The 240,506-nt window shown below is 43.3% G+C and overlaps 4 protein-coding genes and 1 non-coding gene across 8 annotated transcripts; 4 read left to right on the forward strand and 1 right to left on the reverse strand.

The window, feature by feature from the left end:
- Positions 1-3,138: 3,138 nt before the first annotated feature.
- Positions 3,139-6,417, forward strand: LOC121581488 (proenkephalin-A-like). The gene is made up of 3 exons (XM_045224902.1): positions 3,139-3,235; positions 3,442-3,582; positions 5,016-6,417. Exons 2-3 carry the CDS (start codon positions 3,445-3,447, stop codon positions 5,562-5,564), a joined length of 687 nt encoding a protein of 228 aa, XP_045080837.1. The 5' UTR covers positions 3,139-3,235; positions 3,442-3,444; the 3' UTR covers positions 5,565-6,417.
- A 10,831-nt stretch (positions 6,418-17,248) lies between these two features.
- Positions 17,249-42,998, forward strand: sdr16c5a (short chain dehydrogenase/reductase family 16C, member 5a). 2 transcript variants are annotated; one of them, XM_041895911.1, is made up of 7 exons: positions 17,249-17,356; positions 32,234-32,565; positions 34,724-34,855; positions 35,106-35,205; positions 35,779-35,923; positions 37,637-37,762; positions 41,943-42,998. In XM_041895911.1, the coding sequence occupies exons 2-7, from the start codon at positions 32,245-32,247 to the stop codon at positions 42,037-42,039; spliced, it is 921 nt and encodes a 306-aa protein (XP_041751845.1). In that variant the 5' UTR covers positions 17,249-17,356; positions 32,234-32,244; the 3' UTR covers positions 42,040-42,998. The 2 variants fall into 2 exon arrangements, with proteins under 2 accessions (XP_041751845.1, XP_041751846.1); XM_041895912.1 differs by lacking the exon at positions 41,943-42,998 and adding an exon at positions 38,682-39,513.
- Positions 42,999-46,423: 3,425 nt separating this feature from the next.
- slc44a5a (solute carrier family 44 member 5a) lies at positions 46,424-162,980 on the forward strand. Its single transcript, XM_041895910.2, has 22 exons — positions 46,424-46,508; positions 128,345-128,393; positions 134,329-134,402; positions 155,631-155,715; positions 156,653-156,737; positions 157,043-157,171; positions 157,309-157,369; positions 157,447-157,570; positions 157,691-157,774; positions 158,769-158,881; positions 159,016-159,147; positions 159,433-159,532; positions 159,645-159,737; positions 159,884-159,971; positions 160,101-160,363; positions 160,615-160,709; positions 160,806-160,909; positions 161,087-161,160; positions 161,258-161,328; positions 161,501-161,589; positions 161,682-161,766; positions 162,060-162,980. Exons 1-22 carry the CDS (start codon positions 46,424-46,426, stop codon positions 162,152-162,154), a joined length of 2,178 nt encoding a protein of 725 aa, XP_041751844.1. The 3' UTR covers positions 162,155-162,980.
- On the forward strand, positions 158,349-158,403 carry LOC121581713. The gene has a single exon (XR_006003248.1). It is a non-coding gene; the product is annotated as a U7 small nuclear RNA (small nuclear RNA).
- A 5,479-nt stretch (positions 162,981-168,459) lies between the features above and the next one.
- lhx8a (LIM homeobox 8a) lies at positions 168,460-172,740 on the reverse strand. 3 transcript variants are annotated; one of them, XM_041896985.2, is made up of 8 exons: positions 172,466-172,740; positions 171,219-171,368; positions 170,591-170,712; positions 169,833-170,053; positions 169,494-169,579; positions 169,259-169,354; positions 168,988-169,171; positions 168,460-168,808 (listed from the first exon to the last, which is right to left on the reverse strand). In XM_041896985.2, the coding sequence occupies exons 1-8, from the start codon at positions 172,547-172,549 to the stop codon at positions 168,732-168,734; spliced, it is 1,020 nt and encodes a 339-aa protein (XP_041752919.1). In that variant the 5' UTR covers positions 172,550-172,740; the 3' UTR covers positions 168,460-168,731. The 3 variants fall into 3 exon arrangements, with proteins under 3 accessions (XP_041752919.1, XP_041752920.1, XP_041752918.1); XM_041896986.2 differs by having other exon boundaries at positions 168,462-168,808; positions 169,494-169,591; positions 171,219-171,296; XM_041896984.2 differs by having other exon boundaries at positions 168,463-168,808; positions 169,494-169,591.
- Positions 172,741-240,506: the final 67,766 nt, after the last annotated feature.

A 240,506-nucleotide genomic window follows, 5' to 3' on the forward strand; every position in this document is an offset into this window, starting at 1 on the left:
GTTTTTCCTGGAGATAAGTGGCTTCTTTGCTGCCCTTCTTGACACCAGGCCGTCCTCCAAAAGTCTTCGCCTCACTGTGCGTGCAGATGCACTCACACCTGCCTGCTGCCATTCCTGAGCAAGCGCTGCACTGGTGGTGCCCCAATCCCGCAGCTGAATCAACTTTAGGAGACGGTCCTGGCGCTTACTGGACTTTCTTGGGCGCCCTGACGCCTTCTTCACAACAATTGAACCTCTCTCCTTGAAGTTCTTGATGATCCGATAAATGGTTGATTTAGGTGCAATCTTACTAGCAGCAATATCCTTGCCTGTGAAGCCATTTTTGTGCAGAGCAATGATGAAGGCAAGTGTTTCCTTGCAGGTAACCATGGTTAACAGAGGAAGAACAATGATTTCAAGCACCACCCTCCTTTTAAAGCTTCCAGTCGTCTGTTATTCTAACTCAATCAGCATGACAGAGTGATCTCCAGCCTTGTCCTCGTCAACACTCTCACCTGTGTTAACGAGAGAATCACTGACATGATGGCAGCTGGTCCTTTTGTGGCAGGGCTGAAATGCAGTGGAAATGTTTTTGGGGGATTAAGTTCATTTTCATGGCAAAGAGGGACTTTGCAATTCATTGCAATTCATCTGATCACTCTTCATGACATTCTGGAGTATATGCAAATTGCCATCATCAAAACTGAGGCAGCAGACTTTGTGAAAATTAGTATTTGTGTCATTCTCAAAACTTTTTACCATTACTGTACAATGTGTGGGCATATAACACGACCTATCATTCCCATCAGAGTGGAAAACCAAGGTTTTTGTTTTTAAATCAGATGAGTAATTTGATCATTTTGCATTCCTAAATCGTATGATAGGGGCAGCATAGAGCAGAGACCAGAGCTAGGGTCTCTTTGACATAAAAGCCCACAACTCAAAGATGGACAGTAGCTTGTATAAGGAGGGGGAATTGTTATTACAGCTAATACTACAGGTCACCCTAAAGGGGATCACAATGATCAAATGCAACATGACACGTGATTGGATAAATCCTAATGGTTTCACAACCGCAAAAGCTCATTATCAAATGGCTCAGCATCCAGGATATGCAGTCAAAACTGATATCTGATCTTGTTTAGCATGGTGTCATTCTGGATGTGTCCCACATGGCACCCTATTCCCTATATAGTTCACTACTTTTGAGCAGAGGGCCCTGTTCAAAGGTAGTGCACTATATAGGGAATAGGGTGCCATTTGGAACGAATCCAGAGTATTTACTTCCCATAACTAATAGACTCCTCATATTGAGTAGGTTCCTTGAAGCTGTGTTGACAGGATAATAATTTCCTGTGATTTGTGAACACATGTTGTAATGTAAACAGGGATGTGTTTGAATATTAGGTGTCATCATCAGGGATGGTTTGTTTGTACAGTGGACATTTTTGTGAAAGGCTTAACAATGATTTCCTACACTATTTATGTTTAGGCGCACACACATCACACACTGTATTTAGTTTAGAAATCAGATATCACTGGATTGGAGTGGACTGTCATACATGGACAATACACTCAAACACTGAAAAAATAAGGGAATAATCATTTCGATTGAGTTTAAAGATTGAGCTTGAAGTTCATAGTTATTGTGTAGGCTACAAGGTAGGCTACAAGGTAATAGCTAGACTAAAATGATTTTATCTTGGTTCATACCATTATTTCCATCCAACCACTAAGACTTCCATTAGGGTTCTAGAATAGAATGACATTAGGAGTCAGGGGACATGGGAAGACATATTGTAACACAGTAGTATGTCATCTACCCAGCCTGTTGGCCCACTGGCTTCCCTTGCTCCAGGAAAAATAACATATTGATGTGATAAAACAGTTATTACGGGTGCCATCTGACATGTCGATATCATCAGGAGAGCTGAGTGCTGTAATGTGGATGTACTATCACCATGGGGTTACATAAACTCAACCAGGACTAGTCTTCATCATAGTCACCATCATCATCACCTTCATCATTATCGGCAATTTCATCAATATTATTATCTGCATAATCATTGGCAATGTTTGCCTCACACAACAGCATTCAATAGGATTTACTTTTTAAACACAGTTATGAACTATTGTATTGAGGTCCAATAGTACCCTAGACAGAGGCAGCATCAGCATTCAGCTGTAGACCATCATTATGGTAACTGACTGCTTTCAACTTTATCTCCCTGTAGCTCTTCTTTCCTGACAAACAGTTTGACAGTTAACAAGGCTGTTAACAGTATCAAGACAGTTTTAATTAAAAGAGAGGTGATGGCCTACATTCAGCCCAATACAAAACGATCTGTCCTCGACTGACTAGGACTGTTCTACAGATATAGTTCCTGGAAAAAAGTCGAATTCAGCAAGTAAACTTTTTCTAACGACAAAATTCTACATATTTCAATGGACGCTTTTGTGACAAATCCCTATGTGAAACATATATTGACTAAAGAGATTGCTAATGCACAATCAAATCTTAACTTCATGATTCATCTTGACGTCTATGTTTTATGTAGGTACAGTATCTTGCACAGGCGCTAACTCTTGGCTCTATGTGATCTAGTCAGAGCAAGATGAGTGTGTCTCTGAATATCGTAGCTGTAATGTCTGGCACCCTACCCTATGACAGAACATAATGTGATAGCATCAGGATCATCATCTCATATTTTACGACTGAGAAGTCATTTTATTGATCTCTGTTATCTCGTGAACATTTTCATTATGTACATTTACACACAGCTCAACGTTTGTAAAGTGTGGACTCCATTATTAAATGCAAACACAAAGCTTATTATAATACGTGACTCACATACCACACCTGTTGTCAAAGTACAATTTCACAAATATCCTATTATCTACGGTAAAATAATTCTAAGGAATTGCGTCAGTTTATGCGTGAAATTCCCCTCTGACGACTGGAGACATTACCATGACGTTTTTGGAGAACTATTTATACCTATCAAGACATTAAAATTGCATTATGAACTTAACTCATACAGGCATACATTTTGAGCATCCTCCTGAGTATTTGGAATCGTGACCCACAAGCTTGTCCAGCCGTGCGACTTTAGAGAAAGCTGATTGGCTCAATCGCAACAGTTCTACAAGTGCTTTTTTTTCTAACCGCACCGGGGTAATATATTTGGTACAAAGCCTCACAATCAACAGTTCCTACAGCAACACAACAGGACTTGGACTAAACAGAAAAACAGAGGCAAGTATTGGCTTTTGTTGGTTTGTTTCTTCATGGCAACTTTGTTACGTTGGAAAGAAGACCACTGAGTTTAATTTAGTGTCCACTTGGCCACAGACATGGCTTTTTTCGTATTGTCCATGTTTTATCACTTCCTGAGAAATTAGCAGTTAGTAAAACTCTTATCCAGTATTTGTTGGCTTCTCTCCCTAAAATATTTTCTCTAGTCTATGGCTGTGCCGGGGAACTCACTACGGATACTGCTTCTCGGTGCGTATTTTACGCTGACGGTCGGAGCAGACTGCGGGAAGGACTGTGCGCTCTGCCTCAACGGTCTACTGGAGCACCAGACGGCGATTACCACTCTGGTAGGTCAGGTACATTTGGACATGTTTTAAAGCATATATTTAAAGTAAAGTAACAGGGTGCTACTTTTTCCAGCGTCTAACTTTTTCGTGGGGAAAGAATTCGCAGTAGGCTACGCACCTGTGTTTTTGGTCACAGAAATACGCAATGGATAGGCAATGTTCCTTGAGGTGCGTGTATCCTTGGAACACGACTTTATTGAACTATTTTTCATTTATTTTGATGCAGGCAGACAATGTAATACCAATTAAATTAGGCAACCCATAATTTTTAATGCATCAATATAACATTAATTATTCGTGTCGGTTGGATTTTAATCAAGGCTACAACTAGGTGTTGTTGGTCTAACTTGCGACAACATGAGACCTCAAGGCATTTCCTTTCGTCACGCTTCATGAAGTTTTGAATTTTGATGAGGATTTGGTTTCATTTATTACATATAGCCTGTAGTAAAACCAACTGTTGCGCATCATCAATTTCGCGGGACATTGTCACTTCGATTCTTGAAATGTAGGCTATTAAAGGCAATTTAGGAGTGTCTGAATCAATGTTAGATTAGCCATTCAATAGTACTGGCCTATCCCAAATGCTCAACATCGAACTAAAATCTAAAATCTTACCACAATGGCATGAATTCAGTATCTCCATCAAACCTGTCTTTATTTGTGGCCCTTATATGTTTTAGCTCCATCAGGGGGCAGCATGTTAGTCGTTATGGGCTTCAATACAGCCTCAATCATATTTTCATGTGATTCAAATACCCCCAATAAGATAAACATTTAATTTGAGAAGTTTATTTTCTCTTAGATAATGTATTCAGAATTATCTGTAGGCTATACAAAAGCACTGTTCTCTTCTGCTTTGACAGCTCAGACATAAAAATACACATTTACGAGGCATTAAATATGTAGGCTTTGAGGAACATCAGGCTTTGAGGGACCTCTTTGAGTAACAGGCTTTGAGGAACATCATGTCTCATTAACTGTGTTTCTAAAAAGCGGTAAAATGCACTAGATAAAAGTGTCTTTCCATCTGTTTCAATTTAATGACTCTTAAAACGAGTAGAGCATGAACATCACATTGGTATAGGCAAATATAATGAATTTGTTCATACATCCAACCGTGTCTCTCCGACAATGGAGAGAGTAGCAGCTGCACCCAGAGTATCTCATGCACCCGAATTTGACTTGTTTGTATCCCCTGTTAAATATTGTCCAATTAAACAGTACTCTATACGTCAAATGTGCCTTTTTGTGGCAAGAAATATATCACTATGTCACTCCAGTGAATATATTGCTGCTTCACGTCTGTGTACCATGAGCCCCTTGATAGAGACAAGTCTCCAATTAAACTAGATTTCCAGTAAGAAATGGGTTTGTGAGCCTCTCATCCACCTCTGTGTTTTGAGGTTCCTCTTCCCTTCTTGTCTTTACAGACATGCTCAATAGAATGTGAGGGCAGCCTGGACACCACGAAGCTCCGGCTCTGCCGAGACATCCTATTGAAGGAGGAGCGTGTCGCAGTAGATGATGTCAAACAGGAAGAGGTGCAGGGCCAGCAGCACCAACTGGCCAAGAAGTATGGCGGCTTCATGAAACGCTACGGGGGGTTCATGATCAGGAGGAGCTCACCCGTAGAGGAGGGACGAGTGCAGGGAGGAGAGAACAGCCTGATGGCTGAGGAAGACGACATCCGTCTGGAGATCCTGAAGATTCTGAAAGCAGAGGCTGAGGGCCAGAGGGATGGGGAGGTGGCCAAGCGCTATGGGGGTTTCATGAGAAGAGGGGGGGACTTGGGGGGCCTGGAGGGGGCGGGCAGGCCACTGAAGAAGCGCTATGGGGGCTTCATGAGGAGGGTGGGGAGGCCTGAGTGGCAGGAGGATCAGAAGAACCAGGGGGGTCTCCTGAAACGCTCCTGGGAGGGGGAGCAGGGTGACTCCCCCCTGGCTGAAATACAGAAGAGATATGGAGGATTCATGGACTAGGGGTCGGCCCCTCCTCCAACCTCTCTTGAGTCTGGACTCTCAATATTGATTAGATTATCCATTCTTGTTCCGTTGTAGAGCTTCACTGTCCTGCTTTTTGTTTGATTGGGTTTACTGTGACAAAAAAAGAGTACTGTATGTTTTAGGGTTTTGGTTATTTATAAAATAACATGTGTTGGTTGTGGTGTACGAGGCTGGGGCATGTGTGGAAAACCAATCATGGCATGACCTGTCTGTTTTCTCTCCCTTTGTCTTGCCACTGTTTTTAAAGGGATAGTTCACTTTTTAAATATTAATTGATTTTCGACTTAAAAACTGTCATCCAAACCATTTTTAAGTTTGTTAGTTGGTTATTTAGTAGTCCAGACTCTCCTGGAGAGGTAAAATGAAAATAAGCTACAGCTTCAAAAAAGTGAATTATCCCTTTAAGTGGCTAGCGCTATAGAACATTTTCTGACGCTACCATTTCCCCCACAAAGCCTCAGAAAAGGATGTAACAATGGGGGAGTAGGCTATTGTGGCCTTCCCATTGGTGGTTTGGTCTTTGGAACTGAATGGCCTATCAATGTTATCTGCTTTGTTGTTGGAACATGAAGGTACCCTACTCTAAGTATTGCTATACCAGTGTGCTGTAGTTATCCATCTAATGGCAGTGTGTTGGTCGCTTTTCATTATTATTATAATAACCATGTTGCTCTTTCCACTGTGCTCACACTTATCCCAGTATGCTGATGTTGAAACATGTTGCTTTCAGTCTATAAATGGTCTAATTCTTTCTTCTTTCTATTGAGAACAGAGCAGCATTTCAGACCAATTAGTTGTACAAAACATAATAAACCCATGTGTCCTGCAGAAATAAGTGGACTCCACTCTGTCTTGTTCTGGCTGTTTGATGTGTTTGTCTGCTTGGGAAGTGGCGCTAATGTTCCTGCCTCACTCTGTCAAGCGCACCTGAGATAATAACTCTGGTGTTAATGGTGAGAGTTGTATTTATTTGACGCATTCACTGAGCTTCACTCAGCCCTATGTCTATATATTTTTGTACACATTGCACAAGTGAGCACAAAATATAACACTTTTTTGTCTCTTAGCTCCCCCAACTCTTCAGACTACCAAAACTTAACTGATTGATATTTTGCTTAACTTAATCCCCCCCCCCCCAGAGGTTTAAATGAAGAATGCTCTTCCTCACAATAAGGCAGTATTTTAAATGACTCACAAGTTAGATCTACAAAATAGGATAGATAGCCCTCTCTCACATTGACACATTGATTTATATCTTTCATTTCTCTAACTTCATTTCTCAATGTTAGTTATTTCCAAAGGCACCACCATATCTATATCCACAGCTGTTCACTTCCAAAATGTTGGTAGATACATTTGTATTTGTATTTATTAGGGATCCCCATTAGCACTTACATTACATATAAAACAAAATATAAAACAGTACATCATATAACATTATTACACCACTACATATCTACAATACAAAATGTAGAATACCACCATACAACAATATTAAAATGTATGCGTGTGTCTATACCTTTGTGTGTGTCTCTTCACAGTCCCTGCGTTTCCTTAAGGTGTATTTTTACATGTTTTTAAATCTGATTATACTGCTTGCATCAGTTACCTGATGTGGAATAGAGTTCCATACAGTCATGGCTCTATGTAGTACTGTGCGCCTCCCATAGTCTGTTCTGGACTTGGGGACTGTGAAGAGACCTCTGGTGGCATGTCTTGTGGGGTACGCAAGGGTGTCCATGCTGTGTACTAGTAGTTTAAACAGACAGCTCGGTATATTCAGCTTGTCAACACTTCTTACAAAAACAAGTAGTGATGACGTCAATCTCTCTTCCACTTTGAGCCATGAGAGATTGACATGCATATCATTAATGTTAGCTCTCTGTGTACTTTTAAGGGCCAGCCGTGCTGCCCTTTTCTGAGCCAACTGCAATTTTCCTAAGTCCCTCTTTGTGGCACCTGACCACACTACTGAACAGCAGTCTAGGTGCGACAAAACTAGGGCCTGTAGGACCTGCCTTGTTGATAGTGTTGTTAAGAAGGCAGAGCAGCATTTTATTATGGACAGATTTCTCCCAATCTTAGCTACTGTTGTGTCAATATGTTTTGACCATGACAGTTTACAATCCAGGGTTACTCCAAGCAGTTTAGTCACCTCAACTTGCTAAATTTTCATATTATTCATTACGAGATGTAGTTGAGGTTTAGGGTTTAGTGAATGATTTGTCCCAAATACAATGCTTTTAGTTTTGGAAATATTTAGGACTAACTTATTCCTTGCCACCCATTCTGAAACTAACTGCAGCTCTTTGTTAAGTGTTGCAGTCATTTCAGTTGCTGTAGTAGCTGATGTGTGTAATGTTGAGTCATCTGCATACATAGACACACTGGCTTTACTCAAAGCCAGTGGCATGTAATTAGTAAAGACTGAAAAAACTAAGGGGCCTAAACAGCTACCCTGGGGAATTCCTGATTCTACCTGGATTATGTTGGAGAGGCTTCCATTAAAGAACACCCTCTGTGTTCTGTTAGACAAGTAACTCTTTATCCACAATATAGCAGGGGTTGTAAAGCCATAACACATACGTTTTTCCAGCAGCAGACTATGATTGATAATGTCAAAAGTCGCACTGAAGTCTTACAAAACAGCCCCCACAATCTTTTTATTATCAATTTCTCTCAGCCAATCATCAGTCATTTGTGTAAGTGCTGTGCTTGTTGAATGTCCTTCCCTATAAGCGTGCTGAAAGTCTGTTGTCAATTTGTTTACTGTAAAATAGCATTATATCTGGTCAAACACAATTTTTTCCAGAAGTTTACTAAGGGTTGGTAACAGGCTGATTGGTTGGCTATTTGAGCCAGTAAAGGGGGCTTTACTGTTCTTGGATAGCGGAATGACTTTTGCTTCCCTCCAGGCCTGAGGGCACACAATTTCTAGTAGGCTTAAATTGAAGATATGGCAAATAGGAGTGGTAATATCGTCCGCTATTATCCTCAGTAATTTTCCATCTAGATTGTCAGACCCCGGTGGCTTGTCATTGTTGATAGACAACAATACTTTTTTCACCTCTTCCACACTCACTTTACGGAATTCAAAAGTACAATGCTTGTCTTTCATAATTTGGTCAGATAAACTTGGATGTGTAGTGTCAGCATTTGTTGCTGGCATGTCATGCCTAAGTTTGCTAATCTTGCCAATTAAAAAGTCATTAAAGTGTAATACATAATGTAAGGGATAAACGCTGACGTTTTGTACATTACCTTGGAAATAATGGACGACGCAGTCCGTTGAGTCCCTTCGTGCAGTTAATTTTTCCAAGGTCATAGAGTACCACAGTATGAGTCATAATACCCATAAAACCTAGCGGTCAAACAGGGAAATGGTTCCAATCGTTTTTCCACCATTCATTTTTCCCATAGGGGATTGTAGAAAAACTTAAAATAAGGACTGTGTTTTGTGTTGGTTTACCCTGGCGTGACGTTTTGATAACCATGTCAATCTCTCTAGGACAAGGTGACTTTTATCAATATATTCGCCTGTATTTACACCCAAAAATGAAATGCTAATTAGCTGCTAATTTGGCTATCATAAAAACTACAAATGATGATCTGGACAAGACTGCCGAATCGAGGCAAAGGTAAGAATCTCTAATGTTAGCTAAATGTAGTAATTAATACATTGGATAAATGTCTTTAAATGGACAGTTCTGTGAACTGTCTCGTGCAATTTTTAAATTGACACAATACCTGTTAGCAAAGGTGTCAGCTAGAGATGACTTGCAGGAGCTTGCAGGGATTTGTAGTTTTGCATGATGCCTACTTTGATGCTAATTAGCATTTTCGAATCTGAGAGTAAATAGAGCTGAATATATTGACAAGTCACCTTGTCCGAAAGAGATTTACACGGTTACTTATTTTAAGTGTTTCTAAAATTCCCTATGGGAAAAATGAATGGTGTAAAAAAGATTTTGTCCCTACGTTATATCGGCATCGAACATCTCTCCCTAGGAGAGGGGGTGACCAAGAAAACGTATTTTTAAAACAAGAGGCTGCCTGGATCTTTCATTTAAAGACCCTTGCTCCCTTCGGTCTCAACGTAGACTGATTTGAAGCCATTCTTGTGATTATTGTGATTTTGCTATTCATTGTAAATGTTTGTAGGCCTATGTTGCCAAATTGTATCTATGATCGTATGTTATCCATTCATGTTTTTTGTATGTTCTGTTTATATCTGTGAATTAACCAATGATATCAGGCCACACCCGGCCATGCTTAAAGACACCTGTGTGTGTCCTTTGACATAAACTAGTGACACGCAGTGTTTGTAATTATACCCTGATGAAGACAGCTTGTCTGTCGAAACGTTGGTTATCAGGTTATTAAATTATTGCATCTGAGCTCCTAGAGTGTGCGCCTTTCCTTTTCTTTTTCAAGTGAAAATGATTGGAACCATTTCCCTGTTTGACCGCTAGGTTTTATGGGTATTATGACACCTCCACTATGGGGCTCTATGTACAGAACATCAGTGTTTATCCCGCAGTTGCCAAAGAAAACAATATGAAAGCACACATTTACCGGTCGTAAAACCTTTATTCCGTTGCGTTTGTTTAAACTGTTTATCCCGCTTATACCCCAGTTGCCTGAGAAAACAATACTAAGCACACACTTACCGGTAGAAATAACATTTTGTCGTTGATATTTTCATATATATAGCTAATTCATATTTTCTCATCTTTTGGTTGCTAGAGATGCGACCCAGTCGTTCGTACGATTAGCTCAATATTTATGGACGCGACCCAGTCGTGCGTTCTTTTGTTCCGTTGCCATGTTCGCTGGCAACGTTCTTATCCCTTGCTTGTTAGCTAGCCAGCTAGCTACAGCTAACAGTCACGACCTCTGCAACCAGAATATACCACAGCATTGTTGAATACTCCTTTCTGATTGGCTTGAAGGGCATTCTAGAGCGTGTATTATTTCCATATAACGCATGGTATATTTGCACGGTAGAATTCAATGGCTAGTTAATTTTTACATGTTTTGTTTGAGCTGCTTTTAAAAGCATAAGTCAATTTGAAAAGAGTATTGGTATTGTTTAATTTGATTTTCATAATAGCAAGCTAGGACTGATGGTTTGGTTAGCTAAACTAGCAAGTATGTTTGTTTAGTTACCACAGCAACTACTGTAGCTATCTAGTAAACTTGCTAGCTACTTCAGTGGATGTTGAACACATTTCTACAGGCAAATGCATACATTTCTACATGCAAATGTGTTAAATTATAGTCATGGTATAAAAGGGATAATCAACTCGGGGCTCTATGCGTTCTCTGGAAAATAATGCAACTCCGTGGAAGGTCAGTTCCACTCCACTAGCACGTCGTGGAACACACCTTCCACGTCGTTCATTATTTTTCATAGAACGGTTAGCCCCTTGTTGATTATCCCTTACTTAATGTCCATTCTATAATGCCCTTCTAGCCAATCAGAAACGAGTATTCAACAATGCAGTGGTATAAATACAGGTAAATGCCAAAATAAAGAGTCTTAATACGACGTTGGCCCACCACGAGCCACCAGAACAGCTTCAATGCCCCTTGGTATATATTCGACAAGTGTCTGAAACCATTCTTCCATCATAAATTCCAGCATTTGCCGTTTTGTTGATGGTCGTGAAAAATGCTTTCTCAGGCGCCACTCCAGAAACCCCCATACGTGTTCAATTAAGTTGAGATCTGAACACACACACACACACACACACACACACATACAGTGGCTTGCGAAAGTATTCACCCCCCTTGGCATTTTTCCTATTTTGTTGCCTCACAACCTGGAATTAAAATAGATTTTTTGGGGGTTTGTATCATTTGATTTACACAACACGCCTACCACTTTGAAGATGCAAAATACTTTTTTTGTGAAACAAACAAGAAATAAGATTAAAAAACTGAAAACTTGAGCGTACATAACTATTCACCCCCCAAAGTCAATCCTTTGTAGAGCCACCTTTTGCAGCAATTACAGCTGCAAGTTTCTTGGGGTATGAAAAATGTATGCACTCACTAACTGTAAGTCGCTCTGGATAAGAGCGTCTGCTAAATTACTAAAATGTAAATGTAAATGTATGTCTCTATAAGCTTGGCACATCTAGCCACTGGGATTTTTGCCCATTCTTCAAGGTAAAACTGTTCCAGCTCCTTCAAGTTGGATGGGTTCCACTCGTGTACAGCAATCTTTAAGTCATACCACAGATTCTCAATTGGATTGAGGTCTGGGCTTTGACTAGGCCATTCCAAGACATTTAAATGTTTCCCCTTAAACAACTCGAGTGTTGCTTTAGCAGTATGCTTAGGGTCATTGTCCAGCTGGAAGGTGAACCTCCGTCCCAGTCTCAAATCTCTGAAAGAATTAAACAGGTTTCCCTCAAGAATTTCCCTGTATTTAGCGCCATCCATCATTCCTTCAATTCTGACCAGTTTCCCAGTCCCTGCTGGTGAAAAACATCCCCACAGCATAATGCTGCCACCACCATGCTTCACTGTGGGGATGGTGTTCTCAGGGTGATGAGAGGTGTTGGGTTTGCGCCAGACATAGCGTTTTCCTTGATGGCCAAAAAGCTCAATTTTAGTCTAATCTGACCAGAGTACCTTCTTCCATATGTTTGGGGAGTCTCCCACATGCCTTTTGGCGAACACCAAACGTGTTTGCTTATTGTTTTCTTTAAGCAATGGCTTACTCTGTCCACTCTTCTGTAAAGCCCAGCTATGTGGAGTGTACGGCTTAAAGTGGTCTATGGACAGATACTCCAATCTCCGCTGTGGAGCTTTGCAGCTCCTTCAGGGTTATCTTTGGTCTCTTTGTTGCCTCTCTGATTAATGCCCTCCTTGCATGGTCCGTTAGTTTTGGTGGGCGGCCCTCTCTTGGCAGGTTTGTTGTGTTGCCATATTCTTTCCGACCAAACGCCATCTCTGCAGGGGTGCGGATCTCTCTCCCCAGCATGAGGAGGCCAGGCGTGCAGGAGTTGGAGTCTTTGACAGCGGAGTGGCATGCCATGAGGATCATGGGCATGTTCTTGTCCCAGTCACGCTGGTGTTTGGCAGAGACGATGGCCAGCTGCTGTCCAAGCGTTTTGTTGAAGCGCTTCAAAAGGCCATCACTTTGAAGATGGAGAGGAGTAGTGCAGGACTTGTGCATACCCAGCCTCTCACACATGGTGGCGAACACACGGGACTCAGAGTTTCTGCCTTGGTCACTGTGGATGGACTCCGCAGCTCCAAACCTGCTGAATATCCCCGCTGTCAGGGCGTCGACGATGGTCTCTGCCTCCTGGTCAGGAAGAGCATAGGCCTCGGGCTATTTTGTGAAATAGTCCATGGCCGTGAGCACCCAGCGGTTTCCACTGTCTGTGGTGGGGAACGGCCCAACTACATCCACTCCCACCCTCTCCATGGGAGCCCCAACTGGGAACTGTTGGAGCTGAGCATGAGAACTGCCTGGAGGGCCCTTTCTCGCTGTGCAGTTGTCACAGCGGCGGCAAAAATCCTCCACATCCCTCTTGTGCTGCCCCCAGTAAAAGCACTGACGAAGGGCCAGCACCCCACCCATGCCCACATTGCTTGCGTCTGTGTCCAGCATAAAGGGCAAGGTGAGGTCGGGGGGGGGGAGCACGGGGGCCTCGATCAGTGCACGTTTGAGGGTGTTGAAGGCCTCCTCGCACTCCACTGTCCAAGTGAAGGCCTTGTCCTTCGACAGCAGGCGGTTCAGGGGAGCAGCGATGCTTGAGAAGCCCCGTACAAACCTCCTGCAGTACGAGGCCAGGCCCAGGAAGCTTTTCAGCTGATGCTGGTCGGTGGGGGTGGGCCAGTCTCGGACAGCCCCCACTTTGTCCTCCATGGTGCTGATACCCTCCTTCCCCACTTGGTGGCCCAAGAAGGACACCTCTCTTCTCATGAAGTGGCACCTCTCAGGGTGGAGCTTCAGGCCTGCGGCAGCCACCCTCTACAGCACATGCCGTAGCGCCCCCAGGACTGACTGGAAGGAGCTGCCATGGGCCAGGATGTCATCGAAGTACACCAGACACTCCTGTCGGGGAATTCCATCCAGCCCCTTGTCCATCAAATGCTCAAAAGTAGCTGGAGCATCGCACAGGCCGAAACACAGGACCTTGAACTGCCAGTGTCCTCTGTTAGTGGAGGACGCAGTTTTGGCTCTGGCCTCTGGGGAGAGGGGCACCTGCCAGTAGCCACTACGGAGGTCTAGTGAGGAGAACCAGGAGGACCCCCTAACCAGGTCCAGCGACTCATCGATGCGTGGTATGGGGTATGAGTCCTTCTGGGTTACCTTATTCAGTCGCCTGTAGTCCGCACAGAACCTCAGCTTGCCCCTCTTCTTAGGAACCATGACAACTGGTGCCGCCCAGGGGCTGTCTGAGGGCTCGATGAAGTCTGCCCGCTGCCTTGTCTGCCGCCTCCTGGCGTGCCAGCGGGATACGGTGGGGATGCATCTTGATGGGCCGAGCATCACCTGTGTCGATCTCATGCTGCACCAGATGAGTCTGACCCACCTCTTCCTCACTCAGCGCAAAGCTGTCTCTGAATTCAAACAGCAACTGCCACAACCGTTCCTGCTGCTCTGGGTCAAGACCAACACAGTTCCTCTCCTATATCTCCCTCACTGCAGACAGCGTCCTCTCCTCTCCCATCTGGGGTAGCTGGGCTGGGGAGGGGGGGGCGTGGCCCGGGCTCACGGAGTGATGTGTTATAGAGGTAGCTGGGGGAATGTAACACACAGCCGTAGGTGACAGAGGGGCTGGGGAAAAGTCACACACAGATGTGGGGGAGGGGGGACGGCCATGAGTCTCTGCTGCTTTAATTGTTGGAGTAAGGGGGTTGTTGAATGAGACATTAGGGGGGGGGCATAGTGACTGCTGGCCCTCCCTGGAAGCTGAAGTGGGCCCCCATTTAGGTCTAACTGGCAGCCTGTGCTCCTAAGAAAGTCTAACCCCAGGATACAAGGGTCCTGCACAGCCGCCACCCACACAGGATGACGCACAGTCCTGCCCCCTACTGTCAGAGTCATTATTCCCTTCCCTTTCAAGGGTGCCAGCTCACCTGTGACTGTGCGGAGCTGCACAGTTGTGGGCTCAAACTGAGTCCAAACTGGCACAATATCCAGCCTCACTAGGGTTACTGTGGACCCAGTGTCCACCAGGGCAGAGCAGGGCACCCCCTCCACAGTGACACGGACATGACAAAGGGTCCCCAACACAGGTCTGACCCACCACAACAACAACAGACTCCACCTGCTTGCACTCGTCTGCTTCTGGGGGGCATGGAGCCTTGCTCCCCCATCCGTGCTGGTGGGCTCCTCCTGGCGATGGTGGTGGTTGGGAAAGAGAGCCAGGGGTCCGCACTGCCCCATCTATGCGGACCCCAAGCCGTTTCCCTGAGCTCTGAGGGACATGGGGCAATCCCGGCGCAGATGGCCTGGCTGGCCATACCCCCAGCAGACCATGGGACCAGGGTGTGTGTTGCGTGCCACCTGTAGCGACACAGCACGAATGAGTTCAGTAATTTCAGCCACCCATGCAGGCTTTTCCGGCTCTGGGATGGTCTGCCCCACAGCCTGCACAGTGGGTGTGTCTCCCTGCACCCCCACCGAAGCCCCAGCTGAAGCCCCAGCCCACACGAGCTCCCTCTCCAAAGCCATCTCCAAGGCTATCTGCAATGACTCAGGATGAGCCAGCTGGGTCTGTATGCGCAGCTCCTTAGGAGAGAGCGCCTGTATGAACTGATCCCATGCTAGCTCGCTCTGCACGGAGGGGGGCATGTGAGCATATGCCCGCCGAGAGAGGCTCTCAATGTCATTAGCTAGCACCCGTAGTGGCTCTCCAGGCTGCCTGCGTCTATTACTCAGTTCGGAGCGCAGCAGCCCGGGCTGTACATACTGTCCAAAGTGCCTCCTCAGTGCTCCAACTAAAGCCCCATAATCACGTCTGTCCTCTGGGCTAATCAATATCAAACAGGACAGAGCATCATCCGTGAGGCACAAAACCAACTGCAGTGCCCTATCTTCATTCGACCACCCCCCAAAATGAGCTAACAGTTCAAACTGAGCATGAAAAGCTTCCCAATCCGCCTTACCGGAGTACTTCGGGATCTTAACAGATGCGGACGCAATCGGGGACTGGGCAACGCCATGTTTGTTTACATCCTGAGCCCCAGCCTCCTCGTCACGCAGCGTCGACGTGTCCCCTTCAGGTCCGCCCCCAGAATCCGTGCGAAGCACAGACAATGAACAACTCATGCCCGCTTCAGCCGCCATCATTCTAGCGGTCTCCCTCAAGCGGCCTCCGTGCTCCGATGCCTTGGCGATCTCCTCGGCCAGATCCGCTGACGTCCATGCAGACGCACCTCCTTGGCCATAATCGTCCGCTACCTCCACCTTTACTTTCGGATTCCCTCAAAGCATTTTCAACCCCCGTTCTTCTCCACGTACACGTTAGCTAGCCAAGGTAGTCAGCTAGCTAGCTGGCTAACTTTTATCCACGTTTTTACTTCTGACACCAATGTAATGACCTGGCTAGATCATAAATTAGCAATTGTCCAGACCAAGGTTTGAGTTTACGAATTCCCGGTTTATTAACCAAACTCAACACATGCTACTGTTAGGCCGTAGCCCACGCCAAATAAATCAAGGATACCCGTATAAAACAACCGTGACCACCTCTTGTTAAGACCAGATGAAAGAGAGAGAACAATGGCTAAGCATGGTCTTAAACTTGCGATGCTCCACCCCACTGCCATCCAGGATGCCCGGCACCAGAACATTCCATGCATTCCTGTGGTTGGCAGATAGCAGGTTGACTAGCATGTCAGACCCCGCCAACACTGGGTACTGGTAAGTACAACACAACCAACGAACAGCATAACACATAGCTGTCTGTGCGGGTCGCTACAATATATACAAATATTATATTAACTTCATTCTATGCTTCAGAAAATGTGAATTGTTATGTACAATGTGATTATGTAGTCGGTCATTTTTTTAATGTGTGGACATTTTTGTTTTGACATTCTACAAGAGAAACTATCTAAATACTGTTTTAAAATGTAGTCTGCAGGCATTTGTGAATGACAAACATCCCTAAATCCCATAATTCCTTGTATAGTTCCAGAGCTCGAGCTTTGACAAAGATTATGGATATACTGACAAGATACATGTCTCTCCGCCCTAACAATGGGAGTCGTTGTCCACAAAGCAGCATGGCGGGCTGTCTATCTCCCAATATGTTTTGAATATTCGATGAGGGTTGTTGACTTCAGCCGCCTGTATTCAATGGAGAGATGCTATGCTACTAGCCTCATCCATGAGACAACTCCGATATAAAGTGTTTTTTCTCAAAGTTGCCGTGATGTCACGTGCCCTACTTATATCACAGCACGTGTAACAACTTAAGCATTACAAAACTTATATTCAATCAAATAAACCTCACGTAGCAAATAAGCCATAATTTTTTTGTTGACCAAATTCAACACTCTCATTGACCTCCATACTCCTTGCTTGGTGGGCAGAACAACGAAAAAACGCCACCTGCTGGAGGGAGACAGAATTTCTGCCGAGTTGGGCCTCTCTTCCTCTGGCTTTGATCAGCAGCTTTGATTGGGTGTCATGTGACATTACATCGCCAGGCTCCAGCTCAAATCTAGGAAAGTAGGCTTCACTATTCAGGCACTTGACGACAGGAAAAGCCAACCGCTAAACTACGCTGAAGGTAATGTCACTGAAGACATATTTTAACATAACGGACAAAATCCTATTTCAGTGCATGCCTTTTTTTGCTTTAATTACCGAGTGCAAAGGTCGTTAAAAGACCCGAATGTTCAGTGTTGAAAGGAAGCGATAGTTGTTACAAAATATCTGAGGTTGAAGCTGATTATTAACCAGATTTCCATCCAACCTTTATGCGAGTAAAGAACATGCCTGATGGAAACAACAAATTTGTCGGTAAACTTGACAAATGTTGACAAAACAAAATACGCTAGACAGGGTGGGATCTGTTGTGGTGGTAAAATGTATTATGCGAGAAATTACGGTGGAAACGCCTTTATGCACAAATATTGATATTGTGAGAGGAAGAGTCGAAGCGAGAGGTTTTTACTCGAAAACTAAAATCTGTCCACGAAAATAAGCCCACGAAGTGAGGAATGTTTGTATGGAGGTCAGTGTTGCTTTTGGTCAACAAAAACTTTAATTGGTCATTTGCTATGTGAGGCTTATTTGATCGAATATACGGTTTGTAATGGTTAGGTTGTTACGAATTCCCAGATATAAGTGGACGCACGTGGCATTTCGGCAACTGTGGAAATACAACTTTCTATAAATTGTGCCTGTTGTCATACAGAGATGGAGGAGTCATTAGCATGGACATTGCCATTGAGGGATTCCACCATTTTATAGTAGTCAACTGGGTGGGGACTCCTATGAGTTGGGACCAATCAGCCAATGAAGAAAAGTGACTACTTTTTAAAATGGAGATAACATGGGCAGCACTATTGAGGCTATCTCCATTTTAAAAAGTTGTCACTTTTCTTCATTGGCTGATTGGTATGATGGTTAAATATATCAAAGATTGTCTATTATATTGACAAGATAGTCAATTGAAATACATGTCCTCAAAGATGGAAGGCAGGCGAGAACAGGTTGGACCATTCTAGACAATGTGAAGGCAGACATGTGTGTGAAAAACAGGCCATATAGATAGATAGATAGATAGATAGATAGATAGATACAGACATTATAGCGTCTGTGACAGCATGGGCAGCACTATTGAGGCTGTCACAGACGCTATAATGGCACAGCTACAAAGATGAGTCATCTATATATCTCTCTAGCTATATGGCCTGTTGTTCACACACATCTGCCCTCACATTGTCTAGAATGGTCTCGCCTGCCTTCCATCTTTGAGGACATCTATTTCAATTGACTATCTTGTCAATATAATAGACAATCTTTGATATATTTAACCATCATATTAAACTCTCCAGATAATTTTCCATCAGTGGATGTCGATTTAACTTGTTTTGACTGCTATGATTACGCAATAAGGCCTGATGAGGTGTGGTATATGGCCAATACCACAAACCCCTGAGGTGCCTTATTGCTATTATAAACTGGTTACCAACATAATTAGAACATTAAAAAGTATGTTTTTGTCATTCCTGTGGTACATGTCCAATATACCATGGCTTTCAACCAATCAGCATTCAGGGCTCAAACCACCCAGTTTATCATTGTAAATAAATCCTGTTTGCGGATGTGCATAACTACAGACAAAATCCGACAGGAGAGTTTGCGTGATGAAAGTTGAAAAGAGGATTTCAAAATCTCTGTGCAAGAAACACTTGGACGAAATTCAAAAAACGAATGTTAGGCAATCTTCTGGCAATTGTGCTGTTATGTGCCAGATGTTAAGACTACAAACTGTTATAAATGGCCTATTTGCGAGAATGAGTTATTTCAATAGGCATAGGATACTGACTAAAATCTGGGTTTATAATTGCAATTCAACTCTGCCATGGTTTGCTGAGCTAGATGCCGGTAGCCTATAGCCCCTGATAGGCCAACATCTAATTTAAGGTAAAAGTCCACAATGGAACTGACATTTTAAATGTGGAAAATGATACATTTGCGATAGAGCTGTGACCATGATCACAGTTGATAACTTCCAATTTAATGAATAAACATGGCCATTAATAATTGCATAAGGCTACAACAACAAACTGAATTATAGGCTATTTATTAAATCAGTTTGCCAGCTCCAGGTAGGCTACACAGGTGGCACAAATTGATTTGCAATGATATCGTCATTTGAATATATTTATTTTAGCAAATGGTAAGCTACAGTAGCCTGCAATGGCGTGGAAATTAATAGCCTACTTGATGACCAACAGATGCAAATGTACCTATCATTCTCCACATTCAATGTAATTTTAATTGTGGACTTTTTCCCCAATAACACAAGCACCCGAGGGAGTTCCATAACTTCCATTTCAAATTTCCATTCGCCCAGCGCTCCAGACCCCAGAACTGAGCATCAGTAAACACTTCGCTTGATATGGTTAGCCATAAGAAAGGTAGACATTTTAATGCAGTTTACTTTAAACCACCTCTTACAGAATTTATCTAAAGTCCTTTCCAATGCTTTGTTGCCATTATATCCGTTCTAGCGCGTTAATATGTTTTATGGAAAAAGGGTGTCTCCATAATGACCAATCTAAATAGCCTACCTCCAACTGGTAAAAAGTTGTCACGACATGCGCACATGCTGCTCTGGCTCTGTGACTCAGCTGTCTCTGCAGCAGCGCTCTCTCAACCAGTGCTCTCAACACACACACACACCCCTCCGGCCCTCCACCACTCACTCACTCACTCACTCACTCACTCACTCACTCACTCACTCACTCACTCACTCACTCACTCAGTAACAACCTGCTCACTGCCTGATAGTCAGCAGCAGCAGGTCACAGTGAAAAAAAAATATATATATACACTAACAGTCAAGTTTGGACACACCTACTCATTCAAGGGTTTTTCTTTATTTTTTACTATTTTTTACATTGTAGAATTATAGTGAAGACATACAGAATGAAATAACACATGGAATCATGTAGTAACCAAAAAAGTGTTAAACAAATCAAAATATTTGAGATTCTTCAAATAGCCGCCCTTTGCCTTGATGACGGCTTTGCACACTCTTGACATTCTCTCAACCAGCTTCATGAGGTAGTCACCTGGAATGCATTTCAATTGACAGGTGTGCCTTCTTAAGTTAATTTGTGGAATTTCTTTCCTTAATGCGTTTGAGCATATTATCCATATTATGGCAAGAACAGCTCAATTAAGCAAAGAGAAACAACAGTCCTTCATTACTTTAAGACATGAAGGTCAGTCAATATGGAACATTTGAAGAACTTTGAAAGTTTCTTCAAGTGCAGTTGCAAAAACCATCAAGCGCTATGATGAAACTGCCTCTCATGAGGACCGCCACAGGAATGGAAGACCCAGAGTTACCTCTGCTGCAGAGGATAAGTTCATTAGAGTTACCAGCCTGAAATTGCAGCCCAAATAAATGATTCACAGAGTTCGAGTCACAGACACATCTCAACATCAACTGTTCAGAGGGGACTGTGTGAATCAGGCCTTCATGGTCGAGTTGCTGCAAAGAAACTACTACTAAAGGACACCAATAAGAAGAAGAGACCTGCTTGGGCCAAGAAACACGAGCAATGGATATTAGACCGGTGGAAATGTGTCCTTTGGTCTGGAGTCCAAATTGGAGATTTTTGGTTCCACCCGCTGTGTCTTTGTGAGATGCGTTGTGTGGGTGAACGGATGATCTCCACATTGTATTTCCCACCGTAAAGCATGGAGGAGGTGTTCTGGTGTGGGGGTGCTTTGCTGGTGACACTGTCTGTGATTTATTTAGAATTCAAGGCACACTTAACCAGTATGGCTACCACAGCATTCTGTAGCGATACGGCACCCCATCTGGTTTGGGCTTAGTGGGACTATCATTTGTTTTTCAATAGGACAATGACCCAACATACCTCCAGGCTGTGTAAGGGCTATTTTACCAAGGAGAGTGATGGAGTGCTGCATCAGAAGACCTGGCCTCCACAATCACTCGACCTCAACCCAATTGAGATGGTTTGGGATGAGTCGGATGGCATATTATTATTATTATTATTATTATTAAAAGCAGCCACCATGTGCTAAGCGTATGTGGGAACTCCTTCAAGACTGTTGGAAAAGCATTCCAGGTGAAGCTGGTTGAGAGAATGCCAAGAGTGTGCAAAGCTGTCATCAAGGCAAAGGGTGGCTATTTGAAGAATCAAATTGTCATGAGAATTTCTATCTCTAATTCAACCTAAGCTTGAATCATTACCAGGGGTTGTAAGGCTCTGGTTATAATCATAAATGATTCAAGGTCCACAACCAGCAAGAATGATCTGTATTTTTAATCATGGAGAGCTCTGGCGCCAAAAAACATACATACAGCTTTATACCCCTTGACACACAAGGCACTTTGCTCCGCCCACCTTTAGGAGGCTTTTTTAACCCGTTTTCTCAGTCCCCTTCACCCTGGAATGTTTAGTCCCGCCCCCCTCTGTTAGTGGGTTGCCACTACATTATAACTCTAACACCGTTCACACATTTATACTATATTTGGGGTGAAATCCTTTAGTCATTATTCTTAAAATACAAATTAATCTATCACAAATATAAAATATATTTTGATTTAACACATATGGAATCATGTAGTAACCAAAAAAGTGTTATTTCATAGTTTTGATGTCTTCACTATTATAAAACAATGTAGAAAATAGTAAAAAGAAAAACCCTTGAATGAGTAGGTGTGTCCAAACTTTCAACTGGTACTGTGTGTGTGTGTATATATATATATATATATATATATATAAAAAATAAAAAATGCCATGGTGGCCGTGGTGCAATTTAGAAGTAGCCCAAAAACCCGCCATGCGCGACCAATACATTTTCACCCGCGACATCGTTTTCAAAGTAGCCCAATTTGGCGGGAAAACAACGATCATGGCAACACAGACGATGATGACATAGTGGTGGAGAGTCTACTCCAAAATAATTGATTCTTCGACTCCTTGCACGTCAACTCCCGGTGTCAAGATTCCGATAGGAATCGACTCCTAAGATTCAGTATTTTTGGAACGGTGGAGACTGATTAGTTGCCGTACCACAGCTAGAACAATGTATAAGTGTGAAGCATCCAGTTGGCGTTTCCACTCACTACCCAGTGGCCGGCAGTGGGAGAAGATGGAGCAAGATGGATTTTGGCCAAGATTATGCTAATGTTCTCATCTATGAAACATTTGATCTCAATACAGTTTTATTTTCCCAAAACTACAATCTGTTACGAACAGAGTGGAATACGTTTTGCAGATTTTGCCCTTTGCCAAAGTTGTAAAAAATAGCTTGGGTTAGTTATATTTGGCCGTACTTCTGAGAACACAAGCACTCACATCTTTAATAGAGAGGGAGAGGGGAGGGACACAGTGTAGGCAGGTTGGCCACCAGGCAGGCAGTCAGAACCGTGCACTAGGCCTATCTATCGGTAATCAAAAGCTGTATTTCGCAATGGAATGCTGCATCTCACAATTTCTTGGCTTGCAATGTCTCGCAACTTCAGTAAAGCAGGGCCTATCATTAATGAATAGGCTAGGATATTGAGATGAGCGAGATGCAACACTTCGCTCTCACATAGTCACACACAGTATCTGCGCATGTGCATGGCTTCGCTGTTCACAGCATGGTAGCCAGGGCACCAAAACAGAGGAGAAGTTGAGCCTCGAACTTCAACACTCTTAGTTGTTGTGGAAATTGACCCACTATGCTGTTTACTATCTGCATTTTCTGCATCTTCATATCGCTGAAATTACACAATTTTCTCCAGGCCTTTATAGCCTAACTAGAAAATTGGCTATAACATGGAAAATAATGTTTTGTGATAACTGCGCTGTGATTTTTATTTTGAGAGGGGGGGGACCCCAACTTCGTTTAAATGTTCACACCATGATTGACAATGATAACTGGCTAGACTAATTTACCAATCTAATCAATGTTAGGTGACATAGGCTACAGTGCCTTCAGAAAGTATTCATACCCCTTGACTTACTCCCACATTTTGTTACAGCCTGAATTAAAAATGTATTAAATAAAAAGTCTCACCCATCTACACACAATACCCCATAATGACAAAGTTAAAACGTGTTTAGACATTTTAGCAAATTCATTGAAAATGAAATGCAGATATCTCATTTACATAAGGATTCACACCCTTGAGTCAATACTTTGTAGAAGCACCTTTGGCAGCGATTACAGCTGTGAGTCTTACTGGGTAAATCTCTTAGAGCTTTAAACACCTGGATTGTGCAACATTTGCACATGATTCATTTCAAAATTCTCCAAGCTCTGTCAAATTGGTTGTTGATCATTGCTAGACAACCATTTTCAGGTCTTGCCATAGATTTTTCCTGTCGATTTAAGTCAACTGTAACTAGGCTACTCAGGAACATTTACTGTCTTCTTGGTAAGCAACTCCAGTGCAGATTTGATCTTGTGTTTTAGGTTATTGTCCTGCTGAAAGGTGAATTCATCTCCCTGTGTCTGGTGGAAAAGCAGACTGAACCAGGTTTTCCTCTAGGATTTTGCCTGTGCTTAGCTCCATTCTGTTAATTTTTTTCTTCTGATAAACTCCCCAGAACTTAACGATTACAAGCATGCCCATAACATGATGCAGCCACCACTATGCTTGAACATATGGAGAGTGGTACTCAGTAATGTTGTATTGGATTTGCCCAAAACATAACTTTGTATTTAGGACAAAGTGAATTGCTTTGCCAAATATTTTGCAATATTACTTGCTAGTGCCTTGTTGCAAACAGGATGCATGTTTTGGAATATTTGTATTCTGTACAGGCTTCCATTTCACTCTGTCAATTAGGTTAGGATTGTGGAGTAACTACACTGAACAAAAATATAAACGCAACATTTAAAGTGTTGGTTTCATGAGCATATGCACAAAAAGCTTATTTCTCTCAAATGTTGTGCACAAATTTGTTTACATCCCTGTTAGTGAGCATTTCTCCTTCGCCAAGATAATCCATCCACCTGACAGGTGTGGCATATCAAGAAGCTGATTAAACAGCATGATCATGACACAGGTGCACCTTGCCATTCTAAAATGTCCAGTTTAGTCATAACACAATGCCACAGATGTCTCAAGTTTTGAAGGAGCGTGCAATTGGCATGCTTACTGTAGGAATGTCCACCAGAACAGTTGCCAGAGAATTGAATGTTCATTTTTTTATCATAAGCCGCCTCCAACGTCATTTTAGAGAATTTGGCAGTACGTCCAACCGGCCTCACAACCGCAGACTTCGGGTATGGTGGCGTGTGGTCAAGCGGTTCACTGCTCGACTGAGGGACCGTACAATTATCTGTATGTGTGGGGTACAGAGATGAGGTAGTCATTCAGAAATCATGTTAAACACTATTAATAATAATAATGCCATTTAGCAGATGCTTTTATCCAAAGCGACTATTATTGCACAGAGTGAGTCCATTTAACTAATTATGTAACTTGTTAAGCACATTTTTACTCCTGAATATATTTAAGCTTGCCATAACAAAGGGGTTGAGTACTTGCTGACTCAAGACATTTCAGCTTTTTAATTTTGTATTAATTTGTAAAAATTTCGAAAAACAAAATTCCACTTTGACATGGGGTATTGTGTGTAGTTAAGTGACACATTTTTAATCCATTTTACATTTTGGCTGTAACACAACAAATTGTGGAAAAAGTCAAGGGGTGTGAATCCTCTCAAGGCACTGTAATTGAGTGACTGTCAGTGATAACTGTTGATGCACAGCCACATTTTAAAATTGCACCTTGTCTATTGTACTATTCTACTATTGTAACTCTCAACATAAGTTGAGACTAGGGCTGTTGCGGTGACCGTATTACCGCCACACTGGCGGTCATGAGTCATGAAGGCAGTCAAATTACACGTGACCATTTAGTCACGGTAATTAGGCTTCTCCAAGCTCTGATGCTGCTGATGGTCATTAGTAGCCTACCAAACTTGCTAACTACTCAGCACTCTGTTGTCCCTCTAATCACTCTGACATCAGTGCAAATGTTATCGAAAATCTAATAAAACACTTCATGAGAGCCCATGAGCTCATGTTGTGCAACTTTTCAATAGGCTATGCAATTGCCGAGAAAACAGAGTGATGGCCTCTACTAAAAAGAGGAGGATCCCATCAGCTTTCTATAGGCTAGGCCTACTATATTTATTTCTCAACTTTCCTAATATTAAGCACATTGCTTATCTTTACAACAGGAGTATAGCCTACCTGGCTGGCATGAAAATGAACCACGGGAAAAGCATCCTCCATTCACTATTTAAGTGCATAGATGACATTTATTTTTTCCCGCTGCCCCATTTTCGAGACGGGTGCATGATAATGGTCCATTCTAAATCAAAACAAATTTCAGACATATTATTTAGTATACAGTGGGGGAAAAAAGTATTTAGTTAGCCACCAATTGTGTAAGTTCTCCCACTTAAAAAGATGAGAGGCCTGTAATTTTCATAATAGTTACACGTCAACTATGACAGACAAAATGAGAAAAACAATTCCAGAAAATCACATTGTAGGATTTTTAATGAATTTATTTGCAAATTATGGTGGAAAATAAGTATTTGGTCAATAACAAAAGTTTCTCAATGCTTTGTTATATACCCTTTGTTGGCAATGACACAGGTCAAATGTTTTCTGTAAGTCTTCACAAGGTTTTCACACACTGTTGCTGGTATTTTGGCCCATTCCTCCATGCAGATCTCCTCTAGAGCAGTGATGTTTTGGGGCTGTCGCTGGGCAACACAGACTTTCAACTCCCTCCAAAGATTTTCTATGGGGTTGAGATCTGGAGACTGGCTAGGCCACTCCAGGACCTTGAAATGCTTCTCACGAAGCCACTCCTTCGTTGCCCGGGCGGTGTGTTTGGGATCATTGTCATGCTGAAAGACCCAGCCACGTTTCATCTTCAATGCCCTTGCTGATGGAAGGAGGTTTTCACTCAAATTCTCACGATACATGGCCCCATTCATTCTTTCCTTTACACGGATCAGTCGTCCTGGTCCCTTTGCAGAAAAACAGCCCCAAAGCATGATGTTTCCACCCCCATGCTTCACAGTAGGTATGGTGTTCTTTGGATGCAACTCAGCATTCTTTGTCCTCCAAACACGACGAGTTGAGTTTTTACCAAAAAGTAATATTTTGGTTTCATCTGACCATATGACATTCTCCCAATCCTCTTCTGGATCATCCAAATGCACTCTAGCAAACTTCAGACGGGCCTGGACATGTACTGGCTTAAGCAGGGGGACACGTCTGGCACTGCAGGATTTGAGTCCCTGGCGGCGTAGTGTGTTACTGATGGTAGGCTTTGTTACTTTGGTCCCAGCTCTCTGCAGGTCATTCACTAGGTCCCCCCGTGTGGTTCTGGGATTTTTGCTCACCGTTCTTGTGATCATTTTGACCCCATGGGGTGAGATCTTGCGTGGAGCCCCAGATCGAGGGAGATTATCTGTGGTCTTGTATGTCTTCCATTTCCTAATAATTGCTCCCACAGTTGATTTCTTCAAACCAAGCTGCTTACCTATTGCAGATTCAGTCTTCCCAGCCTGGTACAGGTCTACAATTTTGTTTCTGGTGTCCTTTGACAGCTCTTTGGTCTTGGCCATAGTGGAGTTTGGAGTGTGACTGTTTGAGGTTGTGGACAGGTGTCTTTTATACTGATAACAAGTTCAAACAGGTGCCATTAATACAGGTAACGAGTGGAGGACAGAGGAGCCTCTTAAAGAAGAAGTTACAGGTCTGTGAGAGCCAGAAATCTTGCTTGTTTGTAGGTGACCAAATACTTATTTCCCACCATAATTTGCAAATAAATTCATAAAAAATCCTACAATGTGACTTTCTGGATTTTTTTTTCTCAATTTGTCTGTCATAGTTGACATGTACCTATGATGAAAGAACTTGCACAATTGGTGGCTGACTAAATACTTTTTTCCCCCACCGTATGTAAAGACAAGATTAAATCAAGAATAGTCTGATGGGTGACAATATTAGCCTATCACTTGTGAATTATATATTATCACTTGTGAATGATGCCCAGCATAAGAAACAATGCCTTTTTTTGCGACTTTTTCGAATCATAGTCGCACACCTCATGTAGCCTAGCCCATAGGCCTATATGTTTTGATAAGGTTTGTATCACAACTAAAGTGGGCAAATAACTTCTTAAAATTAGGCACATTCATCCGCTTTACAAGGGGTGTAGAGCCTAACTGGCATACATAAGCGGTGCATGAGTTTCAAGTTTGGGGAAGTACATTTTCACCATAAAAATGCACCTTTTTATAATAAAAGCGTTACATGCATAATTGCATTTGCGGTCACTTTTGATAATGGTGTTTTCCCGCTAATGGAACATTTGCACTTATAGCCTACTGCCATGTGCGAATTGCTGCGCTTATAATGTGAAGAAATAGCCTAATAGCTTATCAACATTTTAAGCTAAACGTTCTGATCTGTTGGGTCAGCCACATTGCGTAGAAAAAGGTTTTTTGATGCTAGTGGTTGTATTAATTTGGGATCTATCGCATCCCACCGCTGTCCCAGACTATGTTTGGAATATTTATTTCTCGCACAGAATAGGTCGACTTTTGTACTATGGGGGATAGTAGATTGACATAGGCTAGTGCTTTTGCTGTTCATTAGGCCTACTCATCTTGTTGGCTGACAAAGTAAATGTGGACAGTTCTTCCAATTATCTTCAATATGCACCTCGGAATTGGACAAGGACGCGCGCAGTTGTGTCCCGATGTGTCTGTCTTCACTTGTAGCCTGTGAGAAAGATCTGATCACATGAGTGAGTGGCGCTTCGGAGCACGCAGCACTCCGGGCTAAGGGCCACTAGCCGCAAAAGGCATGGATTTTTTTGGGGTGCATTATGGCCACACAAAGGGGGATGCCGCCATGAAATTCGAGGCATTATCAAGCGCTTGTCAAATTGTGAATGAGATACTTATGAAGTGTGTACAGCCTGCGCAAAAAAAACAAAGCAGAGCTCATGCCTTTCAAGCTACTTTTTTCAAATCAATCAATCAAATGTATTTATAAAGCCCTTTTTACATCAGCAGATGTCAAAGTGCCTATACAGAAACCCAGCCTAAAACCCCAAACAGCAACAATGCAAATGTAGAAGCATGGTGGCTAGGAAAAACTCCCTAGAAAGGCAGAAACCTAGGAAGAAACTTAGAGGAACCAGGCTCTAAGGGGTGGCTGTTCCGGGTGGAGATTATAACAGTACATGGCCATTTAAGGCCAGATTTTTCTCCAAGATGTTCAAACGTTCATAGATGACCAGCAGGGTCAAATAATAATGACGGTGGTTGTAGAGGTTGCAACAGGTCAGTACATCAGGAGTAAATGTCACTTGGCTTTTAGAGGTTGAAATAGCAGGTACAGTAGAGAGTTGAAAACGGCAGGTCTGGGACAAGGTAGCACGTCCGGTGAACAGGTCAGGGTTCCATAGCCGCAGGCAGAAGAGTTGAAACTGGAGCAGCAGCACGAACAGGTGGACTGGGGACTGCAAGGAGTCATCAGGCCAGGTAGTCCTGAGGCATGGTCCTAAGGCTCAGGTCTTCTGGGAGGGGAGGGAGAGGGAGAGAAATTAGAGGGAACGTACTTAAATTCACACAGGGCACCGGATAAGACAGGAGAATAACACCAAATTTAACAGACTGACCCTAGCCCCCCGGCACATAGACTATTGCAGCATAGATACTGGAGGCTGAGAGAAGGGAGGTCGGGAGACACTGTGGCCCTGTCCGACGATACCCCCGGACAGCGCCAACCAGGCAGGTAGCTTAGTGGTTAAGAGCGTTGTACCAGTAACCGAAAGGTCGCTGGTTCTAATACCCGAGCCGACTAGGTGAAAAATCTGATGTGCCTTTGAGCAAGGCACTTAACCCTAATTGCTCCTGTAAGTCGCTCTGGATAAGAGTGTCTGCTAAATGACCAATTTATTTATTTTATATAACCCCACCCACTTTGCCAAAACACAGACCACCAGAGGGATATCAACAGACCACCAACCTACTACCCTGAGACAAGGCTGAGTATAGCCCACGAAATCATCATTAGAGTCACATGATGCAGCCTTACAATGTTTTAAAAAATCAAAACATATAGCCCAACGTTTGTAGAACAACTAAAGTTACATTAATAACTCTAAATTAAGCATATAGGAATACCTATTTCTTTGTTAACTGCTCAACACAGAATAGCCGCATGTGCGCACTCCCTCAAATCATTTGGAGAAAATATCCTTTCTATTTTATTCAGCTTTGTTCAATTGTATTCTTCATACTATAAAATAATGCCACGGAATTCTAAGCAAATCTTGTCTGCTAAATGAACTAGTGTAGCCCACAGCCATTTGGCATAGGCAGACAAGGACCTAAGATAAGGAAAACTCAGAGTATGCTATTCTGTTCTTCTGAAATAGACTACATTTTCTTCATATCATGCTCCTTTAGACCTGTCTGAAATAAATAATTTACATTTGTACATTTTAGTCATTTAGCAGACGCTCTTATCCAGAGCGACTTACAGTTAGTGAGTGCATACATTTTTTTATTTTATTGTGAAGGTGTAGGCTATATTACATGGGTTTATTATACTTTTTGTAGATGTTCCAAAGGTCTGCATCAGTGGCTTGTAGGCTGTGTGTGGAAGCCAGGAGATGCTAAATATGTTTGTTAATTAACGGTAAATTACCGTGAGACTGTCAGTTACTTGCTTGACAATCACCGGCTGATGAAATTGTGACCGCCACAGCCCTAGTTGAGACGCGACTGATTTCCTATTTATTATTTTATTTTTTTATTATCTGCATGCCTACAAAAGGGAGGCCGCGGGCCGCCTGTTGCCCATCCCTGATGCAGGCTATACCTGTATTGTATTTGTGCGCTATTGGCTAAAACGCACGTGCCAAGACCAGTTGGTACATTCGCTATATAACACATTTTTACAGACGAAACCATCAGTGGAGTTGAAAATGTGATGGAAACCCATTTAACTTTTTAAAAATGTTATTCGGTACATGGCAATTTAATCGCAAAAGTTATTTTTATGTGCATCACGTCATCACGCACAGTTGAATGGAAACACCCCTCTGGCATATTGTTTTTAATGTGGATTTTAGAACATTCACATTTAAATGTCGCCAATTTAATGGAAACCTCAGGCCTACGCTTGCGTCGGTAAAATCTGGATACATTTTGAAACACTGACATTTTTATATTTTGCTACTTTGTATTCGCTCTGTCCTATCATTCAGTGTAGGGCTGGGCGGTATACTGGTATTGATGCACGGACCGGTTTGGGTTTTTACTTTACCCTCTATAACGGTATTTGAATGTTTGGTTTGTTAAATGTGATACGGCATGTGTAACGTCCATTTTTATAGTTTACTTTGCTACTTCAGTCCGCTCTCTCTCAATTCAATTTCAATTTAAGGGCTTTATTGGCATGGGAAACGTGTGTTAACATAACCAAAGCAAGTGAAGTAGATAGTAAACAAAAGTGAAATAAACAAATATTAACCGTAAACATTACACTTAGAAGTTTCAAAAGAATAAAGAACATTTCAAATGTCATATTCTCTCTCTCCATGCCGCTTTCCACACAGACCTAGCCCCTGTCACTCAAGGAGCACATTTGTTGTTCCTCGACCACAAGACTCCTGCGTTCAGTCTACATGGTCAATGCAGCGCATGCAACAATGTTGATGACAACGACGCTGTTTTCACTTTGCTTCTTAATATAAATCCACTAGCGTTCTATAATTACACTATTAGTTTGTTTCTTACATCTGCCAACAGCTAGTTTGTCTTTTCTTAGCAAGTTGCCCCTAAATCTTGTTAGCCGCTAATCGCTAGCTAGCTAATAAATGTACTGAGTCAGAGCAAACGTAATTATCTATACAGCCTGATAATACCAGTGATGGTGTGTAGACCTAAATCAGCATGTTGTTTGTGCAACAGTGTCTTCTAAATCAGAGGAATATGCGAAGTAAGAATATGTTAGCTACATGAAGTAACTAAGAGAGAACATTCAATGTAGCCAAAGATTATACGGTCCCCTAGGAAACACTTTGGTTCCTACCCGTCACAATCCTCCCCGTGGCATTTTCATTCGTTGTCATGTCAAACAACACTGTATTCAAAGTGTCCACCATTATATTCTAACAATAGAATCTGAATAATCATTCAATTTCCATGATTCCAACAGTTCACCCAAGTGTTTTGCTCTAAATCGCAAGTCAAATCGTAATTGCAACATTTGGTTAAAAATAATAAGGCATAGATTGTTTGCCCATATCGTGCAGCCCTACGTCGCAGTGTGGAAATTATCTCAAATGAGTGCAGGAAATGCAGAAATGTATGAAAAAATGATTTTGGGTTTAAGTTTAATTGAACAGTATAAAACAATCAGAATGGAGAAAGACCCTTTGAAATCACTTAGAATGTATGTTTTGCACCCTAGATTCACGCACTACTCATAAAGCAAATTTAGAACTTTTTATACAGTGATATGATATTTTGGCCACATCGCCCAGCCCGAATTCAGTGCACACATGTTTGTTTACATCACCAAATGAAAATGGTGTGTTTTGCATTTGTCGTTTTTTATTTAAATGAATAGCCTAGTTGCATTTCATGCATTATATTATCAGTTGAAAGTTATCCTTTTTAGATCAAAGAATGTTGATTCTATAGGCTACAGAAATACATTTGCCAACTACAAAAGCAGAACACTAAACTGCAAAGTTTCTGGTAGGCTATAAAACGCTCCTCTGCAATAATCTATTCAATAGACAAACAAATAAGACTGCATAAAACAATTAAACCAAATCAAACGGAAGTTGGCAAACAAACAAAAACTAATTAACTTTTAATTGTGACAACTGTCTTTCCAGGGATCAGCAAAATGAATTTCCTCCTGGAAACCCTTCAAGTGATCGTAATGTCGATCTATTACAACATGGAGGCGTTTGTCCAACTGTTCATCCCACTCAAGAAGAAAAATGTCACCGGTGAAATCGTCCTCATCACTGGGGCGGGCAGCGGCATTGGCCGGCTCATGGCTGAGAAGTTTGCCCCACTGGGCGTCTCTCTGGTCTTGTGGGACATCAACCAGGAGGGCATGAAGGAGACTACAAGGCTAGTGAAGGAGAAAGGGGCGACTAGGGTCCACTACTACCTGTGTGACTGCAGTGACAAGGCCGAAGTCTACAGAGTGGCTGATCAGGTAAGCAACCTGATTCTTATAAACTAGTCTTCAATCAAGACTATACTTGGCTGAATTAGTGTTGCTGCTTTGTTGGAAAAAGCCTGCACTGACACTAGCCCTTGGTGGGTAATTCTCACCAAGCCTTATGGTCTCCTGTGATAATAAAGAGAGATTCCGGAGGGTTGAAAACGACCTTGTTATTTTTTAAAACCTCCCATTTTGGACTCGACTTGTCAATGTATGGCTCATACATGCGTAATAAACTATCTACATTCCTCCCCCAGCGGAAAAAGGCACAGAATCCTTAGTTTAACCTGCCATCATTTAGTGCAAGAGCTCTACGCACTCGTTTCTGTCGTGTAGTGAACATGCACACTGAAGCAAGTGGGATGAGTAGCTGCATGCGCTTGCCATTTGTTATTTTGAGAACAGCGAGAGTACATCGATCACATCCATGCATTAGAAGTTAAATCGATTAGGTCTCGGTAGAAGTGTCATTTCTCTCTTTCAATGCATTTCTCTGCAAACCAGAAAATGTTGTGCACTAAAGATATTGTAGCCACACAAATACATTTTAGAAGGTAATTGTCAACCTTATCAGCAACACTGACAACCTTTTAAAGGGATACTTCGGGATTTTGGCAATGAAGCCCTTTTTCTACTTCCCCAGAGTCAGATGAACTCGTGGATGCCATTTTTGTCTCTGTGTCCATTAGGAAGGAAGTTTGGTCATTTTGGTCATAAAGTCAGTATATTCCAAAACTGAGTTTTGTGAGATTTGTGTAACAGAGTTCATCATGACTTACACAGGGTTGGGTTTTGGTTTCGATCATGCCCACTAACACGGGATGGTAATGCCTAGGGAGAATTGTCATGCATGTGCTGATTGCTCTCTATCCAATCGTACGGCAGAACACAGACTGTGAGACATATTACGCAGCGCCCCGGACTTGTTTACATAAGATAACATGTTGCCAATGTTATGTTGAAAGAACACTTGGCCCCTAAGCCCTTTATAGAGTGGCCACTTGCTGATGTATTTGATAGTGTTCACTTGAGTCTGTCCAGTGCTTGACTTGGACTGAAATAGGAGCCGGTAGCCTACTCAGTTTGGGTGCCGGTAATGTTTTATATTTAGTTGCAGGAAATCCACTATACTTTTTCGCTAATATTCTATAAGAGGTGCAGGAACTCAAGCAGTAGAAAATGTGAGGTGCCGGTACACAGTTCTATGCCCTCCTGCCCAAGTCGAGCACTGAGTCTGCCACTGTTTTAGGCAAAATGAGAATTGAGACGATGCGCACTTACTGTACATCCCAACTGCCACTTGTCAAGATTCTAAATCCATTTGTGAGCATCTTGTGTCCTGCCGCGACCTGTTTTGTAACATGATTTGCTATGAAATTGTGCCAGACAGACGCACTCTCTGGTAATAGATAGTGAGGAAGTTGTAAAAACATAACAGCACCTTAGCACACACGCACTCGCCAGTGACTTGATAAGCTGGTTGATAAGCTGATTTTAGTTAACGTGGCTTCCCTGCTCAATGTGCCTGCAAGCTACTACTAGCTAGCTTCATTGACAAACACTGAATTTAGCTAGCTAGTGATTTCGGGCACTGATAAACGGCGTTTAGCTTGTGCTTTATTTACGATAGTTTGAAAGCTTGCTGTCCTGTGCAGCAGCAGACTAGTCTGCAGTGCACTACTAGTTTTCATGCACATTTTTGAACTCGAGAAATACTGCACCAAACCCCAATTGTGTGACTAAAACGTCCTTGACAAAAATGTCAATGAATGACAGATTTCTTGATTTATCTTAGATTAATTCTGATTTATTTTGAGGAAGTGGTATGCTATTGGCTATGTTGTTGCTACGGAGTCTCGAGTGACAAACAACACTAACTGCCAGGGTACGATAACACACCCACATCGAACCACACCCCCAAAACTGAAATCTCGTTTTTGTTAATGAGCAACAGAAAAACACATCGAGTTAAGTCGCTCTTTAAATACAACCCCCCCATCTTCAACCTGTTACCCATGTCCATAATTACACAGCAACAATGTTATATAATCCTTACCAGGATGTAGGAAACAAAAAGATGTCATGTGTGTTGAGTCAACGTGTGTTTTGAAGTAAAGAGTGTGATAAAAGTTAACACGTCTATGTTTAGGTCAAGCGAGAGGTGGGGGATGTAAGCATTCTCATAAACAACGCAGGCATCGTCACGGGCAAGAAGTTCATGGATGCACCAGACTCCCTCATTGAGAAAACCATTGAAGTTAACACCATGGCACACTTTTGGGTGAGCTAATGAGATGACTAGCTCACATCTGTTACTGTCTTGTCTGGTTTCTCTCACTTGCTGTCTTTATCAGTGCAGGAATTTAAATGTGAAAGCATTATCCTAAATCAGCCAATACGTTTATAAAAATGTGATGGCTCTAACCTCCATTGTAGGCCTATGTCCCTTGTAGCGGCAATTCCACCCATAACCATCAAATGAACACAGATCTGTGTACTGTTCTTAAGTTCTCCCGCTAATTTCTCTCTAGACATATAAAGCCTTCCTCCCAGCGATGACTGCCAACAACCACGGTCACCTGGTCAGCATTGCCAGTTCAGCTGGTCTGATTGGTGTCAATGGGCTAGCAGGTAAATCACCCAGTATGCATGTGTGCATGACTTACACCAATGTTCCTCAATACTGGACCTGGAGAGCGACAGGATGTGCAGGCTTTTGTTCCGGTCCAGCACCAAGACACCTGAAGGCTATTCAATGTTTGATGACTGGCTTAATCAGGTGTTGGTGCAGGGCAAGAACAAAAGCCTGCACAGTGAAATGCTTACTTACGGGTCCTTTTCCCAACAATGCTACACACCCTGTGGCCATTGTGCAGAACATTGCCTTTGTCTATTCTGTAAACTCTGGGCAGTACATCATGCAATCAGAGTCCTACTGTGGAGCTGATCGATACAGATGTTATCAGTCGACCTTGAATGGGGTAGAGGTTTAACTTGTTAATGTACTGTAGTTGGGTCCATAGACAGACTGGGGTAGATGGGGCTGAAAATGGTTCAAGGACAGTCCATTTCAACATTTAATTGACGTTGGCATTGCCAATGCAATTTCACAATTTAGTTTAGACAAACATTATCTTGCTGTAGAGACCATTGTTTAACCTGCTCTAGTACTGTTTGCCAATTCATGTTTCTCTCTCCTGATAGATTACTGTGCCAGTAAGTTTGCTGCTATTGGCTTTGCTGAGTCTGTGGCTCTGGAGCTGCTGGCTACGGGGAAGGATGGAGTCAAGACTACCATAGTGTGTCCATACTTCATCAATACTGGCATGTTCGATGGCTGCAATACTAAGTAAGTTATCTGCCATAAGAGGTGTTATACAGGATTTAATTTCTGACTTTAATATTGTCATGTTATTCTTAATGCTTTTATAAAGGTTTATTATCCTCCTTGCATATATTTAATAGAATTTCTCATTAAAAGTTTCTCAGATTGAATCCTGCTGAAAGGGTATGCATCCATGTAGACAAATACAATCCCTTTAAATGCCAGGGCCAGTTCTGTTTTTATGAAACTCGACGAGAGACCTTTGAAATTGAGTTGGGTTCTTTTGAAGCATGAAATTGAGGGCCTTGTCTCACCATTGACAGGGCAAAATAGATGATTGTGTTGTGGGAGGACTTAGGAAAGTGGCTGGGAGACTTCCTCTCTGAGCTGTGTGTTACTAATGCCTATTGTCACAACACACTATGTATAAAAGGTCACGCACCTAGGTCAAGTATGTGGACTGATACTCAACGTTGCTAGTCAACATTGCTAGCCCTATGGTACACTTAAGTGATAATGCCAGAGAAGCTGGTGTTTGGAGGATATATTGGCAGGGGTGTTCGTCGAGGGCCGGTAAACCGTGCTAATATATCCTCCAAACACTGGCTTCGAGGGCATTATTACTTTTATACAATGAGTTACCAACATATTCAAATAAAGATTGACATATTTTCATTAAAAACTTTAATTTGATTAATTTATTCATACTATTTTATCCGTCCACAAGATATAGTCCCGACACAAATATAGGGTTCCTACCCAAGCCGGCTGGTCGTTCGTTCTAACGGTTCGGTTGCCAGAGACGCGACCCAGTCGTTCAGTCTTTTTGTTCTGTATCTATGGACGCGACCCAGTCGTTCGTTCTAAATGTTCCATTGCCATACTGGCTGGCAACGTTCTTCTTGCTTGCTAGCTTGCTAATTACGGCTAATTTAAGTGCAGCCAGTATAACAGCAAAGTAGCTGCATTTGTGTTTGTTTAAACTGTTTTCTAGTGACATTTATTTGGATAGATCTATAACAATGAGCTAATGATGCGCAATTTCACCTGGCATAGAAAATATGCACTCTCGTCAGGACACAGTTGTTCAGAGGAGCTACCCAACAACACAGCTAACACAATCACTTCAAATTGAAGCTGGAAAGACAGCAAACTAGCTGCATTTCGTTGTAGTTGTTTCTATTGACATTTCTTTGTATATATCCATATAAATTATGCCAGCTGATTCATGACTGGCTGAGAAAAGATGCCTGTCTGTCTCATCCTGACTCCCGACATGTTCATTACTATGGGACAGCTGGAGATTTTAATATTGAAACAATGTTGCAAATGTCGGAGAGACGGACAGCAAGGTTTATACAAATCTCCGCTGTTGAAAATCAATGCTAGTCTAAAAGAAATGGGAGATAATGTCTAGATGCTTTTTATAGTGGAGATCAAGTTTATAAATTGCCTGGCTGGGCTGATAAAACAGTGGATTGCGAAGTGAGATGGAACAGAGTAAATAGGCATTTGAACGTCATAGCTTTAACCAGTGGTAACTTGTGGAATAGACACCGGCTGGAATGTGGTTTTAGCCAATCAGCATCCAGGATTTGACCCACCCGTTGTATAAAGTATCATTATCACTATCAACAACAAACATAGAAGTGTGTACTGTACACAAGAAGAAACATTACATACTATGGACTGGCTACAGTTGTGCTAGTAGGTAAATAAATGGTTTCCCCCCCACAGGTGGCCTCTCTTGTTGCCCATCCTGGATCCAGACTACGTAGCGAAGAAGATCATTGAAGCCATTTTAACTAACCAGGTCTACCTTCTGCTCCCAAAGAGCATGTATCTTATCATGGGCCTGAAGAAGTGAGTCCCTTCATTTTCTTCACTTTACACTTCATGATGGGGATAGCATGCTGGGTTTAGCTATTGGTCGCACTGCCTCAATCACTCAGAGATCTGCTGCACAAACACGCACAATAACACGGTCAGTCACGCAATTCCAATACTCAGAAATGGTTACATGCTCAAAATGCACAGTATTGTCATACCCCTGGTCACAAACTGTGTTTCCTCCACTAGTAAATGCCCAGGTAGGGTGCCCTCGGTCTAGTTCTCTAGCCTGCCTCCCTGCCAGAAGTAGTTTAGCTTCAAGTCTTTCAATTGGCATAGTCCAGATCTTCCCTAGATGTCACTTTTGCGGCTTGTTTTTACTGTTCCTGAGCCTTCAAGTCTCAGACAGGATGGTGAATTATTTACTGTAGTAAATACTGTAGTAATTGACGAGGAAGGATAGACAGACAAACATTTAAACATCTGGTTTAGTGACTAGCAGTTGTAGTGAAACCAAACCACCCCAAGCTTTAAGTCAAAGCATTTTTATACTGTTGGTGTATGTGGACCCAAGTATTTGAGCTGGGTTGCCAAGCAACAGAGCTTTAGTATTTTGTCTATGGACGAATGCATTGCCAGGCTAAACTGTGCGCACTTATGAAGCGTGTTACTTCACTACATCAGGCAGGCTGTCAGTTCAGTTATAGTTCAAAGAAACGTGTTTTACACAAATGTTATATTTTCTCACTAACATACATTCATGTATATGCGGTATCTTAAATTGACACACTGGTTGTTATTTGGGGGCACATATTAATGATCACAGGTTCTGGTTGAAAATGTCACTTCTGATCCACAATGGATGTTTATTAATCTTAGATGGTTAATGCACAAAGAGTGACTTGAGTGTTTATATAGTTGCTGACCTCCCCCCTTCACCGTGTCCTTATAGCTCCTTGAGGTGGAAGCAGGCAGCTCTCCTGGGGAAGTACCTGGGTGCCTTCGAGAACCCAGAGCACTGTGAGACAACAAGCCTAAAGCTGTACTGATCTTCACTTGAGCCCCTTGCACTCTGTTTGACCCACATTTAATCCATGCCCATTGTCAACACACTCACACACCCTCAGGCTGTGAATTGTGTTTTCTGTTCCATACGAAGCCATTGGGCATGTGCATCAGTGTCAGTGGCTACCGATAGCAAAATGTAGATTTTAAGTTTAACGGTTAATTCTGCATTTCACACTGTTAAGAGAGGGCTCCGAGGTGATTTCTGTTAGCATAACACTTACATTTTCCAACAGCTTGAGGTAAATTGTCAGCATTCAATTTTCACCAGGTGGGCATTGGAGGTATCAGGGAATTCAATCTGCATAGTGTTAGTGCATTATCACTAGTACTGAAGGTACATTCTGCCACTTATTTATTTGTGAAACAAAGACGTCACCCAAAGCCCTGTAGAAGGATTGTGCATTGATGAATTTGCAAACATTTGCATACAGATATATATTTTAGGGAACTAGTGAGAGTGAAGGAGTTTGTTTGTTTGTTTTTGACTTCTGCATTATGAAAATCTGTCAAAGCTGTTCCACTTGGGCCTAGTACCATTGTAAATAAATAAAATAAGGCATTGTGCATCAACCTGTTACAGTATGTAGAAATGCACTGCACTTGGTTGTGGTTGGGTGTGAGTATCTTCACAACTTTTTATATGGCCATGATTGTAAATCCCATCGGGTTATGTGAATACTTCAAGAATTATAATAAAAATGTGTGTTTTTGTAAGACGGGATGAGTCATCTGTTAGTCTACAATAATTCAGCAAACCCTCACTCATACCCAGTGCAAACCTAGTCAGCGCTAATAGTCGTTACAGGGGTGTATTTAGTGAGGGGAAACAACCTGATACATAGCTGGTATGATTCTCATTGTACGACAGACAATCATATTTTCTTATCTACACCATACATGTCTATCAGAACTTTTTGTAACGTTGTACCCTCCTGAACATGCCCCTAGTGATGGGGAAACAGTTTCTGTTGTAATGGCAGGGCCGCCCGGGTACACCCCAGGGCATATTGCATGGAGATCATATCAGTAAAAAATGTATGGGAAATATTTGATATCACGTTTTCTATTTCTTTTGCAAGGCTGTCAAAAGGTAATCAATTAGCTTTTTATTTGAGGATGTCAGTCATACACGTACAAGTACAATATGCCCATGGCAGGTATTTGCAGGTGTACATCTGAATAATATCACACTAGGGGCTCTATTCGGTCTATCACTGAAGCGTTACAGATTCCGCGATAAAATGTTAAGGTAATTTCCGATTGAGCCACCATATGCAGCGTTTATCGTGAATGCAGTCTCCAGTAACGCGGGAATATTTCCCTTTAAATTTCAATCATGCTGTAAAGCTGAACTTCCACGATACGGATTGAATAGTGAATGTCATATACTGTACTAGGGCATGCACCAACGAAGATACAGTTTGTACTTCAAGAGGGGAACGATGAACACTGCAGACCTGAAGGCCTGGATTTGAAATCACCCAAGTGAATCTGTGCTATTCAAATATATTCTGGTTATTCTAGTGTGCCAGCCAGTCTGTAAAGTGTTAAATCCATCCACACATGTCTAAGTAATGTCCAGCCAATGTCACATCACAACACCTTGTCTTTGGCTGTGTTTACACAGTAAGCCCAATTCTGATATTTTTTTCACTAATTGGTCTTTTGCCCAATCAGATCAGCTCTGAATAATATATTATGTGAAAAGAACTGATGTGATTGGTCAAAGGACCAATTAGTGGAAAAAAAGATCAGACTTGGGCTGCCTGTGTAAACGCAGCCTTTGTATCTCCATAAGGCTTGCAAGTACCGGTAAACACTTACCAAGCTAGCCCAAAGGCCGGCAGATGGCGATATTGATCTGGTATTGATGGTTCCATTTTACCGTCCAAACGCATTGTATGCAGCTAGCAATACACTCGTATTCCCGTGGACCGGTTCGTACATAAAACATTTTCCATTCAGGCTGCAAAGGCGTCGATTTCCTCCGTAACTAGATTTAATGGCGAGAAGGAAGAAATAAATTGGGAAAATAGGAGTACTTTCTTTGAAACACCATTTTCCACCACCAAGCTAGTGGCTAATGCTACTTCCTGTTGCACCCTGAGTTCAGCCAGGGGTAAACCACACTGCTGCAACCTGATTGGCTGAACGCGATATGCAACACCCGGGATTAGCATTCCTAGGCATTAGCCACTTTAGCATGGTGGTGGAAAATGGTGTTTCATAAAGAAAGTATGCATATATTCCCAATTTTTCCGGCCTTCTCGCCATTAAATCTAGTTAAGGAGGAAATTGATGCCTTTGCAGCAGCCTGAATGGAGAATGTTTTAGGTAGGAACATGATCCAGGAGGATACAAGTCTATTGCCAGCTGCATACAATACGTTTGGACGGTAAGATGGAAACGACTCAAAATTGCCATCTGCCGGCCTTTGGGCTGTTGCTAATGCTTTACTTATGCATTTATGCGAATTACGGATGCCAATTAGCAGTTGCTGTTATAGAAGCACCTGGTTGAGTGGGCTGCAAGACTACATTTAGCTGGAGACAACACAGATGTATTCAGACCTACACCTGATTAGGACTGCAGTTGACTATAATTATCTATAATTATTTCCATTGCTACTTTAGTTCCTTGAGGCCTTTCAGAATGAGTCGTTGGTTTCATGTCGAATACAACACAATACAGCCATGACTAATAAAGTAGACGTAATCACTCGCCACCAATTAGACTAAATGGTTAAGGCATGAAATGGCTTCTCTTATTAACATCTTAAGTAGTGCAATTATGAGGTTATTATGCCCTTTGAAATAAGTTTTGTTACTGGACCGGAAGACATTCAAACCGCGTCGATTATACCCTGAATAATTTATTGGATATTCATCAGTGTTTTCTTCTTTAATTAAGGGGTTTAATTTAGTCCTACTGTGATTACCAGTTAGCCTAACTAACATAATAGATTACTAGCCTAACTAACAGAATAGATGACTTAATGTAGTTTGTTCTAATGAAGTTCCAATTAAGTCATTTGGACTCACTTTCTATTCCAGACAATGTTTGTTGTTCTCCTAATAGGCTATAAATTGTGCATTGCAGTGATCGTTGCTAATATGTAGCTTGACTGTTGTTTTTATCACCACAGTATTTTGCCCGTCAAGCTCGGGGTTCTGCTGGGGATGTACCTGGGAGCGTTCAATTTTATGGATGCTTTCAAAGGACGCATCAAGAAGGAGGAGTAGAGAAGAGTGAAGAAAGAACAGATTAACAGCCTCTGACTCAAAGGAGATTGATAGTGCCTATCATGTTTATCTGTAGTTTTTTTTTCTCTTTTTACATGTTTTATTCTTGTTTATAATTCATTTTAGTGTATGAAGAAAAGCCTACGTACTAGTTTACTTCGGCAGACTTAGGATAAGTGTAGGCTATATTGGTAATCAAATAATTCATGTATTACCATAAAAAAAAGTTAATGGTGATATGTAACATTGTGTTTTCGTAGCATAAACATACGGTGTTAGCTCATTACATTGACATGTAAGTGTTGCTACATTTGGTAGCTATTTCACTCTTGTAACGTTCAGTGGAATACGTCCTCTTTTTTTTGGCCTGAAGATTACCTCATGCGCACACATGCACAATACACATTAGAAAAGGCTGAGCAGGTAGAGAAGCTCAGGAAACAGTGTCATGTAAAGGATCATTACCTGTGTGTACTGGACTAGTTTTGTGAAGTTAGCTAAGTCTACAGTAGCCAGATGATGGTTTACTCTATTGCCAATAGGAAAATCAATGAAGTAAAAATGCACATGCATTCACAATGACACTTTACAGAGGTGCTAGGCATAGGATCGGAAGGTTAGGATAAAATATCTTCTGTTTTGTTGGAAAATTATAAAATAGTTTGCATATACAGTATTTGTCCTCTCAACCTACCCTTTATATTTGAACGACTGAGCTGTTAATTGGTTAAAGTAAGACGTTTTCCTTTGACATTGAAGAGATTACAATGTAAGCTAATCATTTTATTTCAACCATGTGTCATGTTACATTTGTTATGTGTGTAACAATGTTGGTATATGAACATTATCAATTTTTAGACATATGTTTGTGTGAAAGCCAAATGTCATGAGACATTTATTAATAGTAAAAAGTACTTATATATTTAGCTGTAATCTTGAAAAATAAAAGTTTAATCAAAGTCTTCTGTCAGGCATTTTTTTAAATGGCTCCGGTGGTTCTGGAATGGTCACTAACAAGGGACTAAATATGGTTACTTGGTGACTGTGTGATCATAGCCCCATCTTGTGGAGAATTTAAAACCCTTTCTAATCCTGTCAATGACTTGCCTGACTAAAGGGACAGACTCTGGCTGCACAGCACTCTCGCTCGCTGTGTACCATGTCGGTCTGCGCGTCAGTCAGGCTAGTCAATGACTCCAGTTGGATTCAAACCCAGATGTCTCGAAATGCAATGGACTTCACCATTCAGCAACTGGATACATCTGGGGTAGATTTGATGTATTCATATAATGTATTAGATAATCTTTTAAACATTTGATTTAACCTCCTGACCCTTCAGTTGTTACTCAGTTTGTTGTGTCATCTGGAGAGAAGTGCAATATTGTTATCTATAGATGTGAAGTACAGTTGACTTACTGATCTTGTTTTATCATAACTGATGTGAAATAATGTTCAACTGATGCTGACCTTGGTGTAGGTTTGTATAGTCTTGTATGTAGTGTTGGTGGGATTATTTGGGACATTGCAATACTCCATTTTGTTCACTAGAGGTCACTGGGGTCATACAGAGGGGATAGACCATTCTTGGAACCCTCAGAAGCCTAGCAACCTGAAATACAGTGCAACAAAAATTATAGACTGGTACCAAACATTTTTAAATCTTGCACAGAATTGTATTCCCTAGACATTGATAGTTTAAATGCATTAATTTATGTGGGAATACTGTATTCCAGAACAGACATTTCAAAATGCAAATCAAAGCAGTGATTAAGGTTATCCACTAAGGTGCGCAATTCCAATACATCCCTTCCTTGGCTCTCTTGATGATTCTACGTGCTCGAAAGGCGCTGCATGGTCAATCCAACGTCTGCATTGGCCGTGCAGCATTTAATAATGACATGTACCGGGTTGCAGGTATGATTGCAGGATACAGTGAAAATCTTAGGCACCGAGCTCCAACATGCAGGACTAGGTGAAATAAAAGAATGAAAATGGTAATAAAAAAATAACACTATATACATCATAACTGTAGCAATGATGAATAAATAAATGTCCATTGGGGTGGAGGCAGAGTAAAGACTGTTGAGGGGGTGTGGGGGAATGACCATCGGGGGAGCAGCATGATCATTGAGGGGACCAAGTGAAATAAAAATAATACACATTTTAATTAAAAAAAGTAATAATATACATATTAACAACTGCAACAGTGATGAATGTCATTGGGGTGGGGGCAGAGTAAAAGCCAGTTGTGGGCTTTTGTGTGTGGGGGGGATGTCCATAGGGAGAGCAGCAGGTAAGGTAAATGTCCATAGGGGAAGTAGTAGTGGGGGGCGGTCCATAGAGGGATGTTGGTCCATGCTGACGCGATGGCATCACGCAGTACATTCATGCTGCGAACAACCCATTCCATCCCATTCCATCCCATCCAAGGATGCTCTATTGGGTTGAGGTCTGGGGACTGGGGACTGCGCAGGCCACTAAAGTAAACTGAACTCACTGTCATGTTCCAGGCGGTGTTTTTTCAATCCTCAATTGTAGAAGTGTTGGTGATCGCGTGCCCACTGGAGCCACTTCTTCTTGTTTTTAGCTGATAGGAGTGTAACCCGGTGTGGTCGTCTGCTGCAATAGCCCATCCGTGACAAGGATGGACGAGTTGTGCGTTCTGAGATGCCGTTCTGCACACCACTGTTGTACTGCGCCATTATTTGTCTGTGTGTGGCCCGCCTGTTAGCTTGCACTGTTCTTGCCATTCTCCTTTGACCTCTCTCATCAACAAGCTGTTTTCGCCCACAGGACTGTAGCTGACTGGATGTTTTTCGTTTGTCACACAATTCTCTGTAAACCTTAGACACTGTTGTGCGTGAAAAGCCCAGGAGGGTGGGCGTTTCTGAGATACTGGATCCAGCGCACCTGTCACCGTCGATCATACCACGCTCAAAGTCGCTTAGGTCACTCGTTTTGCCCATTCTAATGTTCAATCGAACAGTAACTGAATGCCTTGATGCCTGTCTGCCTGCGTTATATAGCAAGCCACGGCCACGTGACTCACTGTCTGTAGGAGTGATCCATTTTCGTGAACGGGATGTACACCTAATAAAGTGTATAGATTCAACAAAAGACAAAAAAAGCACAAATTTGTTGAAATCACACTGTGGATGTATTATCCTTTAGAATTGCATTGTGGGCATACTGTATGCACTGTACAGCCTTACATATGGATCTTGGCTCCATGAAATGGGGTATCAGCATACTCAGTGACACTGCCAGAACACAAATATTAGCATCGTAGCTCATATTAGGGAACTTTTAATTGTGGGAAATCACCTCACTACTCAAATGAAATTGTATTTGTCACATGCGCCAAATACAACAGGTGTAGTAGACCTTACTGTGAAATGCTTACATACAAGCCCTTAACCAACAGTGCAATTTTAAGAAAAATAAGTGTTAAGAAAATATTTACTAAATAAACTAAAGTAAAAAAAAAAAAATGACGAGGCTATATACAGGGGTACCGGTACCTAGTCAATGTGCAGGGGTACAGGTTATTCAAGCCTATTGTACGTATTGAACATTTAATATTGCAATGTACTGCCTTACCTATGGATCTTGGGTCCATGAAATCGGGCATCAGCCTATTCAGTGACACCAACAGAACACAGCTGTGAAGAGTTTTCACAAATATTAGTATCCTAGCTCTTATTGTAGGACTCTGAAAGCACTGTGAAATGAGCCACAAAAGATCACCAGTAAACCTACTATGTGGTTTCAGAGTCCCACAAAGTCCCACAAAGAGCTACCAAGTTATATCTGTAATCTGTTGGAGTAACTGAGTAGGCTGATACCCCATTTCATGGACCCAAGATCCATAGGTAAGGCTGTATTTTGAACATGTTATTATTTTATGGCTTCTATTTCTTGTGCAAGTTGATGAATAATACCTGGGGACATGGCAAAAACGCCTACATCGACTAAAAAATACGTGTTCAAAATGCATAAATTTTTTCAAGGTAAAAAGGACACATTACCTTATATTGAAAGCCTTTTGGAATCCACATTTTACACTATTTGACACTAAATAAATAGTGATATTTCCTGGGGACAGAAAATGCACCATGTGGTAGGAATGACCCACTTATTGTCTTTTGTGGAATTTATATAACAACATTCCGACCTTGTTTGGAATTATTTATCTAGTCCAAAAATGGCATGATTGCACTATTTCAATCCGTTTGAATCACTTTCGATGGAGGACTTTTATTTTGAAGGCGAAACGCAAATTCCACTATTGTGGCTAATCCTTATTGTGGCTAGCTTCACGTGAGAGGACCTATCCTATAAACTTGGAGCCAAATACGCGAGTGTTCATTCACTCCCAACATCCATGCCATCGCACCACTACACGACAGACAATTCCACCGTCCACAGTGAAATGGCAAGAAAAACGGACGTCCCTTCCCCTTATTACGGTGAGTAGCCTAGCCTCATTGAAGTCAAGTGTGTCACATTGATGGGGTCTGTTATTAACCCTCGTGTTGTCCTCCCAAATGCCTTACGCCTTTGTCCTCTGGGGTCAAAAATGACCCCGCCTGGTTTGACTGTTTATAAAGCATACAGTATACATTTTCAATCAATTCTGTGTTACATCTTTAATCTTACTTCTGTTCAACCCATTACTAGAATTTTTTTCATTTGTTTTGGAATTTAGAGCCAATAGACCTTGTTTACATAAAAGTATACCCTGTTTTTAAGTAAAAATACAATGAAACTATGAATTATTTTGACCTATTATTATTTTGACTATTTGACTTATCACTGAGTGGTATTTGTAAAAGTTTAGTGAGGATGCTGTTTTTGAATCATTTTATTTTTTATTAATGACAGCCCATAATCACACCTTTTGTCCTCTGGGGTCAAAAATGACCCCGCCTGGTTTGACTGTTTATAAAGCATACAGTATACATTTTCAATCAATTATGTGTTACATCTTTAGTCTTACTTCTGTTCAACCCATTACTAGAATTTTTTTCATTTGTTTTGGAATTTAGAGCCAATAGACCTTGTTTACATAAAAGTATACCCCTGTTTTTAAGTAAAAATACAATGAAACTATGAATTATTTTGACCTATTATTATTTTGACTATTTGACTTATCACTGAGTGGTATTTGTAAAAGTTTAGTGAGGATGCTGTTTTTGAATCATTTTATTTTTATTAATGACAGCCCATAATCACACCTTTTGTCCTCTGGGGTCAAAAATGACCCCGCCTGGTTTGACTGTTTATAAAGCATACAGTATACATTTTCAATCAATTATGTGTTACATCTTTAGTCTTACTTTGTTCAACCCATTACTAGAATTTTTTTCATTTGTTTTGGAATTTAGAGCCAATAGACCTTGTTTACATAAAAGTATACCCTGTTTTTAAGTAAAAATACAATGAAACTATGAAATATTTTGACCTATTATTATTTTGACTATTTGACTTATCACTGAGTGGTATTTGTAAAAGTTTAGTGAGGATGCTGTTTTTGAATCATTTTATTTTTATTAATGACAGCCCATAATCACACCTTTTTGTCCTCTAAGGCCAAAAATGACCCCGCCTGGTTTGACTGTTTATAAAGCATACAGTATACATTTTCAATCAATTCTGTGTTACATCTTTAGTCTGAAAAGTAACGTTAGTTGTTTAATACTATGCTTTTATGATTCAAACAATTTGAAGCAATTTGATTGAATTATGGGTTTTTACTAAATGTAATAACTTCTGTTGTCCTCTGGGATCAAAAAGACCCCGCAGCACAAAGTTTCATACTGCTTGGGCAAAACATCTTTGATCATGTTTCTTTGATGTGTGAGTCAAAACATCTTTGATCATGTTTTTTGATGTGGGGGGTCAAGCAATGGTTATGACAAAAAAAAAAGTATTTTCTCACAGGTGTTTGGGCATTTCATTTTAGTCTGAGAGAGACAGGCAGCAACGAGGAGGCAAAGTTTTATAATGCACAGGAGGCTTGCAAGATAATTTTTGAAATAAAAGAAAATAATGACCAGGAGGACTGCACATAACGAGGTGAATCAACCGATGAAGAGGGTTCAGGTCAGAAGAGGGAACATACGATGAGGTGATAGATCCAACACAGACAGCATGCTACTTCTTCCTCCGAAGATTTCATCTTCTCAGAATGGAAGATGATTATGAATATAAATGGTAACGCGATGATGACGATCCGAAGCTGGTATGGAAGAAGTGTCAGAAGTACACTGCACGCTGTGATGAAGAATCACTGAGATAAGTTGAAATGGAAGAAGTGTCAGAAGTGGAGGACATCATCTGTTGCGATGAAGACGAAGAATCAACAGATGAGGTAGAATCTGAGGAAGAGGACCCAGCTGAGATGGGTCCTCTTCCACAGATTCTACCTCATCTGTTGATTCCACAGATTCTACCTCATCTGTTGATTCTTCGTCTTCATCATAATAGATGATGTCCTCCACTTCTGACACTTCTTCCATTTCAACTTCAGATTCTACCTCATCTGTTGATTCTTCATCATAATAGGTGCAGTGCTCCACTTCTGACACTTCTTCCATACCAGCTTCAGATTCTACGTCATCATCACGTTCATCCATTTCCCTTATATTCATAATCATCTTCCATTTCTGCAGCAGGAGATGTGGGGGAATCTTCGGAGGAAGAAGTAGCATGCTGTCTGTATGTTGGATCTATCACCTCATCATTATGTTCCTCCTCTTCTGACCCTGAACCCTCTTCATCAGTTGATTCATCCTCATTATGTGCAGCATTGTCCTCCTGGTCATTATTTTCTTTTATTTCAAAAATTATCTCGCAAGCCTCCTGTGCATTATAAAACTTCTGCCTCCCCATTGTGCTGCCTGTCTCTCTCAGACTAAAATGTGAAATGCCCAAACACCTGTGAGAAAATACTTTTTGTTGTTGTTGTTGTTGTCATAACCATTGCTTGACCCCACACATCAAAGAAACATGATCAAAGATGTTTTGCCAAGCAGTATGTAAACTTTGTGCTGCGGGGTCTTTTTGACCCCAGAGGACAACAGAAGTTATTACATTTAGTAAAACACCCATAATTCAATCAAATTACTTCAAATTTGTTTGAATCATAAAGAGCATAGTATTAAACAACTACCGTTATTTTCAGACCAATTGATGAATAAAAAACATATTTTGTCGGCAAAAGATTTAATTTGGGGTCAGAATGACCCCAGGACAACAGGAGGGTTAAATAAATATGGCACATTAATAGCGTATGTAACAATAGCATAGGTGAGAAATTGTACCCTCAGATATCCTACCGGGCCGGCACATTATATTTATATGGCATAAGGTGAAATTGTGTTTTTAAAATATTGTCAAAGCAACAGGGAAAAGGGGTTTAAAGTCTATTTTTGTATGTGGGTATTATGGTGTTATTTTGACGACTAATTCTAGCGCGTGTTCTCGAGCCTCCTTGAGCGTTCCAATGTAACCCTATTCCACCTGCCATCCAAATACATTGATTAGGAAATGTTGGTCTTTGGGACATGATGAATGCTAGCTATGACATAACAACAGCCCTGCGTGAAATCGTCAACTCCGCATTAACTTAGCTTTGCTATTTTGGTCCGCCGTCCGAATCGAAGCCGCGGAGGTTAACCAATGGCACGAGCCGCTCGCCTGGATATTGCCCGGGATGCAACTTTGTTGCTAAGGACATCGTGTGCGGCTCGCGCACAGGGTACATCTCGGCGCCGTAGTTATGCAGGATGGCAACTGTACTGCAACCTCATCTGACAGTGAACTGTAACGGAACCATCTGAATTGAACACTATTCATCATTCTTTAGGCTACTTTTATAGGCCATAGGCTGTATTTGAGTTTATAACTAGACGACCCAAATTATTTTATTGTTTCCCTTTGCGCACTAAACCTTGAGCACAAAACACACAGGCAATCTATACCCAGGCAAGTGCGTAGAGCATTTGATGATGATGCAAGAAAGGTTTTCTATTATAGTCAACATTAAAATGACCTTCTCTATTTTCTGAGGCGTTTCACAAAAAACATTCCTAGGCTACTTCAGGTTTTCAAGGACATTAAGCCACCACGAAACACTGTAGCCTACTGATTATTGTTACTGTGTTGTTTCATAATTACAGGATATTTCCTTCTGCACTACTGAATACCATGCTCTCTGTGACACAGTCGATTGGTATTGGAGTGCCAGCTGGATACAGCAACCTGCACTGTTTTGGAATGCAATCTCATTCTGCTCAGTGAAGAGAATCTGACATCTGTCAACTATTGTCAGGTGTGCATCAGAGGAGACTGGTGGGAGGTGCTATAGGAGGATGGTCTTATTGTAATGGCTGAAATGGAATGAATGGGACAGAATCAAATAGTGGTTTTCATATGTTTGATGTGTTTGATACCATTCCATTTATTCCATTCCAGCCATTACAATTAGCCTGTCCTCCTATAGCTCCTCCCACCAGCCTCCTCTGGTGTGCATGTGTATAGTCTGGCATTTGAGTGAGAGGGTTGGATGTGCGCCAGACCAGTATTAACCAGTATTATGTTCACTGGCCTGAATGCCTCATTCCTTAGCAGTGGGGAAGTGGTTTTCTCTCACTTGAACAATCCATTGATGGAGGCATTGAAGCAGCAGTGCAGGTGTGAGGGTGAGGTGTGTGAATGTGTTCTGGGGTAGAGCTGGGCGATATGGACAAAAATCCATATCACGATATATTGACTGAATTATCACGATAACGGTAAGTTGAACGATACATTTATAATATTAATGTGCACCAGTTACTTTTTTATATATATTACCCTTAAAACTACTACTACTACTACTACTTTCAATGTTGTGACTATCATTGTCCCGTTAGCAATAGTTCATATTAGCAGACTTATTTTATTTCAAACTTAACATTCCTCTAGTAAAGGCTACTTAACGTTATCGTTGTCAGTAAAATGTCCTTGATAAATGGTCGGTTTGGTCTGTATCAATAATTTTCTGTTTATCATCTCAGCTCTATTCTTGGGTGTGTTACGGGCCTCAGATCAGTTTCACACATTTACATGGAGTGTAAAGCACTGGTACTCTTTCTGTGGTCCTTGAGTCAAAGTCAAGCTGTTTGCTGACAGTGATTTCATCAGGGTTCCATTTCCAAAGCCTGGCACTCCCTCTCTTGCCCATGCAGATTTAGCTAACCTTGCCTGAGACCTGAAGCATCCCAGTGTCAAGGCTTTAGTTCAGTGGGCTAACACAATCTCGAATCGCACTGATGACCAGGGTTCACTGTCTGGTAGGTGACAGTAAAAACTCCCAAGGACAGACATCACTGGCTTGTATATCACTTCATAGGTGACTACAGTGTAGGGCTGGAGGCGTTGCAGTGTAGTGAGGAAGAGAGTGGGCCAGTGTGTCTTTGTACTTGGAGAAGTTTCTCTCCCCTGTTACTAAGGCTTAAGAATAATAAAGCAGCTCCCCCGTGGTGTCTCCATTGTGTCTCTGCTGTGTCGTTCTGATCCAGAGATGGGTTTTAATCTGTTCGTTTCTTCACTCGAGCTGCCTGGCAACGGTGTGTGCGGGAGGGAAACCGCTGACACAGTCCTCCTAATGGCTGCTGTATACGGTAGCTGGGTGGTCCCTCATGATTTTCTAAGGGGCTTATCTCCTCGGAAATATTTATTTCTTCTGAAGAACATATTTTCTCTGCATGCTGCTGCTTCCCTGTCTGTCCCTGTTTTTCATTTCCGTCTTCTCACAGTTTAAAGCTTGCTTTGCTTTTTTGCTTTGCAGTAATGTGTGTGTGTGTGTGTGTGTGTGTGTGTGTGTGTGTTTTCACTCCCCACTGTGAAATGAAGATAACGATGATCCATGAGGAAATTAATGACCGGAAACATTTGTTTGAGAATAAAGGCTCAATTCCAGTAAGAGGACACTGCATATTGCAATAGATAATATGCTTAAGACATTAGAAACCAACTAATACAGACCAACCAAATTCATACAAATACACACTTTTGCAGACCATATCAACTGCCTGAGTCCTGTGTTATGCTATAGTTAATGTAATAGCCACAGGGATTTAGTCCATTGACTGCAGTTTGTGATCTGGCTTTGCATCATTCCAGATGTGTTTTTCAGAGAACCTCAAACAATAAACCCAAAAGGCTGTGAGGCACAGGCTGTGAGGCTATCAGCCATTGTATCAGGACAAGTTGGCCAAATTCTGTGTGCTGCAACTAGCCATGGTCTCAGATATGTTTGTGCTGTCTTCCCAATTCCTTATCATGCCAAACAGCACCAACAGCATATCTGGGACCAGGCTATGTTGCAGCTTGGGAAGCCTCTGCTCTGAAACACTCTTTGTTAGGGTTGCAAAATTCCTGTACCTTTCCCCAAATTCCCTGAATTTGAGCAGGAAATCCGGAATCCTCCAACCAGGATTTCTGGAAAACCTGGGAATTTTGGGAAATAATTTAGCCACCCTACTCTTGGTTATTCATGTGGGGCAGTCAGGCTATGTTCACACCCCTCCCGAGTCAGTTTTGATGTTTTTGCCACCAGTAACATCTCCTCATTGTGCTTGTAAACTTCTCATCAAACACCAAACGGTAAAATCACAGATGTGAATGAACATCTTTTAGGTGAGGCTAGAGCATAAAAGGCTTGAATTATTCAGTGTTTTAGGAATTGAGATTGAAATTTTAATGTGGTGACATCAATAATAGATTTTTTTGAAACGTCTGTGGAGTAAAGGATGATCTATATCTACCGTATTTTACACCTGGTTACCCTCAAATGGCTGAAAGTCATTGTGAGAAGATGTCAGGCAACACACAAAAATGGAAAATGGTTTATGGAACCTAGACAGGACCCGAATCGCTTGTCCTTGTGAATATAACTGTACAATATAGGTTTGTTTGTTTGCATTGTCTATTAGTGCTCTCTTTTCTTGCAACTGTCAGATGACAGTTGTCTGTTGTGGTTACACATTTATTTATGTCTTTACATTGTGAGTTGTCAGTCTGGAAAGAAGCTCTATCTGAGATCCTTGGGACATCCCTACCCCATTGAAGTTGACATTTAAAATGGTTAAGGTAAGGGTTATGGTTAGGGTTAGGGTTAGGGTTAGGGTTATGGTTATGGTTATGGTTATGGTTAAGGTTAGGGTTAGGGTAGGGATGTCCCAAGGATGCTGAATGGCACTGATCCTACATTATTATAGTAGACAATACCAAAGAAACAGAACTCTGACTGAAGTATGTTATTGACTGTACGGTAATGATTCAGTATGACATGTAGAGTACACAGTAATTGGTTGTGATAAAATAATTTTTATCATCAGATTAATGAAGAGCTGCAAGCAGTTTTTTCCCTGTGAGAATAGTGATAAAATCTCTACCTTTCATCCTCACTCCCTAAACCTAAGGGATTTACAGAGCCCCCAGATAAAAGCTAAAGCATGAAACACAGAGATTCTCACTGCCGATAGACTGCCGATAGGTACTTATCACAGTGGGAGGCTGTTCCTTTTCTTGCTAAAAACAAAAGCGGTACCACTGCACCAAATACCAGAGTTTCAGACTCCTAATTATCCTTACACCTCTGAAGACTCTAGGCACTTCCATGCCAGTCGGAGTAACTTGTTTTATCTCTGAACACTTAAAAACGTGTTTCTCCACCAACTGTTGGATAAGAGGAACCATGGGGTGTTAACAACACACAGTGGAGACTAGAGATCCTGACTGTCAATGGCATGTCCAGCATGAGACATGCCATTCAATTATCCTGACACTCACACAACACCCAAAAAAGAACAAGTGTTAAAAAGTCAAACAAATGATAAAATACAACATCTCTCATGAAATAAAAAAGTGTACACCATAAGACATACTGTGCCTTCGGAAAATATTCAGACCCCTTTTTTCACATTTTGTCACGTTACAGCCTTATTCTAAAAATATATATATATTTTTTTAATCAATCTACACACAATACCCAATAATGACAAAGCGAAAACAGTTTTTTAGAAATACCTTATTTACATAAGTATTCAGACCCTTTGCAATGAGACTAGAAATTGAGCTCAGGTGCATCCTATTTCCATTGATCATCCTTGAGATGTTTCTACAACTTGATTGGAGTCCAGCTGTGGTAAATTCAATTGATTGGACATGATTTGGAAAGGCCCACACCTGTCTATATAAGGTCCCACAGTTGACAGTGCATGTCAGAGCAAAAACCAAGCCATGAGGTCAAAGGAATTCAAATCAAATCAAGTCAAATCAAATTATATTTGCCACATGCGCCGAATACAACAGGTGTAGACATTACCGTGAAATGCTTACTTACAGCCCTTAACCAACAATGCATTTATTTCTTAATAAAAAAGTAAAATAAAACAACAGTAGGGAGGCTATATACATGGGGGTACCGGTGCAGAGTCAATGTGCGGGGGCACCGGCTGGTTGACGTAGTTGAGGTAATATGTACTTATGGGTAGAGTTAAAGTGACTATGCATAAATGATTAACAGAGTAGCAGCAGCGTAAAAAGATGGGGTGGGGGTGCAAATAGTCAGGGTAGCCATGATTAGCTGTTCAGGAGTCTTATGGCTTGGGGGTAGAAGCTGTTGAGAAGCCTTTTGGACCTAGACTTGGCGCTCCGGTACCGCTTGCCTAGTCTATGACTAGGGTGGCTGGAGTCTTTGACAATTTTGAGGGCCTTCCTCTGACACCGCCTGATATAGAGGTCCTGGATGGCAGGAAGCTTGGCCCCAGTGATGTACTGGGCCGTACGCACTACCCTCTGTAGTGCCTTGCGGTCGGAGGCCGAGCAGTTGCCATACCAGGCGGTGATGCAACCAGTCAGGATGCTCTCGATGGTGCAGCTGTATAACTTTTTGAGGATCTGAGGACATCATTTCAGTCTCCTGAGGGGGAGACTTGTCCGTAGAGCTCCGAGACAGGATTGTGTCGAGGCACAGATCTGGGGAAGGGTACCAAAAAATGTCTGCAGCATTGAAGGTCCCCAAGAACACAGTGGCCTCCATCATTTTTAAATGGAATAAGTCTGAAACCACCAAGACTCTTCCTAGAGCTGGCCGCCCAGCCAAACTGAGCAATTGGGGGAGAAGGGACTTGGTCAAGGAGGTGACCAAGAAACCAATGGTCATTCTGACATAGCTCTAGAGTTCCTCTGTGGAGATGGGAGAACCTTCCAAAAGGACAACCATCTCTGCAGCACTCCACCAATCAGGCCATTATGGTAGAGTGGCCAGATGGAAGCCACTCCTCATTAAAAGGCACATGACAGCCTGCTTGGAGTTTGCCAAAGGGCACCTAAAGGACTCTCAGATCATGAGAAACAAGATTCTCTTGTCTGATGAAACCAAGATTGAACTCTTTGTCCTGAATGCCAAGTGTCACGTCCTGAGGAAACCTGGCACCATCCCTACGGTGAAGCATGGTGGTGGCAGCATCATGCTGTGGGGATGTTTTTCAGTGGCAGGGACTGGGAGACTAGTCAGGATCAAGGGAAAGATGAACAGAGCAAAGTACAGAGAGATCCTTGATGAAAACCTGCTTCAGAGCGCTCAGGACCTCAGACTGGGGCGACGGTTCACCTTCCAACAGGACAACGACCCTAAGCACAGAGCCAAGACAACACAGGAGTGGCTTCGGGACAAGAAGACTCAAGGCTGTAATCGCTGCCAAAGGTGCTTCAACAAAGTACTGAGTAAACGGTCTGAATACTTGTGTAAATGTGATATTTCTGTTTTTTATTGTTTATAAATTTGCGTACATTTATTTAAAAAACGGTTTTTGCTTTGTCATTATGGGGTATTGTGTGTAGATTGATGAATAATAATAATTACAACAACAACAAAATCTGGGCCATTCCATTTGATAAGGTGCAGGTGATTGTCTGTGGTTTATTGCACAATAAGATGTTCTGGTTAGGGCTGTGGTGGACATGGACGTGGACGGTTGCTCCAGTTTTCGTTCTGACGGCACTTTGTCTCCCCATAATCACGCTTGGCCCTTCTTTTCCAGTCTGCTGACCCAGTCAGGTCCTCAAACTCAGGGAAGCACCAGGGTAGGGAGGTTATTTAAAATGTATCTGGGTCCGTGTCCACATCAGACATCATGTCTTCAGTTGCCCCCGCAAATCGCTCCTTCTCTTCAGCAGAGAGTTCTTTTGACCGACTTGCCAGAGCCTGTGAAATTACAGGAGACTAAGTTATTGTGACCAATAAAAAACACTGGAATCACAATAAGCAACAGTGGAATCTCAAAGCTAGAAAAGCACAAACAAATCTGTGGAACAAGTTTCAACTTTTCAAAACTTAGTACTGTATTTAAAATGTATGTATTCGTTTACATTTATAAACTAATCTGCGTCTCGTGACGCCGCCTTCGCTTTTTTCTGTCCCCTTCCTTTGCTCTCTATCTGGGGTATCTGACGACTTATGCCTCTCTCTTTCAGTCCAATACCGATTTGCAGCTGCATCTGAGGAGTCAGGGTGGTGTATTAGCAATGGTTATATGCATCAAAATCCTTGCGAAAATTTTAAGATGTAGAACTATGTTACACTTTGCCTGGAAACCCGAATTTGAATTGCAATTAATTCTACGTCGGGCAGAAAGTAGTGTTTGAATCAGGAAAGTTTCCTCATGACCTCTACAAGCCAGAATGTTGAATAAAATGATATTTTAACGTACTTTACGGGTTGTCCGTGCGGTTGGTCCTTTTGGCGGTAGGAACGTGAGACAATATATCCACAGGAAAGTATAATTACATTAACTTTTCAAAGCGCTGGTAGTACGTTCAGATTTCTATCACCTAAAGCATGCACACAAGCTAAAAAATATACTGAACAAAAATATAAAACGCAACATGCAACAATTTCAAAGGAAATCATATAAGAAAATCAGTCAATTGAAATAAATTCATTAGGCCCTAATCTATGGATTTAACATGACTGGGAATACAGATATTAATCTGTTGGTCACAGATACCTTTAAAAAAAAAGTAGGGGCGTGGATCAGAAAACCAGTCAGTATCTGGTGTGACCACCATTTGCCTAATGCAGGGCGACACATCTCCTTCACATAGAGTTGATCAGGCTGTTGATTGTGGAATGTTGTCTTAATCTTCTTCAATGGCTGTGCGAAGTTGCTGGATATTGGCGGGAACTGGAACACGCTGTCGTACACCTCAATCGAGAGCATCCTAAACATGCTTATTGGGTGACATGTCTGGTGAGTATGCAGGCCATGCAATTGTGTACAGATCCTTGTGACATTGGGGCTGTGCATTATCATGCTGAAACATGAGGTGATGGCGGCGGATTAATGGTATTTTTGTGCATTCAAATTGCCATCAATAAAATGCAATTGTGTTCGTTGTCCGTAGCTTATGCCTGCCCATACCATAACCCCACCGCCACCATGGGGCACTCTGTTCACAACATTGACATCAGCAAACCACTCGCCCACACGACGCCATACACGCTATCTGCCATCTGCCCGGTACAGTTGAAACCGGGATTCATCCGTGAAGAGCACACTTCTCCAGCGTGCCAGTGGCCATCGAAGGTGAGCATTTGCCCACTGAAGTCAGTTCCAAAGCCAAACTGCAGTCAGGTCACAACCCTGGTAAGGATGACTAGCATGCAGATGAGCTTCCCTGAGATGGTTTCTGACAGTTTGTGCAGAAATTCTTCGGATTGTGCAAACCTACAGTTTCGTCAGCTGTTCGGGTGGCTGGTCTCAAACGATCCCGCAGGTGAAGAAACCGGATGTGGAGGTCCTGGGCTGGCGTGGTTACACGTTGTCTGCGGTTCTGAGGCTGTTTGGACATACTGCCAAGTTCTCTAAAACAACGTTGGAGGCGGCTTATGGTAGAGAAATTAACATTCAATTCTCCGGCAACAGCTCTGGTGGACATTCCTGCAGAATGAGACAACTGTGGCATTGTGTTGTGTGATAAAACAGCACATTTTAGATGGCTTTTATTGTCCCCAGTACAAGGTGCACCTGTGTAATGATCATGCTGTTTACTCAGCTTCTTGATATGCCACACCTGTCAGGTGGATGGATTACCTTGGCAAAGGAGAAATGCTCACTAACAGCGATATAATCACATTTGTGCTCAAGATTTGAGATGCATACGTTTTTTGTGCGTATGGAACATTTCTGGGATCTTTTATTTCAGCTCATGAAACATGGGACCAACACTTTACATGTTGCGTTTATATTTTTGTTCAGTGTACTTGCACGAGACGCATGCATGCTTGCCGAGCTCGTGCATGTGTTTACAAAGTTCTGTGCATGCTTCAGGTGATAGAAATCTGAACGCTCATTTCTGCCAGACAGAATTCAATGCAATTCAACGTCGGGTTTCCAGGCAATGTTACAGTCAATCCATGTCTTTATGGGACTACTCACCTCCACTCTCCATCTGTGTACCTTAATCTCAGCTGACTGACTAGCAGACAGTACATTGGTGTTGTGCAGAGTTTTCTTCCTGAGACATGACAAAGAAAAAACATGAAATGTAGTTTATGCATGATAGTCGCACCACTATTACATGTAACATATTAGGTCCATCATTAGCAAATGAACATGATTCAAATATATAACATTAGCTAGCTACCACCAATGTGCAAGTTGTAAAAGTAAACATTGATTTTACGGTTAACCTCATTTCGTCTTACTCAACGAACGCCGATTGCCTGTTCCGGTGCATTCGCTGGAGAAGTGCTCTGTTGTAGTTGCTGCTGTTGTTGGAATAGTTTAGCTACTTGTGTCATCAGTCTTTCGTTCATATCAGCCACTGTGTTGTAGTCCGGCATCTGATTCAGCCTGTCCATGACATGAGTTGTTGGAAATCCATGCCCTCATTTGGTGATGCATTGTTCCCTAGCATGAAGAGACTCCTGGCGGGCCCACGGGTCTCACAAACTAATTGTATCAATGACAAAAATAAACAGTTAATAACCTCTTGTCTCTTTTGCTGTATTTTATGAGGCTTGGTTAGCTAGCTAGCTACCAAGCTATCCATTCTTCCACCAACATTGGGTAGCTAACATTAGCCAACTATGCTTTGGTAGCTAGCTACTATTAGCTTGTTTTAGTCAAAACGGCATCTTGTAATTTCTTAATCCTACAACAAAAATCCATGTAATCTGATCATGTTAACTACACTGTTTGTTAAGTAACATTAGTTATTGACTAACTTTATATTGGCTGTAGTAATTTAAAGGGACATTTCAAAAAATTTCAACTTCACATTCATGATCTCCAGCACCATCCCAACATCAACATATGGGAAAATAGTGTGTTTCTATTTTTGTAGTAAAAAATATAGAGGAAGATAAGTGTTTCCAATGACATCATCAACCAATTAGTATATAATAAGTAAGCAATTAGTAGGCAATGCCTACTCATAATTGGCTAATATCACACGATGCACATTGAAAACACTTATTCATTTAATTTTGTTAGCTCTACCATCTCAACATTGCTAATTTTAAACAGGGTTAAGTATAATGTTAAATATAATGTTTTATTAAAGTTCAGCTTCAGTCCACAGAGGGGCATTGTGCCACTGTCAGGAGATATGTGCTTCAGTCAGTAAAATGTTCTCTATCTCTTCGGTCTCAGCTAGCTAGCCAGCCAGTAGCTACCGAAGTGGCTAGCCAGCCAAGCTAGCTACAGAAACAAAACCCATCAAATACACTCGGTGGAAATAAACACTTTTCCTAATATCATGACTCATATCAACATTCTTAGCTTGCCCATTCACTAAATATACTGTTAAATAACTCTGAATGACACCCAATAGCTTAAGGATGCTGAGCGCCAACACTAGCTTATTAACATTAGCCAACCCTTATGCTGAGGGAGACTGGCTAGTTAGCTACCACCAACCCTGCACAATCCCGTGGCTAACTCTGCTGCTGCTTCTGCACATTGACTTTCTGGCTGTTCTGCCCTTTCCACCTCATTCACTACTGCCTCAACCTGCTCAACCTGCTCGTTTTTTTTGCCTCTCTTTCAGATAAGTTCTGAATATCCATATTTGCTCTGTGCTATGCTGCAGACTCTGACTGAGTGACAGGTGTTTTGCTGACTGATGACATGTAACCGGTGCTGTAGGGGTGGGGGAGGGGTCAAGGGAAGTGAGTGGTCCACTGAGTTGTGAAATCTTGACCAATCACAGCAGGCACCGCGTCACTCCATGGGCTTCTTGCAGTGCCTGCTACTGCGTGGCACGGTATATTGTGTTGTTTATTTTTGTCAAAAAGATTTGGCAGTAATTGTAACAAATATATATACTGCAAGTGACGTGTGGTTATGGAAACTCATATCAGACTGAAATGTAAATAATTGTTTTATTTAATAGTTAGAATTATTTTTTCCATCAAAAGGTTCTGGGCTGGACCAAAAACAAACGGGACTGTTTAAAACGTTTTAAATACCATCAAAAGGTAGGGGCTAGAGCAAAAACATCCAGGCCTAATGACGCTCAGGCCTAATGACGCTACTGATTACTAGTTTAGATAGCTGACTAGACTAACTTATCAATCTAAACAATTTTGCTGACATGGGCTAATTGAGTGACTGTCAGTAACTGACATAACAAGAGAAAAACTGCTGATGCACAACATAAACTCAGCAAAAAAAGAACCCTGTCTTTCAAAGATAATTCATAAAAATCCAAATAACTTCACAGATCTTCATTGTAAAGGGTTTAAACACTGTTTCCCATGCTTGTTCAATGAACCATAAACAATTAATGAACATACACCTGTGGAACGGTCGTTAAGACACTAACAGCTTACAGACGGTACGCAATTAAGGTCACAGTTATGAAAACCTAGGACACTAAAGAGGCCTTTCTACTGACTCTGAAAAACACCAAAAGAAAGATGCCCAGGGTCCCTGCTCATCTGCGTGAACATGCCTTAGGCATGCTGCAAGGAGGCATGAGGACTGCAGATGTGGCCAGGGCAATAAATTGCAATGTCCGTTCTGTGAAACGCCTAAGACAGCGCTACAGGGAGACAGGACGGACAGCTGATCGTCCTCGCAGTGGCAGACCACGTGTAACAACACCTGCACAGGATCGGTACATCCGAACATCACACCTGCGGGACAGGTACAGAATGGCAACAACAACTGCCCGAGTTAGACCAGGAACGCACAATCCCTCCATCAGTGCTCAGACTGTCCGCAAGAGGCTGGACTGAGGGCTTGTAGGCCTGTTGTAAGGCAGGTCCTCACCAGACATCACCAGCAACAACGTCGCCTATGGGCACAAACCCACCGTCGCTTGACCAGACAGGACTGGCAAAAAGTGCTCTTCACTGACGAGTCACGGTTTTGTCTCACCCGGGGTGATGGTCAGATTAGCGTTTATCGTCGAAGGAATGAGCGTTACACCGAGGCCTGTACTCTGGAGCGGGATCGATTTGGAGGTGGATAGTCCGTCATGGTCTGGGGTGGTGTGTCACAGCATCATCGGACTGAGCTTGTTATCATTGCAGGCAATCTCAACGCTACACTCAACTTTACAGGGAAGACATCGTCCTCCCTCATGTGGTACCCTTCCTGCAGGCACATCCTGACATGACCCTCTAGCATGACAATTCCACCAGCCATACTGCTCGTTCTGTGCGTGATTTCCTGCAAGACAGGAATGTCAGTGTTCTGCCATTGCCAGCGAAGAGCCCGGATCGCAAACCTGTTGGATCGGAGGGTGAGGGCTAGGGCCATTCCCCCCAGAAATGTCTGGGAACTTGCCTTGGTGGAAGTGTGGGGTAACATCTCACAGCAAGAACTGGCAAATCTGGTGCAGTCCACGAGGAGGAGATGCACTGCAGTACTTAATGCAGCTGGTGGCCCACCAGATACTGACTGTTACTTTTGATTTTTACCCCCTCTTTGTTCAGGGACACATTATTCAATTTCTGTTAGTCACATGTCTGTGGAACTTGTTCAGTTTATGTCTCAGTTGTTGAATCTTGTTATGTTCATACAAATATTTACACGTTAAGTTTGCTGAAAATAAACGCAGTTGACAGTGAGAGGACGTTTCTTTTTTTGCTGGGTTTATTTTCGAAAATGCACCTTGTGTATACTATTCTAACGCTCAACCTTAAGTGCCTTCAGAAAGTATTCACACCCCTTGACTTTTTCCAAATGTTGCTGTTTTACAGCCTGAATTTAAAATGGATTCAGTTGAGATTCTTTTGTCACTGGCCTACACACAATACCCCATAATGTCAGTGTAATTATGTTTTTCTAAATCTTTAACAATAAATGTAAATCTGAAATGTCTTGAGTCAATAAGTATTCAACCCCTTTGTTATGACAAGCCTAAATAAGTTCAGGAGTAAAAATGTGCTTAACTAGTCACATAATAAGTTGCATGGGCTCACTATGTGTGCAATTATAGCGTTTAACATGATTTTTGAATGACTACCTCATCTCTGTACTGCACACATACAATTATCTGTAAGGTCCCTCGAGCAGTGAATTCCCAACACAGAAACAACCACAAAGACCAGGGAGGTTTTCCAATGCCTCGCAAAGAAGGGCACCTATTGGTAGATGGATAAAAATAAAAAAGACATTGAATACAAAGTGAAAACATGTTTTTTGCAAATTTATTATTACTTTTTTTTTTCAATCTCTGTCAAATTGGTTGTTGATCATTTCTAGACAACCATTTTCAGGTATTGCCATAGACTTTCAAGTAGATTTAAGTTAAAACTGTAACTCGGCCACTGTCTTCTTGGGAAGCAACTCCAATGTAGATTTGGCCTTGTGTTTTAGGTTATTGTCCTGCTGAAAGGTGAATTCATCACCCAGTGTGTGGTGGAAAGCAGACTGAACCAGGTTCTCCTCTAGGATTATGCCTCTGCTTAGCTCCACTCCGTTTATTTTTTTATCTTGAAACTCCCCAGTCCTGAAAAACTGCCTAGTCCTTAACGATTACAAGCATACCCATAACATGATGCAGCCACCACTATGCTTGAAAATATGGAGAGTAGTACTCAGTAATGTGTTGTATTGGATTTGCCCCTAACATACAGTGGGGAAAAAAAGTATTTAGTCAGCCACCAATTGTGCAAGTTCTCCCACTTAAAAAGATGAGAGAGGCCTGTAATTTTCATCATAGGTACACGTCAACTATGACAGACAAATTGAGAAAAAAATATCCAGAAAATCACATTGTAGGATTTTTTATGAATTTATTTGCAAATTATGGTGGAAAAAAAATATTTGGTCACCTACAAACAAGCAAGATTTCTGGCTCTCACAGACCTGTAACTTCTTCTTTAAGAGGCTCCTCTGTCCTCCACTCGTTACCTGTATTAATGGCACCTGTTTGAACTTGTTATCAGTATAAAAGACACCTGTCCACAACCTCAAACAGTCACACTCCAAACTCCACTATGGCCAAGACCAAAGAGCTGTCAAAGGACACCAGAAACAAAATTGTAGACCTACACCAGGCTGGGAAGACTGAATCTGCAATAGGTAAGCAGCTTGGTTTGAAGAAATCAACTGTGGGAGCAATTATTAGGAAATGGAAGACATACAAGACCACTGATAATCTCCCTCGATCTGGGGCTCCACGCAAGATCTCACCCCGTGGGGTCAAAATGATCACAAGAACGGTGAGCAAAAATCCCAGAACCACACGGGGGGGACCTAGTGAATGACCTGCAGAGAGCTGGGACCAAAGTAACAAAGCCTACCATCAGTAACACACTACGCCGCCAGGGACTCAAATCCTGCAGTGCAAGACGTGTCCCCCTGCTTAAGCCAGTACATGTCCAGGCCCATCTGAAGTTTGCTAGAGTGCATTTGGATGATCCAGAAGAGGATTGGGAGAATGTCATATGGTCAGATGAAACCAAAATATAACTTTTTGGTAAAAACTCAACTTGTCGTGTTTGGAGGACAAAGAATGCTGAGTTGCATCCAAAGAACACCATACCTACTGTGAAGCATGGGGGTGGAAACATCATGCTTTGGGGCTGTTTTTCTGCAAAGGGACCAGGACGACTGATCCGTGTAAAGGAAAGAATGAATGGGGCCATGTATCGTGAGATTTTGATTGAAAACCTCCTTCCATCAGCAAGGGCATTGAAGATGAAACGTGGCTGGGTCTTTCAGCATGACAATGATCCCAAACACACCGCCCGGGCAACGAAGGAGTGGCTTCGTAAGAAGCATTTCAAGGTCCTGGAGTGGCCTAGCCAGTCTCCAGATCTCAACCCCATAGAAAATCTTTGGAGGGAGTTGAAAGTCCGTGTTGCCCAGCGACAGACCCAAAACATCACTGCTCTAGAGGAGATATGCATGGAGGAATGGGCCAAAATACCAGCAACAGTGTGTGAAAACCTTGTGAAGACTTACAGAAAACGTTTGACCTGTGTCATTGCCAACAAAGGGTATATAACAAAGTATTGAGAAACTTTTGTTATTGACCAAATACTTATTTTCCACCATAATTTGCAAATAAATTCATTAAAAATCCTACAATGTGATTTTCTGGATTTTTTTTTCTCATTTTGTCTGTCATAGTTGACGTGTACCTATGATGAAAATGACAGGCCTCTCTCATCTTTTTAAGTGGGAGAACTTGCACAATTGGTGGCTGACTAAATACTTTTTTTCCCCACTGTAACACAGGAACTCAAGTCCTTTTGTTCACCCGACCTAGAATACCTCACAATCAAATGCCGACCGTATTATCTCCCAAAATACTTTTCTTCGGTTATAGTCACGGCCGTGTATATCCCCCCTCAAGCCGATACCACGATGGCCCTCAAATAACTTCACTGGACTTTATGCAAACTGGAAACCACATATCCTGAGGCTGCATTTATTGTAGCCGGGGATTTTAACAAAGCAAATTTGAGGACTAGGCTGCCGAAGTTCTATCAACATATCGACTGTTGTACACGGGCTGCTAAAATTCTCGACCATTGCTATTCGAAGTTCCGGGATGGTTATAAGGCCCTCCCCCGCACACTTTTTGGCAAATCTGACCATGACTCCATTTTGCTCCTCCCTTCCTATAGGCAGAAACTCAAACAGGAAGTACCCGTGCTAAGGACTATTCAACGCTGGCCTGACCAATTGGAATACATGCTTCAAGATTGCTTTGATCACGCGGACTGGGATATGTTCTGGGTAGCTTGCGAAAATAATTTAGACGAATACACTGAAACGGTGACTGAGTTTATCAGGAAGTGTATAGGAGATGTTGTGCCCACTGTGACTATTAAAACCTACCCTAACCAGAAACCGTGGATAGATGGCAGCATTCGCGCAAAACTGAAAGCGCAAACCACCGCATTTAACCATGGCAAGGTGACTGGGAATATGGCAGAATACAAACAGTGTAGCTACTCACTCGGCAAGGCAATTAAACAGGCAAAACATCAGTATAGAGACAAAGTGGAGTCGCAATTCAATGGCTCAGACACGAGACGTATGTGGCAGGGTCTACAGACAATCATGGACTACAAAAGGAAAACCAGCCACGTCGCCGACACCGACGTCTTGCTTCCGGACAAGCTAAACACCTTCTTCGCCCGCTTTGAGGATAACACAGTGCCACCGCGCGGCCCACTACCAAGGACTGTGGGCTCTTCTTCTCCGTGGCCGACGTGAGTAAGACATTTAAGCATGTTAACCCCCGCAAGGCTGCCGGCCCAGACGGTATCCCTAGCCGCGTCCTCAGAGCATGTGCAGACCAGCTGGCTGGTGTGTTTACGGACATATTCAATCTCTCCCTATCCCAGTCTGCTGTCCCCACATGCTTCAAGATGGCCACCATTGTTCCTGTACCCAAGAAAGCAAAGGTAACTGAACTAAATGAAGTGCTTTGAGAGACGAGTCAAATATCATATCACCTCTACCTTAGCTGTCACCCTAGACCCACTTCAATTTGCTTACCGCCCCAATAAATCCACAGACGATGCAATCGCCATCACACTGCACACTGCCCTGTCCCATCTGGACAAGAGGAATACCTATGTAAGAATGCTGTTCATTGACTATAGCTCAGCATTCAACACCATAGTACCCTCCAAACTCATCATTAAGCTCGAGGCCCTGGGTCTGAACCCCGCCCTGTGCAACTGGGTCCTGGACTTCCTGACGGGCCGCCCCCAGGTGGTGAAGGTAGGAAACAACATCTCCACTTCGCTGATCCTCAACACTGGGGCCCCTCAAGGGTGCGTGCTCAGCCCCCTCCTGTACTCCCTGTTCACCCATGACTGTGTGGCCAAGCACGCCTCCAACTCAATCATCAAGTTTGCAGATGGCAAACAGTAGTAGGCTTGATTACCAACAATGACGAGACAGCCTACAGGGAGGAGGTGAGGGCTCTGGGAGTGTGGTGCCAGGAAAATAACATCTCACTCAACGTCAACAAACAAAGGAGATGATCGTGGACTTCAGGAAACAGCAGAGGGTGAACCGCCCTATCCACATCGACGGGACATCAGTGGAGAATGTGGAAAGCTTCAAGTTCCTTGGCATACACATCACTGAAAAATGGAAATGGTCCACCCACGCAGACAGTGTGGTGAAGAAGGCGCAACAGAGCCTCTTCAACCTCAGGAGACTGAATAAATTTGGCTTGGCACCTAAAACCATCACAAACTTTTACAGATGCACAATTGAAAGCATCCTGTCGGGCTGTATCACCGCCTGGTACGGCAACCGCCCGCAACCGCAGGGCTCTACAGAGGGTGGTGCGTTCTGCCGAACGCATTACCGGGGGCAAACTACCTGCCCTCCAGGACACCTACAGCACCTGATGTCACAGGAAGGCCAAAAAGATAATCAAGGACATCAACCACCCGAGCCACTGCCTGTTTACCCCGCTATCATCCAGAAGGCGAGGTCTGTACAGGTGCATCAAAGCTGGGACCAAGAGACAGAAAAACAGCTTCTATCTCAAGGCCATCAGACTGTTAAATAGCCATCACTAGCACATTAGAGGCTGCTGCTGCCTATTGAAATCACTGGCCACTTTAAGAAAAAAAGTGAATTGCTTTGCCACATTTTTTGCAGTATTACTTTAGTGCCTTGTTGCAAACAGAATGCATGTTTTCGAATATTTGTATTCTGTACAGGCTTCCTTCTTTTCACTCTGTCAATTAGGTTAGTATTGTGGAGTAACTACAATGTTTTTGATCCATCCTCAGTTTTCTCCTATCGCAGCCATTCAACTCTGTAACTGTTTTAAAGTCACCATTGGCCTCATGGTGAAAGTCCTGAGCGGTTTCCTTCCTCTCCGACAACTGAGTTAGGAAGGACGCCTGTATCTTTGTAGTAACTGGATGTATTGATTCACCATCCAAAGTGTAATTAATAACTTCACCATGCTCAAAGGGATATTCAATGTCTGCTTTTTTTATTTTACCCATCTACCAATAGGTGCCCTTCTTTGCGAGGCATTGGAAAACCTCCCTGGTCTTTGGGGTTTAATCTGTGTTGGACTGTTTGTCACGATCGTCTTGAAAATGAGCAGACCAATGCGCAGCGTTGCGAGTGAACATGATGACTTTATTAATTAAAGCAACCACGGAAAAACAACAAAAGACGATAGTGAAGTCCAACAGACAAAATACTGAACCTGGAACAAAAACCCACAAACAAACAGTGAAACACAACAGTATAAATATGGCTCCCAATCAGAGATAACGAGCCGACAGCTGACACTCGTTACCTCCGATTGGGAGTCAATGACCAAACATAGAAACAAACAACCTAGACTAACCAACATAGAAATACACCCAAGTCCCAACAAAACAACATACACTCTAGCTCACATACACAAGTCCTAGAGCCAGAGTGTCACAGTACCCCCTAAAGGTGCGAACTCCGGGGCGCACCAGCCCACAGTCTAGGGGAGGGTCTGGGTGGGCGTCTGTCTATGGTGGCGGCTCAGGCACTGGTCGTGGTCCCCACCCCACCATAGTCACTACCCGCTTGTGTAACCTCCTCCACATGACCACCCCCCCAACTAAACCCCCACAGGATTAAGGGGCAGCCCTGGACTAAGAGGCATCACCGGACTCAGGGGCAGCACCGGACTAAGGGGCAGCACCGGGCTAAGGGGCAGCACCGGGCTAAGGGGCAGCACCGGACTAAGGGGCAGCACCGGGCTAAGGGGCAGCACCGGACTAAGGGGCAGCACCGGACTAAGGGGCAGCACCGGACTAAGGGGCAGCACCGGGCTAAGGGGGCAGCACCGGGCTAAGGGGCAGCACCGGGCTAAGGGGCAGTACCGGACTAAGGGGCAGCTCCGGACTGAATGGCGGATCCTGGCTGGCTGGCTCTGGCGGATCCTGGCTGGCTGGCGGATCCGGGCTGGACGGCTCTGGCGGATCCGGGCTGGCTGGCTCTGGCGGATCCTGGCTGGCTGGCGGATCCGGGCTGGACGGCTCTGGCGGATCCGGCCTGGGACGGCTCTGGCGGATCCTGGCTGAACGGCTCTGGCGGATCCTGGCTGGACGGCTCTGGCGGATCCTGGCTGGACGGCTCTGACGGATCCTGGCTGGACGGCTCTGGCGGATCCTGGCTGAACGGCTCTGGCGGATCCTGGCTGGACGGCTCTGGCGGATCCTGGCTGGACGGCTCTGGCGGATCCTGGCTGGACGGCTCTGGCAGATCCTGGCTGAACGGCTCTGGCGGATCCTGGCTGAACGGCTCTGGCGGATCCTGGCTGGACGGCTCTGGCGGATCCGGCTGCTCATGGCTGGCTGACGGATCTGGCTGCTCGTGGCTGGCTGACGGATCTGGCTGCTCATGGCTGGCTGACGGATCTGGCTGCTCATGGCTGGCTGACGGATCTGGCTGCTCACGGCTGGCTGACGGATCTGGCTGCTCATGGCTGGCTGACGGATCTGGCTGCTCATGGCTGGCTGACGGTGCAGGCTGAGCGGCTGGCGGTGGAGGCGGACCCCAGCCTCGGAGAGTGGTCATCACCTCCCGCAGGACGGTTCCCATCTGCAGGAGCTGCTCTTGCTGGACCCGAACCTGGGCTTCCAGTCTTGTACGGGCTGCGTCGGCTCCTGCTGATTCCATCGCTGGTGTATGATTCTGTCTGGCGGAAGGCTCTAGCGGCTCCTGTCTGGCGGAAGGCTCTAGCGGCTCCGGTCTGGCGTAGCACACCGTGGACCTGGTGCTTGGAGTAGGAACAGGCCGGTCCGTACCGGGAACACACACCACTGGCCTCAACCGAGGATCAGGAACGGGCCGGACCGGACTGGCAACACACATCAGTCCTTCACGCCGTGCCACAAACACTTCCCTCCCTCTACTCGCCAATGGCTCCCGTACTCCGTTAGCCTTTTCTCCTTTTCTCCCTGTGGCAGCCTCCTGCTGCCCAGCCGCCCAAGCCATGTGCCGCCGATGCTCCTCTCTCGCCAGGGCCTTGATCTTCCCCCAAGGTCCCTTGCCCCCGAGCATGTCCTCCCAGGACCACGATTTGCCCACCTGGGCCATCGCCAGCCTCTCGATCTCCTTACCCGGCGCCTCCACCCATGTCCAGTCTCTTTGCTCCTGGACACGCTGCTTGGTCCTTTGATGGTGGGTTTTTCTGTCACGCTCGTCTTGAAAATGAGCAGACCAATGCGCAGCGTATGCGAGTGAACATGATGACTTTATTAATTAAAGCAACCACGGAAAAACAACAAAAGACGATAGTGAAGTCCAACAGACAAAATACTGAACCTGGAACAAAAACCCACAAACAAACAGTGAAACACAACAGTATAAATATGGCTCCCAATCAGAGATAACGAGCCGACAGCTGACACTCGTTACCTCCGATTGGGAGTCAATGACCAAACATAGAAACAAACAACCTAGACTAACCAACATAGAAATACACCCAAGTCCCAACAAAACAACATACACTCTAGCTCACATACACAAGTCCTAGAGCCAGAGTGTCACACTGTTCGACTGAGGTACCTTACAGATAATTGTATGTGTGGGGTACAGAGATGAGGTAGTCATTCAAAAATCACTACTATTGCACATTTTTCTCCTGAACTTATTTAAGCTTGCCATAACAAAGGGGTTGAATACAGTGAGGGAAAAAAGTATTTGATCCCCTGCTGATTTTGTACGTTTGCCCACTGACAAAGAAATTATCAGTCTATCATTTTAATGGTAGGTTTACAGAATGAGACAGAATAACAAGGAGACAGAATAACAACAAAAAAATCAAGAAAAACACATGTCAAAAATGTTATAAATTGATTTGCATTTTAATGAGGGAAATAAGTATTTGACCCCCTCTCAATCAGAAAGATTTCTGGCTCCCAGGAGTCTTTTATACAGGTAACGAGCTGAGATTAGGAGCACACTCTTGTGTTACTACAGCTTGTTACCTGTATAAAAGACACCTGTGCACAGAAGCATCAATCAGATTCCAAACTCTCCACCATGGCCAAGACCAAAGAGCTCTCCAAGGATGTCAGGGACAAGATTGTAGACCTACACAAGGCTGGAATGGGCTACAATACCATCGCCAAGCAGCTTGGTGAGAAGGTGACAACAGTTGGTGCGATTATTCGCAAATGGAAGAAACACAAAATAACTGTCAATCTCCCTCGGCCTACGGCTCCATGCAAGATCTCACCTCATAGAGTTGCAATGATCATGAGAACGGTGAGGAATCAGCCCAGAACTACACGGGAGGATCTTGTCAATGATCTCAAGGCAGCTGGGACCATAGTCACCAAGAAAACAATTGGTAACACACTACGCCGTGAAGGACTGAAATCCTGCAGCGCCCGCAAGGTCCCCCTGCTCAAGAAAGCACATATACAGGGCCGTCTGAAGTTTGCCAATGAACATCTGAATGATTCAGAGGAGAACTGGGTGAAAGTGTTGTGGTCAGATGAGACCAAAATCGAGCTCTTTGGCATCAACTCAACTCGCCGTGTTTGGAGGAGGTGGAATGGTGCCTATGACCCCAAGAACACCATCCCCACCGTCAAACATGGAGGTGGAAACATTATGCTTTGGGGGTGTTTTTCTGCTAAGGGGACAGGACAACTTCACTGCATCAAAGGGATGATGGACGGTGCCATGTACCGTCAAATCTTGGGTGAGAACCTCCTTCCCTCAGCCAGGGCATTGAAAATGGGTTGTGGATGGGTATTCCAGCATGACAATGACCCAAAACACACGGCCAAGGCAACAAAGGAGTGGCTCAAGAAGAAGCACATTAAGGTCCTGGAGTGGCCTAGCCAGTCTCCAGACCTTAATCCCATAGAAAATCTGTGGAGGGAGCTGAAGGTTCGAGTTGCCAAACGTCAGCCTCGAAACCTTAATGACTTGGAGAAGATCTGCAAAGAGGAGTGGGACAAAATCTCTCCTGAGATGTGTGCAAACCTGGTGGCCAACTACAAGAAACGTCTGACCTCAGTGATTGCCAACAAGGGTTTTGCCACCAAGTACTAAGTCATGTTTTGCAGAGGGGTCAAATACTTATTTCCCTCATTTAAAATGCAAATCAATTTATAACATTTTTGACCTGCGTTTTTCTGGATTTCTTTGTTGTTATTCTGTCTCTCACTGTTCAAATAAATCGACCATTAAAATTATAGACTGATCATGTCTTTGTCAGTGGGCAAATGTACAAAATCAGTAGGGGATCAAATACTTTTTTTCTTCACTGTACTTATTGAGTCAAGACATTTTAGCTTGACATTTGTAATGAATTTGTAAAAATTTAGAAAAACATAATTCCACGTTGACATTATTGGGTATTGTGTATAGGCCAGTGACAAAAAAATCTCAATTTAATCAATTTTATATTCAGGCTGTAACCCAAGAAAATTTTGAAAAAGTCAAGGGGTGTGAATACTTTCTGAAGGCACTGTGTATATATATATATATATATATATATATATATATATATATATATATATATATATATATATATATATATATATATATATACAGTGCTGCTTGAAAGTATGTGAACCCCTTTGCAATTAGACTTTTTCAGTTTTTACCATGAAATCTTCATTTAATCAGAACCAGTCTTTTTGATCTTATATAACAGGTTTATTTTTACCAATACCATATGTTGGTGTAGAGGAAATCATGCGTGTAGTAGAAAAACAAAATTAAAAAGGAATTACTGCAGGTGCAAAATAAGTGAACCCCAAGTTGCATTGGTTAAATCAAGTAGGTAAGTAGAATCAGGTGGGTACATAATTAGCTACCAAATGAACCAATCAAAGGAGAGATCGTTAGGAAAGAGTTTGGACGGGACTCTGATGAATAGAGATAAGAAACCTGGTCAGTTTTGTGTTACCCATCCAGGTGAATGCAAAGCACACCATGCCGTGAGGAAAGGAGATCTCAGAGGACATCAGGACGAAGGTAGTGAGAGCACATCAGTCTGGGGAAGGCTATAAAATCATCTCAAAAAGATTCTGAGCTCCATCAGTCCACTGTAAGGCAAATAATTATGACAGCAACTCGGATTAGAAGTGGACACCCTTCCAAAATATCCACAAGAACAATAATAAAACCGGTAAAAGCCAACCCAAACATAACATCTAGAGATTTGCAGACCTCCCTTGCAGTTCATGCCAGACACCCCTCAAACCTCACTCAATTGACTGAGCTCTGTAAGGAGGAGTAGGCAAAAATCCCTCAAAACAGATGTCAGAGACCGATTACTGGCTATAGGAGACGTTTAGTCCAAGTTATCGCTGCTAATTGAGGTGCCACAAGCTATTTACTGAAGGGGTTCACATATTTTTGCACACATCAAATCTGAGTTTATGTTAAATAAAACACTTTTGTTAAATAAACAATGAAAATATATCGTTTTTTTTGTTTCTGTCATTTACTTGGAATGTCTTTTTTACGAATTGGGGTTTAGATAAGGATTTTATGTTTATTTTAATATTTTATGGCAAAATAATGACCAGCCCTGTAGGGTTCACATACTTTCAAGCAACACTGTGTGTATATATATATATAGGGTGGCTATTTGAAGAAACTTAAATATAAAATATTTTTTTGGTTACTACATGATTCCATATGTGTTATTTAATAGTTTTGATGTCTTCACTATTATTCTACAATGTAGAAAATAGTAAAATTAAAGAAAAACCCTTGAATGAGTAGGTGTGTCCAAACTTTTGACTGGTACTGTACATACATACACACACATGCACTGTCTTAGAAAGCGAAATCTCCTTTCCTGTACGCTTTCTGAACAATGCTGTAAACGATGCAGAAAATAAGCCTTAGAAGAGCAGTAGCCACTGGAATGAGAAGTGTGATTGCGCTTAGCAGAGCAGCACTAAAAGACACACAATGATCTTGTCTTTAAAATCCTGCCAAAAGAATCAGAGCAGTTAGATTCAGGGAGTGGGAATAAGACTTCAGTCTATCGAGATCTATTTCTATTTTGTTTGAGGATGATTTATTCTTGCTCCCTCTCTCCATCTCCTTAATAAAAATAAAGAAAAACCCTTGAATGAGTAGGTGTGTCCAAACTTTTGACTGGTAGTGTATGTGTGAGACACCTTCTCCCAGGTGATGTGTGTTCAGGTGGAGGGAGCAGGACAGGACAGGACAGGTAGGATTATCTCTGGGTGACAGGCTGGGATTATATCTGTCCTCAGACAAATCACTGTGTCTGAGGACAGATAAGGCATTTCCAGCAAATAAACATCAACACACACATCATGGACAACACCACACCAAAAGCCCTCAAACACTTCCACCGACATGTAGTCTGTGTGAAAACAGCCATATATTCTGGCCCCTATATACACTGAACAAAATATAAATTGAACATGCAACAGAATTTCTATGATTTTACTGAGTTACAGTTCAGATAAGGAAATCAGTCAATTGAAATAAATAAATGAGGCCCTAATCTATGGATTTCACATGACTGGGAATACAGATATGGATCTGTTGGTCACAGATACATTTTCTTTTAAAAGTAGGGGCGTGGATTAGAAAACCAGTCAGTATCTGGTGTGACCACCATTTGTCTCATGCAGCGTGACACATCTCCTTCGCATAGTTGGCTGTTGATTGTGGCCTGTGGAATGTTGTCCCACTCCTCTTCAATGGCTGTCGAAGTTGCTGGATATTGGCGGGAACTGGAACACGCTGTCGTACACGTCGACCCAGAGCATCCCAAACATGCTCAATGGGTGACATGTCTGGTGAGTATGCAGGCCATGGAAGAACTGGGACATTTTCAGCTTCCAGGAATTATGTACAGATCCTTGCAACATGGAGCTGTGCATTTTCATTTTCGTCTCAGACCATCCCGCAGGTGAAGAAGCTGGATGTGGAGCTCCAGGGCTGGCGTGGATACACGTGGTCTGCGGTTGTGAGGCCGTTTGGACATACTGCCAAATTCTCTAAAATGACGTTGGAGGTAGGCTTATGGTAGAGAAATTAACATTACCTTTTCTGGCAACAGCTCTGGTGGACATTCCTGCAGTCAGCATGCCAATTGCACGCTCCCTCAAAACTTGAAACATCTGTGGCCTTTTATTGTCCCCAGCACAAGGTGCACCTGTGAAATGATCATGCTGTTTAATCAGCTTCTCAATATTCCACACTTGTCAGGTGGATGGATTATCTTGGCAAAGGACAAATGCTCACTAACAGGGATGTAAACAAATTTGTGCACAAAATTTGAGATCCATATGCTTTTTGTGCGTATGGAAAATTTCGGAGATATTTTATTTCAGCTCATGAAACATGGGACCAACACTTCACGTTTCACATTTTATTTTTGTTCAGTATACCACTATTCATCAAAATGGATGTGAGCTGTTGCTAAAATAATTTGCATAATTGACATTTTTTCCATTACACTGTACACTTGACTTGTTTCTCTGAGAGGCGTGTTTGGGAGGACCTCATTGAGGATGCTTTCTGTTGTCTGTGTTTGTGTCTCCTAGCGCCTCTGTCCCCTCTTTGCTCATTGACATGCATCACAAGGGACCAGTACTGTATCTGGGAGTTACAGATGACTGACAGCTCATCCTCACAGGAAATATGCATGAACTGAATAGCTACCAAATCTCCAGAACTGACGTGAAACCGGAAATGTTCATTAATACGCATGGTCCATGTAAAATTACATAAGTAAATACATCGAAAATAGTAGTGTCCTCAAATGACAACTGCTCTACTCTTTTTTTGTGTGGAAAAAGTAGTGCTCTGTATGGGGTGTCATTTAATACATAAATGAGCAGTGTGTATGACTGAACTATAGCTATAGCTGGATTGTTGTTTGTTTTGTAATTGGATGCTTTTGTTGTTCTGGACTGGACCACTGTGACTGCTCCATCATCAAGTGTACTTGCTGGAAGACTCCCTGTAGGATTGACTCAGAGTAAACAACAATATGTTTGAAACAACAGTCTCTTTGATAAACTTCCCTTTGGAGAGTAACTAATGGGTACTTTATCTTACTGTGAGGTAAACACAAGTTCATTGCATGAGAGATGCTGTGTTAGCTGTGTTTGTGTAGACTAGACTAAAGGGAACGAGCTGGTATTTTTGGAATGTTTGTCTTAAGTTTGTGGGACTGGGTCCTTGAGAAGAACTATGTGGGAGTGACAGAGTTGAAGTATAGTATCATGCTAGGAGCTGACTATCAATCATCCGTGGTGTGTATGTGTACATGCATGCATACTGTATGCAGACGCATGTTCGCTCAAATCTCTTTATCTATGGAAGTGAAATTAGTTAATTTGTTGAGAAAATGAAGGTCATTCCTACAGACTCGCACTGCCACAGGCAAAACTAAATGTTCCACTGTATAAGCCCCCGAAACCCATCATGCATATTCTTCCACATACTCTCTATCCCAGACAGGCCATCTTAACTTTATCTTTGTCATTGTCTACTGTAAGACATTCTAAATCAGTAGAATCTAAGCCATTCTAAATCAGTAGAATCTAAGCCATTCTAAATCAGGAGAATCTAAGCCATTCTAAATCAGTAGAATCTAAGCCATTCTAAATCAGTAGAATCTAAGACATTCTAAATCAGTAGAATCTAAGCCATTCTAAATCAGTAGAATCTAAGCCATTCTAAATCAGTAGAATCTAAGACATTCTAAATCAGTAGAATCTAAGCCATTCTAAATCAGTAGAATCTAAGACATTCTAAATCAGTAGAATCTAAGACTCCAGATTCTCCCCTGCTGTGAGGGTCTTTGAAGTGACAACTCCCACTGGCATTCAGCTACTAAGTGGGAGTGTCAAGCTCAGCGTTGACTTCATTAACGCTCTGTACGTGCCATTAGCTGTCTTGTTTGCTGGATTTCACAGGGATTCTGGAGAGATTTAGCGAGGTGTAGGTAAACACAGAAAGTCGATTATCTCCCTTTCATATGGTTTTATTGAGCGTTGTAGATTAGAATTAACTGTAATGGGTTCTTAGATGGGTTTGTTTGTCTTAGGCGGGGTTAGGCAACTAGATTCAGCCGCTGGCTGATTTTTGTCGGAGCGGATGATCGGGGGCCGGAACCTAATTATAATAATTTGTACACTGCAAATTGACCACAACCAAAACAGATTGTATTTGAAAATAACAATAATTTCTTACCTTGATTACATACCGTTGTCTATCTTTTTTTTAAATTATTGAACAGATTTCCTAAATGAAATAAATCTTTAGCTGATTTCACTGTGATTTTAAGATGGCTAAAAACTTTGGGGGCCCCTGTTCTATGGGCTTGAGCAGTTTTGGTGTGGTTTGGAGGACTGTGGGTGTTTGATGAGTTGAGTAGAGAGGGTAAACACATTGTGGCATCCCATACAGAGTCCTGTCCGCTTGTGTGAATCTAAATTTTTCACTCGATTAATCACTCTCACTGTCGATTTAGCTTCTCCACAAGCCAAGCAAACACGCATGGTTACTAATGACTGAATAGGCACGCATACACACACACATACATGCACGTATGAACGCATGCAGAGACGTACACACAGTTACTAATAAAGTGGGGGAAAAAAGTATTTAGTCAGCCACCAATTGTGCAAGTTCTCCCACTTAAAAAGATGAGAGAGGCCTGTAATTTTCATCATAGGTACACGTCAACTATGACAGACAAATTGAGATTTTTTTTTCCAGAAAATCACATTGTAGGATTTTTAATGAATTTATTTGCAAATGATGGTGGAAAATAAGTATTTGGTCAATAACAAAAGTTTCTCAATAATTTGTTATATACCCTTTGTTCACAGGTCAAACGTTTTCTGTAAGTCTTCACAAGGTTTTCACACACTGTTGCTGGTATTTTGGCCCATTCCTCCATGCAGATCTCCTCTAGAGCAGTGATGTTTTGGGGCTGTCGCTGGGCAACACGGACTTTCAACTCCCTCCAAAGATTTTCTATGGGGTTGAGATCTGGAGACTGGCTAGGCCACTCCAGGACCTTGAAATGCTTCTGCTCGGCCACTCCTTCATTGCCCGGGCGGTGTGTTTGGGATCATTGTCATGCTGAAAGACCCAGCCACGTTTCATCTTCAATGCCCTTGCTGATGGAAGGAGGTTTTCACTCAAAATCTCACGACACATGGCCCCATTCATTCTTTCCTTTACACGGATCAGTCGTCCTGGTCCCTTTGCAGAAAAACAGCCCCAAAGCATGATGTTTCCACCCCCATGCTTCACAGTAGGTATGGTGTTCTTTGGATGCAACTCAGCATTCTTTGTCCTCCAAACACGACGAGTTGAGTTTTTACCAAAAAGTTCTATTTTGGTTTCATCTGACCATATGACATTCTCCCAATCCTCTTCTGGATCATCCAAATGCACTCTAGCAAACTTCAGATGGGCCTGGACATGTACTGGCTTAAGCAGGGGGACACGTCTGGCACTGCAGGATTTGAGTCCCTGCCGGCGTAGTGTGTTACTGATGGTAGGCTTTGTTACTTTGGTCCCAGCTCTCTGCAGGTCATTCACTAGGTCCCCCCAGCCTGGTGCCGGTCTACAATTTTGTTTCTGGTGTCCTTTGACAGCTCTTTGGTCTTGGCCATAGTGCAGTTTGGAGTGTGACTGTTTGAGGTTGTGGACAGGTGTCTTTCATACTGATAACAAGTTCAAACAGGTGCCATTAATACAGGTAACGAGTGGAGGACAGAGGAGCCTCTTAAAGAAGAAGTTACAGGTCTGTGAGAGCCAGAAATCTTGCTTGTTTGTAGGTGACCAAATACTTATTTTCCACCATAATTTGCAAAGAAATTCATTAAAAATCCTACAATGTGATTTTCTGGATTTTTTTTTCTCAATTTGTCTGTCATAGTTGACGTGTACCTATGATGAAAATGACAGGCCTCTCTCATCTTTTTAAGTGGGAGAACTTGCACAATTGGTGGCTGACTAAATACTTTTTTTCCCCCACTGTAACTGCACTCACATACTAACAAAAGTTCCCTCCTTTACGATCCAAATTTCACTCAACAAAACCAAGACATGCAAACACCAGCATCAGTCCAACATGTACTGTAGGCCTACCAGTAACACACAGACAACCGTCAGCCACTCAGGTCTCTCTCCTACAGACACTGTCATCGTTTACTAAGCAGCTGGTCACAATAATACTGTTAGTATGGATATGGTTACAGTACCAGCTGTTGACTATACACCGTTCTGTGATGGCTGCATCCTGACTGAATCTGATGCTTGGTGTTCTGTCATGTTTATTTTCTGTCTGATTTCTGTCATAGTTATTTGAGTAAAGGACTTATTTCGATGTGATGGGCAAGTTGTAACTAAACCGAATGGCTCTGTGACAGTCAAACTCTATTGCTCTGGTGTAATCCAAAACGATTACAGTGCTATTATTCTGCAGAGTGAAAGGGGAGACAGCGAGTGAGGAAAGTGAAAGGGAGGAAAAAAAAAAAAAATCCAGAGGAAAGTGTTAGGCTACAGTTGGACATGACTGCGATCGTTAACTCCAGAGAGAAGGCATCACAAAGTCAAAAGGAGGAGACAGTGGAAATATGGGAGCTAGCTGGGGAGGGGATTCCCCCAGGGGTGGGTCAGAGAAGGCTGGCGGAGCATGGAGGATACCCATGAACGAGGCACCCCAGGGGAGCAGGCTGTCCTGGGCTGCTGGGCCTGACTGAGCTGACTGCTGGAGCCACCTGCCAGACACACCAGGAGTCCACTGCCCCCTTCCCTGCCCTTGAGTTTACATGGATGGGGGTGGGAGTGTGTGTCAGGGAAGGGTGTGTGCGTGCCTGTTCTATGCCTGTGTCTATACACATTTGCATACTGTACTGTGGATGGGTTTTTAATTTCAGATTTCTGTTATGTAACAGGTGTTGTGGTGCACAGAGTAGCAGGAGAGAGAGTAGCTGTCAGTATTGGAGGTGAGTCATGCTCTGTGCTGAGATGAGATAAGACGGTACTGTATGTTATTATTGTAGGTGACCTTAGTGTGGAGTCAACAGAGACTGCAGTGGGATATCTTTGGTTATATTACCATAGATAGCGCTCCAGTGTACTACTGCACTCACAGCTCTAAAGGTCAGGGCTGTCTAAGAATGGACAGTGACAGAGAAGGTGCAATACTCTATTCTGCTTTGTGGTTTCGGTCGACAGGGTAATGCCAGAGCCATATATTTAAATACACTACATGACCAAAAGTATGTGGACACCTGCTCGTCGAACATCTCATTCCAAAATCATGGGCATTAATATGGAGTTGGTCCCCCATTTGCTGCTATAACAGCCTCCACTCTTTTGGGAAGGCTTTCCACTAGATGTTGGAACATTGCTGCGGGGACTTGCTTCCATTCAGCCACAAGATTATTAATGAGGTCGGGCACTGATGTTGGGCGATTAAGCCTGGCTCGCAGTCAGCGTTCCAATTCATCCCAAAGGTGTTCGATGGGGTTGAGGTCAGGGCTCTGTGCAGGCCAGTCAAGTTCTTCCACACCGATCTCGACAAACCATTTCTGTATGGACCTCGCTTTGTGCTGAAACAGGAAAGGACCTTCCCCAAACTGTTGCAACAAAGTTGGGAGCTCAGAATCGTCTAGAATGTCATTGTATGCTGTAGCGTTAAGGTTGCCCTTCACTGGAACTAAGGGGCCTAGCCAGAACCATGAAAAACAGCCCCTGACCATTATTCCTCCTCCACCAAACTTTACAGTTGGCACTATGCATTGGGGCAGGTAGTGTTCTCCTGGTATCCGCCAAACCCAGATTCGTCAGTCGGACTGCCAGATGGTGAAGTGTGATCCATCACTCCAGAGAACGCGTTTCCACTGCTCCAGAGTCCAATGGCGGCGAGCTTTACACCACTACAGCCGACGCTTGGCATTGCACATGGTGATCTTAGGCTTGTGTGCGGCTGCTCGGCCATGGAAGCCCATTTCATGAAGCTCCCGATGAACAGTTATTGTGCGCTCAGCGGTCCCGTTCTGTGAGCTTGTGTGGCCTCCTAGACATTTCCACTTCACAATAACAGTACTTACAGTTGACCGGGGCAGCTCTAGCAGGGCAGAAATTTGACGAACTGACTTGTTGGAAAGATGGCATCCTATGACGGTGCCACGTTGAAAGTCACTGAGCGCTTCAGTAAGGCCATTCTATTGCCAATGTTTGTCTATAGAGATTGCATGGCGGTGTGCTCGATTTTATATACCTGTCAGCAACGGGTGTGGCTGAAATAGCCGAATCCACTGATTTGAAGGGATGTCCACTTACTTTTGTTTATAAAGTGTATGTAAAAATATATGGCTCTGTCTGGATGATGCTATCCAACTTCTTATTTTGGAAGAAAAGCATATTTCGTAACTTTGCAGAGTATGCATCCTACTCTTAATGCAAATACCCTTGTTAGTGCAGGGCATACACACATGTGCACAGAGAAAAAATTGATTTTCACTGCTGATTGAGGATGGTGCGTTGTGTTACAGTAATGGCCTCCTTTCAGTGCATGCTAATAATGAGAATGCCAGAATGAATGAAATGGAGGCTCTGAGTAGAGTAATCTAATGGCCGCCACATTCTGTGCAATAAGAAATTGCTTTGATTTTCACATAATCAATAGCAGTTCAATTAGAGATACTCTTTGCACTGATTGAGTTTCTAGAATTGCATAATTGTGTCATTATTGCTATGCGTGACTTTGCATCTTTGAGTATTTGTGTGTGTGTGTGTCTGTTTGTGTCTGTGTGTGTGTGTGCCATTTATTACAAATTGAGTGCTAAATGTTTAACTATGGAGTAAATTCATTTCACCCTGGGGAACGCATAGTAATATATATGTAAAATAAGATGCTGTATCTAACAAAGTGCTCGATTTCCTTTTCACACAAATACAAGCTGATTTCATCACATGTTTTCCAGGCAGATTTTGTATAACGTTCCCAGTTGGCATCAGGAGAGTTTGACTGTCCCAGAGCCTTAGAGTTTGACTGTCCCAGAGCCTTAGAGAGTTTGACTGTCCCAGAGCCTTAGAGAGTTTGACTGTCCCAGAGCCTTAGAGTTTGACTGTCCCAGAGCCTTAGAGAGTTTGACTGTCCCAGAGCCTTAGAGTTTGACTGTCCCAGAGCCTTAGAGAGTTTGACTGTCCCAGAGCCTTAGAGAGTTTGACTGTCCCAGAGCCTTAGAGAGTTTGACTGTCCCAGAGCCTTAGAGTTTGACTGTCCCAGAGCCTTAGAGAGTTTGACTGTCCCAGAGCCTTAGAGTTTGACTGTCCCTGAGCCTTAGGGAGTTTGACTGTCCCAGAGCCTTAGAGAGTTTGACTGTCCCAGAGCCTTAGAGAGTTTGACTGTCCCAGAGCCTTAGAGAGTTTGACTGTCCCAGAGCCTTAGAGTTTGACTGTCCCTGAGCCTTAGAGAGTTTGGCTGTCCCAGAGCCTTAGAGAGTTTGACTGTCCCAGAGCCTTAGAGAGTTTGACTGTCCTAGAGCCTTAGAGAGTTTGACTGTCCCAGAGCCTTAGAGAGTTTGACTGTCCCAGAGCCTTAGAGAGTTTGACTGTCCTAGAGCCTTAGAGAGTTTGACTGTCCCAGAGCCTTAGAGAGTTTGACTGTCCCAGAGCCTTAGAGAATTTGACTGTCCTAGAGCCTTAGAGAGTTTGACTGTCCCAGAGCCTTAGAGAGTTTGACTGTCCCAGAGCCTTAGAGAATTTCACTGTCCTAGAGCCTTAGAGAGTTTGACTGTCCTAGAGCCTTAGCGAGTTTGACTGTCCCAGAGCCTTAAAGTTTGACTGTCCCTGAGCCTTAGAGAGTTTGACTGTCCCAGAGCCTTAGAGAGTTTGACTGTCCCAGAGCCTTAGAGAGTTTGACTGTCCCAGAGCCTTAGAGTTTGACTGTCCCAGAGCCTTAGAGTTTGACTGTCCCAGAGCCTTAGAGAGTTTGACTGTCCCAGAGCCTTAGAGTTTGACTGTCCTAGAGCCTTAGAGAGTTTGACTGTCCCAGAGCCTTAGAGTTTGACTGTCCCAGAGCCTTAGAGAGTTTGACTGTCCCAGAGCCTTAGAGTTTGACTGTCCCAGAGCCTTAGAGTTTGACTGTCCCAGAGCCTTAGAGAGTTTGTCTGTCCCAGAGCCTTAGAGAGTTTGACTGTCCTAGAGCCTTAGAGAGTTTGACTGTCCCAGAGCCTTAGAGTTTGACTGTCCCAGAGCCTTAGAGAGTTTGACTGTCCCAGAGCCTTAGAGTTTGACTGTCCCAGAGCCTTAGAGAGTTTGACTGTCCCAGAGCCTTAGAGAGTTTGACTGTCCCAGAGCCTTAGAGTTTGACTGTCCCAGAGCCTTAGAGTTTGACTGTCCCAGAGCCTTAGAGAGTTTGTCTGTCCCAGAGCCTTAGAGAGTTTGACTGTCCTAGAGCCTTAGAGAGTTTGACTGTCCCAGAGCCTTAGAGTTTGACTGTCCCAGAGCCTTAGAGAGTTTGACTGTCCCAGAGCCTTAGAGTTTGACTGTCCCAGAGCCTTAGAGTTTGACTGTCCCAGAGCCTTAGAGAGTTTGTCTGTCCCAGAGCCTTAGAGAGTTTGACTGTCCTAGAGCCTTAGAGAGTTTGACTGTCCCAGAGCCTTAGAGTTTGACTGTCCCAGAGCCTTAGAGAGTTTGACTGTCCCAGAGCCTTAGAGTTTGACTGTCCCAGAGCCTTAGAGTTTGACTGTCCCAGAGCCTTAGAGGTTGACTGTCACAGAGCCTTAGAGAGTTTGACTGTCCCAGAGCCTTAGAGAGTTTGACTGTCCCAGAGCCTTAGAGTTTGACTGTCCCAGAGCCTTAGAGAGTTTGACTGTCCCAGAGCCTTAGAGAGTTTGACTGTCCCAGAGCCTTAGAGTTTGACTGTCCCAGAGCCTTAGAGAGTTTGACTGTCCCAGAGCCTTAGAGAGATTTTATGTAATAGTCTCCCTTTTCTGTCTCCCTCTCTCTTCTCCCAACTCCTCGGAATAATCAGAATATATTTCATACTGATACATCTGATACTCTGCTTGCCATTTTTCCTACCTTTCTTTTACACTTTGATATCTTAAAAACTCTACTAGCCGCCCCCATCTCCTTACATCTCTATTTTTGTTTTGCGTCAGACATTCTCAAAGGATCGCGTTGACAGCCGCTCTCTCTCTCTCTCTCTCTCTGTGTTCTTCCGAAGCCCTGGAGGCCTTGTCTCTCTCTCCTTCCGGTGGGAATAAGTGAGTTGACCTCTCTCACCCAGCGATGCCTCTAGCTGGAACAGAGACACACTGCAGCCGCAGCAGAGCTCTCATTCTTAATCAAACCTCAGCACGCCGATGAAAAAACAGCAGATAGGAGTGATCTACATCCTCCCTGTCACTGTCTTCCCACTGGGCACAGATGTCAATTCAACGTCTATTCCACGTTCGTTCATACGTGGGAACAACGTTGATTCAGCCAGTGTGTGCCCAGTGGGTTATCTCTTCATTTAGGTTGTCTCAGGGCTTTGACTTTCAATTCGCTTGTGTTGCACTTTTGTGTCAAAGGCTGGATGATCGACAGGGATGATGTAAGTGAGAGCTAGAGTTGCTGACGTTTCAAATTGGCAACACTTTCTTGGCTTTGGGAAACACAGTCATATGCACATCCACACGCAAACACACACCTCTGTCTTGTGTATACACATTTTGAGTGACGATGTCAGAGAAACATAGACACATCTCACAGATGGTTGGACAAGTTGCCTTCTCAATCCTCCAGCACCCCCTCTTCAAATCTTCACATCCTTTGTGAGGCAGAAATCATTTTTGCAAAAAGCTGTTATTTCAGCAGCTTAGATGCTACTGCAGTTTCTAATTACCAGGCTTCTTTTGAAAAGAGAGAAATTAAGCAGCAATCTGGTGCCTAATTGGGCTTTGATTCCTGTTTTGTTTTGTGCAGAGGCTCTCATTCAGATTTGTGTGTGTGTGTTTGTGCGTGCGTCATGCTTTAGTGTGGGCGAGGGGAATATGATATGACACTGCTGATTTTAAAGCAAGGCCATGGGTGCTCTCCACTTTGACAAAACATTATTTTAATATCTCGCTTTAATATAATAATATATGCCATTTAGCAGATGCTTAAAAAAAAAAAAAGTGACTAACAGTCATACGTGCATACATTTTACGTGCATACATTTTACATACAGGTGGTCCCGGGAAGTCTGTAGGAGGGTATCTTGTCCTCTCTCTCTCTCTCTCTCTCTCTCTCTCTCTCTCTCTCTCTCTCTCTCTCTCTCTCTCTCTCTCTCTCTCTCTCTCTCTCTCTCTCTCTCTCTCTCTCTCTCTCTCTCTCTCTCTCTCTCTCTCTCTCTCTCTGCCTCTCTCTCTCTCTGATCATGTTCTTGTTATACTGTACTAGTGAAGATGGATGAGTGTTATATAATCTCAACATGTATCCTGTGCTGTGGGCTACACTGCCACCCACTCACTCTCTATTACTTTAAGACAATATGTGTTCATCTCATTTACCTCCCAGGCACTGAAATTATTACACTCAGATACAACCAAGATGATAAGATTATTTAAAACACGTTTACTTTATGTCTAGGCTCTCTAGTTTTGGATTTTGGATAATTAGCCTATAATTCTCTAATTCTATGTACAAAATATATATACTTTGTGAGCCAATATTTACCTTTGTCCACACACTTGGTTCAGTTAAACTCTTAGTTGCATTAAGATTTACACCAGAATGATTATTTATACAGAAAAAGTATTTGTAGATATCCCTTATCAATACTATAGATGTCCCAGGCAGGCCCTGACACAGTGCCTTAATTTACAGTTTTTTTGGATTGCTTACACACTAAAATTAAAAGTAGTACACTATTAGCAAAACCTTACACTCAAGAAGCAAAACATCAGCCCATATTTGCACAACTATAAGCACATTGTCAACCTTACACTTGTTGCAAAACTCTACACACAGTGATTTGCAAAACACTAAACACAGTTAACATACATTACACACAAAAATCTATCATGAAGTCACGTCCTTGCAATACCAAAGCACTGACTGTCAAATTACCACACCGTCCAACCAATTGGTTCAACACAGTCATCAGGTGTGCAAACACTCGTTTGCTTAATTGTAGACACACCAATCAGGTGTATAAGCACTATAAAAAGCAGCAGGTGAGTTCATCGGTCTTCAAGCACAATGGAAAGAGTCAGAGAAAGAGTAAGACGAGGAGGAAGAGGAGGAGGAGGACGACGAGGAGAACGAGGAGGAGGACGAGGAGAACGAGGAGGATGAGGAGGAGGACGAGGAGAACGAGGAGGAGGACGAGGAGAACGAGGAGGACGAGGAGAACGAGGAGGAGGACGAGGAGAACGAGGAGGACGAGGAGGACGAGGAGGACGAGGAGAACGAGGAGGAGGACGAGGAGGAGGAGGAAGGGGAGGAAGAGGAAGAGGAAGAGGAAGAGGAAGAGGAAGACAAGAAGGTGCTCAAAGAGGACCGAATCTGACAAATGAGATCCGCGCAACACTGGTTGACCACATTGTCAACCACGGCCTGACGCTGAGGGAGGCTGGACTGCGAGTACAGCCAAATCTAAGCCGATATACAGTGGCAAGTGTGATGAGAACATTGGAAAATAGGTGAGAACAGACTGGAAAATAGGTATTGTAAAAATATCATCATATCAAAAACATCTGCACGGTTTCAGTAACTGCTTACAGTACTATATTCTATGCACTATCAGCACTTCTGTTACCTTTTCCTGTGAAATTACTGTACTATTGTATACTGTTTTTTTTTCTACATAGGATTGAGGGTCAGGGACGACAAGGGGGAAGGCCTCCTATGTTCACAGAACAGCAAGAGAGGGAGATAGTAAACATGGTTTTGGCCAACAATGCTATAACACTCAAGCAGCTCCAAGCTAACATTGTCAATAACCACGCCATTTTCAACGATATCCATCAGGTCTCAACATCAACACTGGCACGCATCCTAAAAAAAAACATATTCAAATGAAGCAAATTGATCGAGTGCCTTTCGAGCGCAATTCCGAAAGGGTGAAACGACTGCGGCATGATTATGCAGAGGTATGTATTCACTTTAGCAGTGTGATCTTGCATACTGTCTCATAATCTTTTACTGTACTGTAATATGTATACTAGATCTACACTGAACTACACAATTTTGCCTGACACTGTTTTTCAGAGAGTTTTACGAATAGATGGAGAGGAGATCCAGCATGAGTTCATTTACGTAGATGAGGCTGGGTTCAACCTGACGAGAACACGAAGGAGGGGAAGAAACATCATTGGCCACAGGGCTATAGTCAATGTCCCAGGGCAACGTGGGGGTAATATAACACTCTGTGCAGCCATTACACAGAATGGGGTCCTCCACCGCCATGCCCATATGGGCCCTTACAACACAGCACTCATACGTACATTCTTGGACCAATTGCACAACATAACAGCAGCAAATCAAATCGATCATATGCAATACATTGTTGTCTGGGACAATGTGTCTTTCCACCGCTCTGCTCTGGTTCAGAACTGGTTTCAGCAACATCCACATTTCACCGTCCTATATCTTCCACCATACTCTCCATTCCTCAACCCTATAGAATAGTTTTTCTCGGCATGGCGGTGGAAGGTATATGATCTCCGTCTCCAGGCTGAGGTACCCCTCATCCAAGCCATGGAGGAGGCCTGTGACCAGATGGAGGTAGCAGCAATGCAAGGATGGATTCGTCATTCAAGACGTTTCTTTCCAATGTGTCTTGCTAATGACAACATTGCCTGCGATGTTGATGAAATTCTCTGGCCAGATCCAGCTAGGCGAAGAGACAATGTCTAGTTATTTTTTTTTTTTAATTTTGAACTTACAATACGTAAAGTGACGTTTGGTTACAGTATTATGAATCTCCATGTCAACATTTTGGGCGTGTTGAGAAATAAATGAGTTTCTTCAGTCTGCAACATTGGTCTTGTGTAGTGTTTGGTGAATTTACATTATATTTGTACTTTGTTGATAGTAGCCTACTCTAATCATAGGGAAGTAGAAGTGCTAAAAGTGTTTTTGGTTTATCACAGCAGAGTGTAACTCGTGCAAACAGAGTATAGTAATGTGAAACGTGTGTGTTTCATATGGTAACAAAGTGTGGTTTTAAAAAGAAGTGTATAGTTTTTACAAGAGTGTTTAATTTTGCAAAGGATCTGTAGTGTTTTGCTAATTGGGTGTGTGGTTGTGCTAATTGTGTGTAGTGTTTTGAAAACATGGGCCCTGTTTTGAAAATCGTGCTTAAGCAATCAAAAAAAACTGTAACAGGCTATAACCACCAGTCCATAGCAGAATTAAGGGTTATTGTAACTCTGTAACTAGCTACAGTACTGTATTATGCACAATAAGCTGAGACAGACAACAGTGTGTCAACACCCTGTAGAGTCCCACATGGTGCAGAGTGACAGACAGAAGGAGACTGGAAATGAGTCAATGAAGAAGAGACAGAGACAGACAGAGTTACAGTAGAAGCCTACCACTTCAGCGAGTGGTGACACTGATTTATGTTGTCTTGGAGACCTCACTACTTGTTCAGGTCAACCTGCCTGCTCAGGGATTCTCTCTCCTCTGCTCTGTCACATCGACAGTGACACTGGAGACCCAGACAAGGAGATGTCAGTGCTCTAGCCTACATGTTTAAACTTGGTTAAGTAATGTGTACAAGTGTGTGTGTGTGTGTGTGTGTGTGTGTGTGTGTGAGAGAGAGAGAGATAAATTATGAATTTATAGTGGTTCTATATGTCCATATAGAAATACACTAAGTGTACAAAACATTAAGAACACCTTCCTAATATAGAGCAAAGCAGTGCGATAAAAACAACAACAACACAGAGTTACATATGGGATAAAACAAAACATAAAGTCAATATCACAATAGAAAATCTATATACAGTGTGTGCAAATGTAGTAAGTTATGGAGGTAAGGCAATAAATAGGCCATAGTGCAAAATAATTACAATTTAGTATTAACACTGGAATGATAGATGTGCAGAAGATGATGTGCAAATAGAGATACTGGGGTGCAAATGTGCAAAATATATAACAATATGGGGATGAGGTAGTTGGGTGGGCTAACTACAGATGGGGTGTGTATAGGTGCAGTGATCGGTAAGCTGCTCTGACAACTGATGCTTAAAGTTAGTGAGGGAGATAAGAGTCTCCAGCTTCAGAGATGTTTGCAGTTCGTTCCAGTCATTAGCAGTAGAGAACTGGAAGGAATGGCGGCCAAAGGAGGTGTTGGCTTTGGGGATGACCAGTGAGATATACCTGCTGGAGCGAATACTACGGGTGGGTGTTGCTATGGTGACCAATGAGCTAAGATAAGGCAGGGATTTGCCTAGCAGTGATTTATAGATGACCTGGAGCCAGTGGGTTTGGCGACGAATATGTAGTGAGGGCCAGCCAACGAGAGTGTACAGGTCACAATGGTGGGTAGTATATGGGGCTTTGGTGACAAAACGGATGGCACTGTGATAGACTACATCCAATTTGCTGAGTAGAGTGTTGGAGGCTATTTTGTAAATGACATCGCCGAAGTCAAGGATCGGTAGGATAGTCAGTTTTACGAGGGCATGTTTGGCAGCATGAGTGAAGGAGGCTTTGTTGCGAAATAGGAAGCCGATTCTAGATTTAACTTTGGATTGGAGATGCTTAATGTGAGTCTGGAAGGAGAGTTTACAGTCTAACCAGACACCTAGGTATTTGTAGTTGTCCACATATTCTAGGTCAGACCCGCCGAGAGTAGTGATTCTAGTCGGGCAGGCGGGTGCAAGCAGCGTTCGATTGAAGAGCATGCATTTAGTTTTACTACATTTAAGAGCAGTTGGAGGCTACGGAAGGAGTGTTGTATGGCATTGAAGCTCGTTTGGAGGTTTGTTAACACAGTGTCCAATGAAGGGCCAGATGTATACAAAATGGTGTCGTCTGCATAGAGGTGGATCTGAGAGTCACCAGCAGCAAGAGCGACATCATTGATATACACAGAGAATAGAGTCGGCCTGAGAATTGAACCCTGTGGCACCCCCATAGAGACTGCCAGAGGTCCAGACAACAGGCCTTCCGATTTGACACATTGAACTCTATCTGAGAAGTAGTTGGTGAACCAGGCGAGGCAGTCATTTGAGAAACCAAGGCTATTTAGTCTGCCAATAAGAATGGGGTGATTGACAGAGTCGAAAGCCTTGGCCAGGTCGATGAAGACAGCTGCACAGTACTGTCTTTTATCGATCGCGGTTATAATATCGTTTAGGACCTTTAGCGTGGCTGAGGTGCACACATGACCAGGTCGGAAACCAGATTGCATAGCGGAGAAGGTACGGTGGGATTCGAAATGGACGGTGATCTGTTTGTTAACTTGGCTTTCAAAGACTGTGTAAAGGATGGATATAGGTCTGTAACAGTTTGGATCTAGAGTGTCACCCCCTTTGAAGAGGGGGATGACCACGGTGGCTTTCCAATCTCTGGGGATCTCAGATGATACGAAAGAGATGTTGAACAGGCTAGTAATAAGGGTTGCTACAATTTCGGCAGCTAATTTTATAAAGAAAGGGTCCAGATTGTCTAGCCCAGCTGATTTGTAGGGGTCCAGATTTTGCAGCTCTTTCAGAACATCAGCTATCTGAATTTGTGTGAAAGGGGGGGCAGAGCTGGTGGCCAGGGTAGGGGTAGCCAGGTGGAAAGCATGGCCAGCCGTAGCAAAATGCTTATTGAAATTCTCGATTATCGTAGATGTATCAGTGGTGACAGTGCTTCCTAGCCTCAGTGCAGTGGGCAGCTGGGAGGAAGTGCTCTTATTCTCCATGGACTTTACAGTGTCCCAAAGCTTTTTGGAGTTAGTGCTACAGGATGCACATTTCTGTTTGAAAAAGCTAGCCTTTGCTTTCCTAACTGTATATTGGTTCCTGACTTCCCTGAAAAGTTGCATATCGCGGGGGCTATTCGATGCTAATGCAGTACGCCACAGGATGTTTTTGTGCTGGTCAAGGGCAGTCAAGTCTGGGGTGAACCAGGGGCTATATCTGTTCTTAGTTCTGAATTTTTTGAATGGGGCATGCTTATTTAAGATGGAGAGGAAAGCACTTTTAAAGAACAACCAGGCATCCTCTACTGACGGAATGAGGTCAATATCCATCCAGGATACCCGGGCCAAGTCAATTAGAAAGGCCTGCTCGCTGAAGTGTTTTAGGGAGCGTTTGACAGTGATGAGGGGTGGTTTGACCGCGGACCCGTTACGGACGCAGGCAATGAGGCAGTGATCGCTGAGATCCTGGTTGAAGACAGCGGAGGTGTATTTAGAGGGTAACACAGTGAGTAACTCAAACTTAGGGAGGAGGCTTCTGATGTTAACATCTAAAAAAACAAGGCTTTTACGGTTACAGAAGTCAACAAATGATAGCGCCTGGGGAGTAGAAGTGATACTGGGGGCCACAGGGCCTGGGTTAACCTCTACATCACCAGAGGAACAGAGGAGGAGTAGAATAAGGATACGGCTAAAGGCTTTAAGAACTGGTCTTCTAGTGTGTTGGGTACAGAGAACATAAGGGGCAGATTTCCGGGCGTTGTAGAATAGATTCAGGGCATTATGTACAGACAAGGATATGGAAGGATATGAGTACAGTGGAGGTAAACCTAAGCGTTGGGTAACGATGAAAGAGATAACATCACTGGAGGAATCGATTGAGCCGGTCTCCGCTTGTATGGGGGGTGGGACAAAGGAGCTCTCTGAGGCTGGTTGAGCGGTACTGGGGGCTCTACAGTGAAATTGTATAATAAGAACTAACCGGAACAGCAATAGGCAAGGCATATTGACATGGGAGAGAGGCATAAAGCAATCACAGGTGTTATTCGAGAGAGCTAAGACAACAACTGGTAATGGCAACGAAAGTTTGGGCTGAGGCTAAACAGATAAACAGGACAGATAAACAGGATGGGGGTACTGTATAAAGGAACAGTCCAGGAGGCATCAGCTGTGCAGCTGAGTGATCATAAGGTCCAGTGAACAGCAATAGGTGAGACCGGGAGCAGTTCGAATGGCTGCTACAGCACAGGCGAGCAGGAAGCACGGCTGTTGATTGCGTGTGCTAGCGGGCCGGGGCTAGCAGATGGATCTTCGTGGTCGTCGCAACGGGAAGCCTGTTGCAACCACATCAGAAGATTACAGGTTAAAGGAAAGTATATTTAGTTGAAGGATGAAAAGTGTGATTGATAAATATATACGAAAGAGACAAAAAAACAAAAAAACTGTCTATTTACACACTACAGAGTACATGACCGCACTTCTATGCCATCTTGGATTAGATGACAAACCATGTCTCAATTGTCTTGAGGCTTAAAAATCCTTCTTTAATCTCTCTCCTTGATCTACACTGATTGAAGTGGATTTAACAAGAAACATCAATAAGGGATAATAGCTTTCACCTGGATTCACCTAGTCAGTCTGTCATGGAAAGAGCAGGTGTTCTTAATGTTTTATACACAGTAATTTATGGTTTTTAATCAATGTCTAATGGCTGATAGTTAATGATTCTGTATCGTGTCAATTAGAGCACTGCCCATTATGCCTAATCAAGGCACTGTTAACGACATAATGAAGACTCAGAAGCTTGTCATCCGTTGATATTTGAAAATATGAAATATTCAATGTGTCAAATATGGATCTGGCATCTTTGTTTGAACGTGACTCAACAACAATCAATGTTTAAAGGGGTACACATACTGTCCCAGCTAGCACATAACGTTCTGAGAACCATATGTTTCTTAGAGCTTGGTGAGAGAGTGGTTGTCCAATGGTTATTTTGCATACAACCTTCCCACAACCTTCCGGGAATGGTGCAGGATATTTGCTTGGCTTTTGAACATTCTCGGCACATTTAATGGACTTGACAAAAAAAACTGTTATTTTCTTGGTATTTCATTACTTAAACAGAACGTTTCCTAAAAGTTCAAACATGGTTACGTTTAATTAACATTTTGGTAATGATCTAGGAACGTTCTCCAACTGGTTTAACATTGGGAATGTTCTCAAATAGTTCAGAGAACGTTAAGAAACAACGTTCTTCTGTGAGAATGTCAGTACATCAGCATAGCGTTTCCTACAGGTTTCCTCATGGTTCTATTTAAAGTCATGTTCTCAAATTGTTCAGAGAATGTTTAGAAAACTTTCCATAAAACCCCCAAAAATCCATGTGTCCTATCTGCGCTTGGAGTTTAAAAAAATTCACCCAAAATAAGATAGCAGTGTTATTAAGTCTTATTGAAATATTCTGTAAAAAATGTAAGGAAGTTATTAAAAATCTAAATAACCTATCATTTCTGTTCTCAGAGCATTAGTAAAACCTCCCAGGAAAACTTTCAAGGAACCAGAGTAAAACGTTCTCACATCCTTGCAACCTTAAAATAAACGTTCCCATAACAGGCTAAATGTTCACTTCTGTTCTTATGACTGACATTGCGTGTGTGTGTGTCTGTGAGAATATGAGAGGAAGAGAAAATGAAAGATAAAGAGTAGTATACTTTCTCCCTCTGCCATAGCAGTGATCTACACAGCCAGCGGATGTGACCTAGTTTAGAACAGGCTGCATCATATTACATTTTAATACTTGCTAACAAACTAGATCCCATTACTGTGTGGAGCTCCATCTCTCACAATTGTTTTTCTCACGACAGGTTTTCATCTGTCATTTTTCTACCTTAGGGCTTTAGAGGCAGTTTTAAAATGGCCCTATGGATATGGTGTCCATATCAGGACAGCCTCAGTTTCTGCAGGACTTGTCAGTCTCATCAGGAGTTGTCAGTCTCATCAACTTGGACACTGTATATGAAACAGCGACTAAAAGCCAAGCGTGGTCTGGGTGATCGTCAAGGGTTAAATTACTATGTATAGAAATGTCAAACACTTCAAGGTAATGGTGATCCAGTATGAAATGACCATAATACCTGGACGTTTCCTTCAAGTTCTCTTAGTCTGGTTCTGTCTCTCTACATTCATTGCTCTGACATACACTTCCTGGCTGAAGCGTGAGGCTTCAAAATACATTAGCAGGTGGTACATCGTTTTTAAATCATAGCTAAAGTTTGCATTGCTACTGATTCCGTGACGCGGTCAGCCTTTACGGCTGGGACCGCAAGTTTGTGTCCCAGATTCCTGGTTACCAACAACGACGAGACAACCTACAGAGAGGAGCAAGCTGAATTTGGATGTCTCTCATGGCTTCGCTCACCCCTGGATGTACCACCTGCCAGTACCTGAGCCAGAGAGTCGCTGAGCTGGAGGGGAGAGTATCTGTCTTGCGCCAGATCAAGGAGGACGAGGAACTCCTGGACTCCATGGTTGCACAAACCACCTCCAAAATCGACGACGTCACCTGCCCCTGGCTCGGCACCTCCACTTCTGGGGAGCCTGTAACGGAGAAACTCCATTCGGTTCCCTTAAATGAGCCATGGCCCAGGCTAGGAGCTAAACCGAAGGGCCCAGTCTGTTCCACCCCTTCTGCTCCGCCTCAGGATGCCTGGATTGCTGTCCGGGGAGTAAAGCACTCCAGGAAACGGAATCCATCAAATGTTTCGGAAGTGCTACAATTGGGGAGGAGATTCAAGGCCCTGGAAGACCTGGAAGTGCATTCCAATCATACTGTACAGGGTCCCTCCGCTACATCTCTACTGCTGCCGTCTCACTCTCAGGTGGAAGTGCCCAAGCACACTCATCTGCGCTCCTTGCCTACCGCTAGGTCGTCAGTCTCAGCTGCTAGCCCCCCTCAACCTACTAGGAGGCAGATCACCTGGGAGAGGCCCCGTCATTTACCCAATAAACCCATCTGTAGTCCTTCCGTTCTCGTGGTGGGTTCATCCATGGTCTGAAACGTTTCAATCCGGAAAGCTGAGACTTTCTGCTACCCTGGCGCTAGGATCCCTGACCTAAATTCCATGCTACCGCTACTTATTAGCAAGCACTCCGCCGCTTCAACTGTCATTGTCCATGTTGGGTCAAATGACATTAAACTCCAGCAGTCAGAGAAATTGAGAGACGATTTTAAAACATTGATAAATACGCTGCTGGAATCTGGGAAGCAGTGTGTTGTTTCCGGTCCTTTTCCATCCCCACGCTACACTGATATGGTTTTTAGTCGTATACGCCACTTACACACCTGGCTTAAGGGATACTGCTGCACGATGGGAATTCCTTTTGTGGATAACTTTGCAGCTTTTACAGACCGACCAGGTCTATTTCTTCGGGACAATTTACATCTTAACAGGTATGGCTCCAGCATCCTCTCCACCAACATGTCACTTACTCTTGCCTCATGTAGAGCCTTTGATACCTGACGTTGTGTCTTTTCGGGGGTTGACTTTTGGGATTGTACGCTCCCCTATCAGACTATGTTCAATGCTCCTCTCCCAGTTTCATTAATTCGTTCCTCAATTGCAAATATGGAACAAACTTCAGCTAACAACCTTTCTGCAATTCCTAGATTATTGTCCAATCACCGTATTGCGAATACTACTTACATGCAGAGAGGTATTGTTAGTAGTAATCTTGTCCCCATAAAATGGAGCTCTGTCAATAGCCCAAAAATGGTTTATTGCTCATTCAGTGCAGCTTCAGGTGCTACCTTGGATACTCCATCTGATATGAATTCCCGTAGCAATGGCATTGGAATAATTCATTTGAATGCTAGAAGCCTGATCCAAAAGTTGTACTTTATTTAAATTTTGGTCTCACAATCAAATGTTGACGTACTGATTGTATCTGAATCGTGGCTGTGTGATTCTGTGCCTGATTCAGATGTTCAGTTGATTGGGTACAATATTTATAGAGCTGATAGAGTTGGTAGAGGTGGTGGTATCGTGATTTATGTAAAATGCTGCTTAAATGTTTCTGTGTCCATATCAACCTCTGTCCCAAAGCGATATGAATGTCTAGTTTTAAATGTGGTACTTGGTAATAATGCTCATTTAACTCTAGCAGGGGTATATCGCCCCCCCCCCTCAGCTCCTCCTTGTACTCTATGCAAATTATCTGATATACTGTCTAACTATGCAAACTCTGAATTACTGATTTTGGGAGATTTTAACCTGGGTTGGCTTTCACCAGTATCCGATAAATTAAAAGATATTTGTACTGAGCTAAATCTAACTCAGCTGATAACTAAACCAACCCGTCCCAACTTTAAGAATCCAGTAAAATCTACTCTACTAGACATTATTCTAACAAATACCCCCCCATAAATACACAGCCAGTGGGGTTTTTTTCAAATGATATCAGTGACCACTGCTCTATTTCTTGTATTAGAGATACCAGGCTGAAACACTCTGATCCCTGTATAATCTCTAAGAGAAATTATAAACATTTCTCACAGCAAGCTTTTATCCTTGACTTATATCACTCTGAGCTTTTATCCACTTGCTGCTTTCTGGACCCGGTTTTAGCCCTTTGCTTTTTCTCTTCTATTGTTACCTCTATGTCTGATAAACATGCCCCGCTTAAGAAGCACAGAGTAAGAAACCGAACCAGTTCTTGGTTCTCTCCTGAATTGTCAGGTCTTTTTCTGCAAAAGAATCGGGCCAGGGCCTTGGCGAGGAAAATAGGTACTCCAGCTGATTGGCTGTTTTTTAGGCAATTGAGAAATAAATGTACTGCAGCTGTCAAAAAGGCAAATTCAAATTACTTCCTTAATGCTATGACAGATTCTGCAGGAGATCCTGCAAAATTCTGGAAAACTGTTAATTCACTGAAACGGGGGAATTCTGCTGTTTCTCTTCCTAAGCAAATTATCTCAGACTCCCGTATTCTAAGTGAAAAAAATGATATTTGTGATGCTTCTAATAATCATTTAATCTCTGCTGGTTTTTTATTTGAAAAGAAAAGTGGCCATTGTGGTACTGGCCAGTTAGTTGATTTTTCGTCTTGCTTTTCAACTGTTACTCTGAAAAATGGTACCCTGTTTTTAGTTTCCAGAAAATAACTGAAGCAGAGGTTCTAGCTGCCCTGTGTGCCATTGATACTAAGAAATCCTTAGGCGCTGACAATTTAGACCCATACTTACTTAAGTGTGCTGCACCTATCATTGCTGGTTCAGTGACACACATTTTTAATCTAACATTAAGCACAGGAAATATCCCTAAGGTGTGGAAAGCAGCTTTTGTTCTGCCATTACATAAGGGAGGTGACGGTAGTGATTTGGATAACTATTGGCCCATCTCTAGGCTCCCTTGTCTGGTAAAGATCCTAGAATCTATAGTCAACAAACAGTTACAATATTTTCTTTCTGTTAACAGTATTTTTAGCCCCAATCAATCTGGTTTTAGATCTAAACACAGTACCACATCGGCCACTATGCTTGTTGTAAATGATATTGCAAATGCCTTAGATGATAGAAAGCACTGTGCTGCATTGTTTGTAGATTTGTCAAAAGCTTTTGACACTGTAGACCATGCTATCATTTTGAGTAAACTGTCATCTATAGGACTGGGCACTGATGCCTGTCGATGGTTTTATGACTATTTTAAAGATAGAACTCAGGCCGTCATGGTCGACGGGGTCAAGTCTGACCCCTTACAGTTACTTAAAGGGGTCCCTCAGGGTTCAATAATTGGCCCACTATTGTTCTCACTTTATATAAACAACATTGGTGATGATGTCAGATATTGTAAATTCCATTTATATGCAGATGACACAGTGATGTACTCTATTGCTCCAACAGCGGACCAAGCTTTAATGCAGTTGGAGTCTGATTTTAGGATACTACAGGGGTCTCTTTTACAGCTTAAACTTGTTTTAAACGCAAAGAAAACAAATGTCATGTTTTTTTCTAGGTCTAAACTCTCAATTAGAAACACTTTTGTAATCACTAGCTTGGATGGTACTCAAATCAAACAGGTCTCTGCATATAAATACTTAGGGGTATGGTTAGATGATAGGCTTTCTTTTAAAAAACATGTTACTGAATTGGGAAAAAAGCTCAAATTCAAGATAGGGTTCCTTTACAGAAACAGGGCTTGTCTGTCCTCCGTAAATAGAAAACAATTGTGCAGGCTACTTTTATGTCCGTTTTTAGATTATGGTGATATTATCTATATGCATGCATCGGCAAACACATTAAAACCACTGGATGCTATTTACCATTGTGCACTCAGGTTTATCACGGGTGATAGTTACAAAACTCATCACTGTATCATATATCAACATGTGGGTTGGGCCTCTCTATCTGTGAGGCGAGAGCAACATGCTCTTTTGTTTATTTATAAAGCACTTCTTTTAAAACTACCTCCATATATATCATCATTAATTTCCACTAGATATACTAATTTTAAAACCAGATCACAGATGTGGATTACATTAGAGACTTATGTGGTCTCCACAGAGTTGGGTAGGACTGCCTTCAGTTCCTTTGCACCTTATTTATGGAACAAACTGCAGATCCAACTTAAGTTAGACACTCTGGTGTCCCTTGCCCATTTTAAAAAATGTTATGGAGGATCAATATGATGTTGTCTGTGATTGTTTCTGTTGAATTGTGTTTTTTGTTTTGTATGTTTGAAATGTTATTGTCTGTATGTGTCACGCCCTGACTCAAGGGACTCGTATATGTTGAGTCAGGGTGTGTATGTTCTATGTTGTATATATCTATGTTGATGTTCTAGTATGTCTATTTCTATGTTGGCCGGTGTGGTTCCCAATCAGAGGCAGCTGTCGCTCGTTGTCTCTGATTGGGGACCATACTTAGGCAGCCTTTTGGCACTAGTTAGTTGTGGGATCTTGTTCCGTGTAAGGTATGTTGTTTGTGTGCTACCTTGGACTTCACGTTTCGTTTGTTGTTTTGTCGTGGTGTTTATTCAATATAAATAAACATGTATGCATATCACGCTGCGCCTTGGTCCGTCCCGTCTGTAAACGATCGTGACAGAAGATCCCACCAAACGAGGACCAAGCAGCGTGTCCAGGAGCAGACAGCCTGGACCTGGGAAGAGATCCTGGACGGTAAGGGATCCTGGACTTGGGAGGAGATTCAGGCCGGGATGGATCGCCGTCCTTGGGAGGAGACAGTGGAGGCGCGGTATAGAGAGGAGCAGCGGCAACGCAGAAGGTGCCGGCCGAGGAAGAAGCCCGAGAGACAGCCCCAAGATAATTTTTGGGGGGGGGCTAAAAGGGTGGTTGGCGGAGCCTAGTGTTAGAGCAGAGCCAACTCCCCGTACTCACGCGAGGAAGCGAGTGACTGGGCAGGCTCCGTGTTATGCGGAGCTACGTACTGTGTCGCCAGTGTTCCGGCACAGTCCTGTACGTCCTGTGCTAGCACCACGCAGGTGTCGTGCGAAGATGGGCATTCAGCCAGGACGGGGTGTGCCGGCTCAACGCTCCTGGTCTCCAGTACGCCTCCTCGGTCCCGCATATCCTGCGCCTGTTCTACAAACTGTATCGCCAGTGTGCGTGCACAGCCCAGTGCATCCTGTGCCAGCGCCCCGCATGTGTAGTGCGAAAGTGGGAAGCCAGCCAGGACGGGTTGTGCCAGCTCTCCGCTCCAGACCTCCAGTCTGCCTTCGCAGTCCGGTCCAGCCCGTTCCTGCTCCTCGCACCAAACCAGTGGTGCGTGTTTCAGCTCGGCCCGGCCTGTTCCTGCTCTTTGCAACAAGCCAGTGGTGCGCGTCGCCAGCCCGGTCCGGCCTGTTCCTGTCCCTCGCACCAAGCCAGTGGTGCGCGTCGCCAGCCCGGTCCGGCCTGTTCCTGCTCCTCGCACCAAGCCAGTGGTGCGTGTGTCCAGTCCGGCACGGCCCGTGCCAGAGCAGTCCGCTCCACCGGTGCCTGATCCAGCTCCGGTTAGCTGCTCCACTCCGGAGCCAGAGCAATCCGCTCCACCGGGGTCCAGTCCAGCTCCGGTCAGCGGATCCACTCCGGAGCCAGAGCAGTCCGCTACACCAGTGCCCAGTTCAGCTCCGGTCAGCTGCTCCACTCTGGAGCCAGAGCAATCCGCTCCACCGGGGTCCAGTCCAGCTCCGGTCAGCGGCTCCACTCCGGAGCCAGAGCAGTCCGCTCCACCGGTGCCTGATCCAGCTCCGGTCAGAGGCTCCACTCCGGAGTCAGAGCAGTTCGATCCACCGTCGTCGGGTCCAGCTCCAGTCAGCGGTTCCAGTCCAGACCCAGACGTCAGCCCCTCTCCAGGTTCGGGGTCTCCCACACCAGGGTCCAGACAGGGCTTGGTACTTCGTGGGAGGAAGGAGAGGGGAAGCAGCGCGCCGAGGTCCAGACCAGACCAGGGCGCAACAGGGAGGTGGAGAGTATGTGGTGGTCACGCCCGGGAGCCGGATCCGCCTCCGAGGCGGAATGCCCACCCGGCCCCTACCCTGTTATGTTTATGTGGCGCGGTCGGAGTCCGCACCTTTGGGTACTGTCACGCCCTGACTCAGGGGACTCGTATATGTTGAGTCAGGGTGTGTATGTTCTATGTTGTATATTTCTATGTTGATGTTCTAGTATGTCTATTTCTATGTTGGCCGGTGTGGTTGCCAATCAGAGGCAGCTGTCGCTCGTTGTCTCTGATTGGGGACCATACTTAGGCAGCCTTTTGGCACTAGTTAGTTGTGGGATCTTGTTCCGTGTAAGGTATGTTGTTTGTGTGCTACCTTGGACTTCACGTTTCGTTTGTTGTTTTGTCGTGGTGTTTATTCAATATAAATAAACATGTATGCATATCACGCTGCGCCTTGGTCCGTCCCGTCTGTAAACGATCGTGACAGTATGTCTAAAACTGTACATGTCAACATCCCGAGTGGCGCAGTGGTCTAGCTAGCTGTGCCACTAGAGATCCTGGTTTGAATCCAGGCTCTGTCGTAGCCGGCCGCGACCGGGAGACCCATGGGGCGGCGCACAATTGGCCCAGCGTCGTCCAGGGTAGGGGAGGGAATGGCCGGCAGGGATGTAGCTCAGTTGGTAGAGCATGGCGTTTGCAATGCCAGGGTTGTGGGTTCGATTCCCACGGGGGGTCAGTATGAAAAATAAAAAAAATAATGTATGCACTCACTAACTGTAAGTCGCTCTGGATAAGAGCGTCTGCTAAATGACTAAACATTTAAATAAAAAAAACATGTTTACACAGGGCACAGCCGTAAAAGAGATCCAGGTCTCAGTCTGTTTTTCCCTGTTAAAATAAAGATTACATTTTTTTTTTTTAAATCAGCGTGAAAGCAAACTTAGCCTGTTTTCACTTGAGGCCAACTGATGCAATTAGCACAAACATGGCCTGGATTGCTTACAAGACACTGATACAGTCACTGGGTTTTACAGTCAATGGGCTGTACAATCAGTGAGCCTCAGTCAATAAGACTACTTATCGTTGTCGGTTTTCTAAAAGCCAGTATGTGTGGTGTTACATCGAGTCGGCCATCTTGTCCATCCATGGTCCAGATAGTGCTTTTGAACTCTGACCCTGCTTTGGGTTTCGAAGGTGAAAGTATCTGACCTTTAACCTCCACTGTATCCATTGTATTGCCAAGCAGTGGATAAACTCAGGGGGGCTGAGAATACAGCTACCACACTGAGCTCTGACTGCCTGCCTTAGTTAGGTCCTGTTTTTATTTATACCTACCATACCGTCGTCATGGATGGATACCTCTCTCATTTATTCTTCTTACCCAGAATACCCCACTGTGTGGATGAAGCTCCGAAGCCAAATAAATGCATGGAGCAGAGAAGGGGAAAGGGAGAGAGAAATAGAGGCCAAGAGGGAGGGAAATACTATAGATAATGTAAGAAAGAGTGAGTGAGTGACAGAGATAAATAAAAAGAGAGAGAGAGCGATAAACTCCCATATCAGCAGAGATTAAACTCAGTTATTGATGTGTAAGACGTCCTGTGGCAGCGTGATAAAGGAGAGACTATTACCCTCTGTGTAAAATGAATTGTTAGCCAGCATTATATTCCCTCACGCTTGGTGCAGGAGAAAGGAAAAGCGTTATTACAAACACTGCTGGGTGTATCGCCCTCTGTACACCACACAGCAAGACCTGCTCTAAATTCACAGGGTTATAACAAACACAGCTGGGTGTATCGCCCTCTGTACACCACACAGCAAGACCTGCTCTAAATTCACAGGGTTATAACAAACACAGCTGGGTGTATCGCCCTCTGTACACCACACAGCAAGACCTGCTCTAAATTCACAGGGTTATAACAAACACAGCTGGGTGTATCGCCCTCTGTACACCACACAGCAAGACCTGCTCTAAATTCACAGGGTTATTACAAACACAGCTGAGTGTATCGCCCTCTGTACACCACACAGCAAGACCTGCTCTAAATTCACAGGGTTATTACAAACACAGCTGGGTGTATCGCCCTCTATACACCACACAGCAAGACCTGCTCTAAATTCACAGGGTTATTACAAACACAGCTGGGTGTATCGCCCTCTGTACACCACACAGCAAGACCTGCTCTAAATTCACAGGGTTATTACAAACACAGCTGGGTGTATCGCCCTCTATACACCACACAGCAAGACCTGCTCTAAATTCACACTGGAGAAAGTGTACTCATAAAGGCTCTGGGGAAATAGAGGGGAAAGGGTCTATGGTGGCTAACAGTTTATGATGCCTAAATAACACATTTTTACATGGAGCCACTTGAGACTGATGGACTGTGAATATTATCCTAACACCACCAAGCTCTATTCTATTCAGTCGTGTTTCTTATAACTTTAGTTTCTAATACCTCCACTATTCCACGACTTATGCTTTTTGCTCCCCATAGCAATTCTACACTCATTTCCTCCGCTATTGCAGACTCCACAACAAGCTAGTTTGTATCCATTACCAACAAAACTTCCAAGCAAACAAACCATTGAACTGCAAACTTAATGTTCCAATTTCAGTTATTTGATTAAGTACAGAGACATTGTGGATTGATGACAATGTTTGAGAGTTGATCATGATAGTACAGCAACACCTTTTGACATGTTATTCCGTAGCTCTGTCTAAATGGAGCTCTGTCAGTGTGTGTGTGTGTGCATGCGTGCATTTGCTTGTGTGTGCGTGCGTGTGTGTGTGTGTTCCAGTGTGATGTATTTCAGCGGGCCTGAAGTGGAGACCGCTCAGAGCTCTAACCAGCCTGAGACAGGACTAAGTGTTTTTCTTTTACCCCCCTGTGCTATTATGACTGAACGAGCCCATCTGGCTTCCTGCTTCTGTAGATGGAGAGTCATTGACGCTGGGTGTTGGTGTTTGAATCAGGTTGTCGAAAACAAAGCACCTCAATCTATCACTGCTAGTATTGGGTGGGGAGACCAACACACTGGAATTAGCTTCCTCTCTCTTTGCTACTATATCAAGTCTCTCTGTATCTCAGCTGAAGGTAGATGTAAGTGGGTTTTACTGTTGTAGCACTGATCCATTGCAGTAGTACTGTCGTCAGTGTCTCAGGTAAAAGACCTGTGATGAAAGTACTACAAGAACATTAGGCCTACTTGGAATGTTGTCATGTGTGAAAGCTATTTTAGAGATGTGGGACAGCCATTCCAATTTCATCCATTTGCACTTTAAAGCTACTACACATGAACAAGCAGCCATCTTTTAAGTAGCTGTTGAGGTGTGTAGTGAAAGTCAACGTCTCTCCTTCATTCATTAACTTTCAACAGCATCTGTTAACCCTGAGTCGTAGACAGCAGGACCTGTGGCTTCACCATTAACTCCACCTGGTTAACCCCTCCTTACCATGAAACACAACAACCACAACCACAGTATTGGGAGCTGCACTTCTGTGAAAAAAAATAAGTTGAGGCTTATTTATTTATATTTATTTTATTTCACCTTTATTTAACCAGGTAAGCCAGTTGAGAACAAGTTCTCATTTACAACTGCGACCTGGCCAAGATAAAGCAAATCAGTGCGATAACAACAACAACAACACAGAGTTACACATGGGATAAAACAAAACATACAGTCAATAACACAATAGAAAATCAATATACAGTGTGTGCAAATGTAGTAAGTTATGGAGGTAAGGCAATAAATAGGCCATAGTGCAAAATAATTACAATTTAGTATTAAATTGTCCCGGAAATGTTTTTAACTGAAAGACTGCAACAAAAAAGCTACTTTTTTTACAGCACTGGTGTGTTGTGATGCTCCAGGTAGAAATGGCTGTGTCACTGCAACTTCTACTCTTGTTGCGGTACAGTCAACACATCTCACTACACTCAATTGACCACTCGACCGCACAACTCCACCCACGGTGTCTAAACCGTGTCTGACCGTGACCATCTAGCTGTGAGAACCCTTAGCACCCACTTGACTGTGAGCGTCTGACCATGAGATTGGCCAGCCCAGAGCAGAACCACTCTACCACTACACAGCAATCTACCTGCAGGAGGAACACATGCGCTTTGTGATTCCTCAGGGCTGCTCCTGACAAGCAATAATAGTCCTAATGTGTGTTTTTAGTGTAGGCCAGGGAATTAAAGCTATATTAACCCCGGGAGACTTCCTGGTAGTTAATTTGCTGGGAAACGTGTGGTGTTTGAGGCGTGGGGAGACTGTCGGAGCAGGTAGGGTAGGAGAGAGCTGAGATAGAGGGAACTCATACCGATTACTAACTTGAAGTACTGTAGCTTGACAGGCCTTCCTGTAAGATAGAGTCCATTGTCTTACATTTGGTGGCATCAGTGGGATCTGGACATCTACGAATACTTCACTGTAAATAAACAAATATCCACTTGAAGACCTTGTTGTGCAAGCCTACCTTACTGTCACCTCCCTTGGCTGTAAGGGTCCACTGTCTTACCAAAATGTTTAAGACTGGTGGGTCTCACACCCCTGTTAGTCTCACCTAGCTTGGGCTGTAGACCTTGCTTGGTCCATTTTGACCTGTACCCCTGACTTGTGCGTAGTACTGAGGAACATAAGGCTAATGTGTGGCAGGCCAAAACTAAAGAGGGATTTCGGAGACACCAGCACAGATTGTTGCCATTGTGTTGCTAATGATTTTGTTACAGTAGAGTCAGGATTAAAGTCACTGAGTGACACTGTGTGACAGCCTGAATCATGCAGGGTGTGTTTACTAGGTCTGAGTCCTCAGCACTGAACACATTTACTGTGTGGCAGAGAGGGTATTGCTGAACAAACATGCATATAGACAGAGGTGACATTATACTTTATATTTTCATCACAAGGCCGTATAGCAGTGATGTCATGTTAGCTGATGTCATCTTATGGCAACAGTATGGCATCCATACCAGGAAATGGTCAAATCAAATCACATTTTATTAGTCACATGCTCTGTAAAAAACAGGTGTACTGTAGACTAACAGTGAAATGCATACTTACAACAATGCAGAGAGAAAAAAAGAGAAATAACAGAAAAATTATAACATGAGGAATAAATACACAATTAAAAAAAATATATATATAATAATTTCACCTTTATTTAACCAGGTAAGCCAGTTGAGAACAAGTTCTCATTTACAACTGCGACCTGGCCAAGATAAAGAAAAGCAGTGCGATAAAAACAACAACACAGAGTTACATATGGGGTAAAACAAACATAAAGTCAAAAATACAACAGAAAATATATATACAGTGTGTGCAAATGTAGCAAGTTATGGAGGTAAGGCAATAAATAGGCTATAGTGAAACATAATTACAATTAGTATTAACACTGGAATGATAGATGTGCAAGAGATTATGTGCAAATAGAGATACTGGAGTGCAAATGAGCAAAATAAATAACAATATGGGGATGAGGTAGTTGGGTGGGCTAATTTCAGATGGGCTGTGTACAGGTGCAGTGATCGGTAAGGTGCTCTGGCAACTGATGCTTAAAGTTAGTGAGGGAGATAAGAGTCTCCAGCTTCAGAGATTTTTGCAATTCGTTCCAGTCATTGGCAGCAGAGAACTGGAAGGAATGGCGGCCAAAGGAGGTGTTGGCTTTGGGGATGACCAGTGAGATATACCTGCTGGAGTGCATACTACGGGTGGGTGTTGCTATGGTGACCAATGAGCTAAGATAAGGCAGGGATTTGCCTAGCAGTGATTTATAGATGGCCTGGAGCCAGTGGGTTTGGCGACGAATATGTAGTGAGGACCAGCCAACAAGAGCGTACAGGTCACAGTGGTAGGTAGTATATGGGGCAAAACGGATGGCACTGTGATAGACTACATCCAATTTGCTGAGTAGAGTGTTGGAGGCTATTTTGTAAATGACATCGCCGAAGTCAAGGATCGGTAGGATAGTCCGTTTTACGAGGGCATGTTTAGCAGCATGAGTGAAGGAGGCTTTGTTGCGAAATAGGAAGCCGATTCTAGATTTAACTTTGGATTGGAGATTCTTAATGTGAGTCTGGAAGGAGAGTTTACAGTCTAACCAGACACCTAGGTATTTGTAGTTGTCCACATACTCTAGGTCAGACCCGTCGAGAGTAGTGATTCTAGTCGGGTGGGCAGATGCCAGCAGCGTTCGATTGAAGAGCATGCATTTAGTTTTACTAGTGTTTAAGAGCAGTTGGAGGCCACAGAAGGAGTGTTGTATGGCATTGAAGCTCGTTTGGAGGTTTGTTAACACAGTGTCCAATGAAGGGCCAGATGTATACAAAATGGCGTCGTCTGCGTAGAGGTGGATCTGAGAGTCACCAGCAGCAAGAGCGACATCATTGATATACAAGGAGAAAAGAGTCGGCCTGAGAATTGAACCCTGTGGCACCCCCATAGAGACTGCCATAGGTCCAGACAACAGGTCCTCCAATTTGACACATTGAACTCTATCTGAGAAGTAGTTGGTGAATCAGGCGAGGCAGTCATTTGAGAAACCAAGGCTATTTAGTCTGCCAATAAGAATGCGGTGGTTGACAGAGTCGAAAGCCTTGGCCAGGTCGATGAAGACGGCTGCACAGTACTGTCTATTATCGATCGCAGTTATAATATCGTTTAGGACCTTGAGCGTGGCTGAGGTGCACCCATGACCAGCTCGGAAACCGGATTGCATAGCGGAGAAGGTACGGTGGGATTTGAAATGGTCGGTGATCTGTTTGTTAACTTGGCTTTCAAAAACTTTCGAAAGGTAGGGCAGGATGGATATAGGTCTGTAACAGTTTGGATCTAGAGTGTCACCCCCTTTGAAGAGGGGGATGACCGTGGCAGCTTTCCATTCCTTGGGATCTCAGAACGTTACGAAAGAGAGGTTGAACAGGCTAGTAAAAGGGGTTGCGACAATTTCGGCGGCTAGTTTTAGAAAGAAAGGGTCCAGATTGTCTAGCCCAGATGATTTGTAGGGGTCCAGGCAATAAGGCAGTGATCGCTGAGATCCTGGTTGAAGACAGCGGAGGTGTATTTAGAGGGTAAGTTAGTCAGGATGATATCTATGAGGTTACCCATGTTTACGGATTTAGGTTTGTACCTGGTAGGTTCGTTGATAATTTGTGTGAGATTGAGGGCATCTAGTTTGGATTGTAGGATGGCCGGGGTGTTAAGCATATGCCAATTTAGGTCACCAAGCAGTACGAACTCTGAGGATAAATGGGGGGCAATCAATTCACATATGGTATCCAGGGCACAGCTGGGGGCTGAGGGGGGTCTGTAGCAAGCGGCAACAGTGAGAGACTTATTTCTGGAAAGGTGGATTTTTAGAAGTAGAAGCTCAAACTGTTTGGGCACAGACCTGGATAGTATGATAGAGCTCTGCAGGCTATCTCTACAGTAGATTGCAACTCCACCCCCTTTGGCAGTTCTACCTAGACGGAAAATGTTGTAGTTGGGGATGGACATTTCAGAATTTTTGGTGGCCTTCCTAAGCCAGGATTCAGACACTGCTAGAACATCAGGGTTGGCGGAGTGTGCTAACGCAGTGAATAACTCAAATTTAGGAAGTAGACTTCTGATGTTAACGTGCAGAAAACCAAGGCTTTTACGGTTACAGAAGTCAACAAATGATAGCTCCTGGGGAGTAGGAGTGATACTGGGAGCTGCAGGGCCTGGGTTAGCCTCTACATCACCAGAGGAACAGATGAGTAACAATAACTTGGCTATATACATGGTCGATGTGCAGGGGTACGAGGTAATTGAGGGAGATACAGTTGAAGTCGGAAGTTTACATACACTTTGGTTGGAGTCATTAAAACTTGTTTTTCAACCACTCCACAAATTTCTTGTTAACATACTGTAGTTTTGGCAAGTCGGTTAGGACATCTACTTTGTGCATGACACAAGTAATTTTTCCAACAATTGTTTACAGACAGATTATTTCACTTATAATTCACTGTATCACAATTCCAGTGGGTCAGAGGTTTACATACACTAAGTTGACTGTGCCTATAAACAGCTTGGAAAATTCCAGAAAATGAAGTCATGGCTTTAGAAGCTTCTGATAGGTTAATTGACATAATTTGAGTCAATTGGAGGTGTACCTGTGGATGTATTTCAAGGCCTACCTTCAAACTCAGTGCCTCTTTGCTTGACATCATGGGAAAATCAAAAGAAATCAGCCAAGACCTCAGAAAAAAAATTGTAGACTTCCACAAGTCTGGTTCATCCTTGGGAGCAATTTCCAAATGCCTGAAGGGACCACGTTCATCTGTACAAACAATAGTACGCAAGTATAAACACCATGGGACCACGCAGTCGTCATACCGCTCAGGAAGGAGACGCATTCTGTCTCCTAGAGATGAACGTACTTTGGTGCGAAAAGTGCAAATCAATCCCAGAACAACAGCAAAGGACCTTTGCTGGAGGACACAGGTACAAAAGTATCTATATCCACAGTAAAACAAGTCCTATATCGACATAACCTGAAAAGCCGCTCAGCAAGGAAGAAGCCACTGCTCCAAAACCGCCATAAAAAAGCCAGACTACGGTTTGCAACTGCACATGGGGACAAAGATCGTACTTTTTGAAGAAATGTCCTCTGGTCTGATGAAACAAAAATAGAACTGTTTAGCCATAATGACCATCCTTATGTTTGGAGGAAAAAGGGGGGACTTGCAAGCCGAAGAACACCATCCCAACCGTGAAGCATGGGGGTGGCAGCATCATGCTGTGGGGGTGCTTTGCTGCAGGAGAGACTGGTGCACTTCACAAAATAGATGGCATCATGAGGAAGGAAAATGATGTGGATATATTGAAGCAACATCTCAAGACATCAGTCAGGAAGTTAAAGCTTGGTCGCAAATGGGTCTTCCAAATGGACAATGACCCCAAGCATACTTCCAAAGTTGTGGCAAAATGGCTTAAGGACAACAAAGTCAAGGTATTGGAGTGGCCATCACAAAGCCCTGACCTCAATCCTATAGAAAATGTGTGGGCAGAACTGAAAAAGCGTGTGCGAGCAAGGAGGCGTACAAACCTGACTCAGTTACACCAGCTCTGTCAGGAGGAATGCGCCAAAATTCACCCAACTTATTGTGGGAAGCTTGTGGAAGGCTACCCGAAACGTTTTACCCAAGTTAAACAATTTAAAGGCAATGCTACCAAATACTAATTGAGTGTATGTCAACTTCTGACCCACTGGGAATGTGATGAAAGAAATAAAAGCTGAAAGAAATAATTCTCTCTACTATTATTCTGACATTTCACATTCTTAAAATAAAGTGGTGATCCTAACTGACATAAGACAGGGCATTTTTACTAGGATTAAATGTCAGGAATTGTGAAAAACTGAGTTTAAATGTATTTGGCTAAGGTGTATGTAAACTTCCGACTTCAACTGTATGTACATATACAGTGGGGGAAAAAAGTATTTAGTCAGCCACCAATTGTGCAAGTTCTCCCACTTAAAAAGATGAGAGAGGCCTGTAATTTTCATCATAGGTACACATCAACTATGACAGACAAAATGAGGAAAAAAAATCCAGAAAATCACATTGTAGGATTTTTTATGAATTTATTTGCAAATTATGGTGGAAAATAAGTATTTGGTCAATAACAAAAGTTTCTCAATACTTTGTTATATACCCTTTGTTGGCAATGACACAGGTCAAACGTTTTCTGTAAGTCTTCACAAGGTTTTCACACACTGTTGCTGGTATTTTGGCCCATTCCTCCATGCAGATCTCCTCTAGAGCAGTGATGTTTTGGGGCTGTCGCTGGGCAACACGGACTTTCAACTCCCTCCAAAGATTTTCTATGGGGTTGAGATCAGGAGACTGGCTAGGCCACTGCAGGACCTTGAAATGCTTCTTACGAAGCCACTCCTTCGTTGCCCGGGCGGTGTGTTTGGGATCATTGTCATGCAGAAAGACCCAGCCACATTTCATCTTCAATGCCCTTGCTGATGGAAGGAGGTTTTCACTCAAAATCTCACGATACATGGCCCCATTCATTCTTTCCTTTACACGGATCAGTCGTCCTGGTCCCTTTGTAGAAAAACAGCCCCAAAGCATGATGTTTCCACCCCCATGCTTCACAGTAGGTATGGTGTTCTTTGGATGCAACTCAGCATTCTTTGTCCTCCAAACACGACGAGTTGAGTTTTTACCAAAAAGTTCTATTTTGGTTTCATCTGACCATATGACATTCTCCGTATCCTCTTCTGGATCATCCAAATGCACTCTAGCAAACTTCAGACGGGCCTGGACATGTGCTGGCTTAAGCAGGGGGACACGTCTGGCACTGCAGGATTTGAGTCCCTGGTGGCGTAGTGTGTTACTGATGGTAGGCTTTGTTACTTTGGTCCCAGCTCTCTGCAGGTCATTCACTAGGTCCCCCCGTGTGTTTCTGGGATTTTTGCTCACCGTTCTTGTGATCATTTTGACCCCACAGGGTGAGATCTTGCGTGGAGCCCCAGATTGAGGGAGATTATCAGTGGTCTTGTATGTCTTCCATTTCCTAATAATTGCTCCCACAGTTGATTTCTTCAAACCAAGCTGCTTACCTATTGCAGATTCAGTCTTCCCAGCCTGGTGCAGGTCTACAATTTTGTTTCTGGTGTCCTTTGACAGCTCTTTGGTCTTGGCCATAGTGCAGTTTGGAGTGTGACTGTTTGAGGTTGTGGACAGGTGTCTTTCATACTGATAACAAGTTCAAACAGGTGCCATTAATACAGGTAACGAGTGGAGGACAGAGGAGCCTCTTAAAGAAGAAGTTACAGGTCTGTGAGAGCCAGAAATCTTGCTTGTTTGTAGGTGACCAAATACTTATTTTCCACCATAATTTGCAAATAAATTCATAAAAAATCCTACAATGTGAATTTTCTGGAGAAAAAAATCTCAATTTGTCTGTCATAGTTGACGTGTACCTATGATGAAAATTACAGGCCTCCCTCATCTTTTTAAGTGGGAGAACTTGCACAATTGGTGGCTGACTAAATACATTTTTCCCCCACTGTATGGTGGCTTGCGAAAGTATTCACCCCCCTTGGCATTTTTCCTATTTTGTTGCCTTACAACCTGGAATTAAAATGGATTTTGGGGGGATTTGTATCATTTGATTTACACAACATGCCTACAACTTTGAAGATGCAAAATATTATTTTTTTGTGAAACAAACAAGAAATAAGACCAGAAAACTGAACTTGAGCGTGCATAACTATTCGCCCCCCCCAAAGTCAATACTTTGTAGAGCCACCTTTTGCAGAAATGGGGTATGTCTCTATAAGCTTGGCAGATCTAGCCACTGGGATGTTTGCCCATTCTTCAAGGCAAAACTGCTCCAGCTCCTTCAAGTTGGATGGGTTCCGCTGGTGTACACCAATCTTTAAGTCATACCACTGATTCTCAATTGGATTGAGGTCTGGGCTTTGACTAGGCCATTCCAAGACATTAAATGTTTCCCCATAAACCACTTGTGTTGCTTTAGCAGTATGCTTAGGGTCATTGTCCTGCTGGAAGGTGAACCTCCGTCCCAGTCTCAAATCTCTGGAAGACTGAAACAGGTTTCCCTCAAGAATTTCCCCGTATTTAGCGCCATCCATCATTCCTTCCATTCTGACCAGTTTCCCAGTCCCTGCTGATGAAAAACATGATGGTGTTCTCGGGGTGATGAGAGGTGTTGGGTTTGCGCCAGACATAGCGTTTTCCTTGATGGCCAAAAAGCTAAATTTTAGTCTCATCTGACCAGAGTACCTTCTTCCATATGTTTGGGGAGTCTCCCACATGCCTTTGAGCGAACACCAAACGTGTTTGCTTATTTTTTTCTTTAAGCAATGGCTTTTTTCTAGCCACTCTTCCGTAAAGCCCAGCTCTGTGGAGTGTACGGCTTAAAGTGGTCATATGGACAGATACTCCAATCTCCACTGTGGAGCTTTGCAGCTCCTTCAGGGTTATCTTTGGTCTCTTTGTTGCCTCTCTGATTAATGCCCTCCTTGCCTGGTCTGTGAGTTTTGGTGGGCGGCCCTCTCTTGGCAGGTTTGTTGTGGTGCAATATTCTTTCAATGTTTTAATAATGGATTTAATTGTGCTCCGTGGGATGTTCAAAGTTTCTGATATTTTTTTATAACCCAACCCTGATCTGTACTTCTCCACAACTTTGTCCCTGACCTGTTTGGAGAGCTCCTTGGTCTTCATGTTGCCGATTGCTTGGTGGTGCCTCTTGCTTAGTGGTGTTGCAGACTCTGGGGCCTTTCAGAACAGGTGTGTATATATACTGACAGATCATGTGACACTTAGATTGCACACAGGTGGACTTTATTTAACTAATTATGTGACTTCTGCAGGTAATTGGTTGCACCAGATCTTATTTAGGGGCTTCATAGCAAAGGGGGTGAATACATATGCACGCACTACTTTTCCATTATTTATTTTTTAGAATTTTTTGAAACTAAGTTATTTTTTTCATTCCGCTTTACCAATTTTGACTATTTTGTGGATGTCCATTACATGAAATCCAAATAAAAATCCATTTAAATTACAGGTTGTAATGCAACAAAATTGGAAAAACTCCAAGGGGGATGAACACTTTTGCAAGGCACTGTAGGTACGGATAAAGTCACTAGGCAACAGGATAGATCATAAACAGTAGCAGCAGCGTATGTGATGAGTTAAAAGAGTTAGTACAAAAAAAGATTGTCCAGGTAGATATTGGTTAATATTTAACAGACGATTTAGCAGTCTTATGGCTTGGGGGTAGAAGCTGTTCAGGGTCCTGTTGGTTCCAGACTTCGGTATCGGTACCACTTGCCGTGCGGTAGCAGAGAGAACAGTCTATGACTTGGGTGGCTGGAGTCTTTGACAATTTTTAGGGCCATCCTCTAACACCGCCTGGGATAGAGGTCCTGGATGGCAGGGAGCATGGCCCCAATGATGTACTGGGCCGTATGCACTACCATCTGTAGCACCGTGCGGTCGGATGCCAAGCAGTTGCCATACCAAGTGGTGATGCCGCCAGTCAAGATGCTTTCAATGGTGCAGCTGTAGAACCTTTTGAGGATCTGAGGGCCCATGCAGAATCTTTTCAGCCTTCTGAGGGGGAAGAAGGGTTGTCGTGCCGTCTTCGCGACTGTTGGTGTGTGTGGACCATGATAATTCCTTAGTGTTTTGGACACTGAGGAACTTGAAGCTCTCGACTTGCTACACTACAGCCCCTTCGATGTGGATGGGATCGTGCTCAGCCCTCCATTTCCTGTAGTCCACAATCAGCTCCTTTGTCTTGTTGATGTTGAGGGAGAGGTTGTTGTCCTTGCACCACACTGCCAGGTCACTGACCTCCTCCCTGTAGGCTGTCTCATCGTCGTCAGTGATCAGGCCAACCACCGTCGGGTCATCAGAAAAGTTAATGATGATGTTGGAGTTGTGCGCCACCATGCAGTCGTGGGTGAACAGGGAGTACAGGAGGGGACCCTGAGGGGCTCCCGTATTGAGGGTCAGCATGGCGAATGTGTTGTTGCCTACCCTTACCACCTGGGAGTGGCCCGTCAGGAAGTCCAGGATCCAGTTGCAGAGAGAGGTGTTCAGTCCCAAGGTCCTGAGCTTAATGATGAGCTTGGAGGGCACTATGGTGTTGAACGCTGAGCTATAGTCAATGAACAGCATTCTCATGTAGGTGTTCCTCTTGTTCAGGTGGGAGAAGGCAGTGTGGAGTGGAATAGAGATTGTGTCATCTGTGGATCTGTTGGGGCGGTATGCGAATTGGGAGTGGGTCCAGGGTGTCTGGGATGATGGTGTTGATGTGAGCCATGATCAGTCTTTCAAAGCATTTCATTGCTACAGATGTGAGTGCTACGGGGCGATAGTCATTTAGACAGGTTACCTTGCCGTTCTTGGGACTATGGTGGTCTGCTTGAAACATGTAGGTATTACAGACTGGGTTAGGGAGAGGTTGAAAATGTCAGTGAAGACACTTGCCACACTTGATGATGAGACAGTTGAAGGAGATTCTGGAGAGGTATTGAAATAAATCCTGAGAATATACTTTTTTTAATTACTTTAAAAAAAACATTTTAAAAAAGAATTTAAAAAATACAAATACAGATGGCCGCTCCCAACGTGGGTGTTCTGGTCAGTGAGTACGCTCGCCCCCACCCACCCTGAGACGCTGGCAAGGCGAAGTCCCCGGCCCAAAGCATTTTTCCACGCCCAGGCGGGCATGGAAGCGAGTGCACCCAGAATATACTTTTATTTTGAGACAGCTGAAATGTATAGACATTTTTCTTATGTTTGAGACTTGTTATATTGAGTTTTGACTTGAAATTGCAGCATGTTACATTCTGAAATTGTCGCAGTAGCTTAAAAACTTAAGTTGCACTTAGCCACTTAAAACAGCTGATCTCAACTCCTCAGTGAATTACCCATGTTTTCAGTCAAAATTGGCTTTTACAACATTTTCATTATTGATAAAAATGAAGCCTGGTTTGTTCTAATGTTGTAAGGTAGGCCTACTGTTGTTGTGACGTGACTTTCATTATTGTGATTACTATTATTTATTGAATAATTACCTACTATGTTTAATTGTTACTAGATTCAATTAATCATGTAACAATTAACTCATTAGGAATTTGGGGCACCACGGAAAAAGTTGTTTAATGAGTTACCGTTTCCCGAATTAACTCTAAAGATATCTAGATCTCTTATCATTTAACAGTCATTTATTAATAATTTACCTCATATCAGTCTCATTCTGAAAGTCGTAGGCTCTTTAAGTCTGCACGAACCCGGATTTACTGATCATTCCGTACCACACAAATTGATTTAATTATTTATTTACTAACTAATAAAAAATTATAACACAAGATACAAACTCGTACACGGTATAGGTAGGGATTAGAAACTTAATACAATGAAAACGGGTCCCTCGCGGACTAACCCAATATGACACTTGTTACAAAAGATGGCGAGTTAGAGAGAGAGTCCTTCACGGCGTAGTGTGTTACCAATTGTTTTCTTGGTGACTATGGTCCCAGCTGCCTTGAGATCATTGACAAGATCCTCCCGTGTAGTTCTGGGCTGATTCCTCACCGTTCTCATGATCATTGCAACTCCACGAGGTGAGATCTTGGGCGGCAGGTAGCTTAGTGGGTAAGAGCGTTGTGCCAGTAACAGAAAGGTCGCTGGTTCTAATCCCCGAGCCGACTAGGTGAAAAATCTGTCGATGTGCCCTTGAGCAAGGCACTTAACCCTAATTGCTCCTGTAAGTCGCTCTGGATAAGAGCGTCTGCTAAATGACTAAAAATGTAAATGTAAAATCTTGCATGGAGCCCCAGGCCGAGGGAGATTGACAGTTCTTTTGTGTTTCTTCCATTGGCGAATAATCGCACCAACTGTTGTCACCTTCTCACCAAGCTGCTTGGCGATGGTCTTGTAGCCCATTCCAGCCTTGTGTAGGTCTACAATCTTGTCCCTGACATCCTTGGAAAGCTCTTTGGTCTTGGCCATGGTGGAGAGTTTGGAATCTGATTGATTGATTGCTTCTGTGAACAGGTGTCTTTTATACAGGTAACAAGCTGAGATAAGGAGCACTCCCTTTAAGAGTGTGCTCCTAATCTCAGCTCGTTACCTGTATAAAAGACACCTGGGAGCCAGAAATCTTTCTGATTGAGAGGGGGTCAAATACTTATTTCCCTCATTAAAATGCAAATCAATTTCTAACATTTTTGACATGCGTTATTCTGGATTCTTTTGTTGTTATTCTGTCTCTCACTGTTTAAATAAACCTACCATTAAAATTATAGACTGATCATTTCATTGTCAGTGGGCAAACGTACAAAATCAGCAAGGGATAAAATACTTTTTTCCCTCACTGTACATATCCTTTTTTTTATATATTCCCCTTTATTACTTTTCAACCCCACCACCCTTTCCCTAATTGGAGTAAACTAGTGAACAACAATGCTTAGGCCTCTACTTCCAGCTTATACTTACTATATACATTTTATGGACACAGTCAATTTTACAATAATTATATTTTGTTTGTTTTTTCTCCTGAACTTCTTCTACTCTCAACCTCTCCGATCATTTTCATGATGTCCATCCGGTTTGCTTCTATATGCCATATCTTTCTAACTGTGCTCTTTCACAAAAGCTCCCAACCTACAACCTATATACTTATTATGGACACAGTATGCTTACATTATTAGTTATCTTGTTATTAGTTGTTGTTAGTTGTTATTAGTCCATTCAACACCACTCATCTATCTCTGAACACCATCCATATAGGATTTCTATTTGCCATATATTTTTCAACTGTACTGTGATGTTTTACAAAAGTTCTGAACCTTTCTATTCTCATTGTTTCTACAGATTGTAAATTGAAAATAAACATTTTTGGCAAAAGTATTATTATAATAACATTGATTGTTATTGGAGGCAACTTTGTCGTCTTCACCTCGTGTTGATTTTCAGTTTCGGGACCAATATTGACAAAAGCTGCAGCTTGAGGTCCGTCTAGTCTGATTTGATAATTCTTATCTCAATCTTTTATGCACTCTAGTAAAGAGGGGCGTTTCCGTCATACTGACACGCTCTCTGAGCTCCCTCGGGCGTGGCTAGTTATGAGGCAAATATATTATCATCACTATGATTTCATCACATTCCTATCTTCACGAAAACACTGTCTTCCTCCTTGATATTTTCTACACAAGGTAAAAGATGTAACCCTGATATCCACAGTGTAAAAACTCTTCAAGTCACAATGTTTTAGTTATAATGCCAAAATAGACATACATTTTCCATATTCCATTTCTCATCATTCCCAACGTTTGGATGTTGAAATATATTGTCCCAATGTTCATGTTTTTGTATACATCTGGCCCTTCATTGGACACTGTGTTAACAAACCTCCAATCGAGCTTCAATGCCATACAACAATCCTTCAGTAGCCTCCAACTGCTCTTAAACACTAGTAAAACTAAATGCATGCTCTTCAATCGAACGCTGCTGGCACCCGCCCACCCGACTAGAATCACTACTCTTGACGGGTCTGACCTAGAGTATGTGGACAACTACAAATACCTAGGTGTCTGGTTAGACTGTAAACTCTCCTTCCAGACTCACATTAAGAATCTCCAATCCAAAGTTAAATCTAGAATTGGCTTCCTATTTCGCAACAAAGCCTCCTTCACTCATGCTGCCAAACATGCCCTCGTAAAACTGACTTTCCTACCGATCCTTGACTTCAGCGATGTCATTTACAAAATAGCCTCCAACACTCTACTCAGCAAATTGGATGTAGTCTATCACAGTGCCATCCGTTTTGTCTCCAAAGCCCCATACACTACACATCACTGTGACCTGTACGCTCTTGTTGGCTGGTCCTCACTACATATTCATCGCCAAACCCACTGGCTCCAGGCCATCTATAAATCACTGCTAGGCAAATCCCCGCCTTATCTTAGCTCATTGGTCACCATAGCAACACCCACCCGTAGTATGCACTCCAGCAGGTATATCTCACTGGTTATCCCCAAAGCCAACACCTCCTTTGGCCGCCATTCCTTCCAGTTCTCTGCTGCCAATGACTGGAACGAATTGCAAAAATCTCTGAAGCTGGAGACTCTTATCTCCCTCACTAACTTTAAGCATCAGTTGTCAGAGCACCTTACCGATCACTGCACCTGTACACAGCCCATCTGTAATTAGCCCACCCAACTACCTCATCCCTATATTGTTATTTATTTTTGCCCATTTGCACTCCAGTATCTCTATTTGCACATCATCTCTTGCACATCTATCATTCCAGTGTTAATACTAATTGTAATTATTTTGCACTATAGCCTATTTATTGCCTTACCTCCATAACTTGCTACATTTGCACACACTGTATATATATTTTCTGTTGTATTTTTGACTTTATGTTTTGTTTTACCCCATATGTAACTCTGTGTTGTTGTTTTTATCGCACTGCTTTTCTTTATCTTGGCCAGGTCGCAGTTGTAAATGAGAACTTGTTCTCAACTGGCTTACCTGGTTAAAGGTGAAATAAAAAATAAATAAATAAAATTGTTGGATGTTGAAGTTTTTGGCTGCAAAAAGTTCCTTTCACCAAACTAGAGTGCCAGAGATAGATTCTCCTCTCTAATTTATGGCAGTATTAAGGTGTCAGGACCGCCACAGCCCCCCCTGTGGGTAAGAGGGTCTGGTTGTTGTTGGCCATTTGCCAAACTGATGGGAGGCCTTTGATCCTCACCCAGGGAGAGTCATGATACTGTACTTCTATGTTCATATGAGAGGAATAATTGTTATTTTTTTATAGGCTACCTAGCTAGCACTAACTGTGCTTTTCTTTAAGCTAAAATGTAATGAGTGTACGGACATGAAAATAAACCCTTTAACTGTCTGCACATGTTGGTTGTTTTGCTCTAAGACGCCCACAAGCTTCACAGTGCGGTAAAAAATGAATGAAATTGAATAGACTCAAATCGTTTTTTGGGGAACCAGCGTAACACATGTAACCGTTTTTATTTTATTTGTATTTTTTGTACCTGATTCTTTCCTATATCTCTCTGATGCATTTCAGACACCTCAAACCATACTTACTTTTGATTTATTTTGGGACTATCTTTTTTGCCATGTATGAATGTATTATTCAATGCGTTTCTATGGGCTGATAGCAGTAAGGCCAAATGCAATGTTTCATCACACATTTTGGGGATACCTACAGGGGTCCTAAAACTCTAAATCAAATAGCTAAAGGGTCCATCTTATGACCATATTAAAACAATTCCATATGTTAGCGTAGTAGATATCGCCATCTAGAGGTTTAGACTCTTTAGGGTTAAAAGCATGCATACTCGCTAGAGGCTATACTGGGATATATCCGGTAAATTTGAGCTGTCTGTTGCAAAGCACCCAAACCCTCTCTCGGCACATGACATTCCGTTGCTAATGTAAATTGAAAAGTTTATGTACATAAAGTGCCTTCAGAAAGTATTCACACCCCTTGACTTATTCCACATTTTGTTGTGTTACAAAGTGGGATTAAAATGGATTTAATTGCCAATTTTTGTCAATGATCTACACAAAATACTCTAATGTCAAAGTGGATGAAAAATTCTAACATTTGTAAAAAATAAAAAATGAAAAATAAAACACTAATATATCTTGATTAGATAAGTATTCAACCCCCTGAGTCAATACATGTTAGAATCGCTTTTGGAAGCGATTACAGCTGTGAGTCTTTCTGGGTAAGTCTTCAAGAGCTTTCCACAGCTTTTTGTGCAACATTTGCCCATTATTCTTTTATTTTTTTTTCAAGCCCTGTCAAGTTGGTTGTTGATCATTGCTAGACAATCATTTTAAGGTCTTGCCATAGATTTTCAAGCAGATTTAAGTCAAAACTGTAACTCGTCCACTATGGCACATTCACTGTCTTGGCCTTGTGTTTTAGGTTATTGTCCTGCTGAAAGGTGAATTAATCTCCCAGTGTCTGGTGGAAAGCAGACTGAACCAGGTTTTCCTCTAGGATTTTGCCTGTACTTAGTTCCATTACATTTCTTTTTTATCCTGAAAAACTCCCCAGTCCTTAACGATTACAAGCATACCCATAACATGATGCAGCCACCACTATGATTGAAAATATGGAGAGTGGTACTCAGTAATGGGTTGTATTGGATTTGCCCCAAACATAACACATTGTATACAGGACTAAAAGTGAATTGCTTTACCACATTTTTTGCAGTATTAATTTAGTGCCTTGTTGCAAACAGGATGCATGTTTTGGAAACATTTTTATTCTGTACTGGCTTCCTTCTTTTCACTCTGTCAATTAGGTTAGTATTGTGGAGTAACTACAATGTTGTTGATCCATCCTCAGTCCATCCTCAGTTTTCTCCTATCACAGCCATTAAATTCTGTAACTGTTTTAAAGTCACCATTGGACTCATGGTGAAATCCCTGAGCGGTTTCCTTCCTCTCCAGCAACTGAGTTAGAAAGGACATACAGTTGAAGTTGGAAGTTTACATACACTTAGGTTGGAGTCATTAAAACTTGTTTTTCAACCACTCCACAAAATTCTTGTTAACAAACTATAGTTTTGGCAAGTCGGTTAGGACATCTACTTTGTTTACATACACTAAGATGACTGTGCCTTTAAACAGCTTGGAAAATTCCAGAAAATGATGTCATGGCTTTAGAAGCTTCTGATAGGCTAATTTACCTAATTTGAGTCAATTGGAGGTATACCTGTGGATGTATTTCAAGCCCTACCTTCAAACTCAGTGCCTCTTTGCTTGACATCATGGGAAAATCAAAAGAAATCAGCCAAGACCTCAGAAAAAAACATTGTAGACCTCCACAAGTCTGGTTCATCCTTGGGAGCAATTTCCAAACGCCTGAAGGTACCTCGTTCATCTGTACAAACAATAGTACGCAAGAATAAACACCATGGGACCACGCAGCCGTCATACTGCTCAGGAAGGAGACGCGTTCTGTCTCCTAGAGATGAACGTACTTTGGTGTGAAAAGTGCAAATCAATCCCAGAACAACAGCAAAGGACCTTGTGAAGATGCTGGAGGAAACAGGTACAGAATTATCTATATCAACAGTAAAACGAGTCCTATATCGACATAACCTTAAAGACCGCTCAGCAAGGAAGAAGCCACTGCTCCAAAACCGCCATAAAAAAGCCAGACTACGGTTTGCAACTGCACATGGGGACAAAGATCGTACTTTTTGGAGAAATGTCCTCTGGTCTGATGAAGCAAATATATAACTGTTTGGCCATAATGACCATCCTTATGTTTGGAGGAAAAGGGGGGACGCTTGCAAGCTGAAGAACACCATCCCAACCGTGAAGCATCATGCTGTGGGGGTGCTTTGCTGCAGGAGGGACTGGTGCACTTCACAAAATAGATGGCATCATGAGGAAGGAAAATTATGTGGATATATTGAAGCAACATCTCAAGACATCAGTCAGGAAGTTAAAGCTTGGTTGCAAATGGGTCTTCCAAATGGACAATGACCCCAAGCATACTTCCAAAGTTGTGGCAAAATGGCTTAAGGACAACAAAGTCAAGGTATTGGAGTGGCCATCACAAAACCCTGACCTCAATCCTATAGAAAATCTGTGGGCAGAACTGAAAAAGCGTGTGCGAGCAAGGAGGCCTACAAACCTGACTCAGTTACACCAGCTCTGTCAGGAGGAATGGGCCAAAATTCACCCAACTTATTGTGGGAAGCTTGTGGAAGGCTACCCGAAACGTTTTGACCCAAGTTAAACAATTTAAAGGCAATGCTACCAAATACTAATTGAGTGTATGTAAACATCTGACCCACTATAAAAGTTGAAATAAAAGCTGAAATAAATCATTCTCTCTCCTATTATTCTGACATTTCACATTCTTAAAATAAAGTGGTGATCCTAACTGACTTAAGACAGGGAATTTTTACTAAGATTAAATGTCAGGAATTGTGAAAAACTGAGCTATTTGGCTAAGGTGTATGTAAACTTCCGACTTCAACTGTATGTATCTTTGTAGTGACTGGGTGTACTGATCCACCATCCAAAGTGTAATTAATAACTTGGATATTCAAATGGATATTAAATGTCTGCTTTTTAAATGTTTTCCAATATACCAATAGGTGCCCTTCTTTGCAAAGCATTTTAAAACATCCCTGGTCTTTGTGGTTGAATCTGTGTTTGAAATTCACTGCTTGACTGAGGGACCTTACAGATAATTGTATGTGTGGGGTACAGAGATGAGGTAGTCATTCAAAAATCTGAGTGAGTCCATGCAACTTATTATGTGACTTGTTTACTCCTGAACATATTAAGGCTTGCCATAACAAAGGGGTTGAATACTTATTGACTCAAGACATTTCAGCTTTTAATTTTTAATTAATTTGTAAAAATTACAAAAAACATAATTCCACTTTGACATTATGGGGTATTGTGTGTAGGCCATTGACTGAAAAAATCTCAATTGTATCAATTTTAAATTCCGTCTGTAACACAAGAAAATGTAGAAAAAGTCAATGGGTGTGAATAATTTCTGAAGCACTGTATTATGTAAATTGAAATCTTGTTGCTGTGCTTCTGCTACAACTCTTTTCAATCTGAATAGACGCTTAGGCTCTCTCCCTAGCCACATACAAAGTTCAATCCAAGGATGATATGGGTCTGTAGGCCAGGCCAGCAGGCATTTGGCAGGGTTTGGACCTGCACATCCGACCAATAGTGTCACCATGCTTCTTTGCTGTAGTCTTGCCTGACTGGAGTAAACACAATATTTCTGCTCTTTCTCTGCCTCTCTCTGCCTGTCTACTGGAGATTCTAGATGCATCACACACAGACACAGACACATACATATCAAATCAAATCAAATTTTATTGGTCAAACACATATTTAGCAGATTTTATTGCGGGTGTATCGAAATGCTTATGTTTCTAGCTCAAACAGTGCACGCTTGAATAATCACACATGCGCTTAGACTCATACAAATGAATAAACACACACACACACACATATATGCAAGTGCACACGCACACTCATGCGCAGACACACATGCACACACTCCCCCCCACCCCCCCAGTTTGGTCAGGAGGTCAGCTGTCTAGGCTAGAAAAATCAATGTCTGCTGCTGACAGCCACTCCAAGGTAAGCCTGGGGTATTGAGACTGGCTGAGACGGATAAGAGAGCGAAGGAGAGAGGGAAAAGAGGGGGATGTGGCTTTTAAGATGGATAGGAGGAGAGACAGACAGAAATTGAGAGAAAAAGAGTGTTAGTGTTTTTTTCGTGAATAGGAATGTCTGTCGAAGGTCACGTGAGGAATGTCAATATGTCAGGAAAATCTCTTGATCCTACTCATATTCTGAAAAGATCACAATGAAATACAAAGAGAACTAGGATCCTTGCCAGGCAAACCAGATAATCAACTCCCACACTCTCCACAGTGGCCTATTCTCTTTTGATACCCTTACGGATTTAACAGTTCATGAAAGAGTGATAAATAAGAAATTAGAGTAACACTATCTGGCCTATTTCTGTTCCATCTGCTTAGCAGACTGTATGGAGGGACAACGCACATACTGAGCCAGTTATTGAGAGTTACAGTAGCTTACACAAGCTTTCACTGAATCTTGACAAATGTGGATTATTCAGTTACCTACTCTCCATCTTGGGTCAGGCTTCATGTTGTTTCACGGTGGAATGAATGTGTGACACTCTGGCTCTAGGACTTTTGTATGTGAGCTAGAGTGTATGTTGTTTTGTTGGGGATTTGGGTGTTTTTCTATGTTGGTAGTTCTGTCGGGTGTATTTCTATGTTTGCAGGTCTGTGGGTTGTTTTTCTAGGTGTTGTATGTTGTAGTCAATGACTCCCAATCGGAGGTAACGAGTGTCAGCTGTCGGCTCGTTATCTCTGATTGGGAGCCATATTTAAACTGTCAGTTTTCACCTTTGTTTTGTGGGTTATTGTTCCAAGTTCAGTATTTGTTACGTTAGGACTTCACTATCGTCTTTTGTTGTTTTTACGTGGTTGCTTTATAAATAAAGTCATCATGTTCACTCCACGCGCTGCGTATTGGTCCGCTCCTTCCGACGATCGTGACAGAATAACCCACCATAAAGGAACCAAGCAGCGCGTCCAGGAACAAAGGGTCTGGACATGGAAGGAACTGGTGGAAGGTAAAGGGTCCTGGACTTGGGAGGAGATCCTAGATGGTATGGATCGCCGACCATGGAACGAGACGGTGGAGAGGCGACGGCGAGAGGAGCAACGGCATCAGCAGGGCCATCATCGTCGGAAGGACGAGAGGCAACCCCAAGAAATTTTTGGGGGCACATGGCTTGGGCGACGGAGCAGCAGGAGGCTGCCACAAGGCAGAGTCAGAGGGCTGCCAGGTTAAGGGGGCTGACGGAGGCAGAGAAGGGACGGATTCAGTGGGCTACCAGGTCAAGGGGGCAACTGGGTAAAGCAGGGAAGGAAAGTGTTGAGGCACGGCGTGAGGTACTGGGGTGTGTAACCAGTTCGGTCCGGCCCGTTCCTAGTCCCGTGGTGCAGCCAGTAGTGTGTGTTCCCCGTGCGGTACGGCCTGTTCCGGTCCCTCGCACTAAGGATACGGTGCGCGTCGCCAGCCCAGCCCGGCCTGTTCCTACTCCTCGCACCAGGGATACGGTGCGCTTCGCCAACCCGGCCCGGCCTGTTCCGGCCACTCGCACCAGGGATACGGTGCGCGTCGCCAGCCCAGCCCGGCCTGTTCCTACTCCTCGCACCAGGGATACGGTGCGCTTCGCCAACCCGGCCCGGCCTGTTCCGGCCACTCGCACCAGGGATACGGTGCGCGTCGCCAGCCCAGCCCGGCCTGTTCCTACTCCTCGCACCAGGGATACGGTGCGCTCGCCAACCCGGCCCGGCCTGTTCCGGCCACTCGCACCAGGGATACGGTGCGCGTCGCCAGCCCAGCCCGGCCTGTTCCTACTCCTCGCACCAGGGATACGGTGCGCTTCGCCAACCCGGCCCGGCCTGTTCCGGCCACTCGCACCAGGGGATACGGTGCGCGTCGCCAGCCCAGCCCGGCCTGTTCCTACTCCACGCACCAGGGATACGGTGCGCTCGCCAGCCCGGCCCGGCCTGTTCCGGCCACTCGCACCAGGGATACGGTGCGCGTCGCCAGCCCCGCCCGGCCTGTTCCTGCTCTCCGCACTAGGCGTTATGGGAGTCCCCAGGGTCCAGCATGCCCTGTTCCGGCTCCCCGCACTAGGCGTTATGGGAGTCCCCAGGGTCCAGCATGCCCTGTTCCGGCTCCCCGCACTAGGCGTTATGGGAGTCCCCAGGGTCCAGCATGCCCTGTTCCGGCTCCCCGCACTAGGCGTCATGTGCGTTCCCAGGGTCCAGCAAGCCCTGTTGCTTCTCTCCGCACTAGCCCTGAGATGCGTGTCCTCAGCCCGGTACCTCCTGTTCCGGCACCACGCACCAGGCCTACGATGCGCCTCAGACGGCCAGAGTCTGCCGTCTGCCCAACGGGGCCTGAACTGTCCGTCTGCCCAACGCCGTCTGAACTGTCCGTCTGCCCAACGCCCGTCTGAACTGCCCGTCTGCCCAACGGGGCCTGAACTGTCCGTCTGCCCAACGCCGTCTGAACTGCCCGTCTGCCCAACGCCGTCAGAGCCTTCCGCCAGACAGGATCAGCCAGAGCCTTCTGCCAGACAGGATCAGCCAGAGCCTTCCGCCAGACAGGATCAGCCAGAGCCTTCCGCCAGACAGGATCAGCCAGAGCCTTCCGCCAGACAGGATCAGCCAGAGCCTTCTGCCAGACAGGATCAGCCAGAGCCTTCTGCCAGACAGGATCAGCCAGAGCCTTCTGCCAGACAGGATCAGCCAGAGCCTTCCGCCAGCCAGGATCCGCCAGAGCCGTCCAGCCAGGATCCGCCTGAGCCAGCCAGCCAGGATCTGCCCCTCAGTCCGGTGCTGCCCTTTAGTCAGGTGCTGCCCCTTAGCCCGGTGCTGCCCCTTGGTCCGGTGCTGCCCCTTAGTCCGGTGCTGCCACTTAGTCCGGTGCTGCCCCCTTAGTCAGGTGCTGTCCCTTAGTCCGGTACTGCCTACTAAGCAGTTTGTGACTGTGGTAGGGTGGGGATCACGACCGGGGCCAGAGCCACCACCGTGGACAGACGCCCACCCAGACCCTCCCCTAGGCGTATGCTGGTGCGCCCGGAGTGCGCACCTTTAGGGGGTACTGTGACACTCTGGCTCTAGGACTTTTGTATGTGAGCTAGAGTGTATGTTGTTTTGTTGGGGATTTGGGTGTTTTTCTATGTTGGTAGTTCTGTCGGGTGTATTTCTATGTTTGCAGGTCTGTGGGTTGTTTTTCTAGGTGTTGTATGTTGTAGTCAATGACTCCCAATCGGAGGTAACGAGTGTCAGCTGTCGGCTCGTTATCTCTGATTGGGAGCCATATTTAAACTGTCAGTTTTCACCTTTGTTTTGTGGGTTATTGTTCCAAGTTCAGTATTTGTTACGTTAGGACTTCACTATCGTCTTTTGTTGTTTTTACGTGGTTGCTTTATAAATAAAGTCATCATGTTCACTCCACGCGCTGCGTATTGGTCCGCTCCTTCCGACGATCGTGACAGAATGCTGTTGGAGATGCTGGTTATCCGGTGGAGTAGTTTGAAGGTAGCTGGACAGCAGTAAGTATGTATACTGTAGTTTAGGTACTGCATGGCAGTAGTTATTTTAACCTCTACATGATTGGTGTCCCTTATACGGGACGGTTGTTGCTCAATATGCGATATGTGACTAGAATGGTGTTGTAAACAACAGCCAACTTTCCGGGACATAGACATGTCTTATATGGGCAGAAAGCTTAAATGATTGATAATCTAACTGCAGAGTCCAATTTACAGTAGCTATTACAGCAAAAGAAAATACCATGCTATTGTTTGAGGATAGTGCACAACAACAAAACACTTTTATCACGGCATTGGTTTGGTACATTCACCTCTGAAGGTAAATAACGTACTTACATTCAGTAATCTTGCTGTTATTTGTCATCCTGAGGGTCCCAGAGATAAAATGTAGTGTAGTTTTGTTTGAAAAATCTATTTTTATATTCAAATGTAGAAACTGGGTTCTACAGTTTGACCTCTGACTCCACACCCACCCCACCCGGCCATCTAGATGTGTGAAGGTTAGTGTCTTTTCTGTAGGGAAGCTAATGATCCATCATTTACGATATTCCTGGGAGTGTGCAAACTTATATTTTGTATTACCATAGCATTTTTGTATGTTTTCTATAGTTATATACTTGAAAACCAATTCGGCACATTTGGGAAAACTCCTGGCAGACTTGATACAAAATATTGTGTAGTGATGTAATTCTTCACTGGATCAGTCTGAAACATTGCACACACAATGCTGCCATCTGGTGGACAACATCTAAATTACATCTAGAATCCTACATCACTGTCTGGCCTTTCGCTTGCATCTCAAAGATGAAGCAAAAAAAAAACTGCATGTTTTTTTGTTTGTATTATCTTTTAACAGATATAATGTGTTATATTCTTCTTTCCACAAACTTAAAATTGTTTCCTTTCAAATGATATCAAGAATAGCTAAAGGCAGTTAGATTTGGGTATGTCATTGTAGGCACCTTGAAGTTAAAGGCACCTTGAATTGAGGTGTTCATTCTGCAAAATGTTGTCTGCCAATCAACTGAATATTTTGTTTATGCTTTGAGGTGAAATAATTGTGTTGAATGAGCACTCTCTTTTTTCCACACCAGTCCAATAGATTAAATGCCAGATTTTCAATGCACAAACTAGCCAGCAGCATAACACCCTGCATCCTGCTGCTGGCTCATCTCTGAAGCTAAGCAGGGTTGGTTTCCTGGATGGGAGACCAGATGCTGTTGGAAGTGGTGTTGGAGGGCCAGTAGGAGGTGCTCTTTCCGCTGATAAAAAAAAAGAAGATATCCCAGGGCAGTGATTGCCCTGTGTAGGGTGCTGTCTTTCGGATGGGATGTTAAACGGGTGTCCTGACTCTCTGTGGTCACTAAAGATCCCATGGCACTTGTTGTAAGAGTAGGGGCGTTGACCCTGGTGTCATGGCTAAATTCCCAATCTGGCCCCCTAATCATACTCCACTTCCAATTGGCTCATTCATCTCCTCTCCCCTGTAATGAGTCCCCAGGTCATTGCTGTAAATGAGAATGTCTTCTCAGTCAACTTACCTGGTAATGTAAGGGGGGGAAAAAACTCACTCTGCAAAGTCCAACTGCATTATTCAGACAAGAGGAGGAAGAAGAAGGACAGCCATTCACACACCTGAGTGAAAACACAAACTCAGAAAAGTCACCTACAACAACCCACAGTGAATTAATTGCCCAGAATCACAAACTCTTTCTCTGCTTCAATCTCTTAACCTCTCGCGCGCTCGCACACACTACTCTCTCCACACACCAAATCTCTCACACTCCTACCAAGTGGAACTATACCGGCGGAGACAGATTCAGAACACCTTGCTGCATCCCCCTTCCCCCTCCAAAAGGACCATAATGGAAATAAGCTTTTAACTTTATTTTGTTATCCTTGATGATTTTCTTAAATTGAATGTGGCTGGAGCGCCCTTATGTATGTATTTAAATTGTTTTGTAATAAATTCAATCAATCAATCAATCAATTCAAACCCAGCTCAGTCTTCTCTCCCCAAAGTCTTCCAGGTCACTGGTCCTGAACTTCTCTACATATTATTTTTTTTTTATTCAAAGACCAATACCCTCCACTACAGAGTTTCTCCACTCCTGGTCTATGGACAAATTCATGCTTTGGGTCTTGCTGTTTGGCCGTTGAGTTAGCTTAGCTGACACCTGCTTAATCATGTTTCGTATCGTTGTTCTTTGTATCACTTTATCACTTTGACTAATGTGGAAATGTCTATTTTTCAGGAGAACCACACAAGTTTGACCCAACATTCAGAGGACCAATCCGCAACAGGTAATGTTTCACTTTTTATTTTCATTATCACAGTTTAACAGTGCGTCTTGATTGTTTCATTGCTGTGACTGAGGGCTTGTTGCTACAGATCTGCTATCTTAATTTGATCACTCTGTTGTTGCAGAGAATGTTCCTGCACAACAGCAAATGCAAATTGTAGTGTATTCAAGGTTTAAAAAGTTGAACGTTTCAGACTAGCAAAAAATGTATCAAACCCTGCAAAAATGTCCATTAATTATAATCCACATAATAATTCACATTTCCTGTTGCTGCAGGATTATTTTCCTGCTGTGAGAAGCAGGGTAAAATTAAGATAGTGCATCTGAATGTGTAATCCTATTTCCAGACAGTGAGTGTTTTCATATAGATTCAGTGCCCCTTCACTAGCCTCGCAAGCCGCCTGATCTAGCGAGCGAACATTAATGTAAGCTTGCGAGATCAGGCGGCTTGTGAGGCTACCTTTTCACTACACTGCTGCCAATGGTCACGTTCGAGCATATACATTTTGTCTAGTCGGTGACCATCGTTTGTCACCACCTTTCAAAGTGTGTTGCGTTATGGGGATAAAAATGTTCCGACTTGCGCCTACAATGTCGACTGCATGAACTTTACAAAAACCATGTGATAATTTTTTTATGAAGTTGCTTTCAAGTCGCTAATCCCACCATGCAGCCATCACTTGCATTGTGGGAGGCGCTATTTGTCAACCAATCATTAGCCCAAGACATCACTGAAACAGCAACCAACTTTGCCGCAATTCTAAAGCTACAAGGGAGACAAATGAAAGTGATATTTGAGACCTCTCTCTAACCAATTATTTGCATGTTATGTTTTCAGTTTGTGAGTGTATGATATGGGGGTATTGAAAAGTTTATTTCAACATTTATAAAGAAGAACGTTTATAAACAATAGCAGCTATGGTGACACTGCCATGCGGATCTGAGCCTTGCTGTTTGAAAACAGTGTCAGACTTTTGGCTGTCACAGATGCACCTCCCCCGACTTCACTCATCGACTTTCATCAACAGTCAGCTTCGTTAGCCTTACTACTTGAACACACCCAATAGCTAGGAGTGATTATGAAAGGAGAGTGTGCTACCAAAGGGCTGTCCCACTGGTGATGTAGTACACATGTTCTAGGGCTTTGGTGATGTACTACACATCAATGTTAGAATCCTTCTAGTGTCTGATTTTGATATAGAATAGAAGACTTCAATGAATTAAGGGCAATGTCCCTTACCCTTTAAAAGTAGTGCACTAATTGGAGAATAGGGTTTCATTTGAGACAGAGCCCATGGTCTGCTCTGATCTCTGCTTTGACTGAAATGAAAATGACTTTGTCATGGAAATTACATTTATAGGCTATAGCTAAAACTAACTTTAAAGCTAATATTTACTTTGAGCTAAGCCTCAAATCATACAGACCCTCTGAAATGCCAGTTGTGCTTAACCCAGTGTCGACCAATTGTTTAACTTACATTTCAGATAATATAAGAGATTATTCTTTGGTGAAATAACTAAAGATTATAACACAGTAGTCAATACTAGGATTTGGTGCTTCAAAATGTTCAGACAGACTATTACCCATAGAGATATAAATGTTCTATATCTATTCTAATCCCATCCATATTATACAATTCTTTGCCACTACATTACAACAACACTGTCAGAAGCGGTAACCAAACCTCCATTCCATTATAAACCAAACCCAAACATTTGAGATTCTCTAGCCAACATTCACTCGATGATACAGACCCTCCCTTCCCTACCAATCTCATAGACAGAGCATTAAACCTGAGAGAAGCCGGAGAGAAAACAAATCCCCCTTCCCTCCTGTCTGACAGCCTCACAGATAAAAGCATGTTAAAGAAAAGAGGGAGAAAAACAGGGAGGAAATCGATGGCTATTAGAAACTCAGGTAACTGGCTGCAATCAGTGTGGCTGCAGTTCCAACCGGCTGGAACTGGAACCAGGTCAGCTGGCTAGAAGAGCCCCACTAACCCAGACAGAGATGGGTGGCGGGGAGCGGAGCAGAGTTGGATGTTTAAATAAGAAATGAGGAGGACCCTTTAAATCCTTAATTAGACCTCACTGACAAAACCCATCCAGGAGAAAAGAGTGGCTGAAAAAAAGAGGCTGGAGTGGCTTGTTGTGTTGTGAGGATTGCAGTGTATTGGTGTTGAAAGTGGGTGGAGTGATGGGTCTTGTTGTAGGACTCTGCTGAAGGAGTTGTGTTGCGGGGATTCTATGTTGTTAATTGGTGATCAGGGGAATGGAGTGGTAGATAATTGCTGTTATTCCCAGAGAGAAGGTGAGAAATTCATTCTGCCATTTTAACACTTCCTCTGAACTTCTACTGAATGCTTCCCTTAGTCAGAGCAGGGAGCTGCAGAGATGTAATTATAGATTGTGTGTGTGTGTGTGTGTGTGTGTGTGTGTGTGTGTGTTGTGCTGTGCTGTTTGTGAAGATCTTATGGTGGCAGAAATTACACTGAGGAATAAATAATTCAATTACTTTATTTTTTATTTTTTTTACCATTACACTGAGGAATAAATAATTCAATTACTTTATTTTTTATTTTTTTTATAGCTACACAGTAAGTTTCCGGGCATCCAGCTTTTATCTTGTTCTATTTGATTATTTTAGGATTTCTCTGTATCAGTGTTTTCACCCCAGCAGTAATGTCAGGCCTCAGTGCATATCTTATTAGCTAAAGGAACTATTGATGACACACTGGCTTTGTTCCAGCTACCCAGCAATACAGAGATCCTCCCCAGATGACTAAAACTATCTTTTAGAGTTTTTGCAAAGCTGTGGACTTAACTCAGTGTATTCATCTGGATGTGGGTGTGGATGGGAGCCTACCAAGTTAGTTTTTATGTTAAAGCAGTGAGGCTGCTGCTTTAGTGTGCTGGTTTGCCAGCTTTACCAGTTCAAATTGCTTTTCACCTCTAACAAAGTAGGAGGCAGATGTAGGAGAGACTTCCTGACTCACACCTGGAGACATTTGCTTGAGTCGCTTGCCCTTTCATCAGTAAATGCTATTGTTTATCTTTTGTCCTAAAGAGACCCATGGCAAACGTACTACTTGCAGTTTGTTGGTAGTGGCAAAGTTGTTATGTCTAGTCCGTTTATCCAGTCATTTACAGTAGACTAGCGCAAATAGAGAATGCAGAAAACCTAGCCTGTTTGATGAACATTTGGTATTTTAAAGTCAAAGAAATATATGTAAGTGGTTTATCTGTTTTAAAGTCATACAGTACAAATATATTGAAATGTTCTTGTTTTGTGCAGTTATAATTTCAAGACCATTTTTCACCAGCTGTCAATTTACCGTTCACAGCCATAGTTAGAATCATTAATCAACTTCTCATTACCGTTCACAGCCATAGTTAGAATCATTAACCGAGTTCCGATTCAGAGACATAAAGCAGTCCTGCAGGATCAATGGATCAGCGGTTTTAATCAAAAACTAGAAAGATTAATTCAGTCTCTTCAATGTCTATATTGAGTGAGAGATATGGAGTCGTTTACATTTACATTTACGTCATTTAGCAGACGCTCTTATCCAGAGCGACTTACAGTTAGTGAATACCCCGTGGAAATCGAACCCACAACCCTGGCGTTGCAAACGCCATGCTCTATCAACTGAGCTACATCCCTGCCGGCCATTCCCTCCCCTACCCTGGGCCAATTGTGCGCCGCCCATGAATCTCCCGGTCGCGGCCGGCTGCGACAGAGCCTGGATTCGAACCAGGATCTCTAGTGGCACAGCTAGCACTGCCTTAGACCACTGCGCCACTCAGGAGACCTAATGAAGGTATTTTAGAGATGGCCGTAGATTAAACCAGTCGACTATTGAATCTCTAGCCTGGTCTCAGATCTGTTTGTGTTCTCTTTCCAACTGCTTGTCACTCATTGCCACAAGTTGGTAAAAGAGCACGAACAGATCGGGGACCAGGCTATTGAATCCCAGGTCGCATCAATTCTCATACTCTGACTGTTTCTCTCCTTCCAAACTATCCTGTGAAATTTCAATTCATGATAACGATTTAGCGAACAGCACACCCCTGTTAAGGGTCCTCAGGGTTTTTAGAACAATTATTTATCTTTCTATCTCTCTTTCTCTCACACAAACACACTCTTTCTCTCTCCTCTCCTCCATCTCTCCCTGCTTGAGTTTAGCTAAGGTTTCTGCTCTAATGTCCGTGCGTTTAACTCTGCTCAACAGCTGGTGAATGAGAGTTAAGAGGAGAGGACAGAATGTGCAGCGCAGCAGATTCAGCATCATGCAGGGTCGTTCCAGAGGATTGGAAAGGACAGGACTGCATAAACAGAGCAGGAAAACACTGACTAGTCCGGACAGACCTAATATCAACACGGAGGCAGGAGGGTTTATTTCACATGGAGAAGGAGAGGAACAATGGTTCTGCTAGATTAGGAAAGACACAGAGTTAAGTTCAACCTGTCCCACCACTCCTCACATTCTTGCTCACCACATTGTGTGTGCGTGTGTGTGCAGTTCTGTGTCTCAGCATATCTGTTAGACCTGGGGAAAGTGCTGCCTGAGCTCAGCTAAAGGCTGAATTATTGAGTGCTGGGGAGTAGTAGGGAGGGTTGGGCTGTATGTTTGTGAAAGCCTGCTGTACAGCTTAACACCAGGCCTCTCACTGACGCTGCAACATAACCTCAGTGACACACATGACCCTCTAACAGTCCGATCCCAGTGTCCCAGTGTCCCAGTGCCGCCAATCACAACCTGGTCTCTATTCCCTGAACACACAACCTGACAGTCATGGTCTGTTTATATGGTCTATGGTTGTAACCCACTAACCTGGATTATAATGGGACATTCCAATGAGGTCTTCAGCTAATGAAGGGTAACGTCTTGCCTCTAGGCTCTCCAGAGTCCAGAGTCTCGTTGCTGGTGAAAGAGACTTAACTGAGGTCTTAACTATCACGTCAGAGAGAGGCTGGAGATGACTGGACATGAATGGACATGGCTGGGCATGGCGGGACATGACGGGACATGGCAGGACATGGCGGGACATGACTCATTTATTGTGGTCAATCCCAACCAATCAACATGGAGTAATCAGCGATTACCTCAGTGCTCTATAAGTAGTCAGCTGGGAGGCCGGGGAGGGATTTCTACACATTCAATTGACATATAAGCTGATAAAGACTCAATAAACATGACGCTAGACAGGTCGCTGAGTCAATTATTTCTTGGAGGCCACGTTAACAATAATCAGGATCGGAACACGTGTAAACAACATACTACAGGTACCCCCTCTCCTACACACGCACATGTGTACACACACACTCACACGCACTACTCTTTGTGGATATGTGACACAATCCAGTTCCCGATTGGATAGAAAGATGTAAGCACTTGGCACACACACACACACACAGGTATACACACTGCAAGAGCCATTCCGATTGCCAAACCCTGAGAAAGAGAGTATGGGAATGTGATGTGTCTAGAGGGAGTCAAAGCAGCAGATTGTTGAGGTTAATATTTCATTTCCATTGGGAAAGCATCTCATCATCACCATTGTCCCCTCTGCTGCTGTTTGATCTTTACCAGAATAATGAGCAAGGCCTTGATGGGTATTTATCTCCACTCCTCTTGTCTCTCTCTCTTTACACCCACTCTCTCATTTCTCTCTCCTCTCGTTTATCTCTTTCTGGGTATGTTGAAAGCCTCAAGGATATTGACAGTTTTCTACTTCTTTCTCTCTTCCTATCTCAATGGGAGAATCTATCTCACACTCCTCGCGTCGTCTCTCCTTGCCTCCTCCTCAAAACCCATTGGAGGAGAAGGTCAAAGGGGTTTTGAGAAGTAGTGTGCAATTGAGGAGTATGCAATTGAGATTCTCTTTGTATCTACCTCTCTTTCTCCCTTTCTTTGTTTTTTCCCTCTCTACAGAAGCTGCACAGACGTGTTTTGCTGTGTGATCTTCGTCATCGTCATCCTCGGATACATAGCACTGGGGACTGTGGGTGAGTGGACCGTAACCAATATATTACTAGGACAGTGTCAGGATGTCTATACATGGAAACTCACAACTTTTCATGACGTATAGGTCTACATGCATTGGACGAAACTCGATATCCAGCTGTCTCGCATTCCCACATGTCTAAGAAGTATGCCAATGTGAGACTAGCATTGTTCTTATTATCCTTTATTTCATTGTCCTAGTTGAGTCAAAGTTCTGTTACGTTCAAAACAAAACAGTGTAAACAAGCAATAAAAATGGAGACGCTACATGAGAAGCCTTGTGTTTAGAAATCTTAATTGTAAGTAATGATAATGCCACAGTGGCCCAAACCCAAACATATTTCCCAAACACACTGTCCCAAACCCAAACACACTGTCCCAAACCCAAACACACTGTCCCAAACCCAAACACACTGTCCCAAACCCAAACACACTGTCCCTAACCCAAACACACTGTCCCTAACCCAAACACACTGTCCCTAACCCAAACACACTGTCCCTAACCCAAACACACTGTCCCTAACCGAAGCACACTGTCCTAAACTGAAACACACTGTCCCAAAAAAAACGAAACACACTGTCCCTAACCGAAGCACACTGTCCCTAACCGAAACAAACTGTCCCTAACAGAAACACACTGTCACAAACCCAAACACACTGTCCAAAACCCAAACACACTGTCCCAAACCCAAACTCACTGTCCCTAACCCAAACACACTGTCCCAAACCCAAACACACTGTCCCTAACCCAAACACACTGTCCCTAACCCAAACACACTGTCCCTAACCGAAGCACACTGTCCCTAACCGAAAAACACTGTCCCTAACCCAAACACACTGTCCCAAACCCAAACACACTGTCCCTAACCCAAACAAACAGTCCCTAACCTATACACACTGTTCCTAACCCATACACACTGTCCCAAACCGAAACACGCCGTCTCTAACCCAAACACACTGTCCAAAACACACTGTCCAAAACACACTGTCCCTAACCAAAAAACACTGTCCCTAACCCAAACACACTGTCCCTAACCCAAACACACTGTCCCAAACCGATACACACTGTCCCTAACCGATACACACTGTCCCTAACCGATACACACTGTCCCTAACCGAAACACACTGTCCCTAACCGAAACACACTGTCCCAAACCGAAACAAACAGTCTCTGACCGAGGCACACTGTCCCTAACCCATATACGCTGTTCCTAACCCATACACACTGTCCCCTACTGAAACACACTGTCCCTAACCAAAACAAACTGTCCCTAACCTATACACACTGTCCCAAACCCAAATACACTGTCCCAAACCCAAATACACTGTCCCTAACCCAAACACGCTGTCCCTAACCCAAACACACTGTCACTAACCCAAACACACTGTCCCTAAACCAAACACACTGTCCCTAACCCATACACACTGTCCCAAACCCAAACACACTGTCACTAACCCAAACAAACTGTCCCTAACCTATACACACTGTTCCAAACCCATACACACTGTCCCAAACACATTGTCCCTAACCCAAACACACTGTCACTAACCCAAACACACTGTCCCTAACCGAAAAACACTGTCCCAAACCCAAACACACTGTTCCAAACCCAAACATACTGTCCCTAATCCAAACACACTGTCCAAAACCGAAACAAACAGTCTCTGACCGAAGCACACTGTCCCTGACCCAAACACACTGTCCCTAACCCAAACAAATTGTCTCTAACCTATACACACTGTTCCTAACCCATACACACTGTCCCTAACCAAAACACACTGTCCCACACCAAAACACACTGTCCCTAACCCAAACACACTGTCCCTAACCCAAACACACTGTCCCAAACCCAAACACACTGTTCCAAATCCAAACACACTGTCCCTAATCCAAACACACTGTCCAAAACCGAAACAAACAGTCTGTGACCGAAGCACACTGTCCCTGACCCAAACACACTGTCCCTAACCCAAACAAATTGTCCCAAACCCAAACACACTGTTCCAAACCCAAACAAATTGTCCCTAACATATACACACTGTTCCTAACCCATACACACTGTCCCTAACCAAAACACACTGTCCCAAACCCAAACACACTGTCTCAAACCCAAACATACTGTCCCAAACCCAAATACACTGTCCATAACCCAAACAAACTGTCCCTAACCTATACACACTGTCCAAAACACACTGTCCCTAACCGAAACACACTGTCCCAAACCCAAACACACTGTCCCTAACCCAAACACACTGTCCCTAACCCAAACACATTGTCCCTAACCCAAACACACTGTACCTAACCCAAACACACTGTCCCAAACCCAAACACACTGTCCCAAACCCAAACACACTGTCCCAAACCCAAACACACTGTCTCAAACCCAAATACACTGTTCCAAACCCAGACAAACTGTCCCTAACCTATACACACTGTTCCTAACCCATACACACTGTCCCAAACCGAAACACGCCGTCTCTAACCCAAACACACTGTCCCTAACCCAAACACACTGTCCCTAACCCAAACACACTGTCCCTAACCCAAACACATTGTCCCTAACCCAAACACACTGACCCAAACCCAAACACACTGTCCCAAACCCAAACACACTGTCCCAAACACACTGTCCCAAACCCAAACACACTGTCCCAAACCCAAACACACTGTCCCAAACCCAAACACACTGTCCCAAACCCAAACAAACTGTCCCTAACCTATACACACTGTTCCTAACCCATACACACTGTCCCAAACCGAAACACGCCGTCTCTAACCCAAACACACTGTCCAAAACACACTGTCCCAAACCCAAACACACTGTCCCTAACCCAAACACACTGTCCCCAAACCCAAACACACTGTCCAAAACCCAAACACACTGTCCCTAACCCAAACACACTGTCCCCAACTCAAACAAACTGTCCCTAACCTATACACACTGTTCCTAACCCATACACACTGTCCCACACCAAAACACACTGTCCCAAACCCAAACACACTGTCCCTAACCCAAACACACTGTCCCTAACCCAAACACACTGTCCCTAACCAAAACACACTGTCCCAAACCAGAACACACTGTCCCAAACCCAAACACACTGTCCCAAACCCAAACACACTATCCCAAACCCAAACACACTGTCCCCAACCCAAACACACTGTCCCCAACTCAAACAAACTGTCCCTAACCGAAACACACTGTCCCTAACCGAAACACACTGACCCAAACACATTGTCCCTCTCCCAAACACACTGACCCAAACCAAAACACACTGTCCCAAACCCAAACACACTGTCCCCAACCCAAACACACTGTCCCCAACTCAAACAAACTGTCCCTAACCTATACACACTGTCCCAAACCGAAACACACTGTCCCTAACCGAAACACACTGTCCCACACCAAAACACACTGTCCCTAACCCAAACACACTGTCCCCAACTCAAACTGTCCCTAACCGAAACACACTGTCCCTAACCGAAACACACTGTCCCACACCAAAACACACTGTCCCTAACCCAAACACACTGTCCCTAACCCAAACATATTGTCCCTAACCCAAACACACTGTCCCAAACCCAAAAACACTGTTCCAAACCCAAACACACTGTCCCCAACTCAAACACACTGCCCCAAACCCAAACACACTGCCCCAAACCCAAACACACTGCCCCAAACCCAAACACACTGTCCCAAACCCAAACACACTGTCCCAAACCCAAACACACTGTCCCAAACCCAAACACACTGTCCCAAACCCAAACACACTGTCCCAAACCCAAACACACTGTTCCAAACCCAAACACACTGTCCAAAACCCAAACACACTGTCCCTAACCTATACACGCCGTCTCTAACCCAAACACACTGTCCAAAACACACTGTCCCAAACACACTGTCCCTAACCCAAACACACTGTCCCAAACCCAAACACACTGTCCCTAACCCAAACACACTGTCCCTAACCCAAACACACTGTCCCTAACCCAAACACACTGTCCCCAACTCAAACAAACTGTCCCTAACCTATACACACTGTTCCTAACCCGTACACACTGTCCCACACCAAAACACACTGTCCCTAACCCAAACACACTGTCCCTAACCCAAACACACTGTCCCTAACCCAAACACACTGTCCCTAACCCAAACACACTGTCCCTAACCCAAACACATTGTCCCTCTCCCAAACACTCTGACCCAAACCAAAACACACTGTCCCCAACTCAAACAAACTGTCCCTAACCTATACACACTGTTCCTAACCCATACACACTGTCCCACACCAAAACACACTGTCCCAAACCCAAACACACTGTCCCTAACCCAAACACACTGTCCCTAACCCAAACACACTGTCCCTAACCCAAACACATTGTCCCTCTCCCAAACACACTGACCCAAACCAAAACACACTGTCCCAAACCAGAACACACTGTCCCAAACCCAAACACACTGTCCCAAACCCAAACACACTATCCCAAACCCAAACACACTGTCCCCAACCCAAACACACTGTCCCCAACTCAAACAAACTGTCCCTAACCTATACACACTGTCCCTAACCGAAACACACTGTCCCACACCAAAACACACTGTCCCTAACCCAAACACACTGTCCCCAACTGAAACAAACTGTCCCTAACCGAAACACACTGTCCCTAACCGAAACACACTGTCCCTAACCGAAACATACTGTCCCACACCAAAACACACTGTCCCTAACCCAAACACACTGTCCCTAACCCAAACATATTGTCCCTAACCCAAACACACTGACCCAAACACACTGTCCCAAACCCAAAAACACTGTCCCAAACCCAAACACACTGTCCCCAACTCAAACAAACTGTCCCTAACCTATACACACTGTCCCACACCAAAACACACTGTCCCTAACCCAAACACACTGTCCCTAACCCAAACACACTGTCCCTAACCCAAACACACTGTCCCTAACCGAAACACACTGTCCCACACCCAAACACACTGTCCCAAACCCAAACACACTGTTCCAAACCCAAACACACTGTCCCTAACCCAAACAAATTGTCCCTAACCTATACACACTGTTCCTAACCCATACACACTGTCCCAACCGAAACACACTGTCCCAAACCCAAACACACTGTCCCAAACCCAAACACACTGTTCCAAACCCATACACACTGTCCCAAACCCAAACACACTGTCCCTAACCCAAACAAACTGTCCCTAACCTATACACACTGTTCCTAACCCATACACACTGTCCCAAACCGAAACATGCCGTCTCTAACCCAAACACACTGTCCAAAACACACTGTCCCAAACACACTGTCCCACACCAAAACACACTGTCCCAAACCCAAACACACTGTCTCTAACCCGAACACACTGTCCCTAACCCAAACACACTGTCCCTAACCGAAACACTTTGTCCCTAACCCAACACATTGTCCCTAACCCAAACACACTGACCCAAACCCAAACACACTGTCCCAAACACACTGTCCCAAACCCAAACACACTGTCCCAAACCCAAACACACTGTCCCAAACCCAAACACACTGTCCCTAACCCAAACACACTGTCCCCAACCCAAACACACTGTCCCCAACCCAAACACACTGTCCCTAACCCAAACACACTGTCCCTAACCCAAACATATTGTCCCTAACCCAAACACACTGTCCCCAACCCAAACACACTGTCCCAAACCCAAACACACTGTCCCAAACCCAAACACACTGTCCCTAACCGAAAAACACTGTCCCTAACCCAAACACACTGTCCCTAACTGAACACACTGTCCAAAACCCAAACACACTGTCCCTAACCCAAACACACTGTCCCTAACCCAAACACACTGTCCCTAACCGAAGCACATTGTCCCAAACCCAAACACACTGTCTCTGACCCAAACACACTGTCCCCAACTCAAACACACTGTCCCCAACCCAAACACACTGTCCCCAACCCAAACACACTGTCCAATATCGAAGCACACTGTCCACAAACCGAAAAACACTGTCTCTGTTCGAAGCACATTGTCCCTGACCGAAACACACTTTCCCAAACCCAAACACACTGTCCCAAACACACTGTCCCAAACACACTGTCCCTAACCCAAACACACTGTTCCTAACCCATACACACTGTCCCAAACCGAAACACGCCGTCTCTAACTCAAACAAACTGTCCCACACCCAAACACACTGTCCCTAACCTATACACACTGTCCCTAACCTATACACACTGTCCCTAACCGAAACACACTGTCCCTAAACGAAACACACTGTCCCTAACCGAAACACACTGTCCCACACCCAAACAAACTGTCCCTAACCTATACACACTGTCTCAAACCGAAACATACTGTCCCTAAACGAAAAACACTGTCCCTAACCCAAACACACTGTCCCTAACCGAAACCCACTGTCCCAAACACACTGTCCCAAACCGAAACACGCTGTCTCTAACCCATACACACTGTCCCTAACCCAAACACACTGTCCCTAAAAGAACCACACTGTCCACAACCGAAACACACCGTCTCTAACCCAAACACACTGTCCCAAACACACTGTCCCAAACCCAAACACACTATTCCAAACGCAAACACACTGTACCTAACCCAAACACACTGTCCCAAACCCAAACACACTGTCCCTAACTCAAACAAACTGTCCCTAACCTATACACTCTGTCTCAAACCGAAACACACTGTCCCTAACCGAAGCACACTGTCCCCAAACCGAAACACACTGTCTCTGTTCGAAGCACATTGTCCCTGACCGAAACACACTTTCCCAAACCCAAACACACTGTCCCTAAACGAAACACACTGTCCCACACCCAAACAAACTGTCCCTAACCTATACACACTGTCTCAAACCGAAACACACTGTCTCTAACACAAACACACTGTCGCTAAAAGAACCACACTGTCCACAACCAAAACACACTGTCCATAACCCAAACACACTGATTAAAACCCAAACACACTGTCCCTAAACCAAAAACATTGTTTTAAACCCAAACACACTGTCCCAAACTGAAGCACACTGTCCCTAACCGAAGCACACTGTCCCAAACCGAAACACAATGTCCCTAACTGAAACACACTGTCCCAAAAAAACTAAACACACTGTCCCTAACCGAAGCACACTGTCCCTAACCGAAGCACAATGTCCCAAACCGAAATACACTTTCCCTAACCGAAACACACTGTCCCCAACCCAAACACACTGTCCCAAACCCAAACACACTGTCCTAAACACAATATCCCTAACCGAAAAACACTATCCCTAACCCAAACACACTGTCCCTAAACGAAACACACTGTCCCTAACCCAAACACACTGTCCCTAACCGAAACCCACTGTCCCAATCCCAAACACACTGTCCCAAACCCAAACACGCCGTCTCTAACCCATACACACTGTCCCTAACCCAAACACACTGTCCCTAAAAGAACCACACTGTCCACAACCAAAACACACTGTCCCTAACCCAAACACACTGTCTCAAACCCAAACACACTGTCCCTAAACCAAAAACATTGTTTTAAACCCAAACACACTGTCCCAAACTGAAGCACACTGTCCCTAACCGAAGCACACTGTCCCAAACCGAAACACAATGTCCCTAACTGAAACACACTGTACCTAACCCAAACACACTGTCCCAAACCCAAACACACTGTTCCAAACGCAAACACACTGTCCCCAACCCAAACACACTGTCCCCAACCCAAACACACTGTCCCTAACATATACACTCTGTCTCAAACCAAAACACACTGTCCCTAACCGAAACACACTGTCCCTAACCGAAACACACTGTCCCTAAACGAAACACACTGTCCCTAACCTATACACACTGTCTCAAACCGAAGCACACTGTCCCCAAACCGAAACACACTTTCCCAAACCCAAACACACTGTCCCTAAACGAAACACACTGTCAATAACCGAAACACACTGTCCCTAACACAAACACACTGTCGCTAAAAGAACCACACTGTCCACAACCAAAACACACTGTCCCTAACCCAAACACACTGTCCCTAACCCAAACACACTGTCCCAAACCCAAACACACTGTCCTAAACACAATATCCCTAACCGAAAAACACTATCCCTAACCCAAACACACTGTCCCTTACCGAAACACACTGTCCAATATCGAAGCACACTGTCCCTAACCGAAACACACTGTCCCTAAACGAAACACACTGTCCCTAACCCAAACACACTGTCCCTAAAATAACCACACTGTCCACAACCAAAACACACTGTCCCTAACCAAAACACACTGTCCCTAAACCAAAAACATTGTTTTAAACCCAAACACACTGTCCCAAACTGAAGCACACTGTCCCTAACCGAAACACACTGTCCCAAACCCAAACACACTGTCCCAAACACACTGTCCCGAACCGAAAAACACTGTCCCTAACCCAAACACAATGTCCCCAACCCAAACACACTGTCCCAAACCCAAACACACTGTTCCAAACGCAAACACACTGTACCTAACCCAAACACACTGTCCCAAACCCAAACACACTGTCCCTAACCCAAACACACTGTCCCCAACCCAAACACACTGTCCCCAACCCAAACACACTGTCCCTAACCTATACACTCTGTCTCAAACCAAAACACACTGTCCCTAACCGAAACACACTGTCCCTAAACGAAACACACTTTCCCTAACCGAAACACACTGTCCCACACCCAAACACACTGTCCCTGACCGAAACACACTGTCCCTGACCGAAACACACTGTCCCTATCCGAAACACACTTTCCCTAACCGAAACACACTGTCCAAAACCTAAACACACTGTCCAAAACCGAAGCACACTGTCCCAAACCGAAACACACTGTCTCTGTTCGAAGCACATTGTCCCTGACCGAAACACACTGTCCCAAACCCAAACACACTGTCCCAAACACACTGTCCAAAACCCAAACACACTGTCCCTAACCCATACACACTGTCCCAAACCCAAACAAACTGTACCTAACCTATACACACTGTTCCTAACCCATACACACTGTCCCAAACTGAAACACGCCGTCTCTAACCCAAACACACTGTCCCAAACACACTGTCCCAAACAAACTGTCCCTAACCAAAAAACACTGTCCCTAACCCAAACACACTGTTCCAAACCCAAACACACTGTCCCTAACCCAAACACACTGTCCCAAACCCAAACACACTGTCCCTAACTCAAACAAACTGTCCCTAACCCAAACACTCTGTCTCAAACCGAAACACACTGTCCCTAACCGAAACACACTGTCCCACACCCAAACAAACTGTCCCTAACCTATACACACTGTCCCTAACCGAAACATACTGTCCCTAACCGAAACACACTGTCCCAAACCAAATCACACTGTCCCTAACCGAAACACACTGTCCCTAACCGAAACACTCTGTCCCACACCCAAACACTGTCTCAAACCGAAACACACTGTCCCCAAACCGAAACACACTGTCTCTGTTCGAAGCACATTGTCCCTGACCGAAACACACTGTCTCTAACACAAACACACTGTCGCTAAAAGAACCACACTGTCCACAACCAAAACACACTGTCCCTAACCCAAACACACTGATTCAAACCCAAACACACTGTCCCTAAACCAAAAACATTGTTTTAAACCAAAACACACTGTCCCAAACTGAAGCACACTGTCCCTAACCGAAGCACACTGTCCCAAACCGAAACACAATGTCCCTAACTGAAACACACTGTCCCAAAAAAACTAAACACACTGTCCCTAACCGAAGCACAATGTCCCAAACCGAAATACACTTTCCCTAACCGAAACACACTGTCCCTAACCGAAACACTGTCCCTAACCGAAAACACACTGTCCCCAACCCAAACACACTGTCCCCAACCCAAACACACTGTCCCAAACCCAAACACACTGTCCTAAACACAATATCCCTAACCGAAAAACACTATCCCTAACCCAAACACACTGTCCCTAACCTATACACACTGTCTCAAACCGAAACATACTGTCCCTAAACGAAAAACACTGTCCCTAACCCAAACACACTGTCCCTAACCGAAACCCACTGTCCCTAACCCAAACACACTGTCCCAAACCCAAACACACTGTCCCAAACCCAAACACACTGTCCCTAAACGAAACACACTGTCCCTAACCCAAACCCACTGTCCCAAAACCAAACACACTGTCCCAAACCGAAACACGCTGTCTCTCTAACCCATACACACTGTCCTAACCCAAACACACTGTCCCTAAAAGAACCACACTGTCCACAACCAAAACACGCCGTCTCTAACCCAAACACACTGTCCCAAACAAACTGTCCCTAACCGAAAAAAAACACTGTCCCTAACCCAAACACACTGTCCCAAACCCAAACACACTGTCCCAAACCCAAACACACTGTCCTTAACCGAAACACACTGTCCCTAACCGAAACACACTGTCCCTAACCGAAACACACTGTCCAATATCGAAGCACACTGTCTCTGACCGAAGCACACTGTCCCTGACCGACACACACTGTCCCTGACCCAAACACACTGTCCCTAACCGAAACACACTGTCCCTAACCTATACACACTGTCTCAAACCGAAACACACTGTCCCTAAACGAAACACACTGTCCCTAACCCAAACACACTGTCCCTAACCGAAACCCACTGTCCCAAACCCAAACACACTGTCCCAAACCCAAACACGCTGTCTCTAACCCATACACACTGTCCCTAACCCAAAAACACTGTCCCTAAAAGAACCACACTGTCCACAACCAAAACACACTGTCCCTAACCCAAACACACTGTCTCAAACCCAAACACACTGTCCCTAAACCAAAAACATTGTTTTAAACCCAAACACACTGTCCCAAACTGAAGCACACTGTCCCTAACTGAAACACACTGTACCTAACCCAAACACACTGTCCCAAACCCAAACACACTGTTCCAAACGCAAACACACTGTCCCTAACCCAAACACACTGTCCCTAACCCAAACACACTGTCCCTAACCCAAACACACTGTCCCCAACCCAAACACACTGTCCCTAACCCAAACACACTGTCCCTAACCTATACACACTGTCCAAAACCGAAGCACACTTTCCCTAACCGAAACACACTGTCTCTGTTCGAAGCACATTGTCCCTGACCGAAACACACTTTCCCAAACCCAAACACACTGTCCCTAAACGAAACACACTGTCCCTAACCGAAACACACTGTCTCACACCCACAATGTCCCTAACCTATACACACTGTCCCTAACACAAACACACTGTCGCTAAAAGAACCACACTGTCCACAACCAAAACACACTGTCCCTAACCCAAACACACTGTCTCAAACCCAAACACACTGTCCCTAAACCAAAAACATTGTTTTAAACCCAAACACACTGTCCCAAACTGAAGCACACTGTCCCTAACTGAAACACACTGTACCTAACCCAAACACACTGTCCCAAACCCAAACACACTGTTCCAAACGCAAACACACTGTCCCTAACCCAAACACACTGTCCCTAACCCAAACACACTGTCCCTAACCCAAACACACTGTCCCCAACCCAAACACACTGTCCCTAACCCAAACACACTGTCCCTAACCGAAACACACTGTCCCACACCCAAACACACTGTCCCTAACCTATACACACTGTCCAAAACCGAAGCACACTTTCCCTAACCGAAACACACTGTCTCTGTTCGAAGCACATTGTCCCTGACCGAAACACACTTTCCCAAACCCAAACACACTGTCCCTAAACGAAACACACTGTCCCTAACCGAAACACACTGTCTCACACCCACAATGTCCCTAACCTATACACACTGTCCCTAACACAAACACACTGTCGCTAAAAGAACCACACTGTCCACAACCAAAACACACTGTCCCTAACCCAAACACACTGTCTCAAACCCAAACACACTGTCCCTAAACCAAAAACATTGTTTTAAACCCAAACACACTGTCCCAAACTGAAGCACACTGTCCCTAACCGAAGCACACTGTCCCTAACTGAAGCACACTGTCCCTAACCGAAACACACTGTCCCAAACCCAAACACACTGTCCCCAACCCAAACACACTGTCCCCAACCCAAACACACTGTCCCTAACCCAAACACACTGTCCCAAACCCAAACACACTGTCCTAAACACAATATCCCTAACCGAAAAACACTATCCCTAACCCAAACACACTGTCCCTAACCGAAACACACTGTCCAATATCGAAGCACACTGTCTCTGACCGAAACACGCTCTCCCTGACCGACACACACTGTCCCTGACCCAATCACACTGTCCCTAACCGAAACACACTTTCCCTAACCGAAACACACTGTCCCTAAACTATACACACTGTCCCAAACCCAAACACGCTGTCTCTAACCCATACACACTGTCCCTAACCCAAACACACTGTCCCTAAAAGAACCACACTGTCCACAACCAAAACACACTGTCCCTAACCCAGACACACTGTCTCAAACCCAAACACACTGTCCCTAAACAAAAAACATTGTTTTAAACCCAACACACTGTCCCAAACTGAAGCACACTGTCCCTAACCGAAACACACTGTCCCAAACCCAAACACACTGTCCCAAACACACTGTCCCTAACCGAAAAACACTGTTCCTAACCCAAACACAATGTCCCCAACCCAAACACACTGTCCCAAACCCAAACACACTGTCCCAAAAACACTGTCCCTAACTGAAACACACTGTACCTAACCCAAACACACTGTCCCAAACCCAAACACACTGTCCCAAACCCAAACACACTGTCCCTAACCCAAACACACTGTCCCCAACCCAAACACACTGTCCCTAACCTATACACTCTGTCTCAAACCAAAACACACTGTCCCTAACCGAAACACACTGTCCCTAACCGAAACACACTGTCCCTAACCGAAACACACTGTCCCTGACCCAAACACACTGTCCAAAACCTAAACACACTGTCCAAAACCGAAGCACACTGTCTCTGTTCGAAGCACATTGTCCCTGACCGAAACACACTGTCCCAAACCCAAACACACTGTCCCTAACCAAAACACACTGTGCCAAACCCAAACACACTGTCCCAAACCCAAATGCACTGTTCCAAACCCAAACACACTGTCCCTAACCCATACACACTGTCCCAAACCCAAACAAACTGTACCTAACCTATACACACTGTTCCTAACCCATACACACTGTCCCAAACTGAAACACGCCGTCTCTAACCCAAACACACTGTCCCAAACACACTGTCCCAAACAAACTGTCCCTAACCGAAAAACACTGTCCCTAACCCAAACACACTGTTCCAAACCCAAACACACTGTCCCTAACCCAAACACACTGTCCCAAACCCAAACACACTGTCCCTAACCGAAACACACTGTCCCTAAACAAAACACACTGTCCCACACCCAAACAAACTGTCCCTAACCCAAACACACTGTCCCAAACCCAAACACACTGTTCCAAACCCAAACACACTGTCCCTAACCCAAACACACTGTCCCTAACCCAAACACACTGTTCCAAACCCAAACACACTGTCCCTAACCCAAACACACTGTCCCAAACCCAAACACACTGTCCCTAACCGAAACACACTGTCCCACACCCAAACACACTGTCCCACACCCAAACAAACTGTCCCTAACCCAAACACACTGTCCCAAACCCAAACACACTGTCCCAAACCCAAACACACTGTCCCTAACCCAAACACACTGTCCCAAACCCAAACACACTGTCCCTAACTCAAACAAACTGTCCCTAACCTATACACTCTGTCTCAAACCGAAACACACTGTCCCTAAAAGAACCACACTGTCCACAACCGAAACACGCCGTCTCTAACCCAAACACACTGTCCCAAACAAACTGTCCCTAACCGAAAAACACTGTCCCTAACCCAAACAGACTGTCCCAAACCCAAACACACTGTCCCTAACCCAAACACACTGTCCTTAACCGAAACACACTGTCCCTAACCGAAACACACTGTCCCTAACTGAAACACACTGTCCCTAAACGAAACACACTGTCCCTAACCGAAACACACTGTCCCTAAAAGAACCACACTGTCCACAACCGAAACACGCCGTCCCTAACCGAAACACGCCGTCTCTAACCCAAACACACTGTCCCAAACAAACTGTCCCTAACCGAAAAACACTGTCCCAAACCCAAACACACTGTCCCACACCCAAACAAACTGTCCCTAACCTATACACACTGTCTCAAACCGAAACACACTGTCCCTAAACGAAACACACTGTCCCTAACCCAAACACACTGTCCCTAACCGAAACCCACTGTCCCAAAACCAAACACACTGTCCCAAATCGAAACACGCTGTCTCTAACCCATACACACTGTCCCTAACCCAAACACACTGTCCCAATCCGAAACACGCCATCTCTAACCCAAACACATTGTCCCAAACACACTGTCACAAACACACTGTCCCAAACCCAAATACACTGTTCCTAACCCAAACACACTGTCCCTAAACCAAACACACTGTTCCAAACCCAAACACACTGTTCCAAACCCAAACACACTGTCCCAAACCCAAACACACTGTCCCAAACCGAAACACACTGTCCAAAACCGAAGCACACTGTCCCTAACCCAAACACACTGTCCCTAACCCAAACACACTGTCCCTAACCGAAAAAAAACAGTCTCTGACCGAAGCACACTGTCCGAAACCCAAACACACAGTCCCAAACCCAAACACACTGTCTCAAACCCAAACACACTGTCCCTAGACGAAACACACTGTCCCATACCAAAACACACTGTCCCAAACCCAAACACACTGTCCCTAACACAAACACACTGACCTTAACACAAACACACTGTCCCAAACCCAGACATATTGTCTCAAACCCAAACACACTGTCCCTAACCCAAACACACTGTCCCTAACACAAACACAATGTCCCAAGCCCAAACATACTGTCCCTAACCCAAACACACTGTCCCAAACCCAAATATACTGTCCCAAACACAATGTCCCAAACACAATGTCCCAAACCCAAACACACTGTCCCAAAACCAAACACACTGTCTCTAACCCAAACACACTGTCCCAAACCCAAACACACCGTCCCAAACACACTGTCCCAAAGCCAAACACGCTGTCCCAAACCCAAACACACTGTCCCTAACCCAAACACACTGTTCCAAACCCAAACACACTGTTCCAAACCCAAACACACTGTCCCTAACCCAAACACACTGTCCTAAACACACTGTCCCTAACCCAAACACACTGTCCCAAACCCAAACACACCGTCCCAATCCCAAACACACTGTCCATAACCCAAACACACTGTCCCAAACCCAAACATACTGTCCCAAACCCAAACACACCGTCCCAATCCCAAACACAATGTCCCAAGCCCAAACACACTGTTCATAACCCAAACACACTGTCCCAAACCCAAACATACTGTCTCAAACCCAAACACACTGTCCCAAACACACTATCCCTAACCCAAACACACTGTCCCAAACCCAAACACACTGTCCCTAACCCAAACACACTGTTCCAAACACACTGTCCCAAACCCAAACACACCGTCCCAATCCCAAACACAATGTCCCAAGCCCAAACACACTGTCCATAACCCAAACACACTGTCCCTAACCCAAACACACTGTCCCAAACACACTGTCCCAAATCTAAACACACTGTCCCTAACCCAAACACACTGTCCCTAACCCAAACACACTGTCCCTAACCCAAACACACTGTCCCAAACCCAAACACACTGTCCCAAGCACAATGTCCCAAACCCAAACACACTGTCCCAAACCCAAACACACTGTCCCAAACCCAAACACACTGTTCCAAACCCAAACACATTTTCCCTCTTAGTGGGAGTCAGTAGATTAACTTTTGATCACAGAGGGCTCTGAAATCCCACCATAAATTCTCACCACCATGTTAGAGAAAGACAAAACAGAATAGCAGTCGGTTCTAACTACTGTAGATACTGGGGTTTAGATGGCGGAGTAGTAAGACAAAAGGATAAACACAAGGAAGTGTGTATGTGAGTGTGTGTCAGAGAAACAAAGGAGAGAGAGAGAGAAAGAAAGAGTAGCAAAGAAAGAAAGAAAGTAGCAAGTGTGAGAGAGAAATAGTGAACATAGCTATAGATCATACATTGTGCTGTAGAGAGAAGGAAAGAGAGAGAGGTGTGTGTAGCATCTGTTCTATTCACAGAGACAGAGTTTAAAGACATTGGGTTCACAGCACCTCTGGAAGATGGTGACTGTTTCATGTCCCACAGCTCTATGAAGAGCTCCTCTCTTTTATCTCTTTATACTTTTACTCCCTCTCTCCTCTCCTTCTACTCCTCCCCTCTTCTGCTAAAGATCAATCCATCGCTCAATCATCGGTTCTCCTTCAAAAGTTGTGTACCTTTTCTCGTAGTAATGATCTCAGAAATGGTAAGCAGCTAGCGAATTAAAAGTGTAGTTTTAGAAGTGACTGCACTTAAGATAAAGTTGCATCAAAAATCGAATACAAGCAGCTATTTACTATGCATGCTGTACTCAACAGTTTCCCCTGTTAGGGGATACGTTTTATCCCCCCTTGTAAATACTTACTTGTTAATGCAATCAATTGTTCCCCTTATATTACCATCCCCACTAGGTAGAAACATTATAGGCAGCCCTACTCCCTATGCCCATCAGTAACTCAATAAGAGGAAGCTGTATCGTTGAGAAAAGAGAGAGAAGGATAAAATGCAGAAAGGGAAAATACAGCAGTCCTGTGTATTGATTCTGGTAGTAGAGAGTTGGTTTATGACTGATATCTGGTCAGTGTTGAAATAGAGAAGTGATATGCAGCAAAGGTCAGGCAGGGAGAGAGTGAGAAGAGAGAGAAGCCTTTGTTCAAAAATCATTTTGATTCAGACCTTTGACAGTCACAGCATGGGGTCTCTGTTGAAAAAGGGACTGTTTCATACTGTGACATTGCATTTGAGAACGTAGTGCTTCATTCAATCAAAACCTAACTTGCAGTCCTTAGTTGCACACTATAAAAACATATATTTTGTCCTGTAGCCAAATTCAACCACAGAATGGCCTTGTCGACTCAGCACACAAATAAATCCCTCCAATTTTCAGAATAAGTGAATGCAGGCATCAGTTTTTTGGTTGTTGATATCTTCAGCTTCTGAAACATAGAGATGAGGAGCATCCCAATCCTAACCCTTCTTTGATACAGCTGATAGACATATTCATAGAAGCAGTTTACTGGCCATCAGATACTCATGACCTTTAATTGCCAATCTGGCCTTATTCCTTCCAATGTCATTATTTAACCTTGCCATACAGACCCATTATAATATAAGTTGTCCCCTTTTGCTATAGACTCATAAGGAATTAATCCTTTTTCAATGTGCCACGGCCATTCCATCTCATATTTTAGTATGAGTTCACCTCGGTAATGGCGTGTGGTAGCTCTGGTCTCATATTTTAGTATGAGTTCACCTCAGTAATGGCGTGAGGTAGCTCTGGTCTCATATTTTAGTGTGATCTCATTCTTTAAAGAGCAGTAGGGATGCTGGCAGTCAAAACCAATAGAGCGTTTAGAGAGCTGATATTGGAGCGATGATGAAGTCACTCTTAACTCTTTATCCCGCCTGCCAGCTACCAATGACCTCATGCCATCAGGAGAGGAGAGCCCCCTCTCCCCCTCCTTCACATATGTACACACACACACACACATACACACACACACACACACACACAAAATACACAAACGTGCAAAATCACACACACACACCTTACTACAATCTACACCACACTCTAAGCCCCTCTACACCACACTTCAAGCCCCTCTACACCACACTCCAAGCCCCTCTACACCACACTCCAAGCCCCTCTACACCACACTCCAAGCCCCTCTACACCACACTCCAAGCCCTTCTACACCACACTCCAAGCCCCTCTACACCACACTCCAAGCCCCTCTATTCCACACTCCAAGCCCCTCTATTCCACACTCCAAGCCCCTCTACACCACACTCCAAGCCCCTCTACACCACACTCCAAGCCCCTCTACACCACACTCCAAGCCCCTCTACACCACACTCCAAGCCCCTCTACACCACACTCCAAGCCCCTCTACACCACACTCCAAGCCCCTCTACACCACACTCCAAGCCCCTCTACACCACACTCCAAGCCCTTCTACACCACACTCCAAGCCCCTCTACACCACTCCAAGCCCCTCTACACCACACTCCAAGCCCTTCTACACCACACTCCAAGCCCCTCTACACCACTCCAAGCCCCTCTACACCACACTAACATCCATAATGACTTCATCCTCTCAGGAACACTCACTTCAATCTTCTCTTTCTTTTTCTCTGCCTTTCTCTCTCTCTTGCTCCCACACACACACACACACACACACAGACACAGACACACACACACACACACACACATTAGTGATTTGCAGGTTGACTCATAACCCGCAGTCCCCGCAGTTATATCTGCGGGGCGGGCGGGTTTAGGGTCATGAAATATTGTATGGATGAAGGGCGGGTGGCGGGTTGAATAAAGAGAAAACAATGCTTAAAACATCTATAAATGTATCATTCTTGTGCAGTTCATATCTATAGGCTACATTGAGGTTTTTCTTTCATAATTTTTGATCTGCCATTAGTGCGTAAGCCTAAGCTTTAGGGCCTTACTGTACGTGTGCCAAATACACGCCAATCGCCAAATCCTTTTGGGAACTTGGGCAGAAACTTAACGTTGATCCACTGAGGCAAAAAGGACAATGTCAGAGTTTAATTCAATAAGAGAAAAGCTGCGAAATGGAGAGTTGAAAATAAAGAGAAGGGAGGGCCAGAAAAGTCATGTTTGGGAAAGATTTGGTGAAGTGGTAAAAGAGGATGATAGCAGTGCCGGCTATGTTATATGTGAAGCATTGTGAGGCGGTATACAAAATTCGACAGTCACAGATGGTCAAGGGAACTGTAGCCTACTGTTCAGATGGGTTAAATTGAAACTGAAATCTGGACACTGACTGTAAGTCTATAACTTCTCACATAGCCTAATATAATATTAACTCCTGCAGAATTAAGCATTTCTTGCAGTAAAATTATACATCAAATATTATTTATTTATTTTAGCATTGTGAGAGAATGAATGCGCGGTTAGGGACCGTCTGTAAAGGTGCTATCTTTATCAGCATTATAAAAGCTGATAGTATTTCTACCACATAAAATATGCATCCAAGCCAAACTAATTTCCTTAAAACCAGCAAAAAAAAGAAATCCTGCACCCCCTGTCAAAAAAGTATTATTCTGTCTCAGTGCATCTTCTATTGGCCTAATTGCAGGTTAGGGTCGGGTGCGGCCCTTAGATTTTAACTTTATCACCATCTCAATTGGGTTGAGGTCGGGGTATTGTGGAGGCCAGGTCATCTGATGCAGCCCTCCATCACTCTCCTTCTTGGTAAAATAGCCCTTACACAGCCTGGAGGTGTGTTGGGTCATTGTCCTGTTGAAAAACAAATAATAGTCCCACTAAGCCCAAACCAGATGAGATGGCGTATCGCTGCAGAATGATGTGGTAGCCATGCTGGTTAAGTCTGCCTTGAATTCTAAATAAATCACAAACAGTGTCACCAGCAAAGCACCCCCACACCATAACACCTCCTCCTCCATGCTTTATGGTGGGAAATACAATGCAGAGATCATCCGTTCACCCACACCACGTTGGAACCAAAAATCAAAAATTTGGACTCCAGACCAAAGGACAAATATCCACCGGTCTAATGTCCATTGCTCGTGTTTCTTGGCCCAAGCAGGTCTCTTCTTCTTATTGGTGTCCTTTAGTAGTGGTTTCTTTGCAGAAATTCTACCATAACGGCCTGATTCACACAATCCCTTCTGAACAGTTGATGTTGAGATGGGTCTGATACTTGAACTCAGTGAAGCATATATTTGGGCTGCAATTTCTGAGGCTGGTAACTCTAATGAACTTATCCTCTGCAGCAGAGGTAACTCTGGGTCTTCCATTCCTGTGGCGGTCCTTATGAGAGCCAGTTTCATCATAGCGCTTGATGGTTTTTGCGACTGCACTTGAAGAAACTTTCCAAGTTCTTGACATTTTCCATATTGACTGACCTTCATGTCTTAAAGTTATGATGGACTGTCGTTTCCCTTTGCTTATTTGAGCTGTTCTTGCCATATTATGGACTTGGTCTTTTACCAAATAAGGCTATATTCTGTATAACCCCCTACCTTGTCACAACACAACTGATTGGCTCATACGCATTAAGAAGGAAAGAAATTCCACAAATTAGTTGAACAGTTTTTTTTGGTTACTACATGATTCCATATGTGTTATTTCATAGTTTTGATGTCTTCACTATTATTATACAATGTAGAAAATAGTAAAAATAAAGAAAAACCCTTGAATGAGTAGGTGTGTCCAAACTTTTGACTGGTACTGTACATACATACACACAAACACACACATGCAGTGTCTTAGAAAGCGAAATCTCCTTTCCTGTACGCTTTCTGAACAATGCTGTAAACGATGCAGAAAATAAGCCTTAGAAGAGCAGTAGCCACTGGAATGAGAAGTGTGATTGCACTTTTTACAGCAGTACAGCACTAAAAGACACACAATGACCTCATCTATGGGGCGGCAGGTAGCTTAGTGGTTAAGAGCGTTGTGCCAGTAACCGAAAGGTCGCTGGTTCTAATCCCCGAGCCGACTAGGTGAAAAATCTGTCTGTGCCCTTGAGCAAGGCACTTAACCCTAATTGCTCCTGTAAGTCGCTCTGGATAAGAGCGTCTGCTAAATGACTAAAATGTAAATATTTAAAACCCTGCCAAAAGAATCAGAGCAGTTAGATTCAGGAAGTGGGAATAAGACTTCAGTGTATCGAGACTTTCCATCTATTTTTATTTTGTTTCGGTATTAGAAAACAGAGATAAAAGAGGATGATTTGTTCTCGCTCCCTCTCTCCGTCTCCTTATTTCTCCCTCTGTCTGTCTATCTGTCGGTCTCTCTCTCTCTCTCTCTCTCTCTCTCGCTCTCTCCATTTCTCTCTCGCTCCCTCTGTCCATCTGTCTGCTTCTTTCTCTCTCATTCTGTCTCTCTGTCTCTCTCTCACTCGTTTTTTTTCCTCTCTCTCCAGCGTGGCTACAAGGTGACCCCAGGAAGGTGATCTACCCTACAGACAGCTACGGACAGTTCTGTGGGAAGAAAGGCACTCCAAACGCGTGAGTAATTACTGTAGTGAGTGAATAGCGTACCATTAGTACTTCTGATTTCTCTGAGTAATTAGGGACATACCGCCTAGCCATTTGAGGTGATGATAATTCCCTTGTGCCCTATTTGCTGCTATTAATTGGTGCATACCTGCCAATTAACACACCTGCCAGAGGTTTCCCCCTACCACTGATACAGGGTCAGATATTTTTTCATCCCCCTGAATTCAGTTTAGGATAATCTGATCCTAGATCTGTTGTTAAAGTTAACTTCCATCTAGCCCTAGTGTGGTCCTCTGGACCATTGGCTGGTTCTTTATCTAAGCACTAAGTACTTCAATGCTATTATATTGACCATTACAATTAAAAGGCAGCTCACCCCCACACACAGTTCCCATTGTCAACGAAATCAAACCCAGTGAATCCAAAGTCTAATACCGCATCCCCACACTAAACTGCTCGGTGTTGAATTCCCCTCATAGAACTCAAGCGTGATTGACAGGCTGTAACCGTGGTGATGATTCATTCTTTATCAATGGCTGTAAAGCGGTGATAAGGCTGTTTGTGGGACCAGGCTATGAGATAGGGAGTAGTGTATTTACTCCCAGTTAGCTAGGGCCCTCAGATCTCAGCAGCTCATAATTACCACTGTGTTTTTCTCCCAGGATTATGGGATTGTGATGGAGTTTAGCCTGGAACACGTGTCGAGAAGAGACTACACCACTCTCTCACCCATTATACTGAAACACTGGAGCATACAGACTAAAATTTACAAAAATGTTAACAGATATTAGGAACGGAAGGGGAGAGATAGATGTCTATTTTAACATCATTGTATGGGAGACTATAAGAGGGATTTTATCTGAATCTGTCCTCTGTACTCTACAGCCCCCCAGTGGTAGTACTGTATCAGTTCTAAACCCTGTCCATGTTTGTGTTCTTTCTATAGAAAAAAATCCATACTGTTCTACTTCAACATCCTGAAATGTGCCAACCCTGCTGTCCTCATCAACCTACAGTGCCCGACCACTCAGGTATTCATAACATATTGGTCAAGTGATGTCAGAGAAAATAACAGAGTAATGGAGTATTTAAGTGTAGTGGCTGTTCAAACTTGGGTGTCATATCAGACACAGGCGGCTGGTGGTACCTTAATTGGGGAGTACGGGCTCATTGTAATTGCTGGAACGGAATGAATGGAATGGTATCAAACACATGGTTTCCATGAGTTTGATACCATTCCATTCACTCCATCCCAGCCATTATTATGAGCTGTCCTCCTCTCACCAGCCTCCTGTGATATCAGTTTACTGACTTATTTGTGTGTGTTTCCAAACAGATGTGTGTTTCCAAGTGCCCGGACAGATTTGCCACCTACACAGATATGCAGTTGCAATACCAAATCACTGCAGCCCCCTGGGACTACTACAGACAGTTCTGCAAACCAGGATTCAACAACCCAACAAAGGTATGTACTATGTATGTAAGCTGTTTGCATGTGTGAGTATGTTGGTTTCTAAAAGGCAGTGTGTAGGCAGTATACTGTTAGGATGTGAAGTGTGTTTGCATTGATTGCAACATCTTGATCTTGCTTTTTATTTTCAGCCCGTTGCACAAGTGTTACGAGACGAGGACTGTCCATCGATGATCGTGCCTAGCAGACCATGTAAGTACAGGGGGAAATGACAGCAACTGGCAGGCAATTATGAAGAACTTATGGTACTGAAATGTCTTGTCTACTAGTCCTACAGCGTTGTTTTCCTGACTTCATCACTCTGAATGGAACCCTGACGGTGGCCAAAAGAACCCACTTCAAAGATGCCCTGGACACAGCCCGCAGTGTGACTGAACTAAGAGATGCTGCCAAGTGAGTTACAAAGACACACACGCACATGCATGTGGATGTGCGTATTCATGCATACACACACACACACACACAGACATTTCTGTAAGAACTGCAGTTTTAGCATGGTATTGTCTCCTACAGTGGCATCACAGGTCTGGTGGATGCTAAGGAGGTTGGGATGAAGATTGTGGAGGACTACGCCGCCTCATGGAACTGGATCTTAATGTAAAAACCCACATGAAAACTAGAATACCACAGTACTTACTATAGAATTCTGTAGTATACTGTAGAATACTTTACCACACACTGTAGTATCTCTATCATGTGTAGTAATTAGTATAGAATTTTGTAGTGTACTAGGACTAGTGGTCCTCTGTAGCTCAATTGGTAGAGCATGGCGCTTGTAACGCCAGGGTAGTGGGTTCGATCCCCGGGACCACCCATACGTAAAAATTTATGCACACATGACTGTAAGTCGCTTTGGATAAAAGCGTCTGCTAAATGTCATATTATTATTTACTATAGAATACTATTCAAACGCTACAGTATTACCCACAAAAATACTACAGTAATGTCTGCAAAAACACTACACTTTTCCCCCCTATAATAAATACTTAAGTATTTAATTTGCATATACCCTGCCCATTCCCCTCCCCCATTTCCCAATTTGTGCCACCTATAAGTGAGAAACCTAAATGCCAAGTATAGGCCATATATTGTGTTCCCTACAGGTTATAGAAAAGAGTAGAAGCTATGAACTATCAGTTCAGACCCCAGTCCTACCTATATACAGGTTAGGGAAAATTTGCTCTTTTAGTATTTCTCCAGTAGGTTTCCTCAAGGAGAAAGCCTGCACTTCTTCGTCAAAGATAATCAAACAAAAACACTATCTATAGTAAATACTACAGTAATGTCCGCAAAAACACTACAGTATGCTACAATCTGCGAAAACACTACATGAATAACTATAATATTTATTTTACTACAGTATTTATACTATAGTTAACTGTAAATACTACAGTAAAGTTTACAAAAACACTACCGGGTAATGCTATAGTATTTATACTATAGTATACTATAGTACCTTTTCATGTGGCAGAGATACACTGTGTTGAGTTATTATAACGGACAATGAATTGTTATATATGGTACTGTATTGTATTTTTACGGTACTGTAAAATACTATATTTAGAGAGTGTACTGTATATTATATTTCCAGAGGTCTGGTGATAGCTCTGGTGGTCAGTCTGATATTCATCCTGCTGCTACGTTTCACTGCCGGACTCCTCCTCTGGTTCACCATCATCGCAGTCATACTGGTCATTGCATATGGTCAGTACGTGTGTGTTTGTGTGTGCCTGTGTGTATCTACCTGTTTGTGTGCGTGCTTGCGTGTGTGTTACCAGTGTGTTACCAGTGTATGTCTGTTCCCACCTCTTTAACCTCTGCTTTCTGTGACTCTGTAGGGATATGGCACTGTTACCTGGAGTTCTCCCTACTGAGGAAGCAGCCCGGGGCAGACGTGACCATCGTAGACATCGGCTTCCAGACAGAAGTCATGGTTTACCTGCAGCTCAGCCAGACATGGCTCATCTTCTGTGAGTCATCACCTCTCTCATGACTAGCTCTCTCTCTTTCTCTGATGACCATCTCTCTCTCAGCCTTGTCTCAGGGCTAAGTCTCTTTCAAAGCATTTAGCCTGATGACCAGTTTCAGTAAAAGTTCCAAATGTCTCAAAGTATATGGTTGTTCTGTAATACAGTCTTTCATTTACTTTACACATTAGAAATGGAGAAAATGTTTGGTTAGGATTGACGCTACTATGGTTTGGCTCAGACTCTCTCTAACTTTCTGCTGTCTCTCCTCCCCTCTCTCTCTGTTAGTGATAGCTCTGGGTACCATAGAAGCCTCTATCCTGATCATTTTGGTATTCCTGAGGAGGAGAGTACGGGTGGCTATCGCTCTACTGAGAGAAGGAAGCAGGTAAGTCAACTAATAGTAACAGCTTCAGCGTTCTCTCACTTTCTTTCTTTATTGAGTTTGAGAAGAGTGTATTTCCAACGACTGATGTTCTTCTCGTGCCTCTGGTCTCTAGGGCCGTCAGCTACGTCATGTCAACGCTCTTCTACCCAATCATCACCTTCCTGCTGCTGGCCATCTGCAGCTCCTATTTTGCCGTTACCTCTGTGTATCCTCTTACTAGTGTGGTGTTTCTCCACTAGAGGGCGGTGTTGTTGCATTTCTTTGTTTAGCGTGAATCGAAGAAGGTGGTGTTCTATTGTGTATTGTTGTACAAGAGCAACATGTTTGAATCTTCATCAGCGTTACACACAGATTCCTGGCCTCCTCAGGAGATGCCATCTATAAAGTAATGGCTGCTGAGCCCAACTGCATGTACGCAAACAAGACATGTAATCCTGAGGTAAGTTCCCTTTTTCTTAACTCAATTCAACTCAATCTAAGTATCCTGCAGACACACACAGAAACTCGGGTTTTAGTACCCCAGATTTGCATGGATGGTAATCAGGTATTTTCCCTATTTCCATCCCAGACTTTCAACAAGACCAACGTGTCCAAGGTGTGTCCGGGCACCCAGTGTATGTTTGCGTTCTACGGCGGGGAGACACCCTACCACCGCTACCTCTTCATCCTCCAGCTGTCCAACCTGCTCATCTTCCTGTGGCTGGTCAACTTCACCATCGCCCTGGGACAGTGTACCCTGGCTGGGGCCTTCGCTTCCTACTACTGGGCCCGGAAGAAGCCCCAGGACATCCCCCCCTGTCCCCTGTTCTCTTCATTTAGCAGGGCCATACGGTAAGTAGCCTTCCATTCCAGACTGCCAGTACAGTAGATTAGCAAGGTTACTGGAAAAGTTAGTTTCATTATGGCTCAGGAGTTGTTTGAACCAGGTATTTATGTGTTTAGAGGGTTTGGGAGGTGAAGATTTGTATTAATGATAGACTGACTAAAGCAGGTGTGTGTGTGTGTGTGTGTGTGTGTGTGTGTGTGTGTGTGTGTGTGTGTGTGTGTGTGTGTGTGTGTGTGTGTGTGTGTCTGGGTTACAGGTATCACACGGGCTCACTTGCGTTTGGTGCTCTAATTCTGGCCATGGTTCAGATGGCCCGAATTATCCTGGAGTATCTAGATTCTAAACTCAAAGGTGAGTTTGGCTTTAGGACAGTACAGTACAGTATTACATCATCTAGTCCTGGATGTGACTCTATGGAGTAACTCGTCACTAATGGTCTGTGTTCAGGTGCCAATAACGTGGTAGCGCGCTTCGTGCTCTGCTGCCTTAAATGCTGTTTCTGGTGTCTAGAGCGCTTCGTCAAATTCATGAACAGAAATGCTTACATTATGGTGAGTATGGTAGTTTGTGGGCGTCCATATGCACTGATATTATTACATAGCTGTTCCTCTGTGTGAAGTGGTGCTAATTTAGCCACAGAATCAGGGGGAGCTGAATATGACCGAACAACTCAATTGTAGGCTATAGTATTACTCAATATGGTCCCATGGTCTGTGTGTTCTCTCTAGATTGCGATGTATGGAAAGGGCTTCTGCATGTCAGCTCGAGACGCCTTCTGCCTACTGATGAGAAACGTAGTCAGGTAAGGCCCTCTGAAGCCAGGGGCTGGATTATTAGGCTACCCAGATGGTGGCACCTTACTGAGCTAACCTCACTGGGTTCCCCCCTCTCTCCTGCAGGGTGGCGGTGCTGGACAGAGTGACAGACTTCCTACTGTTCCTGGGGAAAGTGCTAATAGCAGGGAGTGTAGGTGAGTCATTGCAAAAAACATATTTTTGTTCTTGTGACTTCTCTTAACCTTTTTAGGATAAGTTTATGAGTATTGATATTTTCTTTGACTGAAATCCGTCAAAAGTGTAAATAAATGATGAAGTGTATCGGTGGGTATTTACAATGTTGATTGTGTTTTTTGTGTGTTGCAGGCATCATAGCCTTCTTTTTCTTCACACACAAAATACCCATCTTTCAGGAAGAAGTGCCGACCTTGCATTACTACTGGGTACCTTTACTGGTAAGAGACACAAATAGAAAGGGTATAGCAATGGGTATATCCTACATTCAGCTGTGTATTGATGGTGTATTATCGTGTCTTATCATTGGCAGACAGTGATATTCGGGTCCTATTTGATCGCTCATGGATTCTTCAGTGTTTATGCAATGTGTGTAGACACGCTGTTCCTGTGTTTCTGTAAGTAAAGCCTCTGTATTCCTCTTCATAAACATGCTTCCAAAACACTTATTGATTCATTACTGTTGAATGCGAAAATCACATCTGAAAGAATATGCCTGCTCTCATCCTGGGCTCTGGCATCTTTGATTGACTATTCAGTCGATCCCAATATCAATGCTTTGGCTGCTTTTACAACTGTAAAAACCACCATGGCTGTTCACTTGCTTCACGTTCTATCTGAGCACCTCTAACCCCTCTCTCCTCCTCTCCTCCTGTATCCCTTTCTCCACTCCTCCCATACACCCCTCCAGGTGAGGACTTGGAGAGGAATGACGGGAGCCCTGAAAAGCCTTTCCTCATGTCCGCTGGGCTGCACAGTATTCTGAGAAAAACTGACCACCACTGAGGAACACAACACAACACTGTCCTACAAACTAATAGCTTTACTCTTCTGAGATATTTAGCATGCTTTAAACTGAACAGAGCTGAACACTGGCTACCTACACTATGCTGTCTATCAACTAGCAAGTAATGTCAGTCTCTAATGGACAATGAGACCACTGGCTGTGACTATTGCAACTCAGAAACTTCTCAACTTTTCAGAATTAACACTGACTGTGATTTTGAGGGACTATGAGACTCCTCCTAAGAACTCTTACATTGACTATGACATTTGAATAATTATTAGACATACAGGACACGGACACGAGACTAATAGTGTTACTATTAGATGTGAAGACTCTGCTACTGCCTTACCTCAGGACTAGGAATTCACAGGCAGTAACTCTTTTGGAACAAGGTCAGGTGGTCAGACTTCACTGTGACTTGTGCAGATAATCCAACAAACTCGTAACTCTCTGGTGCAGTGAGAGAGAGAGAGACACTTATGGTTTACTCCAAACACATCAGAGGCTATGCATATCCAACCTGCAGTACATTACTATCGTCCCGAATCATCAGCAGCTGTACTGTAACTGCAGTTAACATGGACAAGGGACCTTACTGCAAAGAAAAGTGCAGCAGACTCTGACGGAACCCTAAATTGAAGTCCAGCCAATACTTGTTCTGCAGACTTTGTGTCTTTTAGCTAATGCTCAAACCGGTTGATTTATGCTACTCAAACCTGTATTGTGTGTATGATACTACACTGTACATGTATGTCAGTGGAGGCTGCTGAGGGGAGAATGGCTCCTAATAATGTAGGAAACGGAGCAAATGGAATGGCATCGAACACCTGGAAACCATGTGTTTGATGTATTTGATACTATTCCACTGATACCGCTCCAGTCATTACCACGAGCCCGTCCTCCCCAATTAAGGTGCCACCAACCTCCTGTGATGTATGTTTGGAGGGACTAGCTGTTCCGAATAAGGGCTTCTGTATATAATAATAATAATATGCCATTTAGCAGACGCTTTTATCCAAAGCGACTTACAGTCATGTGCGCATACATTTTTACGTATGGGTGGTCCCGGGGATCGAACCCACTACCCTGGCGTTACAAGCGCCATGCTCTACCAATTGAGCTACAGAGGACCACAATATATCTGATATGCTCCTGTCCTACTGTATGAATATTGAATCCTACTGTATCAATTTCGTCAAAACAGGATGGTTTCACTTTAACTCAACCAGAGCTCAGGATTTGATTTTGAAGTCATGTCATCTCTTGGTCCTGATAGGATCTCATTACAACTGAATGGTGTTACTCCCTGGCCAATAGACTACTCTCCATAAACCATACATACTGTATGTTGTGTGATAGGAAAACCTGCAAGCAAACAAAAATCCCTATGCCTGGCTTTGGTTGCTGTATGGTGGATTACAATTGTCTGAAGTGCAGATTTTTCATTTTACCTGGATGACCACCATGGCTCTGGCAAATACTTGGAGAGACTAACAAATACAGAGGTTGTGTACAAAACACTGGTAGAAAGTATCCACCATATTAAACAGAAGGCTATGGCAGATCCTGTGGAGATTCAGATAAGTATGTCAGTGTCACCGCAATTAAGTCATACATAAAGCCTTATGCTCAGCTAGGTAAACAGCATTTCTTTTTCAATGGATCTTAATTACAGGTACTAGTTAATGTGCCTAGCTAGTGGATAATGGAGGCTTTTACTTTAGGTTAAACACCTTTTAGACTCCTGGCAATTGAAGGATGTCAATGCCATTTTGGTAGAATTTGTACTTCAGTGGTGGTACAGATGAAAAAAGTGCTACCTTTTTATAATGTAAATTACATGTACATGCTCTTTTCTACATTTTGGGATGTATATTTAATTTGGGATTTTCTTTTGTAAAATTGAGTCAATGAGAATGTGAAGTGACCTTTATAAATAAAAAGCATTTGAATAGTTCCATGTGCTTTACAGTATTTCATGTGCCATGTAATGCGTTTACACCATCAACAATTTCTACAGTGTGAAAACATGATGGGCAATATTTAAATATTGTGCAAAGCTACAGCTATTGCAGCTAAAGCCTACTTCAAAATCACTGTAGAACCCATAAATCCCAATTACCCGTCTATTCTTCCTTGTTTTGAGTTTGTCTTTTCAACTCTGAGGGCTCTATTCAATCTGTAACACTAAAGTGTTACAGATTCTGCTATTGAAATGTTAAGTTAATTTGAGCCAAAATATGCAGCGTTTACCATGAATGGAATCTCCACTAAAGCGGGAACATTGCCTTTAAATTTCAACCAAGCTGTAAAGCTGAACTTCCTCGATGCAGATTGAATAGATCCCTTATTTCCAACCAAAGATTATGGATATACTGACAAGATACTCGTCTCTCCGCCCTAACAATGGGAGTCGCACCTGCCTATCATTTCTTTGGATTGGTGGATACATCTCATTATTGTAATCCTTTTTTGAATATTCGATGAGGGTTGTTGACATCAACTGCCTTTAGTCAGTGGAGAGAGATGCTATGCTACTAGCATCATGCCATGAATATGCATAGCCATCTCGAGACAACTCTGATATAATTTTCTCAAAGTTGCCAGGATGTCACGTGTCCTACTTATACACTATATATACAAAGGTATGTTGACACCCCTTCAAATTAGTGGATTCGGCTATTTCAGCCACACCCGTTGCTGACAGGTGTATAAAATCGAGCACACAGCCATGCAAATTCCATAGACAAACATTGGCAATAGAATGGTCTTACTGAAGAGCTCAGTGACTTTCAACGTGGCACTGTCATAGGATGCCACCTTTCCAATAAGTCAGTTCTTCACATTTCTGCCCTGCTAGAGCTGCCCCGGTCAACTGTAAGTGCTGTTATTGTAAAGTGGAAATGTCTAGGAGCAACAATGGCTCAACCGCGAAGTCCACACAAGCTCACAGAACGGGACCGCCGGGTGCTGAAGCACATAGTGCGTAAAAATCATCTGTCCTGGGTTGCGACACTCACTACCGAGTTTCAAACTGCCTCTGGAAGCAATTTCAGCACAATAACTGTTAGTCGGGAGCTTCATGAAATGGGATTCCATGGCCGACCAGCTGCACACAAGCCTAAGATCCCCATGCGCAATACCAAGCGTTGGCTGGAGTGGTGTAAAGCTCGCCGCCATTGGACTGTGGAGCAGTGGAAATGCGTTCTCTGGAGTGATGAATCACGCTTCACCATCTGTCAGTCCGACTGACTAATCTGGGTTTGGCTAATGCCAGGAGAACACTACCTGCCCCAATACATAGTGCCAACTGTAAAGTTTGGTGGAGGAGGAATAATGGTCTGGGGCTGTTTTTCATGTTTCGGGCTAGACCTTTAGTTCCAGTGAAGGGAAATCTTAATGCTACAGCATACAATAACATTCTAGATGATTCTGTGCTTCCAACTTTGTTGCAACAGTTTGGGGAAGGCTCTTTCCTGTTTCAGCATGACAATGCCCCTGTGCACAAAGCGAGATCCATACAGAAATGGTTTGTCGAGAACTTGACTGGCCTGCACAGAGCCCTGACCTCAACCCCATTGAACACCTTTGGGATTAATTGGAACGCTGACTGCGAGCCAGGCCTACTCGCCCAACATCAGTGCCCGACCTCACTAATGCTCTTGTGGCTGAATGGAAGCAAGTCCCCGCAGCAATGTTCCAACATCTAGTGGAAAGCCTTCCCAGAAGAGTGGAGGTTAAATAGATTATACATTGGGGGAAAAAGGTATTTAGTCAGCCACCAATTGTGCAAGTTCTCCCATTTAAAAAGATGAGAGAGGCCTGTAATTTTCATCATAGGTACACGTCAACTATGACAAATCCAGAAAATCACATTGTAGGATTTTTAATGAATTTATTTGCAAATTATGGTGGAAAATAAGTATTTGGTCACCTACAAACAAGCAAGATTTCTGGCTCTCACAGACCTGTAACTTCTTCTTTAAGAGGCTCCTCTGTCCTCCACTCGTTACCTGTATTAATGGCACCTGTTTGAACTTGTTATCAGTATAAAAGACACCTGTCCACAACCTCAAACAGTCACACTCCAAACTCCACTATGGCTGAGACCAAAGAGCTGTCAAAGGACACCAGAAACAAAATTGTAGACCTGCACCAGGCTGGGAAGACTGAATCTGCAATAGGTAAGCAGCTTGGTTTGAAGAAATCAACTGTGGGAGCAATTATTAGGAAATGGAAGACATACAAGACCACTGATAATCTCCCTCGATCTGGGGCTCCACGCAAGATCTCACCCCGTGGGGTCAAAACGGGGGGACCTAGTGAATGACCTGCAGAGAGCTGGGACCAAAGTAACAAAGACTTACAGAAAACGTTTGACCTGTGTCATTGCCAACAAAGGGTATATAACAAAGTATTGAGAAACTTTTATTGACCAAATACTTATTTTCCACCATAATTTGCAAATAAATTCATAAAAAATCCTACAATGTGATTTTCTGGATTTTCTTTTCTCATTTTGTCTGTCATAGTTGACGTGTACCTATGTTGAAAATTATAGGTCTCTCTCATCTTTTTAAGTGGGAGAACTTGCACAATTGGTGGCTGACAATACTTTTTTCCCCCACTGTATATATACACTACCAGTCAAAAGTTTGGACACACCTACTCATTCAAGGGTTTTTTATTTTTACATTGTAGAATAATAGTGAAGACATCAAAACTATGAAATAACACATATGGAATCATGTAGTAACCAAAAAAGTGTTAAACAAAATATATATTATATTTAAGATTCTTCAAATAGCCACCCTTTGCCATGATGACAGCTTAGCACACTCTTGGCCAGTCCCTGCCGCTGAAAAACATTTTTTTACATTTACATTTTTAGTCATTTAGCAGACGCTCTTATCCAGAGCGACTTACAGTTATGAATACATATTTTTTTATACTGGCCCCCCGTGGGAATCGAACCCACAACCCTGGCATTGCAAACGCCATGCTCTATCAACTGAGCTACATCCCTGCCGGCCATTCCCTCCCCTACCCTGGACGACGCTGGGCCAATTGTGCGCCGCCCATGAGTCTCCCGGTCGCGGCCGGCTGCGACAGAGCCTGGATTCGAACCAGGATCTCTAGTGGCACAGTTAACACTGCGATGCAGTGCCTTAGACCACTGCGCAACATCCCTACAGCATGATGCTGCCACCACCATGCTTCACTGTAGGGATGGTGCCAGGTTTCCTCCAGACGTGACGCTTGACATTCAGGACAAAGAGTTCAATCTTGGTTTCATCAGACCAGAGAATGTTTCTCATCGTCTGAGAGTCTTTAGTTGCCTTTTGGCAAACTCCAAGCGGGCTGTCATGTGCCTTTTACTGAGGAGTGGCTTCCGTCTGGCCGCTCTACCATAAAGGCCTGATTGGTGGAGTGCTGCAGAGATGGTTGTCCTTCTGGAAGGTTCTCCCATCTCCACAGAGGAACTCTAGAGCTCTGTCAGAGTGACCAAGTTCTTGGTCACCTCCCTGACCAAGGCCCTTCTCCCACATTGCTCAGTTTGGCCAGGTGGCCAGCTCTAGGAAGAGTCTTGGTAGTTCCAAACTTCTTCCATTTAAGAATGATGGAAGCCACTGTGTTCTTGGGGAACTTCAATGCTGCAGACATTTTTTGGTACCCTTCCACAGATCTGTGCCTCGACACAATCCTGTCTCGGAGCTCTACGGACAATTCCTTCGACCTCATGGCTTGGTTTTTGCTCTGACATGCACTGTCAACTGTGGGACCATATATAGACAGTTTTGTGCCTTTCCAAATCAAGTCCAATCAATTGAATTTACCACAGGTGGACTCCAATCAAGTTGTAGAAACATCAAGGATGATCAATGGAAACATGATACACCTGAGCTCAATTTCAAGTCTCATAGCAAAGGGTATGAATACTTACGTAAATAAGGTATGTTAAAAAAAATTGCTAAGATTTCTAAACCTGTTTTCGCTTTGTCATTATAGGGTATTGTGTGTAGATTGCAGATTTTTTTTTTTTAATCCATTTTAGAATAAGGCTGTAACGTAACAATGTGGAAAAAGTAAAGGGGTCTTAAGACTTTCCGAAGGCACTGTATATCTGTTTTCCCAGTCATATGAAATCCATAGATTAGGGCCTAATTAATTTATTTCAATTGACTGATTTCCTTATATGGACTGTAACTCAGTAAAAATCTTTGAAATTGTTGCATATTCCATTTATATTTTTGATCAGTGTACACACCACACACACCCCAGAAACTAAGTAATCCATTTAATCATTAGTATTTAATTTTTTAAACAAAGTGCTCAGTCACATATACATCAAATAAATTAAATGCCAACCAATATAGGCTACAATACATTAACAAAAAGTTTACATATAAACCTTATTTTACATTGAAAAAAATGTGGATAATTGTATCTCCTTCGATAAACCCCCATAGCAAATAATGTTGCACCCCACCCTTTGATGGACAGGAGTATCGCATTGGCTCCTCAGCATTCTGACCAATGGTAAGGGCCGCTTCTGCAGGAGACGGGATGTGAAGATCAGGCATGGCTGATTGGCAGCTGTGTCATGGAATGGGATAAAAGAGGCTGGAACACCAGTGAGGAGGGAGAGTGCACTGTGAAGAACACAAACATAATAGTGTTAGTCCAAAACCCATTGGGTTATAGTAATATTGGGATTTCAGATCTTTGCACTGAATTCTAAAGCAAAACTAATAAGATGTTACAAAGAAAGCTTAACCCACAGGCCATAAAAAATATGAACCTGTGATGTACTGGTGCCGGTTTTGCTCACCATCCATGTAAGTGTGTAGTGTTGTAAGCATGGGTGTGTCTGTTATGTAGGATGTGTAGTGTAGATCGTCCATGAGAGGCGGAGAAAGCCTGGACTGCTGTAGTGACGACATCGCTGCAGATGGCACGTGGTGGTTGGGGCTCACATGCTTCTTATGACGAGCTCGACAGTTCTGGAACCAAACCTGGATATTGAATAGGGATGGGTTAAGCTTCCTTTAACTTCAGGGACACCTAGAATTGTTTGACTAGACTAATGTTAGAGCGCTCACCTGAATGACTCTGCGACTGAGGCCAGTCCTCTCTGCCAGCTTCTGGAGGGTCTGAGCGTCTGGGTTGTTGTCCTGAGCAAACTGGGCCTGCATCACCTGACAGACAAGATACAGAGAATGTAAGATGCGCGCACACACAATCATTAATACTGTTCCTAGTATTGTTTTGGCACTTTCATTTGCAAACATGCAGGACAGTCGTTTCTGGAGTGACAGGAAAGTAATAAATGTTCACCTGTAGCTGGTCTGCGGTGAAGCTAGTGCGAGCCCTCTTAGCTGGTTTGGGCTGGGACCCTTCCTGCTCTGATGGCAGGGCTCCCTCTACATTAACACCTTTTCATGTAAGGACATGTAACCACATAGGTCATCACATTGCATAGGAGAATGAGGAAGGCTAATTGATAAGGGAAAATCTAGAATCTCATAGTTATCAATTAATGTTTCAAAAGAATGAGCCAAAATTAAATTGCTACATCAAATCATAAGTGTGTAGAAAAAAGGCTAGTGTACAATAAACTAATTTTTCAAAATGCAGGCCTTATTCTTCTTTCTACACACCTGTAATGTTGCTTACCACTTTCCATGGCCCGTTTCAGGTTGTCAAGCATGCAGTCGTAGTGGACACGACATAGCACCCTCTCCTCCACCAGGGCAAACTCCTCCCCCGTGGAGAGCTGGCGCTTGCAGGAGAAGCAGGCGAAGCAGGCCAGGTGGTAGGTGTTGCCCTTCGCTCTCCTCACCCAGTCTTTGGAGTGCATGTTCCTGCCACAGTTGGCACAGCGAGTTCCATACTTCCTGTGGGAAAGTTGGATTGTACTTTTTAACATGCCGTGGGGGTGTTTGTACAGTAGCCTACAGTACACACTTTCTAATAAATACATACATAATACAAACTACAGATTAACTACAGACCAAAACCACTAAAGGCAGGGTAGCCATTTTAGAAAATGATATGTTAACTATTTTAAACATTTTTATATCAACATACAATTATTTGATCATGAATCTAGAAATACAAGATTGTCCCAATAAAAATGCATTAAATGTAAATTGAAGGCCATAGAGAAGTGTGACAATGGTGTGGCTATAAATACTAGAGGGCCCAAGGTAAGAAGGTCAAACAATAAGGTTAAGAGCCACTTATCTCGCCTTGTAAAAGTCTCATTAACTTCATTAGATAACAATTGAATCTGTCATGTCAAAGTTGCAACTTCAGATGTAGCCTAAACTCAACTCCTCTCAGTTGATGTGAAGTACATCGTGGAGTTGAGTTTTACTTGGCTAATCGCGCTAGAACCCTCCTGTATGGAAGAAGACACCCTTTTCACCTACCTGAAGTAGTCGAGTTTGCAGAAAACCACCTCCTCTTTGATGTAGCAACTGACATGTCTTCCTAGAGGAGTTTGGCACACGTTGCACGACAGGCAGTTCACGTGCCAGCACAAGTTGTTCACCTGAAATGTAGCCACAGCATAGTCAATCAGATGTATTCGACCGAAAGGAGTAGCTTCGTCTACAGCTTTATCCACGAAAATTAGGCAAGTATGATGTTGTCTTAGGTCTCTCTTTATGTAGTGTTGTGATGTGTGTTTTGTCCAATATTTATATATATTTATTTTTGTAATCCCAGCCCCCGTCCCCGCAGGAGGCCTTTTGCCTTTTGGTAGGCGGTCATGGTAAATAAGAATGTGTTCTTAACTGACTTGCCTAGTTAAATAACGGTTAAATAAAATAAACAAATTAATGGTAAATGTTTAGTGTGTCAACAATTTTGCTTCACTGAAATGTGGTTTTATTTACCAAATAGGCCTACAGCAAACTTTTTCCTGTCACAGTTAAAAATGTGTACACTTTAGGGGTCCTAGGCCTATGAGTTTATGGACGTTGGGGGAAACAAAATTACATACGCATTTTAGGCCTTGGTTGAATATCTAAGCCGGTCATAGGCTCGGCAACTTACCTTGAGTAGGTATTTGTCGACTATCTCCAAACCACAACTTGTACAAAGGCTTTTCCCCAGAGAGGCTGATGCCATCGTCTGCGGTGTCGAGGAAGACAAAGACGAAGATGGTGAATATGACTCGTCTTCAAAAATGTAATCCGAGGTGCCCTAGATATAATATATATAAATAAAAAGCAAAATAAGTGTCATGATACTGATATAACGCAACATTTTTCTATGCGTAAATAACGGACAATTTCATAGGACTACATTTGGCCAGGCCAATCTATGTCGGTTTTCCCCCTTACTATCTCTGACTTTCCTGGTAGCTACTTGAGGACAAACGTAAGTACTGACGTGGTTGTCCCACCTAGCTATTTTAAGATGAATGCACTAACTAAGTCGCTCTGGATAAGAGTATGCTTAATGACAAATTTAAAATGAAGGCACGGGCGAGGTTTTGGTATAGGCCTAATTTCCACTGGTAAGGTTTTACGCATAGGCCTACTATAAACAATTGGCTACCGATTCCTCCTCCTTAGGCTACTTGTCCGCCTATGCTCAGAGCATCGGAAGATGCCCCTCCACATCCCTACTTAGGCATAGTGACTAGTCAAAATAAGTTGGTGCAAAATATATATTGGAGATGGCCTTTTACTCCACTTCTGCTCGCTATGACAACCACGACGAAAAATAGGCCTAAGATGCCATCTTGAAGAACACTTTAAACACATTTTATTCTTTTTTATACATGAACCAAAACTCTTGAAATGTTCAACCACTTTTCGCAACAAAAAAACGTTAATGGTTCTCAACGCCTATCCATTTCTGTTGTCAGTCAAATTAGTTCTCTGCAGAAGGGCAATTCTTGTAAAATGATCACATTTAGGACGAAGATGACTGAACAAAAAAGCGTAATGGCCAAATCAAAGACAGATTTGTTTGGCAATTATCGCCATGGCAGCCTTCTCCAAATCAACGCGCACGCAGCCATGTATTTTGATTAGCCTGTAACGCAAACTCCCTCAGGTAATGCACTGATTAGTGCATAGAAAACGAATGGGTGGGCACCTCAGATCTAAACTTATTCACATTTTCAGTAACTTGGAACAGTCGCCCGTCGGTTTGGAGTAGCCTACATTCGGTAAAATGTTAGGCTATTTAAACAACAATGGTAGGCCTAATAGCAACATATCAAATCGAAAAATTAGCTAAATGAATGCTCCGATAATTTCTTAAAACTTTGAATATGGATATAGGCTTACCGTGCTGTCGAAAGCCGAGTTGAACCCATTTTCAATGTCATCCACCTTGGAGCAAGCCAACATTTGTTCGCTTTTCCAATACATCACTTTGTAGCTCTAGATGAAAACACAAATCCACCAGGAGAATAGTCCCATATAGATTCCATCCAGTGTCAGAGGCTGCTGCACCAACCCCATGCTCTAGCGAAAGCAGTCTTTGCATTAGTGAGGGTGGAACTTTTTCCTCTCCATTTTCCTTTTGACTGTCTTGGCCGCACCTCCTTGACACATATGCCCGCCTTGCAGTGGATATGAGATGTTATACATAGGGAAAGTATTTCAGTAATACGTCAGAGGTGATACCACATCTTTCGATATAGCTTTATTATTTTCGTTATGTTTTACATAATACAACAATCCTCCGTGATAAGATGCTCATGATTTCGTTTCTCACACGCTGCTGCTAAGCCAAAGGTGAAAATAAACTCAAACAAATGTAACAGGTAATTTAGGCCTTGTTCATCTCCTACAACTGATAGCCCAATGTTTGCAACCTTAGTTTCAGAAAAGAAAGAACTCGCATAGCGGCAATCATTTCGTTTTTAATCCACCCCATTCGGACTAACCGATAGCATCTGGGCAAAGAGCAACTGACAGCACCCCAATTGGATTTATTGTCCCGCAGCTGAGTTCAGCATCTTTATTGCTACCTGCAGCTGATGATGGTGGTAGTAGTTAAATGAAGGATGGGCCCAATAATTGCTAAATACAAGCAGGTTTGTGAAACCCCTATCATTTAGAAATAATTTCATGTGTGGCCATGTGTTCTTTGTTTTGTCATGGTAAAAGTCCATTTGTAAATCGCTCTGGATAAGAGCGTCTGCTAAATGACTTAAATGTTAAATGTAAAACACGCGCAAATCACTAGTAAAACCTTATATAAAAGGCGTGGGACCCTTTTCAATAGGAAAGCCTACAGTTCGAAACATCTGATTAAAAAAGAGATGTGCAATCTTCAGCATTATAACAATGATCATCATGCCTCTGTTATAAGTTGTTATACGATGTTGGCTATGGCCCAGTGCAGGAATTTATGTATATTTATGTACTAAGATTTTTCAGTAGGTCTCTAATTTTTTTCGTTTTCATAATACAAATACATGCTTATTATAATGTTGAGGCGAAATTGTAGCCAGCATAATACAATCTCAATCTCGTTTGAATGTTGAGTTATCCTGTTGAAATTATTTACTGTATGCATACGTTTTCCTAAATTGTGATAGCCTGTGCAAACTTTGCAGCCCTGTACATTTGATTTGATCGTACTTCGATTTGTTTTTGCCAAGTTAGTTATTGTTTTTCTTATAAGACAGCGAACTAACAGCTCTGCCTTTTCTTGCGTGCGTGCCATCAGCGCTGACACACACACACACACAGCGGATTTTTAAATCATCATCACCCAAAAATATTGTATGAATTTATTTTGTAAATGTAACCATTCTTTCTTTCAAATAGGCTGTATTTATTTGTTTTAACAGCAACATATTGCTTTCAGATAGTCCTAATGGAAACGTTCCAATATCTTTAAATTAATTCAAATGAGCCTATTATTATTTATTATTATTATTATTATTATTATTATTATTATTCTTCACGTTGTTAAATGTTATTTTCTCTTTGTTGTTTGTTTGTACTTTTTTAAAATTAAATAAACACATTTAGGGTGTAGATCAGCTTTAATATTGCAGATAGGTTGTAGCTACCATCAATGTAATTGTCTGCATCACTTCCCCCATACATTTTTTTGCAAATCTATATATACATACACATACATACACATATATACATAACACTACTAGTCGAAAGTTTTAGAACACCTACTCATTCAAGGGTTTTTCTTTATTTTACTATTTTCTACATTGTAGAATAATAGTGAAGACATCAAAACTATGAAATAACACATACAGAATCATGTAGTAACCAAAAAAGTGTTAAACAAATCAAAATATATTTTATATTTGAGATTCTTCAAATAGCCACCCTTTGTCTTGATGACAGCTTTGCACACTCTTGGCATTCTCTTAACCAGCTTCACCTGGAATGCTTTTCCAACAGTCTTGAAGGAGTTCCCACATATGCTGAGCACTTGTTGGCTGCTTTTCCTTCACTCTGCGGTCCGATTAATCCCAAAACCATCTCAATTTGGTTGAGGTCGGGGGATTGTGGTGGCCCGGTCATCTGATGCAGCATTCCATCACTCTCCTTCTCAGTAAAATAGCCCTTACACAGCCTGGAGGTGTGTTGGGTCATTGTCCTGTTGAAAAACCAATGATAGTCCCACTAAGCCCAAACCAGATGGCGTATCGCTGCAGAATGCTGTGGTAGCCATGCTGGTTAAGTGTGCCTCCAGCAAAGCACCCCAACACCATAACACCACCTCCTCCATGCTTTACGATGAGAAATACACATGCGGAGATCATCCGTTCACCCACACCGCATCTCACAAAGACACAGCGGTTGGAACCAAAAATCTCAAATTTGGACAGATTTCCACCGGTCTAATGTCCATTGCTCGTATTTCTTGGCCCAAGTAAGTCTCTACTTATTATTGGTGTCCTTTAGTAGTGGTTTCTTTGCAGCAATTCGACCATGAAGGCCTGATTCACACAGTGTTCTCTGAACAGCTGATGTTGAGATGTGTCTGTTACTTGAGCTGCAATTTCCGAGGCTGGTAACTCTAATGAACTTATCCTCTGCAGCAGAGGTAAGAAACATGAGCAATGGACATTAGACCGGTGGAAAGTTGTCCTTTGGTCTTGAGTCCAAATTTGAGATTTTTTGTTCCAACCGCTGTGTCTTTGTGATATGAGGTGTGGGTGAACGGTTGATCTCCGCATGTGTATTTCCCACCGTAAAGCATGGAGGAGGTGGTGTTATGGTGTGGGGGTGCTTTGCTGGTGACACAATGCTTAGGCCTCTACTTCCAGCTTATACATACCTCTCCCTCAACGTGATCAAGACAAAGGAGATGATTGTGGACTACAGGAAAAGGAGGACCGAGCACGCCCCCATTCTCATCGACGGGCTGTAGTGGAGCAGGTTGAGAGCTTTAAGTTCCTTGGTGTCCACATTACCAACAAACTATCATGGTCCAAACACACCAAGACAGTCGTGAAGAGGGCACGACAAAGCCTATTCCCCCTCAGGAGACTGAAAAGATTTGGCATGGGTCCTCAGATCCTCAAAATGTTCTACAGCTGCACCATCGAGGGCATCCTGACTGGTTGCATCACTGCCTGGTATGGCAACTGCTCGGCCTCCGACCGCAAGGCACTACAGAGGGTAGTGCGTACGGCTCAGTACATCACTGGGGCCAAGCTTCCTGCCATCCAGGACCTCTATACCAGGCAGTGTCAGAGGAAGGCCCTAGAAATTGTCAAAGACTCCAGCCACCCAAGTCATAGACTGTTATCTCTGCTACCGCACAGCAAGCGGTACAAGAGGGCAAATTCTAGCTCCAAAAGGCTTCTTAACAGCTTCTACCCCCAAGCCATAAGACTCCTGAAGAGCTAATCAAATGGCTACCCGGACTATTTGCATTGTCGTCCCCCCACCCCCCACCCCACCTTTTACGCTGCTACTACTCTCTGTTTATTATCTATGCATAGTCACTTTAGCTCTACCTATATGTACATATTACCTCAATTACCTCGACTAACCTGTGCCCCCGCACATTGACTCTGTACCGGTACCCCTTGTATATTGCCTCGCTACTGTTATTTTACTGCTGCTCTTTAATTATCAGTTATTTCTTTTTATATATATTTTTTTTTACTTATTTTTTACTTCACTTATTTTTCTTAAAAAACTGCATTGTTGGTTAAGGGCTTGTAAGTAAGCATTTCACTGTAAGGTCTACACTTGTTGTATTTGGCGCATGTGACATACAATTTGATTTGATATACATTTTATGGACAAAGTCTATTTTACAATAGTTTTATTTTGTTTGTTTTTACTCCTGTCCTTCCTCTACCCTCAACCTGTCCCATCTATTTCTGATGTCCATCCGGTTTGATTTCTATTTGCCATATCTTTCAAACTGTGCTCTTTGACAAAAGTTCTGAACTTATAACCTATATACAGTGGGGAGAAAAATTATTTGATACACTGCCGATTTTGCAGGTTTTCCTACTTACAAAGCATGTAGAGGTCTGTAATTTTTATCATAGGTACACTTCAACTGTGAGAGACGGAATCTAAAACAAAACTCCAGAAAATCACATTGTATGATTTTTAAGTAATTAATTTGCATTTTATTGCATGACATAAGTATTTGATCACCTACCAACCAGTAAGAATTCCGGCTCTCACAGACCTGATCGTTTTTCTATAAGAAGCTCCTCTGTCCTCCACTCATTACCTGTATTAACTGCACCTGTTTGAACTCGTTACCTGTATAAAAGACACCTGTCCACACACTCAATCAAACAGACTCCAACCTCTCCACTATGGCCAAGACCAAAGAGCTGTCAAAGGACACCAGAAACAAAATTGTAGACCTGCACAAGGCTGGGATGGGCTACAGGACAATAGGCAAGCAGCTTGGTGAGAAGGCAACAACTGTTGGCGCAATTATTAGAAAATGGAAGACGTTCAAGACCACGGTCAATCACCCTTGGTCTGGGGCTCCATGCAAGATCTCACCTCGTGGGCCATCAATGATCATGAGGACGGTGAGGGATCAGCACAGAACCCCACGGCAGGACCTGGTCAATGACCTGCAGAGAGCTGGGACCACAGTCTCAAAGAAAACCATTAGTAACACACTACGCCGTCATGGACTAAAATCCTGCAGCGCACGCAAGGTCCCCCTGCTCAAGCCAGCGCATGTCCAGGCCCGTCTGAAGTTTGCCAATGACCATCTGGATGATCCAGAGGAGGAATGGGAGAAGGTCATGTGGTCTGATGAGACAAAAATAGAGCTTTTGGTCTAAACTCCACTCGCCGTGTTTGGAGGAAGAAGAAGGATGAGTACAACCCCAAGAACACCATCCCAACCGTGAAGCATGGAGGTGGAAACATCATTCTTTGGGGATGCTTTTCTGCAAAGGGGACAGGACAACTGCACCGTATTGAGGGGAGGATGGATGGGGCCATGTATCGCGAGATCTTGGCCAACAACTTCCTTCCCTCAGTAAGAGCATTGAAGATGGGTCGTGGCTGGGTCTTCCAGCATGACAACGACCCGAAACACACAGCCAGGGCAACTAAGAAGTGACTCCGTAAGAAGCATCTCAAGGTCCTGGAGTGGCCTAGCCAGTCTCCAGACCTGAACCCAATAGAAAATCTTTGGAGGGAGCTGAAAGTCCGTATTGCCCAGCGACAGCCCCGAAACCTGAAGGATCTGGAGAAGGTCTGTATGGAGGAGTGGGCCAAAATCCCTGCTGCAGCTTGTGCAAACCTGGTCAAGGCCTACAGGAAACATATGATCTCTGTAATTGCAAACAAAGGTTTCTGTACCAAATATTAAGTTCTGCTTTTCTGATGTATCAAATACTTATGTCATGCAATAAAATGCAAAATAATTACCTAAAAATCATACAATGTGATTTTCTGGATTTTTGTTTTAGATTCCGTCTCTCACAGTTGAAGTGTACCTATGATAACAATTACAGACCTCTACATGCTTTGTAAGTAGGAAAACCTGCAAAATTGGCAGTGTATCAAATACTTGTTCTCCCCACTGTACGTTTTACGGACACAGTATGATTTACATTAGTTATCTTGTTGTTATTAGTCCCAACGTTCAGATCCATTCAACCCCTCCCATCTATCTCTTAACACCATCCATATTGGATTTCTATTTGCCATATCTTTTTCAACTGTGCTGTGATGTTCAAAAGTTCTGAACCTTTCTATTCTCATTGTTTCTACAGATTGTAAATTAAAAATAAACATTTTTGCTAAAAGTATTATTATATTATTGATCGATTGACTATGACTTTTCAGATCACCCAGTAGTGCTATCTGCAGGGTTAGCTCCAGGTAAATATTGTAATTCTTCAGCCATTCCTGGACCTGTGATGACCAAAAACAAGCTACATATGGACAGTACCAAAACAAATGATCTAATAATTCTGTCTCTTTGCAGCAAAATATGCAGAGCTGGGAAGGTTGTATTCCCCATATAAATAACATTCTATTGGTTGCAAGAAATGTGTATAATCATTTAAATAGAAAAATTCAAAGTTTTGAATCCGGCGTCGTTTTGCGTGTCAGTTCATAAACCCTGTGCCATGGATTTCGGTACGTCAAAAATCTCTTCCCAACTATTTTGCAATCTATATGGCACAGATGTTTAACCAATTATGATCTTTAATGCAGGGCCGACAGACATGTTCCTTAATTTTTCCCCCTTCCACTTTCCTCTCCCATTTTTGCGGTAATGCTGCAATTAGTTGGTTGTAATTTTGGGTAGAGCAGCCATTTCCATATGTTTTTGTTAGCTGTAAATGCAACATAACTCCATCAGTCCTACCTATGATATCATTTACGAAGATTATACATTTTTAAATTTTAAAAAAAACAACGTTTTTTTTATCAATTAGTATATTTGAGTTTAACCACAATATTTGTTCTGTCCTTTCTGGTGGATTAAATTGAAATTGTTAAATGATCATTTGAGAAATTCGATTGAACCAAATTTTGACCAATGGGCAAGAAATCTATTTCTCGTCATGGAAAAATATGCAGAGACTAAACATTCTGCAGTCTATAGTTAGATACATGTCTAATTGTATTAGATTCACTGTTCTTAGAATATGTTATTTTACAAGAGCAGACCGAACAATTTAAATCTCTCACTGGGCTATTACTGAAACCCTCTTAATCAGATCAAATGAACGGTATGCTTATTAAAATATGCAAACATTATTCATTTTTTTCAAGTGTGTGGTTGACAGTATCAACCTCTTCATCTGTGTTTCTCCCTATGTGGAAATTTCACAGCAAAGCCACAAGCATTCAAAATATCAATTTTCAGACTCTGGGGGAAATGTTTTTTTGTAACATATACTTGTTACTAACACATGTAAACCCCCTATGATTTAAATCCTTCGTCAGGGAATTTCACCATGTAACCTATAATGGCCCATTTCAGAACTTTATTTCCTGGTCTGCAATTGCTGTTCATGTTATTAGTTAGTTAGATATATTGTATAGTCCATCACAACTTTGTGGCAACAGTTTGCGGAAGGCCCTTTCCTGTTTCAGCATGACAATGCCCCTGTGCACAAAGCGAGGTCTATACAGAAATGGTTTGTCAAGAACTTGACTGGCCTGCACAGAGCCCTGACCTCAACCCCATTGAACACCTTTGGGATGAATTGGAACACTGACTGCGAGCCAGGCCTACTCGCCCAACATCAGTGCCCGACCTCACTAATGCTCTTGTGGCTGAATGGAAGTCCCTGCAGCAATGTTCCAAAATCTAGTGGAAAGCCTTCCCAGAAGAGTGGAGGCTGTTATAGCAGCAAAGGGGGGACCAACTCCATATTAATGCTCATGATTTTGGAATGAGATGTTCGATGAGCAGGTGTCTGCATACTTTTGGTCATGTGTATAATTTCAGGTGACATCATTTAAAAGACATTGGGGGAATACTGTTGGTTGACTTGACATCAGTGTGTGTTTGCCTCTCTGAAACCAAACTGAAAGAGGTGACTCCGGGATGCTGACCTAGCCATATCTCAGACTGGCCAAGAAAACGAAAAGATTAAGATGGGCAGTCTGAGAGATGGCTTTTTCTTTGCAACTCTGCCTAGAAGGTCAGCATTCCGGAGTCGCCTCTTCACTGTTGACGTTGAGACTGGTGTTTTGCGGGTACTATTTAATGAAGCTGCCAGTTGAGGACCTGTGAGGCGCTTGTTTCTCAAACTAGACACTAATGTATTTGTCCTCTTGCTCAGTTGTGTACCGGGGCCTCCCACTACTCTTTCTATTCTGGTTAGAGCCAGTTTGCGCTGTTCTGTGAAGGGAGTAGTACACAGCGTTGTACGAGATCTTCAGTTTCTTGGCAATTTCTCGCATGGAATAGCCTTCATTTCTCAGAACAAGAATAGACTGACGAGTTTCAGAAGAAAGTTATTTGTTTCTGGCCATTTTGAGCCTGTAATCGAACCCACAATTGCTGATGCTCCAGATACTCAACTAGTCTCAAGAAGGCCAGTTTTATTGCTTCTTTAATCAGCACAACAGTTTTCAACTGTGCTAACATAATTGCAAAAGGGTTTTCTAATGATCAATTAGCCTTTTTAAAATGATAAACTTGGATTAGCAAACACAACGTGCCATTGGAACACAGGACTGATGGTTGCTGATAATGGGCCTCTGTACACCTATGTAGATATTCCATTAAAAATCAGCATTTTCCAGCTACAATAGCCATGTACAACATTAACAATGTCGACAAAGTATTTCTGATCAATTTGATGTTATTTTAATGGACAAAAAATTTGCTTTTCTTTCGAAAACAAGGAAATGTCTAAGTGACACCAAACTTTTGAACGGTAGTGTATATATAACTTAATGATTGAATAAAAAACAATAGCCATAGGTAAATGTGCTGTGCCTGACATAATTTCCTTTAGGTTTGTTATTCTTATATGGCTGATGATGAGATGCAATGATTTGAGGGGTATTGTCTTACACACAGGAATATCTGTGGACCCAGCATATCTCCACTAACACAATAGAGAGAGCCATGCAACAGACGTAACTGGAAGAACAATTGCAATGCAAGAGGAAAGGGGGATGTGAAATGTTTTCAGACTGTTTTGAGGGAGGAAAAATAGCAACAGAAGTCTCAAGTAAAGGATCCATTTCCATTTTCTGTACACTTTGATCACTTATCAGCTCGCTTTGTAATGTCTATCATTCACCAGTTGTTGTAAGTGTTGCCATTTCTACTGTGTGTAAATGCTAGTCCCTCCTCACCCTTCTGCTTCCTCCATGTATGTGTGAAACAGGATGGGGGTGGGGGGTTTCAATATGATGGGAAATCGAAAGAACGCCATGAACACGAGAATGGCGGAACCAACTCACCCTTGGATTGGGCCCATTTCCCGACAACGTTCTAGAATGTTGCGCATCATCAGAATCCAGAGGACCCCTCCCCTCTCTGTCGAATACACATAATTAATTGGTGTACCACCCATAAATCTCTGGACTGAGGAGCTTTGACCGTTTTATGAATTATATTTCTATGGTTGTACCCACCCAGAGCTCAACACGGTATGTGCTTGGTGTCTCACATATAGTAGAGTGAAAAAAGAGAGGCAGAGAGAAGCCAAGGAACAAAAATGATTCAATCTTCAGCTGTGCTGCAGGACTTGCCCAGGAGTTGTGTACCTTGTACATTTTACATTTTGTTTATTTAGCACGTGCATTTATACAGAGTGGGAATGTTTCAATTAACAGGTGTGCCTTCATAAAAGTTAAGTTGTGGAATTTCTTTCCTTCTTAATGCGTTTGAGCCAATCAGTTGTGTTGTGACAAGGTGACAATAGCCCTATTTGGTAAAAGACCAAGTCCATATTATGGCAAGAACAGCTCAAATAAGCAAAGAGAAATGACAGCCCATCATTACTTTAAGACATGAAGGTCAGTCAATACGGAACATTTCAAGAATTTGAAAGTTTCTTCAAGTGCAGTCGCAAAAACCATTAAGCGCTATGATGAAACTGGTTCTCATGAGGACCTCCACAGGAATGGAAGACCCAGAGTTACCTCTGCTGCAGAGGATAAGTTCACTAGAGCTACCAGCCTCAGAAATTGCAACCCAAATAAATGCTTCACAGAGTTCAAGTAACAGACATCTCAACATCAACTGTTCAGAAGGGACTGTGTGAATCAGGCCTTCATGGTCGAATTGCTACAAAATAAACCACTACTAAAGGACACCAATAAGAAGAAGAGACCTTCTTGGGCCAAGAAACACGAGCAATGGACATTAGACCAGTGGGAAATTTGTTCTTTGGTCTGGAGTCCAAATATGAGATTTTTGGTTCCAACCGCCGTGTCTTTGTGAGACGCGGTGTGGGTGAACGGATGATCTCTGCATGTGTAGTTCCCATCGTAAAGCATGGAGGAGGAGGTGTTATGGTGTAGGGGTGCTTTGCTGGTGACACTGTCTGTGATTTATTTAGAATTCAAGGCACACTTAACCAGCATGGCTACCACAGCATTCTGCGGTAATATGCCACCCCATCTGGTTAGGGCTTAGTGGGACTATCATTTGTTTTTCGACAGGACAATGACCCAACACACCTCCAGGCTGTGTAAGGGCTATTTTACCAAGAAGGAGAGTGATGGAGTGCTGCATCAGATGACCTGGCCTCCACAATCCCCTGACCTCAAACCAATTGAGATGGTTTGGGATGAGTCGGACGGCAGAGTGAAGGAAAAGCAGCCAACAAGTGCTCAGCATACAGTGAGGGAAAAAAGTATTTGATCCCCTGCTGATTTTGTACGTTTGCCCACTGACAAAGAAATGATCGGTCTATAATTTTAATGGTAGGTTCATTTGAACAGTGAGAGACAGAATAACAACAAAAAAATCCTGAAAAAACGCATGTCAAAAATGTTATAAATTGATTTGCATTTTAATGAGGGAAATAAGTATTTGACCCCTTCTCAATCAGAAAGATGTCTGGCTCCCAGGTGTCTTTTATACAGGTAAGGAGCTGAGATTAGGAGCATACTCTTAAAGGGAGTGCTCCTAATCTCAGTTTGTTACCTGTATAAAAGACATCTGTCCACAGAAGCAATCAATCAATCAGATTCCAAACTCTCCACCATGGCCAAGACCAAAGAGCTCTCCAAGGATGTCATGGACAAGATTGTAGACCTACACAAGGCTGGAATGGGCTACAAGACCATCGCCAAGCAGCTTGGTGAGAAGGTGACAACAGTTGGTGCGATTATTCGCAAATTCAAGAAACACAAAAGAACTGTCAATCTCCCTCAGCCTGGGGCTCCATGCAAGATCTCACCTCGTGGAGTTGCAATGATCATGAGAACGGTGAGGAATCAGCCCAGAACTACACGGGAGGATCTTGTCAATGATCTCAAGGCAGCTGGGACGATAGTCACCAAGAAAACAATTGGTAACACACTACGCCGTGAAAGACTGAAATCCTGCAGCGCCCGCAAGGTCCCCCTGCTCAAGAAGGCACATATACAGGCCCGTCTAAAGTTTGCCAATGAACATCTGAATGATTCAGAGGAGAACTGGGTGAAAGTGTGTGGTCAGATGAGACCAAAATCGAGCTCTTTGGCATCAACTCAACTCGCCGTGTTTGGAGGAGGAGGAATGCTGCCTATGACCCCAAGAACACAATCCCCACCGTCAAACATGGAGGTGGAAACATTATGCTTTGGGGGTGTTTTTCTGCTAAGGGGACAGGACAACTTCACCGCATCAAAGGGACGATGGATGGAGCCATGTACCATCAAATCTTGGGTGAGAACCTCCTTCCCTCAGCCAGGGCATTGAAAATGGGTCGTGGATGGGTATTCCAGCATGACAATGACCCAAAACGCACGGCCAAGGCAATAAAGGAGTGGTTCAAGAAGAAGCACATTAAGGTCCTGGAGTGGCCTAGCCAGTCTCCAGACCTTAATCCCATAGAAAATCTGTGGAGGGAGCTGAAGGTTCGAGTTGCCAAACGTCAGCCTCAAAGCCTTAATGACTTGGAGAAGATCTGCAAAGAGGAATGGGACAAAATCCCTCCTGAGATGTGTGCAAACCTGGTGGCCAACTACAAGAAATGTCTGACCTCTGTGATTGCCAACAAGGTTTTTGCCACCAAGTACTAAGTCATGTTTTGCAGAGGGGTTAAATACTTATTTCCCTCATTAAAATGCAAATCAATTTATAAATTTTTTGACATGCGTTGTTCTGGATTATTTTGTTGATATTCTGTCTCTCACTGTTCAAATAAACCTACCATTAAAATTATAGACTGATCATGTCTTTGTCGGTGGGCAAACGTACAAAATCAGCAGGGGATCAAATACTTTTTTCCCTCACTGTATGTGGGAACTCCTTAAAAAAAAAGCATTCCAGGTGAAGCTGGTTGAGAGAATGCCAAGAGTGTGCAAAGCTATCATCAAGGCAAAGGGTGGCTATTTGAAGAATCTCAAATATAACAAATATTTTGATTTGTTTTAACAATTTTTTGGTTACTACATGATTCCATATGTGTTATTTCATAGTTTTGATGTCTTCACTATTATTCTACAATGTAGAAAATAGTAAAAATAAAGAAAAACCCTTGAATGAGTAGGTGTGTCCAAACCTTTGACTGGGACTGTATATAGAGGTTTTGTTATACAATTTCAAGCCACGTTGATGAGTTTTGACATTGTGAATTGTGTTTTTAGTCTAGACACTTTCGGACAGGTTAATCTAAATCATGGAGATTCAACAGGAGGCTATTTGCCATTTTAAAAACCAAATACACTAAATATAGAAAATGAAGGTGGAGTTGGGCAGGAGTCATATGATCCAGTAGGACTGGGTGTATAGAGCCCTCAGAGCGCCTGTCTTCCAGTAATGAGCTTTGACAGGTTAACCTGAGGGGGCAGAGGTCATGTTTCTGGGAGGAAGATAAATCTCCACTGGCGTCAAAGCATATGTTTCAGGTCTCACTCACTATTATTACATCTCAATGCTGAGCCCAGCTCTTTTCATGTGAAGATTACGGTGTTTTTAGACATGTGATTTAAAGACATGAAGACAACTTATAAAATAGGCTTGTGTGTTGAGCGTTGTGATGGCAAAGGTTAACATTGATGATAGGATTGTAACAATGTTACACTGGGGTGAAAATATAAACATTACATGTCATGTTGATGCTTGGCTTAGTGTGGCGGATCAGACTGGCAGGAACACGCACTTCTCCTGGTTTGTTGTGTGTCAGGGCCTGGGTCTGGAGGATGCTGTTGTGGTGGTAGGAAATGGAGCCGATGACAGCTACTAAGCCAGAGTCACTATCACTCTGGCCTCAGGAAACAGAGAATACAACATCACTCCCACGTGGAAGTCCGACCCAAAACACACCGTCCCCTCAGTGCCCGCTCCTCTGGGTCTGCCGACTCTGCCCAGACCTCCCGTCTCTGAACTGGTGTTTGTTTTGTTGCTTAAGAGGAGTGTCCTGCAAAACCATTACTGACCTCCTGAACCATTAGTGGCTGTCATATGGCTCAGTTGTTTGGAGCGTAGTGCTGCTAAAGGCAAGGTTGTTTCAATTGCAGACAGGCTTAACTGAACGAACAACAGAGACAAAATTCAACAATTAACATTTATTGAAATAGTTTGGGAATGGCCTCATCTCTGAGGGATCATCCTTAGAGCCAGATGCTTTGATGCCCTATGCGGGCAGCTGGCATCGACCACTGGGCTTAAGGAGTTCCAATGACTGGCCTTAGCTGGTGGTGGTGGGGAGGTGGAGGGTTGTCCGTAACTTTTGCTGTAACACAGCAAGTAAGAGAACATGGGTAAGTTTGATATACACTGCTCAAAAAAATAAAGGGAACACTTAAACAACACAATGTAACTCCAAGTCAATCACACTTCTGTGAAATCAAACTGTCCACTTAGGAAGCAACACTGATTGACAATACATTTCACATTCTGTTGTGCAAATGGAATAGACAACAGGTGGAAATTATAGGCAATTAGCAAGACACCCCCAATAAAGAAGTGGTTCTGCAGGTGGTGACCACAGACCACTTCTCAGTTCCTATGCTTCCTGGCTGATGTTTTGGTCACTTTTTAATGATGGCGGTGCGTTCACTCTAGTGGTAGCATGAGACGGAGTCTACAACCCACACAAGTGGCTCAGGTAGTGCAGCTCACCCAGGATGGCACATCAATGCGAGCTGTGGCAAGAAGGTTTGCTGTGTCTGTCAGCGTAGTGTCCAGAGCATGGAGGCGCTACCAGGAGACAGGCCTGTACATCAGGAGACGTGGAGGAGGCCGTAGGAGGGCAACAACCCAGCAGCAGGACCGCTACCTCCGCCTTTGTGCAAGGAGGAGCAGGAGGAGCACTGCCAGAGCCCTGCAAAATGACCTCCAGCAGGCCACAAATGTGCATGTGTCTGCTCAAACGGTCAGAAACAGACTCCATGAGGGTGGTATGAGGGCCCGACGTCCACAAGTGGGGGTTGTGCTTCCAGCCCAACACTGTGCAGGACGTTTGGCATTTGCCAGAGAACACCAAGATTGGTAAATTCGCAATTGGTGCCCTGTGCTCTTCACAGATGAAAGCAGGTTCACACTGAGCACATGTGACAGACGTGACAGAGTCTGGAGACGCCGTGGAGAACGTTCTGCTGCCTGCAACATCCTCCAGCATGACCGGTTTGGCGGTAGGTCAGTCATGGTGTGGGTTGGCATTTCTTTGGGGGGCCGCACAGCCCTCCATGTGCTCGCCAGAGGTAGCCTGACTGCCATTAGGTACCGAGATGAGATCCTCAGACCCATTGTGAGACCATATGCTGGTGCGGTTGGCCCTGGGTTCCTCCTAATGCAAAACAATGGCTGGAGTGTGTCAGCAGTTCCTGCAAGAGGAAGGCATTGATGCTATGGACTGGCCCGCCCGTTCCCCAGACCTGAATCCAATTGAGCACATCTGGGACATCATGTCTCGCTCCATCCACCAACGCCACGTTGCACCACAGACTGTCCAGGAGTTGGCGGATGCTTTAGTCCAGGTCTGGGAGGAGATCCCTCAGGAGACCATCCGCCACCTCATCAGGAGCATGCCCAGGCGTTGTAGGGAGGTCATACAGGCAGGTGGAGGCCACACACACTACTGAGCCTCATTTTGACTTGTTTTAAGGACATTACATCAAAGTTGGATCAGCCTGTAGTGTGGTTTTCCACTTTAATTTTGAGGGTGACTCCAAATCCAGACCTCCATGGGTTGATAAATTTGATTTCCATTGATAATTTTTGTGTGATTTTGTTGTCAGCACATTCAACTATGTAAAGAAAAAAGTATTTAATAAGATTATTTCATTCATTCAGATCTAGGATGTGTTGTTTAAGTGTTCCCTTAATTTTTTTGAGCAGTGTATAAATACATCACATGATTTATGCCCATTGGTTGAGAGACGAAGGTGATAATTTCAAGAGTGTGCCTATAGGTTAAACAGCAAGTGTGAGGAATGTGCATTATTGTGCCGTGCTCATAGGCTATAAGGTAAATAGCTGAATGACATTCTGCACGTGGCAAATAGAAAAGAGGAGAGAAATGACGCTATGATGATGATAACGTTTGTAAACACAAACATATGTACATTCCCACTATGCACATAGAAGAGGAAGCAATGTGAATTGTATTGTGCTTACTGAAAAAAGTAAAGTGAGCTATCCATTCAGACCAGCTTTACTGATTGAACCTACGTTATCAACTATACTGAACAAAAATATAAACACAACATGCAACAATGTCATATAAGGAAATCAGTCAACTGAAATAAATTCATTAGGCCATTACCTATGGATTTCACATGACTGGGCAGGGGCACCCACTTGAGAGCCAGGCCCACTCACTGGGGAGCCAGCCCCAGCCAATCAGAATGAGTTTTTCCCCACAAAAGGGCTTTATTACAGACAGAAATACTCCTCAGTTTCATTAGCTGTCTGGATGGCTGGTCTCAGACGATTCCACAGGTGAAGAAGCCGGATGTGGAGGTCCTGGGCTGGCGTGGTTACACGTGGTCTGTGGTTGTGAGGCCGGTTGGACATACTGCCAAATTCTCGGAAACGACTTATGGTAGAGAAATTAACATTAAATTCTCTGGCAACAGCTAATTGCATGCTCCCTCAAAACTTCAGACATCTGTGGCATTGTGTTGTGACAAAACTGCACATTTTAAAGTGGCCTTTTAGCTTCTTGATATGCCACACCTGTCAGATGGATGGATTATCTTGGCAAAGGAGAAATGTTCACTAACATGGATGTAAACAAATTTGTGCACAAAATTTGAGTGAAATAAGCCTTTTGTGCAATGGAAAAATTCTGTGATCTTTTATTTCAGCTCATGAAACATGGGACCAACACTTTACATGTTACAGTTATATTTTTGTTCAGTATACATTATGGCTCTGTGAAGCATTGCACTTTGTGCTGTAGAATCTAACCCATACTTCTATGACACCAACACAAGACTCTTCACACATTCTTTCCATTGAAGTGCCCCTCCATAGTCACATGATGCTGACAAAACATAGTCACTTTCAGAGGGATGTTTGGGGATCAAGAACGAACAAAGGGATCAAGAAACCTATGAACTTCAGAGCAAACTGTCTACACCGCTTCTTAGCCATGCAATTCATATTCAATGTCGATTGAAAATTGAGCCCTAATGTCAGCCCAGCCAGTTGCTGCCCAGCCCGCCTCCCTCTCTGCACCCCCGACGGCCATCTTGGGGCCACACCGGATCCGTCCAGACAGGAAGATGTCGTCTAGACATTCAGCTTTGAACTCTGTCCCTCCTCCCTGCATCCCAGGTGAGCCGGCACCGCTACAGCTTCGGTCACACCACTCTGGTTCCATTTTATACCTCCTTACGCCCCCTTACAAGCCCCCCGACAACCACTCCTGGACCCCTACACATCCGCTACAGCCCCCCGCTTTATACCCACAGAGCAATGGCTGGTTTGGCTGGGCTACAGAGTGCCGGGATGAAAATACCTGGATGGAAGCAGAGTGCCCAGGGCCCAACCTGCTTTCATCTGGCCAGGGCTGAGTCACCGAGGCTGGGGAACGTAAGCCAAGGAAGCCCCTCTGGAGCAGCCGCACACACTGCTCAATTACACTTGTGCTGGTACATGGTCCAATTTGATTGGGCAATGAGAGACGAGTTTTGAGGCCTTGCATATTCACATACACAGGGCTGGAAATAAAACTGCTTGTATGTCCTCAAACAGACATCTTAGTTAGAGTAAGTATGACCGACGATATTTCCTCTATTTCCATGTAGTGAAGTTGATGATGCTTGCCATGGGTAGTTTACCTTCAAGCCTTATCGCCAAAGTTCAGCATTATAGCACAATTGAAATTCAGAACTGTTGTAATTTCCGAGTGAGCCGACATATGCAGTGTTTACCATGAATGCAGTCTCTGCTAATGCGGGAACATTGTCTTTACATTTCTATCACGCTTTGGAGCAGATCTTCAGCAATACGGATTGAATCGAACCATAACCCTTTATGATGCCTTCAGTCCCATAGGGCAGCGCACAATTGGCCCAGCGTCGTCCGGGTTTGGCCGTCATTGTAAATAAGAATTTGTTCTTAACTGACTTGCCTAGTTAAATAAAGGTTTTAAAAAATATATTTAAAAAATGTACACTACCGTTCAAAAGTTTGGGGTCACTTAGAAATGTCCTTGTTTTCAAAAGAAAAAAAAAAATGTTGTCCATCAAATTGATCAGAAATACAGTGTAGACATTGTTAATGTTGTAAATGGCTATTGTAGCTGGAAAGGCTGATTTTTTTATGGAATATCTACATAGGCGTACAGAGGCCCATTATCAGCAACCATCAGTCCTGTGTTCCAATGGCACGTTGTGTTTGCTAATCCAAGTTTATCATTTTAAAAGGCTAATTGATCAGTAGAAAACCCTTTTGCAATTATGTTAGCACAGCTGAAAACGGTTGTGCTGATTAAAGCAGCTATAAAACTGGCCTTCTTGAGACTAATTGAGTATCTAGAGCATCAGCAATTGTGGGTTCGATTACAGGCTCAAAATGGTCAGAAACATAGGACTTTCTTCTGAAACTCGTCAGTCTATTCTTGTTCTGAGAAATGGCTATTCCATGCGAGAAATTGCCAAGAAACTGAAGATCTTGTACAACGCTGTGTACTACTCCCTTCACAGAACAGCGCAAACTGGCTCTAACCAGAATAGAAAGAGGAGTGGGAGGCCCCGGTGCACAACTGAGCAAGAGGACAAATACATTAGAGTGTCTAGTTTGAGAAACAGACACCTCACAGGTCCTCAACTGGCAGCTTCATTAAATAGTACCCGCAAAACACCAGTCTCAACGTCAACAGTGAAGAGGCGACTCCGGGATGCTGACCTTCGAGGCAGAGTTGCAAAGAAAAAGACATATCTCAGACTGCCCATCTTAATCTTACATTTTTATTGGCCAGTCTGAGATATGGCTTTTTCTTTGTAACTCTGCCTAGGTCAGCATCCCGGAGTCGCCTCTTCGAGAGAGGTTTGAGCTGATCTACACTGAACACAAATCTAAATGCAACATGCATAATTATTTTATTTTTAATTGAGTTACATTTCATATAATCAGTCAATTGAAATAAATTAATTAGGCCCTAAATCTATGGATTTCATATGAATGGGAATAAAGATATGCATCTGTTGGTCACAGATACCTTTAAAAAAAAGGTAGGGCAAAACCAGTCAGTATCTGGTGTGACCACCATTTGTCTCATGCAGCGTGACACATCTCCTTCACATAGAGTTGATCAGGCTGTTGATTGTGGCCCACCACGGGACACTCTGTTCACAACGTTGACATCAGCAAACTGCTCGCCCACACGACGCCATACACCCTGTCTGCCATCTGCCCGGTACAGTTGAAACCGGGATTCATCCTTGAAGAGCACACTTCCCCAGCGTGCCTGTGGCCATCGAAGGTGAGCATTTGCCCACTGAAGTCGGTTACGACACCGAACTGCAGTCAGTTCACGCTCCCTCAAAACTTGAGACATCTGTGGCATTGTGTTGTGTGACAAAACTACACATTTTAGAGTGGCCTTTTATTGTCCCCAGCACAATGTGCACCTGTGTAATGATCATGCTGTTTAATCAGCTTTTTGATACGCCTTACCTATCAGGTGTATGGATTATCTTGGCAAAGGAGAAATTCTCACTAACATGGATGTAAACAAATTTGTGACAAAATTTGAGAGAAATACGTTTTTTGTAAGTATGGAACTTTTATTTCAGCTCATGAAACATGGGACCAACACTTTACATGTTGCGTTTATATTTTTGTTCAGTGTATATGGAAAGTCAGGGGAGTGCTCCACACGTTAAGTGAGGAGGAGGGCCTGTGGTTGGGCATATAGAATGCCTTCAGGCAGGGTTAATTTCAGTGTTTTGACCTAGTTAAGTTTAGAGGGTTGTTACTGTAACTGTTACATTCAGTGTTACGGTAACTGTATTAAGCTTAGTATTTTAAGTGAGTTCCCATACCTTGCTACCCCAGTTTGGGCTTTGCTGAACTCCTTGTTCATTGTACATTAGATGGCCACACAATTATAGTGCATTGAGTGTATTGAATGGAATATGTGATGATACTCTCTCTATTGAATAATTATTGATCAGTACATTTCAAGCCCCCGGTTATTATTTTGATGGTCTCATTCACACCTATCCAAATGCACACAGGCATATCCCCCTTCCGAAGACACTCAAACACATTTACAAAGTGCATGTGCAAGCACGCACACACACACACACATGCACGCGCACAAGCACAGGCACTCGTACTTGGACACACACACACACACAGAGCTGTACTTGTTCATGTGACATTAAAGCCTGAAACCTTGAAACCTGAAACCCTCCCTTGAGCACACTATAGGGCACACATGATTTCCTTCTTCTACAGTGAAGAAAATACATAATGGAATGCAAAGCAAAATGATGATGTCTCTCACTCTATACAGTACATCCTTGCACACCACATAGCTGGCATGGTGTCAGAAACCAGAAGAATGCCATTAGTGTTGCGGCAGGTGAAGAAGGTGAACACCAACTAACCAGCACCAGCCCTCACAATACAATCACACAAATCTCAAGTCTTGTTTATATGCTTCCTTTATTCTGGATGTTTCTGGAGGGACGTAAGAGCAATGAACCATGACCATAATAAATAAACGGCTTACCCACACACACACACACACACACACACACACACACACACACACACACACATACACATACAGGTAGGAGTATGCCTGCCTCACACACACACACGCCCTTCCCCGCTCTACACCCCCCTCCTATTCCAAGGTGTGAACACAAGTGAAAAGGGTGTACAGGCGAGCTTTGAGAGGAAGGCAGGCATGAAGCAGGCCGATGACAGTAATCTGCACAATTATTCCAGCTATGACAACAAAGGCGAGACGGAACGCAGGCACCACTGACACCTGTCCCAGCTGCCCCAGAGGAGAAACGAGGAGTGGAGGGGGGTGTGGGGGGTAACTTCTCACCTCAGTGCGGCAGTATGGGGAGAAGCAAATGGACAATGTGAAGACGGGCGGACACACACACACACCAAGAACATGACATCATCCTGTCTGAAAACAGGGACTGTTGTTATGTGGGTGAGGTACCTTGCCAAATTGAGTCAGTAACCCATGGCCGAAGTGTGTAGTTACAATTTATTGGTGCATAAAAAAAAAGGCATATACTGTAAGTACAAGTAAAACTGACATACTAAATACTTTGATATAGATTTGTCAGATTGAGCCTTCAGAAAACACTTGAGCTGCTCTGTAACCAAACATGGCTGACTGGCAGTCATCCCTATCCTTCTCCACTGAGTTGGGACTCTACTGACAGGTCTGATCTGTTACACGTGTCCTTTCACCAAAGCTGCCTGACCTTCTGACCCTGCACCCTGCCTCAGTGCTCCTGACCTAGGGATAAATGGTAGAGTTCAGCCACGGATGTCTGAGGAGAATCATACACCATGGCAGTGGCAAACCGTGACTATAGGACCTAGGCCTTCAGAGGGACCACAAATCTTCCAAAACGTTGTATCAAACTCAAAAAACAAGAAAATAACAAAACATAGCATCACTTAATGCGTCCGACATTTTATCTTCTGTTGTCGGACCATTCTAGTTCTAGTGAAGGAGGAGCAATGCTTTTTGATGACATTATGACTGAATCAAACAGGCCTGGCCGTGCTTCGGGCTGCCGCACACACAGAAACAGAACCGGCATGTGACACACACAGCATAAAATAATGCGTGTAGCGAAACCAAACCACACACTGTTTACACAACCTATGGTACCTTAACCAATAGAAACTCTCAGCAATAGCGACAACAACAGTGTCACATCAAAGATGACAGGTGCTGAAAGGACAGTGACCATAATACATGTGCACTCCATGGCGCTGAAGGAGAGACAGTTTTCGTCAAACACATAGACAGGGCTGATAGACAGGAGACAGCAGTCACATACAGTATCAAATAATGTTAACGAATAAGCATCCCATTCACTCCAGCAGGCCCCATGAAATCATATACAAAAGCACAACCATTTAATTTCCTAAATGAAATTAACAAGCCAGCTATTACTTCCCATTGCAAATATATTTTATCACTTTCATCACACTAACCAGTGATATAAAGTTTAAATGCAACAATGTTTCACAGTCATTATTTTCAAAGAGATAGCTAACAGCAAGTGAACTGCAACAAAAAACAGTGCCACTCACCAGATGATGATCATTTGTAAACTAAGTTTAAAAGAAGTTTGAAAATTACTCTTGAAAAGAGTGACGCTAACAAATTAGCAACAACATCCACCTTGAAGTCAATAACAGCTGCTGCAGCCACCTTCGCCATTGTCACACTACTACAACACAAGCTAGCTAAGGTTACTAGCGTTAGCATGGAAAAACTACTGCTTGCACCACTGATTATGTCTAGGTCCCACCCATTGCAAGTCAAAATGTGATTGGTTCATTCCACTGTCACTCCAAATTTCTGCTCTAATACAGTTGAATGGCAGAGGCCTTCTGTCCAGCATCTGAAGGCCTGGCCAATGGCTGGCTGAGCTAGCTAGAGTTTTCTATCCAGAGACCACCAAAGAAAATCCTGATTGGATATTTTTTTCTCTTCAGTATTAACCCTTCTCTTTCCAGCACAAACTGAAGAGATGAAATCAGAATATCATTACAATTATTGTAAAGATGAAAGAGTAATTGAAACTTAAAAAAAATATATATATATACTTTTAAAAATAAATCCTTAGGCCTTCCCTGAAGGCCCTCACAGTTCCCCACTGCACTATGGAATGACTGACTGACGGGTTTCTGAAGATCCATAAGTAAACGAGCAGTGATGTTGCAGAAATGAATGGCCTTGGTTTGCTCATGTTCTGTAAATATAGTTTGAAGAGTAGAATCATTTTAAAAAATGTATGAACTAATCCAGCATTTTATTGACAAATCATTTGTGTCCTCTTAGCTTAAACGAAGATTCGCTCTGCTTCACCAAGACAAAGAGCATTGAAGAGGCCTGGGGGGGGGGGGAACCAGATCTTACAGAACCAGTAATAGATTCACCCTCTCCTCCTCCTGGTCCCCCTCCTGCCACGGTGCTGCCCCTACACACTGGGCCTCTAATTATTTCATGATGTAGCAGGAAATCCTGCAAGGGCTACATAAACACTGGGCTGGGGGGGGGTGGGGGGGGCTCCACCTATGCCCTTTTCCCCTCTCCCCATCAGAGGAGGGTGACATCTTTTCCCCTCTCCCCATCAGAGGAAGGTGACATCTTTTCCCCTCTCCCCATCAGAGGAGGGTGACATCTTTTCCCCTCTCCCCATCAGAGGAGGGTGACATCTTTTCCCCTCTCCCCATCAGAGGAAGGTGACATCTTTTCCCCTCTCCCCATCAGAGGAGGGTGACATCTTTTCCCTTCTTCCTGCCCTCAGCAACCTTCAGGACCTCATAACCTGGTATCTGTGTCCTCCTCAAGTTCCCATGGACCGCCTTGTCTGGAGCAACACACTTCATACTCCACACGGACACACGCATGCATGTACACGCACACACGCACTTGGCACAGATACCGTACCCCCTCCTCTACATCCCTCCCCCTACAAAACCACCATTCTTTGCTCCTGGTGGGTGCGTGAGCTGAAGTGGGGGATATGGAGGGATTTGGGGGGGGGCTAGTTGTGTGTGTCGAACCAAAGGTGCCGTTGTGCATAAATTAAAGGTGAAATTCTTGCCAGGGAGTCGTCTTGCACTTCTCCAGACAGAGGAGGCCCATCTACTTCCCTTCTGATCCCCCAATGTGGGGCTCACACCCCTGGACTGGTCTTGTGTGGGAGTTCAGTTTTGGGGCACTGAATGCTGAATAGCATATTTAGGGTACTGTCTCTTGATCATTATCGGTTAGTTTGAACTGGGATTTTGTAGTGTCTAACACATGCCTATCACAGGTATCTCCATTGAGAACATTATCTTGGCATTCCTGGGTTGTGAGAGGGGGGAGGAGACGAGAGGCTGTCATGCAGAATACTTTGTGAGTTTAATGGCTGTGATAGGAGAAAACTGAGAATGGATCAACAACATTGTAGTTACTCCACAATACTAACCTAAATGACGAAGTGAAAATAAGAAAACCTTTAAAGAATAAAAATATTCCAAAACATGTGTAAAAGACGTCATGCTGCTTGATTAACGAGTACTACTTTTTTTTTAATACTGAACAAAAATATAAACGCAACATGAAACAATTGCAAAAATGTTAATGAGTTACAGTTCATATAAGGAAATCAGTCAATTGAATTAATTAGGCCCTAATTTATGGATTTCACATGACTGGGAATACAGATATGCATCTGTTGGTTACAAATACCTTTATAAAAAAGTAGGGGCGTGGCTCAGAAAACCAGTCAGTTTCTGGTGTGACCACCATTTGCCTCATGCAGTGTGACACATCTCCTTCGCATAGAGTTGATCACACTGTTGATTGTGGCCTGTGGAATGTTGTCCCACTCCTTTTCAATGGCTGTGCGAAGTTGCTGGACATAAGCGGGAACTGGAACACGCTGTCGAACACCTCGATCCAGTGCATCCCAAATGTGCTCAATGGGTAACATGTCTGGTGAGTATGCAGGCCATGGAAGAACTGGGACATTTTCAGCTTCCAGGAATTGTGTACAGATCCTTGCGACATGGGGCCATGCATTATCATCAGGGGTGCACATAACTTTTTCAGTGAGTTACTCAGGTGAGTACCAGCAGATGGTGTCTGGTCTCACCCCATATGTAGCGTGGTCTTAATAAGTGCAGTCTTCCTCACTGTCCTCTTCAGTGTCGCCCCCACTGTCCTCTGCTTCAGCTTCCTGCATGGTAGATGATGAAGATGCTGCAGATGCACCTCCCTGTCCTTGGTTGAGCCTCCGATTAGCTGTCTCCATCCACAGGTCAACAGCAGGCTTTGGGTCAAATGTCTCTGTGGTCTGCTTTGACAGGTGAATGTGCATCAGGGCTGAGAGACGAGCATGTGACAGACGAGATCTGTACTTGATTTTTATTATGTTGAGATGTGAGAATCCCCTCTCACAAGCTGCACTGCTTAAATGCAGTGTAAGAGACAGCTTAACCACCTTGTTGATGTTGGAGTAAGCATCTGGGTTACTTGTATTTACTATTTGGACCAAGTCATACACAGAAGAGGCTCCCAGGCGTTTTCCTGACTGCTTTAAGCGCATCCATTCTGTCACAGTGGTATCTTTGTCAAGTTGCAAGGTGGCCTCATATTTCTTGAGAATGCTGCAAACTGTTGTGTTTCCAAATATGTGGAGTTCTTGCATTTCCTGAGGCCATGTTGAAGGATCAAATACTAAGAAATGATCACATGACTTGAGAGAGTCATATCTGATTTCAAACTCTTCAATTAACCCCCTGAGTAAGTGTGTCTCTGTCAGCATCAGCATCAGCATTGGAAACAGTGTGTGCCCTGTGGCTTTCACCATCAAGCAGAAGTGTGAACTGTCCAATGGCCACCATGAGTTCATCCTTACATTCTCCAATGGTCAGCTTTTCCTTCTGAAACCTAATGGATGTGGTCTTCAAAATGTTGCAAATGTCAAGCATGTTTGACAGAAAGCACTGAAAACGCTCTGTGCAGATATGCTGCAAGTCACTGTTATCACTCGTAACCAGTTGCATTTTAATGGCTGGCAATAGTCTTGATATTTTTAACAGTGTTTCATGCCTCCATGCAGACCATCTGATATTATGAAACTTAACCAGTTTCACAAAGGAGATCCCATTTTCTTCACATAGCTTATTCAGTGCAGCAGTTTTTTTTGCTCCACCTTTTTGTAAATAAAACTGCAGCAGCTTGACCACAGAGCGATTAAATGTCTCACAGTAAGGAACGTTGCGATCAGCTGATTTCGCGCAATTCTCCAGTGTGTGTGCGGTGCACAGAATGTGCACAAGGGAGTCTCCAACCGCAGCAAGTTGCCGGAGTTTTGGCACAACGCCGTTGTAGATACCTACGTTGACAGCAGCTCCGTCTGTGCACACAGCGACCAACTTTGTTGTCCAGTCATCCAAGCCTGTGTCCTGGAAAAGTCTCACAAGTCCGTCTGTTATGGCCTGCGCGGTTCGGTCAGCACCCAATTCAATCAGTCCAATAAAGTCTGAAGTAAACTCTCCAAAGTTAGTCGCTGTGTGCACAGACGGAGCTGCTGTCAACGTAGGTATCTACAACGACACAGACACAATGTAAACGATTTCCTGCTCAGTTTTTGTGATGTCCTCAGATCCATCAAAAAGCAGCCCCCAAAATTCAGCAGACTGCAACTTGGCTCGTAACTCCCCGCTGATGGTGTGAGCGATGCTTTGCATGATCCGTGTGCCCCCTTCATGTGAATGATATGCACCTCCGACATTTACTCCTAGCCGCTTCAGTAAAGGAACATCCTCAGAATAGGAAGATATGGGACGTGCGTGTTTAGCTTTATGGAAGGCGAGGAGAAAAGTATTAAACAGAGCTTGCCGCTGTTCTTCATTTAGCTTGTCTCGCCATCTGGCAAGTGGGCGACTGGACATTTCTTCTCGGCTAGCTTGTTTAGCAATGGCTTGCGCCACATTCGTGTGCTCCTTGCTCTTTTCATGTTTGTCAAATAAAGGATGGTTGAAATTCTTTGAGCCTTTATAAAATGCACCTGTTTTGTCTGCTAGATGTGGATTTGAGCGGCAAATCTTGCACCACATTTCAGTGCGCTCACCGTTAGCTTCAAGCCACTGCACATCTTGGAGCCACTTCTCCGAAAAAAGTATTTTCTTCGGCTCTGGCTCCAGTTGGCGTTTCTTTGTAGGTGGCGTAACGCCAAATAAGCTGCTTAATGTCTGTTGCTTTTTGGACATCCCTGACAGTAGTTGACAAGCAACATGTCATGTGTAAGGTTAGATGAGAAGATCGGTCAAGTACACAAAGGCGCGTAGTAACACAAGTGGCATTACGCATTCCTGATTTTTGTCGCGCTTGCGTACCTGCGTACCAGTTATGTGCACCCCTGATTATCATGCTGAAACATGAGGTGATGGTGATGTGGAAAATCGTCCTTGTCCTCATTAAAAATGAAGCACTTTCAGAGTTTTGTAGAATCAAGATATACTTTATTACACAAGCAACAGAGCCGAGCTGGTGTGCAGAGCAACTCCTTTTCAGTTCTCGGTTCTCGTCCTTTATAAAGTTTCATTTTTACTCATAATCCACGCCTTCTAGCTTAATCCCTCCCTGGTCAGTTCACTCCACCATTGTTTCCAATCTTAAAATTTCGACCGTCCCACCCACTTTATTTCTTTGCTCCTCCTTCTGAGTCCTCTTGTTTATTCTTTAATAGTGACTTCTCCTCCTTCTATTTACTCAGTTTTTCAAAACAATAGTAGCGGGACCAAACCCTATTATGTAAAAATAACAGAGCCATTTAATTGGTTCTTAATCCATAGACGTATAGGGCGTATAGGCGTTTTTCTTTTACAACATACTTGGCTTGTTATGTTTTCTATCCTTGAATGCGATAGAGTGGTTAACTGTGATTAACTGAAAAATCTCCAATAGATCCCCCCTTTGGGACTTAATAGGTCCCACATCATTACACACACAAACGATACAGGTGCACAGATGTATATAGTGACTAACATATGATTAAATAAATGTAATGTAAACATGTTAACGATATAAGAGACAATCCTTGCATTCATTAGGTATTATATACGTTTTCCCTCCAAAGGCCGTTGCTTCATCAAAAAGTTGCTGTTCCCATTTATATTCCTAATACCCCATCCCTACTATTTTACTAGGTCTAGCTATGTGTGCTCTCCCTTGCGGACACCTCCCTGACAACTTTTTCTGAATTAAAGCAGAACCTGTATAGGGGATTAAGAGCCTGGTCCGTAGAAACGTGTAACCGGAATCCCTCTGCTACATACATATGCTACTTAGGTAATACAATAGGGAGGCCTAACTTCATTTATCCATTGTTATCTGGTTATTCGTAACCTATTTAACCAGTCTTTCTAGCAGCTCCCGATGCTTATTTCTAGGGTCTTCATCGTCACTAATGTAATATGGAACAGGATATAAATCTGGGAGATTGATATTCCCTACTCCTGTTCCCTTCAGTTGTTGCTGGTCCTTGCAGTCATAACAAGCCCATCCCCCTCCTGCCACTACCCCATATAGACATTCTGGGTAGTCAAGTGGTCCTCCTTTGATGTTGCAGGGCTTCCCACTAGCATTTGTATAATGTCCTGGTTTCCCTGGGACTGGGATCGCCTCTGTCAAGTTCATGCCCCATTCGGTTCTGGTGCTTATGGTCATTTTTCTCACAGTCATTACCGTGGTTTGGATCAGGAGTGATTTCAACAAAGGCAGTATGCAACAAAAGACCACTCCCATTACCACCAGTGTTACGCCTATCATGATTACCATTTTTGCAAACATTGCTTCCCACTTTCCCAGAGTTAAGTCCAGCCAGTCCCAGGTGTGAGCATCATTACATTTACATTTTAGTCATTTAGCAGACGCTCTTATCCAGAGCGACTTACAGTTAGTAAACACATATATATATATATTTTTATACTGGCCCCCCGTGGGAATCGAACCCACAACCCTGGCGTTGCAAACGCCATGCTCTATCAACTGAGCTACATCCCTGCCGGCCATTCCCTCCCCTACCCTGGACGACGCTGGGCCAATTGTGCGCCGCCCATGAGTCTCCCGGTCGCGGCCGGCTGCGACAGAGCCTGGATTCGAACCAGGATCTCTAGTGGCACAGTTAGCACTGCGATGCAGTGCCTTAGACCACTGCGCCACTCAGGAGTAGATGCCCAGCATTGTCCTTAACTTCCTGTCTATGCCCAGCATTGTCCTTAACTTCCTGTCTAAGTCTAACTTCCTGTCTAAGTCTAACTTCCTGTCTAAGTCCTTTAAGTTTAATCATAGCTTCAGTAAAGGATCCTTCTGGGGTGGTGTTATTGGGGATAAAGGCACAACACTGTTCCCCAAACATTACACAGACTCCTCCTTTTTCCGCTAACAACCAATCCAACGCCTGTCTGTTTTGCCAGGTCATTCTACTGGTTGTGTGTACCTGCTCTCCCAGAGCTGTCAGTGCAGAGTCTGTGTAGTTGATAAACCTCTGTTGATTATAGTACATTTAATTTATCCACTCTAGATTTTTGTTAGGTGATATCCAGAGAAATATTGATTTGAATCCTGATGTGATCTCATCCCTCGCCTTATATTATTTTGGGATCCCTCTTGGTTGTCCAATCGCATCCAGATAAACATTTGGGTCCCTGACTGAGTCTGTAATACCAACATGTTTCAAGCAGACCACCATAGTCCCCGTGCACAAAGACTCTAAGATAACCTGCCTAAATGACTACCGGCCCGTAGCACTGACGTCTGTAGCCATGAAGTGCTTTGAAAGGCTGGTCATGGCTCACATCAACAGCATTATCCCAGAAACCCTAGACCCACTCCAATTTGCATACTGCCCCAACAGATCCACAGATGATGCAATCTCTATTGCACTCCACACTGCCCTTTCCCACCTGGACAAGAGGAACACCTACGTGAGAATGCTATTCATTGACTACAGCTCAGCATTCAACACCATAGTGCCCTCTAAGCTCATCACTAAGCTAAGGATCCTGGGACTAAACACCTCCCTCTGCAACTGGATCCTGGACTTCCTGACGGGCCGCCCCCAGGTGGTAAGGGTAGGTAACAACACATCTGCCACACTGATCCTCAACACGGGGGGCCCCTCAAGGGTGCGTGCTCAGTCCCCTCCTGTACTCCCTGTTCACCCATGACTGCATGGCCAGGCACGACTCCAACACCATCATTAAGTTTGCCGACGACACAACAGTGGTAGGCCTGATCACCGACAACGATGAGACAGCCTATAGGGAGGAGGTCAGAGACCTGGCCGTGTGGTGCCAGGACAACAACCTCTCCCTCAACGTGACCAAGACAAAGGAGATGATTGTGGACTACAGGAAAAAAAAAGAGGACTGAGCATGCCCCCATTCTCATCGACGGGGATGTAGTGGAACAGGTTGAGAGCTTCAAGTTCCTTGGTGTCCACATCACCAACGAACTATCATGGTCCAAACACACCAACACAGTCGTGTAGAGGGCACGACAAAGCCTATTCCCCCTCAGGAGACTGAAAAGATTTGGCATGGGTCCTCAGATCCTCAAAATATTCTACAGCTGCACCATCGAGAGCATTCTGACTGGTTGCATCACCGCCTGGTATGGCAACTGCTCGGCCTCCGACCGCAAGGCACTACAGAGGGTAGTGCGTACGGCCCAGTACATCACTGGGGCCAAGCTTCCTGCCATCCAGGACCTCTATACCAGGCGGTGTCAGAGGAAGGCCCTCAAAATTGTCAAAGACTCCAGCCACCCTAGTCATAGACTGTTCTCTCTGCTACCGCACGGCAAGCGGTACCGGAGTGCCAAGTCTAGGTCCAAAAGACTTCTCAACAGCTTCTACCCCCAAGCCATAAGACTCCTGAACAGCTAATCATGGCTACCCGGACTATTTGCACTGCCCCCCCCCACCCCATCCTTTTACGCTGCTGCTACTCTGTTAATTATTTATGCATAGTCACTTTAACTCTACCCACATGTACATATTACTTCAACTACCTCAACTAGCCGGTGCCCCCGCACATTGACTCTTGTCACGATCGTCGGGAACAGAGGACCAAGGCGCAGCGTGGAAGGTGAACATATCTTTATTATTTGAGTAATACCACGAACAAAACAATAAACGATAACGTGACGTCCTCGGTTCAGACACAAACCTAAACAGGAACAAGATCCCACAAACACTGTGGGAAAACTGGCTGCTTAAGTATGGTTCCCAATCAGAGACAACAAGCAACAGCTGATACACGTTGCCTCTGATTGAGAACCACAATGGCCAACATAGAAATACTAACCTAGAACGAAAAACAAATGAAAACTCACACCCTGGCTCAACATACTAGAGTCCCCAGAGCCAGGGCGTGACAACTCTGCACCGGTACCCCCCTGTATATATAGCCTCCCTACTGTTATTTTATTTTACTTCTGCTCTTTTTTGCTCAACACTTTTTTTGTTGTTGTTTTATTTTTACTTTTTTTGTTAAAAAGAAATGCACTGTTGGCTAAGGGCTGTAAGTAAGCCTTTCACTGTAATGTCTGCACCTGTTGTATTCGGCGCATGTGGCCAATACAATTTGATTTGATTTGATTTGATACGCTCTTCTAATTCTTATTGGGGTGATGTCTTGACTGTCATTTTTCAAGGGGTCCCAATCTACTATTACTGCTTGTTGCACCAGCTGTACCCTAGCACAAAGTCCTTCCTATTATTTTGGTAATGTTGCTATAAGTCGTCGTCCCTGGCAAATCCAGAAGAAATCTGCCACTGCTACTGACTGATCCTCATATGGAGCAATCAGGGGTAATGCTAGGGTAGGATTCTGACAGTTTTCTGGCGTCACTACTTGTTTTCTGCTTGTTCTTGCTGCTTGATACACAGCCCTTTTTGGTGTATCCGCATTCCAAGAGGTATTCTTGGTTAGATGCCAGATAATGCCACACTCACCCTTAAATTTCCCTAAGTTGTGTTTCCCATTTGTTCTATTAAAACACTCATGTCTGCTTATAGTCTATGCGATAATTATCAGGAGTTTCTATTATTTTAGGGTCTATCTTTATGTCCAGCTGTTTGCACCCCTCTCCCCACCCTGTTCGACTATAGTATTTTTGATATTCCGGGCTTCCTAAATATGACAAACATTCTGCTGGACAGTACGATCTCTCCCAGTCTCTTGGATGACAGGGGTTAGGCATAGCTACCAATTCCTTCAGTGGAGAGGGAGTGCATACCAGACAATTTTCCCTCTTCAGGTTTGATGCAGTATATTGCGTCCACTTATACCAGCCATTACCCAGCGCCTCCATCCCATGCCCTTTCTTCCTCGTCCGTTGTGGTCCTTATCTTTGGTTCAGTTCTAAGTGCCCAAGGAATAATTACTTCAGTATTGCCTTCTGGGTATGTCGTGCTTGTAATTACCACATCATATTGTTTATCTGAGTCTTAGGTTGTTGCTCTTACGTCTATGGTCCACCTGTCTCCTTCTTTTGTTATCTTGATATCACAGTTACTGTTGTCCCATGTGATTTCCCCATAATCCCGGTGTTGGGCCCACCCACACAGTCCAACATCTGACCCTCGCTCTTTAATAGCGACTCCTTTCTGTATTTCCTTCGTGGTTCTTGCTTGTGCAGGAATGAACATTCTAATCCTATCTGTCTCTCGTCTTTGTCTTGTCTCTGTGTTTTTCACTGCTGGTGTGCTAATACTGGTGGGAGGCTCTTCTCTTTTAGTTCTGACTATAGGTCCTTCTCCTCCCATTAGTCGTTTTGCTTGTTTTATGTCCATTATTTTAGTAGGCTCACTACCTATGGGTTTTCCTAGTATGCTTGGTCCTCGGGTTGGTCCCCGTATGCATTCTATTTTTACGCAATGGTCCTTCAGACACCTTACCCTAATTGTGGCATACCCTTCTATCTGACATCTCTTCATCCTGGGCCATCCTCTGTGCAACACTTCCTCCTGATTCATAATGGCTATCCTTTGAGTACCGAATTGTAGTAGGCAGGTCTAATATAACTTTTCCTAGTTTTACAGCTATGGTTACAAGAGCCATTCTACAATTATCCAACTGTTCCGGCCTCCAGTGTTCGTTACTGCATCCAGTCAAACGCAGAGAAGTCAATTGTGGGGAAGTCTGGGGGTTCTGGAGGTCTGGAAGGTCTTGGAGGTCTGGAAGGTCTTGGGGGTCTGGAAGGTCTGTCCCTCGACTGAGGGAGTCAACTAGAGCATGTAACTCATCAACAGGATTCCCGCTGCCACCTTCCCCCATCCATTGATTTTGGCTGTCTTCAGCAGAGAGTGGGGATTCTGTTTGAGTTTCCATCCCCTCTCCTTCTTCTTCTGTTCCTGTTTCCTCTTCTTCCCTATTGGGTGTTTCAGCATCCTCAGCTTCCTCATCTCCAAGTTGCTGTTCCCTTTGTGGTACTCTGGTGCAATGGTTTAGGTGGTACCAAGTCGTGCTCCACTCTATCTGTACAGCTGTTGGTGTGGCCTGGGTGACGGTGTAGGTCCCCTCTCGTCTTGGCTGGTTCCATTTTCTCCGGAAGTCCCTGACGTAGACCTTGTCCCCTGGTTCCACTGCTCGTGGTGGGTCCACCTTTGGTTCTGGAACCCTGCCTTTCTCCTGTTTATAGTTCACTTCATGTATAGCAGTTAGTTGTCTAATGTATTCTTTTCGCTCCATTTCTAATTGCCCTAGAGGTGGGCCGTCATATGGTCCTCTAAGGACTGGTACCGGCATGAATCGACCCGTAAGCATTTCATGCGGTGTTAGGTGTGTTATTCTGTTAGCTTGCATGCGATAACTCATTAGTGCCAGAGGTAGGGCATCTCCCCAGTTCAATTTCACGCTGGCACATATTTTCCTAATCTTTGCTTTTATAGTCCCATTTACTCTTTCTACCATTCTCTGAGACTGGGGATGATATACACAGCCCAGTCTTTGTTTTATGCGCAGCTGTTGCATCACTAGTTTTACCGGTTTTTTTGTATAAACGCTGAGCCATTGTCTGAACTGATTTCTGTCGGAATTCCAAATCGTGGCATTACTTCTCTTGTCAAAATGTTTATTACTTTTCCTGACCCTTGGTTCTTTGACGGGACTGCTTCCACCCATCTGCTGAATCTATCTATTACTACTAACATGCATCTTTTCCCATTAACTGGTGTTATCATATCCACATAGTCTATTACTCTGTGTTTAAATGGTCCTTCTGGTACTGGGATGTGCCCTATTGGTGTCGTTATTCCTTTCCTGATATTATTCTGTGCACATGTTTCACACTCTGCTAGCCTTGTGTTTACAGTTGCTTGCATGTAGGGAGACCAAAAACCTTGTTTTTGAATTTTTCTTATTACTTCCCCTCTTGCGCAATGGTCAAAACCATACACATTTGCTACAAGTAAGTTCAACAAGGTGGTGGGAGCCACAATTTGTCCATCATGTGATCTCCATAATTTTATGTATGTCCTTTGTAGCCCCTCTTTTCTCCCACATGGTGTGCTCATATAATCCAGTTCTGTCTTGTATTTTGATTATATAATCTACAGTGGGGAGAACAAGTATTTGATACACTGCCGATTTTGCAGGTTTTCCTACTTACAAAGCATGTAGAGGTCTGTAATTTTTATCATAGGTACACTTCAACTGTGAGAGACGGAATCTAAAACAAAAATCCAGAAAATCACATTGTATGATTTTTAAGTAATGAATTTGCATTTTATTGCATGACATAAGTATTTGATACATCAGAAAAGCAGAACTTAATATTTGGTACAGAAACCTTTGTTTGCAATTACAGAGATCATACGTTCCCTGTAGGTCTTGACCAGGTTTGCACACACTGCAGCAGGGATTTTGCCCCACTCCTCCATACAGACTTTCTCCAGATCCTTCAGGTTTCGGGGCTGTCGCTGGGCAATACGGACTTTCAGCTCCCTCCAAAGATTTTCTATTGGGTTCAGGTCTGGAGACTGGCTAGGCAACTCCAGGACCTTGAGATGCTTCTTACGGAGCCACTCCTTAGTTGCCCTGGCTGTGTGTTTTGGGTCATTGTCATGCTGGAAGACCCAGCCACGACCCATCTTCAATGCTCTTACTGAGGGAAGGAGGTTGTTGGCCAAGATCTCGCAATACATGGCCCCATCCATCCTCCCCTCAATACGGTGCAGTCGTCCTGTCCCCTTTGCAGAAAAGCATCCCCAAAGAATGATGTTTCCACCTCCATGCTTCATGGTTGGGATGGTGTTCTTGGGGTTGTACTCATCCAAAATTCCTCCAAACACAGCGAGTGGAGTTTAGACCAAAAAGGTCTATTTTTGTCTCATCAGACCACATGACCTTCTCCCATTCCTCCTCTGGATCATCCAGATGGTAATTGGCAAACTTCAGACGGGCCTGGACATGCACTGGCTTGAGCAGGGGACCTTGCATGTGCTGCAGGATTTTAATCCATGACGGCGTAGTGTGTTACTAATGGTTTTCTTTGAGACTGTAGTCCCAGCTCTCTTCAGGTCATTGACCAGGTCATGCCGTGTAGTTCTGGGCTGATCCCTCACCTTCCTCATGATCATTGATGCCCCACGAGGTGAGATCTTACATGGAGCCCCAGACCGAGGGTGACTGACCGTCATCTTGAACGTCTTCCATTTTCTAATAATTGCGCCAACAGTTGTTGCCTTCTCACCAAACTGCTTGCCTATTGTCCTGTAGCCCATCCTAGCCTTGTGCAGGTCTACAATTTTATCCCTGATGTCCTTACACAGCTCTCTGGTCTTGGCCATTGTGGAGAGGTTGGAGTCTGTTTGATTGAGTGTGTGGTCAGGTGTCTTTTATACAGGTAACGAGTTCAAACAGGTGCAGTTAATACAGGTAATGAGTGGAGAACAGGAGGGCTTCTTAAAGAAAAACTAACAGGTTAGTGAGAGCCGGAATTCTTACTGGTTGGTAGATTCCGTCTCTCACAGTTGAAGTGTACCTATGATAAAAATTACAGACCTCTACATGCTTTGTAAGTAGGAAAACCTGCAAAATCGGCAGTGTATCAAATACTTGTTCTCCCCACTGTATTTCCGGGGCTGTTTCTATTAGAATGAGTGGGGTTTGGATTGCCACCTTGCATTTGGATGCAATTTTTGCTGCTTCATCTGCCGCATTATTTCCTCTGGTAACATAATCATTCCCTTTCTTGTGTGCTTGACATTTAACAATTGCTATTCGCTTTGGCAACAGTAGCGCTTTCATTAGTTATTGTATTTGTTCAAAGTGCAAAATTGGGCTACCATCTGTCTTTCTAAATCCCCATTTACAATTCAACTTCCCTATTAACTTACTTTCCTTTGTTATCAATTAAGATCATAGCCACAGCTCTATGAACTTACCAATCCGCTATTATTAGAAGTCAGTAGATTTAGGTAACTGTCCTTTCTGATTAGGCTACAGGTAACAAAACAAACACTTGCTGCAGTTGACAAGCATATATTCAGTTCATTTCCATATTCCATTAAACACTTAAAATTACAACCCCGTTCTCAGTAGGTTCCTCCAGCAAACCTTTAGGCCACACAAAAAATACCATATTTCCTCAAAATCATTCAGTTTATATCTTAAAATAAACACTGGCTGCTATATAAATCTAAGCAACCCATGGCCATAGTTGAATTATAATCAGAAACCCAGATTTTAGTCGGTACTACAGAACCTATGCCTATTGAAATGACAAGTAAATCCCGCAAATATCCCAATTACAATGGTTTGCAGTCTTAACATCTGTTATATAACACAATTATCAGAAAATAGCCTTAAAGGTCGTCCAAGTGTTTCTTTGCAAAGATCTCAAAGGGAATAAATTAGCAGTCAACGAGTCAAATCTACATTCATTGATTTGGAAACAGATCTAACAAGTTTAATCAAATGGATTATGTTTTCTCTTGCGACATAATGAAATCCCTTTACTACACCACCTTAGCTCCGCAATGAGAGACAGTCATATTACGCTTAACCTTATCTCTATCAAATGATCCATAAACGGTATCAACTCAGAAAACGTTTATTTATTGTTTCCCACCCCTGACGTACGTCTACATTTGGGGTGCGCAAGTTAGTATATGACTATTATTCTAATTATTACTTCATCAAATCTCTAGTAACCAATTCTACACACATAACAATTCACCATATCATCATGTATTCACATCCACCAATCAATTAGCGTTTTTTAATGATTCTCCATTGCCACACATCAGCTTATCACAATCTACTCCCAGAAAATATAGGCTTGCCGCTACCTTCTAAAATGACATCCCGCTCTCAATACCTCCCCGTGATATTCTATGATGGGCAGCGACGTACGGAACCCCAAGATAATGTTATAACAAAAGTTTATTATCCAAATCCCAACCATATACATATTTCTATATGTTATTATCCAAACTTCAGATTAAAACTCATTCCCATATCCACACAATTCTCATATCACATTCACACACTGCTATTTGTATAACATGCAGGTATATTTTCTTCTATTCACGGGCTCACACTTGGAATGTCAAATCTACCACATTAACATTTTACTATAACCAATTTTATCATAATCCTAAATCTCCTCTTAAGGTTTCCAACTGTAATGGCCGAACCACACCCTAAAATATTGGCCGTAATTCAATGTCTAGACATCATATAACCACACCGACATGAATCGAACAGAATGGCCAGCAGGACGAACAAATGAATCAGACTAATTGAACAAATGCCCCAAATGAACAACCAAGTGACCTCGATGAATTGAATGCCCGAATTGAGTCAGACTAGTTGACCAAGATGAACTAACTAAAAACTAGTCTTGTACAAAACAACTCAGACAAAACAACCGAATAAAACAGATTGATCAAACTGACCAAATGAGCAACCTGAATGAGACAAATGAACAACCCAACTTAATCAAACTGAATGAATCACAGTCGCCCAAGCAAACTATCCATCCGCACGGCTGAGCAGACCTACTACTCCACCTAGCGCTCTCTCTACGTAGCGCAGCCATTTCGCCATTCTATTTCATTTCTGATCACCTACGCCGGATGAGCAGAACTCTTTTCAACTTCTTGTCTACTAGCCTGCGTGTCTGCTAGCCTTCTTGTCTACTAGCCTGCTTGTCTGCTAGCCTGCTTGTCTACTAGCCTGCCTGTCCGCTAGCCTGCTTGTCTACTAGCCTGCCTGTCCGCTAGCCTGCTTGTCTACTAGCCTGCCTGTCCGCTAGCCTGCTTGTCTACTAGCCTGCCTGTCCACTAGCCTGCTTGTCTACTAGCCTGCCTGTCCGCTAGCCTGCCTGTCTGCTAGCCTGCTTGTCTACTAGCCTGCCTGTCTGCTAGCCTGCTTGTCTGCTAGCCTGCTTGTCTATTAGCCTGCCTGTCTGCTAGCCTGCTTGTCTACTAGCCTGTCTGTCTGCTAGCCTGCTTAAAAATCAACAACATTGCATGCATGCTTATTTCTCATTCCAACAAAAACTCTGTACTTTTCCTAAATTTAGCCCTTAATACTGGAGAGACCCGGTACCTGACATTCAGAATCAGCTGAGCGAATCACACAATTTCTATGTCTAAAGTAAGAATGTGGCTTACCTCTTGTTACAGCGGCCACTGTTGTGTGTGATTCATTCAGCCTCCTCCCGATGCACAGCACCCCTATGGTCTCTTTTTCCAGTCCCATCTGGGTCGCCAAATATGTTGTGGCAAATTCATCCTTATACTGATCAAAGAACTAAAGTATTTCAGAGTTTTTGTAGAATTAAGATAGACTTTATTACATTAGCAATAGAGCCAAGGTGGTTTGCAAAGCATCTCCTTTTCCACCCCCCAGCTCTTAGTTTATATAGTCATTTTACATACATTTCAGCTTAACCCCTCCCTCTTGGGTTCCCCCACCACTGTCTCCAGTTTCCACCTCTTGATCGCTCCGCCCACTTCCTTAGTTTATGATAGTGGCGAAATCTGACTTCTCCTCTATGTATTCAGTTTGGAAACAATGGTGGTGCAATTAATGAAGCCCTGTCATGCCAAAATAATAATGTTCAGTTTGAACTCTGTTCAACACTGGCTCACCCTGGCTTGACCTGGAGATTGATTGTTGGACATGGCTGGTCCACAATCAATCTCTCAAATATACCCAAGCCCACCCCGTCATGCTGTAATTAATTATGAAGACGCCCAAGGAGAGACAGAGGGTTTAGCCTGAACTCTGTTCAACTCTGGCTCGTTCCAGGGATATGCCTAAGCAGAGCCACAGGGTCACAGTCTGGTTTCAGTCACTGATAAGATAAGATAACTGTAGAATTTGACCCGAACACAGGTCAGATGCCCATTTTGCACACACACAAACCCAGTGAAAGGAATTAATTAAGTTCTTGCATAGCAACAGCGATGTACCCATGTTTTACCCTGGCTCAGTGTTCGTTAGGTTGTGATTAACTTTGTTTATCGTGGTCCTCTGTAGCTCAACTGGTAGAGCACAGCGCTTGTAACGCCAAGGTAGTGGGTTCGATCCCCGGGACCACCCATACACAAAAATGTATGCACGCATGACTGTAAGTCGCTTTGGATAAAAGCGTCTGCTAAATGGCATATTATTATTATTTATCTTATAGTTTTTTGAAAAATCCTCATCAGCTTCCAACTTTGTGGCAACAGTTTGGGGAAGGCCCTTTCCTGTTTCAGCATGACAATGCCCCCGTTCCCAAAGCGAGGTCCATACAGAAATGGGTTGCCGAGATCGATGTGGCTACTTCAGATGCCAACCTACCTCAGTAGGCTAAATGATGAAGCTGTCAAAGAATTGCAATGTCTTGTTGCAGCCAAGGACCCATCACTAACATTAACATTAGAGCAAAGGAAAGAGCGATGTTTTAGCTAAATTTGATGGAGTTGTCTTTGACAAGGATTGTGGTTTAATCAAATAGGCTACCAACCAGAGAGCAGGACAAGCGGCCTGAAGCGGCCTAGCTGCTCTACTCCTATAGGTGCTCTACTCCTAACAACTTTAAATTCAAGCCCAATTTATCATGTATTTAACTAAACCCGTGCCTGGGGTGAAGCGTGAAATAAATATAGATTGACTTATGCAGTACTGCCGCTCAGGTTTTTATTTAACTTTTCATGTTCATGTTGTAAATGTTAATGTGTTGTAAATGTTAATGTGTTGTAAATGTTCATATGTGCGCAGTGGTCAGCTGTGTAGGCTACATATTTATACAGGAGCTGTGCTGAGCAGACCATCCTGCTGGGGTCTCGGTCCTCATCCTCCATCGTCAACCATGTCAACCTCTAGTGAACTGATACAAATAATCGCGGGAGGATTTTGAAAGTTATCTTGAGCGTTTGGAGCTATGGATGTTTACAAATTACATTAAAGACAACAAAAAAGTCAGTGTGTTTCTTTCTGTGATTGGTGCTGAAACATATGGACTATTAAAGAATCTGATCACCTGATACACCAAGTACGTTGCCGTATGACGAACTGAAACTAGTGTTGCTAGCTCACTACAAACCAAAACCCCTGGTGATTGCGGAGCAATTTCGTTAAAAAACAAACATAACCAGAAGGAACGAGAGTCTGTGTCTGATTATGTCGTGGCTTGAGACAGCTGTCAGCTAATTGTGTTTTTGGACAATATCTAGGAGAGGCAGAGATCAGTGTGTAAGTGGACTGTGCTCTGAAGCTATGCAGCACAAGATGCTAGCAGAGAAGGATCTAACATTTAGAAAGGCATGTGAGATAGCATTGTCAATAGAGTTAGCTTCCAAGAACACCAGGGTGTTTTTAGGGAAAGCAAAAGCAGCTCAATCAGTAAATGCAGTGAATAAAAAGGCTAAAACATTTCCCAGGAGAGGAAAAAGGACAGTTCAACAGCAGAAATGACAATGGAAATAAAAAGTATTTTAAAAATGACACAAGGGAAGAGAATGCTGATCAGCAACCATGCTACAGGTGTGGAGGAAAACATTCTGCTCGTGATTGCAAATTTAAAAAATTAGAAATGCCATGTCTGTTCTAAAGTTGGACACCTAGCCCGTGCATGTAGGAACCGCAGAGCAGGACAGAAACAGTATGATAATACTTCTGAGAGCAATGACAAGAGTAATGAGGATGATTCAGAGTTGTTTGGGGTGTATACAGTTTACACTACTTCCAATGGGAAAAAGGGCATTACAGTGAATGTCACTTTGGATGGAAAGGATTTAGACATGCAGTTAGACACAGGGGCTACTGTCTCGGTGGTCTCGGAAGTGTGTTACCATGATGCTCTGTCTCACCTGCGGTTAAAGAAAACACAGTTACAGCTGACTACCTACTCAGTTGAGAAAATCCCTTTGGGTATGTTAAAGTGCCAGTGCAGTACGGGAAAAAAAGCGACTTTGCCATTGATAATTGTTAAAGGAGACAGACCTGCACTGATGGGGCATAACTGGCTAGAGAAAATACAGTTGAACATCTTTTCAGTGGAAAAGGCTGTGACAGACACAGACCCGGCAGTCAAAGCTATACTACAGCGCCGTCAGGTAGTGTTTTCAGAAGGGACAAAGATTTCCAAGCAAAGATCAGAACACGCCCTGACGCTCAGCCCATTTTTCAGAAGGCAAGACCAGTGCCATACACATTGAACAAGTGGTGGACAAAGAGTTGGATATGCTAGAGGAGACAAAGATCATCACCAAAGTCAAAAAGAGTGACTGGGCAGCGCCAATAGTCATCGTTCCAAAGAGTGACAAATCCATCCGGATATTATACATTTTTACAAAGCAGCATGGAATACTTGGGTCATCAGATTGACAAGGAAGGACTGCATCACACAGACAAAAAAGTTGCAGCCATCATCAAAGCACCCAAGCCAACCAACATAACAGAACTGAAGTCGTTCCTAGGCCTGCTAAACTATTATGGCAGATTCCTATCAAACCTGTCGACCTTGCTCCAGCCATTGCACAACCTGTTGAGAACAGAAGAACCATGGAGTTGGACTGCCACTTGCGATGCAGTGTTTGAGAAAAGCAAACAGCTGCTTCTACAGAGTAATGTCCTGGTGCACTACGACACCCAACAACGCCTGAAGCTTGACTGCGACATATCACCATATGGTGATTGCCATGATCTCCCACATCATGTACAATGGAGAAGAAAAACCCATTGCGTTTGCATCGCGGATGCTATCAGACGCAGAAAAGAATTACACCCAGATTGTAAAAGAGGCCCTGTCAATTATCTTTGGAGTCAAGAAGTCCCATAAATACCTATACGGAGAAAGTTCACGTTAATCACAGATCACAAGCCTTTGTTGACTATCTTGGGACCAAAGTCTGCGGTTCCAACCTTAGCAGCATTGAGAACGCAAAGATGGGCACTCATACTCATGGCATACAACTACAACATCGAATACCAAAAGTCAACTGATCACAGTAACGCAGACGCGTTGTCAAGACTACCAAGAGAAGAGAGAGAAATCACAGCTGAGCAGGGAAGCATATTCTACTTCTCACAAGTGGATGAGCTGCCAGTGTGTGCAAAATACATTGAGTAAAGTACAAGAAAAGATCTGCTACTCAGCAAAGTGTGGAGTTACACTGTAAATGGGTGGCCAAGCTACGTGACGGATGAAGCACTGAAACCATACTTCATGCGAAAACACGAGTTGCCTGAAGATCAAGGCTGTGTACTCTGGGGTTTGCGAGTGATTATACCCCCAGCACACAGACAGAGACTGTTGGAGGACTTTTATCACAAACATCCTGGCATCTGTCGGATGAAGGCCTTAGCCCGTAGCTACATGGCCAGGGTTGGACAGTGACATAGAGAAGAAAGTGCAGAGTTGTCAAATCTGCCAAGCAGCACAAAAGATGCCAGCTGTGACACCACCTCATGTTTGGAGATGGCCCAAGAGGGTGTGGCAGAGAATTCACATCGACTTCGCTATAAAGGACAAGCAGTACTTTTTAGTAATCATCGACAGCCATTCAGAGGGATTGGACGTTTTTCTTATGACATCAATGAACGTCATTGAAAGATACGAAGCCTGTTCGCAACCTACGGATTGTGCAAAGAAATCGTCTCTGATAATGGACCCCAGCTGGTCTCCTCCGATTTCAAACAATTCCTAAAAAAGAACAGAATCAAGCAGACCCTTGTTCCCGCCTCGAATGGCACAGCAGAAAGGTCAGTCCAGATATTCAAGCGAGCTCTGACAAAAAACGTCTTGGAGGACAACAGTCAATCTACAGTCTCTCTCAAATATTGCTTAGCAAACTTTCTGCTCATGTATCGCAGTATCCCCCACACAGTCACAGGTTGGACCCCTGCTGAGCTCTTCCTGAAGCGCCAGATCTGAACACTCTTCAACCTGATGAAGCTAAAACAGTGGAAGAAAAACAAGCCAAACAAAAGAAACACCATGACCATGGTGGACTACACCTTTGAGTTTTCCAGGAGGAAGAACAAGTGCGACTTTGAAATTTCAGAGGAGGGAAAGAGAAATGGAATCAGGCCACAGTAATTCGGAGATTGGGACCTGTGACTTACCTCATTCAGGACGGACAGAGAAAACACACTGTTCATGAGGACCACATGTTGCCATGGAGAGGTGCAAAACAGGACTACTTACCTGAGGACAGAGAGCTGTCAACCCCTGAGGACATCCCCGATATACCACGGACAGCTCCAGTCCTGATCGATATCTCAGACAGCTCAAGTCCTGACCGCTCACCAACGTTCCCAGAAAGCAACCTCAGCCCAATTGAAGTTGCGCAGCCAGAACTGGAAACTGGAAACGTACCAACTCCAGCTCCAGTAAACTCAAGGAGTGCCAGAAAGCAGCATGCGGAGCGCACAGTGCATTCGGAAAGTATTCAGATCCCTCCACCTTTCCACATTTTGTTGCGTTACAGCCTTATTCTAAAATGTATTAAATTAGTTATTTTCCTCATCAATCTACACACAATACCCCATAATGACAAAGCAAAAACAGGTTTTTTGAAATTTTGCAAATGTATTAAAAATAAAATACAGAAATACCTTATTTACATAAGTATTCAGACCCTTTGCTATGAGACTCGAAATTGAGTTCAGGTGCATTCTGTTTCCAGTGATCATCCTTGTTTCTACAATTTCATTGGAGTCCACCTGTGGTAAATTCAATTGATTGGACATGATTTGGAAAGGCCCACACCTATCTATATAAGGTCCCACAGTTGACAGTGCATGTCAGTGCAAAAACCAAGCCATGAGGTCGAAGGAATTGTCCGTAGAGCTCTGAGACAGGATTGCGTCGAGGCACAGAACTGGGAAAGGGTACCAAAAAATGTCTGCAGCATTGAAGGTCCCCAAGAACACAGTGGCCTCCATCATTCTTAAATGGAAGAAGTTTGGAACCACCAAGACTCTTCCTAGAGCTGGCCGCCCAGCCAAACTGAGCAATCGGGGGAGGGACTTGGTCAGGGAGGTGACCAAGAACCCGATGGTCACTCTGACAGAGCTCCAGAGTTCCTCTGTGGAGAAGGGAGAACCTTCCCGAAGGACAACCATCTCTGCAGCACTCCACCAATCAGGCCTTTATGGTAGAGTGGCCAGACGGAAGCCACTCCTCAGTAAAAGACAAATGACAGCCCGCTTGGGGTTTACCAAAAGGCACCTAAAGGACTCTCAGACCATGAGAAACAAGATTCTCTGGTCTGATGAAACCAAGATTGGATTTGGCCTGAATGCCAAGCGTCACGTCTGGAGGATCCCAGGCTCCGCTCATCACCTGGCCAATACTTTCTGAATGTACTGTAGGTATCCTTAAAGGATCCGTAATGTTCCTAAAAGACTTGACCTGTAAGTAACAAAAACAAAAGACTGCTCAGTTAAAAGAGACTTGAGTTCAAAGACTGAAAAAATAAAAACTGGACAAATTTTACAAATAAATAAAGACAGTCAGTTCAGTTATTGAAAAACAAAACAAAAAACAAATGTAACCTGTTAACATGTACTGATTTCTGTTCAAAAGAATGGGGCTTAGCTTACAATTGTTAAAATGCTTAAAATGTATACACAAGTTTACGCGCTGTATCCCGGGTGGCGCCATAACTCTACACAAATGCATTTCATTTCCGCCGGAAGTTGTTTGCACAACGTCTGCCGGTGTAAACACAGCGATGTCGACGCTAGCTTGGGAACACGGTTCTACTACTTTGACTGGAGATGGCGCTACTCTCCTCCACCCGAATTCAGTGCAGAACTGGGAGGATAACATGACGACGTGGCCCAACATAACGTACAGCAAGATTTGCTCCTACTTCGTGCAATCCATGGCAATAGATGGAAAAGCAATGGACAATCTGAAAGCCTCCGAGGCATATCAATATCTGCATAGCAACAAAGTCGGTTGTGTCATGTCATACAAACATGATCGTTTTGTTTATCTGAAAGCAAATGTAGAGCCTAGCCAGTGTTTGAACAATGCATGGCATAATGCTTGGGTGCTGGTAACTGAAGCTGGAGAAGTCAAAACTGCGGGATGTACGTGTGTTGCTGGACCAGGAAGATCTTGTTCCCACTCAGCTGCGATCCTGTGGAAGGTAATTATTTGACCATTGTAGCCTAGGCCTATGTCTTCTTTTCAAAACGCTATAAATCCATCAATTTGTTATTTAAAAAAAAACTATTTTGTGTTTTAATTTTCGTGTTTGCATTTATGAGGAAAAAACAATGTTAGGCCTACGACAGTTCTCCATTACGGACGTGAGCGCTCTGAAAGCGGCACTAAAGACTTTCAAACTTTCACAGACACCTCAAAACAGAAAGAACAAAGCCTTTAAAGCGAATTTCGTTTTGTATTAATTGTATCTTAATTTTAATAAATTTTTCATTAACCAAATTCTGCCTCGCACTGTGTGGCCTTGTCTACTTTAACAGACTGTGTTGTTGAACAGTAAATGTGATCAATATGTGACGGATCCTCCCATTGGGTCTGGGCATCTCGAAATGTTGGTGTAGCAGGCTCGGCCTCACAGACAGGCTGACAGGTTTCTGGAGCATCTAAAAAGGGGAAGAGAAAACATGGATGGAGCAAAATTAATGCAGGCATAGAGTCCTCTCACTACAAACATCACAATGGAAAAATGTGTACAACATTGCACTCACACGCACACACACAATCATCATCACAACAGCCTGCCACCTTGCATTGTATTTATGATGTAGACTAAGGCACACGCAGGCAGGCACACACACACACACACACACACACACACACACACACAATTAATGATGTAGCTATCGTGGGCATTGTTTGTCCCATCTCCAAAACAATCAACTGCCTTAGCAAAATACCGGTAGCAATGTTAATGTATGACAACTTCTTCATAATTAACAGTATTGTCAGCTTCATAGCTAAAGTTGCTGAACTTACCCTCAGATTCAAGTCTGCGTTTCTTTATCTGGGGGGAGGCAGTGGTCCGCTGGGTGAGTTGACGCCTCTTTGGCTGGGGAGGGCGATTGTATCCCAACCACAACTCTGGGAAAGGATTATCCTTGGTAGGTTTTTGGTCAACAAAGTGATAGGAACAAACAAAAACGTTGAGGGGTGGTTTCTTTAGATTCAATGCCTTCAGCCAGGTCCTTGATTCCGAGTCGGTATCAGGCTTGCGAAAAAATGTAAACAATGGAGCGCATGGACATTGCCTCTTCGTAGCTGGTTTGTGGTCGTAGCACTCTCTATCTAACCACTCGTTCAGGTGCTTTCTCGAGTTTTTGCAACCAACTACCGCACACGTCGTTCCCGAACCACTTTTCTTCATGTTGTAATTGTAATTTTTATATCCTCTTTGTGACTGCGATATCAATGCTTTGTCGGCACAACGGAGCTAGCTAGCAAAACAAACCCAGCCCGGCAGAATGGAAGTGGATTGCATTGACGGGAGGAGTTCAGGAAGTAGAGCGGAAACGGCTCAAAAACTTGTGTATATGTGAGATGTTACGGGGGAAAATCTTAAGGGGAAGGAGTGCAATAGCTTGGTCTAATAACATGGTAATTTGCCTAGATACGATTATCACTTACCTGATTGGTTAATCCTGTGACCTCTTAACTTTGATAAGTTGATAGAACGTGCTGCCTCGAACATGCCCCTGTGTTGTACTACCATGTTTTGGATTAGTAAAATTACCAAACAGAGCTCCTCTCTGCTGTCCAGCTGTTATTAGTTATTCAGTAGGTGATAAAACCTAAAATACTACAATGGTAAAACTGCAAAACATTTGGCAAATAAATTAACTTTATGTCCTGAATACAAAGAGTTAAGTTTGGGGCACATCCAACACAACACATCACTGAATACCACTCTTCATATTTTCAAGCATGGTGGTGGCTGCATCATGTTATGGGTATGCTTGTCATCGGCAAGGACTAGGGAGTTTTTTTAGGATAAAAAGAAACGGAATAGAGCTAAGTACAGGCAAAATCCTAGAGGAAAACCTGGTCCAGTCTGCTTTCCAACAGACACTGGGAGACAAATTCACCTTTCAGCAGGACAATAACCTAAAACACAAGGCCAAATGTACACTGGAGTTGCTTACCAAGATGACATTGAATATTCCTGAGTGGCCTAGTTACAGTTTTGACTTAAATTGGCTTGAAAGTCTATTGCAAGACTTGAAAATGGCTGAACAATTGTTTTAATAATGATGTGCAAATATTGTACAATCCAGGTGTGCAATGCTCTTAGAGACTTACCCAGAAAGACTCACAGCTGTAATTTCTGCCAAATGTGTTGACTACTTATGTAAATGAGATATTTCATTTTCAATAAATGTACATAAATAAATGAAGGGGTATGCATACTTTCTGAAGGCACCGTAGGTCTTCACATTGCAGTGACTTTGATATAGCCCAAGTTCACAGTTCAACGCACATGCACATGTGATTCTGTTGCTTACTCCGAACTGTGAGAAATATTTATTTTAGTATGAAAAAAAAATCTCATCTCATTTATCATGAGCTGCCATCTGTCTAAACAGTTTTGGGGAAGGGTGGCATGTCTGGACATGAGCACAGGAGCTGGCTCCCAGCAGACTGTTGGTTAGCATGTCAGAAAGGGATTGATTCTCTCCAGGACTCTCCTCAGATTCAAGGAGGCAGAGTGTTAAAATAGATGAATTTATTTTTCAAAAGCGGTGATGTCACCAGGCAGGCTAAAACTCCATCCCACCAAAACAGGCTGAAATTCCAGGTGGTCTTTTCAAACAGCGCTTACACTAAAATGGCATTATCATCATTTTCACAATTCCACAGTATTATTCCAACCTAGTGTGTTAATATATATCAAGCACAGGAAAATCATGTTTTTGACTGCACTGGGCCTTTAAGTGTTATTGCTGCAAATTAATCAGTCAACCAAACTATTGTTCATGATTGATTTACACAGCTTTCTGCATATGGCAGGTTCACTGAATAGAAAGCTGAGAAAATAACTATTCCACAAATTGACTATGAAGTGACGGATTGTAATATTGACTGGTTTAACATGCACCAGTTTTATTTCCTGTTGTCATGATATAGCAATGCACGTCTTATTGAAAAGCAGTGATGGGACCAAGTCACAATTTTGCAAGTCCTAAGCAAGTCTCAAGTCTTAACCTTAGAGTCTCGAGTCAAGTCCCAAGTAATAATGGACAAGTAAATCCCACAGCTCGGGTTGAGTCAAGTCACAAGTCCCTAATTTTGAGTTTCGAGTCCTCAAGTAAATTGCAATGCATCAGTGATTTTGGACACATGTTTTACAAACAGCATCTGTTTTTCCCCCTACTACCACATAGTCTTTAAAACCGAATGCAACGATTCTTGGGACCGATGATGTCCTGATGCAGAGGTGGCACCACAGAGCTTTTCCTAATCTGGTAACCTAACCGTGATTAATTAGTAGTTTTTACATGGGCAATGATGGGAGTGGGACCAGATTTACATTTTGGCAGACACTCTTATCCAGAGCAATTTACAGGTGCAATTAGGGTTAGGTGCCTTGCTCAATCAATCAATCAATCACATTTATTTATAAAGCCCTTTTTACATCAGTAGATGTCACAAAGTGCTATACAGAAACCCAGCCTAAAACAGCAAGCAATGCAGATGGGCACATAGACAGATTTTCCACCTAGTCGGCTCAGGGAGTTGAACCATTGGCCTTTCAGTTACTGGCCCTACGCTCATAACCCCTAGGCTACCTGCCGCCTAGGTATACAGCTATTTTCTAAACAGGTCACATAAAGACATTCTGGAAAAACTCCTGGCCCTAGGGAGGATGAAACCCTTGTCAAACTGCAGCAACCTCGTACTTGTTAATATTAATTATATTTTAAAACTAGACTTTCCTTTACACAGACACAATTGGACAATAGAACTCACAAGGCTGAGCTTGCTTTATGCATGTTTGCATCAAATAGGCCTATGCAACTGCAATTAAAAAGTAACTCACACAGTCTATTTATGTAATCCGTATTGTGTTGTTTGAATAATTTTGGAATGAAAAGATCAAGGTAACCTAGCCAGCCAGCCCAAGTTTGAGTATAGACTAAACCAAATTTGATCACATTCAAAATTTCTCACAAATAAATGGGCTATACATAGGCTACATAACATTACCACTTCGTTTACCCTGGCCAGAGGGCAAGACGGGACAGGGCGTTATAAGTAGCCTAGTTGATTAGACTGAGAAATCGTCTTGTTTTCTTCCCAAACTGTTTAGTGTAGGCTGCTGCAACATTTCTGTGAAGAGTTCTTGCTTGTGTATGTCGGGAGTGATGTGTTATGAAGTTCCCAAAATAAATCCCGGAGGACAGTGGAGCGGCGCGCATTTTGCTAGACGACGTGCTTTGTGCCCGGCCTGCGCAACCTGTGATTTCCGTGAATCTGATTGGTCAAAAACAAAGGTGTCATTGTACGCTGATGATTCATGTTTTCTTTTAAATCCACTATTTGAATCCCTCCAGAGCCTCATAGAGGATCTAGATACATTTTCTAACCTCTCTGGATTACAACCAAATTATGATAAATGTACTATATTACGTATTGGATCACTAAAAAATACAATTTTCACATTACCATATAGTTTACCAATAAAATGGTCTGATGGTGATGTGGATATACTCGGAATAAATATCCCAAATGAAATAAATGATCTCACTCCAATACAATTTAATAGAAAGTTAGCAAAAATAGATAAGATCTTGCTACCATGGAAAGGTAAATACCTGTCAATTTGTGGAAAAATCACCCTGATTAACTCTTTAGTATTATCCCAGTTTACCTATTTGCTTATGGTCTTGCCTATGCCTAGCAAACAGTTTTAGCGAACAGTTTTCTAAATTATATGAGAAAAAAATATTCCATTTTATTTGGAACAGCAAGCTAGACAAAATTAAACGGGCCTATTTATATAATGAATATGAATTCGGAGGACAGAAATTATTAAATATTAAAGCATTAGACCTATCACTAAAAGCTTCAGTCATACAAAAGTTATACCTAAATCCGAACTGGTTCTCTAGAAAATTAGTAAGATTGTCTCACCCAATGTTCAAGAATGGCCTTTTTCCCTTTATTCAGATTACAACCTCTCACTTTCAGTTATTTGAAAAGGAAATAATCTCCCAAATATCACTATTTCTAAAACAAGTTATAGAAAGTTGGTTGCAATTTCAATTTAATCCTCCAGAAACGACAGAACAAATAATGCAACAAATATTGTGGTTAAACTCAAATACACAAATTGATTAAAAAAACATACTTTTTTGAATAATAAAAAAAAAAAAAGGTATAATCTTCATAAATGATATCATACAGTGGGGAAAAAAAATATTTAGTCAGCCACCAATTGTGCAAGTTCTCCCACTTAAAAATATGAGAGAGGCCTGTAATTTTCATCATAGGTACACGTCAACTATGACAGACAAAATGAGGAAAAAAAATCCAGAAAATCACATTGTAGGATTTTTAATGAATTTATTTGCAAATTATGGTGGAAAATAAGTATTTGGTCAATAACAAAAGTTTCTCAATACTTTGTTATATACCCTTTGTTGGCAATGACACAGGTCAAACGTTTTCTGTAAGTCTTCACAAGGTCTTCACACACTGTTGCTGGTATTTTGGCCCATTCCTCCGTGCAGATCTCCTCTAGAGCAGTGATATTTTGGGGCTGTCGCTGGGCAACACGGACTTTACACTCCCTCCAAAGATTTTCTATGGGGTTGAGATCTGGAGACTGGCTAGGCCACTCCAGGACCTTGAAATACTTCTTACGAAGCCACTCCTTTGTTGCCCGGGCGGTGTGTTTGGGATCATTGTCATGCTGAAAGACCCAGCCACGTTTCATCTTCAATGCCCTTGCTGATGGAAGGAGGTTTTCACTCAAAATCTTTCCTTTACACGGATCAGTTGTCCTGGTCCCTTTGCAGAAAAACAGCCCCAAAGCATGATGTTTCCACCCCCATGCTTCACAGTAGGTATGGTGTTCTTTGGATGCAACTCAGCATTCTTTGTCCTCCAAACACGACGAGTTGAGTTTTTACCAAAAATTTCCATTTTGGTTTCATCTGACCATATGACATTCTCCCAATCTTCTTCTGGATCATCCAAATGCACTCTAGCAAACTTCAGACGGGCCTGGACATGTACTGGCTTAAGCAGGGGGACACGTCTGGCACTGCAGGATTTGAGTCCCTGGCGGCGTAGTGTGTTACTGATGGTAGGCTTTGTTACTTTGGTCCCAGCTCTCTGCAGGTCATTCACTAGGTCCCCCCGTGTGGTTCTGGGATTTTTGCTCACCGTTCTTGTGATCATTTTGACCCCACGGGTGAGATCTTGCGCGGAGCCCCAGATCGAGGGAGATTATCAGTGGTCTTGTATGTCTTCCATTTCCTAATAATTGCTCCCACAGTTGATTTCTTCAAACCAAGCTGCTTACCTATTGCAGATTCAGTCTTCCCAGCCTGGTGCAGGTCTACAATTTTGTTTCTGGTGTCCTTTGACAGCTCTTTGGTCTTGGCCATAGTGGAGTTTGGAGTGTGACTGTTTGAGGTTGTGGACAGGTGTCTTTTATACTGATAACAAGTTCAAACAGGTGCCATTAATACAGGTAACGAGTGGAGGACAGAGGAGCCTCTTAAAGAAGAAGTTACAGGTCTGTGAGAGCCAGAAATCTTGCTTGTTTGTAGGTGACCAAAGACTTATTTTCCACCATAATTTGCAAATAAATTCATTAAAAATCCTACAATGTGATTTTCTTGATTAGTTTTTCTCAATTTGTCTGTCATAGTTGACGTGTACCTATGATGAAAATTACAGGCCTCTCTCATCTTTTTAAGTGGGAGAACTTGCACAATTGGTGGCTGACTAAATACTTTTTTTCCCCACTGTAGGTAGGACTGGTGGAGTTATGTCGCACATGCAGCTAACAAAAACATATGGAAATGTCTGCTCTACCCAAAATTAGGGGGAAAAGTAAGGAACTTGTCTGTCGGCCCTGCATTAAATAACATAATTGGTTAAAGAAAATTGTGATAAATAAAAAAGTATACTAGTTTAGTTTAAGGACCAAAGGATTGACAGCCGTCCCATATTGATTGCAAAATAGTTGGGAAAATATTTTTGACGTACCGATTCCATGGCATAGTGTTTATGAACTGATATGCAAAATGACGCCGGATTCAAAACTTAGAATTTTCCAATTTAAATTATTATACAAAATTCTTGCTTCCAATAGAATGTTATTTGTATGGGGGATACAATCTTCCCAGCTCTGCAGATTTTGCTGCGAAGAGACAGAATCATTAGATCATTTGTTTTGGTACTGTCCATTTGTAGCTTGTTTTTGGACACAGGTCCAGGAATAGCTGAAGGATTGCAATATTTACCTGGAGCTAACCCTGCAGATAGCACTTCTGGGTGATCTGAAAAGTCATAGTCAATCGATCAATAATATAATAATACTTTAGCAAAAATGTTTATTTTCAATTTACAATCTGTAGAAACAATGAGAATAGAAGGGTTCAGAACTTTTGTAAAACATCACAGTATAGTTAAAAAATATATGGCAAATAGAAATCCAATATGGATGGTGTTAAGAGATAGATGGGAGGGGTTGAATGGAGTTGAAGGATGGGACTAATAACAACTAACAACAACTAATAACAACAAGATAACTAATGTAAAGCATACTGTGTCCATAATAAGTATATAGGTTATAGGTTGAGAGCTTTTGTGAAAGAGCACAGTTAGAAAGATATGGCATATACAGTGGCTTGCGAAAGTATTCACCCCCCTTGGCATTTTTCCTATTTTGTTGCCTTACAACCTGGAATTAAAATTGATTTTTGGGGGGTTCGTATCATTTGATTTACACAACATGCCTACCACTTTGAAGATGCAAAATATTTTTTATTGTGAAACAAACAAGAAATAAGACAAAAAAAACAGAAAACTTGAGCGTGCATAACTTTTCACCCTCCCAAAGTCAATACTTTGCAGAGCCACCTTTTGTACCAATTACAGCTGCAGGTCTCTTAGGGTATGTCTATATAAGCTTGGCACATCTAGCCACTGGGATTTTTTCCCATTCTTCAAGGCAAAACTGCTCCAGCTCCTTCAAATTGGATGGGTTCCGCTGGTGTACAGCAATCTTTAAGTCATACCACAGATTATCAATTGGATTGAGGTCTGGGCTTTGACGAGGCCATTCCAAGACATTAAAATGTTTCCCCTTAAACCACTCAAGTGTTGCTTTAGCAGTATGCTTAGGGTCATTGTCCTGCTGGAAGGTGAACCTCCGTCCCAGTCTCAAATCTCTGGAAGACTGAAACAAGTTTCCCTCAAGAATATCCCTGTATTTAGCGCCATCCATCATTCCTTCAATTCTGACCAGTTTTCCAGTCCCTGCCGATGAAAAACATCCCCACAGCATGATGCTGCCACCACCATGCTTCACTGTGGGGATGGTGTTCTCGGGGTGATGAGAGGTGTTGGGTTTGCGGCAGACATAACATGTTTCCTTATTTTTTTCTTTAAGCAATGGCTTTTTTCTGACCACTCTTCTGTAAAGCCCAGCTCTGTGGAGTGTATGGCTTAAAGTGGTCCTATGGACAGATACTCCAATCTCCGCTGTGGAGCTTTGCAGCTCCTTCAGGGTTATCTTTGATCTCTTTGTTGCCTCTCTGATTAATGCCCTCCTTGCCTGGTCTGTGAGTTTTGGTGGGCGGCCCTCTCTTGGCAGGTTTGTTGTGGTGCCATATTCTTTCATTTTTTTTATAATGGATTTAATGGTGCTCTGGGGGATGTTCAAAGTTTCGGATATTTTTTTATAAGCCAACCCTGATCTGTACTTCTCCACAACTTTGTCCCTGACCTGTTTGGAGAGTTCCTTGGTCTTCATGGTGCCACTTTCTTGGTGGTGCCCCTTGCTTAGTGGTGTTGCAGTCTCTGGGGCCTTTCAGAATAGGTGTATATATACTGAGATCATGTGACAGACCATGTGACACTTAGATTGCACACAGGTGGACTTTATTTAACTAATTATGTGACTTCTGAAGGTAATTGGTTGCACTAGATCTTATTTAGGGGCTTCATAGCAAAGGGGGTGAATACATATGCACGCACCACTTTTCCGTTATTTATTTTTTATAATTTTTTGAAACAAGTTCTTTTTTTCATTTCACTTCACCAATTTGGACTATTTTGTGTATGTCCATTACATGAAATCCAAATAAAAATCCATTTAAATTACAGGTTGTAATGCAACAAAATAGGAAAAACGCCAAGGGGGATGAAAACTTTTGCAAGGCACTGTAGAAGCAAACCGGATGGACATCATGAAAATGATCGGAGAAGTTGAGGGTAGAGGAAGTTCAGGAGTAAAAACAAACAAAATAGAATTATTGTAAAATTGACTGTCCATAAAATGTATATAGTATGTATAAGCTGGAAATAGAGGCCTAAGCATTGTTGTTCACTAGTTTACTCCAATTAGGGAAGGGGTGGTGGGGTTGGAAAGTAATAATGGGATATATATTTTTAAAAGGATATGTATATATATGTATGTACATGTATATGTATTTATATGTATGTATGTGTATATGTATGTGTATGTGTATCTATGACTTGTGACTTAACTTGGACTTGTGCTGTATAACTCGAAAGACTCGTTTGTCATCTCGCGCACTATGTAAGCCTATCTGTCCTTTATATCCGAGTGCTGTTTTATATATATATATTTATATTTACGAGAAAAAAAACATATGGGGGATTGGAAGTGATGCAGACAATTACATTGATGGAAGTTACAATCTATCTGCAATATTAAAGCTGATCTACCCCCTAAGAAAAAAATTGAAAAAGAAAAAAAAGAAACAGAACAGAACGCAAAGAACCTGCAGCACTCGGATATAAAGGACAGATAGACTTACATAGTGCGCGAGATGACAAACGAGTATTTCGAGTTATACATTTACATTTTAGTCATTTAGCAGACGCTCTTATCCAGAGCGACTTACAGTTAGTGAATGCATCACAAGTCCAAGTTAAGTCACGAGTCATAGATACTCAAGTCGACGGCAAGTGCTTTTTCTTTTTTCTGAGTCAAAATTTGCGACTCGAGTAGTACTCCAGTCCTCGAGTAGTACTCCAGTCACGTGACTCGATTCCACATCTCTGCTGAAAAGACTCCAACCAGGACCAGGTTTTATTCCCTCTGAAAAGCCTCTCTGTGCAGTGGGACAAAACATTATTTTCTAACCCCTCATGACAACACAGGGTAACCTCTGACCCTCTAGCCTGCGATCCTGTTCATTCATACACCCTCAGAGTCAATAGCAGTATAGACAAACACAAACACCCTGGATATCTGTGTGTTTGTATTAATGCGTGTATCTGTCAATGTGTGTGCCTGAGAGTTTGCAGATACAGTGGGGAAAAAAGTATTTAGTCAGCCACCAATTGTGCAATTCTCCCACTTAAAAAGATGAGAGGGGCCTGTAATTTTCATCATAGGTACACGTCAACTATTACAGACAAATTGAGGAAAGAAAATCCAGAAAATCACATTGTAGGATTTTTTATGAATTTATTTGCAAATTATGGTGGAAAATAAGTATTTGGTCACCTACAAACAAGCAAGATTTCTGGCTCTCACAGACCTGTAACTTCTTCTTTAAGAGGCTCCTCTGTCCTCCACTCGTTACCTGTATTAATGGCACCTGTTTGAACCTGTTATCAGTATAAAAGACACCTGTCCACAACCTCAAACAGTCACACTCCAAACTCCACTATGGCCAAGACCAAAGAGCTGTCAAAGGACACCAGAAACAAAATTGTAGACCTGCACCAGGCTGGGAAGACTGAATCTGCAATAGGTAAGCAGCTTGGTTTGAAGAAATCAACTGTGGGAGCAATTATTAGGAAATGGAAGACATACAAGACCACTGATAATCTCCCTCGATCTGGGGGCTCCACACAAGATCTCACCCCGTGGGGTCAAAATGATCACAAGAACGGTGAGCAAAAATCCCAGAACCACACGGGGGGGACCTAGTGAATGACCTGCAGAGAGCTGGGACCAAAGTAACAAAGCCTACCATCAGTAACACACTACGCCGCCAGGGACTCAAATCCTGCAGTGCCAGACGTGTCCCCCTGCTTAAGCCAGTACATGTCCAGGCCCGTCTGAAGTTTTTCTAGAGTGCATTTGGATGATCCAGAAGAGGATTGGGAGAATGTCATATGGTCAGATGAAACCAAAATATAACTTTTTGGTAAAAACTCAACTCGTCGTGTTTGGAGGACAAAGAATGCTGAGTTGCATCCAAAGAATACCATACCTACTGTGAAGCATGGGGGTGGAAACATAATGCTTTGGGGCTGTTTTTCTGCAAAGGGACCAGGACGACTGATCCGTGTAAAGGAAAGAATGAATGGGGCCATGTATCGTGAGATTTTGAGTGAAAACCTCCTTCCATCAGCAAGGGCATTGAAGATGAAACGTGGCTGGGTCTTTCAGCATGACAATGATCCCAAACACACGGCAACGAAGGAGTGGCTTCGTAAAAAGCATTTCAAGGTCCTGGAGTGGCCTAGCCAGTCTCCAGATCTCAATCCCATAGAAAATCTTTGGAGGGAGTTGAAAGTCCGTGTTGCCCAGCGACAGCCCCAAAACATCACTGCTCTAGAGGAGATCTGCATGGAGGAATGGGCCAAAATACCAGCAACAGTGTGTGAAGACCTTGTGAAGACTTACAGAAAACGTTTGACCTGTGTCATTGCCAACAAAGGGTATATAACAAAGTATTGAGAAACTTTTGTTATTGACCAAATACTTATTTTCCACCATAATTTGCAAATAAATTCATTAAAAATCCTACAATGTGATTGTCTGGATTTCTTTTTCTCATTTTGTCTGTCATAGTTGACGTGTACCTATGATGAAAATTACAGGTCTCTCTCATCTTTTTAAGTGGGAGAACTTGCACAATTGGTGGCTGACTAAATACTTTCTTTCCCCACTGTATAGTCAAGAGTGTCTTCAAGTTCACCATGTAAAAAATGCAGATAGACTCAAACAACTAACACACACATACCTGAAAATACAAGCACATACACACAGCCCAGTGATTTCACAAACCCTGTACTTTAATAATATTGAATAGGCTACTCCATACGCAACAATTTTATTAGATTGGTCAATGTGAGTAATGATATGAGCAGTCTGGGCAACTCTAAAAACAGTCGACACAAAGACTTCCAAGTTGTGTTTAGCTGACATTGTCCCCACTCCTGTTGACTGACGCTTTCGTTCGAGCAGCCATACACTCGAAACATTATTTGTGAGTAACCCGGACGTTTACCCAATTATCTCAGTTTGTTTAGACCATTTGCCAGGCCTGAAATAGCCTGTCACTTAGCACCTGTTATTTACCAATTTCCTTCAATAGCGTGCCGGCGAACATGACTCCCTAGCAGCCGGGACAGACCAACGTAAAACAGGATAAAAATACAAAAACAAGATTTTACTGGTTACTCCGTTTCGAAAATCAGAGGAAGCAGAATGGCATGTCAAAGAGAGTCAGAGAGAGTCAGAGAGAGAGAGAGAGAAAGAGAGAGAGAGAGAGAGAGAGAGAGAGAGAGAGAGAGAGAGAGAGAGAGAGAGAGAGAGAGAGAGAGAGAGAGAGAGAGAGAGTCAGAGAGAGAGAGAGAGAGAGAGAGAGAGAGAGAGTGAAAGAGAGAGTCAGAGAGAGAGAGTCAGAGAGAGAGAGAGGGAGGAAGGGAGAGTGAGTGTGAGACACCCTGACCTAAGTTGAGAGAATGAATGGACAAGAAAGTCAAATTATCCTCTCTTCAAAGGCATTCCTCTCTCACTGTTATTAGTTTATGAGTTATGAGGACTTGAGAGGAAAGCAGTTTAAGATATTATATGATAAACAAACAGTAACAGTAAGTGAGCTTTAAAGATTACAGTGGGCACAATGGCAAGTTTAACAAAGTTCTTAGGATGTGCCTTTTGAGGTTTTTGTTTCTCTTAAGACAAGCGCATTAGTCAATAAAATGACAGAAAGCACTTTGAAGCTACCCCTTAACTATCAACACTTAAGTTTGCTTGCAATAGTAAATCCTGCTTTTGATGGATTATTAAGAGTGTTATTTGAACACAGATTTGAAAATAAATCTTTTTGGCTGTGTTTATTAGAATTTTTCACTGGATAAATTTGAGTCCTTCATAGCGAAGCATAGTCAGCATAACACAATTATGCTTTATTACAGTAGCTAATGAAAGTTGATCTTTGTTGAACTTTCACTGTCAGGAATAAAAAAATACACAGTTCTGTCCTATGACTCTCCGGGACAGTCCTAGATGGCCGGAGTTACTTTGTCACCATTGGTAATCATGAATCTGATAGGGTGGCTATGACATGCGGAGTTCCACAGGGATCAGTTCTCGGACCGATTCTGTTTAATCTCTATATGCTACCTCTGGGCCAAATTTTACAGAACAACAACATTAACTACCACACCTATGCTGATGATACTCAAATATATATGGCTCTCGAACCGTATGACAACAGCTCAGAAGACTCTCTCTGTCACTGTATAGAGCACATAAATACCTGGATGAACCAAAATTGTCTACAATTAAACCAAGATAAAACCAAGAGATTATTGTGTTTGGCAACAAAAATAAAATAACAAGTATTAGTAAAGAGCTGGATTCTCGGGTCCTAAAAAACCAGCGATCAAGTGCGTAATCTTGGTGTTCTGATAGACTCAGACCTCACATTTAACAGTCATATCAAAGCGGTCACCAAAACAGCATTCTATCATCTAAAAAAATATAGCCAGAATCAAAGGCTTGGTGTCCCAAAAAGATCAAGAGAAGCTCATCCATGCTTTTATCTCTAGTAGGGTTGACTACTGTAATGGCCTCTTAACAGGACTCCCGAAAAAGACTGTAAAACAGCTGCAGCTCATTCAGAATGCAGCTGCTAGAATGTTAACCAGGACCAAGAGAACACGGAGCACATCAATCCGGTTCTTAAATCTTTACATTGGCTTCCAGTCAGTTACAGAATTGATTTCAAAGTGGTGCTTTTAGTTTATAAATCTTTGAATGGTTTAGGACCCGAGTACATGTCTGATATGTTTGAAGAATATAAACCGAGCAGGGCTCTTAGATCCATGAACACAGGTCAGCTAGTAGAGCCCAGAGCCCAAACTAAACATGGAGAAGCTGCGTTTAGCACTTATGCTGTACACAACTGGAATAAACTACCAGAAGATCTTAGATGTGCCCCAAACGTATCCATTTTAAAATCCAGGTTAAAAACACTTCTCTTTTCACGTGCCTACGACTGAGCACTTAAACTTAACCACACTGTTTAGCCTTATAGCTTCCTATGTTTTTATCTAATTTTTAATTTATAATTTGCAATCTTTATATGTTGTTTTTTTAGTATTTTTATTATTATGATGTTTTCATTATTTTTGATAAACATCTTTGTAAAGCACATTGAATTGCTTCAATGTATGAATTGTGCTATATAAATAAACTTGCTTGCTTGCTTGCTTGTTATGAGGTATTTGTTTACGCACAGGAGCGTACACACACACACGCACACACGTAGGCAAGCACAGGCATGCACACACATGCACACACACACACACACACACACACACAAACAAACAAACACACAAACACACAACATCACTCTATCACCGGCATGTAACTGAATTAAGGCAGGGATCTAAGTGTTGCCTGAGCAGTATGTCATCACACAGCTCACTGGAGAGCTCCTAAAGGTCTCCAAACAGGGGCCTCCTCCTCACGGACACTCACTCTATGTCTGTAACAGTGACTATTCCAAGACCTGTGCTAACATGAAGCCATGAAGCATTTTCCATCTGGTCTAGTCTGGGGCCTCCTGGCAGTTAGAAGATATAAAAGGCCTAGCGTGCCTGGATTTCTCTCTGCCTCGTTCTGCCCCATGGAGATGAATGGCTGCTATCAGTGGACCCATCTGGAAACATGGCACTCCGCTCCCCACGCTTTCATCCCCACTCACAGGCCTGACAGCCACCCGGCTAGCCAACAACAAGGACCTGCCAATCAGATCTGCCCCTGCTGCAATAACACTGCTCTCTAGGCCAATCAGATCGCGGGCCCTATGGGAAACAACATGGAACTGTAGCATCTGTGCAGTCATACAGTGCTGTAGCGATGTTTGGTTCTATCGGTAGTGGTGATGCTGGTTGGACTGTAGATGGAGTAAATGGGTGGTAGACTGCAGATGTACAGTGTGGGGCCTCATAGTTGTAGGTAGCCTACCACTGTAGTGGAAACTCAATGATCTGGAAAGGTATTTTCATTCAACCTTTATTTATCCATATTGTGTTCTCATTGAGATAAAATCTATTCTGCTAGAGAGAATAGGTATGTTTCCCTCTGTTGCCTACTGTACTTTACAACTGCACTATCCTATACTGTGTAACACACCCATTCACTTATCAGAAAACAGGCACATTCAGTATGAACACTTGGATCTACAGAGGCCTGCAAGTTCTGTTAGTTTGGATAATTTGATTAGTCTCCTCACCACAAAACAATTGTCACATCACTCATTGAAATCAAAGCTGCTGGTTGATTGAGTACACATTAAAAGTACATTACCAATATAACAATAGGTTGTGGAATATTTATTTGTGCAATAAAGTGCATCCACCACAACTCCTCCTTCCCTAGAAATAATTGGGCATGATTACTTCACAATGTTTTGGCTTTCATCAATATAATAATCTACCGTGTATTATTTGGTGAATAGTCTAGTCTACATGAAAAGCAACATCAGAGACTCTTTGCGTCTGTAAGGTCGGAATGAATGAAGGCCTAAACAGGTTTAAATAAACATGTTAACCTTCATAGAGCTCCAGCACGCTATTTAGCCTCAGGGGAGTTGGTGTGTTGCTTTTGGAAGGATGACTGACTGACTTTCTTTCTTCACCAATTAAGGATTTATGCAAACATGAATTAAACGTGTAGAAAAATTGGTGGATTTTGATAAGCCAGGTCGAAATAAAGCCAATTATTGTAGTTATATTGGCTAGTATTTCTTACTTCCTTTTTAATTCAGGTGAGTCCGCAAGTTCAAATGCAGTTTATTTTATTTATTTTTCCCCAAAATTGAATTAAAACAGAAGTTGTTTATTAATTAGACTATCTTCACATTTTAGATGGAGCACCTTTATTCTGAATTCATTACACATTTTTACAATTCATTTCTTAAGATATGTAATTTATCAAGATATTCAATTTATCAATATATTCCTGCCTGCTTTCACTAATTTGGCCTGTTTTTGGGTGAGCATTATGTAAAATGTTGTAAATATTCACAAATGAGCACGCTAACCCAACCTCTGACTTCATATTGCCATGTTCTATCTACCCCCTTGATAGCTCTGATCAATTCAAGAGTTGTTGATAATGGCCAACCTGCTGTTGATTTGGTTTTCCACATCCATCTCTCTACTTCCCATGTAATTGCTTCCTTTAGACATTTCTAAATGAAGGCAAATGGAGACGGGGTCAGCTCAGCTGCCCTACTCTCTTCACCTCTATGCATGTACCCTCGCCATCCCTCTTTCCCCTCATCCTTCCATTCCTCCTTCTCCGCCACCCCCTCTCCTCTATGTACCCCCTCCATCCCTCCATCCCCTCAACCCTCCTCTCCCTCTCTTTAACCACTTCAGAGGGCTCCAGGAAATGACAGGGGATCTGACTAATTGCAGCTGGTCCACCAGCAAACAGGGAGAACGCCATCCTTTAAGAGAGGAGTAGGGTGGAGAGGGGTAGAGGTGAGTGGGGGAGGGCTGGAGGAGACGGTAAATTGTCTAGGGGCCTGATAGAGACAGAAGTCCACAGGTTATGATTTGACCACACAGGAACAGGTAGGGAAGAACACCTTAAGTAGTCAGTAACAGGTAACGTTATTATGGCAAATACTCTACTGTGATGCCACTTGCGTAAATGCATGCAGGAACCTGGTCAACATTAGAAACTTGAACACCTACAGACGTCAAGTTACAAAACGGATGACATGTCTATTCTCATTTAGACATATACCATTCCAGTAAACAATTTCCAACTATACTTTACTGTACCACCACGCCGGAGACCACTGTACTAAATGGAAGCAATTTAGTTAAGGTAACTAATATTCTGGAGTGGATAGCATGTAATTATTTCCACTAGTCACAAGCGACTTGCAGCCGGCCCTGCATGTGTCGGCCGGCTGAATAGAAGGTATCCGTCATTCACCGGCTGATTAACGCGCTCCAGATGTGCCCGTCCTCCAAATTCAGGGCTCCCCGCCCCCTCGCTTTGTTGTGATAATGATACAGTACTCAGAGTACAACTGTTTATTTTATTTTCAATCCATTTTCTCCGGCGGTGTAGCTGTGCAAGTCAGGGACCCTAGGTTTGGGCTGCCTCCCGATAGCCAATTGTGTGGCTGAGATGAAAGCAGAGTCGAGTTATTCTACACACACACACACACACACCCCAGTGGAGGCTGCTGAGGGGTGGACGGCTCATAACAATGTCTGGAACGGAGCAAATGGAATGGCATCAAACACACGGAAACCAAGTGTTTGATGTATTTGATACCATTCCACCTATTCCGCTTCAGCCATTACCACGAGCCCATCCTCCCCAATTAAGGTGCCACCAACCTCCTGTGCCACACACACTACCTCAGACATGGGTGTAATTGTAAACTGCTGCTGGTAGCTCTACTGTAAGTCATGAGGTGGAGGGACCACCACGGGCCACTCATGTAGGCAATTCATGAATATCATAGCTGTCAGGATCAAACGAGAGAGACACTTCCTGTTTGGGTCAGGTGACAACTCCAGGCAGGCGGTGAGGAGGGTGGCTCTGTCTGAAGGGGACTGAGTAGGTTGAAGAAGTTGCCCCTAACCACTGATACTAGGGTCAGATATTTTTCTAATCCTAAAGTTTAACTTTAGGATTGGAGTAAGGACATCTAATCCTAGCTTTGTGGTTTAGGGCAACTACTACTGTACGTCTAGCAAGCCAAACCCTGAACCTCACCCTAACCTTGACCCTCTGAAGTGCTGTAATTTACCTAGCAGACTAAACTCCACTCCATGGTGAAGGACGTTTCTGATGACTCCACCAACGGAGTGGAGCAGAGACCAGGCTTTGTGGAATCTAGCTCCGACTACATTGATTCACCTAAGGTCAATACTTCAAAGAATGTACATTATGAAATGCCTACCTTGTACCTATGTTTGTCCTCTGTAGTTGCGTGCCTTTTTTTGTTTGCTGAAATCCATACTTTTTCAATAAACATTAATCAAATACAACCATCAACTGTTTGCTCATTACTGTTGCTCTAAGATGGCAGCTCAGCGCAAATGTGCATGTGCCAATTGAATCTCAACAAGGAAAGAGTAGGTGGTTGTATTTGATTAACATTTATTGAAAAAGTATGGATTTCAGCACTCCATTGGTGGAGTCATCAGAAACTTCCTTCACCATGGAGTGGAGATTAGTCCGCTATAATTTACCCAGAACAAAAATGTGTTCAAAATTTTGTATTTTCCTGTTTTATCATAGAGAATGATAGAGGCCTCTAGAGGCCAAAAGACTGTTTTAGCATGGGCAGCGTCATTGAGGGTTTCCACCATGCTTCCGCCATTTTAAAGTAGTCAAAGTAGTCAACTGGGTGGGGATTCCTATGGGTTGTAGCCTTAATGGCGCTGCCCATGCTGTCACAGACCCTATAATGGCAGAGATATAAAGATGAGTCCTCTATCTATCTCTATGTGCCACTCTGATGAACCCTCATAGATATGGGATATAGCCATCTCTCTTAGACAGTCACTAGTTACCACAGCCATAAAGTCATAAACCCTGCCTATTTCTAAAATGTATCTTCTTAAAATCTGATTTTAAACCTAACCCTAACCTTAACCACACTGTTAACCTTATGCCTAACCCTAACCTTAAATTAAGACCAAAAAACACATTTTTATTTTCATAAATATTTACGATATAGACAATTTTGACTTTATGGCTGTGGTAACTAGTGACAACCGTGTAGAGGCTGATACAGGAGGACATGAATACCGGTCTACAAGTTTAGATAGCTGTCTAGACTAACTGGCAATTAAAAAATTGTTAGCTGACATGGCTAACAGAGTGACTGTCAGTGACTGACATAAGAGAAAAACTACTGATGCACAACCTAAATAATTATTGGGTCGAGGGCCCCTAAGCGACCTATTATGTTGTTATGCCTGGGGTCGGCCCTGGAAGGAACAATGATAATTCTACATGCCCTTTAAAGTACAAGGCAATTTGCTCTCTGTTCTATGAGGGCCAATTTCTGTCAGACGAAGGGGGAGGAGATTGTCCAACTAAGGTCAGATTGACAGTAAGAGCAGTAATTACTTGGAGTGACTGAGGAACGGACTCAGCTATCCAATCAGCCACTGAAGGGACATCCAGCAGTCCAATCAGCTGTAGGACCCTAGTCACTAATCTGTAGCAGAATAGCCCACTTGACAATGAGACAGGAGGATTCCCAATTCAAAACTGATTGCAGAGTTCCTATGCCTCCCCTTGAAACCCTCAACCAACCCCACCAGCCTAGAGACACTGCCAATCCTAATCTCTCACAACAAGCCACCCTGGACGTATAAGGCTCTATCAGTGAAGGGTGCATGCAGAATAATGATGCATTCAGGTGTCTCTACAATTTCCCGCTCGGTTAAAATCAATGATAGTTTATTTGTCTTATCCACCTTGAGGTCTGTGGCCAGCCACATGTTTATACTGCAGCATACAGATTAAAAGGCACTCTAGCCTCCTCTTGAGGCCAAGTCCAAACATGGATGCAAGTGAAGCTGCAGTGTGACCCATATCATACAGTTCTCTGCTGATTAGCAAAACGCCCTCTAACATTTTTGTCATTTAGCAGATGTTCTTATCCAAAGAGCAATTAGGGTTAAGTGCCTTGCTCAAGGGCACATCAACAGATTTTTCACCTAGTTGGCTCGGAGATTCGAACCAGGGACCTTTCGGTTACTAGCCCAAAACTCTTAACCGCTAGGCTACCTGCTGCCCCAAGCATGATATTCACATTTTCTTAAACAATAGCAAGGCAAATTTATTCAGACAGGTGTGCTATTGAGTCAGGCGGGGGGGGGGCAAAATAATAGTAGGTCAAACACTGAACCATAAATGGCCTCTGACATCAAAATGTTATATTGAAACGTCTGTGTAACACTAGGGGAAACCCTGAAGTGAAGCTGGGCCTCCTGGTGGTTCAAAGCAGAGCCGATGCAGTTATTCCTGGTTAATGAGGCGGGTCTCCCTAATGAAGCATGCAGCAGGAACCAACCGGCCCTGGGCAGAACCTGACTGACTGGGTTCTGATCCGCAGGAAATGGGCTCTTAACCGCATGCCATATCCCCATCAGAGATGAAAAAGGTGCTCGGTGGTCTGTTGATGTATTACCCTATAGTACTAATGAGTACTAACATCTCTCTCTTCACAGGCAAAGAGACCATCAGAGAGCGGCTGACTTTGTACTCAAATACAAAGTACAAATACATACACACATGGATGTACCTATGCTCGTGTGTGTGTGTGTTCTCCTGCACACTTTGAGACATGATGGTGGGTGGTTTAAGCTAAAACAGACTGGAGGAAGTTGCACGGGAAGAGAAAGCAAACACGAACCTGCACTTAGTTTTTTTGTTACACAGGCGCCAGTTATCAAAAACAAAGGGAAGAGGTGGATTATTTAGTGAGATTAGATTCACAGTAAATTTACATCAAGGAAAAATATGCATGCACTCCAGCCTTTGTTTTATGGCTATGTCTGTGACTGACCTTGTCATAGACTTACACTGTGGTTGGCAATGGATCTTTAAATGTCCTTCTGCTTTAGTCTGCGAATAACACCATAGTTGTATACACTCCACTCTTTGTTCTGTCTAGACTCTAGAGCAGGGGTATTCAACTCTTAAAGACAATTGATGCTTGATCTGGAAATGTGGTCAGAGGCTCCGTATGGAGGGTGTGACGCAATTGCGGAGCCTCCGGAGGCATGCAGAGGCCAAATTGAGCTCCGTACCTCATCACCGTGCGCCTCCCATATTTTTTAACTACGCGGAGGGCTCCGAATATCTCCGCATTAACATGATTGGTTGACGGTAGGTGGGGGCGGAAGGTCCTGTGTAAACACAAACTCACTTCCTTGACAATAGCTCTACTCAACAGCTCTGCACTGCTCCGCGAAGTACAAGAAGTATGAATACCCTGACTTCTGCAGAGGCATATCACCGTAAATGCTAAATGGCCAATGAATTCTACAGGAGAATGTCAGACCATCCGTCTGTGAGCTGAAGCTAAAGTGCAGCTGGGTCATGCAGCAAGACAATGATCCAAAACACACAATCACGTCTACATGAACATTGCTAAAAAGCAACAAATTGGAAGTTTTGGAATGGCCTAGTCAAAGTCGAGACCTAATCCCAATTGAGATGTTGTGGCAGGACTTGAAACGAGCAGTTCATGCTTGAAAACCCACGTCACTGAGTTAAAGCAGTTCTGCATGGACGAGTGGGCCAAAATTCCACCACAGTGACGTGAGAGACTGATCAACAACTACAGGAAGCATTTGTTTGGATTCATTGCAGCTAAAGGTGGCACAACCAGTTATTGAGTGTAAGGGGGCAATTACTTTTTCACACAGGGTAATTGGGTGTTGCATAACTTTGTTTATGAAATAAATGAAATAAATATGTAATTGTTGTGTTATTTGTTCACTTATGTTCCCTTTATCTAATATTAGGGTTTGGTTGAAGATCTGATAACATTCAGTATCACAAATATGCAAAAGTAGAGAAAATTAGAAAGGGGGCAAATACTTTTTCATAGCACTGTAGACAGATGTGGGCCTTTCCAAATCATGTCCAATAAATTTAATTTACCACAGATGCTCCAATCAAGTTGTAGAAACATCTCAAAGATTATCAATGGAAACAGGATGCACCTGAGCTCAATTTCGAGTCTCATACCAAATAAGGTATTTCTGTTTGGTTTTTTATATATAAATTTGCAAAAATGTATAGAAACCTGTTTTCGCTTTGTCATTATGGAGTATTGTGTGTAGATTGATGAGGATTTTTTAAATTTAATCCATATTAAAAATAAGGCTGTAACGTAACAAAATGTGGAAAAAGTCAAGGGGTCTGAATACTTTCCGAATGCACTGTATGTGTATATTATGTGTGAGTGAGCTGATGATGGAGTGAGTGTAGGTGTGAGTGTGTAGGGCCCTGTGAGTGTGCATAGAGACGGTGCAAAAATAAAAATAAAAGGTAAATAAAGATACAAGGTTAACTCTGTGTAGCTGCAGTGTGGGGAAAAAAGTATTTGATCCCCTGCTGATTTTGTACGTTTGCCCACTGACAAAGAAATGATCAGTCTATAATTTTAATGGTAGGTTTATTTGAACAGTGAGAGACAGAATAACAACAACAAAAATCCAGAAAAACGCATGTCAAAAATGTTATAAATTGATTTGCATTTTAATGAGGGAAATAAGTATTTGACCCCCTCTCAATCAGAAAGATTTCTGGCTCCCAGGTGTCTTTTATACAGGTAACGAGCTGAGATTAGGAGCACACTCTTAAAGGGAGTGCTCCTAATCTCAGTTTGTTACCTGTATAAAAGACAACTGTCCACAGAAGCAATCAATCAATCAGATTCCAAACTCTCCACCATGGCCAAGACCAAAGAGCTCTCCAAGGATGTCAGGGACAAGATTGTAGACCTACACAAGGCTGGAATGGGCTACAAGACCATCGCCAAGCAGCTTGATGAGAAGGTGACAACAGTTGGTGCGATTATTTGCAAATGGAAGAAACACAAAAGCACTGTCAATCTCCCTCGGCCTGGGGCTCCATGCAAGATCTCACCTCGTGGAGTTGCAATGATCATGAGAACGGTGAGGAATCAGCCCAGAACTACACGGGAGGATCTTGTCAATGATCTCAAGGCAGCTGGGACCATAGTCACCAAGAAAACAATTGGTAACACACTACGCCTTGAAGGACTGAAATCCTGCAGCGCCCGCAAGGTCCCCCTGCTCAAGAAAGCACATATACAGGCCTGTCTAAAGTTTGCCAATGAACATCTGAATGATTCAGAGGAGAACTGGGTGAAAGTGTTGTGGTCAGATGAGACCAAAATCGAGCTCTTTGGCATCAACTCAACTCGCCGTGTTTAGAGGGAGGAGGAATGCTGCCTATGACCCCAAGAACACCATCCCCACCGTCAAACATGGAGGTGGAAACATTATGCTTTGGGGGTGTTTGTCTGCTAAGGGACAGGACAACTTCACCGCATCAAAGGGACGATGGACGGGGCCATGTA

The sequence above is a fragment of the Coregonus clupeaformis genome, chromosome 14, assembly GCF_020615455.1.
Source record: "Coregonus clupeaformis isolate EN_2021a chromosome 14, ASM2061545v1, whole genome shotgun sequence".
Lineage (NCBI taxonomy): Eukaryota > Metazoa > Chordata > Actinopteri > Salmoniformes > Salmonidae > Coregonus > Coregonus clupeaformis.

Coding starts and splice junctions, on each gene's coding strand:
- LOC121581488 (XM_045224902.1), top strand. CDS start 3,445: ATGGCTGTGCCGGGGAACTCACTACGGATACTGCTTCTCGGTGCGTAT. Junction 3,583..5,015: donor AGACGGCGATTACCACTCTG/GTAGGTCAGGTA, acceptor TTGTCTTTACAG/ACATGCTCAATAGAATGTGA.
- sdr16c5a (XM_041895911.1), top strand. CDS start 32,245: ATGAATTTCCTCCTGGAAACCCTTCAAGTGATCGTAATGTCGATCTAT. Junction 32,566..34,723: donor TCTACAGAGTGGCTGATCAG/GTAAGCAACCTG, acceptor GTCTATGTTTAG/GTCAAGCGAGAGGTGGGGGA. Junction 35,206..35,778: donor TGGTGTCAATGGGCTAGCAG/GTAAATCACCCA, acceptor CTCTCCTGATAG/ATTACTGTGCCAGTAAGTTT.
- slc44a5a (XM_041895910.2), top strand. CDS start 46,424: ATGCCATCGCACCACTACACGACAGACAATTCCACCGTCCACAGTGAA. Junction 134,403..155,630: donor CATAGCACTGGGGACTGTGG/GTGAGTGGACCG, acceptor CTCTCTCTCCAG/CGTGGCTACAAGGTGACCCC. Junction 160,364..160,614: donor TCATTTAGCAGGGCCATACG/GTAAGTAGCCTT, acceptor TCTGGGTTACAG/GTATCACACGGGCTCACTTG.
- lhx8a (XM_041896984.2), bottom strand. CDS start 172,549: ATGTATTGGAAAAGCGAACAAATGTTGGCTTGCTCCAAGGTGGATGAC. Junction 171,369..172,465: donor ACTCGGCTTTCGACAGCACG/GTAAGCCTATAT, acceptor TATTATATCTAG/GGCACCTCGGATTACATTTT. Junction 170,713..171,218: donor TCGACAAATACCTACTCAAG/GTAAGTTGCCGA, acceptor GCTACATTTCAG/GTGAACAACTTGTGCTGGCA.